Source organism: Pipistrellus hanaki (assembly GCF_964339955.1).
Source record: "Pipistrellus hanaki genome assembly, chromosome: 4".
NCBI lineage: Eukaryota > Metazoa > Chordata > Mammalia > Chiroptera > Vespertilionidae > Pipistrellus > Pipistrellus hanaki.
The window spans coordinates 33,372,962-33,602,807 of record NC_140506.1 but is presented as its reverse complement, the minus strand read 5'-3'; the positions used below and the strand labels follow the sequence as shown (position 1 = coordinate 33,602,807).

Genomic DNA, 229,846 nt, shown 5'->3' with positions numbered 1-229,846 from the left:
CTTGATTGGCCTTTGTAAAGTTTGTAACCAAAAAAAATTGGGTTTAGTCTTCCTTGGGACTTGCCTTGCCTGGGAGGGGAGACTGCATCTTCCACTTGGTGGTGGTGAGGGGTGTGCAGTGTGGAAGAACTTATATCCAACTGGGACTCCGGTTGCTGGGGACTGTCCATCTCCTCCTCAAGCCTGCATCTTTTAAACTGTAAAAACATAAAAAATATACCCCCAAACCTCTATGAGACATTTGCTCATTTTCTTAGAAAGAAAGAACCAACATGGCTAGTTTAGTACTAAAACGAGTCACTGAATGATCCAAGCCTATACTTAGCCTCTAAAACTATAGAAGAGTGTTTATTCATCAAAACCTTAACACTTAGTCTTAAAGCCAAAAATGTTCCTGTAGTAATAGCTGGCCATTGTTTTCCCTTTTGAAATGTAAAGGGGAAGGGGAACAAAATCTTTATTTACTCATTCAAGGAATGCTTACTGAGCACCTGCTATGCGGCTGCGAGGCCGTGGAGACAGCAGAAGGAGCGCTACAGAGGCAGTCCCTATCCTAAACGGCCTTGTGGGGCCATTATATTAAAAGGCTGCTGATATAAGTGCCCTAATAAGTGTCAATCCATCAATCATATAGAAAGTTCCCAAATTACAAGCAAAATAATCCTTCTCATGTAAAATAACTACGTATAATATTAATAACCATTAAGACTATTCTTTAAATGGCTACAGTGGTATTTTAAGTGTCTTCCCTGGCACTAGAAATGTCTTCTGTGGAGCTTTACAAGGTAACAGTGGAGAAGGACCCGAATGCTAAATACTTTAAGAACCAAGCATGGTCCCTGCCCACCTCAGCTTGCTTCTATTATCTAAGGCGCCATGAAGTTGACCCTGCCCTGGCCCTCTCACGAGGTGCATGGGCTACAAGGAAATTTGAGTAACGTTTTTATACTGAACTGAAAGTTGCTTAAAGTCCTCACACCTTTAGGGTTGAGCTTTAGAGAACTTAGAAATGTTCCCCGGCTTGCACTGTTATTTTTCTAAAGATACAGGGTGATTGATCTGAATCCTACCCCCTCACCTTCCACCCATGGCAAGCTTGTGGAGAATCAACACTAGGGTTTCTCAGTAGCAGCCCTGGGGCGTTTCACCCAACCTAGGAGCTTGCATTCCTGGAAGAATCCTATCACCCCTTAAGTGATTCCAGGTCCCTGTGGGCTTGGGAGGCAGGAGTGCTGAGTGGCTTGAGTGCAAGGACACAGTGTCAAGAAAGACTCTTCGCAAATCCCAGCTCTGCTACCTGTTAGCTCTGTGACCTTGGACAGACTACTTACGTTTTCTGAGCCAGTTTTCTGTCTGCCATACAGAGATGGTGCAGGGTGGTGGGGACTAGCACAGGCTCTGGGCTTGGGGAGACGTGGGCTCCGGGCCTGGCTCTGTCTTACACCAGAGGAGAAATTATCCTCCCTCTCTCTGCGGCAGTTTCTTGCCTGCAGCATTGGGAATCACCAGCATTTGCTTCATGGAATCGTGAGACTTAAGTGGGATAATGTTTATAATGCTTAAAGCAAAATAAGCACTCAATACACATTAGCTCTTATTACACTTGCTATAGTGACCACATGGGAATGTGCCTAGAGCAGGCCTGACACACAGGCAACTTATAAGGCATGTCAATTTCTCTCCCTCATCCTCCTGAACCAACCTGAATACAAATGTAAGATCATTAGCATTGCTCTGTGATAGCAGAAGGACATACAACTGGGAGAATTCTCCTACACCCACACCCCTTTCCTTGCCTTCTCATTGTACTTCATGCCCCGGGTCTCTCCAGGGATCACTCTTCAACAGATCACTCTTCTGAGTGAGGGAGACACAGCTCTCTCTGCCATGTAACCCAGTAACTTCGGGAGACAGATCCTTGAGCAGGCCTGACTAGCATTTGCATTTCCTTCATGGAGCTGCATCAAAGGGCATCTGGAGGGAAAGTGCCTCCCACCTGTGACAGACAATCAACGCGGAATGACAGAACCAGGTGCGCCGACGGATATTCTCATCACCAGCACCAAACTACAGCACATTAGTGCCAACTTCTGAGACAGCCTCCGATTTATGTTGCTTCCAGTACATTTAGCAAGGATAACTTTAATGTGTAAAAGAACAATTTAGCAAGCAGACAGCTGAAGCTTTTAAGATTTTTATTATATGAGGCAAACACCTGAATCTTATCTAGGCTTGTGGTGTGGCATAGAGAGCAGTGTTTTTCAAACTATAGGTTATGACCTGTTAAGGGGTCGTAAAATCAAGTGGGTTGAGACCAGAATTTCAATAAAACAGAATAAACTAGAATAGAAGCTATCTAAAAGAATGACCTATAATAATAAAAGGGTAATATGCAAATCAATCATACAGCCGAACAGCAGAACCACTGTCTGGATGACCTTCTGGATGAAGTCCGGGCTGTGAGGGCCAAGGCAGCTGGGGCCATGCAGGCCTACCCTTGTACGAATTTCGTGCATCAGGCCTCTAGTCTGAGAATATTATGCATACTAAGGCTTTTGCACTTTGGGTGATTTTTTTTTTTTTTAGATATTTAGATGGATAGATGCTGGATGGATGGATGGATGGATTGCAATGTAAATGTCTTTCTTATTGTTTGTCATGGCCAAATAGTTTGAAAGCCACTGAAATACTAGATGTACAGAAATAGCATGTGCATTTTATCAAAACAAATGAAAACACTGAGATTTGAGAAAAACTAAGTCATGCACAAATTCCAAATTCCAAAATGATTATGCCTCTGAAATTAAAAGGGAATTTTGTTTGGCTTTTTTAACATTCTTTGTACAATTTATTTTACATAGCTATTACCCTGTTGGTCCATCCTTGTTGTCACAAATGGCATTACTTTATTCTTTTTATGGGTGATTAATATTCCATTACATATATGTACCATATATGTACCAACTTAGGTTGCTTCCTTATTTTGACTATAGCAAATAATGCTGCACTGAACATAAGAATACATATATCTTTTTTAATTAATGTTCAGATTTATTTGGATAAAACCCCAGAAGTGAGATTACTGGGTCATATGGTAGTTGTATTTTTAATGTTTGGGGGAAAACTTTGTACTGTTTTCGATAGTCACTGCAAACAGATAGAGAATAGGCTGATGGTTGCCAGAGGGGAAGCTGTTAGGGAGGTATTTAGAAGAAGGTAAAGGGGATTAAGAAATATGAACTGCCAGTTAAAATAAGACACAATAATGTAATGTACAACAAGGAAAATATATGGTCAATAATACTATGTAATAGCTATGTAAAGTGACAGATGGTTACCAAACTTATTGTGGTGATCACTTTGTAAAATATATAAATAGTTAATTACTATATTTTACAGCTGAAACAAGTATAATATTAAATATAAACTGTAATTGAAAGATACATTTTTTAGCCCTGGCTGGTTTGGCTCAGTGGATAGAGCATCAGCCTGTGGATTTTGACTATAGCAAATAATGCTGCACTGAATATTAGAATACATATATCTTTTTGAATTAATGTTCAGATTTATTTGGATAAAACTCCAGAAGTGAGATTACTTGGTCATATGGTAGTGGATAGAGCATCAGCCAGGCTCGATCCCCCAGTGTGGGGTGTGCAGGAGGCAGCCAATCAATGATTCTCTCTCATCATTAATGTTTATATATCTCTCTCCCTCTTGCTTCCTCTCTGAAATCAATAAAAATATATTTTTAAAAAAGAAAAGAAAAATACATTTTTTAAAAGAGAGCATGCCAATAACAGGTTCCAGTATAAAATCTTATGAATCTCTCAATACATCTTAGCAGCTGTGGTTTCTCAACTTCTCTTATGAAGTCCAGGCCTTTCTGATGATGACACCTGTGTGTGACATTTAGGACTATTTGTTTGCCCCGCCTGTCTTACATACAGTCTCTGGAAGTCAGAAGCTTTAAAAAATTGTCTCCCAGATCTACCATCAGTCTTAATTGTTAGGCAGGGCAGGTCTTCAGGATGATGTGAGAAAACTCATTTACAGAACAAGTAATCAAGGAATTGTGTTCTTCATATTAACATGTCACTCCCTTTATCTCATCCTCCCAGCCACTATCCCCACCTCCTAAGACCTTGCATTTGAATCAGTGATTCTAAGAATGGCTCTTATGCCTCCGATATCTACATGCCCAGTGACTTTTAGGTGGAGGTGGGTTTTGTGAAGCTTACCTGTAGGGAGGGGTAAGAAGATGGCGGTGGCTAATCCATCCCAGTCAATTTAGAACTAGGTCATCTGCTTGGAGGATGTTTGAAAAGGAAAACCTGCCTTAAGTTAACTGCCACACTGGAACAAATGGTAAAGTTAGAAGAAACCTACATACCTTTGATTCTAGATAGGACACTAAAGAACTAGGCATCACAACAATGTTTTCAATTCCTTCTTGTTGAAGATTCTGTCTTGAAAGAAAGATAGTCATGAGAAATGAGTAGCTAGCTACACAGTTGGCATAAGTTTCTGCAAAAGTATGAAGCCTGGAAGGAAAACACTTAATAGGATAAGAATAGATGACATTCCTGAAACTATGGGGTGGGAGAAAAATTCTGAGAAAAACTATAACATCAAATATTATGAAGGGTACTAGGTATGAAAGAAAGATTAAACAGTACCAGGAGGCCCAGTGTGCACCTATATAGAAGGGGTTATTAATGTTAATGGAAGGATAATTAATACTTTTCAGGAGGAAATAATGGGAAAAGATTCAGAAATAATATTTATAATTTTCAAAGTTTATATAATAAGCCCCAAATATGATTGATAAAGTAATACAATATGAGGTAAATACATTTATCTGTCGATACTTCTTCTTAAAGACTGGGGACCACAACATAAATAGAATCTCAGAGGTATTGTTAAAATTGGCACAGAGATTACTGGTATTTCTGGGACTTCCACTATTCAGATACCTGCGAGAAGTCTCATCTTCCTAAAGACAGAGTATCTTATAAATCCCTAATGCCCTTTGCTAACAAAATCTTTTTTCAGAAGCAAATATATCAATAAAGGCAACCCTGGCCAATGCTTAATTCGGCTTAAAAATAAATAAAAATAAAAGCTAGAACTTATTAAAGTGGAAGTGAGGTGAACCCAAGGAGACAGTAACTAGTGGACATTTGTTCTCCAGCATTCTGGCATGCTACAGGTAACTGCACCCTAGCTCCCTCTAGAGTGATGACCTCCCTGCTGTTGCATGCAGTCCCGTTGGGCGCGTCCATCAGAATTTCTGCCTTCTCACTGAGGGAAGGGCGTCGGACTTAGCACACCAATCAGACTCACTGTCTTTCCTAGGACTTCTAATTTGAAATAGATTAGATTTCATATTTTACAAAAATATAAATCTGAAAATATCATTTTCAAAAGAGATCTCGGTGTGAAGGATAAGAGGGAGGAATGTAAGGATGCAAAAGAGTGGCTAATGGGTCACTTCAATGATACCAGATTATAAAAGACCACACATACACACACACAGAGGATCAGAGAACAGTGCATTTCTAAGGGGAAAAAGGAAGATTGGTGTAAGAGTAAAAATCACAGCTGGAATACTGAAGTCACACAGAAAAATGAATCAAAGTTTAAGAAAAAAAATTGAGGCATCAAAACAGCCAGGACAGTATACTTAAGCTGATGCTCTAAGACAAATGCCTGGCAGTAGGAAAATCTAACTTTCTCTCAACTCTTTTTTTGCTTCCATCTTCTTCATAAAAGTGAAGGACCTTCAAACCTGGGAGCATGGAATAAACATGGTCAGGAGGTCATTGAAGTCCAAGATAGAAGACAAGACAGTGGGGAAACAGAAGCCTTTATACATGACTTCATCCTTCAGACCTGGATGAATTCTATCCCAAGGTGCTGAGAACTAACCAAAGTACTTGTAGATTCATTGCCAGTAATTTTGGAAAAATAAAAAGGGATGGAAAAGGCACATGAAAATTGGAAATGGACAAATGACTACTTTTTGAAAGGAGGTCAGATAAAGCATAATATTGGATTTTGGAATCTACAAATAGTCAACTTTATGTGAAGCCTAAGTTTATTTGTAATGTTCTTAGTTTACCTATATTTTATGACATTTTTGGTGATGGACAAATATTTCCTTTTATAAGGAAAATTAATAAAGAGACTTATTACAAAACAAAAATCCATTGGCTGAAACAATATAAAACAAACCAGATGAAAGCTAACAAGAATTACTGTAAAACCCTGTGTTTAGGTAAAAAGAACTACTACATAAGCATGGAATGGAAGAAAGCTAAGCTTGAGATTAGTTTATTTAAAAAATGTTTGGAAGTCTCGAGCCCAAAGTCAATACGAGCAAAAAAGTAAACAGATGCATTTACAAGCAGCATGAATGAAATATAAAAGACTGGGAGCAGGGAAGTAATATTCCAGTGAATGGGGTCAGATTCCACCTGGAGTGCTGTGCCTTGTTCTGAGCTCCATAGACTCAGATAGGTATTGAGACTCAGAATGGTCAGAGGGTCGTCTGAACAGATCTAGGAGTATAGATCCTGAGCACAGGCCCTGCCTCCTCCCCTATGAGTGCCGCTTCTTTAGCATAAACCATCTCCCCACTGTTTTCTTTTGGCTCACGTCTATTTTAGCTTTGGAATCCAGATGTGACCTGATTTCAAATCTGGAATAAATTAATATGTAACAAGATGAGTTTTGTAATATTAATGATTGCCTTTCTGTTTGTTTTTTCCCCTTTTTACTTTAGACTTTTGGAAAGAAACAAAGGAGATTTTACCCCCCTTTGCCCCACAAATAAAGGCTAAGCAGTGAGCCTTTATTCTTACTTTCAAAGGGGCGTTAACAGTGGCTTTATATGTTACACACATACACACACACACACACACACACACACACGCACACACACGGAGAGTAGCAGATCCCAGGAAGACAACCATAACGAGGCCTTGTTTTCCAAGGCCTGAGGTGACCCGGCATGGAGGAAGTCTTTTGTGTTTTGAAGATAAACAAGGAGAGTGTTCCTTCTTGAGGTCACTGGTTTCCAGGATACTAAGAGAGACAGGGGCTTGTGCGCTCCTCACGGGTCAGGGTCCAACCCGCAGGATCTGTGCGATGCCTGCAGATGCCAGATGCCAAATGACTTTGCTGGGCTTGAAGGCGGAGCTGGGCCCTGATGTCCAGACCTCCAGTGGAAGCAGAGATCTGCTAGAACCTGTCTAGAGGGTCCTCACCCACAATCGGGGCAGCCTCAGCAACAGTAGTTTGCAGCAGAAGGCCAGTCACAGCAAGGGTGAACGGGTACCCTACACACACATGCACACACACATCCCACACCCCACACAAGTGTACACGTACACATACATGTGCACATGCTCACACACGCATGCACAAATGTGCATATGCTCACACATACATGAATACAAATGTGCACATGCACACACATGTTTGGAGACACATCTAGAAGGAGCCACTGTCCAGGTGCAAGGCAAAGGAAAAGGAGAATATGAAAAATGACAGATGTTAGACTGATATTGACCCTCCCAAGTGGGACATTGGGGCCAGAATTTGTTCTTGAAGTTGAACTGGCCTGATACAACTGATGCATGTTATAAAGCTGTAAATCTTTCTGAGTACCCAGGAAGTGGCATGACATCAAACATTATGTGGACTCTGAATTTTATGGAAAATAAGTATCTGGAAATTATTTCAAAGTTGCAAATTGCCTCACATCCCTTATGGCACCTATGAGGGCTTTCTGTCATCACTTCAATTACCTGAAGAAAGAAACTACAAATCAGAGTCTGGTGGTGGGCAGGCAGCCTCTGCCTCTGATCTGCCTGGGCTGCTGACATTGTGAGCCGAGGGTGGGGCATGGGCTCTGCTGTGACATGAGCGAACTGCTTCCTTCTGCAGGTCCTCAGGCTGTTACTCATGTGCAGAGATGCTGCCTGAATCCTGGGTTACTGTAAGTCAGTATAGACACAGGCCCAGGGAAGCTGCCTCGCCTGGGAAGGGTGAACTCTGGGCAGTGGTTATGTCAGAGCCTGAGGCAAGCCTCCTCCGTTTCTGAGAACATTGCCAGGGGTGGTATTTCATGTAGTTCTGTGAGAAAATGGTTCCCTATCTTTCGTGTTTATGTAACGCTGACTGTGTTTTTGTACTGATGTGGTTAATTTCAAAGAGAATGAGTAGATGTTACACACACACACACACACACACACACACACACACACACACACTGTGAGCCCTGCACTGAGCTGCTCTTAGGGATATGAAGCCGAGGAGGAAGGTCTTCCGAACGCTTGCTGTCCAGCAAGTTGAATCACTGAACCAGGACATCAGAGGGCAGCTGCTGTGGGATAACTTCCTGGGTTTTTGAGTTGCATCATGCTGTGTCTTTTGACACTGAGGTTAAGTCCGAGAAGTGAGAACAAATATCAAAGAGAAGTTTCAATGCTCAGAAAGAGAATGGACACCTCTCCTGAATGGCAACTCTCACTTGGGTGTGATAGGACGATTCATACATAATTCCACTCAGTTTCTGAGCACTTCCTGATGCATCTGAAGCACTTACTAACAGTGGCTGTCACTAAGTGGTAAAGTTAAAGGGGATTTTAATAGTTTTCTTTTTGCTTGTCAGTTTCTAATTTTATTACCATGCCTTGGGAGGCACCTCTGAAAGCCACTGTTGGGAGTTCAGGTCCTGCCCAACAGGCCTGTTGTGGCTCTAGATTCCATAGGATGCCCACAGGGATGGGACTGGCTTTGCCCCTACACTCTGAGTAACCTCCCCTCCCCTGATGGCTCCTCAGCCACTTCTAGAACCCACGTAATCAAATGTTTGCAAAAATTCCCTATTGTTATAATATATATATTATATATATATATAACATAAAACAAAACAAAAATAACATATGAGAGAGCATGTTTAAAATACACGTTCCTGGGCCCCAGAGAGTCTGTAGATATTCTCATGCAATAACTCTGACTTAGCCACCTCTCACGTGTTCTAGAAATCTCAGCCATCATCAGGTGGCAGACTTCTCAGTCACCCCTGGCTGGAGCCAATCACAGTTGGACCTTAAGCTTATTCCCTGAGATGTAATTTAAATGATTTGGGAGAGAAGGGCAAGGAGAGAGAGAGAACACTTCTCTTCATTTTCACTCTCAAGTAGTCTCAGATTTCAATGGAGCCTTAATTTTCAGATAATTAACCTGTCAGTCTTACTTAGAAGAAATTGGTTTCCTTCTACAGAATTGGGAAGACAGCACTGAAGCCTTAGATAAGGCTCTTCTGATCCCAAATTTTACAGAGCTCTACCCTAGTCAACATAAATGGGTACATAGATAGATAGATAGATAGATAGATAGATAGATAGATAGATAGATAGGCAGATAGATCAGGAAGTCCAGAAAAATCTGAACAATCAACCTGAGGGAGGGCTGCACTCAAGGCAGATTCAGTCCTTGGCATTAGCAACCCTTCCAGGCCGCTGTCCTCACTCAGCAGCATGCCTTCCTGATGACCTATTCTTCTCAGTTCGAACTTCCAGATGCCCTAGAGACAAATCAGATTGGCTCCATTGAGGTCAGGAAGTCTCCTGGGCCAATCAGCTTTAGCTAAGAATAGTGTCATGTAATTTAGACATGGCAGTTGAGGGTCCATCGGAGTGAAAAGGGGCCAGTTCTCAGAGCAGGCAAATGAGAGAGTGACAACTGTCCCAAGATGCAGCCACTCCCCTGACTCCTCCCCCAACTCCTATCCTTCATCCTTCTCCGGGGACAGATCTTTAACCTTCTCCTAGTATAGACCATTCCTGTCTTCCCTTCCCAGTCCACACTCCATTCCAGATCAACCCACTGCTGACAGGCTTCTGGAATCCTCCTTCCCTACAGGTCCCACCCTGTGAAATGTGGACCCTTGTTCACCTGCACACTTACACTGTCCTGTGAAATCCCCTCTCTGGAGGGGATTCATTTAGAATCAATGAGATGACATTGCTCTTTTGAGAAACGAGACCAGGAAATCAGAGCTAGTAAGTCTTTCCTTGGGTTATTTTTCTGGCGGCAGTGATGGGCCACATTGAGTCATCCATACTAGTTTCCTTTGTGACTAATACCTCACACTGGATAGCAGACTGACTGGTTGGGGGACAGGACAGCCTTTGGCTGACTGGGAAACAGGGCTTTCCCCTGTGGGAAGGCTGGGTGGCCAGTGCAGGGAGTGAAAAGTTAATCCAGGCACAATAGCACCACACCCTAAATAAAATGAGTTGCCAGTTCTGAAAATGACTTATGCCATTCGAGTCAACTCTCCTCCCCCCAATCTCTCCTTCAAGGGTGAGCTGACCACACTGTTAGAAATCAAAGCCGTTTCCTTGGGTACCTTCATACTTTCTTGCTCTACAGAAACTATCCCAGTGACCACATCATCAAACATTAGCTGTCACAACACAGTTAGCTCTTAAAGACATGGCAAGGTGCCACGAAACTCAGATATGCTGTCCTTTGAATGGAACTCAGAAAAACACATCATGGAAATGCTTAGATTACGCTGTGTGCCAACTGGGGCCAGTTACATAACCTCTGTGACTTTTCTCACCAGCAAGATGACAGAATAATAGTCCCTCCCTCGGGGGACTGTTAAAATGATTAAGTGTAAAAAAAAAATTAGAGCAGTTCCTAGCATGTGGTAAGTGCTCAATAAATGGTAGTCATCCTAGCCATTTCCTGACACCCTCCGGTAATGTCTGATACACCTCGTCTCTGAGAGAGTATCCTTCATTGAAATATTGGTCGTTTCTCACCCCTAGACTAGGGCTGCAGGTGGGAGCCCCTTCTTACTTGTATCTCTAGCATCTAAACAGCCAAGGATGCTGATGCATGAAGGAAGGGGTGCTGGAGTGCTAGGTTCTCCAGGACTGAGATGTAATAAAGAGAACTGTGACCCCAGATTTCTTTAGCCTGTGTGAGGAGTGGATTGGAGGGTTTATCCAAAGATCATAAAAAAAGAGTGGAGAGGACTAGCCAGGAGTTTCCAATGACCTTGGGCAAATTGGTTAACCATTCTTAGCCTCGGTTTCTTCATCTAACATATGGATTGGACCTGCCTTGGAGCACTGTGTGAGAATTGAATGCAATAATAGGAGTAGCCGAAACTGGTTTGGCTCAGTGGTAGAGCATCGGTCTGCGGACTGAAAGGTCCTGGGTTCAATTCCGATCAAGGGCATATACGTTAGTTGCGGGCACATCCCCGGTGGGGGGTGTGCAAGAGGCAGCCGGTCGATGTTTCTCTCTCATCGACGTTTCTAGCTCTCTATCTCTCTCCCTTCCTCTCTGTAAAAAATCAATAAGATATGTTTAAAAAAAATAATAGGAGTAAACTGTTTGGCACATGATAAGCCTAAGCAATAACGTTCAAGAAATAAATAACTAGGCAAGTCATAGTTTCCTCACCAAAAGTGATGAGTAACTCAATGACAAAGGCAGATAATATCACCCATTAATGCCTCAGGTTCTGCCTCTGCTTTTACCAACTTACCTTCTAGACTTACCTGGAGGAGAGCCCAGACTCACCAGTCAACCGGCTTCCACTTGACCCTTTTGAGTGTTGTTTGAAATGAGCATTTATGTATTCCCTTAGAGTCCCGGTGACATGACTCTGGTGACATGAAGGGATGATAGTGACATGTGGCAGTCCCCTCATTCCAGACACCCAGCTTCAGCGTATACACAGGAGGCACCAGCTTATCTGCTTCTCTCTCTAATAGCAAGAGACCAATATTGGATGGCAGATTGAGGCATAATGAAGCTATGGCTGCAGCACTATTCATAGAAGGGCAAGTTCCATTACCATGCTCTTCTACTCCGGGAATGCTCTTTGGGAAGGCACACTGATAATTCTGACTCACCGTTTTATATAAAGCATACTTTTAATGGTTTGAAATGTATATTCTTAAGCTTCAAAAAGTGAGATGTAGGAGACCACATTATGAAGAAATTCATGTAAAAATGTTTACATGTGTAAACTGTTTCTAGAAAGACATATGATAAACTAATGATCTTAGAGGCCTATGGCTAGAGAAGTTGAGTCACTGAGGATGGGGGTAAAGGGAAACTTTTCATTGTGTGTTTTCTTGAATCGTTTATTATTTTGAACCATGTCAATATATTTTCTTGCTCAAAAAGCACATTTCTAAAATGTTAAGAAATTCAATGAGAGTATCCATTTCTGCCACATGTAGTAATTTTCTAAAGTTTCTTACGCTTATGGTTAATTCTCGCTCATGGCCTTAGGTAGTTAGTTCAAAAATTACATTTTAGTCATTCCATTCTTAAGGATATTTATTTTCTAATTGTCTTTTAGGCTACCTGTCAGTCAGTTATTGATTTCCACTCACTCTTTTTAAATCACAACAAACTTTTGCAGGGAAATTTTTTTCAATTTGAAAGGGAGCAAATAGTTTGGATAATGTCCAGATGGTGTTTTCTGACTGGGGGATGGGGCAAGTGAGTTAAAAGCAAAAAAACGTAAACATTTTAAAATGCTCATTTTCTGTTTCCATTCATTATGAGATCATTGTGATATTTGGTTGAACATTTTATTATTGAACTTGCCCTTTATATCTCTAGTCATATGTGTAGTGAAATGAATGGAGTGTTTAGTGACCTCACTGACAGGTAAGTTTCTCCTTTTCCCATTCCTCCTTCTAATTAAGTTGCTCCTAAATGTGATTCTGGAAAAACCTTAACCCAGGAGAAAGCAAAACCATTACCATCAGCCAACACCTCACCAGTAGATTATGTATACTGTAAAAGGAAATAATTTATGTGTAAGCTACCTGCTTTCAGCTTCTGCCTAATCTAAAATATACCAGAAGCCAAAAGCTGGTGTTGAAATTAACAAAACAAAATACTTAGTGAACATCCACATGGCTTCCTAAAACACTGCGAAATTTTATGCCGTTTCCTAGTCAGACTCTTTAAGGAGCCATTTCTAGTCAGACTGACCTGATTCTCTTCTGACCTGCCCAGCCCAATCCTCCAGTGCTGCCAGGAAACTCCTCCTCCGCTGGAATGCAAGGAATGGCCCTCAGGCCACCATGGAGATCATCTTTGCACTTATTATTTTGACAAAAGGATGCTTGAGTCACAAACATAACTAGGGACAAGGACATTGAGACTAGCTAAGAGAGAAATTAATCTGGAGTTGGTATAGAGTTTAACAACTGGAAATAGGTTTCTTAAAAGGACATTCTGGTTGTGGCAGCAAAATTGTGTAAGCCAAAAATTTCCCCCTGAGTTTTGGTGAGAAAATGCCACTTTCTTATCAAAGAAATGTAGTTTATCCCCTTATGCTTTCAATTAGAAAGAGGGCATGATTTTTCTTGATGCTGATACTCCAAGAATTCACAGTAAGCCCCACTGGGAATATGATACCTGCAACTCAGCAGTTAGACCCAGTGCTAATGTAAAGGAGCTGGGATAGGATTACTTTCTCCAGACTATGAACTCTGCTAGGGCTTAAACCTACCTTTTCACTCCCTTTGACAGGTGTGTGAATGCCCCACATTGGGCAGCCAGTTGAGAGTGTACCTGGGTTCAGGGTTTGGGCTCTGGAGGAGGCTGCACACAAATGAAAGAGACAAGAAAACACTTATTTGGGAATTGAGGGAAAGGCAGGATCAAGAGGAAGGACTCTGCTTTGCTCTGGCTTTGCTATCCCTTTTATTCAAGTTTTGGGACCCACCCATAGCCCTCAGGCAGGCAATTCCAATAATAGCCAATCAGCAAGGATTTACATAAGACTAAAAGGTGGAAGTTGCTTCAGCTCTCTTTGTCTCAACTAAGGAGTGAGTGTCCAGCTCCAACCTTTCAGAGCTCAAGGCCTCCAGCCTTCCGAGTTCCTTATCAAAACCTCTCTGCTGGTGAAGACAGTGGGCAGCTCACAGGCCATGACACAATCAAATCAGAAACATTAAAACCAATTTCTGCAGTCTAACTGAAGACGCCAAGCAAGAGTTTATGAGCTTGGTGAGAGGAAGAATACAAAGGTGCCTCTTGGGAATATTCTTATGATCACAAAAATATACATCCCCAGACACTATTTTCTCCGCACATCATGCATTTCTCCAGATGGGAATGGAAGTTTTCGAGAGGAATAGGAACCAGTGCAGTCCTTTGCTGTCCAAAGTAGACCTTGTCTCCCGGACAAAGCCACTCAGCGTGTCCCTGTGGGTTGACGGTTGGCTGTCAGTGGGAGGCTGCTTCCACCAGGTTGCATCAGCACTGGAATCCTGAGTCAGGAAATTCAAGACGCTGGATGAGTCAGGGTCCTTCTCTATCAGTTTCAGTACAGTAATATGCACTGTAGAATTCTGGACTTAAACTCCAGACCCAAGTAAAGCTGATGTACGCCATGATAAGGAAGACAAATTTGGAAAGCTTGGGTAATTTATGTGTAATTCATAGTGTAAGTAATCGATTTCATTCATTTACTCATTCATCCATTCCTTAAGACATGGGTGGGCAAAAGTAAGTTTACAGCTGCCAGTACATGAAACACAGAGTTAATAAACCTATTGAACTAATCATAACCTGCATGTATTTTTCTATACAAGCAACTATGAACCTATTTTTGCCCATTCCCTGTATATTCAACTCCTGGTCAAAGGAGCTACACACAATCCTAGGGCATGCCATTCACAGCTGTTTGCGTGCTCTGTGCAAGGCTTGTGGGCCCAAGGTATAGTCCTGCCTTCCATCAGCTCATGTGCAGTGGGAGAAAAGCACAGAGGTTGAGCAATTGCAATACAGAAGCAGAAAGACCTAAGGTGAAATAAACAGCACAGCGAACCTGGGGGCTCACAGAGGGACACTTATCCCAGCCTTGGGGGATGGAGGGCAGCTACATGGGAAGGGCTGCACCCTAAAAGGAGCAGATAGGGTGTAGCCAGGTGGAGAGGAGGGAGAACAGTCCAGAGTGAAGAGACATGCAAATGCAAAGAGAGGAGGGAGAGAAGGTGCTGTATGGGTGACTAGTATGGATGACTCAATGTGGCCTGCCAGAAGAAGCCATTTTGGACCAGCTAAGTAGACAGAGGAAAGAAGACAGTTGCCAAGAAAAGGAGAGGAGAGAAGGGGAGGAGAAAGACAGGAACTGGGCGGGAAAGACAGGGGAGAGCAGGTCAGAAGAGGAGAGAATGTAGCCAGAGCCCAAAGCTGCTTTCCTTCTTCCCCTCCCTGTGTCCAGTGATCGCATTGTCCTGGTGTCAGCATGAGACCACACTGCTTCTTACAATCAAGAGTAGCAGGGGCTCCTGATACTCCACAGACTGAAATGCAAGTCGGGTACTTTTTAAACATGCAGCTGATTACCATGTGACTTACAAAGAGTTGTTCAAGTAAACTGCCACTTTAGATTAGAGCCCATTGTCTGGATTGAAACATCTACTGAGGAGTGGAGGGGGGACATCTAGTTTTGCCCCTTTCTGTTCAACACTCCCTCTGCTCCTGCTGGCTTCCCGCCCACCCGTTCGAAATGCTTACTCCGAACTCTCTCATCTAGTCTTAAGGCTCAACCATTGGGCATCCATCCATGGAATAACCAGAGGAAATACTGGCTGCTGACTTTTCAAAGCTAATGATATGGCATACTCGAGTAGGGAAAAAAGGCTGCAAAATAAGTTTAAAAACATAAATAACAAAACAAGTTTTCCAACATATCAATTCTTTTATCTTCATAATTCCTACACTTAAAAACAACAACAACAAAAAAACCAAAACCCAGTTCAAGGAATAACTGCTTAACAAGAATAAGAACAAAAAAAGTTTTAACCTTATTTTGACAAATTTATTCTCTTCTCCTCACTTGGCCACTTCCTATTCAATCATCGTCTATTAATTTTTTCACACCAAACCGATAAAGTCAGAAACCAATAAAGCAAAGTTACTGAACATAAACATCTCTAGCCTACCTCTTTCTTATAGTTTTGTTCCTCATTTTTCTTCTCACTTCCCCTTAAAGAGAATTTTTCTCTCTTTCCTGAATGGGCTCAAGCCCATAATTAGTCCTGTGAAAACTTGTACAGGATTTTATTTTCAAACATTTTCACATACAAAATGCCTTAAGGGCTCGAATCTCAACATAATGATCTCCAAAAACATGTGGTCTATTTTCGAGAGAGAGAAAAAAGAAATTCTAAGAAGCCTAATTACAAATCAGTAATAGGCTTTGCAAACAGTTGTAGCCATAAACAAAAGATTTTCTCATATTTCCTACATGGTAAACATCAATGTCTTTATTTGCTTAGCCACACCTTCCAATGATCATCATCGTCTTCAGGTATTAAAACAGAAATATACTATTGGAGTCATTAATGTCCCTCTTCTCACGTCTTCCTTTCTATAATCTGCTTAACATTTTCTTATTTCCAACCATTTTTAGTCCATCCAACCTTCCCTTAGCCTCTGTGCAGTAGGGGTTATGCCTGAGGGCTTAAAATTGAGCCAGCAGCAATCCAATGTCACCAACCGTTTTCTTTATTTCCCTGGTAGCCCTGGGGGCCTGTCACCATCCTGTGGGTGCCCTCCACATTCCCTTGAGCGAGCCATTTCCCATGGTGTGTGAACCACACTCTATCTACTTCTCTCTGAAAGTTTCAATTCTTAAAATGTGCTAATACTGAATCTTTTCTTAATTTCCTCCCAAGAAATTGAATTCCTCTCTAGGAGATACACTTTTCTCTCAGAATGTTTTTTTTTTTGTTTGTTTTGTTTTTTATCTTTTCTCATTTTTATTTTTTGCTACCTCCTTTATAAGATCCTTTCTATCACTGAATCAATTCTATATCAGTGTTCTCTCTTTCTGCCCATCGAAGGGGCAAGATAAAAGTGAATTCTTTCTTCTTCTTCAACCCTTTCTCTTCATATCTTAAAAACAACTGAAGAAATTTGTTTTTAGTCAATGCTTTTTAAAATATGATTCCGTACTGGTTACCCTTGAGTATGGAATTGTGGTGGTTTGGGCATAAGGATTGAGAGGAGAATAGGGCACCTTTATATTTTATTTTACATAGTTTTACTTAAAGTTTTTATGATAATAATATACTTTTCTGTAATGAAAATTTTTTTATTTTATTTTATTCATAAACTAGAGGTGCATGAAATTCATGCCCGTGTGTGTGTGTGTGTGTGTGGGGGGGGGGGGGGTTGTCCCTCAGCCCAGCCTGCAACCTCTTCAATCTGGGACCCTCGAGGGATGTCGGGCAGTTGGACATCCCTCTCACAATTCAGGACTGTTGGCTCCCAACTGCTCACCTGCCTGCCTTCCTGATTGTCCCTAACCGCTTCTGCCTGCCAGCCTGATCACTCCCTAACCACTCCCCAGCTAGCCTGATTGATTTCTAACTGCTCCCCTGCCAGCCTGTTTGCCCCCAACTTCCCTCCTCTGCCAGCCTGGTCACTCCTAACTGCCCTCCCCTGTAGACTTTATCTCCCCCAACTGCCCTCCCTTGCAGGCCTGGTGCCTCCCAACTGCCCTCCCCTGCTGGCCATCTTGTGGTGGCCATCTTGTATCCACATGGGGGCAGGATCTTTGACCATATGGGGGCAGCCATTTTGTGTGTTGGAGTGATGGTCAATCTGCATATTCTCTTTTATTAGATAGGATAGAGGCCTGGTGCACAGGTGGGGGCCAGCTGGTTTGCCCTGAAGGGTGTCCCAGATCAGGGTTGGGGTTCCCTTGGGGTATGGGGCGGCCTGGGTGAGGGGTCTATGGTGGTTTTCAGGCCGGCCACGCCTCCTGATGACCCAAGCGGAGGCCCTGGTATCTGGGATTTATTTATCTTCTACAATTGAAACTTTGTAGCCTTAAGCTGAAGCCTGGCCAGCCAGGGTGTGTGGAAAGCTTGGCTTCTTCCATTGCTTGGGAAACCCAAGCCTCCCTCCTGCTTTCTCCGTGGCTGCAGCCATCTTGGTTGGGTTAGTTTGCATACTTGCTCTGATGGGCTTGTGGGAGTGGCTTGTGGGTATAGCAGGGTGATTGTTAATTTCCATATTACTCTTTTATTAGCTAGGATATTTTTACATTGTTCAGAAGGAAAAGGATTCCCACCTCATGCTTTCTAAACTCTGAGATGATGATTATTAACATTTTTATAACTAGTTATTTATTGAAAAGATGAGGGGAACAGAGATAGTGGAGACTGTGAACCTCAGAGAGACTGTATTATTCAAAGTCAGGAATCAATCTCTTTACCTGTGATTCAGCCATGAGCATTAACTGAGTTCTGTGAACATCACACCAGGAAGGCTGCACATGAGAGAGTTGAGGTAAGTATGAAGTATCTCTTTCCTGATTGAAAAAAAACAACAGCACACCCAGTTGCCAGCCCATTTCCTGCACACCTCAGTACCTCTGCACCATCGCACCTCCTACCAGTCTCAATGTTGTTGTTTTTTCCTTCTAGTTATAGAACTTCCACTCAGCCAGTTTTCCTTTGGTTCTGGATGATAGCTGTTTTATCTTTTAGTTGTAGTTTTGAGATGGCTGTGAGAGGCAACAAGTACAGGTGTTTACCTGTGCCACCATCTTGGTTCTCCAAGCATCAAGACTAGGTTATTTTAGTGGCTATAATTATAGGATATCATAATCAAGTGTCAAAGCACATATTCTAAAACTGAGTCACAGCCATTATATTTGCCATAAATAAATCTGCCTGGTAGATCTAAGCTGTGCAGTGTTCACAACCAGATTCACAGGCCTAAACTAAAGAATTAGGGGGAAATTGCCTGTCTCCGGAATACTCTTTTCAATAACAACCTATTTAATTGTGACACACATGGGTAAAGGTATTTTTCCAAGCCCAGGTCCAGGACATTTAATGGTCTGCCTCTCAGTTGCCTTCTTGATTCTCATAACCTTTTTCAGAGATCTCCAGGCCTTTCCAAACTTAATTGCTATGTCTAACATTGGCATCTAAACGTTACTCATCTCCAGCATCACATTCCAAAATATCGGCTTCTTCCAGATTTCCCATATAAAGGAGGCTCTATTTACAGAATTGAACTTGTCCTCAGAGTTTCCCACACATTCGTTTTTAAGGGCGGGCATGTATCTTAAGGTAGGAATTCTTTATTTCTGCTTTCATACCACATTCAAAATACCTTTGCTCTTAAGGAATTTTTTTGACAGCTTTATCTTATCAACTGCGGTAAAATCTCTTTGGAAAACTCTTCTGGCAAGTACAGTATTATTTCTATGAAAAGCTTTTCCTCATGGTGGACTCATAAGCAAAAAATAGTTTCAGAGGTTATCTATGCTGATCCCTTCATTTGACTGATGAGAAAAATTCTTCCTGCTTTTTTCTTTGTTAATGACATTACTTAGATTTCAACTAATCTCTTCCTCTCCCACTTGTTCTCCCATATCATTTATCTTTCAACTGGAGTCTAAGATCTCCCACACCTCTAATAACTTAAGATAAATACAAAAAAATAAAAAATAAAAAAAATAAATGAGGTTGCTTTCTCCCAGAGAGCCTTTCCTATATTCCACTCCCCAGATCCAATTACTGATGACATTGGGATTCTGTCTGGTAGAGTCTCAATAGGTTTATAGCAGGAATATAGAATTTTTCCAGGAATTGCACACTCTTGCCACACCTAGTTTTCCCAGAACTTTTCTGGGTCGTAGTAGTAGAGTCCAGTGTACATACAGCAGGCACATTACCAGCACCGCCCCCCACTCCATGCCACACACACACACACACACACTTACACATATCTGATCCTCACAACCCCTTGTGAAGTGGAATTATTGTTCCCATATTAAAGGGGAAGAAACAAAAACTTTGATAACAAATGTCTCCAGGCAACTTAGCTAGTTGGGGACAAAGCTAAACTATAAGCTTGAGGTTTCTGTCTCCAACTTCTGCCCATCATTATTTTCCTTGATGTCCAAGGAACCAAGAGCTTGGGTTCTCTTTCTCTCTTTTACACTCTACTAATCTGCTCAACCCCATGTCACCAGAAGAGAGACAAGAGAACGATGGAGAAGAAAACACCACCACTCCCTCCCCTGACTCACCTACAGTCAAGGTCACCAGAAAGGTCACTGCTTTTGTTTTATTATCCCTGGAAAGCATCAATACATTAATTTTTTGGGAACATCTTACATTTTTAATCCTTTCTTTACAAGTTACCTAAGACCATGTTTGATTAAGAAAACTGTAGAAAACTAGTAACTGTCACAAGCAAATTCCAGGTGGTGGCCCGTGTCAATTTTCCACAAAGTCCTGCTTTGCGGGGTATCTGAATGCATTGCTCAGGGTCTCTGCTCACACTTGCTGGAATCAGTAATGGCAGATTTTAGTCCACAGGTCACTTTCCCCCATATTTCTTTATAAACTCTTCAGCATTCTTACAGAATTTTTTACAGTCCTTAGAGTATTCTTCAGCTGGGTCAGCCTGAAGGGGGTCATCCACCAGTGCTATAGAGAAGGATTACTTGGTTGGTTTTTGTTGCTGACTTCCAGTGTTCAGCACTAATTACTGGCAGACAGACCTGTCCCTTTTCATCGATGTTGGGGTGATAGATCTTTGATTAAATGTAATCTTTGGTGGTTTGAATGGGTATTCTGCTGGAAAGTTGCTTTTAATTCTGAAGGCCCCCTTATCAGATGGAGGGTTGTCAGAAACAATAAGCCCTTGCCAAGTCCGTAAATTAGCTTCATCATCCTGGATGTTAGGGAAGTTTTTCATTCCACATTTTTGGATTTCTTCAAGCTCCTTCATCAGCCTCCTGCTGGCTGCCATCTTGGATCTGGTCAATACATTAATTTTTAATCACTTCTTCCCTCCTGTTTTTTCCCCACACTCTCTTCTTAATATTAATTTAACATTAGGCTTACTCTAACATGTCTCTAATAGTAAATTTCCTGCTGTGTTTTAGGATTTTTCCCTCTTTAATGCAGCTCTTTTTTGTTCCATTCTTGAAACAATCTATTAGAGACTATGCCTGCTTGAAAACTTTTCCTAATCACTATTTTGATTCAGTATAATACTTTGGGGGCAGTTTTAGGAATATAGTAAATGGGACAGAGGAGAATACGTGTTCCCATGAACAACAACAAAAAAGCCAGTCACATCAAAACACAATCCATAAAATAAAAGGACTTTATCAAAATTAAAACCAGTTGTGCTTCAAAGTACCCCACTAAGACAATGAAAAGCAAATAACAGACTAGAAAAAATATTTGTAAATCATGTATCTAATAAAGGACTTATATTAGAATATAAAAAAAACTTTCACAATTAAATAATAAGACAAATAATTAAATTTAAAAATGATTAAATGATTTAAATAGATTTTTCATCAAATGCATAGAAATAAGAATATGAAAAGATGTTTCATGTCATTACACATTAGAGAAATGCAAACAATAATGAGTTATCTTTTCACACTCATAGAATAACTAGAATCAAGACAGACAATTAAAAGTGTTAGAGGGGATGGGGAGAAATGGGAACCTTTATACATTGCTGATGAAGATGTAAAGTGAAAGAGCCACTTTGGAAGATGGTTTGGTAGTTTCTTAAAAAGTTAAGCATAAAACTCAACATACAGCCCAGCAATTCTGCTCTGAAGTATCTACCTAAGACAAATAAAGCCAAATGTTTACACAGAGACTTGCACAGAATGTTCATTGCAATATTATTCGTAATAGCCAAACATTATGCCAATTGAAATAAACCAGATGTACAAAAGAGTACATATTATATTCCATTGATATGAAATCGATAGAGGAAGAAATTAGATTGGTGCCAGATGCTGAGGGTAGTAGGAAGATTTACTGCAAAAGAGCATAAGGAAACTTTTTGAGACAATAGTGGTGGTTGCACCAGTTCTTACACTGGTGATGGTTGCACAACTGCCAATTGGTTAAAAATAATTGAATGCTTACAATGAGTAAATTTTACGGTATGCAAATTAAAAAGGTTGTGTTTTATTTGTTTTGTTTGTTTCAACTTTGTTAAGTTTTTATCTTTAGTTTTATTGACATTTAAATTATTAAGCCCACCCTACTTTATCACGCATTTATTCATTTCTGGAAAAACTCTAGCATATAGGAGAGATTACAAACACATTACATTGTCTCCTTGGTGCCATCTACCCTTGCTGGGCAACTGAGCAACAGTAAGCTACAAATAGACTTTAAAGCGTATGTTGATTTCCTTTCCTGGGTATATCAAATTTTGACAATATTAGTCAATGTCTTCCAAATCTAATATTGAATAAGCACACACATTTGAAATGCTGGCTCTTAAACCTGAAAGAATGGTTTCACTTTGTCCAGTCAATTAAAAGATTTAAAGACAAGTGGTGAAAAGAGGTAATATATGTTGCCTTTATCAAGGTCAATTTTTAAAAATCAAAATCTGGGTCCTCTGTTACCTACCAGATTGGGCTTCTTCCTACAAAGGGAGCATTAACCTATTCTGGTTTCATGTTGGTAGAAGGTCAAGAATGTTGCCATATGTCCTCACCCACTCAAACATCACATGGCCTGCTTTAGTGCTAGGCTATTTTAGTAATGAGAGTTATCCCGCTTGGGAAAAGAGCCAGAGTAGCTGAAGAAACCTGACCAAAGCGGCTAATGAACAGAATCTCCCTGTTTTGATTTTCAGTAGCTGGAATAAAATTACATTTCCTTGTTAGATTACTTACACAATTGTTATTTTACATACGTTACAACTGGGCTCTGGCTGCACACCTGTGACAGTTTACCCATCAGATACCAAATATGCTTTCATCTATTAAGGTAAGAAGTTTTATGACCCTTGGCAACAATAAAATAACCATGAGCAATAGAGGAAGTTAGGTTGCAATTAATTAAATAACTTCAATTTAAATGCTATAACGTGGGTGGATTCTCTGAGTGCTCACAAACTTGAATCCTCCCTATGTCTATATGGAAATGCAAAGGCTCTGATAATGCGTGTCCCCAGAGCCATAGCCAGCCAGTTGCCAAGAGACTCACCATAGAGTATTTACCTTGATAATTTATTAGTACTTGGGTATCAGTCTTAAAACTAGAAATCTTATCAATCCATTGCTTGATAATTGATTGATATTTAACAGACACTGAGAATGGACACCCTGCCTCAAGGACAAACTCACAATAACCAAGCTCACAGAGACTGATATACACAAACCTCAAGGACAAACTCACAATAACCAAGCTCACAGAGACTGATATACACAGACTGATATACACAAATTTGCATTCCAGAATGCAAATCCAGGAATTTACTGTGACTTAGCAAGCCATCCGGAACTCTAGGAGACTTGTATTAGCAAATGGGTGCATCCCCCTCTCCCTCCCAGCTAGGGGCAGCCAACTTACCCAAAGGTGAGGATATCATCATAACACTGGCAACTAATGAATCCTAAGGAGCACCTCTCCACTCAGAAAGGGGGATGCCCTTTCACTCACCAGAGGGACAGTTTGCCATGGAACAGGAAACATTTCAGCCTGCTCTCCCACTCTCCTTTTTGTCTCCATGGTGAGCCATCCACCTCTGACTGGCACACTCGGCCAGGTACAGTCATTTCAAAGGGGCCTGGAGTCACTCCACCTCTTAAGGAAATGTGGGTTTGTTATGCCCAGATTTCATGAGCCCCCAAAACCACCAGGGAGCCGAGTCTGATGCAAAAAGCAAAAGAGCTGTTTATTCAGGCTAGCCTGAGCTCTGTCCCACTAACACCAGCACAGCGGTGAGGCGGAAGAGAGCAAACATCAACAGATCAAAGGGTTTTATAGGGGTCTGGGGAAAGGGTGGTGATGTCACTGCTTTGGCTGACCCCGATTGGTTGGGTGAGGCGTAGGGTCCAGTTACACAGTGACATAGTTATACAAAATGGAAGATACAGTATAAAATGGAGTCAGGAGTTAGCTCCGCCCTGCCCTCTCAGGTTATCTCTACTATGTAACATGATGTATTGATTTTGGAGGATAATTTATAATTGATATGTTGAACAAGAACAATTCTTAGGGTATACTCATCAAGCGGCTTTCTCTTCTATGTCCACCATCTTCTTAAATGCACTCTGGGCTAGTTCTTCAGCAGCCCTGAAAGAAATCTTGAACAAGCTTATGATTTTTCTGTTTATGATTTATTATCTGGAAATAAAAAATAAGTTATGCTCTCAACTCAGTAAGCAACATATCTAGCTTTATATAGGCATTGAAACTCTCAGCATGATTTAAAATTGAGAGTCATCCCTCCCTCCAGCTTGTGACAATCAGACAGAAGAGGGGGCTTAATTGGTTTCTCACTGTGTGTTTCAAAATAACACACAGCTCAGGCTATCATAACAAAATACCACTGTCTGGGTAGTTTAAACAACAGAAATTTATTTCTCACAGTTCTGTAGGCTGGGAAGTCTAAAATCAAGGTGCTGGTCAGTTCAGTTCCTAGTAAAGACTCTCTCCCTAACTGGCAGGCAGTCACTTCTTGCTGTGCCCACACAAGGTAGAAAGATATCTCTCTGGTGTCTCTTCTGAAAACGACACTAATCCTGTTGAATCAGGACTCAACCCTTAGGACCTCATGTGACCTTAATTACCTCCTTCAGCTACAGGGAAGGTTGGGGCTTCAATATATGAATTCAAGGGGACACACACAATTCAGTCCACAGCATTCACTGACATCAACTTCTATCTCCTCATCCTTCCCCTCTTGTACCTAGTGTTTGACCCATATGTAGAGGGACAGAAGATTTAAAGAAGCAGGACCATGTAAATTTGTCTGAAACTGGTGTGAGCCTTCAGCACACTCCCCAGGCCAGGCAGAGTGTAAACTTGATTCCTTCTCTTAGAATTCCTTCTCTGTCAACTCTTGGCAGACATTCTTGATAAGGATGCTATACTCTCCTGCTCCCTGTTTATGGCTCTTCCCTCAACTCCTAAGATTCCAGGGCTAACTTCCAGCCACTTCCTGCTGGGGCCCCTTCTCCCCTTTAGCTACCTACTTGTACAGACATGAGTGAGTTCCATACCAGCTCTCTCTAGAGTGTGGGCCATTTTATCCATTAGCAGCCCTCACACTTTTTTACTTTCTTCCTTTTGAATCCCAAATTCGGGGATAACAGGTCAATCACAATGCAGCATCCAAATCGTCTTTGCTCCTTTATTTTTTAATTTTTTTATTTTTTAATATATTTTATTGATTTTTCTTACAGAGAGGAAAGGAGAGAGATAGAGAGCTAGACACATCGATGAGAGAGAAACATCAACCAGCTGCCTCTTGCACATCTCCTACTGGGGATGTGCCCGCAATCAATGTACATGCCCTTGACCGGAATCGAACCTGAGACCTTTCAGTCTGCAGACTGACGCTCTACCGCTGAGGCAAACCGGTTTTGGCGTCTTTGCTCCTTTAGTCATAACATCTCTCATTTTTACATTCCCCAGGCAGGAGTCAGAATGCACCCCACCCACCCCCCTCTTCTCTCCCAAACTACAGAGGACACATTTTTAAAAAAAATATATATTTTATAGAGATGAAGAGAGAGGGATAGAGACTTAGAAACATTGATGAGAGAGAATCATTAATCAGCTGCCTCTTGCACACCCCCTACTGGAAATGTGCCTGCAACCAAGGTACATGCCCTTGATGGAATAGAACCCAGGACCTTTCAGTCCGCAGGCTGACGCTCTATCCACTGAGCCAAACTGGTTTCGGCTACAGAGGATTCATTTCTAGCTTTCTGAATAGTATTTCTGAAACCTTTCTCTCTTTACCTGAAGGAAGAGAAAATCATCCCCCGCCCCGCCCCCCCCCCCCCCCCCCGGCCCCTCTACAGTCCTCCCTTCTATAAACCATATGAAGAATTGGTCCTTAGCATCTGTTCCAACCTGTTTTTTGTGTGTGTACTTTCTTATACTACTATGATGGAAGAAAAGGCTCTCCTCTTCTTGGGCAGATCTAATATTAAAATCTATGTGAGACATTAACAAGAGAAAATAACCATATTTAATTACATTCATACATATGAGAACCCACATACATGAGATCTTACATACATGAGCAGTTCAAGGGCAAAATAAAAATTAATAAATTAATAATTTAAAAATGAAGTATATATGACTTTCTGAGCTAAGGAAGAGGGAAGGTGCCTTGAGGCTTCAGAGGAGAGGAAGGTCATTGCAGGATGATAAGAAGAGCAGGTGTGCAGTAATTAGCTGTTTGCCCTGCCATATAGATAGGTCATAAAGAGTTATTGGCAGTGGTAACTCTTATTATAGACAAGGCCCCTAATTAAAATTCTTCTAGGTAGTTAGAGGGGGAAGAATGAAGTTTTTCTTGAGCCTGCAGAGTCTTTGTTACCTTTAACTCAAAATAATCCTTATACTACAGAGACACATCTTGGGGGAACTTGTTCTGAACTGCTTACTATAAAATTGAAAATGATCACTTTTAGATTCCCTTGCAGTTAGGGATTTGGATGCAGATTATGTTCTGCCCATTGATGGCACTTGAACAAGATTTGAAAAGCAGCATGAAGGATGAAGAGAGGGCTAGTCTCCCTGGATTCAAGGACATGAAGATAGATAAGGACTTTTCTGCATCCATGATCCAGTGTCCAACCATTATTTTCATGGACACTGAGAAGTATTTGCATGAATGATGACAGAGGTTCCCCTATCTCTGGTTCACAATTCTGGTGGAATGATCTTTTTAATATATATATTTCTTTTTATTGTTTTCAGAGAGGAATGGAGAGGGAGAGATAGAAACATCAATGATAAGAGAGAATCATTGATTGGCTACCTCCTGCACATTTCCTACTGGGGATAGAGATAGCAACCTGGGCATGTGCCCTTGACCAGAATCGAACCTGGTACCCTTCAGTCTACAGGCCGATGCTCTCTCTACTGGGCCAAACCTGCTAAGGTGGGTGGTTTACAGTCCTGGAGGTATAGTGATGGTCTCTGGGCTCCTCACCTCTGGATGGTGGTCAGAGCAGCAGCTCCCCCGGGAACCCCATCCTCCGTCCAGTTCTGAAAGTCATTTCTGTAGGCCAGGCCTGAAATCGATTCCTCCCACCTTTCTAAAATTTTCTAAACACCAAATTCCTTGAAGCGAACTTCATCCTGATGAAAATATCTAGAGCGGCTTACTATTTCCTGCAACTGATCCCTGACTGATACACACCTCTTGGTAAGAAAGGGAATGGGAAGTGAAATTCATTGGCACATCAACAACTAGTCTGAAACTTGCATTTTAACATCATCTGTAAACTCCCTGAGGCCAGTCCCTATGTCCATCCCTTGCAGAGCCCTTCTCCAGAGAGCCTGCCCTGGTCCAATGGAAAGGACCCATGTGTTTAAGTTAACTCACTTCCCTCACAATGAAGACAATATCTTCATTTTTATAAATTGACATACTCAAGAATCTATCCAGTAGTTCATTTACTTGACCAATGACAGTGTCATTTTCCTAACTTTAAAGCATTGACCAAATCCCTTGACTCTGACACAGCTTAGCCTCAGGAGAAGTCAGAGAGGAGCACAAACATCAGGAATCTGAGAAGAGCAACTTGTCCCTCAGATACTCACTCCACCAACTAACATCCCACCCACGAGATGGTTCTTTCGCTTGGGTCTTGCTCCCTGACAAAATGCAGATAGCTCGGCCATTGTGACAGGCAAGCCTATGATCCAGATGTGCCTCCTCTGAGTTCACCCTAATCTGTCCTCAGAGCAGGGTTAGATGAAGGGACAGCAGAGAGAACACGAGGACTGGCCAGCCATACAGGGAATGAGTGTGTGGCCTGGGGAGGGCCTCTCTTTCTCTATTTCCTCAAAACAGGCCATATAATAAAGTAAGAGAAATGTTGTTTGAGGTGAATCATTAACTTTCTTTTAACGCTATCATGTAGAGTGAAAATAAAAACATCTTTTGGAAACTTTACTATTTGACTTGCTTTATAAATAGTCTAAGCAAAAAATGGGTCGCTTGCTCTACAGATGCCATTTCAAGATTAGACGTCTAGCCCCACCTTCCACTTAGATTGCTGTCCCATAAGCCCTCCACTATATTAATTCTGGAGCTTCCACCGTGTTCTGGGGCATGAGAAAGTGGAGGCTGCCCTCCAAGGTGGGGGGAAGGTTGAGAATGGGGACAAGGAGTCCCAGACAAGGTTGGACCTCTATTGTCATTTTTGCCTGGAGGCAACACAGCCCACTTCTGGAAGCTTCATTGTTGGCATGAAATAACTGCATGAGAAACCACCCCCTCCCAAAGCTTGCATCATGCCTTTTTATTCCAATCTGAGTCATGGCAGTGTTCTCCAAGTCTTCTGCCAGGACTTATCAAAGTTTTACAATGTCCTTCCTACGTGAATACTTTCTGGCTTCTCCCTTAAATTTTATTTTGGCAGCAGAATAGCCTTTTGGAAGAATGGCCCAAGGATCTCCTGCATTCCAATGATCTCCTCGCCGCAGCCGCAGTTCCTCCGTCTCTCCTCTGACCTCCCTCTTCGCTGTGGGGTGGGGGTGGGAGTCCGCAAGGTCACCAACTCCCTCTGTCCTTCCCTCTTCCCTTGCCCGTTGTGTCACTTCCCTGCCTCCTTCCTTGCATTATTTTCTCCACCCAAATCTTGCCCCCCTCTCAGCGCCCTCCAGTCCCCAAGGGACAATGGTGTTCCCTGGATCCCAGGCTGAGAAGCAGGCTCTTGGCTCAGTGCCCTACACCCTCAACGGTTCCTTAATGTCTCTTCATGCCTCCGTTTTCTGTCAACTACAAGAGTTCTCAGTTCATACCCATAGTTGTTTTAAACGCATTTGGATCAAAATCTTACCACAGCATAGGTACATTCTACCCTTACATACAAAGAATCTTTCCATTACATAGAAAAGTTGTTTTCTTATTCTTTTTCTTTTATTTTTAAAAGTACCGTTGACATATAATATTATATTCGTTTCAGGTGTACAATATAGTGAGTCAACACTCATATACATTATGAAGTGATTGCCACATTCGTATGGAACCCTCTGTCGCCATACGAAATTGTCTTACTACTGGCTATAATACCCGTGATGTGCATTGCTCCCCATGGCTTATTTTATAACTGGAATTTTGTACCTCTTAATCCCCTTCACCTTTTTGCCCATCCCCACCCCCTATAAAAACTTTCTTATTTGAAAATGGCTTTTAATGTTCACCAACAGGAAACTGGTAAAATAATGCTGCATTCATTAAGAAGCACTTTTTAAATACAGTGTCTGGAGCGTAAAGAAAACAACTTGCAGAATATACCGTACTAGCATCATCCCTGGTTTTAAACCTATATCTGCTAGGTGCTCTGTGTTAGTACTGTGTTATCTATAAAATATAAGGTTGTGTGTGGCTAGAAAAAGATCTGGAGGGATAAAGACCACGTAATAGTGGCTGCTTTGGGTAGAAGAGGAGGTATAGAAATGAGGAAGGGAATTTTTATTTTTTATTCTTATGCTTCTGAACTGTTTCAATTTCTTTTTTTAAAAATTTTTATTTATTTTTTTTTTTTTACCAGTATTTCTTCAATAATTAAACGGCACCAGTTTTAAATAAATGCTGGAAAACATATTTTGTAGTCTGGAATAGAACTTTATTGATAGGTATAACATCTTATAAAAGAAATTATTATAAAATAAGTATTTTCCTTTGGTCCCCATTCACAAAATGTTCTTTGTGCTGAAAAAATTAAAGTGACTATTTGACTGTTCTGCCCTGTGGAAAAGTGAGAGCTGAGCCAAGCCCAGTTTTTGTTCTGCCTCAGGTAGCAGCCCCCTTTCATAGTCTGGCTTCTCCCCACCCAAACATCTCAGCCACCTTAGGAAACCAGATCGCAGGCCTAGGCAAGACACAGGTGAAGCGGAGGTAGCCAGCTGTCCTTTCCCTCATTAGGTTTGAATAAAAGAATGCTGTTTTCTGTGACCAGTTTATTACCCAGAGATTAGGCCCAAATTCTGCCTCACAGATTGTAGACTGATTTTACCTAGTTATTTATTTCAGACCTGTTGTATTTGCTGCCAACCAATTAAATGTCACACAAAATGTATTGTGGTAGATTTTTACTGCTTTTATGTCACTAAATGAAGCTGACCCCTGAATCCAGTGCCCCAACGAGGAAGTGAGTAAGAACGATTGGGAATGATTTCCTTCTTCTTCCCTCCTTCTACCGTGCAGCCTGTTTTAAGACAGCTGTATATAAACAGACCTGCTGCCCGCATGAGTCAGCCTCTGTTAATCATGGAAAACGGGAGTTTGTCCGGCAGCTGAATCAGCAACCATCACACCCTTCAGGTGTGGGTGTCCTCTTCTGCCCAGGCGTGAGGGTTGAATGAAAAGTACATGTCAGTCTTATGCAGCTATGTGGAATTGGACATTATCATGTTAGGGACGTCCTTGAGGACCACATCAACATTAAACACTCAACTTTCATTATTTCTAGAAGCATTTATTTAACTCTGAGATGTCTTTATTTACACATTTTCAGGTCTACACCACCTTTCCTCCTGAGGGCACCCCCTGCCACCAGCCTTAGAGAAGCCCCCTCTCATTGGACGGCTGCAATGCGCCCTCGCTGGTCTTCCTGCTTCTGCTCTGGCCCCACTACAACCTGGTCTCTCCATACAATAATCATTTGAAAATGCAAACGAGGTCCAACCCCAGCCTGGTTAAACACCTTTCACTGGCTCACCACTCTACATGGCATAAAACCAAACTCCTTTGCATGCTCTGGTCCCCAGCTCCCTCTTGACCTTGGTCTTGGTTGGGCATCCTCCGCGCACAGCAGCCAGGCCGGCTTTCCCCACTTCTGAAACCACAGTGAGCTGGTCCTGCCTCGGTGCTTCATGGCTCTTCTCTGCCCTGGACCCCATACCCTCACTTCTGCCCTTGACTTCTCTCTCTGCAATTCAAAGTCTCCTCAAGGTGCCTCCTATGATGCACTTCCCAAAGTTGCACCTCCTTATTCTCCTGTCCAGCTTCCTATTCGTGTTCCTTTGATATCATTATACTCTGTAATTACTTGTTGATTGTCTCCCTCCCCCTGTTGACTGTGGGGATGGACCAATCAGTAGAACTTACATGGTGAGCTCCGTTCAGAGACACACCAAAGTCTCTAGAGGTTTGGGGAGCTGACAAAGATTTTTTGCTTGACCAGACTTTAGTCAGGTTCCTGAGCCTGTTCCTGGGCTGGTCTGTGTAATTTCATGTAAAATCCAGTGTTAGCAAGAACCCAGCTAAATCAATTTAACCAGAAACTCCCACCTTCGATATCTGATCAGGTTCCTCATTTCCCACCATCCTCCAGGGGATGTCTCATCTGCCTGACCTGTCTTCAGCAAAGATCCTGTTAGGTCAGTTTAGCCAGAATCCTCCCTTACCCCTGCTATTTCCTCTTAGTAATTTTTCATCCACTGACCCCCACCATGCTATATTGTGTCAGAGCTGAACTCAGTCTCTCTCCCTCACCACAAAATCCCATTGCAGTGGGCCTTATACCTAATGAAATGGTACTGAATAAAGTCTGCCTTACCATCCTTAACAAGTGTCATTGAATATATATATATATATATATATATATATATATATATATATATATATATATATATATCTTTTAATAGAGCCCAGGTTATAAACTTCTATCATACCCCATCAGTATGAGTCATCACCAGCAAAACTTACTTAAAGCTCTTGTTAAGATCAAGGTTCATTTTATTAAACAAATTGTGAATATTAATTTAAATAGGTTAACTCTTCTCTGGTTAAACTCTGTAAGTAAAGTTTTTAAGTCAACATCAAGGAAATAGGATATAGAAAACAGGCAGATTTGAGATAAGAGTATTTCTTAGGTTCACTTTCCATCAGTTTCAGGGGTACCAATAGCCAAATCTTATCACGGGGTAAAGATCAGAGAGCTGTTTGATAGGATAGGATATAGAAGAGTGACTCAGCTCTCCCAATCAAATCCTTTCACAATGATCTCATTATTTTATTTGAAACAATGAGAGTTCCAGGATCATGGGCACATGTATACTCAAAAACAGTAACGAAAATACTTTACCCTCTTCTCAAAAGTCTCTGTGTCAAGACCTCCTTGTATTTGTGTGTAAAATCAGTATTATTTTCTTTCATGTTTTCACAAAATGAACATATTAAAAGAATCAGACTTTAAATGTCTTTAGTTTTCAACAATAAAATTATTTTTATATTCTATTTTAATTGACTTTGAACACCTTTTCATATATTTCTTGCTTATAGGTATTTATTCTGTGAATTACCAGTTCATACCCTTTGTATCTTATTACTTTTGGTCAACCACCTTTCTGGGCCAATACAAATGTTACTGCAGAGTTTTGTGCCATCATTCATAACTAGAGCATTTATTGTGTTGTTGCAACAATGACAATCAATGACCCTCACTATCTTAGAATCATTGATGACATTTAGTTTTTATTGAAATTGCAGGGCACTAATTATTTTTTTTATTACTTGTCATATTTGTTCCTGGCCATTTTCTGTTGAACTGTACCTCCTTGATCTGTGGTCCCCAAAACTCCTAATTTTCACCAATCAACTTGATCTTGTTAAGAGGAGACTTTGGAATGACCTGGAGGAATGCTTTGGGCTCCACCCCTTCATTTTTTCTTTATGGACTTACTGTTTTCTGGGAAGAAGACATATTTTCTTTTGAATATAGTCCGTATTCTTTAGACTTCATAGTTCTCCATCAGAAACCAGTAGAACTTGTGCCACTGGGAACCCATATTGGTCCACATGCCTGTTGTAACTGGCACTGGACTGAAACACACCAGACTTTTCCCAGCATCCTTTATGCAAATCAGTAGCTGGACAAAGTGAAAGAAGCAAGTTCTCCTAGGAATTGTTGCACAGATTGTTTTCTTGTTTTCTGGCAAGGGGGAGAAGAAATATTAAATACAGGTGTAAGAAGGCACTGGGATAATAAATTGGGGATGTTTAGAGATCTTAGAATCACGAAATTGGGAATGAAAATGCCCTTTTGGTGAGAGACTCCTTTGTTTCATGGGTGAGACTCAGGTAGGTCACATGTGCTGCTCAAGTTTGTCCAGCCATCAAGGGGCAGCGCTGAAATGCAGGTGTCCTGACTCCTGGTCTAGAGTCTTTCTTTTCCTTCGAGGCTACCTCCTTTCTCATCTAATGGGAAGAAGAAATTCACTAAAAACATTAACATATTATCAATTCCAGAAGTGATCATCTATCACAAGAGAGGAAACTGAATCTCGGACACATGAAGTGACTTGCTTGGGGTCCCAGGACTAGTGGGTTGTACGTCTATCACAGGACACAGGTGTCATGTTTTTTCATTGCTAAAGAGGGCTCTCTCTATCAGGTCGCCATGGCATCCTTCACCAGCACGGTCTGAATCCTCAAAGCAGGTAGAAATATTTTTTGAGCCAAAATCGTTTTTGGCTCAGTGGATAAAGCGTCAGCCTGCGGACTGAGATGTCCCGGGTTCGATTCCAGTCAAGGGCATGTACCTTGGTTGCGGGCACATCCCCAGTGGGGGGTGTGCAAGAGGCAGCTGATTGATGATTCTCTCTCATCGATGTTTCTAACTCTCTATCCCTCTCTCTTCCTCTCTGTAAAAATCAATAAAATATATATTTTTTAAAAGAAATATTTTTGAAAGGTCCAACTACAGTGGCTGCCCTCAGGAATGAAATAATAAGAGGCTCCTCCTGCCAATGCTCTGGGAAAATGTCAGTCCGTCCTTTAAGGTAGTCTAATTTTCACCTGTGTCTTACTTAAAAACAACCCTCGTGGTCCTATTGGTTTTGTGACTTGTGGAACAGTGTGTGTATTCAGAGTGGGTATATTTATATTTTTCTAGTAGTGATATAGTTCACTGATTTCATACTACTTAAGTCAGGTTCTTTGTTTAGAAGAAACACTGATGTAAGGTAGCTGGAGACAGGGGGGTTTTATTATAGGAACTGAGATAGCTCCAAAGACTGAGGTGGCCTGAACTGGTTAACCCCAGCGACCCACTGCTCTTTCCATCTCCCTCTCAATGCTTCTTGCTTCTCTGGTGCTTCTGCTTACTTCGGTTCTCCTCTCTCTACTGACGGGCTGATTCTGCTTATTAGAAGTTTCTGAACTTTCTTAACTCTGACTTGCTCATGGCTTTTGCTTGCAATGTCCCTGATTCTCCCTTTGGGAATCCTTTCAGTCCCTGCTCTTGTTGCTATAGTCTCATTCCTTCCGTGTTCCCTAGTTCCAGTTCTTAAAAAATAGGGTATCCGATCGGCTCAGCTCCTCTTTTTGCACTAGGACATGAGACATAGCTACTCTCCAGCCTATTTGATTAGCTGCCCTTTGGTCAGGAAAAAATCAGATATGCACTTAGAATGGCTCCATGACACAGTTACCTGCCAAATTAAGGGCTATGGGTGGACCAATGTCTTTCACAGGGGCTTCGGCATCATAAACACATTTAAGGCATCATTTATTTTTAATTAAGATTCAAATACTATGGGACTGAGTCTGTTCATTGACATCTTTTGTAATTTTGAGGGGAATTATAAAAATATGTTACTCTGGAACTCTTTCAACTATTTATCAGTGAGTCACAGCAATACTGTAATTTCCCATCTGTGAACATGTTGGCTCTTTCCCAAGTACTCATATTGGATCTCACTCCCTTGAAATTAAAATTTCAGTATGTCACTAGCAGAGAACGAACTCATGCACCTTAGCCTCTGAACTTTGTTCTGAGAGGGTCTTATGATCTTTATATTCCTGACCTATTTTATGGCAAATTTGATGAACATTAGTTGATTTAGAAGCTTGGGAAGGTGCACTGGAGTTGGGCAGATATGCAGAAAAAAGAAATTCATCATTACTGAGCATTGACCATGATCTTGATGTGAACATTCTAATTTTATAGATGAGGAATCTGAGGTTCAGAGAAGATGAGACATTAGCCCAATAACAAGCAAGTAGGTAATAGTACTAGACTTTGACCCAGAACCACCTAATTTTGAATTACCCTCTGTATCAGCTGCCCTTTGGTCAGGAAAAAATCAGATATGCACTTAGAATGGCTCCATGACACAGTTACCTGCCAAATTAAGGGCTATACATGCATTGGAGTTGGTGGTTGAGAATGAAAATGGTAGGATGAGAATATTGCAGATGAAGACAATTGAGACACCCTAGGTAAAGGTCTAGAGATGGCAAAAAGAAAGCAGTTCACAGATTGTTGACTGCAGTGGCAGATTCCTGGTGGAGATAGAGGTAGATCAAATGTCAGAGGCAGCCAGATTCTTGAACAATATAAAAACCAGCGTAGGGTTTATCTGACATTTTTTGAGGCCTTGGGGAGTCACTAGAAACAGGCATGGCCTGACCAAACAGCTGTTTAGCTTAGAAGGATTAGCCTGGAGACAGGACTCAGAAGGATTGGCAATAGGGAAAGATTCTGGGTGACTTGAGCATGCATAGCTATGGGGCCCCTGTAATCTTAGGGAATGTTTCACAGCTGGTTTCATCATCTCACACAGGGACCCCTTTTCAAGTGCTCTCCCTCCTCGTCTTCTCTGTGACAATCACAAGCTTGGGATTGTCAGTCCTGTAGGAGCTGAACTCTGCTATAGAGTATCACCTTTGATGGAAAGAAATTTGCCTCTTATAATATAACCTATTTAAAGCTTCCAATGTTGCCTTTTTTTAATTTTTAAAAACAGAACTACTCCAAGGGGTAGTGAGCACTGGGAAGCTGAGACTGTGGTCTAAATTTCCCCTGAAAGTCTTAACCACTGGTGAGATTTTGTATATGTATCAATCATACCATTTCCATCCTCATTCTCTGTTCCTGTCACTCCAAGTGTGAGAAGAGATAGACGATTGAGATAAAGGAGAAGTTCCTAGGACTTTACTTTCTATTTCTCCTTTTTCTTTTCCATGAAATTACTTATAAGAAGTTTCAGGTAATTTGGCTAAGGTACTCATGGATTTCTCATGGGAAGAGTAAATTTTATTTTCTCCCCTGTATTTTTTAGCTATTGAGGCTATTTATATAACTCAGGCATGTCAATAACATAAGTAATGCTGGCACTGAAACATGTATTTTGTCACTTGATATTGAATATCAAGTTTGGAGGTGAGTTAGTTAGATTTATTGGTGAGAAACTGAAGAGAGGAGAGTTTTACCCTTAAATCTTGAGGGATTCAATAATAATATAACTAGAAACACAGTGGATAAAAATGGTGACAGGTTGACTTGCCATTTCTTTTGCCCTTGGCTAAGCTTGGAGCCTCTCTTTTTTTACATAGCTGAAGTCATAAAACAAACTCACAATATTGAGAAAACAGAGGAAGAAGTCCTTTGTACAAACATTAAACTTGTATTTCCACCCACCCAATGAAATAAAATTAAAAACAAACAAACACCTTAATTGGATGCCTTCAATGTGTAAACTACCATGCCAGAGGTGAACACTGAATTATTTTTTCCTTAAGTTTAGGGACAGAGAATCTGCATATTGTCACAGTCACAGTCAGCAATAAAGTAGACCTGTGTGGTTGTTAAAATATTAAATTTCGTTTAACATTCTTCAGGCACACTCCTTACTCAGTAGTTTCTCTGCAGGGTGCTACAATCAACTCACTGCATCCCCCAGTCCTTAAAGCAAAGGCCATTAGGTGTGTCAGAGAATAGGACACCCATGAATTCCTAAAAGGGCCACTTGTTCAGGAGACTACAACACCCTTCAATTCCTAAAAGGGCAATTTGTTCAGGGAAGCAGGCCGTGGCTATCAGGGCATGGGGCCTTGCTGTCGGGCATGGATAAAGGCCAGATTTTGCGTGATTTTTAAACCAAAGCCTTAGAATGGTCTGGCAGCTAGGATTAGTGTGTCCTCCTCTTAATCCCATCACAGCTGGATCAAATGGGTTAATAGAGTTTTGGGTGGGAATTATGAGAAATAGTGTATATCCAACAGAATGGAGTTGGTCAGTGAAAGCGTTGTACTCAGACCTGGTGGCATCTAGTTCTAATTGAGGGGTCTCATCTATATACATTTGCATCTTGGAATTTGCATCTTGGTGGTCTCATCTATGTACATTTGCATCTTGGAATTCTGGGATCCCAGGCAGACTGGCCACAGTAGACCTAATGACCACAGGTGTTTAAGCTCCTTGGAAAAATAGGAGAAACTTTGAGATTCTTGACCAAAGAGAGGAGATCGTGTCTGTATCAACCCTCAGCAAGGAGAGAAAAGGCCTCCAGTGAGCAGATGAATCTCTGAGTTGAAGGAGGGACAAAGCTCAGGTGCTGCACCTTAAGACACGCACTTCCCACTCAATGAATGCTTTTAAGTACAATAAAGAGCTGTATCTTTCTGCCCAGGGCACTAGTGAAGTCCTACATAGAGGATACCTCAGGGAGCCTTAAAAGTCTGTGGTCACTTAAGGGTTGGACAATTCAAGGTTACTGGAAAGAATTGTATTCGCTTGGGATGGAGACTGGGGGACAACCTCTAGTTTTGATACAAAGCAAGCAAAGCAGGGACTGCAGGAGAATCCGGCATGGCAGTAAAGAGTGAAAGCATTTGCTGAGAAATGGAACACTCCGGAAGCAGTGGCAAACAGCCTAGGGAGGTACCAGGCATCACCGAAGAAGGGAGGGGCCTTGGGGTTTAGAGTTACAATAACATAACCATGTGGGTGCTTAAGCCAAATACCTCTATGTCCATCATCCTAGCTCCAACTATTGCCAAGTCTGTGTAGCTGGAAAAAACAAAGGTTTCTCCCAATACTTGGTCAGATGTTGTCAACTTTTAAAATGTCATCATTTTCATCAACGTTTTGTGGTGTGCAAGAGTTGGAAAGGTGAACACAAACAAGGAATTGGTCTAGGTGGTATGCTAGTGCTAGGGGTCAGAGACAGAGGGGAGTTCAAGATTAGCTCTTGAGGTCAGAATTGTCCAGCTATTTGGAGAGATGACTTATATATCTGCTACAATTAAATGACATTAAACTTTGACATTCTCCGAAAGTTTGTCGATGTGACAAATAGCACCAAGAGAACCTTCTCACTTTCCTCAAGTCAGTTGCTGAAAATGTCTACCTTCGTTACCTCCTCAGTTTTTGAGAAAGGGGGAGTCTAAATTTGGGCAAAACCAGCCTTCCTGCCTCATCACTCCTGTGAACTGAGATCAGTCAAGAACAAGAACTGACCAAGTGGGAGGTATCTCTTGGTTGATATTTATACCATTACATGTAATAACAGCATATTATTGATTTATCACTCTGTAATTAATTACACCAAACCTTAGCACAACAGTAAGCATTTATCTCTCACAGTTTCTGTAGATCAGGGATCTAAAAGTGGCTTCACTGGCTGTTTCTAGCTTAAGATCTCTAATGAGGTGCAGCCATCTGAGGGCTTGGCCGAGGCTGGAAGATCAGTTTCCCAGATGGCATTCTCACATGGACGATGACTTGATGTTGGCTGTTGGTAGAAAATATTATTCCTGACTACATGGACACCTTGATAGAACTACTTGTGTATCCACATGACATGGTGTCTAGCTCCCCCAGAGCAACTGATTGAAGAGAGAGCAAGCCAGAAACTTTAATAATTTTTGCGTCACTTTTTGTGGTTTCTCTCATCTCCTTTGGTCACACAGTCATCTCTATCCAGTATGAAGGGGACTGACTACACAAGGGTATAAGTACCAAGAGGAGAGAGTCATTGGGGGCCATCTTGGAGGCTGGCTACCACAAAGAGCTACCATCTATTGAGAGCTTTCGATGAGAAAGGCACCTTCCAAACTCTTTACATATGATAACCCTTCAAGGTTATGGTTCTCTTATTATCCTCATTTTAAAGATGAGGAAACAGAGACTTTGAGAGAATAAATGACTTTCCCAAGGTTTTCCTGTGCCAATCTTGCCCTTGATTTGTACCTCTAAAGGAATAAAATTCATGCCACTCAGCACACAGGCATGGAGTACTTACTATACAATGAAACAGACACTGTAATAGGAGCTGGGAATTCAAGAACAGCAGGACTCAGGCCCTGAGACTGTGAAGGAATTACAAGCACAAAGATAGCATTGCTTTGAAGATATGGTGGAACTCAACCAAGCGAGCAATCAGTTCGCTGTGGGCAGGGATGATTCAATAAAGCCTTCTAGCAGGTGGGATGCTTGAGGTAAGTGTTAATAGAGATCAGGCACTTCCTCAGTTGTTAGTATACCACCACCTTCAGGCCTGGGGAGAGTGATTTCTGCAGAGAGTGATTGCCCCTAGCCTTGGGCTTTGTTTGATAAAGCCATTTGGCACTTTACAATATGGCCTCCTGAGTGGGGTCTGAAATCAGGAGACTCAGGTTTACACTTTGTTTTTTCACTTAAACCCCACGTCCCATGAGACCTTAGGCAAATTTTTAATGCACATATTCCTTGGTTCCAGTTTCCGTTAAATGGGAAAAGCAGTCTTTCCATACATCATAAAGGAGAGAGAGTATACACATTAAAAAGGTAGATGCTATTAAAAAGTTCAAAGCTCTACTTTCAAGATGATCTGAGCTCCTTCTTTTGCACCCATATGTTACCTCTGCTGCCTTCCCTCTCACACTGAGGGCTGAATTGTCACCTCATTTTCACAATTAACATTTAGCCTAGGGCAGTGGTCGGCAAACTCATTAGTCAACAGAGCCAAATATCAACAGTACAATGATTGAAATTTCTTTTTGAGAGCCGAAAACTGACTTCTGTACATGGGCCACGAAGTTTCAATCACCCTGTAGGTGCATGCCTGCATGTGGTATTTTGTGGGAAGAGCCACACTCAAGGGGCCAAAGAGCCACATGTGGCTCATGAGCCAAGGTTTGCTGACCACTGGCCTAGGAGAAGAAGAATGAATAGTTCCTGAGAATGTTTGGTTACAAAGCTACCTCTGAATAAGTTCAGAGATGCTCCGATTGTCCAGCTGGAGTTACATTGCTAAGAAAGGTGGGTAATGGGACAAAGAGAAAGAAATATAGCCTTGAGCCTTTACTCAGATGGGTGCATGAAGCAGTTGCCTGTTGGATTTCCTGGTTGGGGCACATTCATGGGTTCAATCTCCAGTAGGAGGTGTGGAGAAGCAAACAATTGATGTTTTGCTAGCACATTAATGTCTCTCCCCCCATCCCCCCGTCTCCAAAAATCAATAAAAAAGACAAAGAAGTATCATATTTGTGATTAGGACACGGTTTGCACTTTGTGCAGCTCTTTCAGGAAGAATGTCAAGCACACGATGCTTTATGGTATTCACTGTTGGCATGCATTTAATTTTTTGAGAAGCCACGCTTCTTTCATGATGTGATCATCCTGTGGTTTATTATTATTATTGCACAAGCAAATGAGCAATATTTTCCTGCGAAGGGCTCTTTCATGTATATGTAAACCACAGCCTGCAGTTCCCCTAAAAGAGGGAGGCATGTGGAATACCCTGAACGGGATGCTTATTGGTAGGTTTCTAGTTAGAAGTCACCATTACCTTCCCATACATATTCGGAGCCCCATCATCATCATAAACAGATGAGATATTTCAGGTGAATTAAAAAATCCCCCAGAAGTACTGATTGTTCCCTATATATGTGAATCTGGTGGTATTATTCATATGATATTGATCTCTTTTAGAATCAAGACACTTTCATGCATTTTGCTCTCTATTTCTTCTCTTGTCTGGAGCCTTGAAAAGCCAGCCTCACACTCTCCTAGAGGGACCTTTCCACCTACACAAGAACATCATGTAGATACAATGGAATGATGGTACACACCTCCAAGGACATGGGCAAATCTGCTCCGATTCACATCACTTCTGAAAACATTTTCTCTCTTCTTTCCAAGGAGGCTCAACCAATTCTGGGGCAAAATTCGGTAACCCTGGATTGGGAAGTTTATTCTGTGGAAAGTGAAAGAGGAATTGAAGCAAAGAAGCTATAACCCTTCAGGTAGTTCCAGAATATCTACTTTCTTTTATCTCATGAGTGGTCAAAGCCTCATTTCCTGGTGTCTTTTTTAAACTATGATTTTAAGAAGACATTGTGGTTAGAAGAAGACATCTAAGTATCAAAACCCATTTTATTTAGGAGCAAATTTTTTTAAAAAATTAATGTATAGTACAATTAAATGTGTTTTTATTTTAGTGTACTGTTGTGAGTTTTAATGCATGTATAGATTCATGAAACCATCACCACAATCTGGATACATAACAGTTTCATCATCCCCCAAACCTCTCCTGTTGTCCCTTCGTAGTCACACTCGCCCCCATTCCGACCCCTTGTAACCACTACCCTGTTCTCACTACAGTTTTTACTTTTCCAGAAAGTCATGAAAATGGAATCAGATAATATGTAACTTTTTAAAATTGTCTTCTTTCCCTCAACATCCTCATATCTTTGAGACTCATTCATATTGTTGCATTTATCAACAACTTATTCTCTTTTATGGCTGAGTAGGATTCTATAGCCTTATTACATATTTCACTTTGCATTCTTGAGTATAGCATAGATACCATGAGTCCCAGAGGGGAGAGGGGGGATGGCACTTGGGTAACCAAGTGAAGAAGCAGATAAGATTTATTCTTTAAATTCTATGGTTACTTGTCATAATCATGTTGGGTGATCAAGAGATGAAAATAAATAGGCAGTTTTTATTTCCAGAGGTCCAAGTACCTATGCATCCAAAAGGCACCCATAACCCATATTTTACAGGTTGCTAATATATTTTATCTTCAAGTTGCTCAGTGTGTTTTACTGGCACTGTCTAACACAGTGGTTTACATGGGGATGACATCTGATGATGTCTGGAGTCATCTTTGGTGCCACACTGGGGTGGGAGGGTGGTGATACTGGCATCTAGTGGGTGGAGGCCAAGGATGCTATTAAACACCCTACAGTGCACTGGACAGCCCCCCAACAAAGAATTATCTGATCCTAAATGCCAAGAATGTGAGGTCAAACCTTGATCTAACGTATTCCAGAACTGAGCCAAAGACATCAGTAGAAAAGGGAGAACCTTTTGTGAAAAATCATTAGTTTCCTCCAAATTTTAAATGACAACCAAGGGAGTGAGAGTCAGAAAGATGAAGGGAGTGATTATTCAAACCCATGAAGAAATTATTCAAACCCCATTGGTCATCTACCAAGGCCTGGTCTGCTCTCTGCCTGTAGGGCCCTTTACTCAATTCTTTACTTGGAGAATTCATCCTTAGAGGCCACCGATTCCTCGCCTAACAACACCTGGCACTTACCTGTAATGAGACATTCTTCATAGTTCTTTGATTATTGCTCTCTCATCATTGTGGTGTTATCAGCAGAGTCCAATGCCTGGCACAAGTTGGTGCTTAATTATAGTTTAATTTTAAAAATACCTTTTCCATATATATGTAGGTATTCATTCATCTATGTGTTCAATCATTTAGTAAATATTTTCCAAGTCCCTACGTGCCCAGCAAATTCTGAGTGCTAAAGATACAGGAATGAGCAAAGAGGCGAAGCACCTGTTCTCATAGGACTTACATTCTAGAACAGAGTCAGAGAGGTCTTTCTGTAAAGAACCATGTAATAAATATTTTCGGCTTTGTTGACCACACAGTCTCTATTGCAACTACCCAACTCTTTAGTTGCCATGTGAAAACAGCCAAAGACAATATGTACCCCAATAAAACTTTATTTACAAAACAGGCAGCAAGCATGATTTGTCCCTCAAACTATAGTTTGCCAACCCTTGTTCTAGAGAAGACAAGTAACACATAAATATAAACTTCAAGTAGTAAGTACTCTTTTTTGTTAAAAAAAATAAATAAAAATGAAAGGCTAGAGAGGAGGGGAAGTACAATTTTGATCAGATGGTCAGGGAAGGACTCTGTGAGGAGGTGGCATTTGATGGGCTTATGTGCATGCGTGAGGGAGCAAGCCAGAGGGCAGCTAGGCCAAGACTGAAGCAGGAATGTGCTGGGGGTCTTCAGCAAAAGGGGACAAGGCTTGTGTAGCAGGAATAGTGCAAGTAGGGGAAGGGTATGAGAGCTAAGGTTGGAGGTCACTGGGGTCAGACTACATTACTCTGTGAATTTGGGAGTCCATTCTTTGTACGACAGGAAGTCCCTGGAGGTTTTGAGGGAATGACATGCTCTGAGTGTGTACCGTTGAGCAGAAGAGGTTGGGTGACTTCGCAGCCCCCACTGGTCCACATAGTGGTTGGGTTTGAGTGAACTGGGAAAAAGTACTTCCTTTAGAAGGAAGCAGCCTTTATTTCAGCCTCTTCCAAATGCCCCTGCTTGGTGTACAGCCAGCCCACGAAGCTGTACATCGTAGTCTCTGGTTCTGCCGAGGTTACTTAAGAAACTCCCATTCAAATGGTATTCTTGAGCCTTTCTAGGATTTTGACATGTTGGTATGCAAATTATCCTCACTAAGGCTGTGGTTTCTGGGCCTCCGGCTCTGTTGTTCAAATGAGAGGGTGCCAAATCCTAAGGGTGCTCCTTCTTTTCCCCTGAAAGGAGTTGCAGCCAATTCCTGAGATTTATCACCACTGGGATAAGCACCTCTTCATTCTGAGGTGATGCAGGGCAGTAGAGATAAAGACATACAGCAGGGAGTATGTAGCAAAGGTACCTCTCTAAGTTAGGAAACCGTGTAAAAGGAGCCTTGTGGTGATAATGATGGTTTTCTTTTCCTGGTCTTTGTGAACTACAGGTGCCAGGAAAGCCCTGTCACACATTTGCATGCAGGTCGAGTTTCTCAAAAATCTGAACCACAACAGCCTAGTAATTGTGGTTCTTGATGTGGTTCTATTGGGTCTGGATGGAACAAGTCCAGTCGTGGACTCACAATGTGTTAGTTGGTCTTCCCCTTTTCTTATTACTTGGACAGGAACTCTAATACACAAGGTGAAGAAATGAAAGGCATTTTCATTGTCATCTTTCAATACCAATAATAGGTGACTCCTGGGCTTCTAAAATAATGCCAAACCATGGATTTCAACCAGTGATCTGCAAGAATTTTTAAAACATGCAGTACTTGGCCGTTTAGTCAGGGGCACTGACCTCTTTTCCCTTAGGTTGTCATATTAAAAAAAAAAATGGCAACAGCCAACACAACAACAGCTGTTCAGGATGAATGAATCAAAATTCTACCTATTTTTTTTGTAAGATCAACAAAAATATATACTTCTTAGTGTGCCACAGAATTTTAGTAATGCTATTATGTCATGAGATGAAAAAAAGGTTGAAAATCACAGCTCTAGACAAACTCATCATGGACCAATATGTTTTACTTTCCTATGAACTTTTGGAGGTTTTGACACCAGGGATGAAGCAGTGCTTTCCAAACAGAGTGGATTTTACCTAAAAGTGTCAACTGAGTTATGATGAGAACTGTGGTTCATTCTTTTCCCATTGTTGTCTTCAGTAGGCATGCAATTTTCCCTAACCTCACATGCAAACAGTCTTTGACTTTTTACAAGTTTGACTAAGGATCATATAGCATCTACCATAGCATTTTCTAAGAATGAGAAAATGAGATCAACTTAAACATAAATATTACTATGCTGGTTGCTACAGACAAACACAATTTCGTTGCCTCAATTTAAAACAATAAAGATGAAAGTGATGAGATAAAAATCATTATTTTGTGATAATTAGCATCTTCCAAGCTCTCATAGAGGATGAGAGATGTAATCCCATCATTGAGCTTTAAACCTGAAGTTCATAGTTGATAGGAGATACCTGAATATCAGGTCTGAAAATATTGAACTGGCAAACAGGTGTTATTTTTCATCTGTCCTCTCTGTTTTCTAGGCAAGATAGGTACTTGCTAAGTATTCTCTCCAGGGAAAGTGGAAATATACTTGGGTTGCAGTAAATGAGAGTTTTTGTTGGTTAATCTCTCCATGCCATCCTTGGAGAGACTTAACTAGTGTCATGATACTGGGCCTGTAGATCTGTTTGGGGAGTAAATGGGCAGCTCCCAGCTACTTTCTTATCAGCTACAGAAAGGCAGGTGGTGAAGAAAATGGGCTTTCAGGCTTGTTGCTTGCTTTTCTCCACTTGGCTTATTTAGACCTTCTCCACTGAAATAAGATTTTACGCTAGGGGAAATAGGACTGAAAGCAAACCTCGATTCTCCCAAGTTCCAGTAAAGCAGCCTCCACTCTTACTCAGTGAGTGAGAGAGTGAGGACACAGGAAGCCAAATTCCGTCACCAAAGAGCCCAAAAAGGGGACCTAAAATATTTTTTTTCACAGGGAGAAGCATTAACAAAATGATGGGGAAGACACAAAATAGAAGAACAGAGAAAGAAGAAAGAGGAAGTAGAATTCACCGAGGGGGGGGGGGGGAAATAAGACATTAATTTATTGAAATGTAAACAGAAGGCAATTACACCCAACCTACTCTAGTCTATCATGCTTGCCAAAATTATAACTCAGACACAAGACTCATATCACCTGTCTCAGAATTTTCTAAACAGAGGCAGGAGATTTGCCAGTTAGCAGCAGCAATAGTGTGCTGGTTGTCTGCTTCCTCATCTGTATCTATCCAGGTGTCTTGCACATAAAAGGATTTCAACAGAGTGAAATAATCAATAATTTATGACAGCCTAGCTAGTGTGGTTCAGTGGTTGAGCGTCAACCTATGAACCAGGAGTCACGGTTGGATTCCTGGTCAGGGCACATGCCTGGGTTGTGGGCTCGATCCCCATGGGGTTCATGCATGAGGCAGCTGATCAATTATTTGCTTTCATCATTGATGCTTCTATCTCTCTCTCCCTCTCCCTTCCTCTCTGAAATCAATAAAATAAATAAATAATAATAATTTATGTCATGTCTACACTGGCAAAGTGAAATTGCCAGGAGAAAAAGAGATTAAAAAAAAAAAAAAAAAAAGACCCAAATAGTCCACATGAATAAAAAGATTTATTGAAAAAAAAAAAGATTTATTGCCCTTTTGGGCCAGACCAATGGTCCACTGAGCTCCCTACTCTGACTCTAGGGGAGTAACAAAGGCTGTGGAAGGTGATGGGTGTAGGAATCCAGAGCCACTATTCAGTCCAGTTGGTGCCCTGGTGAACTGCTCATTTCCTCACTTTGACAAGACAGATCCTGCATGAGTGAGCCACCTGCTACTGACTCTTTTACGTGCAATATAGGCATCATGCTACAGGTCAGATCACCTCCTCCATACAGTGTAGTAGAACATGATCTTAATATGACCCCCTCCACCTCTAACAGGTTAACAGGATGAAAGCATGCTAACCTGTTGGGGAAAAAGACTTACTTAGTTCTGGCCACTCAACTCCAGACTTCTAGAAGAATGTGACTATATAGCCACTAGCCAGGAATTTGGAAAAGTTCATTTTTTTCTTTTTCATTTAAGTGAGACAAATCAAAGAAAATATGAGGGGAATAGCACCTACTATAGGATTTTCCCCCCAGATTTTTTTTTTTTTTTTTTTTTTTTTTAAGTAGCTTTATCTCTGAGCTGCTGTGCCCAAGACATACCAACTCCCTGGGCCACATGGAGAGTAATGACTGTGTGTTTTCTTCACCCTCATTGGTTGTAGGAAGTCCAGTCACACAGAATCTCCTCCAGGCATTTCTGGTGATTCTGAAGAGGTATCTCTTCAATTCGGTGAACAAGATGCCTTGAGCAAGGGCATCTGCTATTGTCCTCCTCCAGGGCTTGGGTCTCACCAGAGATGTCTTTCACCAGACTCCCAACCCAAACCCTTTACAATAATAGTAGCTTGTGAAGCATCAGTGGACATTAGACATATGTGATCATGGGAACTATTCCTAGAAATGGGTCGCTATACAAACACCAGGATACTGGACTCCCCTCGTGTAAGTGGAAAGTTCCAAAACTGAGCGCCTTCCTGATGATGGCAGGAACAGTCAGGCTGCTGTCAGTGGATGGATTTGAGTGGGATGGAAAAACAATAGAAGTAAGGAAAAGCCCAATTCCTTTTCACTTCTCTTGCATGCCAACGTGATTTTAGAAAATAAAGACAAACCGTTCATGGTGGGATTTTCTTCTTGCTTTAGGAGGAAACTTCCTCAAGGGAGAGCAGGGACCTCCTTTTTCTTCCTGCACTGGATGTTTTCTCCGGAAACAGGTAGCTGCACACACACACTTGCCCTGGTATACTGTCTGCAGAGGACCATCCTCTGTTTTCTCGCTTCCAGAAACATCCTTTTGAAACTGGATAATTTTTCATCCAAACGAAGGAAATATTCTATATCTCATTTAAAGTCCGCCTACAGCTGCCTTTCCCATGGACCTCTGTTCTCTCTGAAATCCAGACATGGAAGATGTTTTGAAAACTAGCACCTTTTAAAAATCGTGACTCTGGGTGCCCTCTGCTGGGTACTCTAAGTTCTTCAGCTGTGTACTAGTGACAGCAAAGCAGAAAGCTGGGCAAGAACTATTGGAGACAAACAAACAAACAAACATATACACACATTTATGTATGTGCATGTGTGTGTAATATATATATATATTTTAACCTTTTTTGCTCAGGGTCCCTTTGAGGAAAGGAATCAGAATTGGGGAAGATGAGGGAGGTAACATCACTGATCCTGCAATGCATTTCCCAGGCAGCCTGCAGATGAGAGACCAAGCTGCCCTGAAGCCCTCTGGCTGACTAAGGGACTCCCAGCATTGTCCTCTGGAGCCTGATTAAGTGGGGCCTCCTCTCCCCAAGCAGCCAGCCTGGGAGAGCTCCAGCTGTACCATTGTGATGAGCAGCCAAGCTTGGGCTTCTTTATTTCCCTCTGGGCCTCCCTTCCCCAACTCCAGCTTTAATCCCTGTGGCAATGCTGCCTCTGAGATCTTGAGATCAGAGCTCTCAGAAGAAGGGTCTCAGAGCAAAACTGGCAAGTAGGCGGGGTGCACCACCATTTTCATCTTTCATTAACAGCGTGGCCATTTCACCTGGATCCCTTGTGCTCTGTGCCTACACTGCTTCCTCCCCAATCACTTGCGACTCAGACAAGCTGAGTGCTTAGAACTAGTGGTGGGGGGGGGGTGGGCAATGCAGAGTCAGAGCTGGTGGAAAGGGAGTGGGGCCGGTATGTTAATGCACTAGCGGCCCAGGCCCCCTTCTCAGGCATTCCATTTTTCTGGACTTGACTCTGTCGTATGTAGAACTGAAATAAAAAGAATGACCAGTTTATGAAAAACATGTGAAGTACTTAAAAGCATATTATGGCAGACTATACCTTTTGACTAAAGTCTGCCATTATTCATTCACTCTTATAACAAATACTAAAGCCCCAGGATATGTATAATATGCTCCATAGGCACTTTGGGATCATTTAAAACAAATGTAGACTACGGAGGCCTTTAGGAGACACTATTAAACTTAGAGAGAAAACTTCGGTGACAACACCAGGCAAAGGACTTTACGTGTCAAAATCAGTGACATGCACAGTTGGTGCTGTGGAAGACGAGGAAAGTCCTCCACTATCTTTGTCACAAGGTGACATGAGTATTGCCCGGGACTTATTATTTATCCCAGATCATGTGGTCATTGGTCCACTTACCTGTTTAATTTCTGCTCCTCTTGCAGAATGCAACCCCATAGTTTTGACTCCATGTTAGCAAATAAAAAATATTTCCATCAGAATTACAATATCAATTTTTGTTCATTTATAAAGTAATGCCATTAAAGCCAACTTAATTCCTTGATCCATTTTCAATGCAATATATTCAAGCCATTTTCTTTACATTTTTTTTTTCTTTTCATTTTTTCTGAAATATTTCCATTGAAATCAATTCACAATGATTTGGCTCACCATGTATTTTTTATGCGTAACACATATCAAATTTGACTGATCACAGCTTCTGCTGTTGTGATTTTTTAAATGGATATTTTATGTACCGAGTTTAATTTTCTCAAATCTGTAGATTTAGAAATGTTATATTTGAATCTTGGGTTAGTTTTTCAAGCCCTGTGCTATTTGCCTGTGTGTGTGTGTGTGTGTGTGTGTATGAGCGCGCGCGTGTGTAGATGATTGGGCCCTGGGTGAGGTCCTACCATCAATGGCCAGAAATATTAAGTGAGGAAGTCTCCAGTTCCAGCCCTCATCTGACTACAAGCACGATATCCTTTGTAAGGACTGTCTGGTGGAGCCAGCCAATTTCAAGGAGAATGAGAAATGATAAAATGACCAGTGTTGTTTTAAGCCACTAAATTCTGGAGTGCTTTTGTACAGCAACAGATAACCAACACTGTCCTGACATGACCTAATTAAAGAGATGTCCTTTTGTCTCTTTCTCATACTGTGTGTACTCACCAGGACAAGTTCTGGATTCTGGAGCAATAGACATTTACAATAAGTGAAAACAATCTACAGAGGCACATACAGAATTAGGGAATAAGATGTCCTCTCCAGTAAAAATATTCTCACTTACAGAATAAGAACATGCTTCAGGCAAGTTGCTGAAGAGTAAGTAGGTGCTTTAGGCAAGTTCTTGAATGCAAAGAAAATCCACTTTTCAAAGAAATCAAAGAATAAAATGCTCACTGTAAACTGAACATGCTTTTTCTTTGACTTTTTTTTTTAGCCTTCAGAATCATCTATTATTTTTGGGTGAATGTTACCCACATTGGTTACCTCTGTGTTAAGCTGCCCCCTCAGTAAGGCTTCCAGCAACAGGACAAACAGCCCAGTTCTTACAGTGGGCAGAGCACTAGCTGCCTGCTGCTCAGAGCAGCCGGGCTGGGTAGGTCACTGCTACTATTCATCACTCACAAAACTCCTTTTTGTTTTTTTTGCTAATGAATGGTTGTTAGCTCTAACCAGGGTCACACCACCCAGGGCCATTAGAATGTTCTTTGTGCATGCTGGAGAAGGTAAATGATAAGTTGGGGGACAGGAAGCATACCCTGTTATTCCCTAAGACTTTGAAGGTAGAAAAGTCCAAATGGTGTGTGTGTGTGTGTGTATGTGTGTCTTGCCGAACACAAGACACACAAGATGCAATTAAGAGTCTGTGAACGCCCTGAACGGTTTGGCTCAGTGAATAGAACGCTAGCTTGCAGATCGAAGGGTCCCGGGTTTGATTCTGGTCAAGGGCATGTACCTCAGTTGCAGACTCCTCCCTGCCAAGGGCCCTGCAGGAGGCAATCAATCAATGTGTTTCTCTCACATCAATATTTCTCTCTTTTCTTGTCTCTTCCACTCTCTCTAAAAATCTATGGGGGAAAAAAAAAGATTCTGTGAAGGCAGAGAATTTTCTTTAAAGGGGGATACCAATGTTTTACAGAGCATAAGCAAATAAATTCTTTTGGTATTTCTGAGCAGGAGGAAGAATTAATTTATTCATATAATTCTTCAACTAGGTGCAAACATTGGCAATACTACCAACAGTAACATGGTTACTGCCCACATGGCATTTACTTTGTACCAGGCGCTGTCCTGCACCGTTATCTACCTCACTCCATCTTCACAGCAGGCCCGGGAGGTGGGCACTATGTTATCCTGGTCTAACGAGCAAGGAAGCTGAGGTGAGCCCACGCCACACAGCGAACTATGGAGCCCTAAATTCTGTCTCTGAAGAGACATAATGTGGTACAAGGGGAAGGGTACCAGACTAGGAATCTGTATTTGAACTTCAGCTCCACCGCAAACTATCCCAATCTGGCAAGTCATTTCCTCAACGTGAAAGATGAGGGGGTTAAATTAGGATGCTCAGAAGATTCCTCCTTCTCTAAAATGTCTGATCCTGTGAACAATTCTTGCCTCAGAATATAGATCAAGTTCAAGTCAGCACCTCGAAGGCAGCGGCTGAGGCTCGAACATCACCTGGGTCTTTGGAACACCAGGCCCAGCCCGCCGGGTGCTGCGTCTCAGACAGTAAGTAACGGGTCAGTGTGAGGAAGTGCTGACCTGCTGTTGTGACGCATTAATTTTTTTTTTTTTTTTTTTTACCAAAAATAAAAATCCAAAGAGAGAAAAGAGAAACCCATTAACAAACAAGATGAACTATAGAAACAAACACAGTATTTATGACCCACATAGAAAACTAAGCAATCCAGAGAGCATTATGTGGTTTTCACAGATACTTATTTTGAAAAGCACATGGCTTGCCCATGACCAAAGCGGTAATCATTTGAATTTTTGGCTTACTGACTAGTTCCGAGAGCTAAATTCTGGCTTTGTTTGTGTGCTGAGAAAACAAAACATAATCCTAAGTTTTTGGAACCGCTTTTATTTTTCTTAATTTTTGAGAAAATTAGACCCTACTGACATTTGAATGAAAAATTCAAATCAATACACGATTCCTACAGGCACTCTTATTTTACAGATGGAAAAAAAGGGCCCAAGTACCTTGTTTGGGGTCACAGGTATGATGACAGAAGCAGTGAGAAAATCCTGGGCTACTTCCCAGCATGATGGCCTAGGGGTTCAGAACATCTGAATCCAGCAAGTAACCATCTCCTGAAAGTTAGTTGGGGTTGACTGTGAAATTCCTTCCACTTTTGCTTATTGGGTGCGCTGGTACTGGAAGCTGGACTGGAGACTGACCATATTCCTTCAAGGATCCTCAGCATTTGACCAGAACAAGCCTCTTTTTGAGGGAGCTCAGCTTTCTGACCCGTGTATTTAGACCTTCCCAGGTCAGCAAGCCAGCACTCAAGGAACACGGACATTAAGGAGACCAAATGCCAGTGCAGAGTCCACTGGAGTTCGGTGCCTGATTTCTTAGGATGCCAATAACTCATTATAAGCAAGTCCCCTCTAACTCAGGCCAATCCCACAGGGGGTTGGACTGAAGGTTACTCAGTCCACAAGGACTGGCTGAGTGGCTGGAAGGTCTGGCGGCGGCTGACTCTCCTCTTGTTTATTAGTACCATTTGGGAATTTAGATGTTTGGGGGTGAAGCAGAGCAGAGCATCCAAAGTGTGAGCGGTGACCTGGCCATTTATGTGCAGTTTCCCATAGAGCTCGTCAAATGTGGCCAGAAGGGCAGGCACATCCTTCACTTTTCCCCTCACTTTAGCCAGCTGGAAAACACAAAAAAGCAAATTATTCCACCGATGCAAGAGTCTTCCCTTGTTCTTTCTATCCTCCAAGAAGCAGAGACGGAAATGTAAGTGTGTACCTAAAGAGACAAAAAACAGGGTACTGAGGCACACAGACATATGGCTAGCTTCAGGTTTCCACAAGCTACACACCAAATTCAGAACCGGTGCTTGAAAATCATGCCCGATGTCTTTTAAAAGGGATGAGGGTTAAATGGCACAAATGGGACAAATGTATCCAATTTAATGACCAGAGCAGGAAGCAAGGCCAAATTACATAGCGCTTTTTTTCAGATAAAAACAATGAGTATTTTTCAATGTGGAGTTTGTTTGGATGCTTCAGTCATATGATTGAACAACATGTTGATGGACCAGATCTAAGGTATGACTGGTTAACACGTGTCAGTACTGCACATACATGCACATGACTGTGTACTTGAAAACCAGTGCCCCAACTTTTCTAACATATTTCAAAAGGATCTGGGTGGATCACTACCTACACAGAGCTTAGACCTCAAACAGAAAGAAGCTTTACATTTAATCATATCCTCCAGTGGCATAACATCACCTGTCTAACAGCGGGAGAAGCCTTTGGGTGGAAATGAGGAGATGGGACAGGACTGAGAGGCAGTGGTGTGGCAGAAGGGAAAGCAGCCACTTGCCCTCTATTGCCAGTCCCACCATCTCAGAACAGAGAGGTTGCCCTGTGTGACCATCTCTCTAAGGAGGTAGCCTTCTTTGAGTTTTGTTTTTTAAAGATTTTTTATTGATTTTTCTAGAAAGAAAGAACGGAGAAGGAGAGAGAGAGAGAGAGAGAGAGAGAGAGAGAGAGAGAGAGAGAGAGAGAGAAACATCAAGAGAGAAACATCGATGTCAGATCAAAACATTGATTGGCTGCCTTTTGCACACCCCCTTCTGGGGATCAAGCCTGCAACCCTGAATGGGAATCCAACTGGCAACCCTTCAGTGTACAGAGCAACACCCAACCAACTGAGCCACACCAGCCAGGGCAAGGAGGGGGCCTTTTTAAAGTGTGCCCTTTACCTTTTAATGATTTCTGTAGCAACCACATACTCACCACTTCTTCTGAGAACTTGAGTTTTTTCACAAATTTTGATACACTTTCATCTGTGGCATTCTTTAGTATATCTATCAGGTTTTTCAACATATTTGACTGAATATGGATCATAAGCTGAATAAAAAGAAGACAAGTAAAACAAAACAGAGCCAGTTACAGAAGCCTATATTTATAGGTATCTACCCCGTTTTCATGCTACTTCCTAATCAGTTGCTTGCACAAGTTCAAAAAAATGCTTCAAATGCATGTCCACCAGCCAAAACTTGTTTTCCAGTGACAAATTAAAGTACCACAAATGCAAGATTTGCCTAAGGATAGAAATGGAGAGAACATAGATTTGGGGCTGGATTCCCAGCACGGGCAATTATTAGCTGTGTGACACTGGCCTGTATTTAATCTCTCTTTCAATTTCTCCATTTGTAAAATGAGGGGAGGAAACTTTACATCTCACATTTTTAGTTATTGTGAACATTAAATAAAATGCTAGCACACAGGTTTTACTCAAGTAACATTACTATCACTTTCTTCCTATAGCTTCTAGATTCAGAGGCTCTGACTGTCAATCTCGACTCTAGGGTAAATAATACCTTTACCTTTTTTCATTTATTAATTTTTGGTTGAGAGATTCCAGGAGAATGGGCTGTTGCAGGTAACAGTGGAAGCTTGTTAAAATCCTAGTGAGGCACCTCTATTTGGGAACTTTCAAAACTGGGCACTGCACCTGGCTTTCAAAATGGTATTACTAACTACCTTGCATCAGACAGAAACACAACATTTTCCCCCCTTATCACCAATATTTATTAGAACAAATATAGAAAAGTTTAAATAAAATGAGAATAACTCAGAATTTACCAACTAATGTTAACCATTGTTTGTAATTTCATGTATTATCTTTCAAATATATTTATTTTCCCCAAATTTTGATTCTCCTTTTTGTCAATTATCACACAAAGAACATTATCTTACAACATTAAAAACAAGATTTTATAACAAAAGGAACTCCCTTTATAATGATGAATGTGCATGTATAGCAATCCATCATATAAATAAAATAATACATCAAATAAATTAACACCATGCTTTATCATATTGGTAAATGTGCATACATTTTTTAAAAATACACTTAATTTCTCAGAATTCCCAGAAGTGAAATTACAAAGTCAAAAGCTATAAATATGTTTAAGGGCTCTTGATCCTTAGGAAAGGTAATATTTTTGGAAGAGAGATTCCTTTTATATACCAAACTAGCTAAGTTCTCTCAATAGTCCATTTCTAACATTTTATGTTTGTTGAGCAATTGAATAGGATAAGGGGTTATGTTTGGTCCTGCAGAACAGAATGGAATGATATTAAGTAGACTAAATCCCAAGGCCCTGATCTAAGTTCAATGTCCCAAAACACAGGCAAAATCATGAGCATACCCTTTGTTGGGGGATAACCCTCCAGGGTGCCTCACATTTGAGCAGAAGCAGTGATAGGCTTTCTTCCAAACTATCTTCTCAAGGATGTTTGCATAACTAACAGTCTGGGAAGACAGATACAGTGTCTCACCCAGAGCAAAGGGCAGGGATTTTTACTGCCCATTATAACATATTTGGGTTCCCCAAATTCAGGGTTCCTCTCTTAAAATGTAACACCCAGTGTGCACAAGAGGCATTATAGACCTTCACATCATCCTATGTCAGTGGTCGGCAAACTCATTAGTCAAAGGAGCCAAATATCAACAGTACAACGATTGAAATTTCTTTTTGAGAGCCGAAAACTGACTTCTGCACATGGGCCATGAAGTTTCAATCACACTGTAGGTGCGTGCCTGCATGTAGTATTTTGTGGGAAGAGCCACACTCAAGGGGCCAAAGAGCCACATGTGGCTCAAGAGCCGCAGTTTGCCGACCACTGCCCTATGTAACTGAGGCTCAGGGAACTAATGCAAAAATGCTAATATTCTTGCTACTCCTGTTGCTATGCATAAACAATGTCCTTCGCTTCCTGATGTCTTATATACTCTACCAGCACCCATGAAACTGTAGCAAGTTAACTCATAATTTGGCTGGCAATGAACTGGCCGATTGAAGTCAAGGGCAAGTCTACTTTTGTTAAATTCAGCATCTCCAGTGCCTGGCGCCTGGTAGACCCTCAAATTAATGAAGGAGAAGGGGAGCACAGCACTTTTCAATGATAAACCTCCTGCAGCTCCATCTACAAACTTTTAATGATGTGCTCCTGTAAGATTTCAACTTTTCTTCCCATTTTTTCCTAATTTCTCTCCTTGCCTCCAGCAACTATCTCTGATATTCAGTAGGGATTTCAAGAGTAAAGTTCTATACCTTATGAATATACTAATGAAGGGCAATATAGATGAGGCAGTTACTGATGAAAGACAAAGAGAAAATTTAAAGCTAGGAGCTTGTCTCAAACTGAGGTCTCAGGGTGCAATTAAGAAAAGCTACATCAGGGCACAGCACATTGCTTTAATCTTACAGATGTCAAACAAGTGGCTAGGAAAATTGAATTAGCAAGGAGTAAGGGAAATTTGGGTAAGAAAAACTATTAACACATACTTCCTACCCTCTGATTTTCTGAGGTTTTAGGAAATGCTGATAAATCATCAGATACCTTTGACCAGAAAAGAAGCTCTAAACATGCCAGAAATTTGCATTTCTTTATTCTCTTATTTTTTTTTTAAAGTTTGCTATATTTGAAGTAGAATATCATAGCGTGGTAGAGACTGTTAGTTTTCTAAACAATATCTATTGGCCTTTTTTTTTTTATTTTTTTTTTTAAATGACAGAACCCCCTAATTTTAACTGATTCTATGACATATGGAACTCAAAGGCTCTATTCCTCAGGTTTATGGAGGTTATGGAATGAAGTTCTGGACAATAAGTTATAAATACCAATTTTTGGTTGAGACAACTGGGGAAGCACCCTTAAAAGGTGCCAATTTCTTTGCCCTCTCCAGTCTTCCTACTTCTTGCTGGAATTGCAACACAATGGATGGAAGTCACGTGCTTAGGATGGTGGTGTGGAAATACAGAATGAGGCTGGGTCCCTGAGGAGATCATGGAATGTCACACCAGACCTAGACTGACCACCTCCGGTTTTCTCCATGAGAGAAAGAGAACATCTCTAATTTGGACAGACTCCTGTGTTTTTAGAGTCTACATTGCTCCCACCCTAAAGCAATTCTTTATACATACAGGTGAGGTGTTGCCACCAAAGGATTTATGAGCAGTGAGTCCTGTCTCCTTTCCTACCTCTGCAGCCTAACTGACTTCCCAGCATGAGCTAGAATTTTAGGGTGACCTTGATAAGTATAATAGTAGAAAAGGGCATTAAAGCAATCACCTGTGTCAATAAATAAATTATAAAAACAGCGAAACTAACCGCCTGTCAATTCCCTTGCAAGGTAATTCAATTCCAAAATTAGTCTCCATCTGGAGACTACCAGGTTTCTAGAGAAATGGTTAGAAATTAAATAGAATCAGTGGAAAGTTACCCTGTGTTGGTCTCTGATATTTTCAGATGTATTTGAAAGTATAAATCAATCCTTTGATATTGAACAGCATTGCTAAAGAGAGGGCCATAGTGCTTTTGAGATGCATGGGTTTAAATTAAAACTAAAAGGACAAAGTCAACATAGATGTGCTTTGATTTTACCTGCTAAGTTAGTTCAATATATAACACATATAGCTGGGAAAACGGGAAACCAGACCCTCTGGGTCATATTGGCAGCAGGAGCAATTTCAATGAAAGGAAATTGAGGGGGAATAATTGGGTAAATGCAAATTCCAACTGGCAGCAGAGAAAGATTTTAGTATAAGGCATAATTTTTAAAGTAGATCAGGAAAAAATTTCATTTATTCTTGTTATTACTGATTGAACAGACTCTCTACTCAGCCAAGTTGTCAGGTTTCCATTTCTTAAAAAATTAACAAATTGTCCTTAAGGATTCCAAATAGATGACTCGGTCTTGGAGAAGCTAGGCCCATTAAATCATTCTCCCCAACCCCCCCCCCCCCAAAAAAAAAAAACCTGTACTAATAACAGAGACCCAGAATCTGAAAGATTATTAAATCTGAGAATTTCAACCATTTCTTTTTTCATCAGTCCTGAGGAAGATGAAACAGGCTTATATGGAAACTAGAAGCCCGGTGCGCAAAATTCATGCACAGGGGGTGGGTCCTTAAGCCTGACCTGCACCCTCTCCAACTTGGGAGTCCTCAGGGAAGCCCTCTCCAATCCGGGAGCCTTGATGGCTTAGGCCCACTGCCCGTGGTTCTCTGCTCTCTGTGAGGCCTGGCCGCTCTGCGCCCGCTGCCCAGAGGCCCTCCATGGCTGGGGAGGAATGCTTGCCTTGTTGCCATGGTGACAAAGCAAGCTTCCACCAGGCCACTCTTGATGCCCACTCTCAGCGGCAGCACCCCCAGGACTGGGAGACTCCAGCGGGGCTGAGGGGACTGGGCACCGCCACCTTGTGGCTATGGGCACTGCCATCTTTGTGATGGAGTGATGGTTAATTTGCATATTATCCTTTTATTAGATAGGATATGAGAAATTTAGATGGGACATTTTTTTTAAAAATATATATTTTATTGATTTTGTACAGAGAGAAAGGGAGAGAGATAGAGAGCTAGAAACATCGATGAGAGAGAGTCATCGGTCAGCTGCCTCTTGCACACCCCCTACTGGGGATATGCCCGCAACCAAGGTGCATGCCCTTGACCAGAATCGAACCCGGGTCCCTTCAGTCTCCAAGCCGACGCTCTATCCATTGAGCCAAACCGGTCTTGGCTAGATGGGACATTTTGAAAAATTTCCCAAGTGAAAAAAATTTTTTTAAAATATATTTTACTGATTTTTTATAGAAAGGAAGAGAGAGGGATAGAGAGTTAGAAACATCGATGAGAGAGAAACATCAATTAGCTGCCTCTTGCACACCCCCTACAGGAGATGTGCCCACAACCAAGGTACATGCCCTTGATTGGAATCGAACCCGGGACCTTTAAATTTCCTGAAAAACATGTAATTCTGTGACCCAATTCATAGTCAAGATTAGCTCAAGGTTCATCCTTGCCTGAATCATGCCCCATTCCACCACATTTACCAGCTGCCTTTCCTTCCAGCTCTCAGAGAAAAGGGGCTGGTCCAGCGCCTGGCTTATGAGTGCACCTCCCACCTTGCTCAGATTTCTCCTTCTATCGTGAGTGGTCAGCTTCACTCTCAAGAGGCTCATGTTTTACTTCCACCAAAGCACTTTCTCATTTGGAAAAAAAAAATTACTACATTTCATAACAACGCGAGAGACAGTCAAGGACTGAACTAAATGAGGAATTTAAATGCAAAGGCACAGAATATGTGCACCAAAAGCAGGTTCCATTCTTGACATCCAGTCCTATGTTCTTTTCATTATTCAGGAGGAGCAGAGAGTCCCAGTCCTGGAGAAGAGACATGGCCCTTATCCCTGCAGGTCTGGGTCGGGGAGACCCTGGGCTTTGCAGTCAAACAGATTTATTGGTGTTAAAACCTCGACTCTGCTATGTAATTAGATGTGAGAAAATTGAGTAATTTATTTACCCTTTGAATCTTCATTTTCATATGTATAATATGAAGACAAAATCCTGCCAATCTCACTCCCTTCAAATCTCACCACTAATCATTGATCCCCACAAACTTACATCAACTCTAATAGTCCACATAAAACTCCTCTCACCGCACTTGCCTATATTTCTTTCCTATGATGCTATGAACCATTTGGAATCCTAGCAATGCTACTCCTGTCCAGTCATGAAATGAGGGTATCTGCAGACACTTACATACTTGGGATCCCCAGAGCTCTCCATATCCAGTAGTAAGCACGGAAGGTAAAATACATATGGCGCCTCCCAAATCTGTATGGCTTACTGGCTGCTCAGATGCCCTGACTTCTGGACTTGGGACCTTTGCTACCTTGGCCTCCCAGACCTGCTTGAGCCTATGAGCTTTTCAGGCTTTCCCGCCCACTTGGCCTGCTTAGGCACCCAGTCCTAGGACAGGAAGAGGTAGGTGACTCTATTCACCAGGGCAGATGGACCATGGCTAGCTAGCAGCAAGACTGAACACAGACATGTATTGAGTGAGCACTATTTTATGCAGCATAGTATACTCCATGAGTTAGGTACATGGATAAGATACAATTTGCAAACAGGTTTCTCTCAAGCCTTAGTAAAGAGACTGGAGGGTCTACCCCTCTTCTCTCTACATCTACCACCTCTGTAGTCATGTATTAATACCTATAGCATTTAGCCATGTCTAATATCTGAGCATATCTACATTCCCCACCTATTAACAAACTCCTGGAAGCAAAGGCTGTGTTGACTCTTCTCATACTGTAACTTTCAGAGTGCTCAGTAAATGAATAAATTGAATGAAGCCCTTGGGAAATCAAGTCATTGTGCACAAAAACTCTAAACATCATTTTAGTACATTTATAGCCTTTCTTTAAACCATAAAGAAGTCACTTACATTTAAATTAGCACAGATTATGCTTTCTGGTATCATGATTTGAGAAAAAATAGATGCAGCTTTTTCCACTTGGTTCTGGAAAGAAGAAAAATAAATCATACCCTAAGTCACATGAACGTTACAATGCTATCATAAAGATCCTTTAAAGATGTCGGGATATTCCTGTTCATGGTGCACCAGGGTTTTGAGATCCACAAAGAAAAAGAGTTTTTTGGTAATCAAGAATGCACATTCTATAAAATGTGTCCAACAGTGTCATGTTACTAAATGTTCTAATACCCTCCCAAAGTTCCAGTTTTTAAGAGGGAGGCATAAAGTTTACATTTTCTCTTCTCCCACTGTAATGAAAACAAACAAACAAACAAAAAAAAACACCACCACACCCATCTTTGACAATCTCTGACATAATCAGAGCACAGGAGAAACCTCAGACCACAGAAGAGGTGGGAATCCTGGAGATGGAGCACAGGTTGTCTAAAGCAGCAGCGAGAGGAGACCACTGCTGCCTTTCTCAGGAAGAGCCCAGAGTAATTCTCCGTGGTGAGGGGCACAACCTGAAGTATAAAACCTAAATTCCCATTTACAATTATGGTAACAGAGTTTAGGACTAGTAATGAGAAGTTCTCTGGATCCGTTTGGTGGCAAAGATGAAGCTAATCAAGGAATTACGTAGATAAGCCATATTTGCAGGAAGCAGTATGTCACTATGACAGCAGCAAAGAGACATTTCATTGAAAACCAATTCCATGCCCATTCCCAACGGCCAGGGAGAATAAAGCCTGTGCATATTTGTAGCTTAAAGGAGTTCACATTTTCGTAGACTTCGGAGCAGGATATCTTTCTTAGGAAGGGCTCTTTAAGGGAGGAATTCCAGGGTCCCAGCTTTAACACTCCTTCACTGAGGTGTGAAGATAGGGAGTCCTGTCTTCTCTCTGGGCCTCAGCTGTTTCCATTTGTCCGGTGAAAGGGCGAGGCTAAAAGATGGCTAAAGTATTTTCCAAATAAGAGTATTTGGGTCTAACTATGAACTATATGATGGACCCCAGTTCCACAATGGGCTCATTGTGGGAGTCCTCGGTCATCTGAGGTGTTTCAGCTTTGGAGAACATTAAATTGCACTTTTTCTAAGAACATCACATTAGTAAACAGATTACTCAACATTTTCATTTTCATTAAATGAGAAATTTCTCTCAGAGGCCATTGACCCTCCATAAGATCTTAGCCAGTTCCTTCAAAACAGCAATGCATGTCATGCCCTTAACTGTAAATGAAAACATTTTTGGGGGGCATGGGTATAGAGGCAGGTTGCCATGGCACCAAAGGCATTGGTCTCTTTATTTTCTTTGATACAGCCAGAGGGGGAAAATAAATAAAAGAAATGAAAGCGGTAACATCCTTCCCATTCCCAATTCACATATGGGCACCCGAAGCCTCACCTGATTCAGAGCTAGTGCCACAGCAAAATAGGACGCTCTCCTGGGAAGGACTTCTCCTTTGATTAGGGCTTCTTCCCGTAATGTGGTGCAGACTTTAAAAGACTCAGGGCTATTCTAGAAGGAGATGGGATTGTTCAATGCCATGAAGTTTTAAGTTGAATAAAATAATTAACAGTGCTCAGTATTTCAGATTTCCTTTTGCAAGAATATCCCAGAGCCTATCTCAAGCCCGTTAAATGATTAAGAACCATATAGACTATTTGCAAATATAATAGACCAGGTTATCTATATGTTAGCAGCTCAAATCTAAACTAACTTTATTTTTAAAGCTCTTTGTCAATTTTCTGACTTGGGGCAGTTTCACCTTGGGTGGATGGGTTTTTACACATCAGTCCCATAACATAAAAGTATAAAGATTCGGCCTGATTCTATATAACATAATAGAGGAAAGCTCAGCAACACAGGAAAACTTTTCCTGAGGGGATTTCCAATCTAAAAATATCCACGTAAGTCAAATATCTGAAACCATGAACACCAATTTGAACATTAATCATGAGAGAATCCCAGAAAATCAGAAAACTGAAGGACAAAAACAAACAAGAACCCCTCCAAGAATGTGACTGAAGCACAAGCCAGCAGACAGCAATGGGAAAGCTGAATCCTCTCCTTGGCTCATGCTATAGGAAGACTAGGTTGTGAGAGCGGCATCAGCTTTGCATCTATGCACAACTGTCATGACACAACTCACAACTCCAACGCTACAGTAAATCCTGAACTTAACGAGAGAGGACAGTTCCCAGACTGGCCCGGAACTGGGAATGGCTGAGCAGTTCGATTTTCACCTCCAGATTCCACGGAGTGAAACACGTTATTCCTGGGCACAGCACAGGGGAGAAAAGTCAGTGGTAGAAGTCAATTCTCCCCACTTCAGTATACACTCAGGGAGGCCTCTCTAAGTAGGTCAGAAAACTGTATGTCACAGTGCTGAACAGCTGATGCTCACGCGCTGTGAGTTCTGCTGGCTTGTTTCACAGGATCACAGGAAGGGGTGCCTGGAAAGGAGCATCTAAAAACCTCAGGCCAAATCCAGCCTTTGGCTAACATGTTTTTTTACCCCTTTAAGGTTTACAAAAACACAAAAAAAAATATGTGACAGAGACCACAAGTGGTCCAAAATATTTATCTGGCCTTTTACAGAGTAAGTTTGCTGACCCCGGAACCCAAGGCCCTCACTTCACAAATGAGGAAAGTGACTTGTTAAAGCCAGTTAATGCTAAAATTGAGACTAGACTCCAAGTTTTTTAATTTCCACGTTAGTTTTCTTTCCACTGCAACCCAACTCTCTCTCCTGTTTGGGAAAATTGACACTGCCTCACCTTTCAGGCAAGTCCAATGGCCCATGTTCTTCCACCTTGCCTGTGTTCCTTTGTTTTCACATGAAAAGGCTTTGCTAAGTTTCCAGAGTTTAAATGGCAGGAATGACTATAGTTAAGTATGGACTCTTAGTCAAAGTACTATCTCAGTTATCATTCATTCATTAAATGATGAAGAGAGTTTCTCTGTGTAAGGAACAATCCTGATACAGTAATGACATATGGATTTATAAGTCATGCTTTCCTCAAAGAGTTCATTTGAACGTCACATACATTTATTAAAGACTGGCTGTGTACCAGGCACGGTGTTAGGTGCTGGCATAACAAGAGGCCTTAAGGAGCTTACACTCTAGTGGTGTAACAATGGGCAGTGTTATGTGTCACATACATGACAAATAGGGTAGCTTTAGGAATATTGGAGGAGATTCCAACTTAGGTGATTACAGATAAATTCACAGACGAGGACAAAGTAGCCCTCGAGTTTGCCAACGGGGGACGTAAGGTTGCCATGGGAGAGGGCCACAGGGAAGACTGGTCTAGCAGAGTCCAGCAAGAGCCTTGTAGCAGGACCACTGGAAAGCAGAGCTTGAGCCCAGCATACTGTTTCTTGTTTCACTATCTATACAATTGCCAGGGAAGGGTGAAAGGAATGAAATTGCTTTTCCCATAACAAAACTGTCTGACATGGCTGACTTAACTTTTCTAAAAACGAACACATTTAAAATGGAAATATCTGCACCAGATGGAAAACTGATTTTCGAGGAACTGAATTTTACTGCAGAGAGGGAAAAAAAACACCAAAATCCTTTTTCAAACGTTATTCACAATGTTCTAAAGGTTAACAGGAGATAGGCTTACCAGTTTGTAGCAAATTGCAAAAGCAAGGACATAGGTATCTTTGTTGAACTTCACATCTTGGTTTTTCATCTCGATCAATACTTCCAAAGCACCTGCCGAAAGTAAGAAGGAGGCCAGCTCGTAAGTACAGTCAAGTAAATTCAAAATCTTCTACTGCTGATACGCAGAGTTCTAATCAGCACCATCCACTAAAAGATGTATTTAGCACAATAAAAGCTATTTGTCAAAGTCATTTAGCAATGAACTAAATTTCAAAATTAACAACACAGGAATAACTAATATTTAAAAACCTATTATAATGTCAGCATAAATAAAATGTGGGGTGTTTAGTTTAAGGCCTGACATGAAATGCAACAAAGTTTTCACACATAAAGAATGAGGTCTCCCTAATTCAGATACTCAACAGGAATGTTAAGGTCATTTTTGTATGGTCCATTGCTTTTTCTAATGGGTATACAGGCGAAGAGAGCAGAATTTTTCAGCAAACATAAATTACAATACTTACTTTTATATTTGCCTTTGATAAATAACATGTCCATCAAAATATTGAATGACGTGGAGTCTGAGAAGAAACCTCGTAATTGCTAATGAAGAAAAACAATACAGTTTGTTTAAAATTTAAAACTATTAAGGGATTATTATCTTTATATTGCACCTTATCTGTCCAGGACTTATTTTTGTGCACACCTTATTCACTGGGCCTCCTGAATTCTCTAATAAGTTTTTGATACACCAAGGATTTCTTTAAAAAAAAATTTAAATGCTGCCCACTCTATTGGGTGTCATGCCTTTGGCAATGGATATACTGGTAAGAGATCTCTTCAGAAATACGGTGAAAAACGGTGGTCCTGCCACGTTTAGGAGAAAAGAAACAAGCCAATCAGCCCTGGTGGGGTGGTCCTGGGGCCTGGGTGGCAGCATAATAACATGAAATGGCAGCTAAAAGTACAGTTGAGGACTAAAGCAGGAATGTCTAAAGTAACTTCTTTGGCAAACAAAACAGAGCTGATTGTTCATTTTTTAAAATAATTCACTTTAATCATCATAATTATTATTTAGTGAGTAATAATTCACTAAACATTTTTAAACATTCTCAATGTTGTTTCCTTGAATGCCATGTGCCGCTGGATGCCTCGCTCCAGTTTGTCTTGTCTGAGAGCCACTGAGCAGCTCCCAAGAGCAACAAATGATACACAAGACACAGAGCCTACCCTGGAAAAATTCTGCTCTCTTCGCCAGTATACCCATTGAGAAAAAAATATGCTCAAACTACTCCAGTGGGCTTCTCACCTAGTGGAGATTAACTTAAAGTATCAATGAGAGCCATGAGGAAGAATGGAGCAGGACAGAGGGGTAGAGAGGTGATGGGAGGGGGTCGGGAAGGCTCTCTAAGAGACCTCGATGCAGTACAAGAGAAAGGCCCAGTGATGCAGGTGAGAGCATTCCAGTCTCAGGCCAGAAGCTTGGCATGTCTGAGAAAGAACAAGGTCCAGAATGAAGTGAGCAAGGAGGGGTGGCAGGAGATGAGACACCATAAAAGGTCCGCCAGATAATGATGAGGGGCCTGAATTCTATTCTAAGTGGGATGGGAAGCATCAGAGCAGCCCTGTCCATAGAAAAATATTGCAAGCCACAAGTGGAACTATGTAAGTTATTCTAAATTTTCAAGTAGCCTCATTAAAAAAAGTAAAAAATATGTAAAATCAGTTTTAATAATGTTACTTAATGCACTAAATCCAAAATATAATTTCCACATGTAAACAATACAATCATTAAAAAGTACTTTACATTCGCCAAAACCGGTTTGGCTCAATGGATAGAGTGTCGGCTTGGGGACTGAAAGGTCCCGGGTTCGATTCGGTCAAGGGCATGTACCTTGGTTGCGGGCATATCCCCAGTAGGGGGTGTGCAAGAGGCAGCTGATCGATGACTCTCTCTCATTGATGTTTCTAACTCTCTATCCCTCTCTCTTCCTCTCTGTACGAAATCAATAAAATATATTTTTTAAAAAAGTACTTTACATTCTCCTTTTTATACTAAATATCTGAAATACATCATGTACAGGGTGGGGCAAAAGTAGATTTACAGTTGTGAGTATGCAAATCAGTTTATTCCTGTATTATTACTTTCCAAATGAACAACTGTAAACCTACTTTTACACATAGAGCCACAGTCCAAGGGCTCCAGAGATACATGTGGCTAGTGGAAGCAGGATTAGGTTTTATGTCATTTGACTGGAATCCAGTTTATCCCACTCCAGGAAACTCACTCATTCCTGAATGTTTCACACACAGGTAAGTAAAAACAATAACAAAACCTTACATTCACTTTCTGTTCGTTTTTGTCACTATACTCATGGCTATGATTTATTATAGTAAAACTTTTGTTTTCTTTTAATTACAACATTAAGACCTCCACATTATAAAATAGTCAAACAATACAAAACTGTTTAAAGTAAAAAATGAGAATTTCCTATACTTTTATCACCTAAAGATAAGCAGCAGTTCAGTGTTTATTCTTCCATATTTTTAATACATATACACTGAAATGTAAAAATGTACATATATTTCTTCTTTTAGAAAAAAATATGCTCAAACTACTCCATACTGTGCTGAAATCATCTCTTCTCTGCTAATATACTACGGTCATCTTTCTAATGCGTGAGTATTTTTAAAAGAGGGACAAGCCGAGAGTTAACAGCTCCACCATGGACAGAACCTTTTATAGGAAAAACAGTAAGAGGCAGAAGGACAACTTAGTTACGGCGGTCCCTAAAAATACTAACATGTCCCAGGCGGCCACCCCCAACCTCAAAATTTAACCAATGCTTCTGACAACAGACAAATTTATACTGTCTCAGCGTCCCAGTTTCTTCATCTGTAAAATATAAATAATAATAGTATCTCGCTCACCAGGGCTATTGTGGGAAACATTTGAAACATATAAAGTGCTTAAGCCGAGGACATAGTAAATATTCAATAAGTAATTTAAAAATAATTATTGCTATTATTGTTTTTAGGAAAAGAAAACTGGAATAGTGAAAGCATCTTAAAGATAGAAAAGCCCTTTTCAACGTGGCTTTCCGCCAGAGTAAAGTACAAAAAGAGGAGAGAGACACAAGTGCAGGACAGGAAAGGCAATCTTTAAATGGCAAGTTGTCTTTAACTGTCTGCAGCAAAAGCTCCTCAAAAGGAGGATGTCAGTCCCAGGTGGACACACAGCCGAGGTAGGTAGATCCCTTGCAATCTGTACTTACACCTCTTCCACACCTGTATAAAGAGACCTATACCTCTTCATAGGCACTGACTCCAAAGAAACCTTACAAAAGCGGGGAAGAGCTCATTCATTCAGCCCAACAGCCTTTTTCTTGTTTTTTTGTTTTTTTATATTTTATTGATTTTTTACAGAGAGGAAGGGAGAGAGATAGAGAGCTAGAAACGTCAATGAGAGAGAAACATCGACCAGCTGCCTCCTGCACACCCCCCACCGGGGATGTGCCTGCAACCAACGTACATGCCCCTGACCGGAATCGAACCTGAGACCTTTCAGTTCGCAGACCGATGCTCTACCACTGAGCCAAACCGGTTTCGGCACCAACAGCCTTTTTCTAATAAAAATCTGTATATGGGTGATAGATGCCTTTCCTAACATTAAAAACACTTTATCCTCAGCACGAAGAAATCACATTGGCGGGGAAGGCAATCAGAAGACAATCACCTGGTCTTTGATGAGCTCCACTGCAGAGTCCTCAAGATTCAACTCGTAGCACAACCTCATGAAAAGTGGTCCAAACTTATACTCTCCCAACGTGACACTTCTGTTCTCTACATAGTACCTGTTAATAAAAATGATCCAATGAGCCAAATGGGACGCAGGGAAAGGAACTGACAGACCGAGACAATGCACTTGGCTAGGTGTTAGGGACACAGCACAGTCTGGAGGGGAAGCTTGCAGAGCTGAAGTTAATCGGAGGAATCCTGGAGCGCAGAAATACCCTAGGTGTTTCAAGAAACAAATAAATGAACAAGGTGTGCTGGAGGCCCACTCACCCTATGACACGAGAGAGGGGAAAATGTACATTGGTTGTTGGTAAAGTGAGATGATTACGATGTACACAAGCAAAAACATTTATGCTATAATACTAATTAGAAAACAAAAAAATATCATTACACACACACACACACATATACACACAGTAATAATTACAAAGTAATAAATAAACCCTATCAAAATAATAATTATCTTTGTATGAAAATAATTGATAGGGATGTATTTTCTATCTGCAGTTGGAAATCCACAATGTTAATTTAAAACTTTAGTCATATGTGACTTTTCAGTGCCCCAAGTCCTGTGTTGTTCGAGGGTGAAGAGTATATCAAGATATTAACAATGGTTTCTTAGAAGTGGTAGATGGGCCCAGAGGCGGCAACCATCAACTTCTCCTCTCCCTGCAGGAGCAAGCTGCTCCATCCATCCATCCATCCATCCATCCATCCATCCATTGGTGAAATCCTTTCCCTCCCGGTGAATCTGGGCGGGCAGGACTCTTGCTTTGACCAGGAGTATGCATCAGAAATGAAGCTGTGCCACTTCTGGGAAGCTCTACAAGGCCTGCAGCTTCCACTTGACCACAGGCTAGTGCAGCTCCAGCTGACTCACGGATGGTGAGACACTGCAAGGAGAGGAGGGCCATGTGGAGGGGCACTGAGGCATCGGAAATGCAGGTGAGGCCTTCTTAGACCTTCCAGCCCAGCCCAGTGACCTGCAGATGAACGAGTGACTTCAGTCTACACCAACAAAGAACCGCCCAGTTGAGATGGGCCTCAATTCCTGACCCACAGAGCTCTGGGAAATAATTAATAATGGCTGTTTAAACCAGAGTTCTGGCGTGGTTTGATATGCAGCTAGAGACACCTGAAATAGCAACACTTGTAATATATTTGTTCTTTCTACTTTTTTGGTGTTTTTCTTATTTTTTAATTTTCCTTTTTAAAAATAACATAAATTTTTTCACATTAATGTTCACTATAGACAAGTTGGAGAAATCAGAGAAGTACACATTTAAGACAGACAAAAAATATAAAATGTGCAATTCCCAGAAAACCACAGTTAACTTTTGGTATATATCCTTCCAGTATTCTATATATGAATACTTTATATTTATTCCTATAAATGTATAATATAAACGCAGGCCCATGTACAGAAATATATCTTTAAAGAATGGTGAAAAGGAGCAATTTCTGAAATGAAGCCCATATTTTCTCCCAAGGGAGCAAAACCTTTGCTGGGATTCTTAACAGCAGACTATGATTTTGTGTGAGCTCCTTCTGACATGGGAAACTCTGATAAGGGATCAGACACCACAGAATAGGCGTACATCTGGGAAAGGGAGACTAGTTAGGAATCCACTGGTCATCCACGTGAGAGACACTGAGGCCTGAACTGAGACACTGGGAACAGGGACAGAGAGAGGAAGGCTAGAGAGGAGAGACACCAGGCACGTGGAAGCAGTCGGATTTCTTATCCTGTCAGGGAGGGAAGCAAATGAGATTAGGGGAAAGAGGCTCACAGATATCTGCCCTGAGAAACTGGTCAGTGCAATGGGAAACACAGCAAAAGGAAGACATTTGCATAAGTTGAATATGATGACCTAAGGGACGTGTAAGTGGAGTTAGTGAGTAGGCTGCTATTTCTTGGAGCATGAATTATCTGTTTTCCTACCCCCAGCACCTGGTATGTAGTAGGAACCCAGTAAGTGTTTGCTAGGAGAATGAATATAAACGTCTAGAGCTCAGGGCAGGCATCTGGACCAGAGATTTGGCAGTCATCTGTGTATAAGTGATGAAATTGCTCAGGAAACGGAACAGAGTAAGAAGAGACAAAGGCCGGCAGAATTCTAAGGAAATGCCTCACCTGTAAATGACATGTTTAGCCAGTTCCACGTCGTCACGGGACTCACATAAATGAAGTAAGGTTCTCAGCTCCTCCTTCAAGATGAGCTTGTTCTGGGTCAATTTCTCCTCCAAGTTGCTCAAATAGGTTTCTGGAAGAAAGCACAGTGGGGTGACCATCATTGAGGTCGACTGTGTGCAGTGTAACCTCAGGGAGAAGGGAAGCCAGAACCTGGCACATGGCAAGGGGACACTGAGAGGGCTCACAGCCTCGCCGCTCCCTCAGGGCTGGTCCCCTCGAGCAGTGTCAGAGATGGTGTCCAAAGCCTCTGTGTCACAGGGGCAAAGCCCAGGCCCCACGCAAGACTTTCCAACACAGAATCTCTGGGAACAGGAGCACAAGAATATGTATCCTATATAATAAAATAGTATGCAAATTGTCCCCTCAACTGGACAATTGTCCAGGAGTTCAACCAGGGGGCATTGAAGGAAAGACTGAATAGGGATAGACAGAGAAAACTTGAATGACAGAACAATGAAAGAATTAACAAAACAGATTCAATTACCTTTGGTACCAGGAAGACTGTATGCAACAGCCACCTTCTTTTGCTGAAATGCTTTTAATTTCACAATATTATCTGTAAGTAGATATCTTTTAGCTAGAAATTAGAGAAAGAAAAATATCATTTTGACTGTTTTATACTTCGCAAATGACTGTCTCTAATAATTGATTCACTTAGTATAAATAATTCATCCTGATAGGTACAAATATAACAGTCACCCTGGTGGGGGGGGGGGGGGGGGAGAGAATCTCCAAACTACCAGGTAATGCAGATCCTTAGCAAGACAAGTTATGTTTATGTGTGCAAAAGGAGCTAGTGATTAATGGTGTATGGGGATGAGATGGCAGGAATCTATAATAGGATCTGAGAGATAGACTTTCACCATCTGGTTAAGGGACAAACAAGGGGATTTTAAAACAAACAAACTAAAAGCTATTGTTTAAATGCAAAACAAGTACATCTTGTTTGGGCTTATCTAGGTAGAAGGGTATATAGTGCAGTGGAAAAAGCCATAGGATGACCACTGGAATCCCCAGTCTTGTCATTTGTGAAACGAGGAGTATGGCCTCTCACATCTGGACTCTCAGGAACCTCAATACATATCAGAAATCACTTAGCAGAAAAGATGAGTCTGGGAAACATCACCACTTCCTTAGGATGCCAGGCTGTGCGTGGCGTGGAGCTTGGCCAGAGAATCAACCACCAAAAGGTAACAATCATAACGGCTTTATGGAGAGCCAGTCCATATAAAGGGTGACAGCAGAACTCTACCGTGGGGCTGCCTGTGTTCAAATCCCTCCCCTACCACTTCCCTCTAACCTTCTCCACATTAGATACACTTGCCACTTCCTCCCCTGTAAATGGGGAAAAGATTGTACTGACACTAGGTGTTGCAAGAAGAAAAGGAATGACTGTAAAACATTAGAATAACACCTGATACACAGTGCTCATTATTGTAACACTCATCGGCACTTCCAAGTTCATTTTCACAAAGACAGTAAGGGATCACTGATTGTACAGATGAAGGAGCCTGTTCAAGGTCTTTCCAATTGTGAGCTGCAGAGCTGGGGGGGACTCTGCTCCCAAACTCTGCGGGGCACCACACCCCAGGGGGATGGATGGGCCCCCCCTCGGAGGGGATAGCACAGCACCAAGGTCAAACCCCCAGCCCGGCTGTCCTTGGGGTCCCAGGCCCATGGGTATCCACGAACGACACCCAGGGGTCATCGCCGCACACGCACGCGAAGCCACGCTCGGCTGCCCCAGGCCAGTAAGTGCCGGTGGCGCTGTCATGTCTCCAGCGTGGTGCTCGCCGAGGAGTGTAAAGGGTCCCTTCGGTCCTCCCCGCCCCTCCTTCCCGGCGCGAGCCCGCGGGTACCTCCGAGGGGGCAGCGGCAGCAGAGGGAGCCAGCGCCTCCCACCCCAGCCAACACCCAGGACCGCAGCGCCCGCAGCACGGCTGGCTTCGGAGGCCGGAGTGCGACAGCCATGCCGTCCCGGGCAGCACCAACTGCGGGAGCCGGGGGGGGGGGGGGACGGGAGGCGGAGCGTTGGCGCGCTGGGGCCCCGCCCCTTCCTCCGCCTGCAAACCCTCCCCGCCGGCGTCCGCTTTGGTACACTCCAAGATGGCGGCCCCCATGGTGCGGCACGGGGTCCTCCTGGCGCGGAAAGTGCCGCTGCCTCGGCTCTCCCTGGCAGGTGGGTGGCCGCTGCCTCGGTGGGGCTGCTTCGTCAGACCCCTGAGGACTCTGCTCCTTGGGTGAAAGGGGCGGCGGGCTTTGAAGAGGAGAGGGAATGCTTCTGGGACCTTGTCGCTGGGGAAGTCAGTTGGGAGGTTCGGTAGCACAGAGAGGGGAGGCAGGTTCTCGGAGCCGTCTCCTTTCGTGAAGCAGTAGTGTCTGTCTGCCCATCCACAGGTGTAAAGAGCAGAGGAAGTCTAGCCATGAGCGCTTTTGCGTCTGACTGGCTGGGTTTGTGGTAGGGGGGTTGCCTCCTGCCGAACCGGAAGAGCCCAGATGTGTCCACCCCTGGGGCCATGGACATTGTCTCCCTGCTGAGGTTCCTCCCTTCACCGCCTCACTTTGGCCAGAACCCCCGGCCTTCGGTCGGTGGGAGAGGTTTTCAGTGCACTCATCTCATTTTACCGGATTGTGACCTTGGACACAACGTTTGATTGACCTTCCTTTTGCCAGTCTTCTACCTTTAGACAATGAATGGGAATCCTTACGTCTAAAGCACTTCTCTGAGTGGATGGCAGCCCACTCAAAACCTGTTTAATGGATCTGCTGATAAAGACATTGGAAGAAATATATATATTTAAAAACATTTTCAGAAGCTAACTTCTGACACGTGTATATGATTATATGGTTAAGATAACCCAGTCGTTGTTTCAATGCCTATTATCTATCTCCTCTTTCCAACATTCCTCCTCTAGCCCCTATAGAAAAGCAACACAGACACTCCTGCTCGCACTTCTTCAGAACAGCCGTTAAATATCAACGTGAGGTCACAAAGTTGGCCATCGGAAGTTTTCTGAGGATGAACCAGTTGACCTGGCTGGTAAAAATATGTAATGCCACACATGTGGTGCAGTGGTATGCACAGTGGCTGGCATCTCAAGCTGTTGTAGCTATTTGCAAGCATGTTTAAGTCATGCTTGTTAGTGTTTCGATGTCAACAAGACCTTAGATGGTCTATTAGGGAGGGTATTGAGCTTGCTTAGAATGTTTAGGAACCAGCATTCATTCTAACAAGGGAATGGCAATTAGATAAGGGAGAGAATTTCCAGCTAGCATTTTGGTCTTAGGTTGAACTGGCAAACTTGCAGTCGGTTATACACCTGTGCTATTCCATTGTGGTAGCTACTAGCTGCATATGGCTATTTAAATAAGTGAAAATTAAATAAAATTTAAAATTCATTTTCTTAGTCACACTAGCTACAGTTTAATGTTCACTAGATGCCGGTGGCCAGTTACTACTGTAGGGAACAGCTGAGAATTGAACATTTCCATCATTACAGAAAGTTATATTAAACAAGCACTGGGTTAGGCCACAGATGAAAGGAGTCTTGAAATTAGTAAATGGAGGCTGTAGGCAAGTAATATAAATAAGTAGGATAGTGCATTATAGACTTGAAAATGCTGATAAGGAGCCTGACTTTAAGTTATCAAAACATCTTGAACTATTACAGGATACAAGAGGAAAAATAGTCTACTTTGTACAAACTCACAGCAAATCTATTGTTCTGTCCAACTTTATAGAAATTCTTTGATTCCAGTGTTAGTATATAGACCGTCCATCTACTATACAAAGATGGAAAGAACTTTAAATGGTGTCATTTATAAAGCATCTCAAAAAGATGAACATCCTACTTAAAGGCTTACAGAAAATGGAATGTCTGTCTTTCTTAAGGTGTGGGATAGAGCCAATCTGTGTTCTCTAAACTTTGAAATTCTGGTCCTTGGAGGTATTCCTCCCCCCCCCCCCACCCCCCCTAATTAAATGGTAAAACATTTCTTTTTATAGTGAATAGTTAAGTTAGAGAATAGTTGTGTTAAAAATGACTGACTGGCTGAAGGATAAGCAGGTTACCAAATTACCACAAATTTGGTGGCTTAGAACAATGCAGATTTATTATATTACAGTTCGGTAGGTCAAAGTCTGACACGGGGTCTTGCTGTGTTAAAATCAAAGTGTTGAAAGGGATGTAGAATCTGCTTTCATGCCTTTTCTATCTTAAAAAAAAAACACCATCTCCATTCCTTGGCTGATGGTCCCTTTCTCAAATATCTTCAAAGTGAGCAATGGCAAGTCCTTATGTCACTCCTCATATCCTTCACACATCACTCTAAGGACCTAACACCTTCTTCCAGCCATCATCACAGTCAATTTAGGACATTTTCACCACCTCAAAATAAAAGCAAACTTAGTAACTTACTCCCCAACTTCCCTGAAGTTTTCCTGACTCTTAACCCTCCAAATCTAGGCAACCACTAATCTGCTTTCTGTCTCTATAGATTTGTCTATTATGGACTTTTCCTATAAATGTAATTATAGAATATTTAGTCTTTTGTCACTGGCTTCTTTTTCATTTGGTATTATGTTGTAGAGATCCATCCATGGTGTAGGCATGTATCCATTTTTTTTTATTGTCAAATGATATCCCATTATAAGAATACATCACCATTTTATGTATCTATTCAACATATTTGCATTGTTTCCACTTTTTGGCTATTATGAATAATATTGCTATGAACATTTTTATGCAAATTTTTGTGTGGAAACACACTTTCATTTCTTTTGGGTATATACCTAGGAGTGGAATTGCTGGGTTATATGGTAACTTCATGTTTATGTTTTAAAGAACAGACAAACTTTTCCAAAGTGGCTGCATTTACTTTATATTTTAACATGAAATGTAAAAGTTTCCAGTTTTTCTACATTTATATCAAAATTGTTACTGTCTTTTTTTTTTATTATAGTCACTTTAGTGGTGTGAAGTGGAATTTCAATGTATTTTGCATTTCCCTAATAGCAAATGATAATAAACATCTTTTCATGTACTTGCTAGCCATTTGCATGTATGTATATATGTTTGTGTGTGTGCATACTTTTCCTGTTTTAAGAAATATTTGTTCAAATCCTTTGTCCATTTTCAGTTGGGTTATTTGTCTTTTGAAATTTTGAGTAGTAAGGATTATTTATATTTTCAGGACACAAATCCCTTGTCAGATAAATGATTTGCAAATATTTTCTCATTCTGTGAGTTTTCCTTTCACTTTCTGGATAGTGTCCTTAGAAGCACAAAAGGTTTTCATTTGAGCTCATTTGTTGAGCATTGCCATATGCCAGTCCTTGTGCTAGGTACTAGGAATACAGCTATGGCAGTTTGTGAGTTACCTGAAATTTGGCTTATTGGTTTCTCTTATTTACCACTAAGGTGCTGGTTTACTGGGTAAGATATTATTATTTGCTTTATGTGAAATAAGGATAAATATGCTGATCTAAGTCACATGGCACTGTTTTGAGGACCAACCAATGATTATGAGGCATTCGATTAATGAGTTAAGCAACAGTTCAGCAAATGTTTTCAGTTCCAAAGGGTTCTAGGGCTTACCTCAGCTATAATTTAATGGAAGCAAATGGTTCCTAGGCCTAAAGTTATAGAAACAAAATTACCAGCATTTCTACCCATAGCATTATAGTATGCATTTTCAGTTTTCTGGTTTGTTTGTTTTTTTTTCTTTTTAGTTTTCTGTATGTTATACTTGTTAGAGGTTGAGTGCATTTTGTCAGGAACTGAATTGTTAACTGTGCAATGTTGGTTACAGTATAATGTTGGAATCTTTAAATCTAGTAAGTTGAGCATATTACAAAGATATGTTTACAGGCATATAAACTGAACCTATTGTGAAACCATGAATGTTGAGATAATTGTCTTTTTTCCTCAGGTAAACGATGTCTGCTTTCTGCAGCATACGTGGACAGCCAGAAGTGGGAAGCAAGAGAAAAAGAAGACTGTCACCTCGGTAGGTACCTGTGTGTCATTTTCAGTCACTCCACATGTTTATAGTAATATATTCATATGATGTACTATGAAGTGATGCTTTCATGGTAACCCAATTCAGATGTACATTCTAGCTCCTAAGAAGAATTAGACTTTTGTTTCACACGTGGCAAAATCATTTTTGTTATCCTGATATTTCTTTTTTGCCTTGATGAATGGTCTTCCTAAGTTATGTAAACAATTCTTTTTTGTTTTTGTCCATTTTATTGTATAGTTAGTTGCTCTGCAGTGTCTGTTTTATGTTATCTGCAAAGCAAAATTTGTTTTATATTTTCTTTTTTTAAAATATATTTTTATTGATTTCAGAGAGCAAGGGAGAAGGAGAGAGAGATAGAAGCATCAATAGTGAGAGAGAAATTGATTGGCTGCCTCCTACATACCCCACACTGGGGATCAAGCCTGCAACCCCAGCATCTGCCCTTAACCAGAATCAGACCCAGGACTCGACACTCTATCCACTGAGCCAAACCTGCTAATACTCTTTCATCTTTTTTTATTGTCATCTCTTAACTTGTCTTCAGACAGCTTTTTTACTCTCCTCTGTTTCATTGCCAGATGACAGATAGGTTTGAAAGCAGTGTTATAATCTCATATAAACCATTTAAGGAAAAAAGTTGGGTAACACTTCTCAGGCAGTAGGCTCCTCATTATAAGCTCCTGTTCCCTATGGATATTACATTAACAGCAGCCCTTATTTTATAATATAGCAAAGCCTAAAGAAATCACTGACACTGTGATCAGTTTATAGAAATGTACATGCTACATATACATAATATATTTTATAGATAACGTCATTGTGATAATTGGTGATAGTTTTATGGGGATAATGTAATTTGTGGATCAGTTCCAGTGCTGATCTAACATTTTCCCCAAAATTTCTTTCTCTCTCTCTCTCTCTCTCTCTCTCTTTTTTTTTTTTTGGCTTATGTTAAAGAAGAAGAAAGTCTGTGTTTATGGGTTCTTCCCATAATTTGAGCAGGCAGGATTCTTTTATAGCTAGCTATATCATCTACCTTGGAGAGCCAAGAGTTGATTTGTGAGACGTGGCATTGGATGTATGGGCAGGAGCCAGCCAAAACAGAGCTGTGGAGAATCTGAAGATTAGTAACTGCATATTTGCACTGAAATGAAGAATCACTGTGAACCACAGACAGAAATGCAGATGGATACAGATGTGGTGTGCAGCAAAGTCAAATACCATTTGGTATTATAGCATTATCATAGGTGCTGACAGCTTTATCAATGAAATGGTAAACAATTCTTGGTAAAGTTCTGAATGAATCAAAGTGCTGTCTTTCTTCAATTTATTTAGTATTTGCACTTATGAAAAATTCAGCTTATTTTCAAATTATGCCCCCCAAAGTGCTTTGTTTTTATATGTAAAATGGAGTTTTGTTAATTATAGACAGGTATTTTTAATATTGTGAATGTCTGCCATGTCATACATGATATGTGGATTGAATATTTTTGACTTTTTATATGGAAATAATTTGAAATTTACAAAAAAATCATAAAAATAATACAAAGAACATCTGACCCTTAGCCCAGATTTATATATTGTCACCATTTTGACCCATTTATTTTTGCTTTCTCATTCTCTGTATGCACACTTTTTTTTTTTAACTTTTTGAAGAGTTTTTTTTTTTTTTTTTTTACGTAGATTACAGCTCTTTATCCTGAATGCTTTCGTGTATATAACCTGACATTTTTAAAGAAGCTAGTCCCTTTTTTAAATAGGATATTGTTCCTTCTGGGTTTGTCTGAGGGTTCCTTATGATTAGATTCAAGATATGTTTTCTCAGTCAGAATATTGTCAGTGTTATTTTGTCCTTCTCAGGGCACATCTAGAGATACCTGTTGTCAATCTGCCTTCACTGGCAGTGTTAATTTTGATCACCTTGTCAAGTGTGTCTTATTTCCCCACTGGAGAGTTACAATTTTTCTCCATTATGACTAATAGGCAATCTATGGAGAGATATTTTAATATGCAAATGTCATGTTTAGCAAAAGTTTCCCCCTAGATTTAGAATCTATTGAGGCATCTTGCCTGAATCAGTCTTTACTGTAACAATTGCAAAATGATGGTTTTCCAACTCAAGTAATATTTCCACATTTACTAGTTAGTACTCAGTATTCTATTGTGAGCATGAGCCCTCCCTACTTTTCATTTCTTCCTTTGAATTATATTTATCTGTTCATTATCAATATGATCTTCTGGACCGTGGATTTCTCTTGTTTTTCTTTTTAATGATTCATTACCATTCTTGTCCCAGATTTGGCTCATAGGAGCCCTTTCAAGCTGATTCTCAATGTTCTAAGCTCATCTTGTACCTTTCCTGCTCTGGCCCGGTATCAACTCTTTCTCCAAAGCATCCTGTTCCTTTTAAAGGGAATGGTGTTAGAAGCCAAGATCTGCATATTAGATGTCCTCTTGTCATTGTGGAGTTTTTGCTTCTTGGCCCAGTCAGTGGAAAATATGTATACACCATATATGATAAAAGCCTAATATGCTAAGTGTCCAGTTGTCCATTCAACCAATCCAAGAGTAATATGCTAATGAATCGCTAAGGCTGCTCAACCGCTCGCTATGATGTGCACTGACCACCAGGTGGCAGATGCTCCAACCATAGGTTAGCTTGCTGCTGCGGTCCTGGGGTCCCGCCGATTGGGACTGAGCGAGATGAGCTGGACATGCCCTGGAGCCGTCCCACAGTTACTCCCCAGCTGGCTAACCTCCCACTTCCACTTCTCTCCCTTAGTCCCTCCCCGGCCCCAATTGTGCACTGTGGGGTCCCTTTCACAATCTGGGACCCCTCAGGGGATGTTGGAGAGCCAGTTTTGGCCTGATCCCGCTCAACGCAGGAGCTGCCCCCTGGTGGTCAGTGTGCTCCCACAGGGGGAGCACAGCTCAGCCAGAAGCGGAGTGATGAAACTTGTGATGGACTCAATTATATTGCAAAACTTGTTCTGATGTCCTATTTGTGAATTAAAAGAAAAGACTATGAAAGTACAGAGAAGAGAACAAAGAATTTCAGGAAAACTATTGCTAACACTTTCTTAGATATGAAGGGAAGATTAGTAAATGAGTCTACTGTATTTGGCACCTAGGTTTGGGGTATAGTCATCTGTCTGCTATTCTGAGACAAATCTAAGGGAATGTTTTCATGGATTCCTGAATAAGGAAAAACTTTTTGCCAAAAAAATGAACATAATTATCTGCAACAAATAAGTCTATGGGGATAATTGTCTCCTTGTTTGTTAAGAGAGTATACTTGGGAACGCAGTACCAGCCACAATTTACTGAACACCACCTAGCCTAGAATACCCTTTGTACACTCTGAATCCTACCCAGTCAGAATAGAATTGACCTCGCCCTGTCTTCTTACAACACTTGGTTATGCAGTGTGATGTGGTGAAGAGCCTGCATTTGGGAGACAGACATCTAGGTGTGACCCTCAGCTCTTTCAGCTTTCCAAAACTGTCACTTAACCTCGGTTCCTGCACTTGTAAAGTTAGGGAGGATGGTAACGCCTGCCCCAGCTAAGACCCTGACATGTCGCAGATGCTCCAGAAATATGCGGAATGAACAAGTCCCTAGGCCCCTTGTTTTTCTATATACCAGAAAGGTGGGAGATTCCGAAACTCAAATGGCTTGGAAGGAAAAGAGGCATTTGAGACAATATGCTTTTCCTTACTGTGCAATAGAATGTGATTAAAACAAGCATTCGCTTCTATGTGCTATTACTTCGGTACATACTTCCCCCCTAACTTGAATTAGAGTGTTTGGGTTAGTACGTTGGCCCTGAGAAGTGAGGGCACCTGTGGTCAGGGCGGGTGATGGGTGGCTGAGGCCGCCTGCGGGAGATGGGGCAGTAGGTGGCAGTGCGGACTCGGAGGAGATGCCTGGCAGCGGTGGAGCCGCCTTTGGGTGGAGCCTTTCTGAAGCCTTCTGCGCGTGTGGGAGGCCCGCCCCCCAGCATGTGGAGGGCTGTGATTGGGCGCGGTGATCTGGTGCGGACTGGCTGATTGGGGGAGTGAGGAAGAACGCATCCTCCGCGAGTCCCCATTGGAGGATATCGGGAGGAGTGGCGTGGAGGAGAGAGAAGTCTGTGTAAATGATTTGAGGAGACGTTCTGGGTTCTCCTTGTGCAGCTAGGTGCCGCCTCTCCAGTCCATTAGTGGTTTCTGTCAGAGTCTTGAGGGAGAGCTGTGGAGGTCTGTGCGGCTCGCAGTGTGAGGGTTGCTCATTACCATGGAGGTCTTAGAGTGTGCCTGCACTGCAGTCTAGGGCGGGCAAGCAGGCCATGCATGCAGTGCAGGTCCTCAGATAAAAATCAGGAAGCAATCTCTGTTCACTGCTAGCCGTGTGCCTGGTTCTGTGCAAGGCATTTCATAGGCATCATCCCATTTATCTGCTGGCTGGGCTGTTTCAGAGGTGGCCCGATTTCTGTGCATCCTCCTCTTTCAGTCCCATTTTCACGCATATATACACACACACACACACACACCAAACGTTATTGTCTAATATTAAAGTTTTATCCTTTAAAACACAGGTAAGACATTACTATTTTGCATAACCAGTTTTCCCTTAGATTGAAGCAGTTTTATTTACTTGCCATTCTAGCATCTCATGTCTTTTTTAAAGGATCATTTTCAGAAAAAAATTCTGAAAAGTTCCTTTTGTAAATGTTTGTTGCTAATGAATTATCTCAGTTTCTGTTTGTCTAAAAACATCTTATTCTTTCTTAATTTTAAAAGATAAGATTACTAGATTTGTGAATCTGTGTTGAGCGTATTTACACCTAGCATATTATTCTGCCTTCTGTGTTCCTACTAAGAAAGTACACATTGGTGTAGTTGTTTTTCCTTTATTAGTAACATATCTTTTTCTTCTGGCTACTTTTAAAATCCCCTTATTCTTCAGGTTCACTATAACATATTATGGTGTGAGTGGAGTTTTGCTTAATTGATTTGAGATTTTATATGTTTCTTGGATCTGAAAACTTATGTTTTTTATCAGTTCTAAAATTTATTTAGCTATTATCTGATCATGTATCACTTCTCCCCATTCTCTTTACTTAACTTCTTTTAGAAATTCAATTAAATGCAGTTTAGGCCTTATTTCCTATTTCTCTTTTGTACTTTTCATCCTTACCTGTTTTTGTGCATTCTGTGTAATTTCTTTTAGATCTTTCAGTTCACTAATTCTCATCTCACCTGTGTCTATCCTGCTCTAATTTACTCATTAAGTTATAGGGTTTCTTTTACACCTTCATTGAAGTATTCTTTACACAAACCAACTGCACATATTTAAAGTGTACTGTTTGTTAAGTTTTGACATATGTACACTTGTATATATCAATGAGCTCATCACCACAATCTTAAGTAATGAGCATTGTGTCCCCCTACCCACCACCACCTATCACTTTACAGTCCTTCTTTCCTGCCTCTTCTGTCCACCTTCCTAAATTCCCAGGTAACTACTGATATGCTTTCTGTCATTACAGATTAGTTTGCATCTTCTAGAATTTTATGCAGTAAAACCAACTCTTTAGACCACTTTAAACAAAGTTCTCAGGTTGATGTATCTTGTATAACAAAAGAGTGCGAATTTGGGCCTCAGAGGTGTGAGGGCGGACTGTAGTTTAGAATCCTCAGGGACAGCATCCCTGCTGTTTATCTTTGCACGGTGCATTATTTTCCAATTAATTCATCTTTTCACTACAAGTGTAGCCCTAGCTGGTCCTGGCTTTATCTAAGGCTCTCTGAACTAGTTTATCTTCTTATAAAGGCCTTGGTTATGTTCTCTGTCCCCCATAAGCCATTAAAACCAAAGCTCTGTGTCCCTGGGGACCTGCAGATCCTCTCAGGTGACTGCTACCATCAGTGCTTCCTTAAACACTCAAAGTTTGTGCTCCCATCTTAACTGTGGCCTCTGACAATTACATCCACCTTCTTGAAAGCTCAGTCACATATATTTTAATTTTAGTAACAGCTTTATTGAGATGTGTTCACATACTATAAAGAAAAACATGTACAGTATTTAACATGTACAGTATTGTGCAACCAAGCTCAATCATGTTTGAAAATTTTTCGAAATATTTTGTTTTTATAGCAGAAGGAATATTTTGAAGGATATTTATTCTTCCTTATTCCAGAAACAAAATTCAGTTTAATATATTCTTCAAGCTTAGGAGGAGCAATCAAGACTGTGTTTCTCTTTCCCCCCCGCCCCCCATGGTAGTTTTCAAATAAAACCCACTTCAGTCCTAAGAAGCTGCATCACAATCTCGTGGGGCTTTGTTTAAAAATTTGGATTCCTCTGATGTCCCCTCAAACCGACAGAATTAGAATTACCCTCTAGGTGTGAGGTTAGGAATCTGAAGTTTTAAAGCTCCTCTGATGATTCAAATCCTCAGCTGGTTTTATGAACCAGTACACCCCTCTATTTGGAGTAGTGTAGGGTCCTCAATGTGTATGTACCCAGATCATCAAGGGTATTGTTTTCTTCAAACAAGAAGGCTATTTTTGTAATAGTTTACATACTTCCACATTATCTGTACAGTTTTGTTAAATGAAGCATTTTTCAGATCCATTTTCCATATAGTCTTTGTCATATATTTCCTGAGAAGCTGAGTGACAGGCAAGAAAGCATCTTCTTTAGCACATCCCTTTGAACAAAATCTGAGCATCTGCTGGCCCCTCAGTGACACATAAAGTGATTTTTTGGCTATTGAAGCCATAGTCCAGAAGCCTGTGGTGCTGGCCCTCTGCAGGCCGCAGCGGCCCAGCTTTCCTGGCCATCCCTGCTCGGTGCACTTTTCTGCCTCATTCATCACGCCAGCATTACCACGGGAGGTGATTGGTCACATAGTATATTTAGCAGCAAACCTCTCTCTGACTTGCAGTGTGCAAATGTTAATTCAGCAGCTGCTGGGCCTGCAGCTGTTGCCCTTTTGGAGGCCCCAGCCTGATTTCACTTGGCTGAAGACGTCTGTATGCGAAGGGTTAGAATAGAATCTTGAGAAGCCAACCTAATGCAATGTTCAGTTCTACATTATACGCTCTGTGAAACCCACCAGGAAATGGAGGCCATTTTAATTAGGCCAGTAGACCCTGATTCTGCTTTTTTAAAGTTAAAGTTTAAATTTGAAGTAATTCACTTTAATGCCTGTCATCTCAACACAAGGGCCTCTATCATGAAGGGATTATAAAGATTTTGTATCATGGAAGTGTTGTTTAATATCATTCTGTGAACAGGTAGATTTAACAATATTAGTTTGCCTTAGTGTGTGTGTGTGTAGGGGAGTGTCTTTACCATTCTTTAATCATCCGGTATTGATCCTTTCAAGATAGTGGTGAGAAAAGCTAATTACTTTTACATCATATTAGGTTTAGGGTATTTGCAAATTTGTTTTCTCCAGCAGCTCCTGAATCATTGAGATCATTACCTCCAGGAAAGAACAGAGAAAAAATTGGTTAAATGCACTGCATTAAGTCTTCAACAAATACTTGTCAGTTGTTTACCTGTCTCTGTATTACTTGACACTGATTTCTTCCACTAGGGAGTAAAAAAAAAAACCAACAAAAATACCCTTGAAAATCCAGTTACTTTTTTTTCTCCTTTCCTCTCTGCTTTCCATTCTTTTCTCCCCCCCTTTCCTCTCTTACTCCCTTTCTTTTACTCATTTCTTTAGGTATTTATTGAGTGCCTTTTATGGAAATGTTCTAGAGACTGAGAATTTGTCATGAGTTAAAGCCTTGTCTTCATGGATTTTACTTAAGTGTAAAAAAGAGAAAAAAGAAATAGATAAAAACACAGACCAGCTATGTAGGCATTTGCAGGTCATAGGAAATATTTTGAATTTTAGCCTAAGTGTGATAGGATGCTATTGGTTGAAGAAAGAGAATGACAGGACGTGATTTATCTTTTAAAAGGCTGTGTAGAGAATAAGTTGGTAAGTGTGGGAGGTTAAGGTGAGTAGTCAGGAGGTGAGAGATATTGGTGGCTTAGCAGTGGTAGTGGTAAGAAATATATATTTACATTTCAAAAATCTAGACCCTATAAGATTTGCTGACAATTGGTTAAAACAACGAGGTCAAGAATGACACCTAGATTTTTGGCCTGAGAAAGCCAGTGAAGGTAGTGGTCATTTACTGAGATGGGAAAGACTTGGGGGGAAGCAGGTTTGGAGTGGAAGGCTGCAGAATGAAGAAGACATGTAATGTTTAGACACCTATTAGACACTCAAATGGAGATGTCACCTTTGCAGTTGGAAATACGAGTGTGGAATTACAGGCAGGAGTCAGGTAAACATACAAGTGTGGAGTCAGTAATCTGTAGATGATGATTAAGGCTGTCAGAGAGAGTGTGTGGTGAAGAGAAGAGTCTCCTGTTTAGACACTTAGGAGTCAAGAAGAGGCAGAGATCCTGCAAAGGAGCCCATGAGAGAGAGAAAAGAGTATTTTCATGAAGGTTAACTATATTAAATGCTCATGAGCAATCAGGTAAGAAGATGAGAATGAAGAATTAACTACTGGGTTTAACTATGTGGATGTTGTCATTGGTGTTAGTGGAATGATGGAAACCAAAATCTGATTTGAGAGAGATCAAGAAAGAGTGGAATTAAGGAAGTAGTCACAATTGTACCAGGTATGACTCTTCAGTTGTCTTGCTGCTGGGGGGAGCAGTGCAAACAAGTAGTAGGAAGGAGAAATGAGGGAGATGTGTGGATTTGTTTGTTTAATAAAGTTTGCCCTTTGTGAAAAAAAGGGGTTGGGCAGAGTAAATGGGCACAGATGCTGATAGCCTGGTGACTTGGTGGTGGGAGGATGAGGTTCTCTTTTGATTGCTTCTGTTTTATACTTAGAAAAATAAGACCCATTATTATAAGTCTGAGAAGACATGAAATAATGAATTTGGAGATTTATTTTGCCTAGGATTTCAGACATTTTTAGACTCTGAAATAACTGTGTAATCTCAGGAATACCAAGTAGCCAAGTGGATGTTCTATTAAAAGAAACTGGAATAGGAGTAATTCAGACTGAAAATCATTAGGTATAGCCAGTACCTTCTCTGATTTTTTCAGGGAATGTATAAAAGTTATTTGATAAATTCCAATTTTAAAAAATTAATAGCTAATATATTTCTCTGGTTCGGAATGCAAAAGGAATAAATGTAAACGGTGAAGAGTCTTCTTCCCTTGGCCTCTTACCATCTAATTCCTTTCCCTGGAGTCTGACAGTTATAACACTTTCTGTGCCTCCTTTCAGAGCAACTTTATTGATGCATTTAAAAAAAACTAAATATATGCCGTTATTTAAAAAATAACCCTACTGCAATTACATAAATCATTTTTAAACATTCCCAATATTTTTTATACTCTTTAATTTACCCAGAAATAATTTCTAAAAATAGCAAGAAAGTGCATCTGTTTTAATCCTGGGTTCATAATGATGGCAACCATGTGGCAGGAGTTGTATCTGTGAGGTTTTCCATAAGAAATGTGTATATTTAACAGGTTCTTTTTTCTTCTTTGCCTCCACAGCTGATCTGGCATCTTTAATGGATAAAACATACGAGAAAAAGTTGCCTGTTAGTTCTTTAACAATATCACGGGTAAGAAAACTTAAATATATATGTATATTCAAAGACAAAGGTGGAAGAAATCAAGAAAGGCTTTTTATATGGATGAGGTTGTATAAATAAATAATATTTTTCATAGAAAATATTTTTCCAGAGTATAGTATGTTTTTGTGGTTACTAATTGATGTTTTATGTTGAAGTAGCAAATTTTTTGACTGAAATAAAAGCTAATAAATGTATCAGACTCTGATGTCAGTGATGATTATTATGTATCTGATTTATTTTTCCAGGATATGGTATTCTGATGTATAATATCATGATTATTTTTAGCTTGATATACCCATCAGAGGAATAGTATTCACTTGTTAGTATTGGAAGTATTTTTGGTAGCTGAGAAAGTCTGTAAAAGAATGTATATTAATGTCCATGTTAAACTGCTGTGGAGCAGTGGAGGATAGAATAATATTAGGCTAGGAACCAGGAATAGTAATTGACAGTAACCATTACTGAACACCTTCTATGCCATCTATTGTACTAGTTTCTTAACATACAATACATTATCTTATATATTAATTCTTACAGAGGCCATAAGAGAGAAGCATTATTTTCTCCATTTTAATGCAAGACTCAAGTTGATAAATTTCTCAAGTTCACACAGGTCATAAGAGGAAAAATTGGGCTTCAAACTCAGTTCTCTGTGACATCAAAGTTCTTTTCCTTCAAATAATAACTGACTTTGTCTTTACCGTGAATTAACTTTGTGACATTGGGCATTGGGCCCCTCTCCTGTTCCTCATTTCCAATCTGAGGACAATAGTATTTTCCTCACAGGGCTGACGTGATGCTAAAATGAGTTTTTAGTTGTGAAAGCTCTTTGTAGAAATTAATAGCACCATAAACTCAAGGTTACTGTTAAATCTAGAAGAGGAAAAGGAAAGAAACTATCATTATTTTTAGTCTGGGTTCTTTCTTTTTGTCTCGAGATATTCTCCTTTTAGTAGGGGAAGAGTTTAACTAGGTCATAACAAGTTTTATAGACTCATAATGTTCAGATTGAAGGGTAACAGAGAGGCCATTGGTTCATGAAGGATAAAATCTCTGTTGCCATAATCCCTGATATTTGTTTAGGCAGCACTGCCAGAATTTTAAAAACATTCACATGCATTGTCTTATTGGGTCTGCAGGCCCTTGGAGGCAGGTGCCTTTATTCTATTTATGCAGATGGAGCACCTGAGTTCCAGAGGGGCTGTGCCATCTGTTTATGCCATACAGCAAGCAGTCAGGAGAGCTAGCTCTTAACTGCAGGTCCTGTGTTTACACCAGTTCATTCGCCCCTTAATGAGATTCCTAAATCCAATTCATAAGTCAGAGGCATTTTTAGAAACTCTCCCCCTTTTTATTCTCCTCTCTCTCTCATTCTGAGGTTTTAATGATATTCACATGTGTTATCTTCTACTCCATCTCTTTTGCCTCTGAGTCTCTACTTTAGGGTAGAATCTATTCTTGGAATAGCTCTTTCTGTTTCCTTATTTAGTTTAGAATTAAGGAGCGTACTCATAGATTTTTATGGTTCAAAAGGAGACTTTGTTGGTTGGCTGTTCCATAGCAGAACTTAAGTCAGAATAAGAAAAACGGTTCCAAGATTGAGTTCTCTAAATTTAGATTTTTATCTCTTGAGCATATTTTTTTAGCCAGTAGAGTCTTTAACCTTTCAGATATGTGTTCCCATGTATTTGGAGCTCAGAACATAGAAAATTTTAGAGTTTAAAGATAAAGGGAAATATCAAAGACTAGTTATAAATTAGTATAGTGTAGTATAGTATAGTATAGTATAGTATAGTATAGTATAGTATAAAGGAGGAGTGTTCTCTTGCTCTGAATAAGGTTCATATTTGATTTCCAGTTTTTCTGATCAAGTTAGTTCTCTACAAAGAAAAAGAGAAGACATGATGTATTTTTTTTATTGCATTAGCACAGAAGGGTTTCAATAAAATGAGTGTTTTGTCTATTTTAATGTCGGTGTGTGAACTAAATCCAATATATGGCATAATTTGTGTTCATTCAAAAGTTTGTATTTTTGTCTTTTAGTTTGTGGACAACATCTCATCTCGAGAAGAGATAGATCACGCAGAGTATTACCTTTACAAGTAAGTTTTCCATATTATTGGGCTATCACTTCCCTATTTCACACCTCTTTTTGACACAAAAGATGGTATGTATTATATATACTGTTCAACACCTTGCTGTTTTTATTTCTGTTTTGGAGATCTTTTCCTATCAGTAGATAGAGAGCTTTTTCATTTTTTATATCTATATGATATTCTAGACTATGATTATATTATTTAAACCACTTCCCTATTGATGGATCTTTAGATTGAGCGCTTTCTCTCTTTTTATATTATATATAACAAAAATAACCTTATACATGTGTAATTTTGCACATAATCCTCATAAGTATTTACATTTGTAATTTCAATAGCTGTTTGCAAATTGTTTCCTTGCGAGGTTTTATCAGTTTACATTCTCATCAGCAGTGTATGAGAGAGGCCTGTTTTTACAACTTGGCCACTAGGAGTATTTTTACACTTTGGGATTTTTTTTTCTTCTTAATCTGAGAGATAAAAAATTATATATTTATCTCTTCTCTTTATTTATTCACAGTGAAATATACCCTATATGCACTATTTGGCCTCTACTATTAATTAACACTATATTTAAAAGAATTTTTCTACATCACCACAGTTAACTTCATTCTTCCTCTCAGCTGTAAGCAGCTGCACTGTGAACTGTGTACAGATACACTCACACATGCGTACAAAGAAGCTTGTTCAGTGCAGCACCGGCTATAGCAGGAAAAGACCGGAATGACCTAAAGCTCACTAAATAATTGGCCAAATAAATTATGACTTATAGTTGATGTTCCACCTCTCAAATATCTGTCAGAATGGTACCTTACAACTAACTTTTTATATGTTTCCTTGTGTGGTTTTAAAAATATGATTTAGAATTTGTTCTAATTCCTGAGTTTCAAAAATAGCCTCAGATTGGAATTTAAAGTGTTTCCAGTAAGCATTACATTAGAATTCCCATTTGATCTTACTTTGTTTTGATCAAGAAAGTTTCCGTTATTTTTATCTGGGTGCATTTTTAAAAGCTTTCATGAACATGTTCTCAATTTTCTTTTACTTGCTTTTAAAAATAGTAATGTGGCTTCTTTTTTTTTTCTTTCTGAATTGGGTGAATTCTACCATCTTTTTGGTGTTTTTGTTTTAAATATAAACCTCATATAGATTAGATTCTACACTCTAAAAAAACCTTTATTTAAAATCTACGATTGCCTTTAACTATGTCCTGAGTTTAAATTTTAGGTCCTGAAATCATAATTGCAAGTGCCTTCCTACCCATCATTAAGATAAACATAAATGGCCGGATGGCATGGCTCAGTGATTGAGAGTCAACCTGTGAACCAGGAGGTCACAGTTTGATTCCTGGTCAGGGCACATACCCGGGTTGTGGGCTCTATCTCCAGTAGGGGATGTGCAGGAGGCAGCCGATCAATGACTCTCATCATTGATGTTTCCATCTCTCTATCCCTTTCCCTCTCTTCCTTCCTCTTTAAAATCAATAAAAATATATTGAAAAAGAAAAAAGTTAAATATAAATGAATGTGTGAGGACAGCAAGTTCTGTCTTCCTTTAGTGGTTCTTAGCCTATGGGGCTCCTTTGATAGTTATTTTTGCCTATGGTGAAAGGTGTATTTGGCTGGCATCTGCCCAGTTCTCATCCTTCTGCTTTGCTTATGACAAAATGTAAAAAATAGTTTCAACTTCTAAATAGAAACAATTAGAAATCCACCCCATAAAACACAGTGCCATAGTCTTAAAAGAAATATGTCTCAAATTTTCTTTTGTCCCAAAGTATGTCTGTAACACAGAACTGATTTCAATGATTCAACATCCAACTAGTGTTTACTGAGCACTTAGTGGGTGTCCAGCCTTTGCCTAAAGCGCTGGACATGCAGTGATGAATAAATGTGACCCTATTCCTCTTCTTGTACATTATAGTTTAACTGAGAAACTTGTCCTACCTTTAAGATCTTCCATGATTAAATCTTCACATGACCCCCAGTTTTATGTGGCCTGGAGTCTTACTGAAAGTTTCATAAAATCCTTATTTCCTCTTTCCATATAGGTCATACAGAAGACTTTTGTCTATCTTATATCTGACCCACTGTTTAATTTGTCATCCTTTCCTTTGCTTCATTAAAAAAAGTTCTAACTGTGACATCACTTTTTCATTTCTGTTCTTTCTCTGCCCTTCCATTTCTAAGAAAATTCCCTCTCTTTCTCAGATTATTTTTTTTTAAGAAACATTTTTATGATTTCTTAAGATGACTGTTATACGTATATGAGACTAAGTATAACTCCCTAAAGTTGTATTCAAATGTTAGATAAAGTTACAATTATGAAGTCTTGGGTTTTATCTCCATTGATTGAAATTAGGAGTATTAATCCTGAAGACACCAACGGCCTGAAGTATTTCTACCTGTTAGGTCTTCAGCATGCAATGGTTGTGATGCCACATCCATCCCTACATGGGGTGACTTTATACACCTTAGAGTCAACTTAAAAATCACAGGTCTAGGGTAATGAAATATAGAAGCACTTTCCTAATCCTTCAACTAACAGCTTTTTGCTGATCTGCCTTGAGGATCTCTCATTCCTTAGGCAGTACCATCTTGAAGGGAAGGCCCACAGCAGGACTTTTGGCTGCTACCTCTATCATTAGCTCAACTCTTCCCCTGCCTTAGCCTGTAGAGACAGGCACTGCATGCAAGGTGTAGCTGCTACATCATCTTATCTTCCAGTGATCAAGTATCCACAATGGCTGTGTAAAGAGCTTTAGAGCCAAAGAGGTTGGGAAATCTCATATGATCCATGGAGAGCTGATTGAGTCTCTGCCATTGTATATCAGGTGCACAGGAAAGCAGCTCCAAGTTTCAACAATTCAGGATACTGCTGGCAGATGCCAGCTTGTTATCCTGTCACCCCAGGACAGACATTCAGCCTTTGAATCTCCTGAAGTACACAGGTTTCAAAGTTCAGGGGCTTGAACATGTAAAGAGTCTCAGGGATCTTCTAAGGAGAGTTAGAAAGGTCATTCACTAGACAACAGGAGGGAGAATCAATATCTAATCACCCCAGTTTTGGCTGTGCTGTTCTCTGGGGGACCCACAAATCTATGATCAACTTCTGTTCTGCCACTTACAAATAAAGCATGGAAACAGACACCAAGAAAAGGGAAATGATCCTTTAAACAAAAGAATAATATGAATTAAAGATTATTAAAGCAGTTAATACCAGAAATTATGCAGGTTGATGATTATAAAAAAAAACCTGGCCTGATAATAATCTAAAGGGGAAATAAACCAAGAGTAAAGATGGTTAAAAACAGTAAAAAGGCTAAATTAAAGTAAAATAAACAAAATATAAAAGCTACACAAAAAAAGGCATGCTAAGAACTGTAACAAAATAAAGAAAACATGATTAAAATAAGAATAAAAATGTAATAAATAAACAAGATAAGAAGACCTGACCCAGGAACATTATAAAATATGTATAGATATGACTATGAGGTGGGAAATAAGGCATGTTTCTGCATAGATAAATAATAAAAAGTAAGGAAACCGAGACAAGGGATTCCATGGAGACCAGATTTTAGAGCATTTTGATCTGAGCAGAAGAAAATCAAAATTAAGGATAAGAGGAAATCCCATGTATTTCTCTTTAAAAAATATATATATATATATATATATATATATTATTGCTTTTAGAGAGGAAGAGAGAAATAGAAACATCACTGATGAGAGAGAATCATTGATTAGCTGCCTCCTGCACTAGGGATCGAGCCTGCAACCCAGGCATGTGCCCTTGGCCAGAATCAAACCTGGGATCCTTCAGTCCGCAGGCCCACTCTCTATCCATTGAGCCAAACCAATCAGGGCTCCCATATATTTCTTATTGTTGGTTTTCTAAGAACCATGATCTTAGCTTTTTCTCCACAAAAATCCCCTTTTGGGATCTGTCAGCTTGAGGTCAATATTATTTTATATTGACGTTATCTAGAGTTTTCCTTCATCATTTGTGGAGAGCATCACTTTCCTGGGCCACCCAGTCAGTAGTTCAGAGCTTAGCATCTACAAAGTCCATGTGTACTGCCCCATGCAGACAGGTGAGCCCAAAGGCAGGCTCTGTGTCTCCCTTTTCAGGAGATAAAACTGCGTGTCATCAGTAAAATGTAGCATCAATAAAAGCCATTATGCTCATGGTACTAACAAGCTTTAACAAATCCTGTAAGAGTATTTGATTATTGCATTAAGAGAATGCAAACTCAAGCCATAAAAATTCCTTCTTTTCTTGTGGTATCCTTCTCTCCACTGAGAATGCTTGCAAATTACATTTTTAAAGGCTTATTTAGACTTTCAAATCATTTTGGGGCATGGCAGTTTAGAGATGCATGAAATTAAATGTGTTCCTCCTCTTACTATCAGAGCATCTATAATCAGGACCCATCATTTCATCTGCAACATAATGGCAATTTCTGAAGGATCAGTGATAGGAATCTCTAACGTATATAACATTCTATTTTAAGGATGTAACTTTTTTTTTTTAAATAACCTTTTGATTTTTAGCTGAATTAATTATCATGCAATAAGAAAAGATGGTTGCCGAGCTCCATGAGAAGGTCTGTTTTTCTCAGAATACAGCTCTGTGTTGTCATGGAGAGTGGCACGCCACCCATTAATGAGAGGAAGTCAGGGTTGTGTTGCAGGATGTGTTGCTGCCAATACATTCATCTACACTATACTTGGGTCTCAGGCATCTTTCATCAGTTACTTAACTGACCTGGCAGATATAAGGCATCCCTGGTTGGGGACGGATGGCAGGTCAGGAACAGCTGGGGTGAAGCAGATGGCAGCCTGCATGTCTCCAGGTCCTGGTTGGCAGCCAGCCTAAAAAGGAAGGACCAAAATAGCTTTGTTTTTCAATAAGCAAAAATATTCTGATGCTTCCTTAGAAGGCACGTGTACCACCCCGGGCCTATGTTATAAGAACCCACGTCTGATTGGGTTTTGGATTTGTTGAAGGGATTTGTTGGGACGGAACAACATTCATGAGTTTAAGCAGTAGTAATTTTCCTGTGAGGAGTCAGAGATTGTGTGTTATAGCAATAAAAGGAAATTAAATTTTTTTCAATTATCATATTGCCAGGGCTCATTATGTTTGAACATTATTAAGAAAAGCATAAGAGCCGGGGGGAGGTAAATGACTCTTGGAGCATTTTTTAGAAACTTTAATATTGCCAAGTGCTTTATTTAGTGCTTAGTTGCTAATCCTTGGGCCTAGGAGAGGTTCTTATTGTTTTTAAAAAAAGATATTTTATTGATTTTTTACAGAGAGGAAGGGGGAGGGATAGAGAGTTAGAAACATCGATGAGAGAGAATCATCGATCAGCTGCCTCCTGCACACTCCCCCCGGGGATGTGCTTGCAACCAAGGTACATGCCCTTGACCGGAATGGAACCCGGGACCGTTCAGTCCGCAGGCTGACGCTCTATCCACTGAGCTAAACCGGTTTCGGCAGAGGTTCTTATTGTTAATGTGCATTAGAGAATAGCTGAATGTCGGGTATTGCCCATGCCTTGTCAAAGATTCCTTGGAGCTTCGTGATGGGAGTTAGGATGGGAACCCTCAGCCTCTAAGCCTTTAGACTTTGTACTTCTCTCCCCACTGGTCTCATTTCATCCTGGAGCCTGGCCATGGAGGCCATGGAGGGGAGAAGGGGTAACCTTCAAGGGTATTCTCCTGGCTTTAGTTCTCAGATTCTGCCTAACTTTCCCAGAGTGACCTCCTCCCGCCTTAGATCAGTTGTCGGTAAACTCATTAGTCAACAGAGCCAAATATCAACAGTACAATGATTGAAATTTCTTTTGAGAGCCAAAGTTTTTAAACTTAAACTTCTTCTAATGCCACTTCTTCAAAATACCATGGTATTTTGTGGAAGAGCCACACTCAAGGGGCTAAAGAGCCGCATGTGGCTTTTGAGCCGCAGTTTGCTGACCACTGCCTTAGATAGTTACTCTCTTTTATTTCTCCACTGTGATGAGTGAGTCCCCTGAAGGTTCTTCTAGGAGTTCATAGCAGTCCATGCTGCTAGAAACATCTGTGTACAAGTAGGGACATACGTTTTTATTGGGGTGAAGGGTAAATATCTAGGAGTGAAATGGCTAAAGTGGTTGTACTACTTTATAATCCCAACAACAGTTCCAATTCCTCCACATTTTTGCCAACACATTTAGCCATGCTAATAGAGTTTAGTGGTATCTCATTGTGATTTTAATTTCATTTGCCTAATGACTGAAAATGTTAAGCATTTTTTCATATGCTTGTCTGTCATCCATATATCTCCATTGCTGAAGTATCTGTACAAATCATTTGCCTTTTTTTAGTTGTTGAGTGCTTGTTTTCTTATAGAGTTTTGGTAATTCTTTTTCTTATAATCATGTATTTTTTTATTCAGTTTACTGTTTTTCAAAGCATTTTTTATTTTTTATGGAAGTACAGTTTTTCAATTTTTTTTTATGGACTGTGCTTCTGATGTCAACAAAGAAGTTTTTGCCTAACCAACCACCACAAGGATTTTTCTCCTGTATTTTGTTTTAGAAGTGTCATAGATTTAGGTTTCACAGTTCAAACTATCACTAACAGAAATAATGACGGGTTGAATATAAAATATAGAAAACAGGAGGTTCAAAAATGAACTGAAAATTGAACCTCAGTTAATGAGAAAATGGCTAGTCCATTGATAGAAGTAATGAATTGAAAGTAGATTTAGAAGACAGAAAGAGGGTGGGTTTTTTAAAATTTTATTTTCATTATACATATACAGGGTTATTTCTTTTTTTGTTTTTAATTATTTTCTTTTTATTAAATTTAGTGGGGTGACATTGGTTAATAAGATCACATAGGTTTCAAGTATCCATTTCTGTACCTGATCTGTGTATTGTATTGTGTGCCTACTACCCAAAAGTCAAGTCACCTTTTATCACCATATATTTGGCCCCCTTTATGCTTTATAATACCCCTACCACCTTCCTTCTGGTAACTACCATATTGTTGTCTGTGTCTGTGAGCTTCAGTTTTATATCCCACATATGAGTGAAATCATATGGTTCTTAGATTTTTCTGACTGACTTATTTTGCTTAGCATAATATCCAAACTACCACCTCACACCTGTTAGGATGGCTATTATCAACATACAGGTTTATTTCTAAGTTTGCTGCCTCACTGACCACATTTGAACTGTTTGAGAGGAACTGGCCACAGACCTTCGGAGAAAGAATAGCTGCCAAAACATGGCTGTATTAGAGTCTTCTTGCTGTCTTGCCCTGACTGGGAAATTTAGACTAGGTGGTCCCTGAAGTTCTACTGACTTTGAGAATCTGTGAAATTGAGACCTGGTAAGACAGCAGTTTTCTTAGAGCCTTGGGACAAGTGCAAGCTTCATCAGGATGAAGGTCTGGCTTCCAGTTCAGAGGCTGATCAGCTAGGCTTATCAGTGTATCACTCTGCCAATCCTTTTCCTAAGGCAATCTAGTTAATAAACCAGATGATGTAGACTCAGTGAAGACTGAAATACCTCACAACAAAGTGACATAAAATTAATTAAACTCAGAAAAAACCTTGCACACCCAGAGATTCAACATTAAAATACAAAGTCATTCAAATTTGGATGGGAGGACAGAATCGGGTAACCTGGATTTGGGGACCATTTGATTTCCCACTTTGATCTGTGATCTGTAACCTGGAACCAGTTTAATTAACTCTCTGGACATAGTTTCCTTAGATGAGCCAATGATCTTGGATGCCTCCCAGGGCGCCTTAAGTATCTATAATACTGTGTTTCTCAATCTCTGATACAGAAGCTAGACTTTGAAAGCATGAGTTTCAGGACTTTGTTTAGTTTCTCACTAAGAAGTTTATGGATGTAAATCAGTAGAATTAAAGTTTCAGCCACATTAACTATGAATATCAAAAGAAAAACGAATAGATATTACCAGTCTTGGGACTTAAAAAGATTTGAGAGCTTACGTAGATCCATTTTAAAACTGCAGAACCCTTTAAAACACTGCTCCAGTTTCATATAAAAAGATATAACCCAAGTTGCTTTTTCCACAGTATAGAATCCTTCGATTCAGAATTCCTGTAACTGGCTGTTTCTCTTCCTGTGAAATCTTAATAAAGGTGCCAGGAATTACAGCTGTACGGCAGAGAGAAAGGCCTGACTGAGTATATTGCCTTATATTTATAAAAGAGACTTCAGTAGGGTTTTGCATGTAAGGCTGTTCGATTTAAAGATAATTAAGAGACCTTTTCAGGAGCTGTGCAATATTTAGGGGAGAGTTGAGTAGATAAACAGAAACTTCAAGAAGAGATTTGTGGAAACAGAAGCTTCCGTTGTTTGCATCATCAGTTTTGAGGCCACTGGCAAGTAAATTCCAGATTATTTCCAGATGCTGTGTGTCTAGGCAAGAGGACAGTTGGTGTGAATTCTCTTTGTGGTCCTGGCAGCTATCTTTTCCAAGATAGATTTTCAGTTATGTTTGTTTTTACCAGACAGATTTGATATTTTTGAGGTCTATTCTGTTCTTTTTCATAGTAATGCTGGTTTTAAGACAAATGGGATCACCAGTTACATAGCTAGTAACGAGCAAGACTGAAACTTAAAACCAGGTCTTCCAACTCCAGGCCATTACAGCACTTGTTTATTACCCATTGGCTGTTACATAGCTCAGTGACAGATGCTACCAAGAGGTGAAACTCAAATTGTTCATTAGTCTTCATTGATAAAAGCCTAGGAAGAATTTTAAGAACATGGAAATTATTTGTTAAAATAATAACTTTGTGGGTCTCGTACATATGGATTATTATAGTTTTCCATTTGCTGACTTAATAGCCGGTAACAACAGTTAACATGTATGGCACATGCCTTCAGACTCCAGCTAGAATGGACTACTGTTCTCTGAATGTGTCCATGCTCTTTCCTCCCCACCCTCCAATCTTCTAATAAAGTGCAACCTGTCTTGTAAGGCCTGTCCCAAATTCTGCTACATCCATAAACTTGCCCTGACTTTCACTATTTGGATATGCTCTCTGACCCTCTTCTATAGAATTTTCTTTGATCTATTCAGGGGTGCCTTGTTTTTGTTTTTTGTTTGTTTGTTTTTTACTAATTAAAAAGTAGGTGGTGTTTTTACTTTTATTTGATAAGCAGTATATTATAATAGATAAAAGCATGGATAATAGAGTCAGCCTACCTAGATTTGAATCCTAGATTCGCCATCTATTAGCTGTATGGTTTAGTTACTTACATTCTCTGTCCCTCAGTTTGCTCATTTATAAATTGGGGATCAAAACTGTGCCTATGCTTTAGGTTAGTTATGCAACTTAAAAAAAATTAATACTTAAAAAAAGGCCCTTAGAACAGTCTTCGGTCAAAGATGGTCAATGCTCAAGATATTTTAGCTTTAATGTTGGCTGTAATAGATGTAAAATCTTGAAGAACAAGGACTATCCCTTCCCCACATTTCTCTCTTTAGGGAAAATGTTCCAGTTTTGGTTTCTAAGACTAATAGTCCCCAATTGTCTCCACCACCCTCACCACAAGGGTATCCAGGTACAAAGCTTATCAGGACTCAGAGATGGGAAAATAGATGTTTATGAGCACTAATATATTAGCTACCAGATGAAAAGGATGTCACATTTTGGAAGGAGCTGCCTGGCCCTAAAAGACAATTAATTGAAGGTCTCATGTATGCACATATTCCTAAATTTGCAGCTGCCAAAAACCAGAAGGGGGCAGCAGAAAGTCATCTGTGGAGAAAGGAAGAAACAGAAAGAAAGTGCTTTCCAGTTAGGAAAACGTACAATTAAACTGATCTCTCTCTCTCTCTCTCTCTCTCTCTCTCTCTCGCTCGCTCGCTCGCTCTCCCTCCCTCCCTCCCTCCCTCCCTCCCTCCCTCCCTCCCTCCCTCCCTCTTTTTAACTTGACATGTTTATTAATTAAACTATCACTTAAGTAAATAAAAAAGTGAATAGAAAATAAACATTTAAAAACTCCTTTTTTTTTTTTTTTTACAACTATGTATACTTTTTACTTTTACATTCAGTCTTTCCTAGAGAGCTTTCAGCATTATTTTTTTAACTCTTAAAAGTTATTTTCTTTCATCCCTGTCACAGGAAGTTAACACTGATGGACTTCAGACACATTTCCTCCCCCCTTTACTGATCTCCAGTACGATGTTATTGAATCAGTAATAAAACACAGATTAGATACAAAAAGAGAGGTCTGTTCTGAGGAGTGGGAGCATGACAGGAAAACATTTAAACTGTTGAAATAGAAATTGAGGGACTGCTTCTAGTGATTTTTAGCTCTGATATCTAAAGTGCACAAGAACAGGTCAGAATAGCTAAAGATGTTTAATGTTATCACCATTCCCCATTGTTCATTTTATTTTATTGGTTTATTCCCAACTGTAGAAATTGAGTAAGAGTTTCTATTTATGTGCCCTACTGTTTTATGGCCCTGCAGGATAGGCTAAAATAATACAGATTTCCCCATATTTTAAAAATTATTTTTTTGCTCAGTCAGAGTTATTCAGTGGTTGAACATCAACCTAGGAGGTCACAATTCGATTCCTGGTCAGGGCACATGCCTAGGATCCTTAGGACGAGGTGTGCAGGAGGCAGCCGATCAATTATTCTCTCTCATCATTGATGTTTCTATCTCTCTCTCCCTCTCCCTTCCTGTCTGAAATAAATAAAAATATATGTATAAAAATTAGAAAAGAATAAAAATTATTTTTGCTTATGAAAAAGTTAACTATATGCTTTCACCGCCCCCCCAACTTATAAAGAAAACATCGCTCACTTTTAGTGTTTTCCTGCCAGCTTTTTTACTACATATTTCCATTTTGTTTGTTTTAAACTATTTGATACTAACTCTCAGATTTCATCTATAAATTCAATGCAATTCCAACCCAAATCTCAGCAGAACTTTTTGTGGGATCATTGTAAAATTCAAATGAAAGAGTAAATAGCCAAGAATAACTAAGTCAGTTTTAAGAAGACTAAGATAAAGTGAGTGGTTTACCAGATAGATAATAAGACTTAGAAAGCTATAATAAATAGAATGAGATGTTGGCTTAGACAAACAGCCTAGTGAAATAGAACAGAGAGAGCCCAGAAATAAATTTATATGGAAACTTAGTTGTTTTACATAGTAACAAAGGAGGAAAGAATAGATTAATTAATAAATGGTACATGGGCAATTAATTTTTTATACATATATGGAAAAAAATTAATTCTTACTTCAAAACACACAGGCATTTGCACATTTTTAAAAGTAGATTAAAAACTTACATGGAAAAAGTAAAGCCTAAAAGTTCTGGAAAGAAATATAGGAGAATAATTATATTTGTACTAGATGCCTGGTGCATGAATTCATGCACAGGTGAGGGCTGGCCACCTTGAAGAACAGACTGACATATGAAGTGAAGTGAGGATGGGCCTATTGTTCTACTCAGTATTCCACTCTTAGATACTTTAAAAAAAACAACTCTGGCATGTATAAGGATTAAGTTATAAGATACTCATTGTAGCATTGTACATAATACAAGTAGTAAAAACAGAAGCACCTACAAATGTTCAACAGGCAAATAGACAGTGTGATGGTCTCATACAATGGAGTACGAGAAAGAATGAGCAAACTAAAGCTATACATACCAGCACAGTTATTTCAAAAACACAATGCATAAAATAAAGCATGAAGAAGAATCATTGTACAATATGATACCATTTATGTAGTTCAAAAATATGTAAAGTTTATGTTTATAGGGATATGTGTATAATGTGTGAAAACATGCCCAATAAATAAACAAAAAAATCAGGATATTATTTACCTGTGAAAAGCAGTGAGAATAGGAATAGGATCAAGGTATACATATATATGGGTGGGAGGGCTTTAACTATCTATAATGTTTTGTTTTGTCTAAAAAGAAAGTCTGAAGTATGTGTGACATTAGAATTTGATGAAGGTGGGTAGTTAGGTACTTTCCTGAATGTTTAAATTCTTTATAATGTTTTCATCTCTTTTCCCATGACCCAGAAAAAATATCCATTTTTTACATTTGTTAACATACTTATGTGAACAGATTTGAAGCTAATTCCTTCTCACTTCCTCCTTGAAAAATTCCAAGGTAGGACTGGCCTGGTGGCAGTCAAAGTTCACTTTGTCAAGAAAGCTAAGGTAGTGTGTTTGGGCAAGGTTGGGCCAGATAACTGCCCCTTTCAAAGTCTCAGGCCTGAATGACTGCTTTCTGTATGCCACCATTTACACAGTAAAAAGTGTTCTTAGCTCATAGGCTGTCAAAAACAGGCTTAGCCCGTCAGACCTCTTGTTTGCCAACACGTGATCTTTATCCTCACCTACTTTTCTCTTAACATTTTTGGAGGGGAAAATCCCAGTGTATCTTTTCATTCATCCTTATTGATTTGTTTTAAAGAAGAAAAAGACAAAGACTGAAGCTTCAACTCCTAAGCTATCTGATTTTGCAACTTGTAGCTTAAGGAGGAACAATAAGTTGGATGGCTATTTTGTATCTCACGATGAGCATGAAGTATAATTATCATCAGCCTTGTAACAAATGCCTGGTACCAGCAGATGACTGGCATGTGTTTCCTTTTCACACTAGTTTTGGAATAAGAAAGATGGCCTTGTTAACTGATAATTTGACTTTTCATTTAGGCATCTCTCTTACATAACTACTATAAAATAATTAAAGTCAGAACATTTAACTATAATACAATAATCTAATACACAGTCCATATTCAGTAAGGCACTTCTTTAAGTGGAAATACAAATGGCTGTTCACACTGACTCCCTGCCTTCAGGAATGCTTAATCAGATGGGGGTGAGAGTGAATAAAGCTCTCAAAAGTCCAGTTGGCCATCCATCAGTGGGAATGACATTGTGGGTGATCAAGATAAAGGTCAAACAATGATAATTATTTGTATCTATACAAAGTACATTGTCATCTCATTTTGTTAACCATCCTGCAAAACTGAAAGAACAGATACTGTTTTGCCCTCTTTTGTAGATAAAGTAAGCCAGAGAGGAAGCTTTTCCAAGACCAAACAGCTAGTGTTAGCAGAGGGCCTTGATCCTAGCCTGAAAAGATGCATTTTTCCATATCACCCAATCTCATAAATCATTATTGTCAGCTCTACAAACATCCAGGTCGGTTACATTTAAATCATCATGACATTGTGGTGATATTTTCATCCTCAACATATATGCTCATATTTCTGGTATGTTCATATCACCTTCTCTTAATGGTACCAAAACACTGTACTTCCTGTTCAGAAACACGCTGTAAAGAAAATATCTTTTTAAGGACAAAGGCACAAATTGCCTAGTATTTATTTTGATTTGTTAGTAGAGGTCTGTAAGCCTCTGGGCTTTTAGAAGATTGAAATATAATGATTTTGAAAGTAAGGTTATATTGTGATATAGTCCTATGGTAAATTAAATTTGTCATATGTATTATATGATTCCAAATTTTTGTTACATTTTAAGGAGTTGACTTTTAGATTATTTTTTAGGGTGATCTTTCCCTGTCATAGACACAAAGTTATTTTCCAATTCTGGATACAATACAGATTTGAAACCAAGTAGGAAAACTTCTGAGACTGATTTTTGTGCCCATGTTTATTGAGGTTGGGAGTCACTGTGCAGTTTTTAATGTCTTTAGATTATTTTTTTCTTTCTCTCCCTATTTTCATTTCTAAGTATTACCTTTCTTTGCAGATAGTCATCATTTGGACTGTTTTGTTAGCTCTTTTTGGCTAAGTATCTTGTAGTGATTCACAGAGTTCACCTGGATATTTATTTAGAAAGTAATATCTGAGCACACATTTTTATTTTTTAAAGATCTTATTACTGCATGACAGTACAGATTCTTTTTCAGTTGTTTTGATATCTACATATTTGGCAGCAGTAAATTTGATTTTGAATGAAGACATTTGACTTTGGATAAAAAGTATTTCTGGAGAATCACCAATCTAAGGTGAACTTTTCAAGGATAATGATTATATCTTATTTGATTTTGTATTCCCAGCACTTAGCCATGCCAGGAACATAGCTGAGCCTCAATAAATCTTTGTTGAATGAATGATAGAAAAAAAAAAATCTGTAAGCAAATTAATACCAATAAAATCCTTAGTGCATACACATTGTCTTTTTCTGCTCATACATTATATGAACTCATTTTTTAAGGCAGTTTCAAATAAAGCAGAAAATCAGTCTAAGGAAGAGTGGTTGGCAATAAGCCATGGACTGGAATTAGATATTTCATGTGGTTCTCTACCAAAGTGATTACAGTTTGACACTGATCAGGCCACTTAGCCTTGCTGATATTAGTTTTCTCATCTTTAAAATAAAGATAGAAGCTGTGTAAGAATCACTGAGCTCATGCATGAGAAAAGCTCTGGCAAAGTTAAAATATTCTATACCTATAAAAGGGCACTGCTCCGATGGCTTTCCCTCAAACCCTGAGCCCCACTTTGGGGAGGCTTCACGGCCCTATTGCCGTAAAAATAAACATGTGTTCTACTTTGTGGAAAGGTTCATGGACCTAATGTAACACATAGCACATTTTGGTCCTTCTGTATTTCTGCTTCTCCTATAGTTCAATAGCATTCCCCTTGTCATTTCTCTGTCTGTGGTTAGGAACTGAGTCAACAGCAGATACATAGAGTGTGAAAAGCACACAGTGCCACCTTGGGGACTTCGCTTACATTCAGATTCATGCCTTGGCAAGTTTGCTGTTGAGCTCCTTTACTGAATTGGGGCAGTGGTGTGTGCCCTCCATGGAGCCATCATTGCGGGAAGTTGATACAGACACCCACTTCCATGGCACATTAGGAGTGGGTCACACAGGAAGGTGTGGGTCTCAGAAGTAGGAGGAGGCTGTGTGGATATCTGATTTTCTAGACCCGATGTCTTTCAATTCTATGAGAATAAAGGAACTGCTGCATAGGCAGATAGATATATGTTCTCTTCCAGATTGCCACCTCTTTCTTCATGACTTACTTTTAATATCCCAGTAACTTTGGTTCATCTTTTTATCTTTTCACTAGGGCCTATTATTTCTCCCTCCACATTGTTATATCTCCCCCTTCTCCTAGGTCAAGCTCTATCCTGTTTTCTATTTTTGTTTCTTGTATCCATATTCACATTTGTTTATAGCAACCCTTCAAAAAGGAGGAAATATCATTAACAAATTTCAAATCAACATCCTCTTTTATTTCAAACGTCTAATCATTAGGTCTTATTTTAATGTTGTAGACCTACTTGAAGTCATAGGCTTGGTTTTCATAACATACCCACGCTCCTATTTCAATCAAGACGCTAGATATTGCTTGTGTTTTACATGTTATATTCATGGCTCATTAGATTTACAATTCCAGTTGTAAAACAGAGATGTGAACACCATCATTCACTTGTTTTATAACTCTGTGAGACATCTGTCCAACTAAACTTCCTTTACTGAGGTGAAAAGGCTGTGTGACTCATGTGTTCTGACAGTTATCAGTAGGTCCACTAGCATTTACTACATTTGAAATTAGAGGAGCAATAAAATGATTATCCAGTCTCCCCATTCCCTAAGGCTCAGCGCTGTTCTTCATGCCACATATTTCAAGGATAGCCCAGACTGTTGATATAATTTGGGTCCGACCTAATTTTCCAGCCAGATATCATCAATCCCTAACATAAACCTTACATTTATGGAGTTTATCTTTTCTGACTCATTCAGTTTTGCTCAACAGATATTGATTGTATTTCCTCTACAAAGTGGGTCCTGTTCTCGGCCCTGAGGACTTATTTCTTTTCTATAAAAAAATCTGCCAAATCCTAAGTGCCTAGAATCCATGATGCCATCTCAGATCCCTCTAGCCAGCAGTAACCCCCTGACTTGCACACAGGTAGCACTTAGTTTGCATGACACAGGTTACAGTGGTCCCAATTGGCCTAGCTTTGTGTTATTATCAGTTTGAGAGATGATCTGTGTTTTGAGTAAACCTTGTCTCAAATAAAAATGAGTTATAGCCGAAACCGGTTTGGCTCAATGGATAGAGCGTCGGCTTGGGGACTGAAGGGTCCCAGGTTCGATTCTGGTCAAGGGCATGTACCTTGGTTGCGGGCATATCCCCAGTAGGGGGTGTGCAAGAGGCAGCTGATCGATGACTCTCTCTCATTGATGTTTCTAACTCTCTGTCTCTCTCCCTTCCTCTCTGTACAAAATCAATAAAATATATTTTTTAAAAATGAATTATAAACTATCCAATATAATAAAAGCATAATATACAAATTGATCAAACAGCAGAATGACTAGTCAGTGGGGGGCAGGGCCAGCAAGCAGGCGGCGCCCGGCCAGCCAAGGCGTATGCCAGCAAGCAGAGGGAGTGGACGGTGATTGGGGAGGGGGGCAGTGGCAATCATTGGCAGTAGGGGAGCACTCGGGGCGGGGGGGGGGGGGGGCCGAGGGCGGGGGAGAGACAGCCTCACGCAGGCCCGTGCCATCCCCTGATCAGCCCACCCGGTCGCCTCCCACAGAGGGAAGCCTGATCGGCTTAGGCCCACTCCTCACAGGAAGTGGGCCTCAGCCATCAGTCAAACATCCCTTGAGGGCTTCCAGAGGGTGCAGGCTGGGCTGAGGGACTTCCTGAGTGCATGCATTTTTATGTACCAGGCCTCTAGTCAATAATAGAAAGATAAACATTCAATAGGAAAAAATTAAAAAGGGCAATTTTAGAAACAAGGAAGTAAAATAGACTGTAAACATGAAAAGATGTTTAGCTTTATCACTAAATATAATATGCAAATAACCATATTAAGTGCTTTTTGCCTTTCATATTAAGGAAGATTAAAAAGTTAATCAGTATCCATTCTCAGGGCAATAGACATTCTCAGCAAAATGATAGGAACTTAAATTGCTACTTTTTTGAAAGAATTTATTCTGAGGAGAAGTAAGGATGTTCAGAAGGTCTGATAATAAAATTCAGAACATTAGGTTTTCTGGATTGGATGATCTTAGTGATCTTAAGTACATAGGTCAAGAAAGCTAACTGTAGTTTGTTTATACTAGTGAAATGTGCCCACCATTAGGGAATTAGTTAAATCACTAACAGATTAACTAAATAAACAATGGAAAATCAGCTCTGGGTGGTGAGTATTCAAGAGATTTTTCCCTTTTTTTTTTTTTTTACTTTTCTATAATGGTTAAATTTTCAGGAAAATTACATTTATATCAGAAGAGATAGCTTTTTGCAATTTAAAATAGGTTTTAAAGGAAGCTTATAAAGAAACTACTGAGGGAATTAGATTTTTTAACTTGGTAGAATAAAAACTAACAGAAGTTCAAAAGCATAGTGTTTTCTGGATTGGGTGAACTTAGTGATCTTAAGTGTTCTTGGACCATTGGAAATCAAGAATACAGGAAGTTTAAGAACCATGGTTGAGGGAAGGAGGGTAGTGGGTAGAGTAGATATGATGTGCTTGGTTCTGAGTATGTTGTGTTGAAGAGCCTGTGTGAGGTCCAAATGGGAATTTATATATGTGTCTGCAGCCTCGGGAGATATTTGGGCTGGAGAGGTGGTTACCCACAGCTAAGCTTTTTTATGATCTACATTCCACCCACAGTCTTTAATCATTAAAATAATGGAGACGAAATGTTTCATAGTTAGCCTAGATCATGGAGAGCACAAAATTCATTGACTCCCTTTTGCTTGATATGCCTCTAAAAACTCTGAGAACATAGTCGGCTTCTTTATATTAACCCTTTGCACTCCACTGTCCCCTCTCAGGGGACATCGGAATTCTAGCATATCACTCGGATGCCCCCTCTCAGGGGACATTGCAGTTTATTAGTGATTACGGGGAATTGAGTTATTTCAACGCACGTTTCCGCCGCAAAGTAGCGTCGAGTAGCTGGTAGCCAATGTCCAGAATGGTTCGAAGTGCAAAGGGTTAAACATCAGTGCATTATGGCACTTAAACGTGTGGGCTTTCCTAGCAGCTTTTCTGGTGGAAGATACTCTCCAAGTCTCAATCAAATCCTTAGTTAGATAAGCATGGCATTCTATTACTCTATAGAATCACAAAATCCTATCTCAGTCAAGACAGCCATTTCTAAAATCTTTTCACTACCACCACTCCAATTCACACCTAATAAATAATAATAGTGAAATATTACTTCATTTGGAGTGTCATAAAAATTTGATTCTAATTCTTCTGCCCAGCCTGCCCTGGAATATGAAATTTTGGTCTCTGAAACAGACCACTCATAAAACCCATACACACATGAATCGCCATGGAAACAGTGGAGCTACCACCAGGCCAGATTCCCCTTAATTCAGGATGGTGGGTGAAGGTAGCAGACAGACTAGTCACTTTCTCTCTAGCAGCCCCATTGTAGGAAGAGAGAAAGAAAACTTGTCAACGAGGGAAGAAAAAAAGTCTACAGTCATTTTAGTGTAGGGAGAAATAAATAGTCTAGGCATTTGTGGACCTCTGAAGGCCAGGTTATTAGATTTGTAGTCTATTTGAGCTGTTCAAAATAATCTTATTTACAGAGATAGTACTGTATTTTTCGGACCATAAGATGCACTTTTTTTCCCCCAGAAGTGGGGGGAAAAAGTCCCTGCATCTTATGGTCCAAATATAGCCTACACATATACTGTAAAAAAAAAGTTTTTTTACTTGCCCGGCTCTGTGTGGTCTCTGTGTGCTTGCCTGGCTCTAAAATGGTTCTAAATGCTGCTGTTTACTTTACAGGGTTGATTACATGTGTTTATGACTGTGATGTTGGGTTTTAATGCACATAAAATATTTTAGGACACTATTTGTTTCAGAATCTTTTTTTCTTCATTTCCCTTCTCTAAAAACTGGTGCGTCTTATGGTCTGGTGCGTCTTATGGTCCGAAAAATACGGTAATTATATCTGAGAAGGAGAAAAAAAAAAAAGATTTTCCCAAAAGTACATAGCTATTTGTAATAGGCTATAGTATATAAAAATTCCCACCAAATATTATAATTCTAAATAGAATTGGCAGTGAGGTGGGGAATCAAAGCTGAACCTTCAGGTACCTGGATACCTTATGGGTAGTTTTCCTTCCTGCATACAGTAGTATGTAAATGACATATTGCACATCCATTGTACTTATTCTTACATTTGTATTTAGGAAATCATTCTAGGGACTGCCTTAGATCCTGAGCTTACCAAGAATGGCGTGTCTAATTGTTCTGTACAGGAGCGCACCATAGCATCCTATAAGAATACTAATAACCTCTGACGATTGATGGAAGACTGCATTAGGCTTTAACAAGTCTCATAATGTTTTCATCTTATTCTTGCAATCTGATAGCACAGCGTGAGTCAGCGTAGAGGCGCAGAGTGCAGAACTGGTGGACATTTTCTGAGAGAATGAGCGTGCTTTGAGGATCACTGAGGCAAAACCCTAAAATCAGAACCCATGGAATAATTCCCTCTCCTCAATGAGGCTTCTTTCTGAACTGCCTCCAGACTCCACCCATGTATTTCCGCAGTCACATCCACTGCAGCACTTTGGGTAGCTGGAAGAAAAGAAAGAGGGGCAGTACTTTAAGGCTCACATAATATAATTTACATAATGAAATTGTTAAAGAGCTCTTAGCCAAGTTTGCATAATCACTTTAAGCTCACTTTCTTTTTAATGATGAAAGTGAATGGGGTTGAATGGATAATTTGAAGAGCCTTTTCCAGCTCTGCAATATTCTTATAATAAGATGCCTTTCCACTGAGTCAGCACCCGTCCTTTCTCCTGCTTACCCCTCCTCTTAAAATACCTCTAAGTATTTAAATTTTGGGATAGTTATAGCTCTGCTTCTTAAATATGAGGCGTATATTTTCCATTTGATAGCATTTTCCTATGTAAATGTATGTATAAACCTGTAAGGAATAAGACACATAATCCTATAATGCATAAAAATATATCAGATAGACACATGTCTATGATGTCATTAGATGCATATGGTCACTGAGGTGATGTCATAGCAAATGGTGACATTTGATTGTCATTAGTGAATAATAGTGGAAACTCTAGGGCTGTGTGCTTGCTAACCATTTCAGAGGGGTAAGGAGTAGGGGAGGATATTGTATTTCAGGATCAGGAGAGAAATGGCAGTGGCTTTCGTACAGTATGACTCAAACCAAATGATTTTATCTCTAACCTCTGAAATGCAAGGATTTCTAGCCAAATGCCCTCTCCTAAGAGGAGAATCTTAATTGGAATAGCAGCTCTTGTTCCATTGTTGATACCCTGATTGGAGCAGTAAGAAGCCCCAGTTTTTGGTAGAAAAAATAGAGACTTTGCCCCTAAAATCACCTAATTATACCACCAAGCAGTATGGCTCAGTGGTCAAGAGCTCTGTAGTTGGATTGTCAGGGTTTAAATTTTGACTTTGTTTTAACTGTGACCTTGGGGAAGTTATTTAATCCTTTGTTGTTCAGTTTTCTCATCTATAAAATGAAGATAATAGATACTTATCTTACGTAGAATTGTTCTCATCCGTAAATGGAATAATTTTTAAAAAGTGGTTAGCACAATGACTGGGATAATGTAAAAGTTGAAAAACTATTGAGCATTGATTTTATTATTGCATACATCATCTATGTGTTGTCTCATTGAATGTCTAAAGAGAAAAGAATTGAGGACGTAATTATTCACTGAATGTTTACATCAGGGGCAGGTGGGCACTGACTTAATACATAGACTCTTGGTCCTTTTCCACATTTGCTATCCTTATTTCAGATGTATATGTATATATTGACTATATATAAAAAAATTATTACTTTTTAAAATTAAATTTATTGAGGTAACATTGGATGACATTATATAAGTTTCAAGTGTACACTTTTATAATACATCAACTGTATATTGTGTTGTGTGTCAACACCCAAAGTCTAATCTCCTTCCATCACCATATAGGTTTAAGTTGTGAGTATGCAAAACAATTCTGTTGTGTGTTTTCTTTTGGCCATCCTTAAAGTATAATTAGATCCAGCTGGAGGAAAGCTATAGCTTCCAGCATTAGACCCCATCAGGGCGGGCACCAGACCCCACCTGTATACAAATTCATGTACCAAGTATCTAGTCATTCCATAAATGAGGGCTTGCGTGTGATGTTTCTGAATTAGCATTCTAAGCTTGTTTTAGGGTCTGCTCACAAAAATACTTGTTTTTAAATAATCCCAATCTAACTCATTGAAGGCAAGCACCCAGCATATTATCGTGATTCATAGTGAGTGGATGAATGATCTCATGCAGAATAGAGCAGCTTTGCCCTCACCAAATGCTCCATTCTGTCCTAACAAGTGATTCCATGTAGGCACAGAAGTGGAACTATTTTCTCTCATGTTATTCTGTGTTTAAAAACAACGTTTTTAACTAGCTCCCTTGCTTTTTTGCCTAAAGTTAGTGCTGGGAAAATTGTGCCTGCTTACTGAAGGCTTCATGCATCGTAACAGCCATGTCCCTGTGGAAAGCCTGTGGCTATTGCAATTGAAATGCCACTTAATGTGCACACATAAAGGACGAGTTGCCGCCCCTTCCAGCTTGCTGCAATTGTCCGGCAGATGAGCTAATGATGTTTAGGAGGCTAGGGAAGTGGAGGTATTTTCATAGCATGTTTCTGTCTCCTCTCCCACAAGGTGCAACCATCATCTGACACATGATCAATGGGCCCAGCCCTTTTTAGGATGCAGAAGATGCTTCCCTGCATCTGTGGCTCACAATGGAACAATAGACTTCTGCAATGATAGATTGCATCCCTGGTGTTCACATGCCATCAGTTAAGCTTATGTGGGATCTATTTAACTATTATCCATCAAGCTTTACATATATATAATAAAATAAAAAGGGAGGGAGTGTGGAACCAGAGAGGAAAGACTGTACCCTTGCCAAGGAGCGCTCTCCTCTCCCTATGATTCGTGCTTAGAGGAGCAGAGGGACTTGGGGAGCTGCCTGCAGTCACATTGAGGCAGGCAGTTCTCCTAGCACTTTCTGACATTGAAAATAATTTTCTCATGCCATGAAAGATGATTTTCAAATTGTCTGTGTGTCCTTCTGGGCCACCCTAATAGCTTTTGTTTAGCTTTAGCATGGCAGTTCTGTGGAAGGTTTGCCAGCCAGACAAATGAACCCGGATCTTTGTATTTGGTATTTTATTAAAGAACCAGCGCTATCCTGTTTAAAATTTGTAATCATTCTTTCTGATGATTGTTACCATATTAAAAGGGATGATGTCTGACCCTTAGCCTTCCAATGGCATGAAATTTGCATTTGTTCATTCTTGAAACTATTTTTTAGTATATTATGTTTGTACAATTTCAGATGTTCAGTTTTTTATAAGCTTGGTTTTGGAATGGAGGGCTCTGGCTTGAGCTGAATAGAGGAACTGCTAGTAAAATGTCGTTATTCTGATTTTTACCATTTGACAGCACAAGAAAGAAAGGTCACCTTAATTTTTCTACCTTCATATATAAATAAGGGTTTTTTTGATAAATGCTAAACTAAAGCTTCCTGAAAACCAATTGGACTGACAAATATAAATCTCAACTTTTAAACTTCTTTCCTTTTTAGCTACAGAAAGTGATTGTGTCCTTTTATGGTTCCAGAAACTGGCAAGTAATTTCTTAATCCCTATGATCACCCCCATCTCACTCACTCCTTTTTTAAAGAGTTCAACCATTTCTGCTTTAGGAGTTGCCAAATAACAAGGGTTTTATACCAAAAATAGTAAGGTATGGTGATGAACTGTTTGGGTGATTATGACTGCTTACAATAACTTTTTAAAGAGTAAAAGAAAGTCGCAACAAATAGAACAGTTTGTGTTGCATAAGAAAGTTAATTTGGTGACTTTTAGATATAAATTTAATGCAATGAAGTATTATTCATATCAGGAGAAAATACTGATGGAGGGATCAATTACTGGAAATTTTATTTCCTACAAAACTTGATCTCCAATTTAAATCTACTTTAGGAACCTGCATTTAACTTTAGTGATTGTATCATTTCAGTTTGAAATTTTAGATGCCAGTTGGCAGGGTCTGCTCACCCCACAATAATCTGTGCTTACGGCCCAAACTGGGTAAAATGATGCTCACCTGGCAGGGGAATGGAGGATAGTGGAATAAACGAGAGTAAGCTGTTGGCTGACTGGTAGCTTATTTATCTGTGAGTCTCTATTATTTGTATGACTGCCTTTTTTCTGTTTCAATAGAAATGTGTAAATAGCTGATGTTTTAATGTGTGGGTGAGGCTTAGTATTTTTTAGGGTCATTAAAATTGGAAGCTGGAAGGAGTTTGGGCAGTCTGGTCTAGCCTAGAGTTTCAGTGTATTTTGTTTGGCCCATATATGTTTTCAGAACCAGTGTAAATAGACAGCCAGTTTGCTTGGTCATAATACAAGCAGTTTTGCACCTATTGTCTTACTTGATTCTTCATGCATTTATATAATTGACTGGCCATTGTAGACATTTGAGTTCGTGATGCAGATAATCCTACCTCTTCATCTTACAGTTACAGGAACTGAACCCCTGGAGGACTGAGCGGATTTCCAAAGTTAAACAACTAGTTCAAGACAGTTCAGAATTGTTTTACAGCCTAAGTATTTTCCTCTGAATTCTGCTTCTTAATTTAGAAAAGATGTTATTTTTCAGTGAGTTAAAGACCTGTCACAAACTGCAGAGATGATTTTTAAAGATGCCTTACAAATATAATAAAAGCATTGAGAGACAGTGGTGGAATAGTAAGAATAAAGGGTCTAATTTAAGTCCTGTGGCTGTTTTTATCTTGGGTACTACGTGGATATTATTCAATATCCACTCAATAAACAGTGGATATTGGAGGTCCCTACCAGCAGTAAATTAAAGATTTTCTAATTCCATGTAAACTTTTCTTCCTCCTCTGTTCCCAGTTTACTTGACATAGGTGGCTCTAAAGGTCTCTTCCAATCTTGAGAGAAGTCTCTAAGTGTTTGGATTTAGAACTTGTTAGGGGAATTCTTTGAACCTGTGTACTCTTTCTTCTTTGTTTTCACTCTCCTATCAGCTTGTCTGTTTCCTGAACTTATTATTGTCCTGCAGAATCCATGCGTCATTATTGTCCTACAGAATCCTTGTATGTGTGGGAAGGAGATAGCAGTCGGGAGGAGATAGTAGGTGGCCCTCCAGGATGAACACATACTATGCCACATCCTCGGCCATCTCTGACCTCCTCCTTCCTGGTACAAAGGAAGCATTTCCTACTAGCTTCATCCATTTAGGCAGCATGATACTTCAAAACCAAATGGATTATTGTTTCAAATATAAATAATGCCCATGAGTTTTGACATGCAGAGGTAGGCAAAAATAGGTTAAATTACCAGCTATCATTACCTAAAATATAAACCATAAGTAATGATACAAATTGATAACAATGATAAGAAGACAAATAATATAATAATTAATAAAGAAATAAAAATAATTATATATATATAAAGAGCTAAGGTTGTAACATCCAAAACAACCAAAGGCTCAACCGAATGCCAGGCTGCTCAAACAGCAGGCATGACCTCTCCAAGTGAGAGAGAGGTGGGGCTGATCAGCAGCCAAGTCTCTCTCTCCTAGAAGTCAGCAGTTCAGGCCACTTACCAGCAGTTCTGATCAGCCCTGACTCTATGATTAGGCCTGGAGATGCTAACTGGCATAGAAACCAATCAGAACCAAATCTGGGTAAATTACAAGGAGCCAATGGCTGCCTAGGAGATGGGGCTTTTGACGCTGACTGACATAGAAACCGACCAGTCAGAACCAACTCTGGGTGAACTGCATAGGCAGAACCTAAGGTGGGGGCTGACAAAGGGTTTTAAGGGCAACAGCTGTTTGGTGTAAGGTGTATGAAAGTGATTCAGTTTTTTAATGACTGGTTTGGCAGTATAGTGCATATAGCTGGCTATCAGTCCAGATATAGGGATTATGTGTTTTTGTCTGCCAAGAGCGTCTCCTGATGAAAAAGGCTTCCCCCAACACACATTTAAGCAATCCTATCCTATATAATCTCTCTATAGTAACAATCTATATTAATAAAAGGATAATATGCTGATTAGACCGGGTCATCTGGCCATCTTCCAGATGTCTGACTTCCTTCCAGACAAAGCCATGGTGGTGGGGGCCAAGGCAAAGGCAGTTAGGAGTGATCAGGCCAATAGGGGAGAGCAGTTGGGGGCGAGATCAGGCTGGCAGAGGAGGGCAATTGGGGGTGAGATCAGGTTGGCAGGGGAGGGCAGTTAGGAGTAATCAGGCAGACGGGGACAAGGTAGGGGTGATCAGGCCACCAGGCACAGGGGTTAGGGGCAATCAGGCAGGCAGGCAGGCAGAGTAGGGTTAGGGATGATCAGGCAGGCAGGAATGTGAGTGGTCCCAGATTGCGACAGGGATATCCAACTGCTGGTTTAGGGCCCAATCGGACATCCCCTGAGGGGTCCCAGATTGGAGAGGGTGCAGGCCAGGCTGAGGAACCCCCCTCTGTGCATGAATTTTATGCACTGGGCTTCTAGTCTATATATAAAAAACTAAGCGACTGACCATCTGACCAGTTGGTAGGTATGATGATGTGCACTGACCACCAGAGGGCAGATGCTCCATGCAGGAGCTGCCAAGCTGCAGTGACTTGGCAGCTGCAGTGATTTGACAGCAGCGGTTCTCAGGTGACGCACCCTGGGACCAGAGAGGAGGAGGCCTGGTTCCTGTCAGGGCCACACGCGATTTCACCTTCGGGTTATGTTGTTTCTGGGGCACTGTCGGCCCCGAATTTGGTTTACTGCACACTTGGGTTTATATTCCACACCAGGTACGACAGCAACTATTACACTCTGGGACCCGTTGGGTGATGTTGGAGAGCCTACTTCGGCCCAATCCCCGCAGGCCAGACTGAGGGACCCCATCTGCTGGAGGGACCCTGCTCGCTCCGAAGACGCCCTTTGAGCCACTCTGGAAGGGACTACGGGAGGTTGGCTCCAGGGTGTGTCCGGCCTGTCTCGCCCAGTCCTGTCCTGCCGGCCACCTTCTAATTAATTTCCTTTCAATGTGCACGAATCCGTGTACCAGGCCACCAGTATAATAATAAATTCTGTGTCTCGTGGACTCACAGCTGTGAACCTACTTTTGCCAACCCCTGTGCATTACTGATATTCAAACATTCTCAGCAGGCCTAGTCATTGTTGCCATTCATCAGACACCCACTATTGTAGAACACAAAAAGATAGAAAACATGTCCCCTGCCTTGTAAGAGTTTAAAGGCTTAATAGAAGAGTTAGTAGAGTTACTGAAATAGAAAATAGCTATAAACTTGGCTGTATAACTATAAGTAAGTCCAGTCTTACCTTTTGCTGTAAACAAAGAAGCCTTGGGAATCAAATTTTCCATGAATTAGAGAATCAGAATGTTTAAAACACTGAGATGCTTTTCTTCTTTACTAAAAAAGAAATTTGACTCTTAAGAAATTCAGATTAGTGCTTAGCTTTGTCTACCCTCAAAAATGCCTCTAAAGAAATCCATAATCTCACACACAAGCACATAAATCTGCTCAACGCCACTTGATTCTTCCTGCTTCTATACTGCTGCATTTCACACCAGCCAGGCATCTTTGCCTGCTCATTTCTTTTCTGGCAGACTTAATCCTGGCAACTCCACTAAGCCTAGAATACTCCAGAAATCCTGGTTTCTTTTCCTTTTTTTTCCTCCTTTTTTCTTTCTGACCTTTCTTTTCCTCGGAGCTATTCAGATGCACAGCCTACCAGTGATTAATTAATATATGTGATTTTCCTGTCTTAGTCAGTGGGTTACTCTTGATTTTGCAGGCGTGCTCTCTCTGAAGTTCCTAGCCAAAATTTTAGAAGACCTCAGGAAATGTTTGTGTCTTATAAAAACTGGTTTGCTAACTGCACATATTCAAAACCAGAAATATTTCCCTTATCTCTGCCCAAACCACGCAGTTCTAACATTATGTTCTTTTATAAATAGAAGTGGTTCCAAGATCCAGTTTTCTCAACTTCCTGCTATCCCTAGCTAACAGCCCCTCTCCCTTTAGCCTTACCTTGCCCTTGGGATAGTGTCCCTCAGGCATGATGTAATATGTGTGTCCAGCTTTGAAGAGGCTAGAGGGGCCCCACCTAGTGCTTCCAGGGGCAGTTTCACTGAGGTCAGTGAATAACCACAAAGATAGCCATTCTGCTTTTACGTCATCACAAAGAGGGCACCTCAGCAATCACTGTAAATACTTCTTCCCATTCTCCCACAAGTAATTCTCCCCTGTTATCCACATAGGCCACCTTATCAAAGCTGATAAAATAGCGTCCCAGGCTTCAGACAGAACAGTTGGCTTCATTCTGACTGACTCCTTACTTTTCTGTTCTGTGAAAGAAAGAGCTACAGAGAATGGTCAATCTATAGGCATTTTCTTTCTGTGTCAGAAAGGGGGTTGTCATCTTTAAGGTTGTTTGGAGCTCGAGGAAATTGGGTAGACTAACAGGGATAGTATAGGGATCATGGTGCCTGACACATACTTATTTTGTGAATAAGAAATATGTCTCCAAGGTGACAAGAGAAGATTTGGCTTTGGGTAGTGGGCACATGGTGCAATATACAGATCTTATAACATAGAAATCCACACCTGAAACCTGTATGTTCATGTTGACTGATGTCATCCCACTCAAATTAATAAATAAATATTTTTATAAAACGAAATACATCTCCTAGATTGAGAAAATTCTGGCAAAATAACAGTGAGAGGAGAGAAAGCAATAATCTGGGGACATAATGTCCTCCTTGTCATTGGTTGCTTTCTGTTCCATAAGAAGACATGGAAAATAGAGTATGCCCTGGCTGGTGTGTCTCCGTTGGTTTAGCACAGTGGTCGGCAAACTCATTAGTCAACAGAGCCAAATATCAACAGTACAACAATTGAAATTTCTTTTGAAAGCCAAATTTTTTAAACTTAAATTTCTTCTAACGCCACTTCTTCAAAATAGATTTGCCCAGGCCGTGGTATTTTGTGGAAGAGCCACATTCAAGGGGCCAAAGAGCCGTATGTGGCTCGCAAGCCATGGTTTGCCAACTATTGGTTTAGTGTTGTCCCATGCACTGAAAGGTCACTGGTTCGATTCCTACCCATGTTTTTGGCTCCATCCCAGGTAGGAGGCAGCTGATGGATCTCTGTCTTTCCCTCCACCCTGCCCCCTCACTTCCTCTCTTTCTAAAATCAACAAAAACATATTTTTTAAAAAGAAAAAAATAGAGTATCTCTCCTAGAGTAGTTTCTCATATTTCATATTAGTATTTCCAGGTGAGATACTAATAACCTCATTTTTAAACTCTGGATCTGACAGTTTAGACTTTCACTTTGATAATCTAACAAGCCCCTTTTACCTATCTTCACTTTAAAAAATGTGCTATTGTGCTACATTTATTTAGCCCTTCACATTTGCAAAATTCTGTGCCTGTGTTATTCTCTACCCCAAACCCACTTAGTTTTCACCCTTTTTTGGAATGGCAAACAGGGAAGCCAGGTCTAATGACTATATGTAGGATATAGAAAACTTTGCAAACTGGGTTTTAATTTTTCAATTTCTTCCTGGAAATCGAAAGAATATAAATTATAAACTAACAATAAAACTTGTAGTTTGAAGTATGGTAGTAACCATACTTAGGTAAAAACTGCTGTTTGAATTTTAACCCTGCTATTCTGGCTTCTGCGCTTGCTTAAACAATAGGGTAGTTGCCTCAGCTTCCAGATTGAGACCTGGTGGCTAAGGCAGTTTTCCTGTGCCTGTGGACCAGGACCACAGGAGATTGATTCCCATGGACTCAGTAGCTTCAGGAGTAGAAACTATAGATAACCTTTAGAGATTAACCACTCAGCTCTGCTTCTGTACTATCTGCTTTCGCAAGATAGGGCCACATCCAATGTCCTGCAGGATGTGGCTGGGAACGACCTTGCAGGCTGTTCCCAGCATTTAGAATTTAGAATTCAGAACAAAGGAAAATTCTTGTGATTTAGACTTTTAAAAGGACTGCCTACACCCGGAACAGTGCAGTCATGAGTGTGGCCACCTGTGTGCGGTGCTCTTGTGGCAATCCTGTCCAGTTCAATAAATTCTTGCCTGCTTTTTAAATCAATTAGCAGCCTTTGGTGGTCTAATTTTGAACCCAGGGTTCGACCCCACAACAGTTTTATTACTTTATTTGCTTTTTCTCTTACAAAATTAGTATCTGTGGGGTTAGAAAGAGATCCCAGGAGGTCATCTAAATAAAATTTGCTTAAATTACCAGTAAGTCCTGAAAGGGTCAACTACAAAGGAGACAGTCAGAAATTGTTAGGGGTGACAGAACTGTTCTTATAACTCAACTGTTGTTGTGGTTGCACAACTGTTCACATTTGTCAACACTCATTGACCTGTGCTTTGAAAGTGTAAATGTTCCTGTTTTTACCTTATATTTCTGTAAACTTTTCTTTAAAAAAAAGAAAGAAAGAAAGAAAGAAAGAAAGAAAGAAAGAAAGAAAGAAAGAAAGAAAGAAAAATGTATTAGAACTTAAAAAAAGGTTCAGCCCAGCATGGCTCAGTGATTAGAGTGTCAGCCCATGAACTGAAGGGTCGAGGGTTCAATTTCAATCAAGGGCACATACCTGGATTGCAGGTTTCCAGCCCTGGTTGGGGAGCATGCGGAGGCAACCAATGATGTGGCTCTCTCACATTCATGTTTCCCTCTCTCCTCTCTCCTCTTTCCCCCATTCTCCTCCCCATCCCCTTACACTCTAAAATCAATGGAAAAAATATACTCCAGTGCGGATTAACAATAAAAGAAAGACATTGTTATCTGCTTCATGAGGCAGTAATGAGTTTGTTGGAAATGCTAAGCCCGGTCGGGTTGACCATCAGGGGGGAATGTTTGGGAAAGGATTCTTCCTCCTGCTGCTTCACTTGGTGCTCACTCAGGACATGTTTGCTAAAAGTTAAAATTAGCTGTTTTCCTGTAAGAGTAAGAATCTAGGATCTCAACCAGGAAAACTATTTTAATATACTAATGTCTTCATGATCAGTTCCTATATTAGACTCTGACACCCTTTTTAAACACTTGACAAAAATAGAATAGTCATTAGAAAATTATCTCACCAAAATACGATTTTATTTTAGGTAGATGCGGGCAACTAATAATTGATGAAAGCAGAATTTCAATCAGGATGCAAAAGAAAGTTAATTATCCTTTTATAATGAGAGAGTGGGTGGTAGTGATTGAATCCAATTCTGGTCATATTATCACAGGACACCCTTCTTGGTTCTAGTTCACGAATGCACTCAAACCTTTTACTAATCGCTATATACACTTTGCTTCATTAATGAGATTCCCAGTCCACATTACAGGCTTTGGAGCCAGCTACATATTCTTCTTGGCATTCTTCTTTTCCTCCCTTTACCCAATCACCCATCTCCATGTCTGCCCAGCTCAGGGACTGCAGTCTCCATATGGAAAGCCTGTTGCCACCAGATACAGAATTCAGGTTCAGGGTGGTGGCTCTCATGATGAGATAAACGTTGCGGAAAGCTTGTTCAGTCATATGGAAGAGCCAGTGCTGCCGCTAAATGCTGGAGCAGATGAGCTCCAGGCTCTGGCGTCTGTGCCTCTTTCATCTGTGCCTCTGAGAGAGCTGATGGCATTGCCACTTTCACCTTCAACCGTGGCCTTTATTTGAATCCCCTGGAAGAAAAGCTGTCTCTCTCCCCCCTTGCTTTTTAAAAAAATCCTCACCCAAGGTCACCCAAGGATATGCTTAGAAAGAGGAAGAGAGACAGAGAGAAAAAAACATCGATGTAAAAGAGAAGCATCCACCAGTTACCCTCTGCATGTGCCACAACCAGGGATCAAACCTCAACTCAAACATGTGCCCTGACCAGGAATCGAACCAGCAACTCTTCAATGCACCCGGACAATACTCAACCAACTGAGCCACTTTTTTTTTTTTAATGAAATTGGTCACAAATAGGAAATCCCATGTGACTTTTACCTTCTGTGTAATCATAGTGAGTCTCTGGCGCTTTTCTTTTCCCTCTTGACTTTTATGTAACCACTCTTCTCTTCTGCAATATCTCCAAGGCATCAAAGGCTTTTGCAGCCTGTGATTCTGCTCTCCTTCCTTCCTGGTGACATTGGTCTTGAATGAGCAGCAGGGCAGGCAAATGCCCTGAGGAATCCTGAACATAGCCTGACTTTTGAGGAGAGACAGCTTCTCCATTCCTGCCGTTTCAGAGTCTTGATTTGGCTTCCTGGGCAAGTTCTGTCTTCACCCAGCCACCCCTCTTAGCACCGTGGACAGAGATCCTGCAGCCCTGGTAGCCAGCTTTTAGAACTATAGAGCTAGAACTTGAGAGCGTACTTCTTCATTCTCCCCTTTCTGTGACACTCCTTCCCCCAGGAAATACTCATGTCTTTAAAATCGTTGTAAGTTTTCTTATATTTTATAAACTGGAAGTTCAGAATGTTTCTGCTGTCATGAGCACAGACATTGTTGGGGTTATTTGGGTTACACACACACACACACACACACACACACACACACACAGTTTGCCTAGCTTGGCAGCCTGCTGGCCTGGGCAATAATAATGCTTCTGTCGAGGTGAGCAAACAGCTGATGGTGCGGGGCACAATGGGGACTCCTACAGTGGCTGCCTGTCATCTGCCAGGCCAGTGGTCAGAGCAGGCGAGAACAAAGGCCAGTCTGTTTACAAGCAACTTGGAAAATCAATGTGTTGGTTGTTTTCTTGTCTCTGTGCCTTTCTCCTGGCTGAAAGGGAGATTGCCAGTCCAGCAGTCTACAGACTCATTCCAGGCAAGTACCCAGTCTGGAGGCATACCTGCCTATCATATTACCCCTGGCAACTCTGAAAAGGCCCAAGTTTATCTGTCTGAACTGCTTCAAAAATCACTGACAGAGCAGTTCTTTCCAAACTCACCATCCAAGCCTGGGCCCTTACTATGTCAATATCTTGAGTTGTTTATTTTCTACTCCAATAAGTTGTATGCTGATTTCTTTTTTATCGCTGATGGGGGCTTGGAAAGGAGTTTATTTCCTGCTCGGCTGGGAAATGCAGGAATTACACTTTGGGCAGCATATGTCATGGTATACGAGGAAGTGTTTTCCTCTTATTCCTGAATTTATTTAATGTTGTGATTTAGTTAAGAATGTTTTCGCCATGGTAGTGTATCTGGAGTATTAGGTTTAGAGAGAAGAGATCATACCGAACAGCCCTGTCCCAGGAGGGAGAGAGTAAACTTATTAAAACCCATTTGAGTCTGCTGGCAAGCACATGTGTCAAACACAAGGCCCGCGGGCCAAATCCAGCCCACCAGGCCTTGCAATGTGGCCCGCACCGTGCTGTCATCACTGCACTCCGCTGTCAGTTTATGACATTGTCAGTTTATGACTGTTCAGTAAACCATTCGGCCCGCGATTTAGGCTGGATTTTAGATTTTGGCCCCTTCTCTGATTGAGTTCGACACCCCTACGGGCTGCAGTGCACAGATGATTGTATTGGAGATGGGAAGTCTTGTAACTTTCCCTTTAAGCTTCTCAGAAATAAAGTGTGAGAGAAAAGACTTTTCTGTTCTCTGTGTGAAGTTAGCCTCATAAGGTTAGCAAGTGGCTTAAAACTGATTTTGATTTGAGCTTCGAAGCTTTTACAGCCAGGTCTTATCAGTCTTTTCCATTCTCGCTCAAAGCCTAACAATGGTCAGCTGGTCAGAGAAAAGGCTGTTTTGCTGGATACTGTTGTGGTGCTCTTATTTTTTTTTTTTAATATATATTTTTTATTAATTTTTTACAGAGAGGAAGAGAGAGGGATAGAGAGAAATATTGATGAGAGAGAAACACCGATCCGCTGCCTCCTGCACACCCCCTACTGGGGATGTGCCCACAACCAAGGTACATGCCCTTGACCGGAATCGAACCTGGGACCTTTCAGTCCTCCGGCCGACTGTGGTGCTCTTATTTTAAAGTTTATCAAAAACAAAAGTCCTTTGGAGGTGGAAGAAGGCATAGAGGGGATAAGTGGTGATGGAAAAAAATAGTAATTTAATTTAATTTTTTTTAAAGTCCTAACTCTTTAATAGTCATCGGAGACATCCTAAAGTGGAAGAGTAGATTGTAAATGAGGATAAGGTTTAAAATAATCTCGGGTAAAGGAAGTAATTGGCGTTTTTTATTTTATTTTGTTTATTTTTAAAAGGAAAACATGTACTGATCTTAACATTCATTACTACCAAAATCACCTCCTGACACCTAGCAGTGCCCTTTTAGGACTTACTGTTCCACTTGGTATAATTGTTCAGCTTTGTATGCTTTGCTTTGGAATGAGATTATAAATACTCCAAGCAGCTAGTTTACACTTCTTCATATATACCACAGATGTTAACAAAATGATCAGCACATGGTAGCCTTTAATACGTATTGAATAAAGCTCTTGTTTTATTGCTAAAAACCTGCCATGGGCCACGAATGGTGTCAGGCACTGAGGAGCCATGCTTGAGCTACTCAGTCACTGCCCCTACTTGCCCAGGGAAGTTACAGGCTAATGAGGAAACATCTCCATCATTTAGGGAATACACCTAGTATGTCATGACTTTTTTGTTTAAAAAATAAAATTAACTTTTAATTGGCCATTATACTTTAGATCTCCTATTTTTCAGAGTAAGCAGGAGATGAGCTCAAGTGGCTCAACAATTGATATTACAATCATCTTATATAATAAAAGGCTAATATGTAAATTGTCCAATGATGGAACAACCAGTCGCTATGATGAACACTGACCACCAGGGGACGGATGCTCAACACAAGAGCTGCCCCCCACAGGGGGGCACCACTCAGCCAGAAGCCGGGCTGATGGCTGGCGAGCACAGCAGCGGAGGCAGGAGCCTCTCTCACCTCTGCTGCAGGCCTAAGCCAGCAGTCGGACATCCCCTCAGGAGTCCCAGACTGCAAAAGGGTGCAGGCCGAGCTGAGGGGACCACCAGCGCACAAATGTCATGCAGTGGGCCTCTAGTGAAATAATAAAAGACATATTTTGTTTTACTTCTCTGCAGAGGATCTCATTAGATCTATTTCTGGCACCTCTATGATGCCTTTCTTTGGCCAGATCACTCTCAACCTGAACACAATTTAACCAGTTTCTATCTTTATGCTTTTACAGGGCTTAATTCTATAGAGAAAGAGAGAGATATCTTCTAGGCAAATCTAAGATATTCAAAAGACTGAAGAGGTCTTGATGAATCTAAATCCATAAAAATCTTCAGATCTTGTTTTTGCGTAATCTCTCTGATCGGAGCACTAATAAATTGCCTAAATTAAATAGTACTTCTCACTTTCCCTTTTTCTCGGCTTTTACTTTGGCAGAGAACTTGTTTAGCATGAAACTGTCCCAATAGCAGATGGCAGGAAGTAGCAGGTGGCAGATTGAATAAACAGCCTCTGAAAAACACTGCGATACGCCTGTAGCCCCAACTCTCAATCTGGCACAAAATCCTTGCACTCCAGGTTTTTGTCTTGCCTTTTTGTTTTTAAGAAAACACTTTGATTTTTGTAGAGCCCAGAGATTGACCTGCTTCTATCAGGTTAAAGGAAAAGTGGGGACTTTAGCTGACATGATGTGATATTTGAAAATCCATCCCAATCAAAATAGATAAACAAAAAGAAGGCTGCAAAGTCCCTTATATGATCTCTGCTCTCACTCCAGCTTGTTGCCTGGACCCGCCAAGAGTGAGAAGCACTCTAGCACAGTGTTACCAACGTGTGCAAACTCAAGGCAAGGGTAGTGTGCGCAATTCCTTTCTTTGTGGCGACACTGTCACTATATACGCCTTAGCTTGGATTGCCTTTTAACCGCCATGTGGGGAGCAGTAGGAAGCAAGAGGAGGCAGACTGAAGAGCTAGAGCTATGAAGAAGGCAGCGGGACTGTGGGTTCCAAAGACCTGGGGGACCTGAATGTTAAGTTTTGCTTAATTTTTATTATTATTATTGTTTGTTTGTTTTCTTATGATTCATTAATGAGTATGTCAATTTCCCCAAAGTGTCACAAGAAATATCAATACGACACATAGCTAATTTCCCTCTAGAGTTGCTATATACAGTGGTGCCTCGCATAAAGAACGCCTCGCACAGCGAACGCTGCACACAACGAACTTCATTTCATGATTCATACAACGAACTTCGTTTCACACAACGAAGTCGCCCGAGCTTCCACGACTGCTTCGCCCGAGCTTCCACGATCGCTGCCGATGTATTGCATCCTTCCGCGCAGGCACTGCAGGCAGTCGTTAGTCACTGCGCTTAACTTAAGCACGTATCGCGGCAATCGTTCTTCATTACGAATTAAATCACGCACGTATCACGGCAGTCGTCCTTTTAAGTTAAACTCAATACACTGTATCCGGATTCAGCTGAAGCAAACAGGATCAACGATCTTTACTCCGATACTCTTGTCCGTTATTTCCGGCAGATGTTGGAGAAAAGAGAAAAAACAAACGACTTTGGACAGGTTTTTCATGAAACCATCGGCCAAAAAGCAGAAAATGGATGAAGATGTGCAAGATTCGGTAGACTCTACTTAGTCTGTCTTAAAATTAAAAAAATGTGTGTTTTTTTTAAAAAAAAATTATGTTTTTAGATGTATCTAAATAAAAATAATAACAAAAAAATTATCTTTTTTTATGTCATCTTAGCATATTTTATGCTACAGAACGAATTATTTTTTTTAACATGTATTGTTATGGGAAAACGCGTTTCACATAACGAACTTTTCGCATAACAAACTTGCTCCTGGAACGAATTAAGTTCGTTGTGTGAGGCACCACTGTATTTATTTATTTTGCTTCATCTGTTTTATTGTGAACTTCTAAGGGTCAGCTTTAGTTCCACATCTCTCTTCTAATGAACTGTGTATTCACATAACACCATGGTTAGTATTACTCCCAAGTCGTTTTTCATGTCTCATATTAAAACAAGATATTGAGCCCTAACCAGTTTGGCTCAGTGGATAGAGCATCGGCCCTAGGACTGAAGAGTCCCAGGTTTGATCTCAGTCAAGGGCATGTACTTCGGTTGCGGGCACATCCCCAGTAGGATTGTGCAGGAGGCAGCTGATTGTTGTTTCTCTCTCATTAATATTTCTAACTCTCTATCCCTCTCCCTTCTTCTCTTTTAAAAAACAATAATATAAAAAAACAAAAACAAAATATTGATTTAGGGGTTATTAAATAAGGAAGACAATTTTTACAATATTTTTGTTATTTATTTTTTTGCCTTTTCCATTTCAGACTTTATGGTTAGTATGTTTAGCCTCGAATTTTTGTAGACTGTCGACTTTTATGACTTTGGTCCTATTGACTGACTACACATCTGCAAATACCTAAGAGAAGCACCTGCTGATGGAAGATATATTTTGGCATTGACATTTAAGAGTTAACGCATGTTTTCTCTCTCTTATGCTCTGTTTAGATTCCGGCACAGCCCCAATTGCTGGTACCTGAGAGACTGGACTATCCACACCTGGATTAGGCAGTGTCTAAAATATGGTGCACAAGACAAGGCCTTATATACCCTTGTAAATAAGGTGAGGGCTCTCCTGGCATTTGCAACTTCTTCTTCTGAGTTTAGAGGATACGGTGTTTGAACCAGCAAAAATAATACAAGAAATAACTTTTAAAAGTTATTTCCTCTCAGATGTCCTTTTTATAAGGGAGCTGGATATAAATCAACACATTAAAAATAAAATTCCTGTAGCTGCTGCTTCCTCAGCACAATGACTCAGAAATGGGCAGGTAGAAGCAAAGGCAGTCTACTCATGAAAATGCTGCACTGGTGCTCTCTTCATTCTGGTTCCCTTTGGTGAAGTTTAGGAGGAAAAGTCAAGGCCCTAGTATTCATACTATCTTACACATTTTAAAAAGACGTTTTACAAGTTTACTCAAAGCATGTCTTGTCCTAGCCCAGTGGTCGGCAAACCTCGTTTTGAGAACCTCATGCGGCTCTTTGGCCCCTTGGGTGTGGCTCTTCCACAAAATGCCATGGCCTGGGTGAGTCTATTTTGAACAAGTGGCGTTAGAAGAAGTTTAACTTTAAAAAAATTGGCTCTCAAAAGAAATTTCAATCGTTGTACTGTTGATATTTGGCTCTGTTGACTAATGAGTTTGTCGACCACTGGTCTAGCTGGTTTGGCTTGCTAGTTAAGAGAATCGGCCTGCAGACTGAGGGGTTACAAGTTTAATTCTGGTCAAGGGCAGTGTACTTCAGTTACAGCCTTGATCCCCTCCCCAGTCTCTCTCTCTGTCTCTCTCCTTCCCTTTAATACTTTCTAAAACTCAGTGGAGGGTGGGGGATTGTGGGAAATGGGGAGATACTGGTCAAAGGGTACACATTTCCAGTTATAAGATGGATAACTTCTGAGGATCTGATATACAACATGGTAACTATGGCTAACAATACCATCCTATCTAATAAAAGAGTAGTATGCAGATTGGCCATCACTCCAACACAAAATATGGCTGCCTCCACGTTGTCAAAGATCCTGCCCCCATGTGGACACAAGATGGCCAGCAGGGGAGGGAAGTTGGGCGGCACCAGGCCTACAAGGGAGGGCAGTTGGAGGCAATCAACCAGATCCAGCAGAGGAGGGAAGTTGGGGCAAACAGGCTGGCAGGGGAGCAGTTAGACATCAATCAGGCTGTCATGGGAGTAGTTAGGGGGTGGTCAGACTGGCAGACAGAAGCAGTTAGGGGCAATCAGGAAGGCAGTTGGGAGCCAGCAGTCCTGGATTGGGATAGGGCCTAAATGGGCAGTCGGACATCCCTCAAGGGTCCCAGATTGGAGAGGGTGCAGGCTGGGCTGAGCGACACCCCCCCCCCCACCCCCACCCCCACCCCCCGCTCCTATGCATGGATTTTGGGCACTGGGCCTCTAGTATTGTATAATATGTGGTGAAAGATGTGTTAACTAGTCTTATTGTAGTAATCATTTCTCAGTATCACGTGTATTAAACCATATTGTATACCTTAAACTTAAACAATGTTATATGCCAATTATATTTCAATAAATATAATTGGGGAAACAGTCTAAGGGCGCGAAAATGTTGCATAAAGTGATAATGTGTGCTTTCTTATGGGAGTCACTTTTTGCATGATATTCATACCTTAGAAAAAGAATCTCTGATTCACTGGAGTATGGGGGGTGGGGGAGTTTGTTTAAGTTTCGTTTGTTGTTGTTTTCAGTTTTTTTGTTTGTTTACCTATGATAAGGTATTAGAATCGAGTTTTATTTTTCACATATCAATTGTCTTACATCAAACACCCCCCACAACTTTTTCACCCTGAGCAGCAGTCCCAGTTACCAAAGCTCATGAGTCACAGCTTCTCTTTTCCTGTCACAGATGCTGTAAAATGATAGTCACATATTTTAAAGCTGATGTTGGCAAGTTTCATCCTGAATAATAACAGGCAAATATTATAAATCCAATTAAACTGGTTGTTTTTCTCTTTTATTTTCATTTTCATTACAGGTTCAATATGGAATTTTCCCAGATAATTTTACATTCAATTTACTGATAGATTATTTCATAAAGAAAGAAAATTACCAAGGTAAGAAACCATACCCAGGTCCATTTATAATGGGGCTTCAGCTCCCAAAGAGAAGTAGATATAGTTACTTTTTCTTTTTTTTCTTAATGATATCTCTTTGCATCACTCTTTTAGACAGAGATAAGATTATTATCATTTATGGCAAAACTTAGAAAAAGTATATTTTTGTTGCTAGGATAAGAAATATCAACATAAGAGATTATGGAAGAAAATTAAAATGAATTATACAGCCAATATAATTTTACTTCTCAAGCTGATGGAAATAATAGAATATAAATAATGAAAGATAAAGTAAATTTGATTTCTTTTTCATGTGTAATTTTAGATTCAGTGAACAGATACTGGCAAAACTACATTTTTTTAAAAACTGGACTTTTAGCTTTAATTTTGCTTTTAAAATATTGTTTTATTTCTAGTTGTTTCCCCCCCCCCCCCTTTTTTTTTAATCTCTTTCAGGTCATTACTTTGCTACTGACTAGATGACTTCCTAGTTTGCTTGTCTATCTCAGTTTCCCCATTTGTAAAAAGAATATAGAAATTCTTGCCTGTTGCTTATTTCCAAACCATGACAACATGTACAAAGCCAGCTGGCTAGAAACAGCTGCAAATCAGTGCTAACTCCTGTAATTATAAGTGTATGCAAAAATTGGTTAACATAGTCAGAAATATTTGTGTCTGTTAAATGCAAGTTCCACATTTTAAATCAATATTAAAATTATCTAATTTAACAGCAGATATTAAGAAGAGGAAATTGTTTGAGCTTGATTTTCTTGACTCTGTCTATGTTGTGGAATATTGAGGGGAAATAAAAATTGCTCAGTTTCCAATCTCCTATGACCAATGTTCATGTGGAAACAAAAATGTTGTATATTACACTCAGATGCTTATAACTTATGAATGAGCGTTTTCCTTCCCCTTGTTCAAGTCTTTTAAACTGAGTTCCATAGTCCTCTTTATATTAATCAGCTTTTTGTCTTTGAAATAATACCTGGGATTGAGGATTGCCTCTAGCATTTGTCTTCTTTTGCCCTAACAACGAGAATGTGCCAGAACACAGAATGAGCAGTTAGCCCTGCCTCATTCTGTTTGTCAGGGTGATCTGGAAAATATATTTGCCTCCTTTCTGTATGCCTGAGCTCTTCCAGCTGTTAGACATGCTGCCTTAAAATTTGCTTCTCAGTTTGTGAGGCATTTTCATATACATTATTTTGTTGGACTGCCCAACAATCTTTTGAAGTAGATGGAACAAATGATATTTTATCATTAGGAAGTTGATGATGGGAGAAATTAAGTGGTTTATTCAATGTCCTGAGGAGAGTGGTACAGTAGCACCTGGTTTAGTGCATACAAGTATGTACAATAGAAGCTAAAGGTTTGGGAAGAACTAGGAACAGAGCCCACATTGTTTACTTCTTAATTCTGTTTATTTTTCTATCGTGCCCCACTTTTTATAAGAGTGTTTATAGTTAAATAAAGATTTGGTGATGTTACCTGCAGCTAATTTGCTCTTGTTTTTCCTTTGATCTTCTTGCCAGATGCTTTATCCGTGGTTTTTGAGGTTATGATGCAAGAAGCCTTTGAAGTACCTTCCACCCAGCTCCTCTCCCTCTATGTTTTATACCACTGCCTGGCAAAGAAGACAGACTTCACTGTAAGTGATCACCTTCCAGCAGTCCCCAGAACCTTAGAAAAAGCACGTAGTGCCTACTGGGCAGGGCTGAGGTGGCCAGAGGAAACCCTGGCTCTTTCGGGTCTGAAAAGAGCTGTCTGCTGGGGAATGAGTGTTCGCCCTCCGTTGTAGTTACTGCTTTCTAACAAAGTGGAACTGGATGTGCTCCCCTCACGAGAATCGCAAGTGAAAGTGGTTAGGCACATTTTGAAACTTGATCTAGTTCAGTGCTCCTCAGAAATGGGTAACAGATAGTCAGTGAGAGCTGGACCTGGCATATCAAAGGAGAAATAATCCTGCTGACTTTGACCACAATCTTAGGTATTAAATACCAATTATTTAATTTCTATTCGTACTTAGGAAAGTACAGATACAGTGGTTCAGTCAGAATGTCAGGTTTTGGTTTTGTCCATTAGGTTAGGTATTCAGTCATTATGTATTGCTGTCCTAGAATAACAACAGTGATAACACAATAACTAATATTTAAATAGCACTTTATGCCAGGAAATTTATTAATGCAGTCAGTCCTCACAACTTCGTACAGATGAGAAGACTGGGGCACAGGGGTATCAGTTAAGAGCATGAAGCTGTCTTATGAAACCAGGATCCTCTTATCTGCCCTTAACCTCAAATATAACTATAAAAAATTCTGATTTGGGCCCTAGCCAGTTCAGCTCAGTGAATAGAGTATTGTCCTGCAGACTAAAGGGTCCCCCAGGTTTGATTCCAGTCAAGGACACATGTCCAGGTTGTAGGTTCGATCCCCAGTAGGGGGCGTGCAGGAGGCAGCTGATCAATGATTCTCTCTAATCATAGATGTTTGTCTCTCCTTCTCCCTTCCTCTCTGAAATCAATTTAAAAAAAAAAAAATTTTTTTTAATTCTTATTTGGGTAAGAACTGAAAATATCATCTAGTCCAGCCCACATTCTAAAGAATTATGGTGTGTTTGCTTTTCTAAGATGAGTGTTAATAGCCTATTCCCTATGGCAAACAACACATTCATTATCTCATTAAATATATATTAAGCACCTAAGACATTTCATACCAGTGCACAAAGGTAAGAAAACATTTTCTGCCTATAATCTAAGAAGATTACAGGCATTTAAAAATGAAACAAACACACAACTATAAAACTGTGACTATAATGAGTACTACAAAGATGTGGTCTATGAAAAGGCTATAGGAATTTTTGTTTGTATTTTAAACTAAGATAGGTTCTTATGGAAATAGTTCTCGGGTTAATATTTGAAGGATGCGTAGGAGTTAACTGACTGCAAATGGGAAGAAAATCCAAAACATGTGCGGAAGCAAAAAGAATATGGTGAGCAGAAAGGGGCTGGAGGAAAATAGGAAGATAATGAGTGTAGCTGCACCAGAGAGAATGGAAGGAAGCAGTAGAGTGAGGCAAGGTAGGAAAATATAGATCATGCTAAGCTATTTGTCTTCATCCTAAAATAGTGAGAAACCATTGAAAAGTGTTTAGCAGAGGTGGGACATGATCAGATTTGTATTGAAAAGATGCCTCTGGCTGTACTATGCATAAAAGATCAGAGTGGGGCCCAGATGGCTGTGGTCAGAGCACTTAGGAGATGATGATGGTTGTCTGAGCAAGAGATAATGGTAGTTTGGGGACTAGGATGTGGTGGTGTTAGAGCATAGCCAATGGACATATTTGGGAGGCAGATAACATGGTGATGAACTAGATGTGGAGGCAGGAAAATGGGGGTCAAATCTTATCTCAGTTTCTGGCTTGTGTATCTGTACCCATGTGTTTGCAAAGAGAACTCTGGAAAAGACTGGATTTTATGAGGAAAATCATTAATTTAGCTCTGAAATATGGCTCTGAAGATTTTGCATTTTGAGACGGTCGAGATTGCGGAAGGAAAATTAGGAGCTTAATAGAAAATATGGATATAAAATGTATACAGCCATGTGTAAATGAGCCACAGAGCAAAAAAGAAATAGAAATGTGCAGACCACAAAGCCCACAGGAAGAGAGTGGTCTGCAGTATAGCAAGCCTCTGAGTAAGATGAGGACCTTTGTAAAGTTCACTAAATGTAGTGGCATGAAGGCACAAAATAGTAACCTTTGTTTCCATAGAATAATGGAGCAGGAAACCAAATTGGAGTGGATTGTGGAGTGAGTGAGAGGTGCAGGAAGGAGATGGCAAGTGTCGGCAGGTGTCTTGAGATGTCTAACTGAAGTCGAGTGGAGCAGGGGAAGAGGGGGAACAAGGGTTTGCTTTGAATTAATGGGTGAGGCAGAAATATAAAGTGGAAAAACCTAGAGGACGTTGGTGAAATAGCACCTGACAGTACGAACTCCAGAAGCTAATGCCTTGGAAGAGACCTAACATTTCAGACCATTTTTTAAAACACCGCTAAGACACTCATTTTGTTTTTGTTTGTTTTAACCTTTTAAAAGTCCTTCGGGAGTATGCCGTTCCTGTCGCTATCACCACATTGCTTGGCTCCAAGCACAGCAAGGATACCGCTCACCTGGCTTTTTGCCCTATTGCATTCTGATACTTAGACCATAGTTTCCTTAAAGAAAAAAAAATCTTTTTAAGGCTCCTTATTTATTATTCACTGGCCCCTCTTCTTGCAGCTTATGTGGGGAAATCAAACCTATAGTGAGTGATTTGCTTTTGGAAGTGAAAGGACCTGGTCCTTAATCACCAGCAATTTCACTTCTCTGTGCTCAGAAGTGCCTGGGGAGGCTTTGTTTCTCGCTCAAGGCCTTTGCTTTTTTCAGACCTGAAGAAATTATACTTTTGTCGCACAAAGCCCATCCCTAGGAAAAAGCTTAGGGTGCCCATTAACACCTGGGGTGCCTCATTCAGTGCAGGGCAGACCGCATTCATTCTCTGCTTCCTCCCTGACCCCTGTGTGCAGGCACCAGTGCCAGGCAGCCTGAGCTTTGTGCTCTGTATTTCCAAGAGCCGGGCTCAGGCCAGTGTGTACTCATGTGGCACTAAGTGGCCCCAGCTCTCATGCCTGGGGCATTGCCAAGGCTCTCCCCCGGGCCCGCTTCTCCAGGGAATCCCTGTCACTGCTGTTGCTGTTCTGCAGCAAGCTTAGCAATGCTTGCTAAGCTTGCCCCATTTTCTCATGTCTCAAAAGGCTCCAATTTTATTTGGAGTGTAATATTGCACCCTGGGCTGAAAGAAATGATCTCTAAGTGTTTCTGATTGCCTAATTTATTTTTTATAGGCACAGATCTACCTAAAAGCAGCCTAATAGTTGTATTTATTTTAACACTGTCAAGTGGGAGTCCTGTCATTTCGGAATTGTATAAAATTCAAAAGCTTGCTGCACCATGTCATAGCCATGGGAGTGAGCATGGGGCTGACGGCATGTAAGTTTGTATTGATTGCCCCAGGCAGTGTTGATCCAGAGTGTGCTCTTCTTTATTTTCATTTTGTTTTGCATTTCTGATTGTAAAAGGAGCTCTTATTCAGTGCCAAAATTTTAGAAAATAAAGTACAAAGAAGAAAACCAAAGTTACTCATAATTTCACTACCCAGAAATCTGTTAACATTCTGTGTTTTTCATTAAACAAATACCTCTTACTTACAAAATTGTGATGATAATGTAGCTATAGCTTTATTTTTTTATACATTTTATTGATTTTTTGCAGAGAGGAAGAGAGAGGGATAGAGAGCTAGAAACATTGATGAGAGAGAAAAATCGATCAGCTGCCTCCTGCATACCCTCCACTGGGGATGTGCCCACCACCAAGGTACATGCCCTTGACCGGAATCGAACCCGGGACCTTTCAGTCTGCAGGCTGACGCTCTATCCACTGAGCCAAACCGGTTTTGGCTAACGATAGCTTTAAAATTTTGCTTTTTTACTTAATGCTGTAACTTGTTCTTTTTCCTCCATGTTATTAAAAATCACATTTTTGCATAGTCTTCATTGCTTGGCTGGACAGTGACCTGGTATGTTGTGTTGCAGTGGGAAGAGGAGAGGAACTTTGGTGCATCCCTGTTACTCCCAGGCCTGAAGCAAAAGAACTCAGTGGGTTTGAGTTCCCAGCTGTATGGCTATGCACTTCTGGGTAAGCTGAGTGATCCTGACAGGTATCGTGTTTTATCAGAATAACTAATGCACACTTCTCCTTCACAATAAAATTATAGTTTGATTTAGATTTGCTAGTGCAATTCCTATACAACTTTCACTTTTAGGCACAAAGAAATAACCTTTAATGGCCTTACTGCCACCAACTTACAAGCTGAGAACCAGTGCTGGTGGCCACAGGTTGTGTTTAGTGCTAATCAGTGTGAGGAAGGGCTAGAGAGTGAAAGGAAGGGTCTGGCCCTCCTTTGGGAGAACCAGCCAGTAGAATTTCCCCTGGGATTAACAGCAACTTCCTTTCTCTTTAGATCTGAAGTCCAAGGAGTAAGAAAGTGAGAGTTAGACCGACTGATTCATTTGCCTCTCAGCATAACCATTATGGCTGGTCTCATTCTCGGTTCTTATAATTGTATTTCTTATAGCACATGATGTCACACATCTAGGGGAAATAATGAACAATATAACTGATGAACAAAAACAGACCCGGAGACAGGGAAGCATCAATCAGACTCTCAAACCTCAGAGGGAAGGTAGGGGAGGGTGGGAGAAAAGGGGAGAGATCAACCAAAGGACTTGTATGCATGCAGATAAGCCTAACCGGTGGTCACGTACAACAGGGGGGTGGGGGCATACATGGGGAGGGATTTGGGGTGAGAATAGGGGGATGAGGACAATTATGTGATACCATATAAATAAATAAAATAAAAATAAATAAATAAATAAGTAAAAATAAAAAAAGAAAGAAAGAAATTGAGAGTTAGGGTTGAAGTCCTCTCCTTGGTATTGTTTTCAGTGAGGGAAGAGAAACTCGGCGCCACTGGTACTAGTAGCGCTCCAGGAAAACAGTGAGTGCCTCGTTGGCTCGGCCTGGCTGTGCCGTGCAGGGGAAGGGCCCTGGCTGCCCAGGAATCAGCCAGGGCAGGAGGCGAAGCCTGTGCGGTGTGGCCTCAGAACCTGGGCTCTGTGCAAGCAGGGCAAGTAACACTCAGCCTTACATGTGCCCTGTTTGCAGAGGTTCACTATGTGCACATTATGTCATTATTCTCCCAGTCTTTGTCTTACTTGATAGGGATTTGAGGAAGCCCCTTCTCTTGATTATGCATTGTTTCTGCTGACCTTTGTTTTTTTTAAAATCGTCACATTGGCTATTTCACTACTAGGATGTAAAAGTTAACTTTGAGCTGCTTATTTTGTTATAGCAGTTTGGCTGCCTTGGAAGTTTATCTTCAATAGAGTGTAATGTGGCATCCTTAGAGGTTAATCCTGATATAAAGTGACTCAGGGAGGAATTTCAGTTTACCAGACGGGCTGTCAGATTCCCCAAAAGAGTTGGACACTTTTAAAAAATCATATTCTCCTTATTTGCCATCTCTTTTCAATGTTGATTTACTTTTTTTTGTTTGTTTTTTGCTTTCAGATTTGCATTCAAGTTTCTTGTACTATAGGAATTATTCAGGAAGTTGTCAGGGCTAAGAAAATGTACTTTGTTGTACTGGCAGCCGTCCCATTAGAAGCTGTTTGCTCTTGTGTGTCCTGTGCTGGGCAGCCCCACTCACCTCCAGGGCAGCAGCTTCCCAGAATGTGGCCACAGTCTGGCCCCAAGCATCTTAAAAGCTCTACAATTAGTTGTCACCTGATAAGCTTTGTCTATTTATGTCCTGCTAGAGCTTTTCCAAATCCTCCTTCCCAGGAAAGATAAGTGAAGGTGGATTTGAGACCTGACAGCTCAAGGTGACTTTGGTCATTAGAGGGCTCTGGGACCCAGTAGTACAGACAGTCCCCCACCTGTCTGGCACCCTGAGTTCCAGGGGTGATGATGGTTTGAGGTACCAAGAGAAACACTCATGTCCTGAGAGCCAAAGGATGATGAGGACTGTGTGCATTGACAAAGCTCAAATAAAGGGAAAAAGAGCAAAATGGGGCTTTTTTTTTCTTTCATGAGGACAATCAATGGGATGTTTGGGAGCATTTCAAAAACTCCTACATTTCCTGGCCAGGCAAGTTGTCCAATGATGACAAGATTTTCAGTGTAGGGAAGTTGTAGAATTTTTTTCTGAGGATGATTTTGTTCTTAAAACAAAAGTAGTGTTTCAACTGTTGGACACATTTTGTAAGGGCAGCTCCACTTAGAGGGAGATACATCAGTCTCTGTAAATGCTGCAGACATCCTCATGATGGTCCCCTCCAGTCTAGATGAAAAAGAGGAGAAACAAGTTCATAAACTTGTGTATTGAAAAACATATACAGTGAGTGTTACCACATTCTGCACCAGCCATCTGAAATGTCACCAGGTTGCTGGGTGGGGTGGGGCCCTTGGCACAGATGTGAAATGATCCTTCTCTGTTTCTAAAGCTGCCGGGTGGGTGTGCGTGGTTGCCTGTCTCAGGCCTAATGGGAAGGCATGGCTAAGCTTTCTCCTTGTTCCTTTGGCCACAGGGAAGGTGGAGTTGCAGCGAGGGCTGCGGGCTGTGTACCACGACATGCCTCTGCTGTGGCGACCAGGCTACCTTGACAGAGCCCTTCAGGTGATGGAGAAGGTGGCCTCCTCCCCAGAAGAGGGAAAGCTGTGCAAAGAAGCGGTATGTTTCTCGGCCCTAATTCAATGGGAGTTAGCCATCTTTACGTTGTGTCTTGTTTGTGTTTTTATTGTCTCTCCTGCCCCCTACTTCTTTTTTATTTCTGTAGAATCATGTACTTATTCAGCTGAAAAGGAATGAAAAACCACAAACATTCTCAATGTTACTGACAAGATGTACTAGAAAATAAGGTTATTGTTGACTTTACAGCCCACTGTCTAGGAGGGAAACTCTTCGCCACTGGTACTAGTAGCGCTCAATAAAATACTGAGTTCAATAAAATACTTCCCACTCCCCAATAAAATGTTGGCCTTTCTGTACTCTAGAGCCCTGGGAGATTAACTTTTCCTGAGCCCACAGAAATGAAGCTGGGACTAGCAATGGCACAGACCTTCTTCCCCTTCCATTTATGAGTTCCATGGCGAATGCACAGTGCAGAGACCTGGATCAGATGTCCCTTCAGAGGTCAAGGAGTTCATGCTGCCTGGACAAGGAGGCTGTCCTTCAGTCCCAAGCTCATCTCTCTTAGTCACCTAGGACTCTGGACACCAGTTACTAGACTTAGCTCAGGCTATACGAGATGAGGCATCTTAGGGCCACATGACACTGTATCCCACAGTGGAAGCCACAGTGTCCACTCCTATCCCAGCAGCCTTTGTGTCAGAGTGAGGCCTAGACGCACATTGCTTACTCCATTGCTAGGGGGTGAAAGTTAACTCTGAACTGCCTATTTGTTTTACCTTGACCCTAATCACTAGGACTCACCTCTTGGCTTTCATTTCAGTCGGGAGATGTGCATTTCAGTCTGATTCCTATGGTGGCTCTGCATGCTGATGGCTAGTGAGCCATTATGTTCTTTGCCAGGTTTATAACAGCATACACACTTCTAAATATATATTCCTACTTAGCCCTGCCATAGTCAGTGCTAGTGATTGAAAACAAAATTGTACATCAATTCTTTGCCGGGGAAATAGTCCTTCCACTCTGAGCCGGATTTGCATCTTTGTGTTCTGATTTAATAAGAATGTGATTCAGATGTCAGCAAGAATGGGGTATGTGTCAGGTCTGAGTGCAATGTATTATTAGTGCCATTAAAAAGCCTTGGAGTATTTCTGGATTTTTATTCTAACGTGGCATGGACAGAATTAATCTGTGTTGGAACAGGTGCTAAAGCTGGCTCTGAAGTTGTTGCTGTGCCATCTCTGAGGGTTAGTCCCTCTGGGTCAAGGGGGTGTACCCCAAGGTGAAAGTGGTGAGGGACAGGGGCCAAAACAGACCCTTTCTTTCTAAGTCACAGAAATCACCTCGTGACAGTACATTTCATGTGTGCCTCTGGTCTTTGCCAGCAGCAATGTGGGTTGCGCTGATTCCTAATTTACAGATATTCTGGCAGCTAGCATCTCAAGGAGGCCCGCGCCCAGGCTCAGCTTCACCGTGCATTCGTGGTGGCCTTTGCTGATTGTGGTTTTTCTTTGCCTTTCTCCCAATTCCAAACTGACTAAGGAAGAAAGACCTGGAGGTGGGGAGAGGCATTCTTTTGTGCCCATTCAACATAATTCTTGGGTTCCTACCTGGTTGATTCAACGTAAAACCAAATGCCATTGTGCTGATTCATACACAAATAATTCTGAGCTTGCTTATTTGTACCATTTGTTTTGTAGGAAGTTTTCTGTGCCATCGACTGGATGTTTCTAATGAAACCACTAGAAACCATTCTGTTTCCTATAATTTGATAAGAGACTTTTTAGATCCCAGATTTCCTTCTTTTCCCTTCTCCAGCCTGTCCTCTCAATGTGCTCTCAGGGCCATGGCTGATGAGCCCCTGCCCCTTTCTGCCCCACAGCTCGACGTGCTGGACAGAACGCTGCAGGCTCTGACAGCTCCAGCCCCCGAGTCCTCAGAGGAACAGGCTCAGGGAGGGGAAGACAGCAAGGGCCCCGAAGAGCTGGTGGAGCAGTTGGACGTGGAGGAACCCGAACAGTCCAAGCTTCCCCGCTACCTGGAGCGATTTAAGGTTAGTCCCAGCACTCAGCCGTGCATTAAGCATGCTCTCTGCCTCAGTGATAGACAGGAAGCCCTTTCATGCATTAATGTCACACACAAAGGCGTTAAAAGCTGACATCAAAAATTGCATTTTTATTGCTTCACACAGGAAGTGGTCTTAAAAGGAACAAATGTAAATTTCTAGGCTCCTTTTTGTACTTGAGCTAATGGGTCGCGTTTTGTTCTCTAAGGCAGCCTGTCATTACCCCTCATCGCTGACATGTGCCTGGTGGGTTGGTAATAGCTTGCCTCCTCCTAGCCATCACCTGACTCCAACCCCGAGAGGAAAGGATCTGGTCCTTTCTCTGTGTTGTGCTAAGCGTGCTTGATAACCCAGAAATGCAGGCAGGAACTACCAGGCCAGACTTGAACAGGTTGAAGGTTAGAGGCAGGTATCTTCCTTTGCTCCTCTGGGCGGCTCTGTGTTGTGGATGAGGGCCCTTAGAAATGCTCTCTTGGACCACGTGGAAGATGGAAACAAGGACACTCTTTCTTTCAGCAGCCCTGAGCACTGAAGCTGCCTTCGGTAGCTCTCAGCTATCATCCCCAAAGCCTCTGTGGTCGTCAGCAAAGAAGAGCCCTGTTCAAAGTTTAAACCCTTGGCCTCTTCTTTGCTTTTTCTTGTCTGTTTTGTGCAGAGAAAAAAAGTGCTCCCCGAAGGAGAATTCTTTGTACGAAGGAGAAACCATTCCCATCCATGCTAGCTGACCCATTATGTCACTTTGGGACGAGAGCTGTACATTTTGCCAGCTTATTACCTTTACATCTTTCCGTAATTATAATGAACCAGCTGTAAGATACCTGTTTCTATTGTACTTTTAGCATTTGTTTCTACCAGTATTCTGTAAAGTCATTGCTCAACTTCCCCTTTTATAATTTGAAAACTGAGAAAGAAAAGTTAATCAGTGTCCACAGAGAATTAACGGTAGAGCTGGCTTAATTCTTTCCCAATTAACTTCGCCTAATTTTGCAGATTTAGAAAGGCTAAAAAAACAAAGTAAAATCTTCTGAGCCCCATAGATTATTATTTGCCATATTCATATTGACCAAAGCTATCACACCATTCCTGAAAATTACCACCTCTTTCTATTGTTTCTTATATATTTAACCTCAAAAAATAGAAATCAGTGCCTAAATTAAATCCTTAGTCTTCACACTTCCAAAAATATATTTTTTTTTTGAAAATCAGAAAAAGACAAGAGACAAATACTAGCTGTACCGGTTAATAATGTGGATTTTGTAATCAAAGAAAATATAATTTTGCCGAAACCAGTTTGGCTCAGTGGTAGAGCGTCGGTCTGTGGACTGAGAGGTCCCAGGTTCGATTCCGGTCAGGGGCATGTACATTGGTTGCAGGCACATCCCCAGTAGGGGGTTTGCAAGAGGCAACTGGTCGGTGTTTCTCTCTCGTCGACATTTCTAGCTCTCTATCTCTCTCTGTAAAAAAATCAAGAAAAATATATTTTTTTAAAAAAAGAAAACATAATTTCAAGAAAAACATCAAAAGTGCTTTATTCAAAGAAATTTCCATCGCTAGCTACACATTTCCCCCATCTTTCAGATAATTTGTGGATATCATCCCAATAGAACTTTTCTTATTTTGAGGCAAACCATTCAGAGACCCAATTTTCCACTTCTTAGTTCATTCTGAAGTGCTGCTCAGAAAGTGCATGTGCCATAGATCGGAACAAGTGGTAATCTGAAGGAGCAAGGTCTGGTGAATATGGCGGGTGGGTTAATGCTTCTCAGGCAAGATCTTTTAACATGTCTTTAACTGGCTTTGAAATGTGTGATGGTGGGTTATCATGAAGCAAAATTACTTTGCCATGTCTTCTGGCACAGTCTGGCCGATTCACGATCAAAGCATGGTTCAAATTATCTGTTATCGGGAGCAATCAGTATTAACAGTTTCACCTGGTTTTAGAAGCTCATAACACACCACACCTTCTTGATCCCACCAAATACAGAGCATTTTCTTCTTTCCAAAGCGATTTGGCTTTGAGGTCAATGTTAATGGTTGACCTAGACTCAGTGTTTCCCAAACTTTTGACATATGTGTACCTCTTCTATAATTTTCATAACGCTGAGTATCCCTCGTACTCATGAGAACGTAGAATTAGGCGCAGCCAAGCACGGTGCAGTGCATATCACCACCAAACTCCAGTGCAACACGTACCCCCACCAAACTCTTCCCGTACCCCCGGGGGGTATGCGTACCACACTTTGGGAAACACTGATAGATCAACCCATGATTTTGTGCATTTGGGATTCTCAAAATAAATCCACTTTTCATCACCAGTCACAAGTCAATGCAAAAACGACTTTTTTTCATGCTGTTGAAGCAACATTTTACTGATGACTTTTCGGTTTTCCACTTGTCTTTCATTCAGTTGATGTGGCACCCATTTTCCTCCCTTTAAAATTTCTCCCATTGCTTGTAAACAATTGGAAATTATTTGCTGAGCAACATTTAATCTTTCTGCAAGTTGTTTTTGAGTTTGACATGCATCTTCACGCAGTAATGCTTGTAATTGTTGGTCTTCATACTTACTCAGTTAACCTGGACGTTCTTTGTCTTTCACATCGAAATCATCACTTTTAAAGCATTTAAACCAGCATTCACAACTATCTTGAGATAGAGCATGTTCACCATAAGCTTCCTGAAGTATATGATAACTTTTTCTTCAAAATAAAGTAATGAATTAAAACTTCCCCCAAATGCTCTTTTTTTTCTTCTTCTTCTTTTTCTTTTTTTGGCATGAAATTCGACATTTTTAAATGTAAAAATATATATGATGTTAACACCTTCAGCAAATTTGACATGAAGTTTTGAAGGTTGTTGTCAATACAACAAAATAGCATACATTTCAAAACGCATATATATCAACATGTATAACTCCATCTATTTAAAAAATCTGCATTAGTAATTGGTACTTATTAGTTATTAGCTGTGCATCGGACAGCACACCCCTGTATTTCGTCTGTCCTCACCGTGGCCCTGGGTGGCAGATACAGCTCGTCCATGTTACAGGACACCACGGCTGAGAGAAACCAGACTTTGGACTTGAACAAAAGTTTTCTGACTCAGAGTTGAGTCCTTATTCTGCTGTCCCAAGCTGTCTCCTTGGCCTCAGACCCCATGAATAATGATTTTCATTTTATATTTCCTTATCTTTCTGTTGCCTCATGTTTATTAGTGTCGGGTAATTTGTTTGGGGCCAAATTTTATATGACTGACCCATCGCACTGCTCCTGTGGCCTCTACCTGAAGCCTGTAGACCTGCTCCCTTCCCACTCCATGGAGATGTGTGGTATAAGCCATTGTTGGGCCATAAGTGGCTCTCTCCAGTGATCTACATCTTGTAGCACTTAAGTAGATTAGTGTTTTTCTTACTTGGCTTCTCCGGGAATACAATGCGAACAGACCAGCTGCTGTTTCCGATGGAGCAGAGTAGGCAGCACTGCAGGCTGACCTGTGAGCGTGGCAGGCGGAGCCTGTGGAGCGCAGCCCCTGCGGGAGCTGTTGGCGCCATTAGCAGGAAGCCCTGGGACGGCTTCCATCTGTTAAAAGGAGCGTGCATCAGGCCAACATTTATCTCGGTGATTCTGAAGGAAAAGATGTGGAGGGGCTTCCTCCAGCTTATCAGCTGTTTCTGCCATTTTGTTTGCATCTTAGAGTTCTTTGTTCTTGGGGTTGGCTGCTTGGTTCAGTGCAGGTCGGGGTAGAAATGTTGATTTGTTATGCCTGTGCTGTCACTGTGGTTTAAAACAAGAAAGTAGAGGGAATCACAGCATATGGAGGTTCATTTACTTTGTGTAAGTGAAGGGGAAGGAATGCCATGCAGTACAACTTAGCCACGTGACTGTGCTGGGGGGAAACAGAGCAAACGCTATCAGTGCCCGGATGGAAGGCCTCTGACAGGTTCCCGACACCATGCCTTTTCCCTCAAGCAGGATGTGTGGAGATTTTGCAAGGGACTTCACTCTCCTCCTCCTTGTATCCTTCTTCTATCTGCCTCTGCCCTCCCACACGCACACCTTCTCCTCATTTTTCCTTTCTTTCCAACAGACCTTACATTCCCAGCTCCAGGCTCTGGGCAAAGTTGAGTCAGAGAGCCTTTTGACGCTGACCACCCAGCTCATCAAAGCCCAGCTGCCCGCCTGTGAAGCAGAGGACATCGCCACCTACGAGCAGAAGCTGCAGCAATGGCATCGGGATTTGCTTTACTTGATTCAGAGGGAACAGGAGTTCAGGGAGAAGGCGAAGCGGGAGCACCTGGCTCAGCAAGCAGCAAAGGCAGCTGCCTAACAGGGCCCACAGCTCAGCCCCACTCCAGGGACTTCACCAATCCCGTCAGGGATCATTGTGACCGCGATGGCAGCAGCCTCAGCCTCCTCCACCCACCTTCTTCTCTAAGCCGTCCACTTGTCTAGGAATGCCGAGATGTTCTACGGACAGAGGCCCTGTATCTGCCTGTCCAGGCGGCCCACTAGTTCCAGGGGCTGTGGAACTAAGAAAGTGGTCAGACTGCAGCCACCAGCTACCTCGGAGTTCCTGTCGGGGCGCCAGGGTTCAGGTATCAAGTTTCAAGCTTGGGCTTTCGAATGGTCTCTCTTCCCACCACCCAAGGCAAACTGCACGTCCTAGGACTTGGGTCCCTTCTCCTCTCTGGGGCCATTTCCACATTCCCTTTCCCTGTGTCTCACCCAGACCTGCACTGGGAGAAGGTCAGTCAGTGGCTTTCAAATTTCAGGAACCTCTGTGGCATTTTAGAATGTAAGGACTCTGAGGGAAAAGCTAGTCTTGTTGGCTGGGAGCTTCTCTATCATGTTGGGGTACCTTTTTCCAATCCATTGTCTCAGCTTCTTCATAAAGTAGGTCAGATGTGCCTTTTGTGCACACACACATATACCCACACACACACACACATGCACACACACAGCTGTGAACACACATTTAAGTCAGAGAAGTTGCAGAAAATCTGGGACACCATGGGCTTCCAGTGCATGGAAAATGGGTAATCATCAAACCCTCAGGAGGCCAAAATTCCTTAAGTTTCTCCATGAAAGGGGTTGGGGCAGCTCTTGTTTGCTGTGTAATTTTGCCTTTAAATGCTCTGGTGTACTTCTATTCTGGATTGCGGTCTTTTATCAAGAACCTGTGGAAATAAATGTTCTTGGATTCTTCTGTTGGATTCTGGGGTTTTTTTCTTACCACCCCTCCCCTCACACCCCCCACTTTAATGTGTTCTTTATCTTTTGAGGAAGGGAGAGAGACATAGGGAATCTCATCATCATAGTTACTATGATTTTCAGCAACATATTTTCAACACTTCTCCATTAGACTGACATTTATGGAAGTCTCACTGTGTGTCAACAGCCCCAGCAACCCCATGAGAGAGGTACCAGGAACCCGTTTTAAATGAGGAACATGAAACTGAAGACCTCACCCTGCACATTCCCTCCATATACACCTGCAGTTAGTGTCTGACACGGGCCCCTGTCACCCCTGTCACCTTTAAGTCCTCAGTAGTACCTACTGCTAGGTATAGAGTAAAGGTACAGGAATGTGAATGAGTAAGAGGATTTTCTCCCTTTATTTCGGGTACTTTATGCATAATCACTTTTCTGAAACAGCTTTTAGTTCCTCGGTGCCGGTCACATCAACACGGTATTACGCTACTTAGAGCTTACTCTGTAACTGCGCCAGAAACGGAGGTGTTGGATGTCATTACTGAGTAAGATGGCCTTGTAGAGCCCAGAAAGGCAGCCTCGGGAGGGCCATCCAGTGTGACCATCTTGTCAGAGCCATTCCTTCACAGGTGAGAAAAGAAACTCCAGACGGAGGTAAAGCGAGAGGTCACGCAGCAGGCGTGGCAGAGCTGGGACTAACACCTGGCTTGGGGTTTATATCGTGGTTCATGTGGGAAACCCTCCCAATAACCCTCTCCAGCTACACTGGTACATTTACTCTTTCTTTCCAAGCAATGTTAGTTGTCTCTTTCCCTCACTTTCCAGTTTCTGTCCTAAGACCTCTAATGTCCTGGAGGGCTTGGTTATACAAGATAACAAGGTAGCAGTTACAGAAATGGTATCAGGATCCTCTCTGAGATTTGCTCCCCCCAACCCTAGATAGCAAATTCCAACTCCCGGTGAGCCAACTTAGCAACACAAAACCCAAGACAGCACACACCTGAAATTTTGCCACTTTTGTATTTTATTGTGGAACTGCATTTTGTTTTTTAATCTTTTACATCAAATATCCTCAATGGAAGAGGGGATATTGCACACAAATATCATAAAAGCACTACATATTACTTCCACTGGAAACTAATTTTCTACATTAGATATGACTGGATAGGATAGAAGTGATGCAGGATTATAAGACATAATACCATACACAGCTGCAGACTGACACAAACACCATTCAGAATAAGAGAGAGGAGGGGGGGTGCCTCTCCACCAGCCGCAAGATCACCTTGTTCTGGGGCCGGAAGGAGGAGGGCTGCCTTCTGCGCACAGGATCCCCCCCGACCTGGCCTTGGCCAGGGTGTTCCCGAAAGGGCAGATGGGCTGGATGCCCCATCTCAATGGTCCGGCTCTGGGGGCTCCGAACAAGTGCAGAGAAGCTATTTCCCCCCTTCCTTTGCAGTTTTTGATGCTGCCTTTTAAACCAAGAAAGTCACAGATTTTTTTAAAATAGTAAATCGTTTTAATACCAGGTGAAGAACCTAATTTGCTTTCAAAGAAATGCTCATCCTTAGGCTGCTTTTGGTGTGTTGTTCAGTTAGTTAGAAGATAAAAGCTTACAGTTCCTTTCAAATGGAAGCAGGATCTTTTCTTCTACATCTGAAGCGCAAAGAAAATAAGGTTATTAAATCTAACTCACAATGTCATCACTGAGCGAGAACCTCCTGTGACAGACAGGGGACTAAGAGAAGCAAGAAAAGCAGTTCAGAATCATAGAACAGCTCCCAAGAGCTGAAGTTTGGTAATACAGTACAGGAACAATGGAAGATGGTAAAATTCCCAATTAGCAAATGATTTAATCTTATTAAATGACTATTGAAAAGCTTCTAAACTGCATAAGCTATTGGAGACACTTAAAACATTCATATACACTGGGGAAACCATTCACTATGATATGTAAGGTTAAGAAAAAAATTTTTTTTAACTCCATGGAAAATGGTGTTTGGGGAGGGGGGTCAGTCATTGTATCCAGTCCCACAAGGCTGAGAAAGCATGCACGAGGGTTGGGTCTTGAGAAAGGGGATATAATTAGTTAAAATTGAAAATGGAGGGTCTTCTCTAACATTTAGTCTCTGTAGAATTTTGCTTAAGAATACTACCAAAAAGGTCATGATCATGAGTGCTATCTCGATGGAATCCCATCACTTAAAGAGTGTAAATTCCTTTCACTCAAATATTCCATCTACACAATTGGATCAAGTAACCAGCATGAATACAGCTCCTAGAAGACTGTGTCAATCTTTAGCTCTCACCATGAATGTACATGGTACATTGTGATGGCTGATACTAAACTAATTGTGTATTTATGGGACCAGCAAGATTAGGTTAGTCACCCAGGTAGAGAAAAGGTTTCTGGAAGGACAGGAGTAACCTGTAATGCAAATATTGGTTTTCCTGGTACACTTGGGCTCTGTGGTCATCACTGAGAACAATGAATGGAGAAAGGTACTGATATTTCATAGGAAAAAGACCAGCTGTATATTTTTACAAAGACCAGCTTGTTTATGTTTCCTTTAAATCCCGAAGCAAAAAAAGAAAAAAGGAGTGGGATAAAAATCATTATAATTGAAGACTGGTTATAATGCTCCTAAAATGTTTGTATATTTTAAAAGCAAAAAAAAAAAAAAAAAAAAAAAAAAAAAAAAAAAGTACATGTTAAGTAAATTTAGTTTGAGAAATTGGAGAATAATTCCATCTTCTATCAAAGAAAAGTCAACCAGAGGTCGGGATTTGGCAAGAAGACTGGGAATCTGTTCCTCTTCCCATGCATAACGTGGGCTAACTCAACCCCCAATCGTTAAATCATTGTCTTGGGTATCTTAGGTTGTCTCATTAAATAAGTTTGAAGCAGGTGAGTTTATGCTCAATTAAATTCATTTTTGTCACAATGAGTTTTCCATCATGTGGTAATATTTTGTACCCTTAATGTGTTGTTATTAAGGACTTGGGGGGGAAATGGAGTAATAAATAAAAGCTGCATTTCTAGAGAAACCTAAAAAAAATAGAATATTAATTTTTCTTAAAAAAATTAAACATTTGAAAATGTAATTCACAGCATTAAGTAGACTGCATAGGTCCTCAGTGAAGGGACCCTGAAGAAGCATTGTTTAAACCCTCATAGTAGTTAGCAGTGCAAAACATACACTTATCAGACAAAAATAAACTAAAATGTTACTTTTGAAATAAATAAAATGAGGTCATTGTTCACTACTCCGTAGATCTCAGAATCCGCGGGAAACGCCACATGACAGAGCACAGCACAGTCGTCACTGAGAAGTTCGTCACGCCAGGACACCGGGTGATGGATCTGTCACTCGAGGCCTGACGTCCTTTTGAATCGTGATCTGGCTTCCCAGATTTATAGTTCAATGATGGGAACGATCTCTGAACTCTACACGATGAACAGTAGGAGTTGGGAATTCATTTGTTTTCAATGTATTGTTTCTTTTTTATTTTTATTTTATTCCAGAAAAGGAATCCCAAAGCAAATTTTCGCTAGGGTTTTTTTAACGTGTCTTGGCTCTTTTACCTCATGGTTGAAGATCTTGAAAGAAGAATGCAGGATATCACTGGGTGATGTGGAAGCCTGGAAAAGTAGCCTACCACGCCTTTCTCCCCGCGCTCAAACAGCACATACTCAGATTGTTATGTATGAAGCAGGGTGGGAGGGATCACTTCCTGCAGGATAGTTACGGGCTTTAATAAATATTATCACTGCAATATCAGACTTCAATCTCACCAGAACTTCAAAAACATTATCCATTTTGTCTTACGAAACACTAAAAAAACAAAAAAAAAAAACAGACTGTCACTTGAAAATTTTCTTTGCATTTTCCTGCAAATGAAAACATTTGTTAAAAAGTTCATCTATGAAAAGTCCTGACATAGCTTAAAAATTTTTTTTTCTTTTGTACACTTGTTCCCATAATTATACTGAATTTAACGAAAAATGGAAAAGAAAAAAAAAGCCAATGCAAGACAAAGGAAGGTAAATACTGTATACTTGCTGAAAACCTCTTCCATCATTCGATTCAGTTTCCCAGTTCTGATCATAGAAGCCACTTCAATCTTGAGCTCACAGTAGTAAAGAAGCTATTAAAGGCTCAGCGTGTTTGGCTGAGGGGCCAGAGGGGCACTGAGGTGGTAAACCACATGCGTGACTCAGCGTCAAACTGTTGCACCAATCAGATTGGCTTCTAGTACCCCCACACGCGCACACACATGCTCCTGTAACTGGAGTAGCTATAATCCTACATGAATGTTTAATAAACTTGCTGTCTCACATTAAAAAATAATAAGTGCATCAAGTATCTTTGTACATTCAAGTCACTTTCTAAGGCAAATTGTCTACCGTATGTCCTCCCAACTGCTTTGGTATTTGCTTGTTCATTGGGGTGGAATTGGTTGTTTCCGCATGCAGGTTAATTGACTCAGAGTGAACTAACTGGGTACACAGGTGCTGGGAACATGCCTTAGACCAATCTACTCATGTGTTGGAAGAGTCTGAGAGTTCCAAATGGGGTTCAAACCACTTGTGTGTCCAATCTACACTCACTACGTTATGTCAGTGTGCAGCCTTCAACTGAAGGAGCTTAATTACAGCATGAAAATCTCACATGCCCTCATGACAAGTTTTGTTCTTTTAGTGTTCTTCCAGCCAGCTTGTTTTAGAAAATCAAGACCCTTTTTAATAACTCAGACTGACACAAGTTGAAAACTCTGCATATATGGACTACAGAATATAAACTGCCTAAGAAAATGCAGACCAAATTATTGGTTATTTTCTCTTCCTTACCCCACCCTGTTCTCCCTTTTCCTCTCTGGGTATCTCACCAGCCCTCTCTACCATTATATCTCCTTCCCTTGCATTCTTTTTCTTTCTCATTCTCTCTCTTTCCTGCATTCTCTCTCTCTCTCTCTCTTTCCTCTCTTCCTCTTGCTTTCTCTCTTTCTCTCTAAGACAAATGCCTCTACCTAGCAGAAGTCAATTGAGTTTGCTAGTGCATGAATTCCAAATGTTCAGCAGAGATGAACTAGGGTAGGTCATTTTGCAGTAACTTGAACCCTATTGTGGGGATACTGTTATTTCCCTTAGCAATCAGCAAAAACTGAGCAATATTAGTGACTTGCACCACCATGACACAGCATAGCATTTGGCAGGTAACAGTTCAGTGACTTATTTAGATGAATTGACTTTTTAGAAAAAGTAGTTTCAAACTGAAGAATTTCTGGAAACAAAGTTCAAATCCTGTGGTGTGGCTGGCCTTGGTCTTTACAGTTCGATCTTGCATGCAGGGAAGGATTCATCTTGCATAACCACAGTGCTGCTGCTTGCTAGAACCATGATGTTGAGGTCTTGTTGTTTCTCATGGGTCTCCTGGTACCATTCCCTCATCACCTCGGAGTCATGAGTCGGGATCAGGGTCACCTGCAGGGAGAGAGCAAATAACTGCTGAAGGGCAGAGCAGGAAATCAGATTAAAAAATAGAACAACCATAAGGTATTAATTAGTTAGAGAGAAGAGTAAAGAAAGGAAAATTTTACATTTTCCTCAGGAAATGCAAAGGACTTTCCTTCAACTTACATTTTCCATGAACCAGAATCAAGTTGCAAGAAAATATCAAGATTTTTCAAGGAAGGTGAAGACGGGAACCAAATGCAACTAATGACCAGTCAATTGGTCAACTATATTCACCATCCATTTCTCAGTTCTTTAGAGTTAAAAGAAGTGCTTTAGCTAAGGTGGAATTTCTGTATTTCCTTTAACAAACTTGGTGAATTTTGCATCAAGAACAATGCATATTTAATGCAAGGAGCTTTGGTTGTTATTGTAACTCAAAGCTTTCTTCTGTGTGTAACTAACATTTTGTCCTGAGAACAAAAATTTGTATCTTAAATTTGGGGGGAAAGGTGGGAGAGGGTGAAGTGACAGAGGATCGACATGGGTGGGTTTGAATAGTAAAAATTCCATCCAGAATTCATTAAGAGGCCACTGGTGCTTCTCAAGAGATTTCATATGATTAACTAACAAACAAATCTACTTACTATTATGCAAAAACAGTTTACTAGGTGACTTTGCAGACAAGTAAAACTTAGATAAGCAAAGATCACAGCCAAAATAATAAAGGAGTGGTCTGTGGCCAGTCATATCTGTGAGGGGGATATCCTGTTGGGGACCATCCTTAGCAATGCCCCTCCTGTAGAATTTCACATGGACAGCTACTTTTCTACTTGGCCACACAGCTAGCTTTGATCTGTTCATGAAACGCAAGGGAGTAAAGACAATTCCTTAGCAATTCTCACACAGAAAGATGGCCACTGTGATTCGTGCGCACTTACTCTTGGTTTATTAGGAGGAAGGACAAGTAATCTTGGGCCCATTGGGCGGGTAAATGAGTTACACCTGCCTTAGGGTGGGGAAGTGGCTTTCTTCCCAGGACATGGTTGTTACTGGTACCAAGAATAGTATTTTAGACTACCTGCTGTGTGTCAAATCCACTCTGTCCTCAGGATATTTCACGCATGACAGAACCATGAGCACTACATGTGGATCCACAATCACAACGTTGCCTCCTTACACACGACACCTTCCCTCTGCCTCTGGGCACAGCTCCACAGGCTGTGCGGACACGGTCCTGGGCTCTTACCTGCATGTTGCTGCCCCACTGGGCCTTCCCTTCCAACAGGGCATCCAGGACAGCCCGGCTGGGCTCCTCGGCAGCAGGGTCATTCCCACTCACCACGTAGTAGGATGACCTCACTCTCTTGAAAAATTCGACATCGACATTCTTACTATTGCTGTGGTTGGGAATATAGCACAGGTCCAAGTACACAGGCGGGCCTGGAGGCACAGCTGAGGGTTTGGTGGTCTTGGTCGTCCCTGGTCCTTTGGTAAATAAACAAAGAGAAGGCCAGGGTCACAGGAATGCGAAAAGACCCCCAGGTCCAGGACACCACCCCTATTCATCCACAAGAAGGTCCACAGGACATGCAAAGGGACACTGAGCATTTCCCGCTCTCTGGTAGAGGGCATTTTACTAGTAGCCCTGGCATTTAACCATTTTAATCTTCATTTAGTAAACCACAATAAAGCAATGTTAGTAATTCACGTTAGGAACTCATTTGAAAGCAATATTGCCCATAGCTGAATATTATACCCTAACATTTGACCTAGAAACTGGTTTAGATCTTAACTTTGTATAATTTCCAAGGCCCTCAGCACCTCAACTTCATTCATAAACTGTTGAAAAGTCACTTTCCTTAGCACAATACTCTAAAAAGAGACACCTCTCCCTAGACAAGGCTGGATACCAAATTTAGTGAGAGGAGGGTTCAGAAAGATTAGGCTTTCTCTAGCCAATCAGGACATACCAAACTGGTGAAAGGGATATCTGGTTGCCGGAATTCCCTGTCTGAAGTTAAAAAAAAAAAAAAAAAAAAAAACCTGGACAAAGTGAAGATTCAAATTAACCCCAAAGAATCTTGGCATCTTGTAAGGTGAGCTGGCTTTCTGACTTGTTCTAGTTACAAGGTTTAAACTTTTTGAAACATAAATAGAACTAGAATTCTAAGGCAGTGATTCCTCATCCTGGCTGCATAATTAGAATCAACTAATACTTATTAGTACTTAATGCTTAATACTGATGCCCAGGCCCCACATCCCAGAGTCTAACTTAATGGGGCTGGGGTGGAGGCCTGGGCACCACCGTCTTTTAAAAGCACCCAGGTAATTCTAATGTGCAGCTGGTTTGAGACCACTGCTAAGTCATTTAAAATACCAACCTGATTCTATATATTTAATCCTATTTCCTTTCTCCTTAGGATGTTTAAAGACTGTCACCCCGAGTCAAAACCACCAGTGAACTCCATCAACTGCCCAGTTTTATTTTTAAGGGTTTGGAGGAGTGGTGAGAATCAGCCAAGCTGATATCTAAATACACTGACTCATTTTAGTGAATCTGAGCTGAAAGCACTCAAATATCCATGTGTAAGCCTCCCAAAGACTCTAACTTACAGAATTTTGTGAGGTATAATTTTTTTAATAATTAAAAATGCCTGGCCCTTGCTGGTTTGGCTCTGTGGGTAGAGTATCGACCTGCACACTGAAGGGTCCCAGGTTCGATTCCAGCCAAGTCACATGCCCGGGTTGCGGGCTCAATCCCCAGTAGGGGGTGTGCAGGAGGCAGCTGATCAATAATTCTCTCTCATCATTAAAGTTTCAATCTCTCTCTCCCTCTCCCTTTTTCTCTGAAATCAATAATATGTATTTAAATGCCTAGAATTTCCCCTTGCACACTAAATTGCTACCATCAACACCAAATGAATGTCACTCATGCAGAAGCACAAGCTGAGGGAACTGACCGAAGTTTACCCATGTTTGTTTTAAAAATCAATTAATAGTGCAATTTTGTCTTTTTAGAGATCTGTTGGAAAAGCATCTTCATGCAACAAAAATGAAGCCATCTGAGACCTGTTCCATCAAAAACTCAGGTATTGCTGAGAACTTGAAAAATCTGAGAATTGGGACCAAAACATGAATGGTCAGAAGTCAGGCATATTGCTCCTGCCATGTGCAATTTAATCCAAAATAGAATTCTGAGCCTCAGCAAGACTGTGGGGTAAGGGGAGGATACAAGAAGAGCCTTTGATGCTCTTCTCTTAATTTGTTCAGAATACCCTCTGGCCTACTGAAATTATAGTATTTGTTGGCCAATAAGAAAACAGAGCACTGCCTTTACTGGGGATGTAGCTCTAGTTTGGTGATTTTTTTTTATTGAAAATTTTATAATTTTAATTTTAAAATGTTATAATTTTTTTAAAAAAAATTAATTAAAAACATTAAATCTAAAACTTGGGCCTATAGTAGACATTCCAGGGTTGGCTTGGAACTCTAGTTCTCCCTAGGCCTCTGGTAATTCTGTCACCTGAGCTTCATTCTGGGGCCAGCATGGCTAAAGCCATTGCCAAGACAGTCTTCCAAAGGAGGCTGAAATACTTCCTTAGTTCTGAAGACGTAGAACAAAGCTGCAGAATGAGCAAACCCAGGAATCTCATCTGGTGAACCAGAGCTGTTCTGGGCCATATACTGAGCTGTCCCCAAGCTTTTGGACAACATTGGGCTGAGATTGATACCTTCAGGCAAAAGAGATAGTGAAGGGAAGGGAGAGCACCCAGTTGTGCTCTCTCACCTTCCTAGTACAAGGTCAATGGAAAGTCAAAGGCTCTAGTTTAAAGTGGGATAGTTGTGGATGCCAGCACCTTCCACCTACCTGCAGTTGCAGTCTTGACTGATTTGGATGCGGAGGCGTTGGCGGCATTCTTGGTCTCCTTGTCTTTCTCTTCCCCACGTGCAGCTTTGACCTCAGGTGTGGTGGTGGGTTTTGTTGTTTTTTCCACTGATTCCTTCTTCTTAGGAGAAGTTACTCTGGATACCTTCTCTGAGGATTCTTTCAAGCCCCCTGGTTTGGGTGAAGCTGCAGAAGGCTTGGACTTCCCATCACTCTTTTTGATAGGCGAAGATGACTTGGTCTTTGTACCTGGCTTTTTGGTTTTGGTCTTCTCTTTCAGGTCTTTCTTCAGAGCTTTGCCCAGGTTCTGCTCATTGGCCAAGGCCTCTGGGTCCATCATGGACACATCAGGGTGGCGTGGAGAAGGGCTGCGGTCCTGCATGGGGGCTGGAGGTGGGTCCATGTGTTTGTATGTGACGGTTTTGTCTGTGGGGATGGTTTCTGATTCATCTTCAGAGTCGATATTTGCATCAGCTGTGATGGAGGGGCACTCTTCAGTCTCCGGGGGGACATCGGAGTCAGTCTGAGATGGGGCCGACTCGCTGACTGAGGTGGGAGGGGTTTCATCACATTGTCGCCCCTGTGGCTTTCCTCCTGGAGGCGGAGGGCCACCCCCTGATTGGGTGAGGGGCCTCTCGGATTCTTCAGTTGGCTCTTCACTGGCAAACCACTCGAGAGGATTGGGATTAATGAAGGAGGGTGACAGCTCTGTCTTGGGATGTTTGTATTCACAGGAGGACACGAGGCATAAGTCAACATCCTGGCGAGCCTCCGAGGGGGACTTATTTTCTGTAGTGTAGCTCTGGTCTGAAGTCTCATAGGAATATGTACTCCCATGAGGGGTTCTAGTGATTTTCTCTGATGTCTCATAGCAGTATGTGGAAGAATCAGGGGTTCGTGTAGTTTTCGTAGATGTCTCATAGGTGTAACTTTCAGACTCAGGGAAACTGGAAATTTTCTCAGTGGTCTCATAAGAGTAGCTGGAATCTCCAGGTGTGTGGCCACCATCTTCAGAGTCATCATAGCCATTGCTGATGTCATCCAGCAGTCTACTAGACCTCTCAGTCTTTTCGTAGCTATAACCACTCAATTCAGGGGTTCTTGTTGTCTTCTCACTTATCTCGTATGAGTACCCACCCTCTTCCGGGGCCCGTGTGGTCTTTTCAGTAATTTCATAAGCACAGCCACCATCTTCAGGAGTCTTGGTGGTTTTCTCAATGGTCTCATAGGAATAGCCACTGTCATTTGGGGCCTTAGTGGTTCTCTCTGTCTTCTCATAGTAATAACCACCCTTCTCTGGGGTTCGGGTGGGTTTCTCATAAGACTCGTAGGGGTAACCTTCTTTATCTGGGGAACTGCTTGTTTTCTCAGGCTTCTGGTAGGCATAGCTGAAGTCACCAGGAGTCTTCCCTCCATTGTCCTTCTCCAAACCAGATGTGGTCAAATCTCTATTCAAGGCTAGATGGCGTTGCATTGTATCAAACAGCATCGAGGCACGGAAGCCATAGGGCTCTGTGGATGTTGCTTCCATTGATGGAGGAGCAGACGTGTCGTAAGCTGCTGTGTTCTCTTGGACTGCGGAGGTAGAATCTGAAAAACCAGGTGAATATAAAGGAGAGGACTCTCTTGGGGTGAGTGGAGAAATATCAGATTTTGGTGACGATGCCTCTCCTTCCAGATTTCTCACTTTCTCAGAGGTGAGTGAGGCATATAATGATATATCTCTGGGAGGAACAACATCAGATAGAGTATCTTCTTGGAGAGGAGAAGCTATCTGAGAAGGGGTATGTGCAGAAGACGTGGACGCGGAGGCCTCGACCTGAGATACTGAGATGAGCTCTGAAAGATCATTATCTTGGGTGTAGGATGGCTCCTCCATTGGTGCTATCTTATGCGATAAACTAGAGTCCTGCATGTCAGAAGGACTGTAGTCCACCTCAGTTGGCCCATTTTCAGTGATGTGAAGCACACTCGCACCCATTGTAGGGTGATCTGGAGACTGTCGACTAAAGTCCATAGCAAGGGAGTGCTCAGGGGATTCTTGACCAAATTCAATAGACATGGAGGATTGTTCAGACCTATGATCTTGAACGGGTGTCCTGGATTTGGCTGTTTTAGGGGAAAAGTCTGGTGGAGAAATTGACATTGGTCTTGGGCATTCTTCTTTAGATGGAGACATTTCTGTTTCCTGAAAAGTGGTAGGCGTTTGCACGACAGACACGGAAAGAGAGTCGTCTACTTCTGTGGAATGGGGGGAACCGACCTCAGCATGCAGAGATGGAGACACGTCATCTGTCGTTGGCTCTGGAAATGAGCTTGTAGCCACGGAGGCTGTGGAGACTGAGGCCACACCCTCCATATGAGAGTATGTGTCTTCTGCTACACCTTCATCAACAGGGGTAGCTGACTTGTCTGAAACAGTACCTTCAGAAATGGACATCTTAGTGTCTTCTTTAAAAGATCCAAACTGACTGACATCTATTTGTGTAGGAGAAACATCTCCTCCTAACTTCCTTTCATCTAAAGCCAGTCCTGATTGAGAGCTCATGGTTTCAACACTGTCAGTTTTCTTTTGTTGACCAAAGTCTTCCTTTATTGGGATAAAGTCTGTGCTTTTCCCTTGCTGTTTGTCTTGGAAGAGACCAGTGGAAGTCATGTCAGAAACTGGACTTATTTGGTCTGAAAAGCCTTTTTTCACATTCTTTCCTTCAAAGGGACTTTCAGTAAATCTACTGGGAGCCTTGTGATCAGCACTCAGAAAACTTTCATAGGCAGACTCGGATCCAATAAGGGGAGGGCTCCGTAAAGGAGACAACACTTTTTCAATAGGAGACGCTGAGTCAGGAACAGGTTCATCCATGGGGCTTATGGAAGCCCTTTCATTCTCATCTTTGGCTTCACTGAATTCAAAGCTCACTGGAACTGCTGATGATTTTTCAATGACTTCTGTGGGGAGGTGACTGGTTTTCTCCTCAGTTGGAGATTGGTAGTAAGGTGTGTGGCCAGCACTGCCAGTCACAGACTGAGATGGAGACACCACTTCCAGGGTCTTATCCTCAGGACTAGCACAATGTTCTTCCACTACTTCTTGGGTCACTTCAGGAGATACTGGGGCTGCTTTTGTCTTTACTGGGACTTTAATCTCATTGGGTGTCAGAGAAAAGTTCACACTGCGTTCACCCAGGGGGGTCTTTTCCAGGGGTGATGGTGGAGACGGGCTCAGAGATGGGCTCTTGGATGGACTAAGTTTTTCATCTGAAACTGCTGAGACGGTATCTTTGATCTCCAACATGGCATTGGCTTTCTTGTCTTTCTCTCCAGCACAGTAAGCATCACGTAGAACAGATTTGCTAAATTTGTCTTCCTCCATGGATGAAGGTGGTGAGATGGTGGAGGCTGAAGCATTGTAATCTTTTCCATCAGTGGCATCTGTTTTTGACCCTTCTGATAACCCATTGAGGGATGTGACAGCAGGTTTGGTGTATTCCTGAGAATACAGCAAAGACTCATATTTGGTGATGTTTACGAATTCTTGAGATGGGGATTCTGTCTCCTCATTGTTGGTCTCATCGCTCATCACATCGCGAGGAGTAGACATCTCATCCATTGGGGTGGGCTCACTGGATATCTCAATGGTAGACTGAGTGTAGCCAGAGGTGGCAGTGAATTCTTCAGGCTGGTCTTCTCGATTCTCCTCATCAGAAGCAGTGGCCTCACTTTCCGAGCCTCCAGGTAAAGTCTCATCCTGAATTGTAGATGCAGGTTCCTGGGCAGGAGACTGGGCTCCCTGTTGCTTGGTTGAAGCGGTAAGGAATCCATACTGATCCTCAGCACCACTAGCCTCCGCAGCCTTGTCAACCACGGCCATCACATAATCTTCAGCTTCAGCTTTTTCAGGCTCATATCCTTCCTCTCTGGCATCCTCAGCTTTGTCTTCCTCATCTTCCTCCTCCTCAGATTGTTCAGCTTCTCCTTTCTCCACTGCCTCATCCATGTCTTCTTCTGCTCGGTCATCACCACTGGCCACAGACTCCCTCTTCTCCTTGATGTGTGCATCTGCCTCAGCCTTGGCACTTTCCTCCTCCTCCATGAGGCTGTGCTTGGAGGTGCTCACACACACGTTTTCTTCACCATCCTCTTCTGGCTCTTCAGCCTCTTCAGTTTCTGCCTTCTCTTCATAGTCTCCAGTCTCTGAAGATTCTTCAAAACCTGCTCCTTCATCTTCAAATTTTTCGATGTCCTCCACCCCTTGCTTCTCAACTGGCTCCAGCTCCTCTGGTGTTTGCTCACATTCACCCTCCCCTTCGGTGGTGGTGATTCCCTCATCAGGGGACTCAGCAGAACCTTTGATGACTTCTGTCTCTTTCTGAATGACTGGCTCAGTTGCCTTCAGTTTCTCTTCATCTTCAATCAGCTCCAGCTGAGGCTTGATGTCTTTTGCTACATTGACCTCTTCAGCCTTTAGTTCTTCAAAGTCCTTGGTTAGGTCCTCAGGGGATGACATAAGGGACCTCTCAGCTTCCAGTTCTTTGGCAGGGCCAGTGGTTGCTATTCCAGCTGCTGCCACCACAGCCGCTGCAGTGGCCACAGTGCCGATGGCTGCTGCTGCAGCCTCTGTTGTCTTGCCTTCCTTCTTAATGACTTTAATTTTCCCCTTCTCCTTTAGCTTCCCAGCAGCAAGAGAATCTTTCTTGGCAGATTCTTCCTTCTTGGGTACTTTTGGTTTTAATGCAGCTGGTTTCTTTGCTTCAGATAGAGGAGTAGATGATTTCTTTACATCTTTAGGAAGTTTCTTAATTTCTTTTTTGGGTTCCTTTTCTTCCTTTTTAATTTCCTTCTTGTCTTCCTTCTTAACTTCCTTCTTGGCTTCCTTCAGGGGTGTTTCCTTCTTAACCTCTTTCTTAATTTCTTTTTTCTCTTCTTTCTTGATTTCTTTTTTTACTTCCTTTTTCACTTCTTCCTTTTTTGGTTTTTCCTCCTTCTTGATAGGTGTTTTGTCCTCCTTTTTAGCCACTTCTTTCTTTGGCTTTTCCTTCTCCTCTTTCTTTTCGTCAGACTTGACTTTTGTTTCCTTTTTCACCACCTTCTCCTTGGTGACTTTGGGTTTGACATCTGTGGCTTGCTTTTCAGCCACCTCGGCTTTCACCGGAGGTTGTTCTTCTTTGCTAGGCACCTCCTTTTCGGTCATTGGAGGTTTGGTCTCTGTTTTTACTGGCTTGTCTTTTTTCACTGTTACTTTTTCTTTGCTTTCAATTTTGGGTGGCTTTTCCACGTGATTTGCTTTTGTGACTTCCGGAGTCTCTTCTTTAGACTCCTTTCGCACAGATTTGCTGGCAAGTGGTTTTGTGGCTGGCTTCAGACTCTCTCGGCTATCAGCCCTCTGTTTCAGTTTTACTTGTTTCACAGCAGGCGCAGCCACCTGGCCAGTTAGATCTTTCTGGGTGGCCAGTGGCTGTTTCAGGAAGTCTAAATGTTTGAGCTTTTCCAGTCCCTCCAGAATATTGTATTGGGTGCTGTTTCCAGGAAACAGGACTCGGATGATTTTCTCTGCAGGGTTTGCTGGATGCCATACAATCAAAGATGAGACTGAGGTTAAGTAGGAAATTGGAATATCTATTTCTTGACCATTAGGCAGCATAAATTCAGCCTTGTCTTTGTTGGTGCCAGTCCACTGCTGCATAAAATACTGCATTTCCTTGCTACTCTTGACTGGGTTAAGCACATACATCTCAAGTTTACCAACTCCCATTTTTTGGAAAAGAATGACAGGATCAATGGCGTTGCCTACACTTCTGAACAGAGGTTCTGGTTTCATGGACAATTTGCTTAGATACTGGAGAGTGAAGCAAGCTTCTTCTATGCTTCTCTTCATCTTGATGTTTGGCTCTGGGTTTTTCAGATTTTCGGGGACATTGAGAAACACAACGCCTAAGTCAGGGGAGATGAGGTTTTTCATCCAGTCACTGTTGGTGGTGGAGCCTTGGGACTGCTCTTCCTCAAGCTCTGCGATTTTCCGCTGCAGCATGCTGTTTATTCCAGGCAAATTGTCGTCCCCAATGTGGGTGAGCAGGATGGAGTCCACTCGGTCCAAGTGTCGGATGAGCTTCCAGAAGCAGGATTTTCTTTCTGACCCTCCATTGATGAGCATATTGAATCCGTTCACTGCAAACAAGGCAGAATCACCCCTCCCTCCTGGAAAAATGTAGCAACATGGCTTGGAAAGCTTTAGAAATCCACCCGATGTGGGGGGTTCCAGGATATCAAAGGGAGATGGGACTTCCACTGATTCTGAGAGATACTCGGTGAACTCGGAAAGTCCTTCCATTTCTGGCAATATAGAAGCTGAGTTGAGTTTAATATTGATGAAGTCTTGGAGATTGTGTCTGTCAAGGTTGGAGTTCTTCCAGTCTCCTTCTTCGGGACAGAAGAGGGTCAAACTAGCTTTGTTGGCAGGATGGGTGGTACTCAGTAATTCCCCAATCTGGGATTTTAAAAATAATAAACAAAGAAAGGAAAGGTTTAAGTGAATGCCATCACTGACCCACCATCTCCATGTATTATTAGATATTATAGGATCATTGGACGCACAAAGGACTGACTTCAGGGATGCTGGTTGTTTAAATTCTGAAATATTTCCACAATGGTAGGTGAACAGCCTCTGTCCTGACCACCCCACACACTGCTCTCTTATGCCTCAACCACCTCCCAGAACACCTCTACATAATTTTCTTGTGCAGCAGGAGAACTTCAGAACTCTGGTCCAGTTCTAAGACCAGTGACCATTTGGAAGACCAGGGCCTGTGCTACAGTGGTTATGAAATACTTTGATATTACAGTGGGGTGTGCAGGACACAGCCTCTCCCTTATATATAGAGAGTAATTGATATACATATTGCAGGGGAAGGCTATGTGAGTCACTTCACCACTGATATAAAATATTTTCTTTTATTACAATGAGTTTGGCAAAAAGGCCTGATGGATACATTGAATTAATTTAGTTTCGGTTCATTTATTGTTGTCTACTTTTAGAATTTTGTAGGTGCAAAAGAAAAAAGTTTGGTGTGCTTTCTTCCCCTCCGCCCTGTCAGGAGACAAGGAAGTTATGGATTGCTCATTATTACGAAAAAGTACTGGTGCTGGCATCAGTTCACACTATTTAAAATATGAGTAGTTCATCCAGCAGATTCTCTAAAAATATAAATATTTTTATTGAAGCCATGATGATGAAAGCAACTGGGCAATTACACAAGCAAGCATCCCAATTTGTCCCCATTTACTCATGTTTGAATCCAAAGTGAGACATTCTACTCTCTCACAACTCCTGTTCTTTTCAGGGCACACTAGGTATGAGTGGTTAAGATCAAATATGGCTCAAAAAGGAGAAAGGATTAAGAAGTACAAATTCATAGTTAAAGGGATGTAAATCAAGTTACAGCAAAAGGAATATAGTAAATAACATTGTAATAACTATCTATGGTGCCAGGTGGGTACTGGGGGGAAAACGGAGGGAGAGAGGTGGAGGGGAGGGGACACTTTGAAAAGTATATGATTAGCCGAAACCAGTTTGGCTCAGTGGTTAGAGCGTCGGCCTGTAGACGGAAAGGTCCAGGGTTCGATTCCGGTCAAGGGCATGTACCTGGGTTGCGGGCACATCCCCAGTAGGGGGTGTGCAGGAGGCAGCTGATCGATGATTCTCTCTCATCAATGTTTCTAACTCTATCCCTCTCTTCTTCTCTGTAAAAAATTAATAAAATATATTTTTTAAAAGAAAAAAAGAAAAGTATATGATTAACCATTATGCTATACACCTGAAACTAATACAAAATAATACTGAGTGCAAATAGTAATTTTAAAATATTATTTTAAGAAAAGGAATAGTTGAGCATAAACCAGAAAAAAAAATGTGCTCAAACATTTTTAATACATTATTTAATATTTCCTATAGGACAGGAGTGCAGAAGAGCAAATTGTGTCCAAAACAGAGACTGTGGTTCATTGAAAATGCTATTTTTGTCTCACTCCATGTTATGGCCATATGTTTCATAGTCTTAGCTTACTAAGTAGTAAGGGAGAATCATGCCATAAACTCTGGCTACAGCAAAGCTCACAAATCAGCCCAGAGATACAAAAAGAGCTCTTGACCTTGAAGGTAAATTATGAAGGGCAAAGCAAAGATTCCATGTGGTCCAGGCATCCCTAAGCCAGCAGGTCTGAACTCTCTCACCTTCTAGTTTTAGAGTGATTTCCTCTGTCTCACACAACCTTCCAGATACCAATATTTGAGGCTACTAGTGCGTGTGCATAGAGTAATTGATAGAATCTGATTTTTTTCTACCTAAGATTGCAGTAAAATAGCCATTTTTGTTTTGTTACGTCTATTTGTCCCACATTTCATATGAAGGGTCTCAAAATAGCAAAAGAATAAATCTTTGATTTTGCTGTTTCCTCTTATTTGACCCTCTCCTGTTAAAAGGATAGGAATCAACTATTTTGGAAGCTAAGACACTGAAAAAGTCAAAGGTAACCATCCTGGTAATTGTTGCTCAAATTATTTTTTGGCCAAAGCAAACATGAACACTACATATGGTTTCTTGTCCAATAATTAGCATAGACCTTCAGTGCCACCACTATAGCACAATTAGGAGTCTCTCAATCCTAATTTTCACGCAGAACACATGCAAACTATTCATGTTTTATAATACATTTTAGAGGAGAAATCTAAGCAACTAAACTGTTGACTCTTTTTTTCAACTGCTGACTCTTAAACAGTGAAAATTTAAATTTTCGTCTACTTTAATTTTTGAAATTCCACCCTAAAGACTGTGGCAGCCCAAGGATTTGATCCTATGTGAAGGAGGTATTCAATCACTAGCTCTTTTTATAAAACTTGTAATCACAAAGTTCAAAGAGTAGGTCAAAGGACTTGAAGAATACCTCCCCAGCTTCCATCTTTTCACCTCTATCCAGACAGCCTATAAAATGAAGGAAATTACCCAAAAGAAACAAGGTTGCCGAGAATTCTGAGGAAATCAAGGGCAATGAAAAACAGCAAAGAGGCTGGTGAATGGGAAACTATGAATTATGGGAAAAACGGGGGGGCGAGGGGGGGGGAAGCATTGCTGGACAGGTTTCTTTTCAGAGAGGGAAATCACAGTCTCTCGGAAGAAGCAGCGGCAGGATGAGACAAGAATGTAGAGACTGAGCTAGAGAGAGCCCTTCAAGAAGGAGCGACGAATGGAATAGGTAAAGAGGCACAACTACTACAGCAAGCGTGTCAAACTCAAAGGCTAACATGGCCAAATAAACCCGTGAGCCACGAGTTTGACATGCTTATACTACAGACTTGGAGCTACACAGAGGAAATGAACTCCCTGCTTCCCCTGAGAGGCCCCAATGCCTCTACTCCAACATACACCCTAGAGACCAAGCACCTCAAGGGCAAAGATTGGGTCTTATAAGTGTCCAGCCCATAGTGGCACTCAATCAACATTCACTCAATTTTCGGATGAGAGCAATAAGGAGGATCCAACAAGGAAGCAGTGGCAAGGGAACTTGTGAAGAGCTTTTAGATTAGGAAACTGAGGCTTCTAAGAGATTGGAAATCATCATCAAAGTAAATGGTAGCTATTATAGCACAATATAGGAAAAGTTCCTAAATCAGAGGAAACACATCTTCTATCTCTCTGTATCATAGTTATCTATGTTTCCCCAATGTATTATCAGATTCAACAGATGTTTGTTGAACTGCACTGAACTTTATCAATTCAATACGTGCTGTCCTCCTGGAGTGGACACTTGAGAAGTGACATGAGCCTGTTCTTACTTCTCAAGCACACTGATTGCTTGAGCATAAACCTGATTGCTACCCTCCCCTTGTTCTTACAAAGGTGGATGAGAGACATGACTGGAAGAAATATTGCTCGGGGCAAAGATGGTCTTTTTGTCAATTTCTTTTTCTAATTAAATGCAGGCATACTGGAAAAGGAAGGAAGATAGAGGAAATAAATTACTTTAGTGCAGATAAAAGTAATGAAATATGATTTGAATTTCTAAGCCATGGCCTCCTAACTACATTTCCTTTTTTTGATTAGGTTACTTGTTTGGGTAATGAGGAAATACAGTGGACTGCGTAACTCTGCAAGACACTTAACAGGATTTCTGAACAGTGTGATAGCAAAATCAGGTGGATTTGTACCAAGCTATATACACAGTGTTGCTTAGTGTCAACCTGGGAAGAGGTCTATGGTGGGCTGCCTCAGGGCTCAGTTATGTCCTGTTGAGTATTAACCTGGATAAAAATGAAGACATGATTATCAAATGTGTGATGGCATGAAAATGAGAGGCATGGCAAAATGTGAGATGGCAGAGTTAAGACATTTACAAAAGCCTGGACATTAGGATGATGATGGCTAAGTCAACTGTGACAGGATGGTGTTCTAAAGGGATAAATGTGAGGTGCAATAAACCAGCTGGCTAACGTGTAGGAGTTGGAGATGTGGCTTAACAAGAATATCCATAAAAAAGACTCAGACAAATGGATTTATTATAAAGCTACAGAAGTTTAAATTTTGAGACCCCTCATTGGCATGGGTGCCTCCGAAAACCCTGTACTTAATTGTATATTAATAATTTTGTTTTCTTTTTCTTAAAAGGAGCCCCCAAGTTATGTAATTACAGAGCTCCTCAAAGCCTGCATCCTCTCCCCATTGATATTTAATTGTGGATGGTAACAGTCAAAAATTACTTTTAGACTTACTTAATAGAAGACTGTATTAAAAACAATAGTCATCAGCTCTCACAACACATCTGGTCAATGACCCTTGGAGTATGGTGTCCAGTGTGAGTCTTGACATTTTAGAGAAACTAGACCATAAACAAACAAGCAAACAATTTGAAAGAGGTTGCTTTGCTGGCTCCTTCTTCTTGGCCTTAACTTCTCTTCTAATACATTGCTCCTTCTAAATTACTTCTAAATTTCCTTCTAAATTACTTCATCTACTTTTTCATATGCTGATGGCTACCACATTAACTTATCTGACCCAGCTCTTAGCTCTCTGAGTTCTGGACTCATGTATCGTATCCAGCTTGGCATCTGATAACACCAAGGCGCTAAAGCATGATCAAGACTGAACTCCTGCATTTTCCGCATACCCACTCCATCTCCCCTTCCCACCAATGAAAGGAGTTTGAAGGACAGTGACCAGGGAATATAGGAAATCTTTAATAGCTTGGTTTATGTAGAACAGTGGGTGGAACTGAAAATGATTAATCTGGAAGGAAAAAATTAAGCACTGTTATTGAAGAGTGTCTAAGATAGTGTCAGATGGAATAGGGATCACAGTTCTTCCTTGAAGATATAAGGAGACAAATAAGGAAAAACTTTCTAACAGAGACACTAAAAAGTGTCCCCAGGAGATGGTGATTTCACCATTCTTGGATTTCAGGGAGTTGTAAGGTTAGCCAGATGACTGTTTTAAGTCTAAATTCTGGTTTGGAAATTGACCTCCAATGACTAAGACTCCCAAAATCTGAAGCTCAAAATGCACTGATAATTCTATTTTTAAGTCTTGCACATGTTTCTGATTTCTCTGGAGTGATGAGTAGGTATCAAGGACTGGATAAAAGGGGGAAAAACTGGACCTTTAAGGTCCCTGTGCTAGTGTATCATTCTATACTCAAGTATCATTCTATACTCAAGAGTACCTATCATTCTATACTCAAGCCGTTGTTCCAGTGCAACTACAGGCAATCCTAGCTCTAACAGCCTGGTAACCATTGCTCCTGCCCAGTGATTTTCAACCCACTTTGGCTGCAGCAGCCTTTCTTCAAAGTCTACAATGCCAAAGGAATAAAGGCTGAGTTGCTCTGGTTGTGGCAAGAGGGAAAAAGTGAATTCTACCCAATATTCTCCCCTTCTTCGTCTTCCCCCACCAGCCCTGACACCACTGACCCAGTCTGTTAGGGAGAATTCCAAAGACCCTTTTGTGTTGAATATAACTTTCTCCAAAATAATTGGGTGGTGTTATGAGGGAAGCAGAAGAGACTATGGCAGAGTCTCTGGCCTAAAGGACACCTGGCTGAGTAAGATAGAGATGTATGCCCTTCAGAGCCCATCCCTGTGATTTCAAACCCTGGGAATCTGTCCTTCCGCTGAACTCACATTCCTCATTTAAGGCTGGTTCATTTTCTTTGGTAATTAAGGGTAAATTCTAATATGTGCAGAGCCTATTGTGCTAAAATTCTACTTTGTGGGCTAATAAAAAAAACACACAATTTAAGCAGCAATTTCATAACATTATGCCTTATTTAAAGAGAGAGAGCGCTATTATTTGAGGTCAGATGGATGAATTATGATACCTCCTTATTTAAGATTTGGGCAATGACAAACCCTTTTCTTTGCATTCCTCCTTTGTTTGATTTTACAGCAAAATCAAACCAATGATGTGGGATAGAAGCCAACCACAGAAACTAATTGCAGAACTGCACAGGCATGCAGGGGAGGCACCCAGGCATATAAATGAGCTGAAGGTCAGGCTAAACTCAGGCCAGTGCACCTCCCACCCGGGCTATTAGACCACAGGGCAATTTCCAGGCCTCTACGGCTCTCTCCCTTCCCTGGGCAAGGTGCTGATAACGTGTGCAACCTCTGACCTATCAGACAAATGCCCGCAGACACAACATGCACTGCAGAACTCAATCTTGCAAAAGATTCTGACTTTAAAGTGATCACACATCCATTTTGGGGTGGCAGGTAGAGTGAGAATTGTAGTTCTAGATTGGAATTTCAGTGCAATGAACAAAAGCCTTTCCACTGTGTGGGTGCAAAAGATATGCCTTAGAGAAAGACAGATCACGGCCTCTGGAGAAAGACAGGGCCCTGTGACCCCTTCTCGCTGTGAGGAGCCAGGACTATCTGCCTCCGGATCCAGATGACAACGCTAAGTAAAATGTTTCTTTTCATTTTGTTACCCCTCCTGTCCCAGTGGGTGGGGAGTGAAACATAGTTCTGTCATCTGCCCAGCCTTTTTATAGAAGCCTCCAGGTGAGCCAAATGAAGCGGGGCAGTTTATTTACAGCTCTGGCCAGTGATGAAAAGTACACAGAGACCTCTCTGTGAAGCGCAGCCTAAGGAAGATTAAATGCAGAAAGACAGATGGCCCTTCACGACACCCAGGAGGCCGAGAGGCCGCCATCTCAGGAAGTTCTCGGGAAGATGGTTTTAAATAGACGTGGTAACTCCTCCTGTCAGCACACCCCTCAACCCTCCAAATGGAAATCTGCTATCAGCTGCCGGCAGGCCCCAACCTGCTGCGGTGACAGCCCTGAACCTGTCTGAAACGACTATAAACAAATAAACAGAATGAAAGTGGCACATTCCTTTGGGAAGAAAAGTTGCCCAGCCAGGATAAATTCCCCAGCAAACAACCAAATCAAAATCTTCGCTCGGATGTTCCCAAATCCCACTATCATCATCTAGTTTTCAATACCTCACATGTGTCGTCCTTGAATAAGATATACCCATCAGAAATATTAAAGACCCAGCTTCAGTCCAGCTTCTTCAACCCTCTTTTTCTTGGAGCATGAATGTGAACCATGAACCTGCCCCGTCTCCCTACGTGTAGCCCTTTCCTGAGCCCTCTCTTTTGCAGGCTGTTCAAACAGCCCAAACACTGGGGCCCGGCATTAAAAGTAAAAGAAACCAGAAATAATTAGACCAGGGAAAGGAAGTCCAAGTCCTGAACGAGATCAGGGGTGGTTAAATCCTACCAAAAGTCCAAAGGGTTTTTTTTTGGAATATTCTTTCAGAAAACAGGAAACATGGGCTTTCCTTTGGGCTCATTTCAAATGTTTCCATCATTCCAAATGTGGCCATCCGTAAAATGTCGACTGTTCCAACACCTCTCCATCTCACTCCGGGCCATTAAGAATGCTTCCCATTAATTCTAGATGAGCGCTCTAAATTCTTTTGGTGATGAGTCACGGGTTTTGCTTATTTCAGAGGAGGTGTGACATTCCCTCCCCTTCTTCTTCTAGCTACTTTCAAAGAGCAGCCTGAGGCTACAACAGTAACAAAGCAATTATAAAGCTCACCTCTTGATCAGTGAAAATTTCTATGAAGTTCTGGAAGGAGAAAGAGCCGGACTGGAGAATGAGCTCCCCAGTATTTTCAAAGCACTGCCCAGTCAGCACGAGCAGCTTGTGTCGAGCAGCGTCAGTGATCATCAAACGCACCTGAAACAAAGCACAGGCAACAGGAGTTACGGCAGCTCCGACGTCTCACCTCAGGACAGGGCTAGCCCTGGGAATGCCCGGAGTTTATTACCAACAAAAACCATTCATTCCCTGGTTATTCATCCTCCCCCTGGGGTGTTGGACAAAGCCAATGACTGTGATCATCAGATCGCCCATGAACGCGATTTTGGTTGACTTTCTCTCCCTAGTTTCCTTGTCTCTTTCAAAGCAGCCTCCGCAGCTGGTGATCATTTGCTCCACAGCTGTGTCTGCTAGCAGCTTGTGGTCTGAGCCTTATGACTATCTCACAGGCTGAGTCACCAAGTACAGTCCAGGTCCCACCACTGCTGCCTCAGGAAACAGGTTTCCAACAAGGGTCCCAAGTCAGCCCCTCCCATACAGGATCCCCTTCCTTCCAAGTCACACGCCAATCACACAGCTCCAAATGCAGCCTACAGTGGAATCAGCCAGGTACCTAACCTTGAACATAAACAAAAGGCTGCCCCTGAATGGAACCTTTTAAATAGGACTGTAAATGATTTGCACTAAAGAACTCTGTGAACTTGAGGTGGCAGGTCATCAGCCTATCCTTTAGCAGAAATGCTGCTCTAAGCCCCAAGGTAATCATTCTATGCCCATTCCCCTGGGGGGGAGGGGAGGAGGACCCATTTCCCACCAAAAGCCCCCATCTAATCAAGGAAACGCACATATACTCAAGTAATTATTCCAGCCCCATCTGTTCCACAAGCAAGCCTGAATTCCTTAAAGAAATTCTCTATTTTTTCCCTTTTCCATGTCTCACAGATGTCTGGCTGGGTTTACAGCTTTTTTCAAATTGTATTTCACTTCCTGATTCTGTTAGTCGGAGAGAGAGAGATAGCCCATCACTTGCCTCAACTTTGTACCTTATTGAATTGTCAGAAAGGTCCAAGAGGACCTGCTAATCTGAAGCAGGAGGAAGTGGGATCAAAGCAAGCTACATAATGCCCAGCCGGTGTGGCTCAGTGTGTGAACATCGACCTATGAACTAGGAGGTCAGGGTTCGATTCCTGCTCAGGGCATATGCCCAGATTTCGGGCTCGATCCCAATAGGGGGCATGGAGGAGGCAGCCAATTAACGATTCTCTCTCATCATTGAGGTTTATATATCTCTCTCCCTTTCCCTTCCTCTCTAAAATAAACTCAAAACATATTTTAAAAAAACAAAAACCAGGCTTCATAACGATAGCCAAAAAGGGGAAGCATCTCAAACCCATCAACTGATCAACGCACAAACAAAATGTGGTATAGCCACACAATGGAAGAGTATTCAGCCCTAAAAAGAAATAAAGCACTGATATATGCTACAATGTGGATGAATCTTGAAAACATTATACTAAATGAAATAAACCAGGCACCAAGGGCCACATACTGTATGATTCCCTTTACCCAAACTATTTAGAACAGGTAAACCCACGGAGGCAAAAGAAGGTGAAATAGTTGCCAGCAGCTGAGGGGAATGGGGAGTAACCGCTAATGGGTTCAAGATGTTTGGGGGGTGATATTCTGAAATTAATGGGGATGGTTGCACAGCTCTGTGAACATGTAAAACCCACCAAATTACACACTTTCAACGCATGAACTTTATGGAATGTGAGTGGTATAGATGTAAAATATCTCTATTAAAAAAAAAAAAAGAAAGAAAGAAAAGGCCACCAGGGTAGCTATGCGCGGCCCTGCCCAGACCCCGCGGAGCTGAATGCCCACCTCAGTGCTGACTGCTTCGTCTGAAGGGTTGATCAGGACCACTGTTTCCAGCACGTCACTTCGGTGATGAAGGATCTTTTGTCCTGTGGGCACAGAAACACAGACAAAAGAGGAGACCTTTAGCTTTTCCGGATTAACAACGCCCGCCCGCTGCTGGGCAGCTGAAGCGTTCCTGCTCCTGCCGAGGCGCTGCAGCGGGATTCTCCTTCGTCTTGGGAAACAGTCGGTGTTACTGAACAGGAGCGTGCAGGCCCCCGCAGGTTCCTCCAGGAACGGGGTCTGTGTGGTCTGGGGCTGCTCAGGCTCCCATCACCCCCGCGTTTTCCAGGTTGATCACCAGGCAGCCTGTGGGTTCATGGCGATTTTCATCTGAGACAGGGGCGGGTGCCAGGAAAACTCAACGGGGCTCCTGACATTTCCTTTCTCATGGTAATTGGGGATGTTTCTGCGTATCAGCCTTTCTTCTGGTGAGAGCGGTGCTGAGATTAATTAGGATCCTTATTGTGAAATGAATGACATCCAGGAACCCCGGCTAACAATTAGCCCAACCAGCAGAATGGCTGTCTGAGGCAGGCTCACGGTCTGTCGGAGTATTCATTCATTCATTCTCTTGCTCATAGGAAAGTGGAGAAGCTGTGAGCAAATGAAAAGTGGAGAGCAACCCTCCTGCTGGACAGGGAACAACGCAGCCAGGTGCTGTGGGAAGGAAGAAGCCTGTGGAAGGGGGGCTGGCATTCTGCAGTGTTGTGGCTCCACACCCCTGACTTCCCACATCTGAGAGGTTTTAGGGCATCCTCAAACCACCTTTAGCCGAAGTGGACGGAGGCCTATAGATGACCCACAACGGCTCACCCTCCTTGGACAATGAGATGAAAGTGGCCAGGCGACGTGTGGCCAGAGTGGGTGATATATGCTCCGCCCATCGATGAGGGACAAAGAAAGACACGTGAGAGGGAGACACATGGTTGGGAGGGGAGACAAGAACGTATGTGCCGAGTGCAGTGCAACAAAACTTGGATAAATGAAAGGAAATGGAATAGAATCTCAGGGAGAGAGATACCAAAGGGGAGATATACAAGAAGAGAGAATGACCAAAAAGCAACTGTAATTCAGGAAAATTATTGGTGTTTCTTCGAAAAGCTAAAATAGAACTACAATGAAACAGCTGTTCCACTCCTCGGTGAATTAAAAGTTGGGATTTGAACAGAACATTGTATGCCAATGTTCATTGCAGCATTACTCACAATAGCCAAAAGGTGGAGACAACCAAATGTCCACCCATGGTATACCCAACCAAAGGAATATTACTCAGCCATGAAAAGGAAAGAAGTTCTGATATGTACAACAACAAAGATGAACCCTTAAAATATATGTTAAATGAAGCCAGACACAGAGGGACAACTACTGTATAATGTCATACATGTAATATCTAGAATAAGCAAATTCATACAGTCAGAGAGCAAATTAGAAGTTACCAGAGGCTGGAAGAGAGGAACTGGAGAGTTACTGCCTAATGAGTACAGAGTTTCTGTTTGAGGTGATGAAAATTTTTGGAAATAGAGGTAATGGTTACACAACATTGTGAATGTAATGAACGCCACTAAATTGTACATTTAAAGATGGTTAAAATGACAAACTTTATGTTTTCTATATATTTTACCAGAACTTAAACAATTAATAGTGTAACAATGCCAATACCTATTAAATAGTACACTTTAAATGGGTGAATTGTATGGTATGTGAATCTCAATAAAGAGGTTACACGAAAAAAAGCAGTCCAGGATACACCGCTTAATTAGCGCTTTTCCCCTTCATCTCATCAGAGACCAGCACTACTATGGAAACAGCAGCATGATGAAACTCCACCACTGATCATCAAAGCCTGTTCCTTCCATTGTCTTCTCTTTCCTAACTGTAACATTTCCCAGTAGACCCCGCATCAGACATGGAAGAAGCCCAAACTAAACATTAATGATGTCAGGCTCTGTTCTAAGCACTGCACATGTACCAACTCACTTAACCCCCAGAAGAGCTCAAGAATCGAGGTGCCAAGTCCCCTTTTACCGTAAGGACAATAAAGTCTACAGAAGACAACTAACTAGCCTAACGTCACACAACTAGTAAGTGGTCGAGCCAGGGCCCGAACAAGGCACAGGCATTAAATGCCAAGGAAGAGCTAGGGAAAATCCAGGGGAATAAAATCAGAAATGTGCTTAAAGAAGCAAGAAGCATCAGGAGAAGACTATTAGCAACAACAACAACAAAAATTTAAAAAAATTAAATTAAAAAAGGTGGCAGGACACCCACATAAAAGAGGGTAAATTTAAGAGAAGGTGTGTGGTCCTTTACTCCCAATGCCTGAAAATACAGAAACCCCAAAACAGAACGATGCCGCACAATTTGAGCAGGCGAAGGACGGAGCCTCAAGAAAAATAATTCAACTCAGACATAGGCAAGAACGTTCACTTAGGAATGCCACAGTCTATAATTTGCTGGGTGTTGCTTTTTTGGTTTGGTTGCTTTTGCTTTTGACAACCATATGCATTCAAAGCTCACACAAAAGAATATCCAATCGAATAAGCAAATGATAAAATGACAGCAAAACACAGTGAACGGTCTCTTTTCTAAGTCCTTCCATCCATGGCCTCCGTGAAGCAAAGACCTCAGGGGCTACAAAGGCACCGATTGAGATAAAATTAAGCAAAAGCTTGAAGCCCAGGAGAAATGAAAGGTCATTTCCTTGATCAAACATTGGACCTGTTTTCAGACGGCATCTTGCCACAGTGTGACTGTAGTCATTGCTGTAGAATACTGTGAGAACCCACAAAAGCAGACGTGGCTCCTTCCCCAAGAGACAGCAAAGGAATCAGAGCCCCCTTCTTTCCTAAGTGATCTCCACGCTGCCCCAGCTGCTGAGAGCACCCTCCCAGATGCACATCTAAGCAACAGCCCAGCCTGCCCGAGCCTCGGCCCACCCAGCGTGCCCTTCCTCGGACACTCCCTGGCAGGGGACGTCTTACCATCCACAAAAAGCTCCTTTCCTCTGTGGCTTCATCACTTCCAAACAAAACAAATGCCATGTGACAGTGGCTGTGACCTCTACTCCTTCCAAGTCAACTTTCAGACCTGTTGGTGCAGGATTTCAACGGAGGATGCTCTTTCTGTCCATCTTTGGAAACACTGACACAGACGCGCACCAAAATACCATGGCTGCTCCTTCAACAAAAGCCTTTTTATAGGACTGAATTTGAATGAAGGAGGGGATTTAGAGAGAGAGAGAGAGAGAGAGAGAGAGAGAGAGAGAGAGAGAGAGAGAGAGGGCAAGCTTCAAGCGCTTGTCACAGCCCAACTGTTGGCCAGATTCTTCTCCCAACGACGTAACCAGGGGCCGGGCCTTCCTGGCATCCCACAAACCCAGGGCCTGCCGGAGGGGCTGGGGCGCCGTGCCCCCATCCCCGCGTCCCCATGGGATGCCAGCTCCTCTGGCAGCAGGCTGCTCCGAGCTCTGGCTGCCTGGACGCTTACAAAGCTGCATATTTGGGGAATGTTTCACACTGGGAAGCGGGCCAGGCATTCTGAAGAGAGGCCGCCTGCCACCCCCGCCTGAAAAGGTCTCATTCAATTGCTTCAAAGAATAAGTTCCCAGGAAAGAAAGACAAGCTGCTCCCTCCACCATTACCATTATAGATGGCTCCCTCCACCATTACCATTATAGATGGCTCCCTCCACCATTACCATTATTGATGCTACAGAAGCAGCTCACGGGGGAACCACTAGGCAGCCCGATGAATAGGTAACACTGGTCTGAGGGAGGCAAAAGCAGGGGTTTGAGATGGAATGACTGTCATCGTTGCTTTGATAAGACAGGCTTTGAGGGCCCCCCACAAAGGCAGTGTAATTGTGAAGGCTCCATCCCAGGGGCAGGGGTTGGGGGGATGTTATGTGACACAGAAAAATGGGTCTGCTCCACCTCAGCAACAACAGAGGATGGTCGGGGACCCCCTGAGGCAGCAGGGTCCTTGGAGACAATGAGACTTTTGTCGCTATACTGGAAAAGGCCATGCTTGAAACCCCATAAGCCTGTATGTTTCCGTTATTACTGGGACTTTTTTCCTTTCTGAACATTGAATCTGTCCTTTAAGGTTGGGCGATTCTAGTGGTTTATGTTTTACCACATTCAGGTGACTTTGAAATCTCTTAAAACAACATGCTATTTTCTAGGTGTATAATTTTTAGCATGCTTATGGGGTCTCTTTAGAGTTTAATATGCATTTAATCTAATCTCCCTCCCTCCTTTTCTCTCCCTCCTGGTTCATAAAGACAATGACCACAGCTGGATTCAAAGTCACCCAGCCCCGAGGCACAGCCATAACCAAACCTCCGTAAACTTGGCACCTTCTCTCTTGCACAGCTGACCCTTCTCTCCCACACCCATCAGCCCAGAGCACAGTGACTGAAGAGGCTATGACATCTCCGTCGGAGCCACAGCAACACCCAGAACTGTCAGCCCCATTAGGCAGCTGCTGAAAGAACGGCCTGGCCCCACGGAGAGCCTGCTGGGCCCACGGTTGCGGCTGGGCGGAGAAGCGGGGAAAGCCCTTGACGAAAACAATCGCTCGTCATGCTAAATACAACCTTTAAACTGTCTTCAAATGAACAGTAACTCGGTATATTTTAAGGATAAATATTTCATTTCTATTCCCAGAAGTTTATCTCTATAACTCCCTTTGTCTGCAAAATGAATATATTACAACATGATCCGGAAATAGGAATTGAAGAAAAAAGAAAGCCTTGGATAGGTGTTCAGTATGGAAGGGAGAAGATGAGGGGATCCCGAGTCACTCATAGGGACATGGGTAGAAAGACCACAGAAACATGCTGGCTTTCAGGTCACACACACGTTGGAACACCTTCCCTGTGCCTTTATTATCCTACCTGGATCAAAGGTATAGCTAGGTGCCAGGTGAATGCATGGTGGTGTTTAGTAAGGGCTCCTCTTTCCCTGAACACCAGGGAGCCCATTGTTACAAACACAGCAGGAAACCCTTTTGTGTATTAGAGAGCATTTTATCCTTGGATGGTACCTCATTTAAACCTCCTCACATTCCTGTGAAGTGATGGGGACATGTGTTATTATCCCCTGTTCATGGACCTAAGTTCTAGTGACTTGCTCAAGGCCTCACAGGCTGAGAGAGCGGAGCGTGGCCAGTCATGACCAAGGCTGACACACTATTCTTTTCTCCATCTTTTCCTGATTAAAATAAGGGTTTTCGAGGTGTGAGGCCAAGATTCCCCTTTGTAAGAGGTAAACATGCAGCGGGTCAGCCCCTGGTCAGCCAATGCTGCTGAGCCGTGCCCACTCCAAGGGCACGCTGGCCTCCCACACGCACCCTGAGGCCAGCTCTCTCTTTGTTTCGGCTGAACAATCAGAGCCCAGTTCTCTCCCACTTTCCCCCTGAGATTCCTGGAAATGGCGTTTCTTTTCTGTTGGAAATAAATTTTGTTGTGTCTGCATTTGTTTCATCTCGGATGTATGTCCCTGATGTCATGTAGCTCTCCAAAATGTTCAATGTTCAGTGCTTGTTTTTTCAAGAGAATAAGAACTGGAATTCCATTATAACAAGATCAGGAGACTTTGTGAAAAACAAACAAACATACAAAAAAAAAAAACTTTTTTACTGATCATTGCTTGGGAATTAGACTTTTCTTTCCCCCCCCCCCCCCCCAGATGTCTTTTTGTTACAGAGAATTTAGTTGCTATGGAATTTGCACCTACCCCTATTTTTCTCTATATTTCCTGGAGTTAACTAGTTTTCCTTTTTGTTGTCATTGGTTAGGTTTTTCACATGTCTGCTAGTCCTTCCACCCATCTTTCCCTTGGTTTCTCTGCCATCTTCTGATTTATATTCCTCTGTCTTGTAGATGCCCAGAAAAGCAAACAACTAAATACCCCAGACTTCCCAGGTTCTCTCCTTGTCCTGAACGTGTTCACTCCAGGCAGAAACGAACCGAGCCTTCACTTGACAGGCAGGGCAGCCTTGCTCCTGGTGGCACACAGAGGCTCATTTTGCACTTCACGTCCCATCCCGGTTCAACTGCTCACCCCAGGAGAACTTGTTGTGGGGGGGAGGAGGGATGATGCCAGTTTTATTTTATTTAATAAAATAAAAGAGCATAATATGCCCCACAATCAACCTGAGTTGCTCACTAAAAGTACAGATAAAGGAATGGTCCCCTCAGAAGGTCTGTCTGATTCAGGAGGCGGGCGTGGGGCCTGAGGCTGCAGGTCAGCAAGCTCTCGGTGATATTGATGGTTCTGGTGCCTTCTTTGAGAAGCCAGACACAGTGGATGATGAATATGCTACTGATCGATAACAACATAGTAAGTTGCCTTATTTAAAATCATCCTCACGTTGTTTTTATGTGATGCTATCCTAGTGTCGGAACATACTGCTAGAATTATTTCCCTTGGGAACAATGTGGTCATTAAGGGCTCAAACAACTTTTCCCGGTAAGTATCGATTCCCTAATTATTTGACAGTTTTATCTGACATTTAATTTGCTATCGAACTCCAGCCATTGATCAAATCCGGACAAACGGTTGGCCTTTCTTCCTCATCTGTTCATGTTCAGAACCAAATCGTCACACTACTCACCCTCAAAGCCAGCTGCCTTAAAAACAAAAGTCAAATTAATCCCTTTGGTACTGGCTGTTTTGAAAAGGAAACAGGAAGAAAAAAAAAAAAATACAAACAGCTGACATAACAAATATCATACCTAATATCTAATATTGTAATTACCAGCCCCTTGGAAGCCCTTAGCCCCGGGCCAGAGAAAAATGTCATGAGTTGGTTTTTCCCCAGGAAAGTCCCGAGGGAGCAATGCAACCCAACAGTGGCTGCGCCAGACTAGGGCACCGCCACCAGCTGGGTGAGCTGCCAGGAAGGGACTTCCTAGGGTCGAGATCCTGCCCGGGGAGGAGGAGGCTCAAGGGACCTCACTGCCACCATCTGTAACAAGTAACGGAAGGCGGATGGATACTCAGGCCCTGTGTTGCGGCCGGTATGAGTAAGTCTGGTCATATCTTTCAAGTATTTGGCATAAAGCCTTAGCCCAGCCCAAAGGAGTTATGATTTTTTTCATGTTTGTTTGTCTATTTATTTATTATACTACCTCATTCAGCGGGGGAGGTGGAGACGGCTCATTCGCACATGCTGATGAAATCAGCACATGTATATTTCCACTTTCCTCACCGTGTTGTCCGGTCATGGCTGGCTGCTTGGGCTGCCCAGAAAGTACACGCAGTCCTCACGGATCTGGGGCTCCCCACGCTAGTGCTACAGGGCAAATCAACACACATGCGGGCCCAGGCCCGTCCTCTTTATGTCCCTGTTCTTTGCTCTCAGTTGTGTGTACAGTCTGTTGACCCAGAGTGAAGTTCCACTTACAGCCTTCCCGCACAGGCCTGCAGGTGTTGATGGTTTTGCGAAATAGGACAACTGAAAATGTGGACAGTCGGTAGCTACACACACACACACACACACACACACCCATTCAGTTTCTAAGTGGAATTTAAGTAGATTGAAATTCAGCTTATAGAAGTGGGTAAATCAGGAATCTACTTTCAGGATCTGAAAAAAAATATATGCCTATGTCATCATTAGCAGACAAAAAAAAAGACCAAAAGTGTTAGGAATTGTTTGTGTTTGTGGGTTTTTGTTGTTGTTTTGTTTTGTTTTGTTTTGTTTTGTTTTTCATAAGTACATTGAATTCTGCCTCTGGTTCCTCAAAGAATTAAAACAGGGCATTTATTAGGAAGGTTTCACTTTGATTTTATATTCAATTACAAGGTCTTCACAAGGTCACCATCAATGGTGTGCCACAGCATAGCCCCACACCATACTTGGTCTTTTCCGGGAGCCTGTGGGTAAATGACTACATCTGCAGAGTTCGGAAAATTTGATGAAGGAAACAAGGGATAAGTACAGAGTCACATAATTAGCTAATGTTTACTTAAAAGCAGAGATATGTTTCTGACAGATTCAATCAACTCTGACGAAGGGGCATTTTCAAGACATTGAGAGATGTGCTCTGAACCTTCTTATGTAACTCTCCTGAGAACAAAGGTCCAAAACCTATGATGCAGAAGGGATTCAGGCAAGCAGACAAGTAAATTCTGCCCTCCTCTATCTTCATCTGAGAAAGATTGAAATTTCGATTTAGAATGCGTTTAGAGAGGAAGGCTCTAACTGGAAATTCTGGGGAAATGTGCTCTTCCAAATATCTGCAGATTTTCATTTCCATGAGAACAGATTCTCATAAGAAAATCAGCATGCATAATACCATGTTCTACATTCCTATCATGCATTATCCTCTATTGGTTATTCTTTATGTATTTATACACTTGGGGTACATGCAATTATCCATATGTATGATAAGCAAAGTTCTTATGGTGCTTTATTCTTTGCTCTCTCACAAATAAAATAATGTCTTTTGTCCTAGTAAAAAGGCTGGCAGGTAAGGAAGGTGGCTTGGAGAATGGACTAAATCAGGTTCCACCGATGAAGTTCTGGAGTATGACTGAAAGAAAGAACATTTGATTCTGCTCCATTTATCTTGGAGTAGACAGAGGCTGTCACTGGAGAAGCTAGAAAGGTGAGGCAGCACACTAAGGCTGGAGAGGGCAGTCCCAATTCGCTTTAAACTCAGATATCAGGAAAATACATGAATTTAAAGTTAAAGGTTGGAGAGGCAAGAGTGAAGTTGTCCTGAGCCCTGTTGGCTCAGGGTATCGGAGAAATAGCAAGAATAGGACAGGGATGGGAGTCAAAGAGAGGTGAGCAATGCTTGACCTGGTATATGAGGTCCAGTGGTCCAACAAGAGAAGAATCTAACCTTGTTCCCAATTGCCAGCTCCTTCAAGGACAATAGGACCCCCAAACCAAGGACACTGTGATGAGGGTTCTAGGTCAGGTTTGAAGCTTAAATTTATGTTCCTTCCCCCCCAATTCTTTTTATTTTATTTTATTAAAATCAATATATTTTATTGATTTTTTTACAGACAGGAAGGGAGAGGGATAGAGAGCTAGAAACATCCATGAGAGAAAAACACTGATCAGCTGCCTCCTGCACAACCCCTACTGGGAATGTGCCTGCAACCAAGGTACATGCCTTTGACGGAATTGAACCTGGGACCCTTCACTCTGCAGGCTGACGCTCTATCCACTGAGCCAAACCGGTTTTGGCACCCTCACAATTCTTAAATGATATAAGCTGATGCTTTAATGTGTTTTTTCTATTGTTCTGGAAAATATCTGCATTGCCTTCCTATCAGATCCAATCAAATCCATTATGAAATTTCCTAAACATCTCATATCTACAAAATTGCTTTCAAAAATAAATTACATCTTTTTTAAATTATAACAAAATTAAGGGTTACAAGGTAAAGATAAGAAGTTCACTGAGCAATACTTCCACCCTTGGGATTTTGATGTCAAAACTGAAAATATATTTCTTTCCCCTGGCCCACTTTTTTTCCTCAATATAAAATGTCTGTGCGTTTAGATAAGCTTTATTAGAAAAACCATTATTTTAATATGTTCATCTGCTTTTCATTTGATTTAAAGAATAACAGTTGTGCAAGGGTAGCAAAAGAAACACTAGAGTTATATGATTTGACAGGTAGAAAAACACTCTGAGTGAGTCTTTCCTACAAATGGATGATTATGTTAAGTGGACCCAATTCTGTGCCCTCCTCAGTTTGCATCTGAGTCTTTTTTTTTTTTTAATTATCACCCAAGGATACGTTGAGAGAGAAAGAGAGATCAGTTCGTTCCAGTAGGTGCCCTAACTGGGGATTGAACCGGCAAGCTAGATATGTGCAGTGACCAGGAATTGAACCCGCATGGGAGGATTCTCCAACCAACTGAGCCCCATGCGTCTGAGTCTTATGGTGTCTTGTTCAGAAAAGTAGTGAAAAAAACCAGCTCACACTTTCTTATTAATATTTACTGGAAGTTCTAGTAACTATCCTGGGATTTCATCTTGCTAACTTTTTATTCTTTCCAGAGGTGAAATTTTGCTTCTAGTTTTTCTTTTTGTTTGTTTGTTTGTTTTTAATATATTTTATTGATTTCTTACAGAGAAGAAGGGAAAGAGATAGAGAGCCAGAAACGTCGATGAGAGAGAAACACTGACCAGCTGCCTCCTGCACACCCCCCACCGGGGATGTGCCCGCTACGATGTACATGCCCTTGACCGGAATCGAACCTGGGACCTTTCAGTCCGCAGACCGACGCTCTACCACTGAGCCAAACCGGTTTCGGCTGCTTCTAGTTTTAAGAAAAAATCCAACTAGTCAATTTCAGACTATGTATGGGACAGATGCTGGATCACACAGGAGATCCCAGCCTCTGCTCACTTCTTTACCATAAGCCAGCATGGAAGAGAGGTGCTGAGTTAGCAGAGTGCTAAGCCATTTTGCAAATTCAGGTCCTGTGTTTTCCTTTGTTCCTCTTCTTTTTTTCTTTCTTCCTTTCTTTCTTTCTTTCTTTCTTTCTTTCTTTCTTTTTTCTTTTTAGTAATGTCTACATTTTGGCATTTCTGCATGGCCTCTTTGATTTCAGATTTTTACAATAGAGCATTTCCCGTTTGGGGGGGAGGAGGGGGAATATAGCAATTAGCATACATTATGGAGCTGCACCAAACTAGTGTACTCACAAACAAGTCTTTGTGCCAGGCAAGTAGGCCCTGTTGTGTCTTGTTTCCTGGCCGGCCTCGTCCTGCTCACAGCCTTCTAGCCAACTAGCGATGCCGCCCCTTCCCTTCCTCTGCTTCTGCTTTCCCAGCCCCTGCCAGCTTGACTGGCTCAAAGTATTTAATGAGTTTTTAATTCAGTTTTGGCTCTGGAACCCAGCCAGCTACTGCTGCCCGGGGCTCGCATTTCCCTTACACATTATCAGAGGACAGCCGTAAAGACAAGCACTGTCACTATTGGACTTTTCCCCGGAGGATTCGCTTGGCCTCAGGTTATCACAAGGTCTTGCTGACTGCAGACAGTGGAGGAGAGGAAGGCAGTCCCCGGAGAGCCGAAGGCAGTTCCCGCAGAGCCGCAGGGGGAGGCACCTCTGGGTGCTCGGAAGTGTAATTTCTAGGGAGTGAACACCGCTCTGTAACCACTGGGCCTCAGTGCAGTGGGAGAGAGAGAACCAGACCACATTGAATGCTCTTTGGACCAAAATTGGATGCATGTTTACACCCAGGTGCCCTCCATATAACAAGAGCCTGGCATGCTCTGCACCACGATTCCAATGGCTCACTGTCTCCTCTCAGGCACTGGAGAGGGGTCCACATGCTGTCCTCACCTCCTGGGACTCTCGTGTGGATCATGAAACGGTGGTGCTCCTGGTAAGGAGGCTCTGCAGAAGCCACAGAAGCTATTACTCTGGAAGAAGATGTTAGGAAAACTATCTGAGTCTTAAATGCTGGGACATAGCTCATAAAGTACGCACTGTTCCCTACATTAACCAAACCATAGCCAAGATGTTTCAATCTATCCACACAGACTTGCTAGGTCTTTGCGTATGCTGTTCCCTCTGCCTAGAATACCTGTCCCCATTTATTTACTTGGCTGCTTCCTATTGATGCTTCAGGTATTGGTGCGACATATCACCTCTGGGGAGTTTTCCCAGAATGCCCTGTGCCCACAGCAGCTGGCACTCACTGCTACAGTCGCAAACACCACATTGAGCTTCTTCACGTGGCCAGTACTGAGGGCTCTGATGTCAGAAATCAGGTTTCAAGAGGGAAGCTGTTGCTTCCTTACATATGGATGCCTGGCATTTATTTATTATTCATCAGTGGAGATGGCTGACAAAGACTCCCTAGTGGAAATTGTAGTTCCAGGTTTTGAGAAGAGCACAGTCATATTGATTAAATAATGGATGCAGAATGGTTGAAAGGAGGCTTTGCAAATGCAGCAGACAAGAATAGGAACTGATTTAGACTAAAAGTTATAGTCAGATATTTTAAAATAGCAGCATAAATGTATCCCACACAAGCTCTGAGTCAACCTATTCATAAAAATAGGTACCTGATTCAATCTAGTCATTAAATAAATGACTGTATTTTACCTAAAAACATGGGTTTTAAATACAATCAACCGATAATTTAAGGCACTTTAGAGCCAAGGCACATTTCCAATGACTGCTACACAGGGCTGGTTATCTCATGAGGTAGTTAGGCCCCCTGCTGTGGAGGTGGGCATGAAACCAGGAGCTGGTGGCAACTGTTAGTAGTTCTAGAATGGTGGTTTCTGGTCCTGGCAGAGCATCAAAAGCACTGGATGTTCATTAAAACTATACACTGAGTGGCCAGATTATTATGATCTTTGAATGCATAATAATCTGGCCACTCAGTGTATAGCCTATATAATAAAAGGCTAATATGCAAATTGTCCCCTCAACCAGGAGTTCGACCAGCAGGCAGACCGGCCAACCACCCATGTCCCCTCCCTCTGGCCAGGCTGGCCGGCCCCCACCCTGCACAAATTCATGCACTGGGCCTCTAATACACACACACACACACACACACACACACACACACACACACACAGTGAGTGGCCAGTTTATCATGCATTCAGAGATCATAATAATCTGGCCACTCAGTGTATATGGCCGAGCCCAACCTGGATCTACTGAATCCAAATGTCTAGAGCCAGAGTTGAAGTCTGTGATTTAAAATTTCCAGAGACAATTCTGATCACCAGGCAGATGTGAGAACCTCTGTTCTAGCGACCCCTTCAAACCTAAGTTTCAGTGACTTATAACTACATTTGACATTGCAATAAGCAAGTCCTCTGACAAGACTCCTCTCACCCACATATCAACATAGTGATCTCTAGGATTTGAAATGTGAGATCATCATAAGGGACGTTAACAAGTTAGAAAATAGTAAAAGAAAGGCTACATGACTTGACCAAGTCACACAGCAAGATAATGGCAGAAGCAGGAATAAGGCATGGCTAGCTGGACACACAAGCCTTTTCCTTCCCAAGAGCAGTGTTTTTCAACCTTTTTTGGGCAAAGGCACACTTGTTTCATGAAAAAAATCACGAGGCACACCACCATTAGAAAATGTTAAAAAATTTAACTCTGTGCCTATATTGACTACATATAAAGTAATTCTCTTGAATAGGAATCAAATAAACACAAAGAAAGTATTTTATAATTACTTTATTATGAAATATTAAGTAAACAAAATAGTGAAAAATTATAAAATTCTTGTCTTGTCTGCACCTACAGCACACCAGGCAACATCTCGCGGCACACTAGTGTGCCGCGGAACAGCGGTTGAAAAACGCTGCCCAAGAGGACTGCAGATTCCTCTTAGAGGCCCTGTGACCTCTCAGCTCCATGACCCAACTGCCTTCACCCATGAAGTGGTATCATCTCAGTGACATAAAAGGTGTCTTTGATTCTTCATCTAGATATTTCTGAGATTCCTTGTTAGAAGCCAAAGATGGGCTACCAGAGAAGTAGTGTAATTTAATTCTTAACTTACCTTTTTCGGGTCAGTGATGGCAGAAATCTGGAATATCATCCACTTAGGCTAAAACTGTTGGCATAGAGATGGTCACACATTCTCCCTTCTTTTTTTTAAAATATATTTTTATTGATTTTTTTACAGAGAGAAAGGGAGAGGGATAGTCAGAAACATCGATGAAAGAAAAACATCAATCAGCTGCCTCCTGCACACCTCACACTGGGGATATGCCCACAACCAAGGCACATGCCCCCGACCAGAATCGAACCTGGGACCTTTCAGTCCGCAGGCTGATGCTCTATCTACTGAGCCAAATGGGTTTCGGACTCCCTTCTTTTAAAAAAGGATTAGAAGCAGGGAATTCTTATCTAACACAGAATGTCTGGGAAGTTGCCTCTCTTAAAGCTCCCTTAGGTTTTGCTTTTGCAGGGGCTCCTCGTGGCAAACTCCGAAGGATGGATTTAAATGAAAATCCTCATACATTGCACTGGAAGCCTTCACCCCGGCAGCATAATTACCCCGAGCAACACTCACTGAGCTGCAGCTAATATTCCACCCCTGCGCATTCATAAAGGTCTCCAAGTGCAGAGGGAAGTGTTTTTTAATGACCATGATTTAATATTTCCTAAGTCCCTACTGGGTTGGTTCCCTCACAATACATGTAAATAGCAAAGCCTGTGGGCTCTGCTGAGGTGATAGAATCTAAGGAAGGAAACAAGAATGATGTGAACAGCCTTATATTTCTTTAGAAATAGTTCAGAAGCATGGCCACAATATAATACATGTAACTTCAGGAAGTCAGAGAGCTTTTGCCTTTTGTTTTTTTGTTTTGTGTTGTTAACTTTCTATTTTTAATAACATTTTCCTTTTGCTTAGCACCATTTTATTCTCATTTCCTCAAGAAATAAGAGATGGGAGTTATAGGGGGGTGCGGAGGATAGACGATGCCCTGCCCATCATGTCATGTCTTCCCATCAAAGATTTTCCAAATTAGACACCACAAAAAGATCTCAGAGGACATGAAAAGACCTTTAAATTGCCATGTTGACAATGACTTCACAGGGGGAAAAAATACTTCTGTATCTACTTCTGGTTCTTCCCTTTCTCCCCAGTTCAGACACTAATCATATTAGTTTTGGCCAAGAGACACACCGTATCCTTGATCACAAAACATTAAGCATTAAGTTCCACAGAATCGGCCCAATGCCTTGGCACATCGTAGGGTGTGATGCTGCTAACAGCGCTGTCCCAGACCCAAAGGCCCTTTCACTCCTGGTGATGGCAAGTTAGTACTAGTTCATCACAAGGCCTCTGACCTAGCTGTCAATCCTGGTTTTTCCAACACCTATTTTTTCATCACACCATCAGCAGAGCCTACGTGGGAACTGAGTGCAGAAATCACAACGGGTAGAAAAGAAGGGCAGAGGGTGCCAGGAACATCACCATTCCTCTTCACTAACTGCAGCTTACCCTGTCCATCTGCCAGATTCCTGGCGGTGGCAGCAAGAGGCCCTATCAGTTGAGAAGAGTCTCAGAGAGAGAAGCATTTTTAGTTCGTCCGTCCCTTCACTGTAACACCAATACTAGTGCTAGCAGGAACCACACAGCCACCATTTACTGACTGTTCGCTCTGTGTATTTTGTGGATTGCATTACATCTAATCCTCAACAAGAGCTCTACGACCAACTTCATTGTATGTTCACAACTATATGGAGAAACTGGGTATACAGAAATTGAGTGATTGGTCCAAAGCCATGGCTAGTGAGTGACAAAGCTGGGATTCAAACTAGGTGCACCTGACATTGAAGCTCATCTTCTCTCCTCAGCCCCCTGGGTACCACCATGTCAAACACCCTGGCCAGATCAGGGAGAGGCTCTTCTCTGTCCTCAGACCCAGACTGAAATTCTTGAAGGTGGAGATACCAACATCCGAGGGAGAAGCAATATGTCCTCCCCAAGCCCAGGAGCACCATTCACTATCCACAGGATGTAAATGGTGTGCTCTGGAGTGAAGACACCCAGGTATGTGGCCTATAAAATCCCCAACCCTCTCTGGGCCTAAGGCTAGACTCACTCATCCATCCAGGTACCACTTCAAGGCCCAGGACCCATGAGCACTTACTTAATTCTGTGGTCAGTCTAGCTTGCTCTTGAAGACCTCCAGGGACAAAGATTCTACAATAATCTCTAGTAAGTCACCAGAGGATGCTGGCCCCTGAGGTGGACAGGGCAGAAGTCTTCCTGTTTGCCAATTTTCCACTCTCTGAGAATTATGAGATTTCTTAAAAGCCTTGAGGTTGCCTATAGACTTGTCTCAGGAATAGAACTAGCCCTGTTCACTTCACAACAGACTTCAAAGTTTACAGTCTAGAATAAAATGGTTGCATTGTGAGGCTGCTGAGTTGATATAAAAGAAGGCATCATGAAATAAATCAGCCACAGGAACATTTATGAACCCTCTTCCATGAAGAGATTGCAAAAAAGGGGGGAGGAGGAAGAGATTATTTCTAAAGAGTGTAATCAGCCAGGCTATTCCCAGCCTACACTCAATTCCTAGACAATAGTCATGGTTGCTAAAATAACTTCAGCTATTCCCAGCCTACCAAAATAAATATAGGCTCCAAGAAAAGTATAACGTAGTAAACGACTAATACTATTGCTCTTGATTAAAGATGTATGTTCTTTTCAGAGTCTTTTCAAAAATATCTGAGAAGTGGCTGCAGGAAATTTTTGTTGGGGATGGGAGGTGGGGAAGGTTACTTCTGAATACACAACTGACCACCCTTTTTTTCCACTGACCCTAATCCACAATAGCATCTTCTTCCCTCCTGCTTCCAAAGTCCCATTTATAGCTCAAAATGGAAATGGAAATACAAAGAAGATAAATGAATGGATAAAACCTTCCCCTGCTGAGTTAAAAAAATGCATGTTTCCCTTCTCCACCAAATCTACAATAGCCATCCCGTGTTGACTCTAGAAGAAACCACAGAAACACAAGGCAATAGAAAAGGAGCAATTCGGAAGGGGGTTCTTTCGGGAGAGAAAGTAAATAAAGATTAAAACTATGAACAATAAATACGTAACTATCAACAAGTGAATCTAAAAACCAAGGAAATTTTTTAAAAATTTGATGAACAATATTAACTGTTGAATATAATAGAATTAGAGGTATGGAAGGGGAGTGAACTGACGATTCTCGGGGAAAAGGGGAGATGGGGATGTGGGAAGAGACTGAACATAAACTGTGCACCAATGGATGAGGACAATGAGGGGTGGGGAAAGGGCAGAGGGTGAGGTGGGAACCTGGTGGAGGGGAGCAATGGAGGGAGGGGTGGAAAGAGGAACATTTGTAATAATATGAACAATAAAGATTTATTAAAAATTTAAAAAAAAAAAAAAGAAAAAGAAAAGGAGCAATTTGGGTATAATCCTGATGGCATCCCATCCTCCACCAGGTGAAAAGTCGCTGCATGTGCCCCACTTCTCAAGTTTAAACAACCGCAGGTAAGGCCTGGATCTCACACTGTTTGTGGGAAACTGTTTATGAATTTGGTCTGAAACTGTAGGGCTCCTGAAATCTCTACTAAAGCTTCACTAATGTCCCTTTCTTTATCTCCATCCTTCAATGACTAGATCCATCAATGTCAAACTTTAATAAACATTAAGAGTCTGGGAGGCACTTCTTCCTCCAGGCCATAAGCTAAATCACTGGCACATTGCTGTTTATCAACTACATAATACAATTTGTCAACTTAAACAAATAATTTCATATATAGGAGATGGCCTATTGTTAATTACTTGCCAGCCCTTAGGAAGTGAGCACTTAAGTAATATTCTTTATTGTGTTAACACAGCCTATCTGCCTATTCAGGAGCTTCCAGATGCTGAATACATTCCCTCCCCCACCCTCCCACTCCCTCGTCTTAATTGCATAAGGCCCCTCTCTCCTAGAGGCAGTGAAGGAAGCTTTGGAGACAGACAGACAGACCTGGGTTCAAATCCTGACCCTGCAAATTGCTAGTTATGACCTTAGGCAGATTATTTAATTTCTCTGATCCTCAGGTTCCTCATCAGTAAAGGGGTCAGACAGAACCCACACATTGTAGAGCTGAAGTGAAGATTAAATGAGATCTGGTTCATCAAGGGCCTGGCATGCAGGTGCTCAATAAATGGGTATAGCTTTAATTATGATAATAATTAAACTGAATATAGTGCCCAAATCCCAAACTTCCTGCATAAATGAACCCTTTCAAAATCAAAGCATAGACACTTATATAAAACCTCCCTGACACAAATCCCTCTCCTCCTCCTGAAGATGCCATGATTGTCTCTGTTCAATGTCTCCCTGGATCTCAGTCTCCTCATCTGTAAAGTGGGCATAAATGGGGAGGCAATTTAAGCCTTTTACATAAATTGGCTCTTTACTGTACATAACATGGGATTACCACTCTCAAGCAGTTTTACATTCTAGTCAGTGAGGACAGATTTTTGTATATAAAGTATTTAGAAAGTAATATATGCTTGTAATATATAATCAAATGCTAAGACAGTGAAGGGACACAGTATGTAAGGACATGGATTCACTTGTAATTCAATAGAATGTCCAGCCTTATATTTCGGCTCTCTTTAGAAAAATACCTCATCCAATAACCAAGCCAGAGTTTAGAATAATAGAGGCTTTGGAGCACCTTGATAGCATTCAAAATTTTGCAGTGCAGCTCGATTTGTCAGAGCAAAATTCCCCGGTTAGGGTGCCTTTTCATAGTGCAAGGAGGAATACGCCAGTGGATCTAAGCAGCCTCCAATTCCCCAAGTCTGGTCACACAGAACGATATGCTTTTTAGACCTGGAAGTCTTGTTCTATAAGCACCTCTCCATCTGGTAGGGTGTTTATTTATTCAGGAAAACCCTGATTGGCAAAGTTCATGAGCTCAGCTGGGCAGGATCCTGGGCACAGCTGATTGGATAAGCCTCAGTGCTCCAGCATTTCCCCCTGACACTCGCCGGCCCCTGGCCTCTGTATTGGCCAAATTAGCTACAAGTTGTCAAACCTCCTTTCATGTCGTATAGACGTATAGACGCTACCTCTGTGTCTGTTTACCAACAGATCAAGTTGTTAACAGCAAACTGGAATGGGACCAGAAACATTCAATTGGTCCAAAAATTCGTCAGCCTAACATACACTTGCAGGAAAGTCATTAAGTCTGAGTGGCAAAACATGGGCCCTCAGGGGGGCCATCTGGATTCCTTGTCCAAAATCCTGCCCCCTCTGCTCCTGAGAACGCCTCATATCCACCCGATTCCTAGAGAACCTGACAGGGTCACATCCACTGAGACAGACACACAAACACGAGCGAGGAATAGGAGGCAAGTAATAAAGGAAATGAATTCCCAAGTGGAAGCAAAAGCAAAACAATAAAAGTAATAATAATTTCACACCAGTATACTGTTTTGTTTTGCTGCTGTTCAATACAGGAGAGACTGCATGGCATTTTAACCAAGAACTGCTTCCTAACTATAGTTCCAACCTGCAAATTTTGGTGAGAATGGTGTTTTAAAGATCATCTTGTCGACCTAAAGAAAAGAGGTTTCTTTTTCAAAGTGCAATAGCACAAGGTTTGGGGAGGGATTCTGTGCAGCATGCGGTCCATGAGTCCCATCGCTGAGCAAAGCTGACCTGAGGGTCTAAACAAAGGGACAGGGGCCTGTCTCTCTCCTGGTTTGATGGCCAGGAGAAGGGAACCCAGAGAATAAAAAGGGGAAAGGAGATTGATTCTGACATCTTCCCGGGTTTGTATTTCTAAGTGCCTATTTTATTTATCTGCACCCACCCCACCCCCACCACCACCACCCAAAGCCACACACACCCCATTGCGTGTGGTCCCGCCAGGATCCAATTCCAACCTGTCGTTACAAATTACCACCGCACTGACTCTAGGCCTCAATTCTGCTTGTCTTCACTTTACTTTTGAGTAAGACTATAGTGGAAGATTGGTACCCACGGAAATGGCAAAATACTATTGCTTCTGACAAATATTTCCAGATTGGAGCCAATTAAAAGACCTTCACATGACTGAACTTCAGGGAGTGATTCTTGTCAAATCAAATGTGATTCCTCCGCAAGTCTGAGAAATAGTTCCCAGCAGAGCAGATGAAGTGGGTTTGGCACATCCACACCCCTTCCCGGCTCCCTGGTGTGAGAACTCGGCCACGGTGAGAGGCCAGCTTGTTGCTGGGTAACAGAGCAAAGCTAACATGTGGCCTCATATGTGTACATGGGAAGGAAAGAAAGGCAAATCTGTGCAAAAAGACTCAGCAAATATGTATCTGAGACCAATACAAAGTACTTCAGCATCGTCTGGTCAGAATTCATAAAGCCAGACGCCAGCCCTAGCCAGAGAACAATTTCCTGACTACATTTTGTTTTCTTACACTGACTCTTGGGACCTTGGACAGCTTTCTTCTCAGACTGCAGATGTCCTTGGTTTCCTTGTGGTTCCTCGGGTGGGACCACATGGCTACCTCCACCACACTGCTTTCAAAAGCCTAGCTGTGGAGTGTTCTCACTCAAAATGGTATTTTTCAACAAAAGCTATTAAACACACACACACACACACACACACACACACACACACACGGTTGATTTCAAAAGTCATAAAAGATAGTATAGGAATCTAAATTTTTTCTGTAAGTCTACATTTCTTTCTTTTTTAAGAAACGTCAACGTGATTAAAAAGGCAACTCAATCTTGACAGAATGGTGTTTTCCTACCTGAAAAACAAGGGACCCTGGGTTTAGGCCAGCCACATGCTGCAGCTTTGGGAGCCCACCCACAGGAGTGGCAAGACCACACTCATGTCAATCTCACAAAGGCAGTTCTTCTCCACAAATGAGGAGATTAAATACATGCCTACGGTAGGCCATTTGGATGACACCAATGAGGCAGCAGCCAGCATTCGTCTATAATCACCTTCCCCAAAAAACAATCATTATTATTCATCGTTCATCTTTCCTTTCATTTCCACACATACATTTTTCACATAGTCGAGGGCAGACTGGGAACACAAGTTGGTGGTCCTGCTTTCTTCGTTTAATGTTCTATCAGAAATGACTTCCCCACGTTAACCCCAAATTTGCCAACACAAGGTTTAATGACTGCCCCTAAGTCCACGGTGCATCAGCTCTGCTGTTCACCCAACCAGACACCAGCCACTGACATGAGGGTACAACAAGATCGCGGATGTTCAGTTAATGCCACAAGATGGCTTACGGGGACAAAATCAGTCCTGTACCCAGGTCTCTCTGGCTTTAAGGTCCTCCTCACTGGTAAATTAGGCAGAGGAGGTTGTTCCAGAATGTTTGGGTCCATTACAGTTAGTAATGTTTAGAATAAAATGCCAGTCATCACCAAAGGAAACAGTAGACCAAAAGAGAAGAGAATGCAAATTAAGTGCCCTGGGAAATATGGGAATAAAATCTTAAATGGATTCTAACTCAGTAATTAGTTTTTAACAGTAATTTCAACCCTTTTCATCTCTTGGCACACATCATAAACTAATTACTAAAATTCTGCAGCACATCAAAAAATATACTATTTTTTGCCAAACTGACAAAAAAAAAATAGGTATAATATTGATTAATTCACACAGGACGGCTATTGTCATGTTGGCTCTTGTCATTTTTGTATTTTCCCTCCTCCATAGCCAAGGCAAGCTTTGAAACCACTGTCCCGATGTCCGCTTTGCATAGACTCCTTTTAATTCACGTTAACTTTTCATTTGGGCCCGGTAAGGTGTCTTTGTTTTCAGTCTATAAACCTGCAGCAAAGACAGCAAACTGGATCCTCCTCTGGTTCACTCTGTAGTCGGCAGTGTTTCCCAGGCCAAAGCCACCCACCCCAGTCCATCGCATAGTCACCAATTTTCTCCCTTGAAACCTCTCGAGCCCTCCCCTCCCAGCTGGCCATCTGCACCACACCACTAATCTTCTGTCCGCACTGGGAGGAGGGGGTGAGCAGTCCTGGGGAGGACAGGAGAATACTGGCCTATTAATCTCTAGCCAGTGTCCTCCGTGGTCTTCCCCCTGGGCTTCTGAGGACTGAGCAGCTATGCCAGTGGCCTGCCTTTGCCTCTCAGACAGCTCCCACCTCTTCCTTTTAGATCATTAAAAAGAATTCTTCCAGTAATTCAGATTCCTTGGAACTTAAAGAGCTAAGAGTGGGTGACGGGGCACAGGTTGTCTTCAAGATGATGGACCCTTGACAAGGACATGCCTTTCAGCTACAGCTTTCTTGGGAAAGGTGCAATCAGTGTGGATTTCAGGTTTACTCTTCTTCTATTGTTAAAGACTTTTTTTGTTTTTATTTTTTTATAATTTACGTTATATCGTTTTTGTATTAGTTTCAGGTGTACAGCATAGTTGTTCGACAATCATACACTTTACAAAGTGTTTCTCCATCTATCCAGTACCCACGTGGCACCATACGTAGTTAATATAGTAACTATATTCTCCATGCTCTACTTTACTCCTTTTTTAAATAAAATATACTCTTCCAACAGCTGTGTAAGAGAGTCTCCTTTAGCACATCCCATTGCCAATTAGGCTCTGCTTTCAAAAAAAAAAAAAAAAAAAAAGGTTTAGGTGCCCAAGAGAGGAGCCGATGCTGCCCGGGAAAAGCTTGTAGTTCCTGTGCTTGGGGTCCCTCTGCCCCAGACCTACAAGGTCCTCAGAAGCTCTGTCCGGGGTTCCAGGTGCTCTTTCACTAAAGAATGCTTTCCACTGGTGACTGAGGGTCTTTGGAATTGAGTAGTGGGCTCTGGAGCCTGACTGCTGGTGTCTGAGCCCAACCTCCAGCACTTACTGGCTGGGTGGCTTAAGGCAGGCTACTTAACCTCTCTGAGCCCCAGTTTCCCCATGGTTAAATGATGATGATAACAGTACCTCCATCTTGGGAGGCTGTGAGGATTGAATTAGCAAAGTCCTTAGAATAGTGCCTGGCACATGGTGAATGTTCAGCAAGTGTTAGCTATTACTATCATTGGTAGTTCTCATTAAGAATGCAGATCAAGCCCTAACCGGTTGGCTCAGTGGATAGAGCGTCGGCCTGTGGACTCAAGGGTCCCAGGTTCGATTCCAGTCAAAAGCATGTACTTTGGTTGCAGGCACATCCCCAGTGGAGAGTGTGTAGGATGCAGCTGATTGATGTTTCTCTCTCATCGATGTTTCTAACTCTCTATCCCTCTCCCTTCCTCTCTGTAAAAAATCAATAAAATATATTTAAAAAATATAATGCAGATCAAGGCAGGCAGGCTTCATGAAGGAAAGGGGGACAAACCCAGACTCAAAGTCACCAGTTCTACCTGAGAAAAGCAAGGATTCTTCCCTAGACTATGATTCGTCACAGTAATCCCTAGAAAGGTGGCCTGCCTGAAATTATTTTTCAATTCAATGAAAAAAGCAATCGAGTCCAAATTAGACGAGCGGGGTGACTGTGAGATTCAGCCCTGGGGCACTGTTCACATTTTTAGCTCTGGTGTCATGCTGAGCTGAAATAAATTGATTTAAATGAGTTAATGCAAAATCCAACCTTCCTCTTTGCAACTGGTATTGCAACGGTTTCTGAAACAGCTCAACGGAACAATCTCCTTTCTTGTCAGAGAGACTGTCTCCTTCAAAAGGAAGAGTGTCCATTTCGTTTATGTAGCTTTCCCAATGAGTCCCCGATTTCACCTACGTCTTTATCCAGCTTCACCTTCCTTGGGATTCCTGGCAAATGGCCCCCATTTCTGGGTCTGACCTTCCTGCTGAATGGAATGGAATGGATTTGGCTGGTTCATTACTGGGTCCATGTGGCACAAAGTGGAATCATGCTTCATGCATAATAAACAAGTGACATTTCTAAAACAATAGGGATGCATATATCTGCCATCTAGAACAAGACCTTCTCAGTACTCCACCGGCAGCATCATAATTAGCTAGTGATTTAGAACAACTCAATCTCCCACCGGCATTGCCTTTTTGCCTTCAGAAAACCCACCAACACGCTCTGCCTCTTGGAGGAGATGCTTGAAGTCTGAGTGGAATGCTGTCAGGTGAAATTAGGCCACTTCTGAGTGGTGCAACACTCCGCTTCAAAATCTCACTGATTATACAAACACTGGATAATTACACCGGTTCGTGCACTATATTCCATCAGAATGACAAAGCACCCCGTTTCACTCCGCTAATAAAAAGCAGCAAGCAGTTAAGACCAACCATCCATCAGGAGACAAAAAGCACTCATTCACAGTAATGACAGGTGCGCAACAACGGAAATAGGGTTTTGGTTTTTTCAAGTATGTGGGCTTGAAATGCTGCCAACATTTAAAATCATCTTATGTTCAATATCATTCTCTTCCTTTGTGCTCCTCTGAGGTTTCGTACTTCCTTGCGGCAGAGAAATAAGAAGGTCGATGCAGGAGATCTCAGGTTCCCAGGAGGATGTTGCTTTAATTGCATACCGTGTTGGTGAACATTTGCGACGGGGCTTTCCAATCATTGTCTTTTGTGGCCTTGCCCTCCCCGCTTCAACAGTCCAGTGGGTAAATCTGCACAAGGGCAGTTCTCAAAAAAAATACTAATAAACTGAGCTGAGAAGGGAATGTGTCCCAGTCAGTACCCCCCACAGCTGTAACAAACGTGACGTGCACCCGACACAGAAAGTAATTCACAGGCAGATGAGAGCTAGGCGGGGATGGACCCGCCTCTCAAATCACGCACAAGTGGCAACAGTCTCCAGCAGCTCAGAGGGCTGACAGAAGAGAGGGGTTTGTGTCCCAGGGTAAGAAGGAATGTGTTCCAGGGCCTCTCCCACACAGCCTCTTCTCACACATTTCTAGTCCTGGCCCAGGCTGAGGCTCAGAAACATTAGTTGGCTCATTTTTCCCTCTAACATCCAAAAAGGCACTGTCTGAAAGATCCAAGCATAACACATCATGTGTTCAGAAGTTCTTTATCCAGCTAATGTCTCAACTAAGACATTCAGCCCAGAATCCAGTTTTTAAAAAAAGAAAAGAAAAAAAAGAGGGGGGGAGGGAGAAGAAGGCCCCAAAATATACACCACTGAGTCAAATGCTAAAGCTCAAGGGCTGTATTTCAGGAAGATCCCTCCAAGTTTATGGCACAGGATCTCTCTTGTCTCCTATAGACAGCAGGTCTAACAGGCTTAGCTGCAGTTCTGAATCTATTACAAATTCAAAAGAACAAAACAGAAGGGGTTTGAACAGGGCCCCCCTCAAGTTCATGTCTGCACAGAACCTCAGAATGTGGCCATATTTGGAAGCAGGGTCTTTGCAGACATAGTTCCAATGAAGTCATATCAGATGAGGGTGGGCCCTGCTCCAAAGACTGGTGTCCTTATAAGAACAGAAAACAGAGACAAGGGAGAGCAGACCATGTGACAACCGAGGCAGATTGTGGAGCGATAAAAACCAAGATAAGCCAGATACTGGAGTCCACCAGCCAAGGAATGCCAAGGAGTGCCAGCAACACCAGGAGAACAGAGAGAGAAGCATGGGCCAGATCCTCCTCAGAGCCTCCAGAAGCAATCAGCCTGCTGACATATTGATTTCAGACTTCTAGCTTCCTGAAGCGTGAAAGGATAGTTTCTGTTGGTATAAGCTACCTGGTTTGTAATTCTTTTGGCTCCACCATCAACTCTAGAAAACTATCTGAAAGTGTATGTAGACCACTGAAAGTAATTTAGAAAGAAACATCCCAGCCGAAACTGGTTTGGCTCAGTGGATAGGCAGCTGGTCGATGTTTTTCTCTCATCTATGTTTCTGACTCTATCCCTCTCCCCTCCGCTCTGTAAAAAATCAATAAAATATATTTAAAAAGAAAGAAACATCCTACAGCACTGTACCAAGAGAGGAAACCGGACGGCCATGCTTTCTAAAAGTCCTATGAATTAAAACACCATACCTGGGACCAGTAGAACACTAAAGGCATAATAACATAATCCAATTGTGGATCTTTCTAATGGTCTCTTTGCATTGGTTTTATTTTGTTTTTTTTTTAATCTATTTTATTGATTTTTTTTACAGAGAAGAAGGGAGAGGGATAGAGAATTAGAAACATCAACCAGCTGCCTCCTGCACACCTCCTACTGGGGATGTGCCTGCAACCAAGAAACATGCCCTTGACCGGAATTGAACCCGGGATCTCTCAGTCCTCAGGCCGATGCTCTATCCACTGAGCAAAGCAGTCAGAGCTCTTTGCCTTGGTTTTTAAAGGACTGGACTTTGTCTGGGTGTTCACACAAGGCCTCAATGCACAGCCTCTCCCCACAGCCCTGAAAAGGAAATGTATTTGTTTGCTCCTTAGTTTGCACTAAGCATTCTCTTTTATATTTAGCATCTCAACATGGCCGTGTACTGTATTGTTACTAAATTCTCTGATCTAACATTTTACATTTCATGTTTTGGGAATCCTGGCCAAACGACACAGCTAATCTCTGGTTTGTGTAAAGATTTTTTCTCCCCTTATTTCTTTCTATAGCAACTGCACATCCATCCCCACATACACCCGAAGAACACAAGAACCCTCTAGAACTCCACCACACGGACATCAGAGCAGAACAACTTTTCCCTATGGATTAACACAAGAACCAGGACATCTCGTTCTTAAAGGATGGACTGTGAAGTTTGGCTTCGAAATATTATATCATGTCTTCACATCACGTAAAAACTCTAGGCCTCACTCCATCCCCTCACCCAACTATTAAGTAAGAAAGAGAAAACAAAAATCATAAGTTAAAAATGTATAAATATAGGCTATAGCCCATACAAAAATGGCTACTAACAACTCTAATTTAGTGCTTGGTTCTCTGCCTGAACACCACGTGCTGAAATCAGTTTACTGAGGTTTGATTTGGGTTTTTTTGTTTGTTTGTTTGTTTGTTTCTTCATTGGAAGTTATGCTGGGAAATCTCTCTTGTTCCATTTGGGGAGCACTGCTTTTTCCCCTGAGAAGTCTTTTTAACTTAAAAAGCTCTAAGTCTTCTCAAATCATCTTTGAAAATGAGAGGTGCACTGTATGACTACTTTTAGAATGTTCCCTTTAAGGTTCGATATTCTATCTGTTTCCAGGAGGTTATTTCCCAATTGGCTCCAATATCCCCGTTTAGAAAGGCCAGGGCAGCTCCCCGCCTCCAGCCTGGCCAATAGGTTTCAGGTGAAGCCCCTCCTCCCTGGCTGTGGACAGGCAGGCCCCACCCACAGACCTTCCCTTCACAAGCCCATCTGCACCGTCAGCAGCGCCCCCTTCCCCTCATCCCCCATCCCATCCCTGATTTAAGAGACACTTAAATCATTGCCCTTCGCCTTGGCTTTATGAGGTCCAATTTGCCCCTCCCGCTGCCCACCTGGGAGGTGGGAGGGATGGGGTGGGGTGTGGGGGATCACGTGTGGGCCTAGGGGAGGTGGCCCCGCCCCTAAGCCGGCCCCCACTGCTGTCACTCACTCTCCTGAACTTGGAGCCAAGGCGGGAGGGTAAGCCAACTGTCGCTGGTGGGCTCCACAGCCCCCCTTTGCTTTTGCACGGTCAGCGATTTAGGATTTAGGGCTGGGGGCTGTGTTCCAGAAGTTATAAAAACTACCCCTTTGCAGGAACGCGTGGCGGGCTCCCTGGCCGGGGCTGGGAGACACGGGCAGACAGTGTCTCATCACTGAGCGCTTCCTCCTCTGAGGCATTCGAGGCGCAGGGGGGAGTCCGCCAGAACCAGAACAAGGCATGGATCCGCTGTCACACACACACACACACACACACACACACACACACACCAGCTAACCCAGAATGAAGATGGAAACGACTGGAAGGAGTATTTTCTTTTTTCTGTTTTAACCAAGCTTCTTAGTAACATGATATGACTGCCTTAGGCTTTTCTTTCTTTCTTTCTTTTTTTAAACCATAATCCTCTTACAAACCAAACATAAAATAGAGCCTCAGAACCTCTCCATATAAGGAGTCTTCAGACAGGCTGATTCCACCCCTTGTTCCTTGGACCCGATGGAGAAAATCATTCTAGGGCACTTCCAAGCGTTCTGAGTCATTCAGTGAGGGGACAGCGCACATACAGCAGGCCGGACCTTCCCAAGCCCAGGCTGGCCCTGACTGAACGGTCACTCCGGCCGCTGGTCCCTGCTCTGGGGGTTAATGATTTCAAGAGAACCATTCAACCCAAAGGCAGGATTGGTCTGCAGATAAGATGCCTGCACAAAGCCTCGGAATTCAGATATTTTTTAACTGGGCATCACAAGGCATCAAAAACCTGTTTTAGAAATTAAAGGCTTGTGGCTACCGAGTCCTATTCAAGTACCTCCAAGCCCTTCAGTCCTGGAGCCCTGGGTGACAAGTGTTCAGCCCTGTGGGTCCTGCTCTGAGGCACGTCATGGTCACCAGCACCACAGGCACATCAAGGCAGAGAGAGGGAAAGGCGAGAAGAAACAAGAAAAGAAGCAGGAAGCAGGAGGAGAGCGAGTTTCAAGAAGTGTGGGAGGCACATGGTGGGAATGAAGCCCTGGGGGCCGGGTGCTACAACCTCCCCTGGCCCGGGGGAGGCTCTGGAAGACACAGACAGACACCAGAAGAAGCAGGAGTCTTGCTGAATTATGAGACTGCGGGCATTTCCAGTACGGAGTGGCCCAGAAGGTGGGCGGGAATCAGACAGTGCACTGTCTCCACCCACATGGCTGCTGCCTAGAGCTGTTTTATTTATCGTGTGCTCATCCTTCCAATCACAAGGACCCGTCCATAGATTGGGACTGAGACAAAAAAGGGAAAGAACAAGATGGACACGAGAACCAAACCCAGGCCATTTAGGTCTGGGCCCTTCTAGTTCCAGGTTATCCAACGTTGATGGCAATTTCATTCATCTGCGCAGTGACACGTGATTGCTCTCATGAGCACAATTTCACCCCTTTTCATTCTTCTTACTTGGAAATTATTGGAGATATGGAAGTCTTCCCTTTAACATGCTCTCTTCCTATTTATTTGTATCTTTGCTCCGGTCACAAGGACCTTAATATAGAAAGGATCTATTTTTCTTTCCTGTTTCTCTGTAAGGAAATTTGTCAGTGATATTTAATAGATCTCATGGATATTTGACGATTTTTCTCTTCATTCTGGTTACCTCTTCAAAAACCCTATACCAGTGTTCGTCAAAATGAGGTGTGCAGTAGGTTAGTGTGGTATGAAATCAAATCAGTGAGTCACAACCAGTATATTTTTAATCGAATAGAGTGACATTGAAGAGGAAATGTCATAACACATTGCAGAGAAGTAAGGGCAGGTATTGTTTTGTGAAATCTTTGTCTCCATTTTATTTGTATGCATGGGTCACCATCTATTTTTTTTATACTGCGATTAAGGTAAGTATATAAAACATTCCTATACAGTACATCTCGGAATAAAAGTTAGCTTGGAAATTAAACAATAAAATCCCCTGAACTGGGTGCTTCTTATGTATCAGTGCCCCTAAAGTCTCAACCGCTGACGGAGGGAAAATTAACTTGATAATTACGAACTCGAATTTTTATGTAGGAAAAAACATATACATTGTTCAAGTATGCACCAGCTTTGTTCCTATTCCATGGCATATCTCTGCTTTCATTTTGTGATCTCCAAGAGAATTAAACTTCCTTTCTCAGGCCATGGTAATTTATTACTCACAAAGTGACAGGGCCAGGATGACATCAGATGCATCAGATCCAAGGGTGTGACCCAGGAGGCTCCATTCCGCCTCAGCGTTACCTGGGTACCCTACCCTTGCGGGGCTTGAAACTGTACCAGAATGTCGGACTGCACAAAAGAATAAACATCCAGCACTGGGAGGAAACTCACGCTTCAGGAAGTCTGGTGACTTGCCCAAGGTTAAGGACAAAATGTATTAGCAGAGCGGCCGGAATGACAGCCAGCTCCCGTGCCAGGCACTTTGCTGCAGATTAAACATAGAAGCGCAGACTGACCCTAGCGGTTCCCAGAGCTGGAGATAAGAGATGACAGGATTTTCATCTCCACTGGCTGTGTTATGTGTCTCCTCGAACCTCCTTAACTCGAACTGACATCTGTGGCTTTTCTTGCCATGTCATTATTCTACTACATACTAGTTTGAGGTTTCTGAGGTTAGATTTATGAGAGCTTTTCAACCTCTGCTCAAATGAGCTCTATTTTCCCCAGACATAGAACTTACTTTTGAACTCATTTCCAGGAGAAATACAAAAGCAATAGTGATTCATGTCTCCGAGGCTAGGCTTACCATTTTGAAAACGCTCATGCTTCTATCTGACTGTAAAAAATGTGTGCTCACTGTATAAATTGTAAAAAAAAATTAGAAAGAAAATTAAAATAGTTGTTGACTTATTACATAGCAATAACTTAAGATTAAAATGTGGATGTATTTTGTCTATTAATATATAAAAAATATTTTGGTACAAAATTGTAATCAAACTGAAAAAATACTTTCATAAACCCTGCCCTTTTCACTGAACATTACACATTAGTAAAGAATTTTTAAGTATGTGCTTTATAATGTGGGTCAGATATTACATCCTATTGATAAATCACTGCTCTATTTTTGAGAAATTTGTTTTTATAATTTTCACACATATAAATAATGTAGCAGTAATTATCTTTTTGCATAGTTGTTTGTGCATACTTCCATAGAATAAATTCCCAGGAGGTAATTACTGGGTCAAAGTGTGTAAATATTATTAAGATTCTTGATATGGATTGAAAGATTCCATTCTAAAAAGGTTGTTTATATCCATATAGCAGAAGGCCTATCTTGTCCTCTACCAATGATGAGTAGTATCATTTTAAAGCCTTATTTATATGTAAGAACTTGTATCTTGTTATGTTCATTTACATTTCATAAATGATAGATTAAACATTTTTATATGCTTTAGTTTATTGGCCTTAAAAATATTTTTATTTATTTCAGAGAGGAAGGGAGAGGGACAGAGAGATAGAAATATCAATAAGAGAGAATCATTGATTGGCTGCCTTCCTGTACCCTCCCTACTGAGGATCTAGCCTGCAACCAGGGTATGTTCAACCACGAAGACACACTGGCCAGGCTGGGCTGTTGACCATTTTTTGTGTGTGTGAGAGAGAAAGAGAAAGACTATGTATATATGTGTGTATGTGTAAACAGAATGTTCATATCTACTAGTATACCCATTTCTCTACTGAAATCTTAAGGTTTACTTATTTATTTGTAAGACTTCTTTATATAATATAATAAGGATGTTAAACTTTTGCCTGGGCAAATACTTTGGGAACCACTTTTACTTATATAACAATGCAAACTGACAAGATGCATTGGTTTTTACATTGTCACCAGCATAGCAATAATTCATGCCACCTGCTGGTAAAAACAAAACAAAACAAAACAAAATAGATGGTAAAATCTTCATATTTCCAAGATAGGATGCAAAGTTAATACTTTTCCCATGCTGATTTTTTTAAGGGTTTGGAAATAAAAAAGAATGATTGGTTGGAGCTATTTATGATATTTCATACACATAGATCCTATGACTAAGAATTTTGTTCTCATTTAAATATCTTCACTGAGCCGGCACCGGTTTGGCTGCCGGCACCGGTTTGGCTCAGTGGATAGAGCGTCGACCTGCGGACTGAAGGGTCCCAGGTTCGATTCCAGTCAAGGGCATGTACCTTGGTTGCGGGCACATCCCCAGTAGGGGGTGTGCAAGAGGCAGCTGGTCGATGATTCTCTCTCATCGACATTTCTAACTCTGTATCCCTCTCTCTTCCTCTCTGTGAAAAATCAATAAAATATATTTAAAAAAAAAAATATCTTCACTGAAATGGACAAAAAATCTTTGACTAATATTAGACATTATGAAAATAAAGCAAGGTTTAGTTCTGAATCTCAAAGTCATTTCTGGTGCCAATTTTGTACACAGGTATGTGTACCTCGTTATAAAGAATCATAAGAATTGAAAACCCAAACTTAACCATCAGATGAATTTCCTTTTATAACAGGCTTTTTTCTTTGAAGAAAGAGACATCTTCAAACCAGAGTTTCTCCTACACACTAATATGCACTAAGTTGTAAATTGTTTAAAACCCATACAGGCCAGGTAAATTAAAGAAAGCTGCTTGCAGTTACCAACCAGAAAGTGTTCATAACTCAGCTGGGAAATGTGGCTTAATGTGTGGCTTACATAAAGCGACAGTTGTGGAACACGTTTGTTGCCTGTATGCCCCTGGTAAGCTGATCCACGAAATACAATCCACTCGAAGGTTCTACACAAGCAGGCTGTCAAGATGATCAACTGGGAATAGCGACAGGGCCAATGGGTCATTGATTTCACTCTTATTCATGGAGGTCAACAGCCGAGCTACAGCATCTATCACTGATTGGTCTGACATCCCCAGGAAGATAAATGGAATAGCTGCTTTGTAAAAAGCTATCCTAATGAATGAACTGAACTGACTTATGGTACTGTGAATTATTACACCGTTCTGGAGAGTTCTGATGTAAACAAAAATGTCAATCACACCAATCGCCATGCTGATTTATGTGCCACAGACACAGCCTTCAGTAACAGTGAAAGCACGGTGTCCACTGGGTGGAGAAGACGCAGAAATCGGAATCTCTCTACAGCTTGTAATGGCCAAATACAAAACACTCAAAACTGGCCTCACACATTTTTAATAAATGGTTATATTGTCCTAGCTCCCAAAAAGAAGATTCACATATTGTTCACTCCTCTTAACCTCTGAACAAGATTTCCTTGTAGAATGATTCGTTTGGACCCAATAGACAAAAAATTTCAAGTTTGTAGTTTATAATCAGGGAAGAGTACACACACATACACACATACACACACACACACACACACACACACACACACACACACAACAAATACTCTAACTGCAGGGGGGGGAAAGGGGTTGGCCAACAATCAAGCGGAGAAAACAAAAGATGAGGCCAGATCTGATTTGAGAAAGGATCTGACAGGGGGTAGAAGTAAAACAAAATTATGCCCCCCAGTGAAAGCAAATGAGAGCGTCTCTCCTTTCCTACCATCTTGTCTATGAGGTCTTGGGAGGGGGTTGGTGGAGAACAGATATTAAATGATCCCAGAGAAACAAACCCACAGATGAGGACAAGCCTCGGATTGTAGTGCCAAGCTGAGAGCTTGGAGAGAATACAATTGAGCCACTGGGACCATGACCCAACTGCCCCATCAGCCGCCCGGGAAAAGAGCATCTGGCCAACTAAAGACAGCCATTTCAGCTCCCAAAGCAACTGTGATTCCCGATTAGCAATGTGTTTCCTGTGAATCGCATTCACATTCGGGTAACCTGTAGGAAACCTGTCCTGTAATTCAGATAAACCGAGAAGCACTGGAGATGGGTGTGGAACAATGGCGATGATTCATAAAGCGGGAGAGAACTTGGAAAGCTCAGCGAGCACGTTTGCACAGGCACGCCTAGTGCAGTACCTGGCACTTCACACAGCAGGTAGGTGCTCAGCGCAAGTTAGTGCCTCCCTCCCACACCCCCCACTCACTCCCACCACCACCCATCCACCCTATTCACCCACCCCCTCCCACCCCCTGCCGTTCCACTTGAAGGACAGGTGGTTCAGATGGCCGTGTCCTTTCTAAAACACACAAACAGAGCTCAGCACACCCAGGTCTCCTTCCAACCAGTCAATGGGACACACTGAACTTCAAGAATTGCAACTGAAGACTTTCATTCAAATTTAGATGTGCTGTATATTCCTCAATACAAGGATTCAGGATCTTCTAAATATCATTCTAATAAGCAAAATCAGCTAGGTACTTGGACTTGAAAATTCAGGAGAGGAAAGAGAAATAACTCACTAGCTACCTTTCAGGGCAAAGCGAAGATGAAATGGGAAGGCTCCAGGGCAACCGGATGGAAAAGGATCACCGGCAAGAGGACCTGATAACGGTTTGCATTCAGCCTTCTCCACAGGATAACTCTGTTCCAAAGAAACCGGGTGCGAAGAAAAGCTTGGTGTCCAAATATAGAGAACTGAGAAACATTTTAAGGGTTTGAAAATCTCCCAGGAAAAATCTGGAGCGATTTTTAAAAAAATTCGTCCAATGCTCTGGCAAAATTATAGAAGCCTGAAATTCCAGAGCCCATTGAACCCAGGGACCCTCCATCTTGTAGCTGCTCGGTCCACTCCCCAGGAAAGGAATCTAGGCCACAAGAACAGCTTCCCTTACTGTGTCTGCAAGACCATGACAGAAATGGGAGAGAAAAGGAAAGAGAAGAGGCGGCCCCTTTCCTCGCCGGAGTAATAATGTCACCTCAGAACACTAGCCCGTTTTCTGCTGGTGCTTTTGAATATGAACAAAACAACCAATGGGATGTGGTCCCTATTGCTTTAACTCCACTGTACAGATGAACACACTGAGGCCCAGAGCAATCCGAACTGAGCTCACAGAGCTGACTAAAAGTTGGAGCTGATATTTAAACCCAGCTTTTCTGAGGCAGAGTTACTGGCATATTGCTTCAAAGGAGGACAGGACTCCTTTTCCCCAAGCCTGATCAAGATACTCTCCTTGTATTTATTTTTATTGGAGGAGTCGGACATGATGGATACAAATCATGTTCGTCCATGGACTTAGCTCTGAGGCTGCCCCTGATGTATTTCTGCTGTTATTATTATAATTTTTTATGTGGAAAGGGAACAAAGAGCTCTTCCCTGAGAGGCGGGGAATGAGACTGTAAGACATACTCTGTCAATGCCATCCTGAAAAGGGGGAAGGTTTCAGGGACCTGCCCCCTGCAGTGGCCACAGTCTTTGCTTTCCTTTCTCAGAGGCATTTCCTTTCTCAGGGCCCGGCACGGGGGCTTTGAGAAGAACGATATTTTGCTTTTGTAAGAAAGGGAGCAGATTTCCCAGGCATGCTTTGTGTCCCAGACTCTTTCACTAACTGATAGAGTGGCACTACAGAGCACATGTCCATTCACACAGCCAGCACATGTCTGCTTCTACCTTCTCAAGTGTTTCTGTTTTTCTTTTTCTTTTTCTTTTTCTTTTAAATTTCTCCTATGTAGACAACAGTTCCTGCTAACAAAATGAAGTAAAAAGCAAATTCTTCTTAACAAAAATAAAAATGTCAGTAGGATTTCTCTCTTCATGCTAATCCCCTACTTGACATGCAATGACATCATCCACAGAAGCTGGGGACAAGGGTAACATCCACTGTAATTACAGGCTTAGTATGCAGGGTAAGGGAGGTGGCTGTGAGGTGCAGGCCAGCGCTTCCCAACGGGCTCTCCCTGGGAATACAATCAGATCCACCAAAGCAGTGGTGGAGTCCTGCTGTGACAACCCCAGAGCACTACCTTAGCCATGAATTCAGGTTTGATTTTCTGATGCAAACTTTATATCCCCAAGTGACCATTTAAATAATATTGCATTTTCTTATTCAATCAAGTAGTGTCACAAGAGACATGTGCACACATAAAACTCTTACTCACAAACATGCAGAAACTAAATGTTTGAAAAGAAAGCTGTAATTCATAAGATTTTCATCCAGTGGCAAAAAGAATGAACATGGCACTGCCTTTAGCAGAAGCTAGAAGGTGGTGAAAGGCAGTATCTACAATACCCTAAAGAAGAGTAGCATTTATGTAAACTTTTGAAATCTGTAAAGTCCTGATGATATAAATGGAAATATCTGGTTCTAGGGAACTTCAAGTACAAAAAAGACTCAATAATGCTATAAAACATGAGTCTGAACTAGGGCTGAATAATACCGCAGATTTTATAGAGTAGCAACTATTGCAGGTATTTTGAAGATTACAAGATGAAGGCAGCTTTTCCTGCTTGGCTAATGTTTCTTATTCATTTCCTTGAACAGGAGGTTAAGAGCATTAATCATTAACAACGATCTTTTTTTTTTTTTTAAAGCACTTTTACTTAAAAATCTTTTTTCAAAAAGGTAACATATTTGGTAAAGGAAACTATTGGTTTATGGTACAAAATACCTGCACATATACAATAAGAATGGCATGCTATTTACCATGAAACCAATCAAGTTTATGGGAGAATTTGTGTTACTCAAATGACACACGTGATTCTCTCTTAAAGACGTTTTGAAGTGTATCCACAATGCCAAAATGGCACTACACCCTGTGATGATGACAGATTTTCACAAATAAAGGTGACATTTCATTACTACTTTGAGTTGGAATTAGGAAGGCTGGTGGACTACATATGGTAGCAGAACAGAATAACCTCATATAGTCTTAACTAAATGTATGAATTTCTGAAATATTCATAAAAATACACAAAACCAGAAAAACTGACTATGGTGACTTAAAAGAGATGGTCATATGCTAAAAAGTGGAGGGTTGAGAGTTCGGCAGAAGGAGAGCTAGAGTGCCAAAAAACTCATAGACGCAGACAACAGCCTTGTGATTCCCAGAGGGGAAGGGGTGGAGGGTGGGGGGAGGTAAAAGAGGGTAAAGGAAGGATAAATGGTGCCGGAAAGAGACTCAACTTGGGTGGTGAGCACACAATAAAATATACAGATTATGTATTATAGAACCGTACACCTGAAACCTATATAATTTTACGAACCAAGATTACTCCAATAAATGCAATAAAAATTTTAAAAAAAATAAGTTGCAGAAAAGACCAAGAGCAACAGCAGTATTTGACTCTGCACCTGAGGCAGTGAAGAGCAGAACCCACACTGCAGAACCCTGACCGTGCCGTCCAGGCCAGATGTGAGGTGCTCCCCAAGAGCGTGGGGGGAAATCAAAGGGAAAATGATGAGACAGAGGATGAGCATGAAAACGAGTTTAAGATTTATACATTTTTTTTCTTTATTGTTGAAAGTATTACAGATGTCTCCCTTTTTATCCCCCAATGCCCGCCCCTACCTGGTCCCCACCCCACCTCAGGCCTTCACCCTATTGTCCGTGTCCATGGGCATGCATATATGCATATAAGTTCTTTGGTTAATTATATTTAAACAATCAAGTTATGCAGACTGAAATGGTTCAGAGCATTTTTTTGGGGGGGGGGGGGAATAATGAGAAATATTTAAATCTCCACATTTCTTTACAACATATTATACTTTCAGATAAGAGTCAGGAGAGTAGCCAAGATTTAGGAGTGAGCAAGTGACTGAGAAAGTTCATCTACATGCAATTACATTTTTAACGTCTTCACATAAAATCCTAAATGGAACAAGAAAGTCAGTCCTGTGTTACATTAATAGTGAATCCAGGTTATAGGTTTTCCAGGGAAAAAGCACAGGTTTCAAATAATACAATAGAGTATCTGCTTCAGTCCCATCCTCCAAAAATAAAGTATTTTTCTATGCAAAGGTTGAGATTTTTAGATACATCACCAAGCCGGGCCAAGAGATATCAATGCCATGGAAGAGGGGGCGTGGACATTTAAACCTGGAGGTAGTTGACAAATGACAAGTGGTCAGAGATGTGATGCAAGAAAGCTTCTTATAAGTTGTCTTGAAATAAGACAGCATCAGTAAGAGATGACTGGCCTACCAGAGCCTTAACGATCACCAGGTGGGTATCTGTGAAGCAGACCCAAGAACGATGCTGGGAAGAAGAAACCGAATCTCTAAGCACCATGTGCATAGGCTATGTTCCAGAGGGACTCGGGAACCAGTTAGGTGACAGCACACACCTTCGAATTCTGATCCAGAAACTTTGGTTGCTTCACTCTATCTCTGGGATTTTTTGTAGACCAGCAAATTTATAATTAATCCTATGCCTTTAAGAGACCAATGAAAATTCAGATAGTTCTCTTTTATATTCATTCTTAACTCAGAGCAAAGTAGTGGAATCATAAGAATGATGATATCTCCATAGAAATGTTTTGAAACCATGTCTGTTTCATCATTCCTATTTCCTAAGAAATGTGCTACTATAACCCCACCTTGATCCCTGTGAAATTCAAGAAATATCTCTATACTCTAGAACCTATGAAACTAAGCAAAATTGCTACTATTTCATTAAAAGGAAAACATACAGTGTCCAATGTCTTAAAAATCAAATAGTTAAGTGTTTGTCTCAAATCTGTGCTCTACAGTTCTCTCACTTTTCCCCTTACTAGGTCAGTTTCCTCTTTTACATCCTTATTTAGCTCCATATTCGCTTTCCTGGCATTTAGCACAGATTGTGAAACATAGTTGTATGACATTCTAATTAATGTCTGCCCCCCTTACCTTGACTGAGCGCTACATGGGAGACCATGTAGGGACTGTAGATTATTTATTTTACTCATTATTGTTAACCTCAGTATTTGACGCAGTACCAGATCCCCTAAGACAAGCAATACACATTTGTTTAATGAATAGATTGAGTGTACGTGTTTTAATTCATTGTTCAGCCAAGCAAGTAATTTTAGCCTATGAATTCCAAAAATCTTCATACAGATACCACATCTTGGTTTTGCACATTAGCGATGCTTATCAACTTTGCATAAAAACCATTTTTTTAAATACTAAAATGACTCTTTTTCACTATTTGTTGATATTGTACCACAGAATGTTAAAGACAAAAGGAACCATAGAGATAATAATGGGCTAATATATAAATTTGGTTTAGCAATTCTAAGTCAATTCTAGATAAATCAAGGTGTTCGTATAAAAGAAAGGACTATATCACTGAATCCTAAAACTTCAAAAAAATAAATAAATAATCCCACAAGGAAATTATTGGCAGCTCACTATTTGGTTAACAAGACCACCATATTTCTCATCCATGGAGATACTATCATTAATGTTATTGTGCATAGATTATTTCATTCTGGTTTTTAGAAAACTGTTAAGTTTGCTGTAAAAATGTTACATCTATGTTTTAGTGAGTGAATTAAACATTTTTTGCAAATATGATTAAATTGGGGATCATATTGAAAAAAATTGAAATGGTTACCTTAAAGATATTAGATCCCAACAATCATATGATGTATTATCATAAAAATCACTTTTCCTTCCAAACAATCAGTGCAAGTTGTACACTGTAAATATAATGTGATGTGAGCTGTGCTCCCCGAGGGCATTCAGATCTGCCTGTTCTCACCTGTTCAACTACATTGTAGTAATTGAGTGTCCACATGACAAGATATGCACAGCTGATCATGCTTATTAAAATGTAGGCCATTCTCAATGAGCTAGACAAATGCTGTACCTGGCACTTGTAATATAGTCAGCCATAGACAATCCCCAAAACCCATGAAATTTCACCTTCAGCCTCCTTCTAAAGATCTGTGACTAAGTAACTAATCTGAGGCTCCAAGCAGCACCAAACGTCCATGTGGAAATTATAATTATAATGGGGAAAATGCAGCTATTTCCTGTTTGGCATTAGGTAGGTAAAACACTCATGAAATTGACTTTTGAAATAATTTCCATGCAGGTGTTTGGCATTGTACAAAAGCCATTAAGTTTTGTCTGGTTTGGTTTGTCTGCAAGAAAAAGGCCAAGGACCAAGAACTCCCAACCCAGGGCATCAGACGGAGGGTCATAAAGCTGTGCACGTTCCCCCAAAGTGTATAACCCTATCAGACTGTATAGGCAGATCTTCTAAACTAAATTCTTTCATTGGTACCGTAAAACCTAGTTGAAAACCCATTTCAAGCTAAACAGAGACTAGGACAAGTCCCCTCTCATGCCAGTGATGAGGCAAGTTAGTAAAAGTTCATGGGCTCAGAACACAGAGTGCAGCAAAAGTAAGTGTATAGTCGGCAGTATGCAAGACAGCTTATTCTCGTGTTATTAATTGTTGTATGATTTTCGATACAGACAACCGTAAACCTACTTCTGCCCCATCCTATATAAACTGGAAGAGACTCAAGAGATCACTTAGTCCATCCTGTGTTTTAAAGAGCGTGGCGGTGGAAGGTGACTAATCGAATAGGTTAAGAGAAGGTATGGTTACATAAAATTAAACAAGTATATGTATATACAGTTACCTACTTTGTGACTCATTCAAAGAATAAGACCTGGTATGGGCAGTTCCAGGCTTATTTCACAATGGAATTCTTTCCCACTGCCTACCTATTTACGTTTTATAGAACTAATGGCTAGCAGAACAAAGTTTCAGGTGCCCTGATCTCGTCCAAGCCCTTTATTTTGCAGAAGAGAAAAGGCCTCATAGCAGCTTTTCAGGGGGGGGGGGGGGGGGGGGGGCGGGGGGGTGCTACCTGGGCAACAAGAGTCTCGGGTGGGCCCGGAGCTGTTGCATCAGAGCAGGCCTCCAGGACTCGGGAGAGGGGCGGGGCCTGGGAAGCAGCTCACAGCACAAGTGCCCTCCCAGCTTCCCAGGCTACAGGATCTGCTGAATCAGAGCTCTCCAACCTGTCCATGCTAGCCTCGGGGCAGTGAAACAATCACTTCAGATTTATTTCCACAAAACCTTTCACTTTCACAATCTCTCCCACGTGTCTTCCGAGTCTGCCAATGGACAACGTTCCAGCACTCAGAGATGAAGACGATCTTGAAATCAAGCCTATGCGTTCATTTCAGCAGATTTGTTCTCACATGTTTTCAGAGAGCGTGGAATGCTTAAAATAGCCAGTCTCTTCATAATTAAATTAAAGCGCTTAACAAAAAATGTAGTTCCACACCACAAAATCATTAATTCTGTTTGGATCCAAAATTCCTTGGTCACGAAGAGAATCCAGTGCTTAATTTGTGTGGATATGATTCTTGTGACTATTTTTATGTATGTGCATTTTTAAAATAGCCCGAGCAAACAGAATTTACAGAAGTCTCCTCCCACAAAATTCTCATTTTGCACATATTGTATCAGTACACTAACTTGTTTTGTTAGCTATCTTATTTCCACGCTCAGTTGTAAACAACTCTCAGGCCAGGACTACTTAGACATCTAATGGCCTGCTGAGCTAGGAACTAGACCTGTGTCTTGCTATGGGAACTACTACATAAATATTTAATGGCAGATTGGGGCTGATAATAGGGCACCTTCTAAAAAGATATACCATATACTGTGAAAAGATTATCTCCTACCAAATGAATTAGAAGGTATGCCTTCCTTTTATCTTTCTCCTCCTCTTCCTCTCTCCCATCTCTCTCTCTTCTCTCTCTCCCATCTCTCTCTCTCTCTCTCTCTCTCTCTCTCTCTCTCTCTCTCTCTCTCTCTCTCTCTCATTTTGCAGGTCTTTCACAAACATCAAAAGCTCAATTCAGAAGGCAGAGAACAGCTACTCAAAATGCGTCAGGAGCTCTGCAAGCACCAAGCGTGTGGCCTTGGGTTGCAGAATTTATTCCATCTTTATAGTCTTCCTGCTGTCAAGTGAACTTGCCCAAAGGTGTCATTTCAGGAACACAAAAGCAACCTGTGTATGGAGCAGTGTCCTTGGGGCAGATGCACTAGGGATGTGTGTGTTCCCTCAGGGCACCAGCTGTTCCTTCCCCAGGCGATTCCTGTGTGGTGCAAACAAGGAAATCTGTGAACTTGGTCCAAAATGCTCACCTGGGGCTCCTGTACACACAGCCTCCAGTGAAACGTGTTTGATTAAGAAAGGGCTGACAATGTGCAGGTTTAGGGGACTTTCTATACCAAGGCAGTCCTCAGAATGTGCTTTTTTACCTTAACCCCTCAGACAATTAAACCCACGAGGCACTTCTTAGAGGCAAGCTCAGTTGGAGTCTCTAAAATGAGGGGTGCTTCAGCTGCGGACAGGGGTCATAACCAATAAAGCACCGCCTTCCCTAGGTCTTTTTTGTTCATTTTTCATTAGGTAACTTTATTTTTTAAATCATGTGTAGACACTCCTGTTGCGTTTTCTGTAATCAATTATCTTATCAGTTCTGAGTAAGAGCAACTCTTTAACAGAAGTTGGGATAGTTTATTGAAATAACATTATTTCTGTCTTGTGTTTATGTTCGCTTCTCCGGTCCCTGTGGTCATTTCTAAGGGTACTTCCCCAGGGGCACGTCTTTCTTTCTCACGTTTTTCTATGACCAAAGAGATCTGACTTCCCAGCAATAGAAATTACCCTGAGGTCACAACAAAGAAAACAAAGGCCGAAGCCCTGGAGTATGATGTTTGGGGAAACTTGATGGTTGCCTGGGTAGCATTTAATTAGTCCTGGGTTGTGGCTGAGGGTGGGGGTGCTGGTACCTGGGTAACCTTTGTCGCTGCCACTAAGTCTGTGGTTGAACAATCAAACTGCTGTGCTTGTTATGGTTTCTATTCCCACTCATCCTTTTCTTTAGGAATTTGAGGAAATCTAAATCTCCTCTCTCCTCTCTTACACACACACACACACACACACACACACACACACACACACCAGTTTGTAAATTAAGAAAACACTCAGTGTTTTCTAAAGCTGTGAATGAAAATTTTCCAACTGAATTATTAACAGTGGGGCACCTTATTCTTCCATCTATCCCTTTATAATTTCTTGCTTATTAATAAGCACTCAAAAACAGCATTTGACATTTTAAAAGGGAAATGTTAGTTTATTCCTCTTCCACCATTATTTCTAGCATACCTTCCTAAATGCTGAACAAACTGCCCCAGAGAGAAACATGCAAAATTGGACAGTAAAGAGTAAAGGGGCAGAAACCGGTTTGGCTCAGTGGATAGAGCGTCAGCCTGCGGACTCAACAGTCCCAGGTTCGATTCTGGTCAAGGGCATGTACCTTGGTTGCAGGCACATCCCCAGTATGGGGTGTGTAAGACACAGCTGATCGATGTTTCTCTCATTGATGTTTCTAACTCTCTATCCCTCTCTCTTCCTCTCTGTAAAAAATCAATAAAATATATATATTTTTAAAAAGAGTAAAGGGACTGTACTTGCTAGGTGGTTTGCCGATATCTATATACATAAAAAGCCAATGTCCCTAACGACCAGAACGACCAAATGACCATTCACCTGTGAGCGGGCATGGGTGGGACTGGCCACTGGTGAGCAGGCTGAATGGCTGACCTCTTGGTCCCTGCCCCCAGCCCACAGGCTCCGATGGATCAGTCATGGTGAACGGGGGAATCGGGGTAGGTGGCCGGACAACTGGGCTGACTGTCAGGCTGTTGGGATCACCAGCCCATCCCCAGCTGCTCGGGGGCTCAGGCCTGTGGGAACGTGGGTGCCAGCAACTTCACCTCCAAGTGCGTGTGCTGGGCTGGCGGATGATGGAGCACACTGCCCACTTGGGGCCGCTCACGCAGGGGCAGGTAGGTCACAGGCACACCCTGCAGCCTTCGTCAGCTCCTCAAGCCCCAGCAGCAGTGGCACCGGCTGGGGATGAGCTGGTGTTGCCAACACCCTGAAAGCTCAGCAGTGGCAGAGGCAGCATTCGGCCTGGGGACTGGCAAACAGGCTGAAGATGGCTCTGATCGCAAGAGGCTAAGCCTAGGCACCCTACCCACACGATTTAATCTTGCACTGGGTCTCCAGTTGAGTACTATAAACACACACACACACACACACACACACCCCTATACTAGCAAAAACCATGGGCTCTCTTTGGATTCTGCAATGCAGACAAAAGCTGCCCTGGGTTGGCAGTGTTAGAAGCTGTTCTGAAATGCACTTAGTTGGATTTAATGGCAAATTACTGACATCCTCCCCAAATGGTTACTGGGCCCAGGCAGCCAATTTCCTGCCACCTTCCTGCCTGTGCGTGTCTCTGCTGAGTGGCTCCGCAGTGCCCATTAGGAACAGCGTGAGAGCCATTACGGTCGGTAGGGTAAAACATCCTTTTCACTCCCAAAAAAACAAGTGAGATGAGTAGGTATTTCTAGGGTGGTCTGTCTTGTACAGAATTACAGCCTAATAGTATGTGCCTAGAATGTTTACAACAACCCCAAGGACTGAAGGCACCTGAGTGGCAATGAAGCACCGTGAATTTCAAAAATGAAATTCCTTTTTGTGGCCAACCTTGCATCGGAAAAAAATACATCTGTGTGTGAGGATCTCTGGATAGAAAGAATCCCCACGTTTCAAAGTTGTGCAAAATGTAGACCTCACAGGAATTATGCCTTGTGTAGCACACACTAGAAATTCTCCATCTTCTCTTTGGAAAGTTTGGCCCCTTCATCCTTTCAAAGGAATTCAGTCGGGGGCGACCAGGCAGTTGACTGATGAATGAATGGGAGCACTGGGGCAGGAGCGGCTGCTGATTACTCCACCAACTGCAGCCCACAGGCTGGGGAGGCTGAGGGCAGAGGGCAAGTGGAAGAAAGGCGCAGGATTTGCATTAAAATGGGAGTCTCCTTCCCAGGCGGCCGGCATTGACCTCAATGGATGCTAAACAGAGATCTGGTTACTCCAACACAGATAACACTCTCTATTTGTTGTTTTTCCTCTAATACTGGGATTCCTTCCATAACCTTAGATGACGATGACGAGGCAGTGAGAAGCAGTGAGCTGAGCGGTGTTGGCATGTGGGCAGGTGCCTGTACCTGTGTGCGCGCACCTGAGAGAGAAAACATGAGGATCAAGTTCCCTCTGAAATCACAGGCTTCTTGAGGGTTAAGTCAGCCTCTTGGATGCAACTGAACATGCATTTGTGTGTGTGCTTTATTGTTAAAGGATGGGACCCGGGCTGAAAACACATTCATTACTCCCTGTCGTAGGGCAGCTAATGCATTCTAGGCACATACTATGAGGCTATAACTCTGTACAAGACAGAGTAAACAGACAAGTCTAGACAGAGAAAGGAGACGGCTGAAAATGGTCTTAGATCTTGGCTACAGGCGTTTTAGCATTGCCTTATCATTCTACTGGCAAATAGTATAAAACCTTGCCTCGTTAATGTCAAAGGGAGTAGAGGTTTCGCATGACTTAAATTCAAGGGGGTTTGAATTCTCCACCAGAAACCAATCCCCAGGCCAGATAGTTTTAGCGGTCACTCAGCACAAATCTGACCGTGCTCGGCTGTGGTTTGTTTATCTTTGGAAAGGCCAGGGTTCTTAAACAGAACCACCCGTGTACACATTACAAAATCAATCACATTGTAGGAAGGTTTGTGTGAACGGGATCTAGGAGTTATAAAACCAATGACAAAATGTAAACATGCCAAGGTCTTACTATTTATCCAGTTGCCTAAGAAAATAAACCGCCAGAAATCTTGGTTTCTTAAAACTGGCTACGTCTGCAGTCACTGGCTGATCGGAGAGCAGAAGAAAGAATCGTGTGGTAGAATGGAGTGGAAGAAGTTGCAGGGGAACAGAGTGTGTGACCCCCAAATAACCCACTTTGGCACGTGGATTTTCCTGAGAGGAAGGCAAGATCCCAAGGCTTCAAGAAAAACTTTTACTTTTCCCTGAACTGCGTAGGAGAATTTAATTAGGGAGCCTGGCTCATAGAGAGAGCTATTAACAAAGATAACATTTACTTGAATGACCTACCTGTATGGCAGGGCAAACATCTAATTACCAAACATCTGCTCTTATTGTCCCATAAATTACCCTCCTCCTCTTTGAAGCCCCAGGCCTTTATTGCATTACTTAGTTTAGAGAAAGGGGGGGGGGGGGGGGGAAGAGAGCATAAAACCCTCATCTGCCCATTTTGCCCTTCTTTGGGATTTTGTGAGGTTAAATTTGTTTTTCTCCTGTTAATCTGCCTTATGTCAATTTAGCTAACAGACCAACTAACAGAACCTATGAAGGTAGATGAATGTATTTTCCTCCCCTACACATGCATAGATTATCACAGTGAGAAAACAGACTAGCACGCTCACCCACATCAGCATTCTCCAATGGGCACCAACAGGATCGTTTTGAAGTGATATTGGACCCTGCCCTATGGTTTTCTATGCCAGCACCTTAGCATTATGCCTCCTTTTTGCTTTCACATTCAAAGGACCTTTCTAAACTCAGTCATGGAATGTTGCTGCCCCCTACACATAATCAGCAGCTATGTTCCTTCTGATCCTGCTGAAGATCACTGTCTCTCTGAGAAACATCTTTAATACAAACTTTAATATCATTACAAAAAGGAAGAAAGCCAATATCTAAATCCACTATTTCCCATTGATAATAATAATCACCAAATATGCAAGTCAAATAGATATTCAATAAGGGAGACAATTTTAACACTAGCTCACATTTATTGTTTTACTATGTGACAAGCATTGTTTCAAGATCTTTACATGCATTAATTCATTTGATCCTCATGAAAATTCTGAGGTATTATAAATCCCTGAGGCATAAAACGATTAAGTGACTTGTCTGAGAACCTATAGCAAATAATTGTCAGAGCTAGGATCCAGAATCTGTACTCTTAATCATTAGGCTATGTTGCTGGTGAAGACTTGGATTCTCAAAATTTTAAAAATTATTTTAGTAGGCAGAAGACACAGTGACGGAAAAAAGAATATTAAAATTTATTTTCCTTCTGGTATCCCTTGTCCTGGGAATGGTTTGTGTTTGTTTGTTGTTTTGAAATGATGTTTGCCTAAAGCCAATAATCATGGAGTACTTCTTATAATCCCTAGGAGACATCCTTCTCTATTGTTGTATGTAGATGACAATAAAAGTTACATCAGGGAAAGAATCAAATAGGAATGGAGAATGAAGTATGGTACTTAGCTCTCCTCTTGTGGTAAGACTTATAAAAATGATTTTCATCCAACATAATTAAGACACACAAAAAACATGCTACATATGTAAATGAAACTTTTAGGACAGTATTTGAATTCATAAATATAAGCAAACAGAGGACTGTCACTCTGTTTTGAAAAGATTCAAGTGTTCAACATTCACTGGAGTGGACGCCTGAGGAGTGTGGTGAAGGATGGCCTAGCATTTCCTCTCCCACTGACTGGTCTTGCTTGAGCCACCTTACATGTGGCCTGGAATGGTTTTACATCAGGGCAACTCAGCAGAGACCTGCTTTGCCCTGATGTACGTTGGGCACACAGCAGATGTTTATTGAAGGGTTTTTAGGGAAGGCAATGTTGCAACAGGTTTTGAAAAGTAAGATGGGCTTCGATGACTGACCATCCCAAAAATTAAAGTATGCCAGAGCTGGTCAGATCCCAGTCTCACATCCCGGAGAACAGGGGAGGGGAACCTACAACCTCACCATTCATACTATACGACCCACTTATGCAGAGAAAGCATCCACAGTCCAGGTTCCTGCTTTAAGCATGTTTATTCAAGATGACTGAACCTTTCAGGGTAGTCTTGAATGAAACCTGCAATCCTGAAGAAATAGGCAAAATGAACCTCAAAACCACATTTAAAAACTAGTACATTATGCTGTGTTGCTGGTGAGGATTTGGATTCTCAAAAAGTTTTAATTATTTTAATAGGCAAAAGACACCATGATGGAAAAAAGAATATTAAAATAAATTTTCCTACATGAGCTGTTAAGTGCATTTGAGGCAATCACCAGTCTTTTTTAAGTCATCTCTAGACACGGCACCTAGCATAGCACTGATACAAGTAGCTAGGTAACCAGCCCTTACTGTAAGTGACAGGAAAAGGAAGGAGATGGTACATTAGGCTAAAGTGGTAGTTCGGGGGAGACTTGACCTTCCTAGTCCACTAGAATAATGCTAGTCTTTGGTCTAAAACCAGTTAATTCTTTAGCAATTCTTGCAGTCTTGCATTTTTCAATACACAGCTGTCATTCTATAAAGTCAACCCAAGTATGAATGAACACAATGGGAATCACAGACTTTGTTTACCCCTCCCTCTCAAACAAAACAAAAGAAGTAGTCTTACAAACAGTGATGGTAAGAAAGCCAGAACAACCTACAGAGAAAGGATAAACGCTTGAATTTACATTTTGAAACATACTTGTTGGAAAAGGGTACTTCCCTTATTTTCCTTTTCGTGAGATGATTTTAAAAGTTATGAAGATGCGCAAGACACAAAAATACAACACAGTAACAATGAGAGAAACACATACTGTACCTCTACTTCAACAAATCACGTGCCATCTGATATTTCCAGGATCATTCTCTTTTCTCAATACAAAGAGCTGATTTTGCATGGCTTTGCAGCAGATTTAACTTTTAATAAGCCAGTTCTTGCTATGTATTTCTTAGCACATTTACTCGATTCCATGCTTGAGGTCCACAATTCATTTGCTAACCAGAATATATAGAATTTTATTCTAATATCAAACTCAAAGACAAGAACTGAATCTCTCATGGGTATACTGCTGCAGTCAAATGTGATTCATAAAGGCACTGACATTCTGTAAGTGGTTTCAAATCTCAGTATGGACAGGACTAATTGAACAGGATGTGGTCAGTCAAAAAGAGGCTGTACACATTCCTAATTTTATATTAATGCCAATAAAATTAGCAAGCATACAACAAAATCATGTAGACAGAAAAGATTATGCTCTACTCTATTTTACATAAAATTTAAGTGATATTCAAGAAATAAAATGTAATATAGTACCTATGAGTCATCAATGGCAGAGCTTTGAGAAAAACATCCCAGGTTTGGAGTCTTTATGGGCCAGCAATTCTGCTCATAATCCTAAATGTAACCAACTGACAGAAATATGGGTCATTGTTCTCAAGAGGAAGATAAGATAAGTGAGTCTAACTACATTCTCAGGCCTAGAGGTCAGAGTGAGGCGAGAGAGTAAGAAACTAGGAAAATCCTTTGGCAAGTGGTGTGAGGAAACTGAGACAGATAGCTAAACAGATGGCTGAGCAATTTACAGCGAGCTAAAAAATCCCAAGATCTCATCTTTCCCAGCCAAAGACACTTAGGATCAAATAATTTACACATTCGAGACCAAGCTGGGACAGGCTTTCCGGTGACATTCTTTGAAGGTGAAACTGACCAGAGAATGACCCTGGCCCCTCTATATGCTTATTTTGATGCATCGACATATCAAAGGACAGACCTGGAAAACTGACCAATATTCTATTGAGAACCTCCCCTAAAATTCCCATCTTTAGAAAACACATAAAAACCCTTAAGGCAAAGGACCCAGTGTGTGCTCTCCCTTCAGCATGCACATGCCTTCCCCCGTGCTTTCCTCAGGTGTGTATCTTTGCTTTATTTCTAAGCTCTACAAGTTCCCAGGATACTTACAACCAGAAGAGCAGCAGGCAGCGGCAGCTCATCCTGAGCAATCCCCGGAACCTGTCTGCAAGGGCAGTTCTTTTGCCTCTATAACTTGTTTCCTGAGTCCACACTGCCCAGCTGACTCACTGCTGCCTCTTTCTAAAGGACCAATGCAGCTCCTCCTAGGCTCACTCCTGTTGCTTGATCTTGCCTCTTCTCTTTTAAGCCTTTCCTTTGTTTCACTGTCCCCAGCTTTAATAAACATTCCTCAAAATCACTGGACTAGTATCGTGAAATATTTCCCGCATGAAGTCAAGAACCCACACATTCCAGACTGTTGCCAGGGCAGACCTGCCTCAGTCCTGGTCTCTTTTCAGTGACTGGTTATTGGGAGCATCTTCACATATGACAAGTTTTTGTGTCCTTACCTTTAATGTCCTGTAGTATTCTTTTTCATCTCTGAAAGAAAGGCTATTTTAACGGCAATTGCAACCTCAGACTCTTTTACCCCTATTAAGAAAAGTGTATGATATTGCAAGGATGAAATTATGATGTATATTTTATTTTGAAATGCATATGTTTCCTTTTTCTTGGGAGGGTGTCAAGTTGTGAGATTCTGGAGGCATTGAATTTATATTCATAGCTTCATTTGAGTAACAATTAAGGTCAGAGTACAGTGAGATAGCAAAAAATAATAATGATAATAATAAAATACCCCAGAACTTTAAAAATCTCTAAGAATACATAAAATATATAACCCACACAGTGACAACTTAAGTTGGCTTTCTTAAAATATGGCTTCTGACTAACCTAATCTATCTATCTATCTATCTATCTATCTATATCTATCTATCTATATATCTATATATCTATATCTATCTTCTATCTATCTATCTATCTATCTATCTATCTATCTATCTATATAAAAGCCCAGTGACCAGAACGGCGGAATGACCAGAACAACCGGTGGCTCTGACGTGCACTGAGGCAGCCAACCAGTGATCCAGGCCCCAATTGGCCCCCAACATCCCAACTGGGGGTTGTTCCAGCTGCCAACCGCCCAAGGCCCCCCACCCCAGCTGGCCCTGCCCCCAATTGGCCCCAACACCCCTATCAGGGGCAGGGCCAGCCAGCCAACTGCCCATGGCCCTTCTCCCCCACTGGCCTGGCCCAATGGGCCCTCATTGGGGCAGGCCAACCAAATCCCACTTGTGCACGAATTCATGCAACAGGCCTCTAGTAGATAATAACAAATACAAAGAATCCTTCAACAATAAGAGAAAGTCTTTTTTGATAACCCAGGCAGAGTTTTCTAGTCATTGGCCTATTTCCCCATCCTTTCAGATTCTAAGTTGACTAATACTACACCCAAGTCTCACCTGGGACTTCAGGAGAGAATCTTGCAGAGTGTCGAGATACAAAAAGTTTCAGCTCCTGGTCTAAGTTGCATTCAATCAGGTTTGTGTCCCATGATCGGATTCCTAAGGAGGAAAAGGAAGACAGTTGACAGACTTCCAGTTAGTCATTTCAGAATGGTTAGGAAAGAGTCACTGTGACAAGTCTCAGGCTTTCTGGGAGGATGTGGAAACCCCTTTTCTGAAGAGCTTGGTGATGGGATGCCCACAAGATGGGAGGGCCAGAGAGCTCTCTCCGCCAGGCCGCAGGGAGGAATAACTAGCACTGTGGACTGAACTTCTGAACCTCGTAAAGCGTAAATGCAGCTTTTCTGCAAGAGTAAAAGAAAACAGTTATTAGGAAAATGACAGGCTTTCCTCCAGTGAGGGAATATAAAGGACAGAAAGATGTTGAGTTCTGAAGCAATTAAGAGGCCACCAGACAATCTGGCTTCCCCATGGTCTACTTGTAAGTAGCAAGAAAAAGTAGGATGGGGCTGGGAAAGCCAGCAGCCCAGGGACTGCCATTCGAGCCCAGGCCTTTGCTTTTAAATGTTCCTGCAGTGTGCCTCTACATTTTGTGCGCATGTACAGTTTCTTTCTTTTTTTTTTTTTTTTATCCATCCCACTTTTGACCTTAGTTTGTTAACCCCAGGATATCAATCCAAAGTTTGTGTGATCTTTGGTAAAAAGGTTAGATCTCAATCTCCAAATCTTGGCCTGTCTGTCCTTCCAGGCATTTATTTTACCTGATCAGCTTGGCAAGCAGCTCTTTCATTCACAATTGTTAGTTGTGTTGCATTTTCTTACCCAGAGGCAAAGAAATGTGGCCACTTTTTATATTTCATAAACTTTCTACAGAGTTGGGGGCCATGCATTGTCTATTCCCACAGAAGCTCAGGCTTTCATTCACTAGGCTGGAAGTTGGGGTGAGAGGACACCTGGGCAAGGACTGCTGTTGCCCTCCCTCCCTAGTCTCCTCCTTCCTGCCCCTCTGCCCTCCTCTCTCCTGCCCTCCCAAAGGAGATGCAGAGAGGAGCCCAGAGGATATCGGAGAACAGAAATCTGAGGAGCAAGCCAGGGGCAACTGAGGAACCACAAAACTCTGGAGTGGGTATGTGCTTTATATATTCTTATATTTCCCCAAATAACTAGATGGCTCACGGCAGAGCCAGTATACAGTGTCCATAATTGTACCTTTGCGCGGGCATACTGCCAGCAACAAATCTCTGGAACAACAATCATTTACTGCATACCAACTAAGGGCAGGGCTTGAAAGTAGGTATAACACAGCCAGTGAATTATCATTTTTGCTGGTCATTAGTCAGGTGCACAGACTTGGAAGTACATAGAGGAGTGTGTTATTTAAGGACACCTCTAAATCCTAAATGCATATCTCCATTTATTCCCATTTACCTCTTGTTCATTCTTCCTATCTTGCAAACAATCAAGGTAGATTAGATAGGTGGGAAGGCAGGAAGGCAGGAAGGCAGGAAGGCAGGAAGGAAAGGAGGAAGAGAGAAAGGAAGGAGGGACACCTGGGCAAAAGGTACAATTGTGGATATTATATACTAGCCCAACATGAGCTATCTAGTTTTGGGGGAAATATAAAAATATATAAAAATATAATACACATTATAAAAATATAATACACACATATTACAAAAATATTCTGGAAACTCATTTGACTATACATCAAAAATATCTTCAGCCTTAGCCGGTGTTGTTAAATGGCTAGAACATGGGCCTGCTCACCAAAGGGTCTCGGGTTCGATTCCCAGTCAAGGGCACCCAAAATAACATGTATATGTATTCAGATTATACACCAAACACTTTTTTCAACTATGAAAAATATTTCCAATAGATGTCCACTATAGGGAGGAAGATATTTCTCCACAGTAATCCATGGCAATAATTCAGGTGTGAAAGAGTTAACATTCGTAAAGAGAGGCTAAGTTATAAGGGAGAATTTTATGAGTCTCCCTGGAAACATTATCAGTCTCAGTTTGCATTTGTGCTAATGGAGTATTTAAATTTTAACAAGAAAAGCATGTTGAGATATCGTGGATCTTTTTAGTGCAGAAATAATAAATGGGTTCTTTTTGTTTCACAGAAAGCTTGACAGGTTGAGGGGTCTGAATTCATTAGAATATTTTATTTCAGTCTAAACATACACTATTTACTCGTCTAGTGTGGAAAATCGAGGAGTCCTGTCTGAGCTGCTTAATTAGTAATTGTTGAGTGGATCCTCTGTGCTTGGGTCAGAGCTCTACTCTGTCTTCTGGCTTGTCAAGTTGGGTCAATAAGTTGATAATGAGTTATATGTAATGAAATTAAACTCATACAATTTTTCTGCCTTTGTTCTGAGTAATGTCCAAAGTGCTACAACATTTGAATGACTTCATCTAGGGTTGGACGTAGACTTGCTCTTACATTGTTGTTTGCCATTTTTCCGTTGGCCTCAATTAACTTGTCATGACACACGATGAAATCTTTGTGTGATATTTCATAAAGTTCTTGGTTATATGATCTATAATTTAGCAATGGAAAAAGTATGGAATAATAAAAAATCCATTTAACAATTTTTAAATTACACTAGTAAACAGCGGCTAAAAAATATTTCTCATTTCAGTGCTTCAAATGAAACTAAAAAATTAAGGTTCTCTTTCTCTTGTCAAGGGAGCAATTTCTAGCCAAATTATTTCTTAGCGATGCATAATCACTACTACCACTTATAAAATAAATGTTATAATGGATTTATAGGTTATTTTAGTTAGGAAATTTTTGGAGTTATACCACTTTCTAAACCAATTTTAGAAATAAAATACTTTGTAATTATTTTGTACCTTTTAATAGATAATGTCAATAAAGAGATATTGTATTTCTCAATGAAGGTTCATGCTGCATTTAGTAGATTATATGTCTCCCCTTTGTGTCTAAGAGGAAGCCACTAGTGGGCCCTCTAAAGCTTATAGGACAAAAAAATATGTATCTCCTTTGGCCCTTCCCACATTCTCCCCTGGATTCAGAGAGAATAGTAGAGTGCTGGCTTTCAAAAGCAGGTCATCCTGATCTCTGATGGGTTGTAGAGAAGCCAGGATTAATTCCTGGCCCTTTTCTGATAGTTCCCCCTCCCCCTCCCAGTCTCTTCACCCACCTACCATTACACACATACACACACACACACACACACATACACACCCAGTAAACAACAGGTCAAGCTTTTCCCTGAGGCTTTGCTTCTCCAGCACTCCATGGAGACTGTGCTCCCTAGAGGCTTACCCAGGTGGGGGCAAAACAACCCCACCCCTTGGAGGAGACAAACCTCCACTTTTTAAACTATGGCCAGGCATCCGGAGAACTCTCCCACCTAATCAGGAAGGAGTGCCATCACTCTGTCACCAGTTCTCCAGCCACAGAGGTCAGGAGGTAACAAAGGATCTTTCCTTCTCAGCTCTCCGACCTCAGGTGGTAGCAGTGCACAAAGGGCAGGCGAGAGTGCACGTGAACATGACGTTTTAGTCGGAAAAAGAAGAAAAGGCTGAACGTATGGGTATGTATGTGTGTGTACGGGCAGTGGGGGGAGGAGGGGTCACTGTCATCATAGAAGTCAAAGTGAACAACGAAGAGCCAGGTTCCCTAACTTTATACTGGTTAGATCTGGCCAAGTTTATCAGTCATGCAAGCATTCTGCAGGAGTCTTTCATGAAACCAACAATTAAAAAAAAAAAAAAAAAAAACAAAAAAAAACACCTTCCATTTAAAGGCTAAAAGCTATATTCAGGCAGTAGACTGAAGAAAGCAGAAGCTCACGATCATGCATTCCATGTTGAAATGGCCCGTTGCGTTCTATCTGACAGTTATTTGGGCCTTTGACAAGTTGATTTTCCTCCATGAGCTTTAGTTACTCCCTCTGAGAAACTGGCTTTTCAGTATTTTCCACAAGTATCTAAGTGATTATCCTATACCCCTAAGATGCTGTTTGTAAAACTATGCTAAAAAGTGATCAAGTCAGGTTGGTATCCTACACTAAAGAAACAAAATTAAAACAAAGGAAATGCTAAATTCAAGGTTTTATTTCTCAGAGAAAAGTTGTCCTATTTTTTTCCTTGAGCTAACCTTTGATTTACCTTCTTCTTTTTATTTAAGCCAATAATGTGACATTCATAATATATATCAATATTTTATGTATTATGCTAACAATATCTTACATGCAGAGCTCATCATTTCAAAATATTGATTACAGGTGGTATTAGTAAGTATCACAAACAAAAGAAGTGATTTATAATAATTTATTTTATTGGCCTAAAAGTTGTAACTTATTTAAAAAGTAAGCATTCGGAGAAGATTAACAATGAATCATCAATTTAATGACCTTACGTTTGGGAAATGGCTTACATTTCAGCATGCATATAGAACCCTTAGATAATACCAACTAAGGAGTGCAAGCAGAAATCCATCTGCCTTTTGACTTTGAAAAATATAAAGACGAATATAATAAATTTAACACTAACATTTCTTTTAATTCCCACCATATATTGATTTTTTTTTTTCCTGTTAAAATAAAATGAAAACCAAACCCAAATTTTCCTGGGTTTTTAATTCTATTAGCCGTCTTAGACTGAAAATATTCAATAAGGTTAACATCAGAAAGTTCCAATGGATTCAGCTAAAGTTACATCTAAAAATTCAGGACTGCCTTTGCCGGTTTGGCTCAGTGGATGGAGTGTTGGCCCACGGACTGAAGAGTCCTGGGTTCAATTCCCATCGAGGGCATGTACCTTGGTTGTAGGTTTGATCCGAGGCCCTGGTCGGGCCCATATGGGAGGCAACCGATTGATGTGTCTCTCTCACATGAATGTCTTTCTCTCTCTCTCTCTGTCTCTCCCCCTTCCACTCTCTCTAAAAAAATCAATGGAAAAATATCCTGTGGTGAGGGTTAACAAAAGAAAATTTTAAAAATTAATAAGTAAGAATCCAGGGCAGTAGATGTTACACAGTAGATGTATCTTTTTATGAACAAATCTTGCTGATTCCCAGTGCAAGGTTACCCCCTTTAATAGTAAAAGCATTAAACTGACAGTATTCCTTTGAAACAATAAAAATGAAGCAGTGGCAACTCCTCTCACAAGGCTTCCGTTTGCAAAGCACGGATGCAGGTAGGCAATGTCCTAAAATACACGGGAGAAGTGGGGGCCCTGCTAAGAATGGGATGGCTGTGAAGTACATGTTGGGGACCAATGAGAGAGGGGGCGAAAAAGGTCCCAAGAAGCTGTAGGTGGTGGTAACGACAATGGTTGGGCAGTAAGTCCCCCGTGGCAAATGAAATAAATCTAGACCAGTCCGAGGAAAGACTATTGTTTCAAACGTGAGAAGAAATTACCTAAACCTTACATTTTCCTTCTTGAATACAATTGAGTGAACATCTCTCTTCCTTGGTTTCAAGAAGCATTTACTAAGCATCCACACTGAGATGTTTCAGGCCTGTTGATTTGCTGCATTACCACCATCTCCCTACAGATTGATTTTCTATTGACTTCCTCAATAATCAAATGGCAAAAAAATATATATTATTAATTAATTAATTAATTAAAATAAATAATCAAATGGCAACAATCCAAGTCACCAGGGTCTCCAAACCCACGGCGCACCAGTTAAGGTGGGAGGGCCAACAGGAAGCAAGAGTGGCAGATGCTGCACTGCTTTGCCAGCCTGTAGCACACAATCAGAGCTGCAGCCCCTGGAGCATCTCCATCTTGCCTCTCCCAGCGTGGCCCACAGGCACCGGCAGCCACAGCAGTGGTAGCAGAGTGACCTCTGCAGGAGGCCCAGCTGGGGCCCGAAGGCGGAGGCAGCAGCGTGTGAGGCCCGGGCAAACAGAGCTGGCCTGCCCTGTTGCTAAGTCATCTCACGCTGCCTGAAAAGCTGTGGGACCACTTAGCGCTGGAAGGCCCCGAAGCTTGAGCTGCATCCGAGACCCCAGGGCTCAGGAGAGCTGTCTCCAGAGGGAAGCAGCATCTGTTACTGTGTGTAAGGAAATGGCTCTGCTACTCACTTGGTTGGTTCTTAATGGGATCAATACAGCCATTTTGGAGGTTCATGCAAAGCCCGACCAAATGAGGGAATGAACACTCAGGAAGGCATGGTGACTGGAAAGGGAACGTGAGGGGTCTTCTGGGATTCCGGTCATGCCAGGTTCTTGATCTGGGAAACACAGGTGTTTCCTGTGAAATTTTTGTGAAAAGCCACCGAGTTCCTCATCTATAATACGTGCCTTTTCCTCTCTATGTATACCACTTCATTAAAAATGTTTAAAAATTAAAAGAAAACGTCAGGAAGACAAATCTGAACTTTATCACTAAGTACTAGTAGTGTAAAAAAGAGGACATGTGTCCTTCAATGTGTCTGCTTTATCCTCAAACGGAAGCAGCTTGAATGAACCGGCAGAGGAATGAGGTACTGGAAGGAGGATCCGCGGAGTAACAAAGCAGGGAGATAATTATGGTGGGAGATGATTTCTGAACCACCTCCCTGTACGGATGCAGCCCACAAGTGGATGGCTATCCAAAGGCAGGCTCTGAAAACGGCTGTTTGAGCTCTCTCTGAGGTTAGCCGGTCCTGCACTAACATAATGACCAGGCCAGAAAGCGAGTGCTGCTGCAGGGGCAGCACTCCTGTCACCAGTGGTGTGACCTTGAGCCCGTCCCCTCATCCTTCCTGCCTCTCTGGGCCCTCATCTCTAAAATGGGGCTGATGGCCCCTCTCCTGGCACCACATCGGATGGTTATGAAGATTTTATAGACAGAAAAGCACCTCTTAAGGTATTATTATCCCCTGGCAATGGTGCTGACACATCCACTCACAAAACAAAACATTTTTTTTAAAGCCGAAGTCATTGATTCATAAAGAGCCACACCCAAAGTCAGTGCCTGTGAAATTTTCTAAGGAGATAATGTGCAAACACACTAAATTAGAACAGATCAGATTAAAAGCTTATAGTTTGAAAATATGGGTTATTGAGATGTTCTAATAAGGCATATCATTATTGAAATCTTTTATTCTTGATTTTTTCCCCGAATAAAATATTCTTAATTCTGCTCATTTTTCTTTTACTTTTTCTTTCTTTTTCTTCTTTTTCTTTTTTTTTTTTTTTTTTTTTTTTTTTTTTTTTTTTTTTTTTTTTTTTCTTTTTTAGCTGAAAGGGAAAATCTGTGCCTTAAAGTTAAACAAAAGAACAGGTCTACAACTCCAGTCCCCACCCTGCAGCCTTTTGTTCTGGGGACAGCCAAATGCGGAGGCAAATGACTGACAAACGTTTATTTTCTCATCTGAAATAAGGTTTTTCTTTCGGCTTTTTTTGGGGGGGGGGGGAAGGGGGGCTGGCGGGGAGCTGGGGCTGCGAGAACGCCCTTTGTCCGCCTCGGGCTGCCGTAGAGACCGCACTGCGGACTGCACCACGCCCACCCGCCGGTGTCTCCTGGCAGAAAAGCTCCAGCAGAACCCCGAGAGAAAAGAGCGCGGGGCTAGGGCTGCAGGGGGACCCGGCGACCTCAGTCAGGCGCCAGGGGGAGAGGGGGACCCGGGGATAAAGAAAAAGGCAGAGATCGGGGCTGCCCACCGGGGCCTTGGAGCACAACAAAGCTGGGCTCAGGGAGAGGTGGGGCACGCAGCACCCCCGAGCCCGAGGCCCAGGCGGGCTGAGCCCGAAGGGGGCGCCGCAGTGCGGAGGCAGGTGGAGGCACTGCGGCAGCCCTCCCAGGCGGGGCTGCGGGGTGGATCGGCCCTCGTGCCCGAGGCTACGCCCGGGGGACTCTCGCGGCCGCGCCGGGGGGCCCTGGCGGACCGCTATTCGGCCTCTGCAGAGCGCGCTCCCCGTGCGCGCACCGGGAGAGGCGCTGTCCCTGCCCGCCATCCCCCCTTCCCCCCCCTCCTCCTTGCCCCCCAAGCCATCACTCTGGAGGTTGAGACTTTTCAAATAAGAAGCCCCACCCCACAACTTGGGGTCCCATTGTCCTTTCTCCACGCCGTAACCAAGGTCCCAGGGGCGGTAACTAGGCGGGCGCCGTCAGGGAATGAAGTGCGAGAGGCTCTCCATCTGCGTCCCGGGGGAGGCGGGGGCGGGAGGGGGGGGGGGCACGGGCGTGGCAATAGGACTAGCCTCGTCATTCCCAGGAAAGAAAAGATCGGAAGGTGGCTAGCCAGAAAAGGGCGTTTCTCGGGGGTCGAGGTAGCTGTGCTGAGGATGATTCCCCACGAGGGGCCCTGGCACATGGCGCTTCCACCCCGGGTGTGGCGGGGATGAGGGTGTCCATTATTTTGTGGGGTGAGAGAGGGAATAAAAGGAGTGCCTGCACAAGCCGCCCCTTCCCCCCCCCCCCCTTGCTTCCTGCGACAGCGGCAGGATTGTGGCCTCTGCTCCTCTGACACCTGCATTTCATTGAGCGGGAGAGGCGGTGGCTAGCTCGGATCTGCAGACCCAGCCTGGTGACGGGGTCCCTCAAGGTAAGGAGACTCCCACTGGGTCTCAAATAAAATTGGCATTATTCTCTGACGTTAGCTCACAAAAAAAAAACAAAACAGCCCGGACCGTGTGCGGGAAGCGGCGGGGATCGGTGGGTGCGGGGCGCGCCTGGCCGCTGCGCCCTGGGTGGGGTCGCCGCGTGCGTGGGGTCGCCGCGCCAGCTCATCCCCCGGGGCCGCTTACCCAGCTCAATGTTGCCGATGGCGCGCCGCAGGTGCTCCTCGGTCACTATCTCGCCGACCACCACCAGCAGGTAGAACTTGCTGTCGAGGAAGCGGTGCGACAGGCTGGGCGAAGTGGACGCCGCCGCCGCCGCCGCCGCCGGGTTGGCGATGCCGCCGGACAGCTCGGGCTCCGCGGCTTCCACCACCACGGTCGCCATCCTGCCGGCCCCGCGAAGCCTCGGCGAGGTGCCCGCTCGCTCCGGCTGCTCCTCTCTCCTCTGCCGCAGGAGAAAGGATTATCTCGGAAGGTGCTGCCTCCGCTCCGCCCCCTGCGTCCTCCCTCCTCCTGGCACCGGGCGCCGCCTCCTCGTCCGCCCTCTCCTGGCGCGGGAGGCGGAGAGGAGCGGGGAGGGAGAGCGAGAGGGGCGGCGCCGCTTCTCTATGGAGACCAGGCTAGGAGCGGAGGAGGAAGAGGAGGAGGAAAGGACCACCCGGCACATCCTCGAGCGAGCGTTGGCTGCCTCCTCCCGAGCAGCCAGTTGGCCCCGGGGCTGATGTCATCTGCAGCAAATCATCTCGCTCGCGGCCCGGAAGCTGCAGGGACGAGGTGTGTGTGGACAATGGTCAGGGCCAGGCCGACAGTCCAAGGGTTGGGGAAACCTAAGGCCCCTGGTTGCAGTTGTGAAAACGCTCCAACCTACACCCCCCCACACACACTGATCCCACCCTCACCCCACCCCGTTCGTGCATGCAGAAGGGGGATATTTATCTTGTCCAAGCTGCACAAGCCAGGCCTCTGCCTTGGGTCCTGTGATGAAGCCAGGTTCTCGGGAGCGATGATGATACCATAGCGGGCATGGTGTTCAGGGTACCCCGCCCAGCAAGACAGAACCGATCTTTTCTTTGGCCTTGTGGAGTTAGGAGGACATACAGTACTGACCAGTATTAAAGAAGACATTAAAAAAAATGCAAAAACTAAACCTATTGTTCAGGGTTTGGACCTTACTCTGCAAGGCCCGGTGATGAAAATATCCTGGCTTTGTGGTATTCATAGGAAGTGAGAGGCACACAGATGCATTAGCCTACATACAGATTTCTCTTCTTAAAAATGTGCTGAACAGATAGTATCAGGCACAACAAAGAATAAAGAGAAGATACTGTCTCTATCCAGCAGGATTACAGTAACCATAATGTACTTTTCAGTTCCTTGGGAAACACACAGGAACATTATTTCCTGTGACAATTAAGGCTTTTAAAATATATGAAGCATTTGGGAATTTTGATTGCCTTTTGTCTATGTTTAGAACTCATTAAAATGTTTATTTTAATAAAAATGTTTTTTAAAGGCAGCCCCTCTGCAGCCATTTCTCACAAACATATTGAATATAGCCTCTGTCCTAGGAAAGGGGTGGTGATAGTAAGGAAGCAACAAAATGTCAAACGTGATATCATCATAAAAGTCTGAGGGATGAGAGACTTAAGAAAGAGGAGTGGGTAGAAATTAGAGCAGTCAATATAGATTTTTTTTAAATATATTTTATTGATTTTTTACAGAGAGGAAGGGAGAGAAATAGCCAGAAACATCGATGAGAGAGAAACATCGACCAGCCGCCTCCTGCACACCCCCTACCGGGGATGTGCCCACAACCAATGTACATGCCCTTGACCGGAATCGAACCTGGGACCTTTCAGTCCGCAGACTGACGCTCTACCACAGAGCTAAACCGGTTTCGTCTAGAGCAGTCAATACAGATTTAATACTAGAATGCATGTTAGTTTTTTAAAAAAATCAACTGGCTATGCTAAGATTTACAAAATAGTCTGTTGCCTTAGGTATTAGCAACCATGACTTATTGGCGATAAACTTTTTGCTCTGAGCTCTTTGCTGAAACCCTGGCATAGGAGACATGTGGGCAGTCAAAGGCTATGGCCCCATCCTGTATACAGGCCAGCCTGTCAGTGAGGAATAAAGGTAATGGTCTGGCCCACAGCACTTGGGACCTGTGACAGGCTTGTCTGACTATCTGTGTAGGCCAGATCCTACTGGGATGAGGCCTAAATGGGCAGTCAGACATCCCTCTCACAATCCAGGACTGCTGCCTCCCAATTGCTCGCCTGCCTGCCTTCCTGATTGCCCCACTGCTTCTGCCTGCCAGCCTGATCACCCCCTAACTACTCCCCTGCCAGCCTGATTGATGCCTAACTGCTCCCCTGCCAGACTGATTGCTCCTAACTGCCCTCCCCTGCAGGCCTGATCACTCTACACTGCCCTCCCCTTCAGGCGTGGGTCCCCCCAACTGCCCTTCCCTGCAGGCCCGGTCACCCCCAACTTCCCTCTTCTGCCAGCCTGGTCCCTTCCAATTGCCATCCCCTGTTGGCCTGATCACCCGCAACTTCCCGTCCTTGCAGGCCTGGTCACTCCCAATTGCCCTCCACTGCTGGCCATCTTGTGGCAGCCATCTTGTGTCCACATGGAGGCAGCCATCTTGTGTGTTGAGTGACAGTCAATTTGCATATTACTCTTTTATTAGATAGGATAGAGGCCTGGTGCATGGGTGGGGGCCAGCTGGTATGCCTTGAAGGGTGTCCTGGATCAGGGTGGGGGTTCCCTTAGGGCATGGGGTGGCCTGGGCGAGGGGCCTGTGGTGGTTTGCAGTCCAGCATACCCCCCAGCGACCCACGTGGAGGCCCTGGTATCTGGGATTTATTTATCTTCTAATATAATTGAAACTTTGTAGTCTTGAGCAGAGGCCAGGGCCAGCCAGAGTGGGCGGAAAGCTTGGCTTCCTCCATTGCCAGGGAAACCCAAGTCTCCTGCTTGCTCTGTGGCTGCAACCATCTTAGTTGGGTTAATTTGCATACTTGCTCCTGATTGGCTAGTGGGTGTGGCTTGTGGGCATAGCAGAGGTACAGTTAATTTGCATGTTTCTCTTTTATTAGTGTAGATTACTAGAGGCCCATTGCCTGGATTTATGCACCAGTGGGGTCCCTCGGCCTGGCCTGCAGGCGTCGGGCCAAAACCGGCTCTCCAACATCCCCCGAGGGGTACCAGATTGCAGGAGGGCAGTTCTCGGGCGATGCACCCTGGAATCAGGCTCCCTCCTCTCTGGTTCTGGGTACATCACCTGAGAACCGCAGCTGCCAAGTCATCGCAACTTGGCAGTTCTTGCATTGACTGTCTTCCCCCTGGTGGTCAGTGTGCATCATAGCTCCCAGCAGGTTGGCCAGTTGCTTAGGCATATATATATATATATATATATATATATATATATATACACACACACACACACACACACACACACACACACACACACACATATATATATATAAAATTTGTTTATCTTTACTGCTGGATACTCTGCTCTAGAAGACCAGAAGCATATCCACACTCATATATACCCACCAGCTCACCTGAGGATTCCCAGTGCCCAGAATACACATTAATTGGTTGCCTCCCACACTTGCCCCTATGGTGCAACCCAGGTACATACCCTTGACATGAGTATCAAACCCCAGATCCTTCAGTGCTTGGACCCAACACCCTAACCACATAACCACACTGGCCAGGGCAAGCATTTTTATTTCCTTTTATTTATATTTTTACTTAAAATATGTCCTTCTTTTATTGGGCTGTTGGTTTTATGTTTGTTGGTTTGCAGGAGCTTCTCTGTCTCTCTCTCTCTCTTTTTAGAAACTCTACGTACAAGTTTATGGTGAACATATGTTTCCATCTCTTTTGGTTATATTCCCAGGAGTGGAATTGATAGATCATGTAATAACTCTATGTTTAACTTTTCTGAGAAACTGCTATAGAATCTATTTATATAGCCTTTGTTACCAGTATATGGTGCTTTGTCAGTTTAGTTTGTATCCATTTATGATGTCTTTGACCATATAAAATATTAAATAAGTATATTATAAGGTTAAACCAATATTCTTCATTTATAAATTACTAGAGGCCAGATGCACAAAATTTGTGCACTCGGGGGGATCCCTCAGTCTGGCCTGTGCCCTCTCGCAGTCCAGGAGCCCTTGGGGGATGTCCTACTGATGGCTTAGGCAGTTGGACATTGTTAGCACTGCCACAGAGGCAGGAGAGGCTCCCGCCACCACCACTGCATACGCCAGCTGTGCGTCCAGTTTCTGGCTGAGCAGTGCTCCTGCATTGAGTGTCTGCCCCCTGGTGGTCAGTACGCACCATAGCAACCAGTCATTCCGTTATTTGGTTGATTTGAATATTAGCCTTTTATTATATAGGATTGGGAGTTGTCCTGCTTAGGAATGATCTTTTACCCAAAACCTTAAAACTATTCTAGTAGTGTCACAGTTTTGTTCAATTGAAAGAGTACTTAATTCAGACAATCAGTAAAGGTTCATTCATAGAGAGAGAAATATTTGA

General features: G+C 41.9%; 3 protein-coding genes and 1 pseudogene across 6 annotated transcripts; 1 reads left to right on the top strand and 3 right to left on the bottom strand.

Annotated features, from left to right (window-relative positions):
- Nucleotides 1–20,421: 20,421 nt before the first annotated feature.
- Nucleotides 20,422–20,856, bottom strand: LOC311622219 (ubiquitin-conjugating enzyme E2 L3-like; annotated as a pseudogene). Its single transcript has one exon. The product of its transcript is annotated as a ubiquitin-conjugating enzyme E2 L3-like (transcript).
- Nucleotides 20,857–51,127: 30,271 nt separating this feature from the next.
- PTCD2 (pentatricopeptide repeat domain 2) lies at nucleotides 51,128–71,383 on the bottom strand. 2 transcript variants are annotated; one of them, XM_084880441.1, is made up of 10 exons: nucleotides 71,246–71,383; nucleotides 69,871–69,963; nucleotides 69,327–69,456; nucleotides 67,131–67,248; nucleotides 63,919–63,997; nucleotides 63,414–63,505; nucleotides 61,183–61,296; nucleotides 59,747–59,821; nucleotides 53,243–53,356; nucleotides 51,128–52,146 (listed from the first exon to the last, which is right to left on the bottom strand). In XM_084880441.1, the coding sequence occupies exons 1-10, from the start codon at nucleotides 71,355–71,357 to the stop codon at nucleotides 51,919–51,921; spliced, it is 1,155 nt and encodes a 384-aa protein (XP_084736567.1). In that variant the 5' UTR covers nucleotides 71,358–71,383; the 3' UTR covers nucleotides 51,128–51,918. The 2 variants fall into 2 exon arrangements, with proteins under 2 accessions (XP_084736567.1, XP_084736568.1); XM_084880442.1 differs by having other exon boundaries at nucleotides 51,330–52,146; nucleotides 59,747–59,818.
- Nucleotides 71,384–71,467: 84 nt separating this feature from the next.
- Nucleotides 71,468–141,460, top strand: MRPS27 (mitochondrial ribosomal protein S27). Its single transcript, XM_084880925.1, has 11 exons — nucleotides 71,468–71,565; nucleotides 75,318–75,395; nucleotides 84,982–85,052; nucleotides 87,108–87,166; nucleotides 123,762–123,876; nucleotides 125,818–125,896; nucleotides 127,432–127,547; nucleotides 131,527–131,629; nucleotides 134,083–134,225; nucleotides 136,066–136,236; nucleotides 140,335–141,460. Exons 1-11 carry the CDS (start codon nucleotides 71,493–71,495, stop codon nucleotides 140,572–140,574), a joined length of 1,248 nt encoding a protein of 415 aa, XP_084737051.1. The 5' UTR covers nucleotides 71,468–71,492; the 3' UTR covers nucleotides 140,575–141,460.
- A 2,673-nt stretch (nucleotides 141,461–144,133) lies between these two features.
- Nucleotides 144,134–225,989, bottom strand: MAP1B (microtubule associated protein 1B). Of its 2 annotated transcripts, XM_084880878.1 has the most exons (7): nucleotides 225,467–225,989; nucleotides 216,748–216,849; nucleotides 166,781–166,863; nucleotides 164,894–165,034; nucleotides 150,785–157,283; nucleotides 148,163–148,401; nucleotides 144,134–146,943 (listed from the first exon to the last, which is right to left on the bottom strand). In XM_084880878.1, exons 1-7 carry the CDS (start codon nucleotides 225,663–225,665, stop codon nucleotides 146,788–146,790), a joined length of 7,419 nt encoding a protein of 2,472 aa, XP_084737004.1. In that variant the 5' UTR covers nucleotides 225,666–225,989; the 3' UTR covers nucleotides 144,134–146,787. The 2 variants fall into 2 exon arrangements, with proteins under 2 accessions (XP_084737004.1, XP_084737005.1); XM_084880879.1 differs by lacking the exons at nucleotides 216,748–216,849; nucleotides 225,467–225,989 and adding an exon at nucleotides 169,801–170,290.
- Between the last annotated feature and the right edge of the window lie 3,857 nt (nucleotides 225,990–229,846).

What these genes read in the sequence shown, in the direction of transcription:
- PTCD2 (XM_084880441.1), bottom strand. Translation starts at nt 71,357, where the DNA reads ATGGCTGTCGCACTCCGGCCTCCGAAGCCAGCCGTGCTGCGGGCGCTG. An exon ending in GCTAAACATGTCATTTACAG is followed by an intron (nt 67,249 to 69,326) that starts GTGAGGCATTTC and finishes TTTTATTAACAG; the next exon opens with GTACTATGTAGAGAACAGAA. An exon ending in TGGCACTAGCTCTGAATCAG is followed by an intron (nt 59,822 to 61,182) that starts GTGAGGCTTCGG and finishes TCTTCTTTCCAG; the next exon opens with AACCAAGTGGAAAAAGCTGC.
- MRPS27 (XM_084880925.1), top strand. Translation starts at nt 71,493, where the DNA reads ATGGCGGCCCCCATGGTGCGGCACGGGGTCCTCCTGGCGCGGAAAGTG. An exon ending in GTTCTTTAACAATATCACGG is followed by an intron (nt 85,053 to 87,107) that starts GTAAGAAAACTT and finishes TTTGTCTTTTAG; the next exon opens with TTTGTGGACAACATCTCATC. An exon ending in GTATGGCTATGCACTTCTGG is followed by an intron (nt 131,630 to 134,082) that starts GTAAGCTGAGTG and finishes CTTTGGCCACAG; the next exon opens with GGAAGGTGGAGTTGCAGCGA.
- MAP1B (XM_084880878.1), bottom strand. Translation starts at nt 225,665, where the DNA reads ATGGCGACCGTGGTGGTGGAAGCCGCGGAGCCCGAGCTGTCCGGCGGC. An exon ending in ATTCTCTCCTGAAGTCCCAG is followed by an intron (nt 166,864 to 216,747) that starts GTGAGACTTGGG and finishes CTGTGCCCACAG; the next exon opens with GACAAAAGATCCTTCATCAC. An exon ending in AGTCAAGACTGCAACTGCAG is followed by an intron (nt 148,402 to 150,784) that starts GTAGGTGGAAGG and finishes TATTTACCAAAG; the next exon opens with GACCAGGGACGACCAAGACC.